The following is a 288358-nucleotide window of genomic DNA, read 5'->3' on the forward strand; positions in this document are numbered from 1 at the left end:
AGTTCAAAGTTAATTCTCTTATTTCTAAATTGCTTAGATTCAAGTAGCTTTTGAAATGATTGTTGAGGTAGTCCAAGACTAACCTTATTTTACTGAATGTCGGTGTGCTTCAGAAAGAAAGCTCACTATTAACTTCAGTCACTAAATTAACTTTCGATTTTCCAGTTTTATTAATTCTTTTGCTAAATTAAGTCAGGGTGTAGCGAAATTTATTACTTCTGACAAACTTTCAGTTTTCACACTACACGTGTCAACCTTCAGTTGCCACGCTTCTAGTGCTAATTATATGTGTAATAATCTTTCTTTTTCAGTTACTATAGTAATTGTCCTTAGGACTGGCGACCGTGATTTCCCCAAATCTCAAATACCTAATTACCGCTAGTTAATTGTTAACGTAACGGCCGCACATTTACTTTCTTTATTAACTTTACCCCTTTTCAAAATTAATTTCCACCAGTTTCATTTGCATTTTTCCTTTCATATAGATGTAACCCTTTCCTCCCTCTTTACCGACAGGTTAACTTCGGTGACGATTGCTTTTCCAAAACTCCCATTAGGTACACGCGGTTTCATTTTTCACTGTCATTAAGGTCGGTAAGTGAGGGGGAGGTTACACCGCCATAATATATTCTACTACTGTCGTGGTGGCCACATATACACAGCGCGACACAGTTAAAAGGTTATTTCTTTGAAAGAATGTAATTGTCTTCCATTGCGGCATTGATGTTTAAAATTTGACTGAAAGGCGCCTACAGGTTTCCTCGGTAATGCTGAAAAAACCGTGGAGCTCTGCAACGTCACGCTCAAACTAGGCGACGGTTACAAACAGCAAGGTGTCGACACAGGCGACTGAAAGGCCAGAGTGTAACGTGGTTTAATGATGTCACATTGGGACCAAATTTCACCACGATTCTGCCCAAAACCACCGTCGACTTGTCACACGATGGGAAGGTAGTTACTCCCCATCTTAACTACTTTTCACCTCTTCGCTTGGTGCCTCTGCGATGGAGGTCATAATTGCGACGCCCAGCGCTGAAATCACGTGGTTTTCTTATGGGTGGTCGAGGAAAACATTTCAGGCACACAATCGCTCAGAATCGATACCCTAGGGGCGTTAATTTTCACACATTTCGCACTCAAGAACAATAGTCTGCAGTGTGATGTACAACAGGACGCATTATTTACAAATTTTGCCGCCGCTGACACCCCCCTGAACCATTTAACGCTTTTCTAAGGACATCGCGGGGGGCTACAGGTCCAAAAAACAATGTTCAAATGTGTGTGAAATCTTATGGGACTTATCTGCTAAGGTCATCAGTCCCTAAGCTTACACACTACTTAACCTAAATTATCCTAAGGACAAACATACACACCCATGCCAGAGGGAGGACTCGAACCTCCGCCGGGACCAGCCGCACAGTCAAATCTGCAGCGCCCTAGACCGCTCGGCCAATCCCGCGCGGCGCTACTACTCCATTGAACGTGATATCACCGCTTCGGAGTGTAGCGTGGCAGCAAGTTTTGCCTCGGTATGCAGGACTGGATTATAGGGACCGTTCAAAACAATTGACGAAATTTGAACGTGATCCGAAGGAGAAACGGATGTTTAGGGTTTTTAATCCCTCCTTTTTGGCTCCCTCCTGTGGCGTATGCATCCAGCAGCGCGACATAGAGACACACGTAATGAAATGGCAAAGGATCCCTCCAAGTCGTCCCCCCCCCCCCTCCACCCAGTATTTACAGTTGATATACAGAGTTGTATGCATGGGGCGTGAACAGCGTCATATGTTGAGTGATACCTGTAATGGACGCGGAGATGGAGCGTACTCATGAGAGGCATGTTTATCGGCGCCTGCCAGTTTTGAAAGGGGCCTCACTGTCGGTCTCTTTTTGACCAGTTGATATAATAGTGGAACATCCAGATTTGTAAGCTACTCGGATTTGACAGCGGCCCAATCACAGAGTCTTTGGGGACGAGATGGCAGGCCTACTCGTAGTCAAGTTCGCGGTCGACCGCGTCTGACCCCCGCAAGACATGATAGTCGTGTTGTACACCAAGCGCGTCGTAACCTCTTCAGATCTGCCCCTGCCAACAGAGAACGAGTAATGGACTTCCTGAAACATTCCGAGTCACCCCACGTCACCTGTCGGAGACTATGAGCATCCAGACTACGGAATTACGTCCCATGCACAAACGGCTGAGCCTGAATTGGTGCCGTGACCGGGAAGCATGGACTGCTGATGAATGCCGTAGCAGTGTGTTTAGCGATGAATTCAGTTCTGCACTACCCCGAATGACTGTCGTCGGTGATTATGTTGAGGATCTTGGGAGTGGTCCCATTCTTTCAAAGTTCTAGATAGCACAGCGGTGTTACTCCTGATGCCGCGATGTGGAGAGCCATCGGATGTGGCTTCAGATAACGGAAGGTAGTGACTGTGGGAACTCTGACGGCACAACTTCACGTCACAGATATCTTGCTTGTTCATCTATTACATCTCATACGACAGTGTCGTAACGCCATTTTTCAACAGGACAATGCTCGGACACTCATGGCACTTCTGCGTATGAACTGTCTGCATATTATTAACATTATTTCAATAAAACAGAGTTGATATTATACATGTTGTATATTTCGTTTGGTGGCCGAGTTTGGTCTTTTAAAAAGCCTTCATTAGACCAGTTTTTACTGATTGCTGAGAGCAGGAGACGGTGGTGTGGAGCAGGCTGCTCTGGAGGAGTGTGGAACATACCAAATAGTAAAAAATGGTCTGATTATGTCTTATAAAAGACAGAAACCGGCCACCAAACGAAGTACATAACACACAGTTGATCAGTGCTGTAACATAATTTTGCTGCTTTTCCTTACGACAAAGTTCCGAAAAATTCTGTCTGCGCTGTTTTGAGGCACTCATGTCGCCAGCAAGAGGCCCCGAGCCTGTTTCCAATAGAACATGTGCGTGAGACCAGTCAGGACGTGAACTGCGCCCCATTGCTAGCACCCAGGTGATGAAAACCCAGTTACAACACTTGCCTAAAAAGAAGATACAAAGTTTTGGACACCCCTACAAATCAAATTAGAGCATGCACCCAGACCAGAGGACGTACAAAGGCAAACGAATAAGTGAGCCCCTGTGATGACTGAAATAACATCACATACCATCTTACCCCATAAAATTTCATTTAGTTTCCTCCTCCACTTCTGTGTGTTTCATTTTTCTTTTGTTAGGTCTTCCATTTCCAACTATTCCTCTGATATTTCTTTTAGTGTGTTAATCAATTGAATAAAATGCTCATAAATAGGCCAACAATGGAGGTGGCTTACAAAACACTCGTTCGACCTATACTTGAGTATTGCTCATCAGTGTGGGATCGGCACCAGATCGGGTTTACAGAGGAGATAGAGAAGATCCAAAGAAGAGCGGCGCGTTTCGTCAGAGGGTTATTTGGTAAGCGTGATAGCGTTACGGAGATGTTTAGCAAACTCAAGTGGCAGACTCTACAAGAGAGGCGCCCTGCGTCGCGGTGTAGCTTGCTGTCCAGGAGCGTGGCAGAGATAAGTCCCTACAGTCGCATGAGGCTCTGTGTCCTCGATGGCTCAGTTGGATAGAGCGTTTGCCCTATGAGCAGGAGACCAAGGTTCAAATCTCAGTCGGGGGCACATTTTCAACTGTCTCCGTTGATACAGATCACCGCCTGTAAGCAGCTTATGGTCTGGATTTCATTGTAATTTGATTATTTAATAAGCTGTGAATCTTTCGTTGGCGAAAATTTAATAGCGTGAAAAATCATTTAAGATAAGAGAATTTTTTTGCGGTTGCAAACCATTCATTATAATGCTTCTCCTACCTGCCTCACACACGTCACTACACATTAACGCATTTGCAGCATTATTGGGTCACACTGCAGTACGTTTGACCTACATTTAACAGTCTTATGTAATGCGAAACATACCTTGCCTTCACGGTACTTTAATAGCATTATGCAATGAAATAAAAGTGTTGACGTAGTTATCTGTCCAGCACGTAGAGTAAAACAGCTTCAACGGTATAACCGTCTACTAATCTACAAAGTTCCTGATTTTGATCTGAGAACAGGTTTATAATTCTTCAACGACACGGATGTCACGTCAGAGTGGCTTAGATGATCTGACCGTACGTTGCACTGTGTACATCAGGGTGAACGGAGATTAAATCATACACTTTCTATGCACAATTTATTACTGATGCCTTAAAACCACATACTGTTTGACTCACAAGAATTGCACAAGTGTCATTTGTTTTGCTGCGCAAGGTATAACTTCTCAACAGTTTTGTGTTTTAACTCCTTGTGGATGTAAGCAACGAAGTAAGGTTTGTTGTGACAATAAGAATGAATTTGGTGATTAAATTTTCATTTGATACTAACTAGCCGTCTACTGGAGACTCTACTAAAATGGTGCAGCAAAACGTAGTTATTGGCCTGCTTTGATCTGTTATCACATACATACAGCTTCCCGAGAAAAGTTTCCATCGCCAGAAAAGAGTAAATGTTGTTATAAAACACTATCTGAAAGCCGAATGATATCAGCTATTTTGTTATGTTAAATATTGTGCTAGTACCTTATACCTTCCTTATGTGATATTCAACTTAAGTTGGAGATATTCATTGTCCCTTTGCTGCATGTATTCCAATCTCTGTCTTCCTCTACACTTTTTACCCTCTATAGCTCCCTCTAGTACCATGACGGTAATTCAGTGATGTCTTAACAAATGTCCTACCACCCTGGCCGTTTTTCTTGTTAGTGTTTTCCATATAACTCTTTTTTCGACGATTCTCTGCAAAAGAGGCGCTCTGTATCGCCGTGTAGCTTGCCGTCCAGGTTTCGAGAGGGTGCGTTTCTGGATGAGGTATCGAATATATTGCTTCCCCCTACTTATACCTCCCGAGGAGATCACTAATGTAAAATTAGAGAGATTCGAGCTCGCACGGAGGATTTCCGGCAGTCGTTCTTCCCGCGAACCATACGCGACTGGAACAGGAAAGGGAGGTATAATGACAGTGGCACGTAAAGTGCCCTCCGCCACACACTGTTGGGTGGCTTGCGGAGTATAAATGTAGATGTAGATGTAGAAAATCATTCGAACGGAAGCCGTGGATGGTTCTTCTCACTATTATTTTGGGAGCTTCTCTTTAAATCACAAAGGAAGGGAGAAGTGTAGTGGTGCTTGAGCCACGCATTTGTTACGTCGTCCTCGAGGTAAAACTCGGAAGAGGGCTTGCAGCTGCCACGGCTCTTCCATACATCTTCCCGCAGAGCAGTGCTTTTCGCGGAGCAGGGTCACGTGCGGCCCACCGCGGCCCGTGCGTCATGCGCTCCCACCTGCGCGCCCCTGGCGTCCCCAGAGCCGGCGGCCGCCTTATAGCCGCCCGCTCCCGCGGAGTGGAGGCCACAGTGGCTCGACAACCACCGCCGTGTCGCCAGTCAGTCAGTCTGCAGCCGCAGCCCCTGGGAGAACGCCGCTCGCAGACACCTGCCGGCTCCTCCAGGTGAGTCGCCGCCGTCTCCTAGCAACGACGCTGTTTCTGCTGCAGCAGTCACCCCGGAGCTTCGCATTAAAACCAGCAGTGGGGTGAACAGTTATCTGTCGCTAAGATGTGTCGTGCGAGTGCGAAAATTGTGATAGGGTAAATAGATATGTATCTGAGTCTTGTCTTTGCGCTGTGTTGTTCGAGTGCGATATAAATATTGCATGTGACGAGTTTCAACTGTGTATCTGTCTGTAAATTATATTTGAAAAGCAGTTGCGATTTACAATTAGAACGGAGCTATTTCACGTACGTAATGAATTTGTAAAATTTTGAATACTGGACTTCAAAATTAAGTAAATTGATTTTCGTAAGCCTGTGGCTGGAGGCTGTAAGATCCGTGATCATATAATCGAGTAAATGGAAATAACAGAGTGCGTCAGTCAATATACAAATGTCATAACTTTTGATAGGTGGTTTAGGCTTGAAATCGTACAGATTACAGACACAGTCAAAAGCAAAGGTAAATTGGTGACTGACACTTTAAGCCATTCTCATTTCCTTATGAACTTTTTCTACGGTACAATATTTTTGTAACTATTTTGTGTTACATGTGAACGGGTAAGAAACGTCACATTACTGTTATAGATATCTTCCAGAGTTGTTAATACAGTAGTGAATCTCACTTCTAGCAAGAAAATTACGTTCAGGTAGAAAATATACACAGTCATTTGCGCATAAATTCTTCTAACAACTCATCAACTGAAAACTTTTTACTGTATAAACGAATTTCCGAAGCTGCGGGGGTGTATTTATGACACTGCTTCAAATATAGACTACAGAGAAATCATGTAATGTCTCTAATGAATTTGCACAATATTAGCTTGCATATCATAAAATTAAATAGTGACATCTGTGTTAGTTGCTTTGATCTTCCGCGTCTGTATGTGATCAGTTTAAATATCTTTGAGTGTCACACACTTGTTCTACGACACAGTTGTTGGTTTTTTGTTTGTGAGTCATATTTTTCAGTTCATAGCGACTATATTAGCAACAATGATGAATGCTAGAAACAGAAATATAAACTTAAAACGATGTACTCTTGAGGTACCTTGTTCAAGCAAAGCATGCTCTTTCAATAAATTAAAACGTTTCTGCATTTCCAAATTTTCACAGGACTTTGCAAATATACAAACTTAATCAAGCTTCAATAAAGCTGATTCACTTCTCGTTCCACCTTTTGTTCAGTTTACTTCACTTTGGTTAGTAGGTGTTGGTTAGTAGCAGTCCACCGATCACACTATGACCACGTTAATTGATCAAACAGTGCACATAATTCTTAGAAAATATTTCTCAAGTGGTTACATGCAGACCATGAACAGGTTCTTCAGTCTGTCAATGTGAGGCACAAGGAAGTATAATATGGAAAAAAATGCCTCTAATCTCTTAGCAATAAGCTTTCCTTTGATTATTTCACACCGTAGACTCTGCAGAGTAATAATTCGTGTGAACTTTGCTCATTCATCAAATTAAGCATAGGGCGGAGAGAAGACTGCATTGCGAGCAGCGTGGAGGAATAAACCCTTGTTGCAGAAGTATCGTTGGCATTTGATAGATTCTCGTTGCTCGTTTGGTGTTACTGTTAAAGTGCTTCAAGAAGTGTCAGGATTCATGTTATTACAGCCAGCAAATGTAAGGTCCCAAGAAGTTAGCTTTTCTAGATCTGTCAACAGAGTAGTGGAAACAATTGACTCTTCAAACCATTATGAAGCGCATGGCAGAGGGTACTTCCAACTGTGCAAGTTATTAGGACATCTTCCCGTTCCATCTATGTACTGACCGCTGGAAGACTAATTGCTCAAACGCCTCTGTGCGCGCTGCGATGAGTTTAGTGTAGTTCTTGCGACCCGTGCGAGAGCGATACCTACGGCTTGTAGTATTTCCCTAGATTAATCACTTGAAGCTGGGTCTTGAAACTATGTAAGTAGCCTTTTTCTGGAAAGCTTGCGTCATCTTACACCGTCTGTCAGGTCAATAGTTCAGTTTCTTCACTATCTTCATGACACTCTCCGATGAGTCAAAGAAACCTGTGACCATACCTGCTGCCCTTCTCTGTATACTTGCAATATCCACTGTTAGCCCTATTTGGGATGAGTCCCTAGACTTGAGCAGTGCTCTTAAATGGGTCTCAAGACTGTTTTATAAGCAATATCCTTTGCTGAATGACAGCATTTCCGTAATACTCTAACCGTTCATTTTCATATCCCTACAAATTATTACACCTAGGTACTTCAGATGCGTCGTTTATATTATAGGCATAGGAGACTAAGTGTATTCGTTTTTGAACTGCACAATTTTATGTTTTTGAACTGTCGAAGTAATTTCCCAAACTTAGCACCTCTTTGAAATTTTAACAAGATCAGAATGAATATTTTTGCATCTTTTTTTTTCAAATAGAAGTTCATTAAAGATAAGCACATCATCAGCGAAATGTCTTAGGTTGCTAGTAATATTGTCTGCAAGTTCATTAACACATAGCGTGAGCAGCAAGGGTCCCAACACACTTTCTTGGGGCACACCTGAAGTTGCTTCTTTATCTGTCTATGACTCTTCGTCCAAGATAACACGCTGTGTTCTTACTATCAAAAAATCCTCAAGCCAGTCACAAAGTTCGCTTGTTATCCCATACGATAGTATTTCCATAATAAGCGAAGGTGTATAACTATCTTAAATGATTTTTGGAATTCAAGAAGTGCTGCACCTGACTGACTTAATCCATGGTTCTCAGAATTTCATGTGAGGAAAGTGCGAATTGGGTTTTACGTGATCCATGTTTTCGGAATTCATATTGGTTGGTACGGAGCAGGTTATTCTGGTGGAGATATCCCATTACGTTTGAAATGGGAATTTGTACAAAGATTCATCAACAGATGGATGTCAGGGTTCTTGCATGGTAGTCTTGTGGATCACTTCTGACAATCCTCTTGTAGACAGGTGTGACCTATGGTTTCTTTCAGCACTGGGCATGGTATTTTGTTTGAGAGATGTCCATTAGATTATGGTTAACAGAGGAGATAACTCAGCCCCAAATTCAATACAGTCTCTGACAGGGATTCCATCAGGACGTGGAGTTTTGTGCAATTTCATCGATTTCATCTGTTTCTCTCTCTCACTCTCATTTTTTTCCTTTTTTTTTAATCAAATACATCCAAAATACTTTTCCTTCCGGTTTCTACCCTGTCCATGCTTCAGATTCACATGTAACGCTGTTCTCCACGGAAGTGCCTCCTTTGTCCTAGGATTACATTAGAGAATAAGAAATTTACTCTGTTGCTTAAAGCGCTCTACAAATGCCCCGGATGCTTATTACGTTCTTCGCTTCGGCCACAAGGTACTTTATATCTATTCCATTTGCAGCTCTGAATACTTCATTATTATCGTTCTTCGACTTCCCGATTTTCTCTAAACAAAAACTTGATATGAAATACTGAAATATTTTTACCGGTTGTGTGATGAGCGTTTGGTACACCCACGACCAACGATTGTTCCAAGAGAGATGGACTGTAGCTCTACATGCAGCGTTTGTATTCACCGTTGGTAACTAGTCGGGCTGCTCGGGCTTTACCAGTTATGTCTGTAGCGCAGGTTAACAGGAACTGCTCAAACTTGCCACTGGAAGGAGCAGAAGAGAGGTAAACGTAAAACCGCGAACCGAGGTTCGGGCATGTAAAGCAAACTAGAGAGGACGTTGCACGTATTAGATGTCTAAAGTTAGCGTAAAATATGGGTCGATCCAGAAGTCTACAAGAGGGAAACTGTATAACCTATGAGTTACTTCTTTTACGCTTTCCGATTCCTGCATTATTATGCTTCGCCAAAAGAAAGTATACATACCTAACACTCGACGTATTTTCAGGAATTTTGAGTATAGAACGTTTATTGAGATGACAGACAGAAAATTTGGAGAGTGAAGTTCATAAATATTCCTGCCTGCAAAGGAAAAGGAAAGAAAATAAAGGTGCAATTCTTCCGAATAAAGGACTTTGCTCATACTACACGGTCCCTTGCATTAATGTGTCCACCTGTCAAATGCCTGAATAACCACCCTTTTGAAGCGGGGAGGTGCTGCAAGCTGCCGACAGGATGCGCAGTCATGCCCACTGCAGTGCAGTGGCCAGCTGCTTTAGGTTTCTCGGGTATCGAAGTGGTCCCACAGATTCTAGATTGGGCATAAATCCAGGGAGTTTGGTGGTCAGAAGAGTACGGTAAGCTCGTCCTAGTGTTCTTCGAACCACGCGCGTACTCTAAGAGCTGTGTGACACGATGCATGGTCCTGTCGATAGATGCTATCGGGCTCAGGAGAAAACAAATAGCATGTAGGTTGAAGGATGGCCCCAAGGATTGCGGCATACTTGTGTTGTCACACTGTGCCTTCCAGAATGACGAGATCTCGTGAACGCCACGAAATCCTTCCCCAGACCATAATGGTCTTGAGGAGAGACTGTTGTACACCCTTAGTTCAGTGGGTGGTTAGTTGCTCACCAGTTGCACGTCATTCACCTGTACACATTTTCGCAGCTGTCGTTCAGTCCCGTCACCTATGGTCTGTGGTGCGTCGCAGTTGCCCCGGCGCTGCTTTTCATAGCGCTGTTTTGCCATCCATGGTACACTTTAAACATAGCGGCACGCGAACAGTTTACAAACTTACCCGTTTCAAAAATTCTTCCGCCCTTGGCCCAAAAGCCAATGATCATCCAGTCAAACAGCTTCGTTCCCACTTTACGACAGCGACTGTACTGTGTGGTACATCCCCGCGACGATCTTTACAGTATATACCCTCCACTGCTAGTGCTGTCACCCACCGTCTGTGAGTAGTTACTACAGGTTGATACTGAAAATAGGCGGTTGTCAATGGACCGTGTATGTTGTAGCTACTCTTCGGACTTGGTCTTAAGGAAAAGAAGTAGTTCATTGCCTTTTGTGGAAGTAGACTGCATGTAGGTTGGAAAATGCTTCAAAGCACGCTCGTGTTTGACAGCAGACTATCTTCTCGTCTCAGTATTGGCAGCCGTAAAACCACGACATTACCTGTGTGTGTCGCTAGTAACAGCAGTGTTGCGCTTTCGCTCACCGTCGGTTGTAACGGCAGTTTACTGCTCTCGGCGTGACCACCTGCGCCTTGCTGACGACGCATGTAATCACCAGAAGTTCACCATTGCTATAAGTACCCAGATGTATAAATCATGTGTGTTACTTGTAGAAATTCCTGTATGTGTTTTCAATACGATCACCATTAGCTCCCCTCGTTGGAAGGGTCCTTAGGAGGCAATTTGCCATTCTCCATCGGTAATGTCCATCTGTATACGACAATAATAAAATCATGGTGATGTAGCTTTTATTTTTTGGATGTTGAAATATAAGAAAATGAAAAAAAAGGATTAAATCTAGTTTTAGCACAGAGTCTACTCCCGTCTAAAAGCACCAAATGCGCCAACGAATGTTATGTAAAATCTCCAGAGCTGAGTGTTTATACGAACTGGACGCCAACCAGACTAGAGGCAGACATTTTTGCAATTTCATATACTTTTTCATTTACGCGCAGAACCTAGTTCCTATGAACACTTTAGTTACCCCGTATTGGAAACAGACTTCACCTTTTATAAAGCTGATGACGGACATTTAGAAAAAGAAAGTGTATACATGTTTAACGTTACTTTTTAACAGTAAGCGTAGGCCCGTTTCATTTACGGGTGTCAAGTACGCGAATATTTTGCAGTATAATTTCTACTTAACGTTTGTACATAAAAGAGCAATTATATGCATTGGAATCATTTTTTGATCTTCCTGTGACTTTTCACTCGCTTTGAATATGGGAGATATTCGCTCTAATCTATAAAATTTTCTTTACTATATCTTTAACTACCACCGTGTTGTGGAGAATGTGGCTAAATGAAGGGAGGTAGAAGGGTGAATGTTTGTTGTAAGAAACATTGTGGTATTCCCGTGTACTGGTGTGGGGTAATGTGACAAACGTTAATGATGAGGGATGGATGGAAACTTGAAACTTACTCGACATCTATGCGACTCGTCGTTCAGTTAGAAATGAACAACACGTTGGAAAATAAAGGCATGTAGTAATGGAGTATCTAATCTTTACCAGTTCTGTTATAAAAATTTAGAAAGATTAAATCTATGATTTATCCCTCCAAGAACCAAGTCCATATGAGTTTACGTACTGTTAATGCTACAGAGACAGCCTTGCCTAAAATAAATCTCCATTACATTATATGTAAGCTAAGTGTTGTACATTTAACGACGTGCACTGTTTTCAATATTTCGTTTTGTTGCAGAAAACAGATGTTACAGTCCGGCAGGTTGTAAGGTTAACTTTACGAATTACATATGATGGTCTCTTTCGCTTTCGTCAATGCATGACAATGTTTTGTCAGCTTGGGCCAGTTAATATCGTAAGAAATAGCTGAAAGAGCTTAAGTGGTTAGCTGTTCGTCCGATAGTGTCCAGTGGTCTCATTTGAGCTCTTTACAGCTTTACTGGTGACACAGATTTCTAGCCCGTAAACACCTCTGCCTCCAACATCGCCTGCCCCTGACCTAACGAGGCCGGCCGAAGTGGCCGTGCGGTTAAAGGCGCTGCAGTCTGGAACCGCAAGACCGCTACGGTCGCAGGTTCGAATCCTGCCTCGGGCATGGATGTTTTTGATGTCCTTAGGTTAGTTAGGTTTAACTAGTTCTAAGTTCTAGGGGACTAATGACCTCAGCAGTTGAGTCCCATAGTGCTCAGAGCCATTTTTTGACCTAACGAGACCATCGGCTCGTAGACGAGTCGATTAACTCCTATGCGCATGAAAAACAGTCTTAGACAGACAATGATTTGCCCGTTCCGATAAAAGAGTCAATAAACTTTACCTAGGATTTAATAAGTCGGTAATGCTCGTTTAAGGCGCCGTCCAGCTATGTCAAGCAATTGCCTTTCACAAATAAGGGAAGTCATGTTTCTCTTTCTAGCATTGTAAGTCATTTTGATAGATTCCTGTTAAGCTACACACTGTCTGTTCAAAAGTGTTCGGAGACCATTACGAAATTCTGGAATGAACCACTAGATGTCATTAGAAGCAGAACCGCCATTATAAAAGGAGGCAGACAGTATGGTGCCCTCGGCAGAGAAACAGTTACAGCAGAATTGCTGTGTCACGACAGTTCAGCGACTTCGAATGATACTTAGTCATTGTATGTCAACAGAGCAAAAAATCCACGAGATACATTTCAGCCTTCTAAAGCTGCTCAAGCTGGTGATGTGATTATGAAGTGTAAACATAAAAAAAAAAATCAGATGAAATCACTCGCGAGTTCCAAAGTGCTACCAGCCGTCCATCTGGCACAATGACTGTACGTAGGGAGTTAGCAAGAAGGGGGTAAGATGCCCGAGCAGTTCCTCATAATCACACATTTCTGTAGCCAGCTCTAAGAGACACTTGAGGTGGTGTGAAGAGTGATTCCAAGGGACAGTGGATACATGGAAACGAATGATTTGGAGTGATGAATCACGCTACATCCCGTGGCAATCCGCTGGAATGGTTCAAGTTTGGTGAATGCCTGATGAACGTTACGTGCCATAATGTGTAGTACGAACAGTGTATTGCGAAGGATGTGGTGTTACGGTGTGGCGGTGTTTCTCGTGGCTAGGGTGTGGCCCTCTTAAGCGCTCAAGAAAACATTAAATGTCGAAGAAAATGAACACAGCCTTGTGTACTGCATACAATTCGGAGACGATGATTGTATCAGTTTGTCAAAGTGCCCTGTCGTATAGCAGCACCTATAACTCAACGGTTTATGCACAGTAACATTCCTGAAGTGGAAGGTCCTGCCCGAGGTCTCGATCTGGGGTCAGTAGAAAATCTGTGGGATGAGTTAGAACGTCGACCTCGCTCCCGACCCTGGTGTCCCACATAGCTACCTTTCTCATTGAAAGAGACGCCCAGCAAGGTTCAAGCCGTTATAGAGGCGGAGGGTGGACACACTGCATATTACACTACTGGCCATTAAAATTGCTACACCAAGAAGAAATGCAGATGATAAACGGGTATTCATTGGACAAATATATTATACTAGAACTGACATGTGATTACATTTTCACGCAATTTGGGTGCATAGATCCTGAAAAATCAGTACCCAGAACAACCAACTCTGGCAGTGATACGGTGGTGGTGGTGGTTAGTGTTTAACGTCCCGTCGACAACGAGGTCATTAGAGACGGAGCGCAAGCTCGGGTTAGGGAAGGATTGGGAAGGAAATCGGCCGTGCTCTTTCAAAGGAACCATCCCGGCATTTGCCTGAAACGATTTAGGGAAATCACGGAAAACCTAAATCAGGATGGCTGGAGACGGGATTGAACCGTCGCCCTCCCGAATGCGAGTCCAGTGTGCTAACCACTGCGCCACCTCGCTCGGTGGCCTTGATACGCCTGGGCATTGAGTCAAACAGAGCTTGGATGGCGTGTACAGGTACAGCTGCCCATGCAGCTTCAACACGGTACCACAGTTCATCATAAGTAGTGACTGGCGTATTGAGACGAGCCAGTTGCTTGGCCACCATTGACCAGACGTTTTCAGTTGGTGACAGATCTTCAGAATGTGCTGGCCAGGGCAGCAGTCGAACATTTTCTGTATCCAGAAAGGCCCGTACAGGACCTGCAACATGCGGTCGTGCATTATCCCGCTGAAATGTAGAGTTTCGCAGGGATCGAATGAAGGTTAGAGCCACGGGTCGTAACACATCTGAAATGTAACGTCCACTGTTCAAAGTGCCGTCAATGCGAACAAGAGGTGACCGAGACCTGTAACCAATGGCACCCTATACCATCACGGTGGGTGATACGCCAGTATGGCGATGACGAATACACGCTTCCAATGTGCGTTCACCGCGATGTCGCAAAACACGGATGCGACCATCATCATGCTGTAAACGAAACCTGGAGTCATCCGAAAAAATGACGTTTTGTCATTCGTGCACCCAAGTTCGTCGTTGAGTACACCATCGCAGGCGCTCCTGTCTGTGATGCAGTGTCAAGGGTAACCGCAGCCATGGTCTCCGAGCTGATAGTCCATGCTGCTGCAAACGTCGTCGAACTGTTCGTGCAGATGGTTGTTGTCTTGCAAACGTCCCCATCTGTTGACTAAGGGATCGAGACATGGCTGCACGATCCGTAACAGCCATGCGGAAAAGATACCTGTCATCTCGACTGCTAGTGATACGAGGCCGTTGGTATCCAGCATGGCGTGCCGTATTACGCTCCAGAACCCACCGATTCCATATTCTGCTAACAGTCATTGGATCTCGACCAACGCGAGCAGCAATGTCGCGATACGATAAACCGCAATCGCGATAGGCTACGATCCGACCTTTATCAAAGTCGGAAACGTGATGGTATGCATTTCTCCTCCTTACACTAGGCATTACAACAACGTTTCACCAGCAACGCAAGTCAACTGCTGTTTTTGTATGATAAATCGGTTGGAAACTTTCCTCATGTCAGCATGTTGCAAGTGTCGCCACCGGCGCCAACCTTGTGTGAATGCTCTGAAATGCTAATCATTTGCATATCACAGCATCTTCTTCCTGTCGGTTAAATTTCGCGTCTGTAGCCGGTCATCTTCGTGGTGTAGCAATTTTAATGGCCAGTAGTGTAGATATGCACTTTAAATTTGGTGTTTAATAGTGAATAATTAGTTTAAGACATGTATAGCTTTGAAATAATGTTTGCGGTCTTTCACTATTTTCAAGCTGTGTAAAGAGCTGTAGGAACGGGAAGGACTTACGGTTCGAGTTTAATGTCTTGCCGGCGCGGCGGCGAGGACAATGGCGTGGAAAGTGATACGACGTGTCCATGTGTCAAGAATGTGTACAGCTTTCGATTGTAATAAGACATGAATCCACATAACCCCTAAATCAGCTTGGGTGGACTAAAGTATGAACCACACTCCTACGGAAAACAAAAACTACAGCATAATCTTTCCCGGTTTAATGGACCAGAGTAGGCTCCAGTACAGTCATATCTCGGAAACTACGAAATTCTCGAGAGAACAATTATTCATGGCTCACATTACTTTTTCGGGTAATAATAACGTGAAGTAAGATAATTTTTGCGGCTGGTGACGTAGTTTGACTGATAAAAATAACTCCGTCCGAATAGGTGCCGCGTTACTGACCGACCGCCACGTCATCCTCACCCTATAAGCGTCACAGGTTGCGGGTATGGCGACGCATGTGGTCAGCGGACAGCTCTCCCGGCCGTTGTCAGTTTTCGTGACCGGAGCCGCTGCTTCTCAGTCAAGTAGCTCCTCAAGTGGCCTCATTAGGACTGAGTGCACCCCGCTTGAAAACAGCCCTCGGTAGACCAGGACGGTCATCCATCCAAGCACTAGCCAAGCGCGACAGCACTTAACTTCGGTGATCTGACGAGAAACAATTTTACCACTGTGGCAAGGCTGCTGACTGGTGTGACGGATGGTCCAGTAAAAATAAAATTTTGTTTTCTATTTAGATGAAAGTTTCACCTTTGTGCTTCTGCATTACTTAAAACTATCGACTTAGTTACCTAGTACTATGAAAATTTTTTGTGCTTCAATTTCATTACTTAACTGTCCAAGAAGTGGCTTTTCAAAATCATTCATCGTCTATGAAATTGTGATTTCTATCTTCAATCTACCTATGTATCTAACTTCTATCTCGCATACATATACAAACTTAAGTCGCCTGCCACGTTTCTGTGTGTATGTCCAGGGTAAAGTCAGGAGCAACTGTAGCGATTTTGTGTACGGTTTTCAGTAATAAATAGATTGATTTAAGAGGAAGGTTTGGATGTGCAGTTTATAAATGTTTCTACAAAATTGCTGAACTACAGTGAATTAAAGTTACCTGTCGCTGTGAAAATTATCAGCCATTTATCTAGTGATAAATGGCAGAGCTCCTTGGAACCACTGTGACTCGTACGGCCTGGCGCTGCTGCCGCTCCTGCCTCGTATCATTGTTGTGTGGCAGACGGTGCTTTGTAGTTGCAAGGGATGATTCGTATTGAATGGTGGGTAGCAGAGGCTGCTTCGTACCATAGTTTCATGTTAGACTATACTTCATACCAATGTTTCTTGGGGGAGAGCGTATCCCAGTGATATTGCCTGGCAGTGTCATGTTATGTAGGGAAACGCGAAAAAGGTCACGTAGAAAATGTAGCTCGCACTGCGCTGCCACTGGAGTCGCGCAGCCAGTAACTGGACAAGGGTTTCGTCGGACTCAGTTGTGGTCTGTCGGACAGCCACACTGATACTGCTACCAGGCTGCTGCAAAGTTAACGTAGCTCATGCCAAAATGGTGTTGCAGTCGCTGGGCCGGGCTGCGGGGTAGCTTGCAACTCCCGTCGTTGTCAAGGGATGTCACGCAAAACGCTAATTGATTATGGAACAAATAACATTCGTTACTCAAGAGAACTTTCCTGCGCTGCGCTGCTAAATCGTTTAAGTTATATGAAAACGATGATAATCAGGTACCTAACATTATTCTCTGAATTTTAATCGAATTTTAATCATATCTCTACGCAATGGCCTCGTCAACAAAATTACCACTATGCCACACAAGTAGTCTTGGTATAAATATTGTGCCACCTGTAAAAAGAAGTGGTGGGTCGCTAGTTTTCTATAAAATAGGTTCATGTAATGGACAAATACCAAATGACAGCTTCAAAATGGTTCAAATGGCTCTAAGCACTATGGGACTTAACATCTGATGTCGTCAGTCCCCTAGAACTTAGTACTACTTAAACCTAATTAACCTAAGGACATCACACACAGCCATGCCAGAGGCAGGATTCGAACCTGCGACCGTAGCAGTCGCGCAAATGACAGCTTCATTTGTGTCATAGACGAGCAGCAAGGTTTCGTAAATAATTAAGAACGTTGTCCCAAGACAACAAGAACCGCTTCAAAAATTTAAATTTTATCTAAATACACTGGAAGCACGTCATCAGATTACCTTTTAGAGGAAGATGAAACTTGCATGGTCTCCCGTGTCATTCATGCCGGTTGCAGGCTAGTTTCAGACTCGTGTTACCATCGGGAAAACACTAGATTTCAGTTCATGAACGTCAGAGAACTATGAAGTCTCGTAGGTCAGATGTCAGAAGAATTGTGATAATCCAGAAATTTCATTTAACTTCTCTCGGCTGCAAACTTTTACTTGCTAATGAAGAAATTAATCAAACACAAATCCACCAAATAGTGCACAGCATTCCCACTTCCATCTTCAGCGCTACTGGAAGTGACAATATAATGATTCCTGGTTCGGCTGATTTTATTTAGGAAAAAGGGGATATAGTCCAAGTTGAAGATATAGAGCTTTTGAAACCTTGGTGAATAGAATAATTCGGTGTTGCTCGTGGCACACAGAATATTCTACCTCTGTAACAGTGCAGATATCTTACATGGCTACCTCAATATAGACGGTATTGCTGTGACCAAGCTGCGCGCGGTAGCTGTGGTTTGAGTCGTCTTACCACGGTTCGCGCGGCTTCCCCCGTCGGGGGGTTCGAGTACTCCCTCGGGCAGGAGTGTGTGTGTGTGTGTGTGTGTGTTGTCCTTAGCTTAAGTTAGTTTGAATTAGATTAAGTAGTGTGTAAGCCTAGGGACGATGACCTCAACAGTTTGGTACCATAGGAACTTACCACCACCACTGCCATGACCAAATTCTCTGTCTTGATCAGCAAAGTTAAGCCTGTATAAAATACTCTCGGCCTTCTTGCCGCGTCAGTTCAGGGTAAAACCCCGATCAATCGACGATTTCCACCATCGTCTTCGTCAGGAGCAACTCGACGGTTTACCCTGAACTGACGCGGCAAGAAGTTTGAAGATGTTTTATACAACAGTGCCGTCGCAAAAGACTTTGTTCTCATCAAGATTAACCCTGCCTACAACACCTGATCGAAGAGCCATTATTCTACAAGTCACTCTCTCGTTCAACGCCAGCACAAAACAGCCCAGACCGATGCCATCAACATACATCAAAAAAGTTTTGCCTTACCTCGGTTCCGAGAGTTCCGGAACCTGAACAGAAAATTGGAATAGAGTTAAACATAAACATCATTTCCGCCCTTTTTATTGCTCATGAAAACACACATTGCATGTTGTACCACCATACAGCGAGACTTTCAGAGGTGGTGGTCCAGATTGCTGTACACACCGGTACTTCTAATACCCAGTAGCAAGTCCTCTTGCATTGATGCATGCCTGTATTCGTCGTGGCATACCATCCACAAGTTCAAGGCACTGTTGGTCCAGATTGTCCCACTCTTCAAAGGCGATTCGGCGTAGATACCTCATAGTGGTTGGTGGGTCACGTCATCCATAAACAGCCCTTTTCAATCTATCTCAGGCATGTTCGATAGGGTCCATGTCTGGAGAACATGCTGTCCTCTCTAGTCGAGCGATGTCGTTATCCTGAAGGAAGTCATTCACAAGATGTGCACGATGGGGGCGCGAATTGTTGTCGATGAAGACGAATGCCTGGCCAGTATGCTGCCGATATGGTTGCACTATAGGTCGGAGGATGGCATTCACGTATCGTACAGCCGTTACGGCGCATTACAAGACCACGAGCGGCGCTCGTCGGCCCCACATAATGCCACCACAAAGCAGCAGGGAACCTCCATCTTGTTGCACTTACTGGACAGTGTGTCTTAGGCGTTCAGTCTGGCCGGGTTGCCTTCAAACACGACTCCGACGATTGTCTGGTTGAAGGCATATGTGACAGTCATCGGTGAAGAGAACGTGATGCCAATCCTTAGCGATCCATTCGGCATGTTGTTGGCCCACCTGTACCACACTGCCGGCCGAAGTGGCCGTGCGGTTAAAGGCGCTGCAGTCTGGAACCGCAAGACTGCTACGGTCGCAGGTTCGAATCCTGCCTCGGGCATGGATGTCTGTGATGTCCTTAGGTTAGTTAGGTTTAACTAGTTCTAAGTTCTAGGGGACTAATGATCTCAGAAGCTGAGCTCCATAGTGCTCAGAGCCATTTGAACCATTTGTACCACACTGCATGATGTCGTGGTTGAAAATATGGACCTCACCATGGACATCGTGAGTGAAGTTGCGCATCATGCAGTCTTTTGCGCACAGTTTGAGTCGTCACACGACGTCCTGTGGCTGCACGAAAAGCATTATTCGACATGGAGGCCTTACTGTCAGGGTTCCTTCGAGCCATAATCCGTAGGTAGCGGTCATCCACTACATTAATAGCCCTTGGGTGGCCTGAGCGAGGCATGTCATCGATAGTTCCTGTCTCTCTGTATCTCCTCCATGTCCTAACAACATCGCTTTCGTTCACTCAGAGACGCCTGGACACTCCCCTTGTCGAGGGCCCTTCCTGGCACAAAGTAGCAATGCGGACGTGATCGAACCGCGGTATTGAGCATCTAGGCGTTGGTGAACTACAGACAACACGAGCCGTGTGCCTCGTTCCTCGTGGAATGACTGGAACTGATCGACTGTGGGATCCCTCCGTCTAATAGGCGCTGCTCATGCATCTTTAGGCGGGTTTAATGACATCTCTGAACAGTCAAAGAGACTGTCTCTATGATACAATATCCACAGTAAAGTCTATATTCAGGAGTTCTGGGAACTGGGGTGATGCAAAACTTTTTTTGAAGGCTTACAAAGTTTATGTGTATCTTTACATTCCATGTGCTGCCCAGAATTCCGATGCACGGATTACCTTATCATTGGCGACAACCAGATCGTCCGTGGAAACAGGTTCTGATAGTTTCCTGCAGTTGAATAGGTGCTGGTGGTCTTGAAGTTCACCGCACTCACGTAGTTCGTCCCCTGAGATGTATCCCCATTTCTTCATGTTCACTTTACACCGAGACACTCCAGTTCTCAGTCTGTTGACGATCTTCCATGTCCCATATGGAAGGTGAAGACCTGCAGCAAGTTCTTCTTTGGGGTTGTCCCGATATTTCTCTGATGGTGAGCTATGCCAGAGTTGTATCCTACGGTTTGCATATGTTTTAATTGGTTGCGTTGTCTGGAGGAAACTTTTTCTCAATTGGTTGAAGTTCTCTTCCAAACAGGGGGGGTGTCTTTGGCCCGTCTCCTGCTTCTTTCTTTCTATTTCAGCTGCCATTCTCCTTCTACGCCCATGAGGTAGTAGATTTTGTTAATAGGGGTTGCCCGCAAGCAGCCGGTTACAGTTCGTCCTGTTTCATTTAGAGCAATATTTACCATTTTGGCATGGCTGGTGTTCTGCCATACAGGTGCTGCATATTCAGCAGCGGAGAAGCACAATGAAAGGGCAGATGTGCGGAGGACATGCGGATGTGCTCCCCAGTTGTTGCCGGTCAGTTTCCTAATAATGTTATTCTTAGCACAGACTTTCATTTTTGTATATTTGAGGGAACGGTCCAACCTTACTCCAAGGTATTTTGGGGTGTCACAGTGGGTTAGCTGTTGACATCTTCAGGTTATTCTCAGTTCTCTGTTCCGTAACTGTAATGCACAGACTTGAGTTTGTGAAGGGTTTGGCTTCAGGTAGTTGGTATCGTAATAGTCAGGTAGCGTCTCAAGACATGTTGTGAGTTTTCCTTCCACCTCCTCAAAAGTCTACCTTGCAGAGCAAGTGCTGTGTCATCTGCGTAAATGAACGATCTTGTGACAGGGCGAACTGGCAGGTCGTTAGTGTAAATATTATACAACAGTGGGGCTAGCACACTTCGTTAGGGGGATACAATTTCTCTGTGTCCTCCATCGGCTCCTCTTGTTTTGTAGAGCAACAAAGAAACATCTGTTTTGTAGCAGACATCTCATAAACTGTGTTAGGTTGAAGTCTTTCATGGTGTCATAGGTCTTTATTAACAGTTTCCTGTGATTGATGGTGTCATATGCAGCAGTAAGATCAACAAAAACTACGCCGGTGATCTGCCCACGTTCATATCCAACTTCTATGTGTTGTGTCAGGTTCAAGATCTGTCCCCCTCCTGCTGGAGGCTCGAGTCCTCCCTCGGGCATGGGTGTGTGTGTTGTTCTTAGCATAAGTAAGCTTAAGTAGTGTGTAAGTCCAGCGACCGATGGCCCTAGCAGTTTGGTCCTTTAGGAATTTACGATCTGTCCACAACACGACCTCGCTTTGCGGAAACCCGAAGATGGCATAGGAGTGATATAGATCGGAAACTTTTGCATCTGTTGGTTGTTTCCCAGGTTTCAGTAGGGCCACAACTTTGGTTTTCCTTCAGATCTTTGGTATTTGCAATCTAGAGACGCAATCTAGGATCCACTTCTTGGTTGCTGGTCCAAACATTTTTATTTGTTCCGTCCTCAAATCATCTAATCCAGCGGCTTTATTGTTCTTCATTGGGCATAGTCTGCATGCTGTTAGCTATCGGCTACCCATCTGTTCACTGTACAGTACTCTGTAAGTGACTTCATGCTTATTTTTAAAGCCCATTGCATGGAAAGCATTTGTCAGCTGTTTACGGTTGATCAGATTTAACTGCAGATATTTTAGATTCACAATCCGTTGTCAGTATGTTAACAAAGAAGTAATGTCTGCGTCAGGCATCGGTTAATTGGTAGGATACTATGAAAATGAAGATCTTCTTCAAAAAATCTTTTTGTAATATGCTTGTATGTCCTATTTAGGAATACCGTTATGAATGGGTTAGGTAACTCAGGTATTAACGTGCATGGTGGAGTGGTGACTTTGTGGAACCACTGAGCCAGCAGAAGGTATCAGAGATACACAGAGGAGAGCAGAACAGAGGTGATGGGTTTTTTTGATTTATGAGAATTTGAGAGGAAATAAGAAAAGAATATAAGCTGACAAACAAAGAAAGACGTCGAAGTCTCCTCAAAAGACTGCGTATGGATGGTTCAAATGTTTCTGAGCACTATGGGACTTAACTTCTAAGGTCATCAGTCCCCTAGAATTTAGAACTACTTAAACCTAACTAACGTAAGGACATCACACACATCCATGTCCGAGGCAGGATTCGAACCTGCGACCGTAGCGGTCGCGCGGTTCCAGACTGTAGCGCCCAGAACCGCTCGGCCATCCCGCCCGGCGACAGCGTACAGAATTTTGAGATTAGTTTTCAAGTACTCGCAGTTCTCGCTTCCATTGCCACTAAAAGTTGCAACTCTTGCGTCATCTAAAACTACGTCTATACTCTGTAAATCACTGTGTGAAGCAGGATGCTTTGTATTCTATAGCTAGTCCTCCACCCCTGCCCCTCCAGTCTCAGACTCTATTGTTCCGTGGGAAGAACAGTTGAATGAACATTTTCGTGACGTTTTCGCGCTTGCTGAACGAACTTGTGAAGATGCTTACTGCTCTTCTCTGGATATTTATTTCCTCTACAAATCCTTTCTACTATTGGACGCATACTAACGAGGAATATTCAAGTATAATTCAAACGAGGTTTTCGTAAACTACCTCCATCGTGGGGGCTATACTTTCCGAATAATCTTGCAGTGAATCTGTCATCTGCCTTTCTTGTAATTAGTATTAGGTGCACGGGGCACTTTAAGTAACTCTGTAGACACAGTCTCATATATTTAATGGACTGTGTCTGGCGATCATTTGTCAGTCTCGTAATCATACGGTAACGAGTTTTTAATCCTATTTATGTGCAGCATATTAGATTTGTCTATGCTGTGAGTCAACTATCAATCCTGTACCAGATCCCTTGTAGAGATTCCTGCATTTTACTGCAATGTTGTATCGTTGCGATTTCTCTCCAAGCAACGGCTTCCTCTACTAACAGCCACATGGTGCTTAGCCGCTTTATATATGAATAGAATGTGGGATTGGCCACTAGATGTCATGAGAGGCGAACCCCGACTATAAACGAGGCTGGAAGTATTATGTTGCCAGTTGAGAAGCAGTAACAGGAAAATGGGCCAATGGGAAGAGCTCAGTGACTTCGAACATGGCCTATTCGAGGGATGTCACCTGAGTAAAAAAATTCATCACGGCCTTTTCAATCCTTCTACAGCTGCCCGCGTCGACTGTTGGTAACGTGATTGTAAATCGGAGGCGTGAAGGAACAAGCATACCTAAACCAAGAGCAGGCAGACCTCGCGTAACCCTTCTGACGGAACGTCGAACATAGCGCAAAGTGAAAAAAAGGGGGTACAATGGTAAGGACGCTCCTCATAAGCCACCCATTTCTCTAGTCAGTGATAATCGCTTGAGGTGGTCTACAGGCGGACGCGATTGAACAGTGTATGACATGAAACGAATGACTTGGAGTGATGAATCAAGCTATATCCTGTGACAATCCGATGGAAGGGTTTGGGTTTGGCGAATAGTTGAGAACGTTACCTGCCGTAAAGTGTAGCTTCTCTGTGTCCGGTTCTTTAGGGACAATGGGCTGCTGTTACTCCACACACATTCAAACACCTCACTGAAGTTGTCACCAGTAAAGTCCAAGCACTAATAAGGAGGAATGGTGGAGATACAGGGTAACTCATATTAATGGCCACTAACACGTGTCTGGTTAATTTTGGTCACATATTGCACTATACAATACTTTTGAACTTCGTCCTTTTATACTGTGCCGTGAAAATGTAAGGTACTCTTAAATTAACCAGGAAGAAAGTTCATAGTGACATTCATTTAATTCACTGAAACCACGAATTAAAATCATAACTTTTGTAGGGAGCACATTGTCTTCATGTGGGAGCGATCTAGATGATTATAAAACAATAAACTGGTAGCCAAGATCGCAGGAATTCTTTTTATTCCATGATTATCGGTTTCGGCGAAACTAAAGCCGCCATCATCGGATCTTAGGACACATACAGGTTACAACATCAAGTGAGACAATGGTGATATTAATAGTTGCCTATAACACGCAGGCCTTACAAAATTGTCATATGTAGCACATGGGCGTCGAAGAAAGATGACATTATAAATGTTAAGTGTCTCCATCACACACAAGCGCAAGCTAGGTACCACCTATGTGCTACACATGACAATTTTGTAAGGTCTGCGTGTTATAGGCAACTGTTAATATCACCATTGTCTGACTTGATGTTGTAGCCTGTATGTGTCCTAAGATCCGATGATGGCGGCTTTAGTTTCGCCGAAACCGGTAATCATGGAATAAAAAGAATTCCTGCGATCTTGGCTACCAGTTCATTGTTTTAAAATCATAACGTTCAAGAACTATCAAAAGTTGCAGCGGAAATTTAAGGTACTCTTGAATTAGCCAGGGAGGAGGTTCATAGTGACATTTATTTAATTTACTGAGAATAAAAATTGAAATCAGGACACGCAAATATTATGAAAAGCTGAGTCTTAGGATAATCTGTTCCTCCATAGTACCAGCACCCCACGAAGGGACATGAGAATGTTAACAAGCATTTATGAGAACAGCTGATCCAGCACATTAAGACAAGAAACACATAAACGAATGCTTGCAACTGCATTCAAGAGACACCTACTCAACAAAATGTGATTTACTCAACGTATCATTAACTGATTAATTGATGAGACAGTGGGTCTCGTAGAATTCCGTAAGTGCGTCTCTGCGTGATGATATTTACAGACATACCATCCATACAACTGATCAAGAATCAGTAGTTCTTCACTAGTAATACTGCGACATTCTTCCTCCAAGCTCACTGTTCCAACAGGGCAGATCGAAGATTCAATCACAAGACGCGTGTTCAGTACGGCACTCTCTATAGTCCCTCATCCGGGATTTCGTTAGCAACGTTTCAGAAACCGTGAAACTGCCTGACACTACCCAACTGGCCAGTGTTCTAAATCCAGTTGACAACAGGATGCTCATCAACACAACTCTTGTCAATCGCTGGCCACAACCAAAAGTATCCATGCTAGTGCCACTTCACTTTCCTATTGTCCGCCCCCGGTAGCTGAGTGATCAGCGCGACAGAATGTCAATCCTAAGGGCACGGGTTCGATTCCCGGCTGGGTCGGAGATTTTCTCCGCCCAGGGACTGGGTGTTGTGTTGTCCTAATCATCATCATTTCATCCCCATCGACGCGCAAGTCGCCGAAGTGGCGCAAATCGAAAGACTTGCACCCGGCGAAAGGTCTACCCGACGGGAGGCCCTGGTCACACGACATTTATTTACGTTCCTATTACTTTTCTAAAATGCATTTATCATATGATTTCATACAATGTCAGTTCAGAAACTTCAGAACATACGGTGACGGTCAACGGCTTACAGCAGCACAACATGACGAACTGAACTAGTTCCCCCAGACCGCCATTACTCGCCACAGCGCGGCAAACAAGCTTTCTGCTCATACAATGAAGGCTTTCACGACCGAATGTTTCAGCTGCTGAGAATTTTTCTGGGTTGTATGTCCGTGGTCCATGGAACTCTTCAATCCCTGACGTTTCGTCCAAGGCTACGTTGGACATCTTCGGAGGTGCTCCTGGTTTTGCTGAGTCTTGCCGACTGACGAGTCGGACGTCGAAGAGCGGCCTAAGTACTGTGGAAAGTGGGCGTGGTCTGGATTTCACGTGATAGCAGAGATAAATCTTGTCAAAGATAAAATTTTTAACTATCGATTATAGTACGTCAAAGATAAAAACTTCTCATTGTAATTCTATAGCGCCACAGTACATATACCACTAAGTTTCATGGCTTCTTCTTTTCTGTTAAAATTATCCCCATCTTTATATATTTCGATGGTTTCTCTATATAGCCGTGGATAACAGTTCGAAATCTCACTACGTGATCACCTGATTGTAGAGCATGTTCCTCCATGGCTGATTTGTCTGTTTTCCCTAGTCGGCTAAGACTTTTATATTCCTTCAACTGTGTATTCACACTTCTCTTTGTAGTTCCAATGTAGACCTTGCCACACGTACACGGAATCTTATATACACCACTTGCAGACAGAGGGGGACGTTTATCCTTAACGGAACGAAGTTAAAAATTTTATCTTTTACAAGGTTTATCTCTGCCGTCACGTGAAATCCAGACAACGCCCACTTTCCACAGTATTTAGGCCGCTCTTCGACGTCCGACTCGTCAGTCGGCAAGATTCAGCGAAACCAGGAGCACCACCGAAGATGTCCAACGTAGCCTTGGACGAAACGTCAGAGATTGAAGAGTTCCATGGACCACGGCCATACAACCCGGAAAAATTCTCAGCAGCTGAAGCTTTCTGCTGTTGTCACTTGGCGGCTCGATTTCCAATTGCTGCCCCGCCTTGTGACTCCGTCCTTGGGGAAAAAGACGGTTGACACTAATCGATAGCAAAACCCCAGTCGATTCGCAGAATCGTGCCAACCGGCGCAGTACTCATTGTTTTCAGTCCCAGAAACAAATGTTTCACGTTGACCACTCGGACGCTCTTTGTGTTTCTTGTCGCAATAAGCAGAATATCTTCCTACGTTTCTTTACGTTGGACAGTTTTTGTCGAGCGGCAGACGTTCTGGAGCACAGAAACACAGTCTGTCACATGCACTTAGCTTTAACCAAGCCGCGCGGACTCCGGCGCCCGATCGGGGGCGCCTACAAGCCGCCTTCGTGACGAAACCGTCGCAGCCTCGGAAATCTCCGCCACTCTCCTGAAGGAGGTCGCGCGCAGCTTCCTACTCGGAATTCGCAGCGCGAAGCCTCCGGCGCTGCCAATGCCCATGAAGGTGGTACCAGTGTCGAAACGCTGCCTTAATGCCCTTCATGTTCGCTGGTGAGACTTCGATGAAAGGTCTGGAAGCCAAATTACAGGGATGAAACTACAACTGCGTGATTATTTCGTGCGGATTAATGCATGAGTTTTATTCTACGTTATTCTTTAAAAAGCGCAAACTGTAGTCCAAGTACTTGTTAGCCTGAGAGATGTCAGACTATCCTGCCTCTTTATTTTTATGCTCGGTGACTGACACCAAGCCGCTACAGTGTTGGTTAAGTATCTGCTTCCAGATCATTCCTTACATACACATTCCGATACGCTGAATTAACCTGACGCTACACTGAGCATAAGCAATTAAGTGGTCCCAATTCAATGATAGAAAGAAGTTTTTTATTTATTTTCGGCAGTGGATCAGCATTGTAGGAGAAATAGTAGCCAGTAGCCAGTTGATTTTCCCTGTATGTCTGATACAAATCAAGGTTTATTCATAGCTGATGAAGGAGTCAAGAATATGTTTCATAAGGACTCCATGAAGGGTAGCGCCAGAGACTTAAAAAGGGTGATTGAAATACTTAGATATACAGATGAACTTATTTTGATGTTTTTCCAGTGATTACCCCCCCAAATATGCAGTTTAGACCGGAGTTAGTTTCTGTGATGTTTTTGTGATTTTTTTTTTTTTCGTATCATGACATCGGTTCTCTCGCTCGGGTTACCGCGAAGATGAACCATGATGTTCATTTTAACATTGTCGATGACAGAGCGCCCTTTGTTCTGCGTTCAGGACGCAGACATCATAAACCATGACGTTTATTTTAACATTTTAGTGACAAAGTCCTCTTTCTTCTGCATCTTCATAATGAGTAAGCTGTTGACGGGATTGAACCGTCGTCCTCCCGAATGCGAGTCCAGTGTGCTAACCACCGCGCCACCTCGCTCGGTCATCAGTGAGTGATTTCAGCTGGATGTAGCATACGTGAGAAAACTTGTAGACTCCCATCCTCGCCGAATTGAGTCCCTCATCAACGCTAGAGACAGTCTCACAGGGAATCATAGTGACGTCCCTAGTGGCTTACTTTTTGTTTGGTACACTTATCACGCTGCAACCTCCTCATCACTTCAGAGTGAAACGGACACGCCACCTGCGAGGTAGATAAGTATCTCAACAGTTGCGTTGTGTGTTGACAACAAACGAAATAAGCGTGGTTTCCAAAGTGAAGACTGTCTTCTACAGCAATCCAAGCCGAAGAGCACACGATATGCCACTGAAAAGTGAATGTAAACCGATAATCACAGGAAAAGTCGATTAAATAGAGGCTACTTCCAAGTGTATCGTGAGACGGTCCCAGAGATGGAACAAATTCTGACGGTAGCGACAAGTGCTGAGCGACACGGTTCGCCGCCGAGACCTCGCTCCAGCTTCCTGCTGGCCTCCAGCTGACACACCCACCGCTCGCAGAACCTCTCGAAAGGTGTCGGCCGACCGTCGTCTTCATGGGAACGCCGACGCCCCGGAAACGCAACAGACACAGCTCGGCCGTGGAGTTCATATTCTTCCTTGTCCTCTAACCGCGGAACGACGTGAAAGGACTCTGCAGAAACCTCACTACCGCTTTAATTAGCGAGCAGAACAACAAGCTAACAGCTAGAAACACGACTTTACAAAATTCTCTAGGATCAAAGCCAAACACAGAACTATCATTTCTTTCTCGCTACAACATTCGTTTTATGGTCTCTTTGACGAACTTAATTACAAATTAACAAAATAAAATTCCGCTTTAGTTGCCAGTAATTGCTTATTTATTGTATGACTGGTTTAAAAGCCTAAGCTTCATCTTCAGCTGCCGCCAAATAGTTATGGAAATAAAACTGTGTGACGGACGGGCCAGTCAGGCACATGTCAAACAAACGGGTAGAAGCGTAGGACCAGCACGACATGGAAGTGACACCTGAAGATGAAGGCTTCAGAATAGGTCGTGCAATAAATAAGAAACTGCTGGCAACTAAAGTGGATTTTTTATTCTATTAATATTTCCCTCAGTTGTGGATGTTCGCCTGATCAAATATTTTGTTAATTGCAAATGAAACTGCACATATTCATTTTGTTTTTGACATGTTATGCAATTAACACTACCAGCCTTCGGACCTAGGCAACAAGTTGCATATCTCAGTAACTATTTTTTGACATCTGTGCACACTATTATTTTCAGAACAGCGCAGATAGAACGCTGCAGAGAGTATTACCGATAAATCGTGTGCCCTCGTTCGCTCTCTCCTAGTCCTTACGAACGATCGAATTTTATAACGTGTTTTGAATGTCGTATGAAGGCTGTGGAGGCGACACAAGTCTGGAGAAATGAAAATGAATTTAGCAGTTACCGATTGTTGAATAGGAAACAAATTACATGCTTACTAAATATCGGAGTAGAAAAGTGATTAGATTCTAGGTAGCCTGATAAACAGAGTTCGGTACGTCATTCTACTGGGTATATAGCAATACAGACCAAATCAGTGTAATATGCCTGTCTTGCGTCACTGGAGTTTATGATTGACAGTTCCCAAGATCTATTAACGGAAGAGACAGACGATTCAAACACTTTAACCTCACGGGTTTGTAGAGTCAGCGAGAAAGAGTCAGAGAGACGACGGACAAACTACAGTAAAAGGCGCTACGAGACAGGCGTTCTTAATCGCGTGGAGACGGGAGTCTTAGAATTCTGAGAACCAGTGTTATAAGACGAGTCAAGAAACATATTACTTCCTTGAAACTACTGCTTCGCTAATGACATCTGCAGTAAAAGTGGAGAAAAATTGGCTGGTGCAGAGGGACCATCCGATAATGGAAGGGGGGAAATGGTTCTGGTAGGCGATGTAGTCCTATATTTCTACGTTCGTTTATGGTATGCAGATATCGATGTTCGTAGATATCAGACTTAAACTTGACCAAATTAGCTGTAGACAGCTGCCTAGCGTAGTGCCCTCTCTCATCCTTATGACGGCGGCGACGTATCATGGGATCGACTCCACAAGTCACGGAAAGACCTGGGTAGCTATCTGTATTTGAATGCTGCCCGGGAGAGTATGTGGGCGACAGGAAAGGCATCCAGTCACCCTCTGTCACTAACTTTGTCACACCTAGCGATTAACTTAAGATGCAGGATGAAGAAAGATCTATCAGGCCCTGTTGCCCATCGTCAGATCTGTTAAAAAATACAAAAGTAAATGACAGCTGCGCCGTATAATGTGCTTCTGTACTCGTATTACAAAGCTAAAAAAATCTGTTCACCAAACAAAAGGTTGTAAGGCATACTATTCGTAGTTACAGGGGTCAGTAGTTTCAGTGTCATATATACTAACAACCAAACTTATATACTTTCCGTGAATGTTAAAATTCATGCGTTTCGGTCGGTGCAAACAAAGGCTGTATTAATACTGAGTCTTCTACATGTGCTAACGGATTATTAAAAAATTTCGCTTGAAATGTACTTCGCTTGACTCTACCAAGTAGACCAAATAGGGCTCCAGCCGCTCTACATGGGAAACAGCTCTGTCCCACGATATAGGTACTAAGCTGCGGCGATCACTAGATTTCCACAGTGCGGGCATCTACGGATAGCCCTTGGTGTGTTGTGTTTCATTAGCACACGAAACGCACCACCCATTACATGAGGCAGGTCTGTCATATGTCAGTCTGATGAGTAACGTGAGGGCAACAATGTTTACAAACCTATCGGGGAGAAACATTATATTGGAAATACATATTGACAAGGCGTCACAGTGGTGGTAGAAGATTTCCTTTTTGCAAAAGAATCTCGTCGACGCTTATTGGTCAGTTTACGCCAAATTGAATTATCCGTTTACGTAATTTTTGAGTGGAGGCAGCGTCACATCTGCATATCGTTGTGAAAGCAGGTTGTTTCCAGCTATGCCAAACACAATGCTATGGTCTTGCTGCACACTCATCGTGTCGTGTCGTGCGTATAAAGCCTTTCTAATGTTATTTGGCCGGTCGAGGTGGCCGAGCGGTTCTAGGCGCTTCAGCCCGGAGCCGCGCGACTGCTACGGTCGGACATGGATGTGTGTGACGTCTGTAGGTTAGTTAGATTTAAGTAGTTCTACGTTCTAGGGGACTGATGACCTCAGATGTTTAGTCCCATAGTGCTCAGAGCCATTTGAAACATTTTAGTGTTATTTGGTCGAACAAATGGTTCAAATGGCTCTGAACACAATGTAACTTAACTTCTGAGGTCATCAATCGCCTAGAACTTAGAACTAATTAAACCTAACTAACCTAAGGACGTCACACACATCCATGCCCGAGGCAGGATTCGAACCTGCGACCGTAGCGGTCCAGACAGTAGCGCCTAGAACCGCACGGCAACTCCGGCCGGCTTTGGTCGAACAAAGGACATCTGTAAGGTACATCACATTACACGGAAGTGCCAAAGAAACTGGTATAGGCATGCGTATTCAAATACAGAGACAAGTAAACAGGCAGAATACGGCGCTGCAGTAAAAAAAAAATGGTTCAAATGGCTCTGAGCACTATGGGAATGAACATCTATGGTCATCAGTCCCCTAGAACTTAGAACTACTTAAACCTAACTAACCTAAGGACATCACACAACACCCAGCCATCATGAGGCAGAGAAAATCCCTGACCCCGCCGGGAATCGAACGCGGGAACCCGGGCGTGGGAAGCGAGAACGCTACCGCACGACCATGAGATGCGGGCAAAACGCTGCAGTCGGCAACGCCTATATAAGACAACAAATGTCTGGTGCAGTTGTTAGATCGCTTACTGCTGGTATGGTCGCAGGTTATCAAGATGTGAGTGAGTTTGAATGTGGCGTTACAGGAGCGCACGAGCAATGGGACACAGAATCTCCGAGGTAACGATGAAGTAGGGATTTTCCCGTACGACCATTACACGAATGTACCGTGACTATCAGTAATCCGAAATAAAAATCAAATCTCCGACATCGCTGGGGCCGGAAAAAGATCCTGCAAGAACGGGACCAACGGTGACTGAAGAGAATTGTTCAACGTGACAAAGTGCAACCCTTCCGCAAATTGCTACAGATTTCAGTGCTCGCCCATCAACAAGTGTTAGCTTGTAAACCATTCAACGAAACATCATCGACGTGGGCTTATAAAGCCGAAGGCCCACTCGTGCACCCTTGATGACTGCACGACACAAAGCTTTACGCCTTGCCTGGATCCGTCAACACTGACATTGGGCTGTTGATGACTGGAAACATGTTGCCTGGTCGGACGAGTCTCGTTTCAAATGATATGGGGTGGATGGACGTGTACGGGTATGGAGACTACCTCATGAGTCCATGGAGTCTGCATGTCAGCAGAGGACTGTTCAAACTGGTGGAGGCCTTGTAATGGTGTGGGGCGTGTGCAGTTGGAGCGATATGGGATTCCTGATACGTCTACATACGACTCTGACGGGTCAAACGTACGTAAGCATCCTGTCTGATCATCTGCATCCATTCATGTCCATTGTGCATTCTGACGGACTTGGGAAATTCCAGCAGGACAACGTGACACCCCACACGTCCAGAATTGCTATAGAGTGGCTCCACGAACACTCTTCCGCTGGCCACCGAACTCCTCAGACATGAACATTACGAGATCTGGGATGCCTTGCAACGTGCTGTTCAGGAGTGATCTCCTCCTTCTCATACTCTTTATGGGTAGCCTTGCAGGATTCACGGTGTCAGTTCCCTCCAGCACTACTTCAGACATAAGCAGACTCCATGTCACGTCGTGCTGCGGCACTTCTACGTGTTCGCAGGGCCATACACGATTTTAGGCAGCTGTACCAGTTTTTTTGGCTCTTCATTGTAAATGAAGACACTTGCCGTCTATACAGCTCCGACGAACTTTGCAAGTACAGCTATAGAATAAATAATTCGTTAGCGTACCAGAACCTACACTTAAGAGGCTAACGTGGCAGAGAAAAATGCTTTATAGCGTTAACGAAGTAGGAGAGGAACTATTAATGTTTTCTTTGCATCCGAGAACAAGTACGTATGAACATTCAAAGACTGCACACGCGTACACACACACACACGCGCGCGCACCCGGCGCCCGCTCTCGCGCGCACGGACACACACACACACACACACACACACACACACACACAGAGAGAGAGAGAGAGAGAGAGCAGAATCGTGCCGTGGGATGCATGTATACATGTTCCTGTCTTCCAGAAACATACACTTACCCCGTCCATGAGACGTTGCCCAAGTAGTATAAGCTGAGTCAGCTTACTCATTTCCGACTTGCCTATACTAAATGAAGTTAACGGTGGGAAGAATTGTTTATAATCTGGTTCACTACGCTTTGCAACTCTGACAAACGTTTCACTAACCGATTAAGTGTATTTTTTTACCTCGTCAATGAATCTTTCCCTTCGGTGCGCGGAGAAATAAACAGAAGATCAGTAAGTAAAGTAGAACGCGAATGGATGTGCTGGACAAGAAACCCGCAGCTTTCCGCGCTTGCTGCGAATGCCGGGCGATAAGAGAACCGTTGCGCACAGTACGGGTCCCAGCAACGGTTCCTCAGCCGGGCTGCGTTCACTTTCAGTGCGACACATTGCAGACCTCGCGTAGCAAACAGTAACGGCGCCAGCAACTCGGATTCAAAGAGGCGGCGGTCAAAGCAGGGAGGCAGCACAGGACGTAGCTACAAGCAGTCAGAGCCTGCCACGGTGCTCGTCTACGTCAAAAGTTTGTGTATCAGTAGCTAACTAAGTATGCAGTTCACGGCACTATAATTCTACGCAGAACTCCATTGTCAGACAATTTCAGATGTAGCGTTATTAGCATCTTTGTGATATTATGCACCACAGCATAGCTACCTTTCTCAGAGGCTGTACTTTACGAAGTCACAACTAAAATTTTCTCGCAAAATCAGAAGATTCACGAAACATTGACACTTTCATCGGTCCAAGTCTAATCTCAAACGTATTGTCATCGCCGTAGGATTATTTCCACAGTAGGTATTTTTGTAACAGTAAACATTTCTTTAAACTGGAACACTGATTCTGTAATCGTGTATTACGTATTTATTTTTTATATTACTCTACTTTTCTCGTAAATGAAGCCGTCTATAAAAAAAATGGTTCTAAGCATTATGGAACCTAACATCTGAGGTCATCAGACCCCAAACCACATCAGCTGTTTTTATTGGGTGTCGTCAAAGATGTCCCTATCTATTTTCACCCTCTGCTGATTCGTTTTTTTTCTTTTTTTTTTTTTTTTTTTTTTTTTAACGTCCTAGGCTCTGCTTCATGCAAACTCTACACCATAGTTTTATACATTCTCTTCTTCGTCGCTCTTCTTACCTTTTGGGTCATTGACCCTGTTATAGCTCCATCCTTATTAATCCTACTAGTGATTTCATATTATTTGAGCCCTATTTATTAAATAAAACCGCAAGGTTCAAATAGTTCAAATGGCTCTGAGCACTATGGGACTTAACATCTGAGGTCATCAGTCCCCTAGAACTTAGAACTACTTAAACCTAACTAACCTAAGAACCTCACACACATTCATGCCCGAGGCAGGATTCGAACCTGCGACCGTAGCAGCAGCGCGGTTCCGGACTGAAGTGCCTAGAACCCCTCGGCCACAGCGGCCGGCGCTTTATTCTCATTAATCCACAATGATCATAGACTCATTTAGAAAATGAGACCCCTTTTTCTCAGGAACGGCTAGAGGTATAATGTTGAAATTTATCTGATATGTTAGCATCTAGGATCCCTTGGTGAGGTACAAAATTTGAGCGACTAAGACAGTGCCATGCAAAGATACGGCCATTGTTTGATACTCGCAGACTCATTCATCAAAACGTATAGCGTACTTCCGTTGAGCCAAAATTGAGCAACTGTGCAAGAAGCAAGGCTTCATCGTACAAGTAAAGCAAAAAAACCGAAAACTGTTAATTTGTATATCATATCGCACAAAAATATTTTTGTTTTCCGTTACAAAAGTACACTGCTTTCATATTCTGTCAGAAATCTCAGGAACTACTGTAGCGATTTTGATCTAGCTGTCAGTAATAGTAATACAACATTTCGTGCTAACTGGCTCAGCTACAATGAAGTGAAATCCCCAGCCGCTGTGAAAACGATGCCTTTGCCATCTAGTGGTGACTGGGATAAGGCCGCCCGACTTACGGGATCATTTTGTTATCCATTTGTCTGTCTGTCTGCCTGTCTGGTTAAGACACCCTTTCTCATAAACGGGCTGAGGTATCGAGGTGAAATTTATGTCCCGGTCTACAATTCCTTGGCGATGTACAAATATTAAACTTCTCAGTCAGTAAACGATATGGCCATTTATGTCATATTTTTGATACTGGCAAACTCATTCAGCAGAACCTGTAAATCAACTACATATTCAAGAGCCCGCCCGGCTAGCCGCGCAGTTTAACGCGTTACTTTCCGAGCGGGAAGGCGTGCCGGTACCCGGCACGAATCCGCCCAACGGATTTGTGTCGAGGTCCGGTGTGCCGGCCAGCCTGTGGATGGTTTTTAAGGCGGTTTTCCATCTATTCCACTTATTCTGTGTCAGTTACACTGTGTCGGTGATTGCTGCACAAACACCATCTCCACGTACACACACACACACACACACACACACACACACACACACACCACCACCACCACCACCACCATTACTCTACCACGCAAACATTTGAGGTTACATTCGTCTGATATGAGACGTTCCCAGGGAACTCCACTGGGGGCCGAACCACACAATAACCCTGGGTTCGGTGCGAGGCGGCAGTGAGGTGGGTGGACTGCTATGGCCAGTTGTGGGGTTGTGAACCACTGAGGGCTTCGACGGGACGAAGCCTCTCCGTCGTTTCTAGGTCCCCGGTTTAATGCAGCGCAATACAATACAATACAATATATAGAGTGGTGACCAAAATTAAAGCAACAAACACAATTTTTGCTAGGATGCGTTTATTTCACCACAAAAAAGAGTAAACAGGTGATAGTAAAGCAGAAGCAATGCAAAGAATACAGAACGTAATCAACTGCAACATACATAACGGGAAACGAAAATATTCTTCGTTTTTTCCACCTTAACGGACTTGCACACACATTCCGACAACTGGTTAATGTGCTCAGCATGGGGTTTTACCACCTCTGGCTGCATGCTGTGAGTGATGTCATCAGTCTCATGTTGTGGCAATAACTCGCATTCTTTCTGCAGAGCCGCTCGCAAGTCTTGGAGAGTGGTTGGTGGATGCTGATGTGATTCTACTTGTGTCCATGCTCTACGGGATTCAAATCGGGAGAGCGAGCAGGCAACGTCATGCGTGCAGTATCTTCATTTTCCAAGAACACGTCAACCGCCCGTGCTCTATGAGGTCGAGCATTATCGTCAATCAGTTCGAAGTCTGGGCCACACCACCTCCCAACAACTGCACATGAGGTCCCAAGATCTCGTCGCGATACCTGACAGCAGTTAAACCTTGCCGATTCATCCGTACAATTTCTTGAAGAGGTATTCGAGTGCCCTGTACGGATGAATCGGCAAGGTTTAACTGCTGTCAGGTATCGCGACGAGATCTTGGGACCTCATGTGCAGTTGTTGGGAGGAAGGAAGGAACCTCCTCGATATCGGCTCTTTCCACAATGTTTGGATTCCGAAATCTTGTTCCACATTCCTTCTAGATACGAATGCGTCGAGAATCACTCGCCAGATCAAATTGGGACTCATCTGCGAAAAGAACATTGACTCACTGTTCTACCGGCAATGTGATATGTTGACGACTCCACTCTAGAAGTTCCCTTCTGTGAAGACGCTTCAAAGGTACACATACAGAATGTCTTCGACAATAAATGCTACTCTCCCGAAGTCTTCTGTACGCCGCTTGTCTCGATACAACACGTCCAGTGAATGCTGCGAGGCCAGATGCCAGTTGCGGTATCTTCGTGCCCTTACGGCTAAATAATGGTCCTCTCCTTTTGATATCAAACGTTTTCGGCCATGCCCTGGTCTTAGTGATATTTCTGTCTCTATAAATTATCGCCACATCCGAGAAACAACATAACCATTCATGTTAAGCCTTCGGACCACATCAGTTTGTGACTGTCCTTCTTCCGTTCGCCTTATGGCCCTCCACCGGAGAGAGCTGGTAGGCGTCTTCTTTGTGTCATACTGCACCATCTGTAACCGTGTACAAATTGTTCATATGGCTCTGAGCACTATGAGACTTAACTTTTCACGTCATCAGTCCCATAGAACTTAGAACTACTTAAACCTAACCAACCTAAGCACATCACACACATCCATGCCCGAGGCAGGATTCGAACCTGCGACTGTAGCGGTCGCGCGGTTCCAGATTGTAGCGCCTTGAACCGCTCGTCCACTCAGGCCGGCCATGCCCCTTCCTATTCGCATCAATGAGGATGACATGGCGACCGGTCGGTACCGTTGGCCTGTTCGGGCGGAATTAATTTTGTATGGAAAACTCAGAACGCGAATCCTGCTTACACTTGTCCAATTTATTATTAACAAACCACTCTAATTGTTGAGTAGCCTATTATTGCTATTTATAGCAAAAAGAAGTTACTGATTCAGTGACCTGGCATTCTTGCTTTTCAGTTACACTAAAAGTTTCACTCGAAAGCGTAACACATTTGCTTGGAGCAACCAGACCTACAGTACGACGTGGACTACGTGTTTGAAGATCTTTGCACCCAAGAGCCAGATCAAGAGTAGCTTTCGACCGAAAGTCCTTTACCAATTAGTCCTTCCGATGTCAGCGGGAAACTCCTGAATCATGGTCTTCAGTATTTTCTCCACATACTGCATCTGTAGCAGTTCAGGGTTAAAGCCGAACGACCTCGGCGGCCCAGCCCAGCCACGCCCGTGTTTCGGCGGTCCCAGCTGGCGATGTCTCATTGAGAGTCTGGCAGCGCGCCGTCACGCGTCGCCCGATCTTGACATAGAAAGCTGCCGGGCGCGCTTGCAAAACGCGCCTCGGCTCCCAGCGCTGCCTCCGCAAAACAACCTGTTGCCCGAGTCGGCCGGGCCGTGCCGCGCTGCTCCACGTGCAAAAAAGAAGCAGGAAACAGCTGGGTGCCCGGTCCGGGCAGCCCGGTCTCCAACCTGCCGCAACCGGACGCCGGCAGAGGCCGCTGCTGCGCCAGCCCGCGACGCGTTACCACAGAGCGCCCGCCTGCGGTTTCTACTGATTCTGCCCCACGTTTCAGGCGTGTCGAGCAGATTTTATTCGATTCTGACTGACGAGTGATCCATGTGTGGTATAGACGTGAGTTACACATAACCAGGCAGAAACAGGTACTTGTCACCGCAGGCGCTTGGCCCAATCCCAGCCTGTTCAACTCCTGGCGGTGCGAGAAATTTTCAGTGGACCAGTGTTTCCGACAAAGGTAGATATGATGCCGTGAAGTTCAAGGTCCGTCCATCGCGTCGGGATTTACTCAAGAGGAGAACACGGCCAGTGCCATAACCCGATTTTTCAGCAACTTCTCAGTGGAAGAGAAATCGAAATAAGCGAACACGTGTCTCGGCATATCCGTAGATACTCGATCGTTTGTGAAAAAACTACGTTCAAAGATTTCTAGCTACCTTAAGTGCCTTTTAGGTGGCGATATACTCAAACGAAATTGTAGCACAGTGATTACATCTACATCTACATTTATACTCCGCAAGCCACCCAACGGTGTGTGGCGGAGGGCACTTTACGTGCCACAGTCATTGCCTCACTTTTCTGTTCCAGTCGCGTATGCTTCGTGGGAAGAACGACTGCCGGAAAGCCTCCGTGCGCGCTCGAATCTCTCTAATTTTACATTCGTGATCTCCTCGGGACGTATAAGTAGGGGGAAGCAATATATTCGATACCTCATCCAGAAACACATCCTCTCGAAACCTGGGTAGCTAGCTACACCGCGATGCGGAGCGCCTCTCTTGCAGAGCCTGCCACTTGAGTTTGCTAAACATCTCCGTAACGCCATCACACTTACCAAATAACCCTGTGACGAAACGCGCCGCTCTTCTTTGGATCTTCTGTATCTCCTCCGCCAACCCGACCTGGTACGGATCCCACAGTGACGAGCAATGCTCAAGTATAGGTCGAACGAGTGTTTTGCAAGTCACCTCCTTTGTTGATGGACTACATTTTCTAAGGACTCTCCCAATGAATCTCAACCTAGCATGCGCCTTACCGACAATTAATTTTATATGATCATTCCACTTCAAATCGTTCCGCACGCATACTCCCACATATTTTACAGAAGTAACTGCTACCAGTGTTTGTTCAGCTGTCATATAATCATACAATAAAGGATCCTTCTTTCTATGTATTCGCAATACATTACATTTGTCTATGTTAAGGGTCAGTTGCCACTCCCTGCACCAGGTGCCTATCCGCTGCAGATCTTCCTGCATTTCGCTGCAATTTTCTAATGCTGCAACTTCTCTGTATACTACAGCATCATCCGCGAAAAGCCGCATGGAACTTACGACACTATCTACTAGGCCATTTATATATATATATTGTGAAAAGCAATGGTCCCATAACACTTCCCTGTGGCACGCCAGAGATTACTATAACGTCTGTAGACGTCCTCCATTGAGAACAACATGCTGTGTTCTGTTTGCTAAGAACTCTTCAATCGAGCCACACAGCTGGTCTGATATTCCATAGGCTCTTACTTTGTTTATCAGGCGACAGTGCGGAACTGTATCGAACGCCTTTCGGAAGTCAATGAAAATGGCATCTACCTGGGAGCCTGTATCTAATATTTTCTAGGTCTCGTGAACAAATAAAGCGAGTTGGGTTTGACACGATCGCTGTTTTCGGAATCCATGTTGATTGCTACAGAGTAGATTCTGGGTTTCCAGAAATGACATGATACGCGAGCAAAAAACATGTTCTAAAATTCTACAACAGATCGATGTCAGAGATATAGGCCTATAGTTTTGCGCATCTGCTCGACGACCCTTCTTGAAAACTGGAACTACCTGTGCTCTTTTCCAATCATTTGGAACTTTCCGTTCCTCTAGAGACTTGCGGTACACGGCTGTTACAAGGGGGGCAAGTTCTTTCGCGTACTCTGTGTAGAATCAGGCCCAGTGGACTTTCCTCTGTTGAGTGATTAAAGTTGCTTTTTTCGTTCGTCCACATTCTTAATTCTGCGTTTCCGTTCGAATCTCGGCTAGTCTTTTTATTTATTTTAATTTTACCATTATATATAAACTGAATGTGGTGGGGAGAGAAATGAAAGGAAAGACAAGAGATTACTGATGTCAGCTGCATCGGGACATTTCGCGGAATCTGCGGCGACGAGCGAGAATGTATACCTGACCGGGATTCGAATGTGTAGCGGACCGGGATTCAAACCCGGGATCTCCCGCTTACTAGGCAGGTGCGTCAACCATTGCGCCATCCGGAACACAGTATTATCTCAACTGCGCGGAGTATCTCGGCACACCTCACGGCCTACCCCCATGTTCCCACCGAGCGCCACCTACTGGCAGTCCCTATCCATTTTCTCCACGCTCGCTGCTCTGACATTCCCGTACGAGTTCGATCGTACATGTGCATTCGCACTGAAGAAGGTGGATCCATCACCCATCTAAGCGAATTAGTTATATGAATGCGGGGTCTCTGCTCTTTCCGATATGTCCAAAAGAACAGACACCACACATTCGTCGCGCGGGATTAGCCGAGCGGTCTCAGGCGCTGCAGTCATGGACTGTGCTGCTGGTTCCGGCGGAGGTTCGAGTCTTCCCTCGGGCATGGGTGTATGTGTTTGTCCTTAGGACAATTTAGGCTAAGTAGTGTGTAGGCTTAGGGACTGATGACCTTAGCAGTTAAGTCCCATAAGATTTCACACACACACACACCACACATTCACATAATTTATTTTTACTGTTTTCATTTATAACCACGTTCATAGAAGTTTACTACAAGAATGTTTCTTATCAAGCTAGGGGATATAAAGGAGTTGTATTAATCGTAAAGTTGCAACAGGATTTCACAATGATTATCAAACATTTATTATATAATATGTGTGTATGTGGTAGATTTCGGGCTATAATGTTTTAACATTCTCATACATTTTATTCATTTGTGGATTCTTCCGGAATATTTGGTGCATTTCCTTGGATGATACCGTTTGTAAAAACATTTGAAACACAGGAATTCCGAAAACGACGAGCATTGCCCGAAGCCCAGTTTGCTACAGCAACATCTCTTCGTATGAATCTCACTCGGGAAAGCAACGTCTTTAGTATTAAAATTTCGCGTGCTGGCAATAATTTCGCGGAAAACCATGCGTAACGGATCACTTTTCTGAAAACTGGCGCTTACAATTGATTGTGAATCGAGATACACTACAGGGCTCACAACAAAAACAATTTCAAGAAATTTTCTCATTTTCCTCTTAATTCATTCATCTGACATACAGTTGATAGACGAATGAGGATAATGTTTTCTCAGTATACACTGGAAAGCATTCGTATAGTAATCTTCTTCAGAGATGGGTATATAAATGAAAAAAATAAAGAAATAACCAGGTTTCGAACAAAAGTCGTCAAAGTGTCAAGCCGCAACGCTAGCCAATGTGCCGCAGCTTCGGTTGAACTATTTACTGGCTAACCGGCACATAAAGTACTTCGAAAACTTTAACAAGAGTTTTCTCAGAAACAGTCAAGTATCTACAGATAAGCCGAGACACGTGTTCACTTATTTTGGCCCCTGTTCCACTAAGTGATATTTCTGGGAAATCGCGTTATGGCACTTGCTGTATTTTCCTCGTCAGTGGTCCTCTTTGTGATGTTACCGGAACCTGCTTTCATTCCTACATTTTCTTTCTCTTGCTTCGTATCAACACCAACACGACACTACGTTCTACTCCCACCCTTCACAAACAAATTATGCAGTGATTACACCAAACAAACTAATGCAGTGATAAGGCTCGCATTTGGGAGGAGTCCGTTCCCGGAAATACAGAGTTACTTTTATCGTGGATTCCCTACACACTTACATCAACAAAAGTTATGCGTCACGCCAATATGTCGTGAAGATGTGTTGCTCTTGTGCTTGTTCTGCACTGGTCACAAGATCACCCCTGACCTTGTCTGTAAACATAGACATGATTACCATTAGCGCTACCTCGGCTTAGAATGGATTGGAACATCACAGATGAAAGTAAAGCACTAGTAGGGCCGCATTAAAGACGTCTGTGGAGCAATGGGTGAAAATCTACCGCGCCAAAACGGACAATCGGGACCAATACATAGTCACGCTACGCGCAGAAAGCTTGTCGACCAGGGAAATTGCTCGCCCTACGATAAGCAGCCAAAATGATGTAGAACGGAAGTGGAATCAGTTCCACTTGACAGGTAGTGTTCAGATGATAACACCGCACAGGTCGCGCACGTCTGGTAGGTGCATAGGATGATCGATATCAACCACTTTTCATCGAAGGGAACCTTGGGCTGAGTGCTCCAGAGCTGAATGCGGCTTTTGAAGAGGCTAAAAAACTCCAGGTATTGAATGAAACTGTTTGGAGACGATTGCATGATACTAATCTCCATTCCCGACGACCATCGTGAACACCACGACGTACACCACACTATGGACTCTGTTAGAGATTAGAAAGAAATCATGCAGAATGGACGCCTCGGGATTGGCGTCAGGTGGTGTTTACGGACGAAATTCTGATCTGTTTGTGCTCTAATAGTCGCAGACAATGTGTTTGAAGACAACACTTTGTCCCATTCGGTCACAAGGCGATGGTGCAGAGACATCCTGGGGTGACATTACGTGGGGCCACCGTACACCTCTCGTGGTTGTTCAGGTCAGTCTTACTTCTCTATGGTACAGAGACGAAATTCTACATCCAGTAGTGGGACTATATCGGTAACATTTTGATGACAATTTCATCTTGCTGATTGATGACTCGCCATTTTCGTGACAATTTCAGCTTGATAAATGGTGACTCGCGTGCTCATCATGCTGTTCTCATGAACACGTTACTTGAGCATTCTAGTGTCAGCAGAATGGGATGGTATGTCGGTGCTCCGGAAATAAAACCAATCAAACATCTATGGGATCGACTGAATCGAGCTGTTTTTCGACGTCGACAGCTACCACGTTGTCCACTCCACTTACATAGAATCGCCACTGAAGACTGGGACAATTTGTGGCAGGATTGGCTTGACGATCTCATGGATGGTGATCCATGACGGATTCAAGGATGCACCCGTTCTCCTTGACGTTGCTCAGGAGTACTGTGAAAAAACCGCACATTGGGAAACAGGCGATTTTGTCGTACCTACTTTTTTATTTGGTGTTTGGTACACTCAGAAAATTAATATAAACGCATGCACAGGTTTTGATTTCTGTGCCATGAATCACAAAATAGAGGGGGTATTCAAAACGTTTGTTGATGTGTATAAGTTGAGACAAATGCCAAGATAATTTCTTTCAAAAGGACGAGACCGATTTCCTTTCCCATCCCTCTACAGTCCGAGCTTGTGCTCTGATGATCTCATCATCTACCGAACGTTAAACCTTTATCTTACTTCCTTCTCCTGCGATATGCGTTTAAAAAATGCTAAAAAGACTTTCCGATTTTCACACCTACACTCCTGGGTTCCCCGGCCAACAGTTCCACCTGATATTTACGCATTTTACATAAGAAGCTCCGACTTTTCCGTAAAATATTAGGCCGTCTGCTACAGAATATTTTAATTAAAAACAGTCTTAGGTGCAGATTATTCTTTTATTAAGAACGATTTTCGCCTTCATGGGGCATCTTCAGAGTATCTCAAAATTTTCCTTTTACAACATGTTAAAAATTATAAAATGGCCCTGTGCTAGACGGAGAAAAGCGTCCACTCGGGCTAGCTCAGAGCCATTTTATAGTTTCTGATATGTTGTAAAAGGAAAATTTTAAGATATTCTGAAGATGCCCCGTGGGAAAGATGTTGTTAATAAAAAATAAATTGCAACCAAGACTGTTTTTAATTCGAATACACTGAAGTTTTGTGTGCGTTGTGAATTTACGTTTTCATGTGAACGCATGGAGTATCCCACAACCATGTGATCTACATACTGAAACTCTTCAGGGTGAGAGCTTGTGCCCCAAACTGAAGTATAAGAACGCGATCACAGAATAATATCAGTTTATCGGGCTCGAAAATTTCGGTTACGAAACTTTATGGTCATATCTAATACCGATTGTGTTTGGCGCCATGTAGCGTTCTGTTACACTTTACTGACATCACAGTGGCGCCAGGGGTTTCAAATTTTGCGAAGAAAGCAGGGAGTCGCAAATCGCGCTTGGATAGCTCAGTCGGTGAGTCTTTGACCACGAAAGGCAAAGATTTCAAGTTGGTGTTTCAGTCGAGAACACATTTTCAATCTAGGAGAAGGTTTCACATCAGTGCACACTCCACTGCAAAATGATAACTCATTCTGAATATATTTATGAGCTGCACAACAGACAAAAAGTTTCTTAAAAGACTGTATTTGGAAATGCGACATCACTAACCACCCGAGGACGTTAAGTGGAAAAGCCTGACTTTCAAGGAATAAAATTTTGTTTCTGTACGATTTCTGTAAAAGGACATTAATTTTTTGCCGTGGCCAAAGACTCACCGACTGAGCTATCCAAGCACTATATGCGACCCGTCCTCACAGCTGCATCTCTGCCATTACACCACTTCTCCCTTCAAAACAGAAGCTCTCCTACGGGCCTATAACTTGCTAGACTAGCACTCCTGGAAGGAAGGATATTGCACAGAATTGGATTTTTCACAACTTAGAGCCTATGCCATCGAATAGGTGATATGCAGGGGTGAACATAATTATGGAAACATCAGAAAAGCACATTACCATGCCCAATAACGTCTAGGACAATTGTTGTCATTCAAAACAGGTTCAATTCGACTCGGAATGGATAAATACGGGACCTGTATGGTTTTTAATGGAATCTTGTACCATTCTCCCTGCAAAATAGTTGTAAGCGCGAACAACCTAAGAGAACTGCTCAGATTGTCACCCAGGTCATTTATATAGATCAGGAACAGCAGAGGTCCCAGGACGCATCCCTGGGGAACACCTGATATCACTTCAGTTTTACTCGATGATTTGCCGTCTATTACTACGAACTGCGACCTTCTTGACAGGAAATCACGAATCCAGTCCAGCAATTGAGACGATACCCCATAGATGTAGATGTAGATGTAACGACGTTGAAGCTTCTCTCCAAAGTACGCCAAACAAGCTTAATAAAATTGTGATCCAATGACTATGGTGGCCAGGGGAGATTAGACAATTAATCCTCGTGCTTACAAAATCAGTCCTGGACGATGCGATCTGTGTGAACAGCGACCTTGTTGTCCTAGATCGCAGCATCAACATTGGGGCACAAACAATGTACCTAGGATGGACCTCAACAGCCAAAACGGTCACGTACACCCTGGCAGTAAAGCGACTTTGCAGAGTAACAGTGAGATCCGTGGATTACCACGGTATTGCTGCACAAATCCCCACCGAATTCCCACCATGTTTCACTCTTCGGATGTTAACTCGGCCTGAAGATGGGAACATTATAAAACAAGACTTATCAGACCAAATGACTTTCTTCCATTGCTCGGTAGTCCAGGTTTTTTTTTCTTTTTACTGAAACTGATCGAATTTTCCGTATTCGATGTATTTTACGCAAGCGATGACAAGGGCAATTCTCATGCTGTACGATAGGGTCGCGAAAAAGCTGTAAAAACCTGGCAGTGAAAATTAAACACTGTTTTCCTTCTTACCATTATACTTACCGTATCTACGATACTTCATAAGAAAACAAAGCTGCATGAGATAGCAAGGTACACTTTGCAGAGCGATCAGTAGCGAATGGAAGACACAGTCAAGGACGCTGTTTCTGTCAGGCGACCACTTACTGGCTGTAACCGGTTAAAGTGCGCAGTATTTCGTAATTGTGTAGTGTTTATACAGTATTCACTAATTCATTCATTAGATTATTGTTTAAGCACCTTCTACAGCAACATAATTAGTCAGAGCACGTCCATCCTACTGGAAACTAAGCGCTGATCAAAATGTTTACGTATAAGTTGCTGTGATCGTCTAACAGGAGAAAAGTTAATGCGACTTTTTTATAAATAAAACCGTCTATGTCACTAAATAAAATATCTTTCTTTAATACGACGCTTCGGCATCTGTCATCATCATATCAAGAACTCCGAACTTGAAAAACGAGCTTCAGTGTCAATATTAAAATCTATACCAAATCGGAGCGTCAACTAACAATTAGAATTGTCAGTATTAAAATCTGTACCTAACCCGTGCGTCCATTAATAACTCTGCTAATGACCCGATGGAGCACAGATTTTAATACTGATACTGAGTCTTGTTTCCCAATTTGTTAGTTGACGCCCCGATTAGGTAGAGATTTTTTTACGGCCACTGAACCTTGTTGCACAAGTTCAAAGGTTTTGGTATCTGATCATGAAAGATGCCGAAAAGAGAAATAAATAAATAAAAACTTTCTATTTATCGATTTGGACAATTTTATCCATAAAAGAATCATGATGATTGCGGACACATATAGGAAATACGTTATAAATATGTTTATGCTATAGAGATGTGAGTCCTTCCGATATAATCTATTCAAAAGCAATGCAACAGACGTTACACTGGCATGCAGTGTACTACTACTCTGTATATGGAAATACTTAACATCCCCGTCAAGTAGGTAGGAGTTGTCATTGCTCGTGTAAGAAGGAGAAACGTGTAACACCCGCGGATATGAGTGTGTGTGTGTTTGTCCTTAGGATAATTTAGGTTAAGCAGTGTGTAAGCTTAGGGACTGCTGACCTTAGCAGTTAAGTCCCATAAGATTTCCCACACATTTGAACATTTTTGAATAACGAATGATGGTTAGAAAATCAATGAAAGAAATCGCTCGTGAGTTCCAAAGTGCATCAGTCCAGCTAACACAATGACAGCATGTAGGGAGTTAAAAAGAATGAGTCACAATCATCTGGCAGATTTTCATAAGCCAAACAATTTTGTAGTCATTGCTAAACAGAAGGTGGTGTAAGGAGTGACGCCACTGGGCGTTGGATGACTGCAAACTGGTGATTTGGAGAGATGAATCACGCTGTAGCTTGTGGCAATCCGCTGAAGGAATTTGGGTCATCATGTGAAGAGGCAACAGTGCAAAATGGAGGAGGTGGTATTTTTCGTGGTTAGGCTGTGGTGCACTTATTGCACTAAGGAAAACGCTAAATGCGGAAGGAAATGAACGCATTCTACCTGATAGTATATTGCGTACTGTAGAGAAACATTTCGGAGATGATGATGGTATCAGCGTGACAATGCACCCTGTCATCAAGCAGCATTTGTGAAGCAAGGAATCGCAGACCTGAATCCAATGGAGAATCTTCCGAATGAATTAGAACGTCGACTCTGCTCCAGGCCCCAGCGTCCAACATCAGTATTCCAACATCAGTACCTTCTCTGGTTTCGGCTATCTGGGAAGAAAGGGCTGCCATTCTTCTGACACACCGTTGAAAAGTGTCCCTAACAAAGTTCCAGCCTTCATGATGGCGAATGGTGCACCCAATCCTATATTAACGTCCACAAATAGGTTCCCGATTAGTTGTACTCATTAACGGTGACTTCTCTGTATACCGTGTACGAGTACTTTTCAATTTACGTCACTCGTGAGTCGAATTTATGCTATATTCACCAAGCAAGTCTTTTGTCATAAGGAGCGGACACGCAGATATAAAGAGAGGCAAAGAGTATGCGTTTCCAGCAGAGAAGCAGTAACAACAGAATGGGTAGTTCAGGAGCGGTCAGTGACTTCGACGTGGACTAGTCACTGAGTGTCACCTGAGTAACAGATCAAAATGGTTCAAATGGCTCTGAGCAATATGGGACTTAACATCTGAGGTCATCAGTCCCCTAGACTTAGAACTACTTAAACCTAACCTAAGGACATCACACACATCCATGGCAGAGGCGGGATTCGAACCTGCAACTGTAGCAGCCGCATGGTTCCGGACTGAAGCGCCTAGAACCGCCCAACCACAGTGGCCGGCTAGTAACAAATCCACCATGCCTATTACTACATGTTCGATTACTTCTAATCGTTAACGGTTACATCAGCGAATATCATGTACTTACCAGTTCACGTAACTCTTTAGTTGGATTCATGCTGTATTCACAAGGCAAGGTTTTTGCTGTCAGAAAAATTGTATTTGGGCCGAGTCCTCGTTTTCGTGAATAGTCAATACGAAATGTACTGTCGTTATTTTTAACTATTATCCTCTGGGGTATCTCAATCCAAAACCGCTCACAGGTAAAACGCAAAAATTAGGTACATAGGTAAACTATTAATCCACATGGGTAACGCCACTATTTCAGTAACTTACTGGAATATATGTCTTCTAAGAGTGCAGTTTGTCTATTACTACTGACCAGTACGACGCTCACAGTCACAATAATGCATAACGTCAGTGTGCCTCTGTCTTGCTTCACCGCTCACCATTAAATGTTTTACATTCTTCAGATCATCAGCTGTTGTTAATGACAGACGACTCAAGCATCGTATCTGTACTTATAACACTGCCTGCATTCACGAACCGCAAAAACAAATGAGTGGAATAAGGTTATAACCGCAAACTCAAAACGAATTGAGCGCTGTATCCGTAGTGGGCAGAGTAATATTACGCCTTGTCACTCGCGCCACTTAACTCCCTTAGTTCCTGCCAGGACGCAGCAAAAGTTTTCTACTTTTACGGTCCTCACTCTTGCACCATCCACTTCTGTAGACCTCAGCCAAGTTTTTATCAGTTTCTTCAGGACTGGGAAACAAATATTCTTCGTAACGCGCACATAAACTGAACTGAGAAAACTGTGGGAACTTATACCAAGAGGACGAAATCCAGATACGAACCAAGCTTCAAAATACGTCTTCATCTCGCATCGCACAGCCACTGATTAAGTTTCATTATTTAAGAAACAAACGGATGGAAAGTAAAATACAAATTTTTTGAGCCTTTCACTACTGACAGTGATTGAATTCGTTCATTTTGCAACTGATTTTTCTCATATACGTGTTCTGTACAGGATGGAAGAGAGTTATCCAGTACTTAAACTGGTGGGGCTATAGTATTCACATGAGAAAACCTCACTATGAAATATTTCCTTTTATGTTTCCAGGTATAGGACCACCGCTAAAGCCTTAACTAATTACGATTTAAGGTAAACATACCGCACAAGAATTCCAGATGACCTGCAACATCGGATTCTTTAATTCCTTACCACAACAGAGAGCGATTTAACCTCTTGCCCTGAGCGCGTGTTCAGCCGTGTCGACTTAACGCCCTGGTCTCCTCGGCCTCAGTTGTTACCGAACGATGACAAGAAATTTGGAAATTTGTCGTAAGTACTTACGGGACCAAACTGCTGAGGTCATCGGTCCCTAAGCTTACGCACTACTTAATCTAACTTAAACAAACTTACACTAAGGACGCCACACAAACCCATGCCCGAGGGAGGACTCGAACCTCCGATAGGGGGAGCCGCGCGGACCGTGACAAGGCGCCCCTAGACCGCACGGTTACCCCGAGCGGCGATGACAAGAGGATGGCCTTCCAGCGACAGCCGTTGTGTGGGACATGGACGCTGCAAGCAACTACCCGAACTGAGTAGTGCTTTGAGCGGAAGCCTGCATGGCCAATCTGTTAATTGACATGCCTGAGAAACACGACTCTCGAATCTGTTGGAAGACGGCCTTGCCATTACGTCTGCTGTTGGCTATGTAGGGAAACTGCAGCAAAGTGTAATGGCTGTGGCATGTGGACTTGCATGGTGAGCATTGTAATTTTTAGACTGTACGAGAAGCTAGTTGGAGCTCCTCATACTGCGTGTTCTCGCTTCAGTTGACCCCGGTGTTGCTAAGACGCAGTAGTTTCATTCGTAAATTTTGTTTTGCTTCACGCTTATTGCTGTGTGTTGCCTTTGTGCTCTGTTGATAATGCATCAGTAATACGTGTTGCGCCTGTAATGTGTACTCAGTATAAAGCCAAGTTCAATTTTTTTGTCTTAATTGAAGCTGTGCTGACGTTCTAGTTCAGGATATACGTTTATATGAATTTTAAAAAGGCAGGCTATGTACACTGCTGAGGGTTTCATGTTACAAATATTCACGTTTACTGGATTCGAGCCAGATTTGTAATTTGGGGTATTGTTCGGGCTACCTTGGGTACGCAGGGTTGGATATATTACTATTAGTTGAAGCCAGATTGGCATTGTTTCTTAAATTTATTTGCACATGTTCTATCATTTTCGATTTGTTTTATAGTTTTCTTTAATAGTGGCTCATAGCCTGTTCTGAGACGATAACTAAATACCTATCCATGCAACATATTCTAATGAATACGTTTTACTCTCTGTTTTAGTTAATATTGTGCTTGTTAATCTATGTTGAAACAAAACCACTGGACTGGGGTGGCTTTTACTAAACTGACTATTACTAAACTGAATGTTGAATTATCCTCCGTCATACGCCATTAGATGACTTGTGGAGTACAGATATAGATCTAAAATCAGATTGATATAATAAAGCAACAAACTTAAAGAGAAGCACATTTTAGTCAGAGCAGTATTTAATAGAACTTCACAATGTTCATGTGCACTGACAAGAGAAATTAGAATGAGGCATATCACGTCCTAGGATCCTACACCGAAGAGAAGAGTTTTCTTGGAGGTGATTTCCACATTCCTACTGCCATTGGGACGTTTTCTCTGGGAGGACTACTTAAACTCTTTTGTCATACTACTGAGAGGAGACCACTCGCAGTCAGACAACAACGCTGTTACCGCGCAGAAATACGATGACACTTTTGTGCTGCGTTAATCAGTTCTGTCACTGCGGTATGTTGGAAGCAGAAAGACATGAAGCCCATACGCAGTGTATGTGAACATTCCAATGTTGCTGATGTCTGACATTTGGCACTCTTGTAGTAAACGAAAAGGTCTTTGTTGTTTTCCTTAGTCCACAGTAAACAAGGGCTCATAGCAAATGGGATAACTTGATTAAGTCGTACAGATAAAGAGTTTCTGCATTTCTGTTTTCATAAGAACTTGGCTTATTTGCATCTAACATTTGTAAAAGGCATGCATGTATATATATCGTTTCGGCAACCTTTAATCAAGACTTTATCTTATATTCCCTATTATGCGTACCCGACGTGTTGGCACATACGGTGTTTTCGTAGATGGATTTGTTTAGAGTAAAGACTACATGTCACGTCAACCTTACGTCGAAGTTTCGAGCAATTCGTAATGTGAGTTGCATGACATATCGGTTGGCCAGTAAGAGAAAGAAGTCGGTGCTTAAAGACCTCTCATTTAAGTACTGATTTTGGGTGCACCATACCTTACGAACAGAGAGCAGTTATACGTCGGTACGGTAGAAGGTACAATAAAGTCCTGCATGCTCTATAGCTTAAAAGTTATATGTTTTGCGGAACAGTCCACTACGATCAGGAAATACTTTTAGGTGCTTTCTTGTAAACCTTAAGATTAGTTTCAGCTGGAATATGAGTATTTCGTTACCTTTTACGACTCATACATTTTAAAGCACTTATTTAAAACTGTCATATGTGTCCTTCATTTTTTCCTCTATTACTGCTGAGTAACGTATATGACTTCAGGCGACAATGGGACATCTCTCTGCCCCGAGCTGTCCTCTAATAACTCAGCCCCTGAAAGCGACTGAAAGTTTCATGTCGCCACTCTCCCCTCCGTTTGGAAATGACATGTGGATTTCAACGGTTGTATGACACGAGTACCCATAGACGATTCGCTATAGCGGAACGTCTGACTAAATCATATGCCCGGAAATGTAATGCTTTAGCTAATGGCGGAATGTACTCTGCGTTGATTAGAGGCAGATTTAGCAGGTATTGCATTCTCACGAGAGGAAAATTTCTCACATACGTGGCACCAAAACGACACACAGTTTAACCTTGTCCCAACTGATTAACAGAGAATTATATATGCCAAGATAATGACAGCGTAGTCGCTCTGTGAAATTTAAAATTTTTTAGCCCTTCATATTTCACAGGATAAGGAAAATGAGTGAGCTTTATATTACTTTAAATGCTTACCTATTCCCCACATGGTTATCGACGAGAGATTCCACACACAGGAGCGTGTTGTGCACTGCCATTTTTAGCTTCTCTCTTTAGTGTTAACATTACACGTGAATTGCTATCATATTTCTATGTGTTGTCACATGACATGTAATACGGACAATATTATGTAATCACCCTCGGCCGGCGTCCCATGCTGTGTGTCCGTCTTTCACCAGTTTGCAGCGTCACGCTTCGCTTCTTGCACGCCGCGCCTGACCCGCTTTCTGGGGACCGAACAGCTCGGTAGCCTACGGGGGGATTAGAAATGCGCGCGTTCTGTTCGGAACCGTTTTTTCCTCTCCACTAATCTCCATTAGCTACGGCCGCTATCAAAATTTCATTTCATCTAGCGCACTTTGCCCATTACAAGGGAATATTGTGTCTTAATGTCCAAAGAGTGTCTTAATTTAGTAGAATGGATGGTTATCGTTGGATAAGACTCTCACCGTTGTAGCCGCGTTCAGTCTGAGGCTGTATTTCGATCTGTGTACTCTCTATTGTGAAGGGCGCAAACGTGATGTTCATCTACATAGTATCACACTATTGTTTTCTAATTACTCATCGCGTATTCTTCGAAGAACTGTGCATGGCCTTACCGATGAATGATTTGGTGTAGTTAGCACTATGACTTAAGGCAATAAAACGCGAAAATCTGTGAGTAACTGAAACCATAAGCTGTGTGCACTGCCGAATTCTGATTCTTTGGTGGCAGTTTCCTGTTAAAAGACTTACTCGAAAGTGCCTAAGGAAACACTGCAAAGTGCTGCAAGGCTGATATCTTCCTTTTGAACTTCTTTTCACACTGTAAATCACAGTAGTGTTCACAACAATCACTATAACATGAAGAAAATACATGTAAAGATCTACAGATAGGAGAGTATTCGAAGCAGGTGCATGAAGTGCGTAAAAGTTTTATTTTCCTAGTCTGTGCTAAGTGTTATGCTACAAAGGTGAGAGGAACGGCTACAAGGAGAACCCAACAGTGAACGTACTGTTTCGACGCCAGCGTAGAATGACAGATTGCCCATTTGTGTGGCAGTGACGAAACGCATTAGGTATTGTAAATGATTACCAACGTTCCTAAATTTGTGCAACTGCTATATCAAGGGAGCAGTACAGCCCAGAGTGATATCCTTCTTTTCACAGATCTACAGCCACAGGGTATCAGAAAAGTAGCAGTACAAATTTTTTACTGACGTTCAAGGCATCAGAAGAAGAAGCAGCAGATTTTACACATGTTTCTGACACAGTAGTCTTCTATTTCTAGTGAAGAAACGTAGTTGCAGGTTTCAATCCAAGAAGTGAGGTTTAAACAGAATCAGCACTACTATGCTGGTCAAGTAAGAAAGACTTGCACACCATCAACGGGGCAGAGTTATTGTGATCGATGAATCTGGTACGTGTGATACAAAACTTATGATGGAACAGATAAACTGTTCGAAATAGTTTTGCATTATCCTCATGACTTGCATAGTTTATGTTTTTTTCATCGGAAAGTTTTGTTTCTGTAGTATTTTGAACACAGGAAATTACTGTGTAATGGAGGTAGAAGTCCTGTATTAAATGGAGCAGCTTTTGTGTGTGTTGTGCTTCCGGTAGTGAAACTGGCCATGTGACTTGTGTACACTGTTGAGTCGTTCAAATTGCCTTGAAAGGTCATTTCAGACTGAGGCCGCGTGCACATCGTCACTGTAGACCGAGTAGGATTACTGCGTTGGAAGTTACCTTCCAGGTTGGCCTACAGTGACGTCATTCGAACATTCAGTCGCTACCGAGAAACACAAAATTGACGCAAAATATTGCAAGTCTGCTTCTTTGCGGTTGCCCGTAGGCAAGAACCCTGGTACCTTTAAGCTATGATTAGATTAATGCAGGGGCGGCCAAGAATTTGGCTCATGAGCCGTGCCCTGGCTCTCATGCTATTGCACTTAGCCTGGCTGCACGCTTCCCCCACTATCCTGCCAAGCCGTCTGAGTGGCAGGAAGGGAAAGAGGGAAAACTGTAAATGCACCATATTTCGATGACAACGCAGTCACACTGCATACAACTTGGTTCCATATTTCTAAGCAAGACAGATCACAAACAAAACAAATTTTCGGTATCATTTATTTTTGGTGCCCTAATATATAATATAATTTTTATTTAGTACAGACTATCGGCATACGGACAGACGCAGACAATTTCACAGTTTTTTGCATTCGGTTGTCACATAATTGTGACTTATTTAGTCTCATAATCGGAATAAGTTCCTTTACAAACTGAGGTTGATCAAAATATTGTATCAATTTTGCAACCTCACTACGAAGACGTGGGAACTCTACACGAGGAAAACAATGTAGGCGTTCTGGATAGTTTTGCTTGAAAATAATTTTCCTTTAAAACGGGAATTACACTGCAGATGAATCAGTGATGTCTGCATATGCACAGCGTCGCTTTCAAGTGTAATGGCGAACAGTTTTGAAAACAGCTCGACAACAGATATAAGATTGGCAGGGTCCTCTAGAACGTTTAGAAAACTATCCTTGTAATTCTTTCAAGGCGACAGCGAACTCTTCAGACATCACATTTTTTTCTCTAACATTATTAGTTTACGGAACTGGACTGTGTTTGTCGGAGCTTTTCGCTTCTACAGTACAATTTTCTTCTTAAACGCTTCCCCACCAAGTCAGAAATAAGTCGTTTCTCACCTTTCAGTGTCTTACAGTGGGCAGTGTGCAGTCAAGTCCACTTGAAATGCGAGGTCTGCGATCCATTCCTGTTTCTTGATGTACAGAACAACGAATGCCATCTGTCGACTGTTGTAAATTTTTGCTCTTAAACTGGCAGTTAAATATCGAAATTACTTATGCATGGAATTTAATGTCGTTTCATGGTAAATTTGGAGAACCCGTCGATTATGAGACTGCATAACAGATATTGAGAATCCTCATCAGTCTCTTCTGTCACTCCCATTCATTTTTAAACGCTTGAAACTATAGATCGCTAGACTGCTTCCTTTTGTGCAAAGAGTCACTGGATCTGTGAATTTCCTTCATAGCTCGAACAAACATGGAGGGTAAACTGTTAAACTGAAGAGAGTTGTGCCGACCGAAAAATGCCGCATAACTGAAATGTCGCACTGTATCAGGTACTTCCGAAAAGGATCCAGCAAAGCCGAGAAAGACCGAGCCTTGGCCCGCATGGGACCTGCACATCTGCCTCCCCTGTGAACTGGCACGCACTGGCCAGCCCTGGACATAAGGAACAGTACTACACCCGGGCTGTTTGGGGCAAACTGGTTGGGCTTTGTCTCTACACGCTCAGTTTGACTCTAGGCGTCCAATATGAACAATAATATAGTACAAATCCCTTAAATGATGGTTCATCAAGAAGGTGGGAAAGAAGAAACCTGGTAAATGTATGAGTTTTATATGCATGAAAACGATGAGTGCTAACAAAGTGTAATGATTTATGTGTTGATGTGAGTGAAAGAATGATGTCCCTGTAAGTTGGCTGGCAGGCGAATGTCTGTATCTTACGGAAGGTTTCGTAAGAGGCTGCAGAGGCTTATGTAATTTAATTGAGGACAATGGTGCATGGCGTGGTTCTAAGAAGTTGAATACTGGTGATGAAGATTTCCGCCACCAATGGGATTCTAACCTGCGATATCCGAGCTGAGCACGACTGCGTTGATGTGCGTCAATGATATCGACGTATCACCTTCGCAGAAAACCCGTAAAACCGTCGTCTCATAAAAGCTACAGGAAAGGAAATTAGTAAGGTCGAAATGGGTTGCGAGTTTAAATATAGAGTTTGCATATGTGCTGGGAGCTCGTAATTGTCCGGGTAGCGTGCAGAGAAGCAAGGACTTCCCCGCAGCCGCGGGCAGTCCCCCACCTACCGTCCGGCGTGCCTCGCAGAACTGCCGTGGGAGTAACCGCAACCCGGAGCTGGTTTCCTCAGACACCACTCGCGGTTTCTCAGAGTCTGCTCACTCTCACCACACTTGGCTGCTGCCCGACGTGCAGTCTGCTATGACTGATGACTAATATACACGGCGGAGCTGCAGCGTTCGCGTCTTTCAAACACAAGAAGCAAACACTAAAGCCTTGTAGTGCTTATAAATATGACTCCAGGGAGCAAGCTAGTTGATCTGGGATAAGAAGGGTCCACCATAGTAGGTACTAACGCAGATGGTGCTATTCCGTTGTGCACTTGAAAGGAAAAATCTGTTTCAAACAACTAAACAGTCGATCAGAGTTATGTATGCTCACCTAGTGCTCCAGTTATCTAAATGTGGTATCAATGTGATAATAAAGCACTGTAGCAGAAGTCCCTCCTAAATATATCACCTGAGGCTGTATCCATACGTCTGTTGCCATCCTCATAGACGGAATCGTAAAGATCTTGATCTAAAATTTTTCGTACCTGATAATGATAGTAACGACTGAGTACCATTTGGTGTGATACTGGCCACTTCTATTTACTCTATTGAAAAAGCTTTGATGTGGATAAATTTACACTCACCATCGCCATATGGGCTGCTGGAATGTATTCCTTTGGTTAATTAGGAAAAAAACTGCAAATAAGTGCCTAAATTTTATTATACCATGATCGATTTCGCGTTTTCAGTCCTAATCATCATAAGTACCTGATACATGGTTCAAATGGCTCTGAACACTATGGGACGTAACATCTGTGGTCATCAGTTCCCTAGAACTTAGAACTACTTAAACCTAACTAACCTAAGGACATCACACACATCCATGCCCGAGGCAGGATTCGAACCTGCGACCGCAGCGGTCACGCGGTTCAAGACTGAAGCGCCTAGAACCGCACGGCCACACCGGCCGGCGTACCTGATACATCTACATCGGACTGATATGCATTATGTTCATCTTAGGACCTCATCTTAAGGTAAGTACGCATTTATATACAATCTCGAGCGATTTTGTAACGACTTTGTAGAGAAGCTGTATGTAGCTAGACAAGGTATATAGAGTAGAGACTTTGTCGCGTGTACACACTTGGATGCCTTGTTCCTCGCTATTTGCTAAATATGGCCCACCTTGTTGGTATCGCAGCTTTTGCAGTGATGATAATGGATAATGAAAAAATCGAAACACGAGACTTTGATAGAAACGTGAGCTGTTTGCTGATCGGTCACGTTTTGGCTGTTATTTACTTTCGACTTTGAAAGCAAAAGACAGCATTGCTTTCCGAAACTTCACACATTTGAGTTCAAGTGACTCTGAAGAACTGCTTCAGCTTTTATGCGGAGAAATAAAGAAAATCGAAAACGACGTTAGAGAAATCATTACCTTCTCTGAAATCATAATGACACTCCGTTGTTTGGCAAGTGGAGAAACGTTCTCCAGCCTAATGTACCTGGAGCCAGGGGTGGTTACTGTAGAATGTACGTTTGGAACATGCCCAGCATATAGTCCCGTTCATTAATGGAGTATAGTGCTGTGTATGTTTTGCTGATTAACAAATACCTCCACTTCTGGTCGATTGGAGTTCCCCAGTTTGATTGCTGTTAGTTCACCTCACGATGTCTATACATCGCTGGATGAGGCAAACGATTTCATACAATGTACTGCTTCCTGGATGGGGAGACATCTTTTCTTTTAACTTTTATTGGAGAGCGTTGCCGTTTTAAACTAGGGTGCGTCGCTCGCAACAACTTACGGTTCCTCGTCCTCAAGGTTTTCGTGCTCTGTGTTACAACTGTCCTAGAAATAGAAATTGTTATCATCACAATACTGTTATAGTTAGTTAATCCAGTGTCTTCATGGTGTTACCTATTTGTACTAAGGATTTTTGTAACAGCTACCAAAAGCAGAAACTGATTGTAGAGCAATTGTTGACCAGTTTCATACTGATGGAATTTCCCTCGTTGCTTAGGCAGTGTCGATGTCAAACACACACGAATATTGGCTCCAGAACACAGTGCGAGCTTGTTTTTTAATTACAAGGGCACATCAGCATGGTGCTGCTTCGAATTGCAGACAGTAACTACAACTTCATTTGCGCTGATGTTCAACTTCAAAGGCGGATTTCGGATGGTGGAGTATTCAAGCACGCCTCACTCTACAGAAAGCTAGAAGAACAGTCCCTCAATGTGGCAACTTGTGAAGCGTTACGCAGAAGAACCCGTCCAGTTCCATTCGTTTTTGTGACAGATGACTCATTCGCGTTATCTGCTTCATGGTGAAGCCATACCAAGATCACAAGCTAGCGTCGTCGACATCCGTTAGGGTTTACAATTATAGACTGTGTAGAGCACGATGTTTTTGACATCATGTCATTAAAATTTAGAGTACTATGAAAACTGATACCTCTAGCCCCAGAAAAAGCAGATGTCATTGTTTTATCTTGCATTTATCTGCATAATTTTTTGCGCAGAAAAGTGGTATCTAACGTAATTACACTCCATCTGATATTTCTGATTCGTATTATATAGATGGAAACTTGACTGAGCGTTCCTGGAAGGAGGAACTGTATGAGAACAGTACTTTGATCGATCTGCAAAAGCTACCCCCAAAAGTCAACAACAGACGTGCATGAAATTCAGAATGAATTCCTTACTCCTGAGGGAGAGGTTCCTCGGAAATATGATGTTTACTAAATCCTACAACAACCGAAGAGGCTACTTCCTCCCTTTAGGATACATATGTTAGTGTGGCATCTCCACAGATGCCCCTTTGCTGTGATCGCGCCTACGTACAATTATCTGTATAATCGATGCATGCAAACCACTCCATCTCGACAAATCCATGGTTCATGCAGGGAGGGGGGCAATAAGAATAAGCTAAAACGCTGAACCGGGTGTGGAGGGAAAATATATACGCTAAACCGGTGAACCTCTACCTTAAACGGGTAGCGCGAATAGCACCATTCGAATACACGTCGCGGAGCGACTGGAAACTTCAATCGACCACAAGCCCACACTCCCCTCCCCACAAAATTCAGTCTTAACTATCACATACTGTCAGTATACAGTACACTTCACAAAAAAGAGAGAGCAGTGTACTGTCTTTTTAGTGTTCTGAATAACGTTTAAAATCTTAAAAAAGCCTATCAGAATGTCTCAAAAGGTAAATTATTTATTTATTGCTGCCTTAAGCGATCTTCCTTAATTTTCCTTATGTTTGTCTGGTTACCAGTATAAAAAAAATATTGGGTACGTAGTAGCAAGGATTTCTTACTTGTCGCGAGCAGTCGCTTTAGCCATTCTTCCATTTTTTAGCTTGAATGTATTACGTACGCCGTAAACACCGACTGCCTCCAAAGGTTTTACCTTTAAATAATATTTTGCCTCCGTCCTTTTGATATGCAGAACATAAAAATCCACCATTCTCTCGGAAGCATTTCCAACCAATGTGGATAGCGGCTCTCCTTGCCATTGGTTGGGGGTGTTTGAATCAAAGGAGTCTTATCTTAACTTGAAAAGAATTAACACTTGTATAACTTAATAAGCTGAATCTTAGAATACGTGTTGCACTTCCATTGCTGCTGGAGTCACTGGCCAGTTAACTGAAATCGTAGTCGAACGGAACTAATTGTAACACAAAATGTAACAGTCATAAGTTATCTTCAGTAGTATATAGGAGGGTGGACGGATGGATTTGGGGAATATGCTGCAAATGAGAGGGGGGTTTTGGTTGTTAGGTCATCGAGTAAGAAATAAAAGAATATTCGAGTCTGAAGTCCCGTCGGTAGCGCTGTCATTAGTGACGGATCGTGGGTTAAGATGTGGACGTCTTAATACGGATGAAGTTACGAATAGCACATTTGTACTTGGGTCCCAGGCGCTTCAATAAATTCGAATGATGACCCGCAGCGTCAGTGAAGGTCTTAATGGCGGTATGTGCCATTAGGACAGGGTAAACCACGGTATTTCACCGGCTCCGTTCCGTCAGTGCACCGTGGGAAATCTCTGGTAGTAGTGTTCGAAGATGATAGGTGGAAACATCAATTGTAATGAAAGTTCGAGTCAGACCTGGAGGCTTGCATGTTCATGAAAGGAATGAAATACTCTAAAATTAGTGGATCGATGGATATCATCCCCATCCACTCATTTAATGATTATAAATGAAAAGCACGAAGTAGTGGTTGTTTTACAGTATACTTTCGGACATCCACGATATTGTGCTTTTCATTTATAACTATGAAGTTGCCCTACCAACAGGCAACGGAAGAATCAGTTAACCACTCACTTCATTTTAGTGGCTCTGGTTTACCTCAAAAAGCGTTTCACCGACGTAAAAATTTTTCTGTTGACGCAGCAGGCAGAAAATAGCTTCAGTAACACTCTGAAAGTCACATTCTGTTCTAACCATTTATTTTACAATTGGAAAGTTAAATTTCGGAAAATATTTTGGGTTTAGGATATGGAGGTAAAGACGAAAGTGCGTAAAGAAGTGACTAAGAGAGGAAAGTACGAAAGGAACTGTAAGGCAAGTTTATGGAAAAGTGAAGAATCGGTTTGTGACGATACACACAGTAGTTACTATGAAACCTTTTAGTAAAATATTATTCAATTGTGCATGCATTTGGTACAGAATTTGCAACTTTTTTATAGCTGTTATCTTCTTAAAGAACAGTCCAATTTAGATTTTGCTCGTTAGGTATCGATAGAAATCTCCTTTTATCTTACACATCACACACTAGTGTAGTGAACGAAATACAGATAGTATTATGCTAAAAGAGAAGCCGTCTGATGAAAGTATGCAGACTGTAAACAACGTAAACACTGTAACACTAACTGAATTTCGTTAATTCATGTTAATGCACGGATTACTCTCAAGTTCTAACTGAGGTTATTAGACTGGCGTACTGCCAACTCTGGTGCAGCCGCAGTGTGTTGTTGTTCTGGCACTTTTGTGTTTCGAAAGCAAACGCCACACAGTTTCATAGCGCAATTTCTCCGTCACTCCCCGCAGTTTTGCGTCGCGTCGGCGCTCTTACGAAACCATCGCCTTCAGACTGCGGATTTGAGACAAACCGCAGTGTCACTGTGTTTCACGTTTGTGCATGTCATGTTGCACGTGGACGTGAGGCTGGTAATTTCATTAGTAAGGAGAATCTGTTTGTGGCGTTGGTTAGAAAATATTTAAACTGTAAAGGAAAGCAAGAACTGATATTATTGGTAATTTCCGTGCCTGTAATAACGTAATCAGTTTTAGGATTGCACAATGTAGCTAATATAGATTGTTTAATAAGTTCACTTGCGTCTCATTATCTATGGTGCTAGCTGTTATATTAACTGCACTTCCTCCGCTTCCACGATGACGTCCTGTCGGCTCTATGTATAAGAATGGCGTGAGGGGGGGGGGGGGGGGGGGTGATTTCGCTCTCTGTTGCCAATTTATCCATTCTTGCGCCAGATAAAGTTGCAGAGCAGGCATCTTGATATCTTCGTCCAGAGTCTCAAGCCACCGTTATCTAGGTCGCTCTACTGGCCGTTTATCATTTACCCTCAGACCAAAACCAGTCTTTGCTACTGTTGCTTCTGCTCTAAGAACATGCCTATACCACCGGAGACTGCTTCCTCTTACCTTGTATTCTACTGGTGCTATTCTATACAACTCACCAGCTTCATGATTTGTGACATGATCGTGCAGTGTTAATCCATATATCCACCTAAGCATCTTTGTTTCCATGACAGCAAGTCAAAATTACTCCTTTCGTTGAAGATCAGCATTCAGAACCATACAGTGCAATTGAACGGATTACGTATTGGTGTACTTTCGACTTTGATCTTCTGATCACAAAGTACACTAGTCACAGAAAGCCATTTGGACCTAGTGCCGCTCAGGCGGGCCGGCCGGAGTGGCCGTGCGGTTCTAGGCGCTACAGTTTGGAACCGAGCGACCGCTACGGTCGCAGGTTCGAATCCTGCCTCGGGCATAGATGTGTGTGCTGTCCTTAGGTTAGTTAGGTTTAATTAGTTCTAAGTTCTAGGCGACTGATGACCTCAGAAGTTAAGTCGCATAGTGCTCAGAGCCATTTGAACCAACCCGGTCAGGCGTTTAGAGATTTCTTCGCTGAGGCTTCCATAAAGAATAATTGCCGAGCCTAGGTATTTAAAATTTCTTGTTGTTGGGAAGTCAATTCCATTCAATCTGTCGTATCTGAGTCATTCAGATTGTGCTGAAGTACTCCGTTTGACGTGGCAGGTGAGTCTTATCTTCAGCGGCCTAACGTACAGTAATGTCCTGGGTGCAGTTTTACGCAGATCTTTGATCATCAAAAGAATTACGGACGTCATCTTCCTCCCAAAGGCTGAAATCATAATTTTCCACCGAATAGCAAAAAAATGGTTCAAATGGCTCTGAGCACTATGGGACTCAACATCTTAGGTCATCAGTCCCTTAGAACTTAGAACTACTTAAACCTAACTAACCTAAGGACATCACACACACCCATGCCCGAGGTAGGATTCGAACCTGCGACCGTAGCAGTGCCGCGGTTCCGGACTGCAGCGCCAGAACCGCACGGCCACCGCGGCCGGCACCGAATAGCAGTTTCAGACTCTTTGTTATCTGTGGACAGTCATTGAGCTACTATTTATGTTTCGGCTATGTAGTAATGTAACCAAGTCATTTTGCGAAGGGGGGGGGGGGGAGAAGTTACAAGTTTCGGGTCTGTGAGACTTAATTTCAAATGCAATTATGCGAGAAATCTCGCGAGAACAAACTTTCCGATACTAAAACGAAGTGAAATTATGACCTAAACTCTTGTGAAAAGATATAGAAACAGGTAGTCGCTGAGTGATGTGCCGCTTCTTCTGACTCAGTTGGTCCACTCAATTCATGTGGAAGGCGTCGCCTGTTGCGAAAGGTATTGCAGCTCTTTCTATTTCAAGTGTTGCAACTACTCCAACTTCAACCTCTTTGGCCGAGCACAGTTTAAATACCTGACACAGCTTTTATTCCTATCTCAATCTCCACTAGGGTAACGCCTGAAGTAAACTTTGTTATGGAAATACGTAATTTCCAGAGTACTGTTATCTTGCAGCCATAATACCTCCACTGTCTAGATCAAGCAGAAACAAATTATTATTTTGCACATTGTATGTCAGGCTCTATCGTTTGCAGACTGTCACTGTAGCTGTAACTGTCTGTCTTGCATTTTCCGTAGTCCAGATGCGGATAAGTGCCTTTCTTCGCAAAACTCATTTAGACTCTTCCTAGTGTTCCTCCCGTTCACTTTACTGTACACTGCAAAATGTGAATGCGGTATCTAGTGCAGATTCCTGTACAAATTTCTTGCCATGAGAGCAGTTGTCCTAGCTAGTGGGGTTCCAAGAACACAACGGTTTCTTATAACAGAAGACAACAAGCCGAGGTCTCCGTCTTACAATCCGCATGCTTCACAACGGTGTCAGCTGCAGCCACTAAGTGCCTACACTCTGTAGCGCTCAGCTTGTAGGTAATTAACCGACCTGGAGTGATATCTAGTGCAGTAACCTACAGAGACCGTGTCACTGACCTGCTCATTGCGAATCTAGCTAAAAGTTTTAGCAACATTTTATTCCCGAGATTCGTTCGCCTGGTCAGACTGATCCATAAATACGAACATTGTTTTGTAATTGCTTGTTTTACAAATAGCTACCCAGTCTTATACAAAGTGACATCGTTTATCCAGCGTCATAGTATCAACTCACAAAAAGAATCCGTGTCAGGCACCATCTTATTCGTTCACTTACTTTCCATCGGAAAAAATTCCATGTAGAATACTATAGTCAGAATAGTTGCGTGGTCTCGTATAGTTTACTACATCATGAAAGAACTGTATTTTACAGTACTTCAGACATTTCACTTATGATTGAGAGACAGCGGTCTGTAGTCAATTCCTCATGACATGAAAATTTAATCGGCCGGTGTACTCGTGAGATTCTGTATCCTAAATGAACGACAGTGCAATTATCAAGTTGTTTGTATTAATACGATAACGCCTTCCATCGATAGATACTTTTCTTGTTTCCGGCTTCCTTCGGATGGACCATATGTCGCAGAGCAACATGTGCACTTGGTTTATTCGTATGTATGTAACATCCTCGAACGACTGTAAGAAAACATAAGGGTAACAGTCTTCTATCAAGAGAAAGACCATCTTCTGTCTCTCCGCACGTTTTGTAAGCAACGTCGTTATAGGAAATATTGATTATTTAAAGTTCCAGAAGTGTTGTCAAAGCCTTGTGGTGAAGATTAGTTTCTGCTACCATTCAAGAGTTGCAACAACGAATATAATGTTGTTACAATAAATTCACAGCATCGTTCTTGGTTAGATGTTTTTTCTATGACTTTGCATACAGCGTGAATGATTAATCCTGGGCTTCCTCTTTTCGCAATATATAAAGCGCGAATAAATCATTTGTATTTTCTTATGATGTGAGTTTTCTGAGAGGTTCTCAAAGACTGACGGGTGGCAACGCTTTATCAGAGTAACATCACGTGATTTAATAACTGCCTAAGTTATTTCACATCAGTATCTCATTCTCTGTGAGCGAAGAAACGAAATTAGCTACCTGTGGCCCTGAAAACATAAATTTCGGTTATTTAGGTATCACGTCTTAATTTCCCTGATTTTTTTAGATTCATTGAAAGTGTTTCACTTGTTACTGTTACTGAATTGTAAATGAATTTCTAAACTGCGGCCGAGCTAGGTGGCGCGTTAGTTCAAAAGCAGATTCGCATTCAAAGAAACCAGGACTAAAGCACCCTGACCGTCAATCCCTTCTTATGAAAATCACAGTTTCTTAAATTATTTCAAGTGAATGTCTTCAGCAACGACACGCTCGATTTCATTCTCCATCCTTCTGGAATCTGATCTCGTTTTTTCGAACTCGAGGTCGTCGAGGCTTAAACCCTAACCGAGCTACCTTTCCGTTTCAAACCCTGATAATAACTCTTGGGTAGCTAACAAGCGACAGAATTATTATCCAGAAGCACCAACTCAGGGCAGTCGTGTTCAGATGAAGCCTGTATCGGGCGTTAAACTGTTGACGGATTGAGGCGTGTCCGAATCTACATTCGTAGTCAGGACGCCCTCCGTCCCCAGTTCGATTGTTCCTACTTACCGTTTCTACGTCACTGATTCAATTGGTTCAAATGGCTCTGAGCGCTATGAGACTTACCATCTGAGGTCATCAGTCCCCTAGAAGTTGGAACGACTGAAACCTAACTAACCTAAGGACGTCACACACATCCATGCCCGAGGCAGAATTCAAACCTGCGACCGTAACAGTCGCGCGGTTCCGGACTGAAGTGCCTAGAACCGCTCGGTCACCACGGCCGGCTACGTCACTGAAACAAATTAGCTTATATGCGGGTTCATTGTGAATTGCATGGTTTCAGTTAAGTTTACGTGAGAAACTGATGTTACTACTCCACTACATGAAAGTAGTTGTACTACTTGGTGATCAGGAATAGTACTGCGCCACATCTCCTCTAACGAGTGTCAGATTAAGAAGATGGCAATTTCGTCCTCTGACTGCATTATATCTGGTTTCTTCATAACGCCCACAGCCGTGGCCAAAAAGCGGGTGACTTCTGATAAAACACAACACCATAAACAGGGCTGTTTCGAACTTGGAGCCTGGGTTGAAGCAGGCAGTACATTTTTGACAAACGGTTCTTCTGTGCGAGACCTAAGTTTCTCCCGTCGGGAATGAAGCCGGGTGAAGCTCGTCGACAACCGACGATATTTCGACAGGAGAAGACCCAGCCATTTCCAAGACAAGGTGTGGAAATGGACATGAAGTCCCATGCTTCTTGACAGAGCGTAGGGGAACGATACGGGAGACCCGCACCGCCGTACTAGGCAAGGTCCTAATGGAAGTGGTTTGCCGTTACCTTCATCTGACCGTAATGGGGATGAATGATGATGATGAAAACGACGCAACAACACCCAGTCATCTCGGGGCAGCTGAAAATCCCTGACCCGTTAGGAATCGAACCCGGGACCCCACGCTCGGGAAGCGAGAACGCTACCGCGAGACCACGAGCTGCGTACCAAGACAAGGTGTACGCCTGTAGAAATATCAGCGGTTGTAGACAACGTCGCCCGGCTGCATTCCCGTAAGTTATTTGGACAGTTCATCTGAAAATTGTGCGGGGAACGTAAATTAGAAAAAAAGTCGCAACACCAAGAAGGAGAACGAATATACGCGTATTTCTACATCTGAAAAATGTCGTCTCTTCAAATTTCGTGCCAGTCGCACCAGACTGGCGCTAGTAGCGTCACTATGACGATGCAAACCCTATTTGTTTTAAACACATGCTGTAACGGTCGTGAGCGTTAGTTACATCTGAGATTGGATGTGGTAGGTTGATGGTAGTCAAGAGTTTCTTTAAGGCGACAAAGATGTCATAATCAACACATCACTGAGTTTCAAGGAGGTCATGTAAAAGGGCTATCAGAAGCTGGATGGTGCTTCTGCGTTACTGCAGAAAGACTTGGCAGAAAACGTAGCCACTGTACATGATTGCTGGCAATGGTGGTCACGAGAGGACCGGGCTCTGGATGGCCACGTGGCACTACCGAGAGAGAAGACCGTCGTGTTCGGTGTTTGGCTCTGACACATCGTACTGCATTACAGCAGCAATCTGAGCAGCAATTGGCACCACAGTGACACAACGAACAGCTACAAATCGGTACTTCAAGGACAGTTCTAGGTTAGACACTCTGTAATGTGCATTCCACCGATCTCAAACCACCGTCATTTGCGGCTTCATTGGTGTCAAGCGAGATCTCATTGGAGGTCTAGGCGGAGATCTGTTGTGTTTCTTGAAAGGTAGTGCTGCCTCGATACCAATTATGGTCGTGTGTTGGTTAAAACGAGACCAGTTCAGGACCTGCAACCAGCCTGTCTGTTTGGTAGACTCACTGGCCCTACACCTGTAGCTATGGTCGGAGGTCCGATTTTGTATGACAGCAAGAGCACTCTAGTGGTTACCCCACGCACCCTGACTGCCAGTCTGTACGTCAGTCTGGTGATTCGCCTTTACTACTGCCATTCATGAACAGAATACCAGGGGAGTTTTCCAAGACGATAACGCTCGCCCACATATCTCCGTTGCATCCCAACCTGCTCTATAGATTATCGACATGATTCCTTGGTCTTCTCGATTGCCAGACCTGTCTCCAGTCGAGCATATACGGGACATCATAGGACTACAACTCCAGCGTCTTCCACAAACTGCACTAACCGTCCCTGTATTGGCCGGCCAAGTGCAACAGGCTTGTAACTCCATACCACAAACTGATACCCGGCACCTGTACAGCACAATGCATGCTCATCTGGATGCCTACATTGAACGTTTTGGCTGTTAAACCGGCTATTAATGTGTCAGCATTTCACATTTGCAATGGCTTGTCTCGCGTTTGCATTAATATGTGGCCTTGTAATGTCAATCATTCGAATATGTTACCTAGACAAATGTATTCCCGAAATTTCATTACTCTGCATGAATTATTTTTGATGTTGCAGTTTTTTGCGTCAGAGCAGTAATATCAGGAGTAAAAAACTGAACATGTAGGTATCATCAGAAAAATATCTAGTCCTGTTACTAAAAGCTGCGACGTAAATTTCAGTGTAAAAAGAGACATGTGAACAAGCTGTGATAAAAGAGGAGCTGACAAAAGAGAAGGAATATCGTTCTCGCCATCTAGACCAGAGTGCAATGTCTTGTTGACTTCGGAAAAGATGTACAGCTTACTGCCCGTCGTCTGCGGTCTCTGTCAAGTCCCAGATATTCAGGTTGCAACAGAATGAGATTTTAAACATTTGGAAGATTGTAGAAGAAATCTTGAACATTATTGTATCAGGAACATGTAGCCGGAAATGTGAAAGAAAGCTTTTACAGAACTACGCGCTTTCTGTGCACTCGGTAGATTTCATAAAACACCAGACTGCTGCAGTTTGGAAAACACACATTGACAGTAGGGTACAATCAAATACTGTAAATTGTGTCTGTCTGTGGCTTCACTACTGTAGAATAAATGTTCGACGTGACGACTATAAAATTTGTTTTATAACATGCAACGATGAACTATGTTTTTTTCTGATTCCCTGTAAGATTCTGCGCTCCCCACTGAGGGTATCGAATTCAGTAAAGATGCACCCAATAAGCCCAAGAAGGTACTGTTTCTACTGGCACTGAGCACACAAAGGATTTCGCGTAACACCCGGAGGAAAATTTCAGGAAGAATGACATCAGGGGAGCGCACAGGCCAAGTGAATGGGCTTCCCCTTTCTATTACTCTCCGCCTGAAGTCGCCAGTGACGTATGTCCTGGCCTGACGATAGTGTGCGCTGGAGCACCATCGTTTGAAACCGCAAACAAGTGCGCAGTCGCAAGGGAACATCCTCCAGAATCTCAGGCTAGGCATTGTCCAGTAAGATCCAGAAATATCAAATACCATGCACTATGCAAACGATCTGGCAAGATACGTGATCGAATAATGTGATCTCCAACAATTCCAGCCCAAATGTTCACTAAGAAACTTACCTGGTAATACATCTGTACAGGTAGTCCATGGATTTCCAATGGCTCTGTGGTGACAGTAGAAAGTTTGTTTCACATTTTCAGCCGTAGGTTCCTTAGTTCAAAATGTCCAAAATTTCAGTCTCTACAATCTTCCAAATTTTTAAAACGTCAGCCTGTTATATGCTATATACTGCACAGGTCTCTTCCTTGACACAACACGCCTACTTCCCACGAGCACCCTGTGTTACCGTGGGACCCTAGGGAAGAACGTTGGGAAACAACTAAATTGCTACGCTCTCTGGCGAAATTTTGCAATTATCTGTTGTGCCGTCTGGCGTAAACAGTGACTAACGTTTTTTTTTCTTATAAACTGTGAAGACGTATGCTGTTTCTTTTCTCTTTACGTCTTGTTTTCTTACTCTTCGTTCCATGTGTTATTATCTTAATTTATATGCACCGTTATTAGTTATAAACAACGAGAAAAATGTACTGAAAATCTAAAATAGATGTTTATTGTCACTCAGTGCTGGGTAATTCAGGTTCAATGAGAAGATCCCGGGACAGCGGCGCTGTATGGAACACACGTGGCTCGTCTGGTAAACTACTCTTTTGGCGTTTAAACGGGTTATTTTTGGTTCTTGTTATGAGCAAAAATCTTTAGTGACCATAATAGCATCCATTCATGTGCAAATTAATGTAAAAGTCATCAAAACAGCAATTTTATAGTATATTCTTCGCACCAGCTACGGACTGGATTGTATACTTGTTGTGCACCACTCAAACGGAATATAATTTCCGGAGCTCTTTCTCTTGCTCGTTATTTGAGTTTACTTCGCTCTTTTTGTGTACTGTATAGTCTATGGGATAAATTAATTGTCTGTTATGTCATTCCACTTTTACCTAAGTTTACAGCGATCTAACAAACTTGTGGATTGACAAATATTTGACTATAAATCACGTTTTTAAGAACTTATATAAGTACAACGTGTTAAAATTTGCAGATTCACAGTTTCATGTAAAGATTTCAGTTGAACAGAAAATGACTCACCATCTGAGCAAGCTGTTAGTGAACGTTATTCCTTTATGGCCAGATGCGTTAAGTTTAACACCAATGACGGGAATTTGGTGCAGGTAAGGTTTTTACCGTTTGTGCGTTGCTTAACGTGGTAATAAAGGGCAGTAAGTCATTTGCAGTTCTAATATTGTACCAACATTGGTGGCGGATTAATTCTGCAGCAACGTCAGTGCGTTCGAATGACGTAGCGTCTCCTTTGCGAATCTTACAGTACTGACGTTGCACATTGAATAAATTCAATCTTGTAGATACGTCAACATACTGATTTTTTTTGCAAAAATGTTGCATACACTAATCTTGTATTATTGTTGATATTACATTTAAGAGCCAAATAAACTGGTACATTTGCCGCAACACGATGTGGCAAGGACTCGACTAATGTCTGAAGTAGTGCTGGAGGGTATTGACACCATGAACCCTGCAGGGGTGTCCATATATCTGTGAGAGTACGAGGGGATGGAGATCTTTTCTGAAAAGCACGTCGCAAGGCATCCCAGATACGCTCAATAATATTCACATCTTGGGAGTCTGATGGCCAGCGGAAGTTCAAAAATGGCTCTGAGCACTATGGGACTTAACTGCTGTGGTCATCAGTCCCCTAGAACTTACAACTACTTAAACCTAACTAACCTAAGGACATCACACACATCCATGCCCGAAGCAGGATTCGAACCCGTGGCCGTAGCGGTCGCGCGGTTCCAGACTGTAGCGCCTAGAACTGCTCGGCCACTCCGGCCGGCCAAGCGGAAGTGTTTAAACTCAGAAGAGTGTTCCTGGAGCCACTCTGTAGCAACTCTGGACGTGTCGGGTGTCGCATTGTCCTGCTGGAATTTCCCAAGTCCGTCGGAATTCACAGTGGAAATGAATGGATTCAGATGATCAGACAGGATGTTTACGTACGTGCCACGTATCAGAATCGTATCTAAACATATCAGGGGTCCCATATCACTCCAACTGCACATACCCCACACCATTACATAGCCTCCACCAGCTTGAACAGTCCTCTGCTGACATGCAGGGTCCATGGATTCATGAGGTTGTCTCCATACCCGTCCACGTCCATCCACCCGACACAATTTGAAACGAGACTCGTGCGACCAGGCAACATCCTCATAGTCATCTACAGATAAATGTCAGTGTTGACAGGCCCAGGCGAGGCGTAAAGCTTTGTGTCGTGCAATCATTAAGGATGTATGAGTGCGCCTTGAACTCCTGAAGCGCATACCGATGATGTTTCGTTGAATGATTCACACGCTGACATTTCTTGATGGCCCAACATTGAAATCTGCAGGAATTTGCGGAAGGGTTGAACTTTTGTTACGCTGAACGATTCTCTTCAGTCGTCGTTGATCCCGTTCTTGCAGGATCTTTTTCCGGCCACAGCGATGTCGGAGATTTGATGTTTTACCGGATTCCTGATACTCACAGTACACTCGTGAAATTGTCGTACGGTAAAATCCCCATTTGATCGCTTCCTCGGAGACGCTGTGTCCCATCGCTCGTGAGTCGACTACAACACCTAGTTCAAATTCACTTAAATCTTGATAACCTGTCATTGTAGCCTCAGTAACCGATCTAACAACTGTGCCACACACTTGTTGTCTTATATAGGCGTTGCTGACCGTAGCGCCGTATTCTGCCTGTTTACGCGTCTCTGTATTTGTATACGTATGCCTATACCAGTTTCCTTGGCGCTTCAGTATATTATCAACGTCGGTGGAGTTCAATAGAGTTGAAACTTCTCTGCGATGTATTTCGCAGGAAATCTGTTCATTGTATCTTGCCTAAATATCGCCATAATTTATTCTCGTAACACAGTCAGTGCAGTTGAATGTGCAGCAACGTCATGGAGGCTGAATTCTGCAGCAGTATAGTATCTTGAGGCAACGTTGGCATAACAGGATCATGCAGTGACGTTGACCGCCTGCGTCATTAAAGGACTGCAAGGTGAGCTAGAGCAACATAATCCTCATCTAAAGACAAAATGGCCGGCCGTTGTGGCCGAGAGGTTCTAGGCGCTTCAGTCCGGAACCTACGATCGCAGGTTGGAATCGTGCCTCGGGCATGGATGTGTGTGATGTCCTTAGGTTAGTCAGGTTTAAGTAGTTCTACGTCTAGGAGACTGATGACCTTAAATGTTAAGTCTCATAGTGCTTAGAGTCATTTTTAAAAGACAAAATGTCATAGAAGATCCATTCTACAATACTTGCATAACACCCAGATGGCACACCACCTCGTAAAAGGCATCAGAATTTGGAACAGAGAATAAAAGGGAAGGAGAAAGAAGTAGACAGAGAGAGAAGTAATAATAGTAGCAGTAAAATATTTTTCAGGACCCCACCACCGGCCCCCAGATGCTACACTACTCAGTTATGGGCCACACTGCAGCAAATATTAATAAACAATCAGTGAGGTGACACGTCAGTATATCAGTCAATAAAATTATGTGGTCTGGAGCTTCTACGAGGGAATGCTGAAAACGAATACCTCCGAATTTTTTATTTCGTTATCAATATCGGTTGAGGTATGACATGTCACTAACGTTACTCGGTCGCATTTCCCACTTCGCTGACGCAAGATATAATCCACTGCCGTTAGAGGGCTCCGAACTGTAGCGTATAACATGGCGGTGTATAAAGTAGCTCTGTCGGTGCGTAAGAAACAGCATGCTGCAATCGATTTTCGAATTCGAAGAGTTTGTCCACACATGGAGCACTATTTGCTTCAGCACGAAAATGCCAGACCACATAAGAGCTGTGCGGTATCTGTAACAATCTGACGCCTTAGGATCACAGTCATAGATCGTCCTCCATATAGTCCCGACTTGACCCCACCCAGTTTTCATCGCTTTCCCAAAGTTAAAGAACACTTTCGAGGACTTCACTCTGATAGTGATGAAGCGTTGCAAGCAGGGGTGAGGTTGTGGATCCGTCAACAAAGGCAGACATTCTACAGTGACGGTATCAAAGAACTGATCTTTCGTCAGGAGAAATAGGTTCGTCACCAGGGTGACTACGGTGAGAAATAAATATGTTGACATGAAGAATATAGCTGTAGAATGTTAATCACGTTTGTTTTATGTAAAAAGCTTTAAGAGCTTAACATAAAAATGAGGAGGCATTATTTTTAGCAAGTTATACTGCAAGTTCGATAAATATTCAACGCATGTAATAGGCCCCATGGAAGACTTACCAATCAGCGCATTTTCATCAGGGTTTCTTTTTTATGTTCTGCATTGATGGGTCGTTATCTTCAAGTGAATCCAAAAAAATTGTTAATGGCTCGTAGTTGCGGACATTTGGTCACAGACTTCTTTTACTTGTCAGGGAACTCTCAAGTGTATATCAAAGCACATCCGACAAAACTTACTCACTGTCCGGAGACATCACGCTGATACCGTGTCACAACGGCTGTATCCCAGATAAGTCTCAGTTCCTCTAGGGAGAGAATCCATAAATTTTTCAAGAACATATTTCATATCCAACTGATGCCACCCAATGATTGTTAGATCCCGTAGAGCCAACAAACTGTGGAATGTGGATTGCTATGTTTCAAACGCTGTTCCAAATACTCGTGAGCCCAGGCATTAACGGACCAGTCGAGGTCAGATAAGGTGCCTGACTGTACATCAGATCACGAATGTACGCCTGTAGCCATGTGAACATTGCCGTTAGCATCTTGGAAGACGAGAGTGTCCACAGCAGAACCATCATGAAGAAGAAAGGGCAGCGCTCCATCACCGAGAGTGTTGGAATTTCTGGTTCCTGTTCGCGCTAAACTGAATGACTGGGGTCAACTCATGATACGAAGAATGCCGCCAAAACAACTCGGAACCACCTTCGACCTGAACCACACCAGCCCAAACTGTGTAGGTTAAACATCTTATTGGGCCGTCGTTGCACTCGACTCGTTGCATCTTCCGAAAAGAGGCAAAACTGCGACTCCTTGGACCTCATTACACGTCTCCAGTAACCGTCACACTCGGCTCCGTTCTCTGTCGGTTGGAATCTTTTTACGACCACTGTTCTTACGTCGCGTTGCATGACTACGGGGCCGGCCGTTGTGACCGAGCGGTTCTAGGCGCTTCAGTCTGGAACCGCGCGACCGCTACGGTCGCAGGTTCGAATCCTGCCTCGGGCATGGATGTGTGTGATGTCCTTAGGTTATTTAGGTTTAAGTAGTTCTAAGTTCTATTGGACTGATGACCTCAGATGTTAACTCCCATAGTGCTCAGAGCCATTTGAGCCATGACTGCGGGTGGTACATTATTCCTTGTAGACACGTCGCACAGTCAACGATGATACAAGAACCGACCGGGCAAATTCATTCACAGCACGGAATGTCCTTCCCGCCTCTTCATCGTGCCTCCATGTCGACCCACGTTACTGCTCTGATTCCAGACAAGAGACTGGTGCACACGCTCCACTTCACTGCCGTGACTCACGTCAACAGTGGAGTGTCACATTACCACATGGTACGTAGTCGAATTTAAAAAGCGATATAAAATGGAATGATCATGTCAGCTTGGTAGTAGGGAGGCGAATGTTCGACTTCGTTTTATTGGGAGAATTTTGGGAAAGTATAGCTCTTCTGCAAAAGGAGGCGGTTTAAAGAACACTAGTGCGACCCATTCTTGAGTATTGCTCGAATGTTTGACATTCCACCAGCTCGGATTAAAGGAATACATCGAAGCAATTCAGAGGCATGCTGCTATATTCGTTAGGTTCGACCTGCACCACGTATTACGGAGACGCTTCGTGATATCAAAAGGGAATCTGTGGAGGGAAGACGACGCTCTTTGCGCGAGGCTGTATTGCGGAAATATAGAGTACCGGCCCTTGGGGCCGATTGCATATCGATTCTACTGCCGCCAGTATACATTCCGCATAAGGAACCTGATCGAGTTCTGGGATTTCGATATATAAAGATTTTAAATCGGTACTCGACGCAGTGTTCTTTACTTGTGATGATCACACGTGTATCACGTAACTGTCATTGCTACACTGTGTTTGTGAGACCAGGTAGAGAGCATGTGCCCCTTGAACGAATAGCTCTGGCAGCGTGAATGGTGTCATAAAAAAGTTGCGGTGCACTGCTCGTTTGACGCATGATCAATTGTGTCAAGCCGGCCCTGTGACCGAGCGGTTCTAGGCGCTTCAGTCCGGAATCGCGCTGCTGCTACTGTCGCAGGTTCGAATCCTACCTCGGGCATGGATGTGTGTGATGTCCTTAGTTAGGTTTAAATAGTTCTAAGTCAAGGGGACTGATGACCTCAGATGTTAAGTTCCATAGTGCTTAGAGCCCTTTGAACCATTTGAATTGTGTCAAGTTGCGATGATTCAGGTCTGTCTCTCGAGATAAAGCTAGGCCGGCGACCCTAATAAAAATCTGTTTCATGGATACAGAGCGTTAGAGAGTTGATCCGTGTCCAGTGATCAGCAGTTGATTCGTCAACAGTGATGCAAATACGTCAAGTAGTGCGATCGCACGGATCACGCCATGGACATGTTTCTGTGATTTAGCGGAGAAGAAGCGGAAAAAGGAAACTGCTGTGATAAAGTGAGACTAATAAACTCTCTACATTCTGAACACATTTAGCTTAACATCTGAGGAATAAGTGAGATGCACGGAGACGGTGGTTTTTCATTACCATCGCACGACGCAGTAGTAAAACAGGACCGTTGTTCCATGCTACCATTATTAACATTAGCAAAATAAACGTTTCTCCCAAAGGTGAACTTCTTAATCAGGCACTAACTCGAAAGCAGACCTGTTCTTGTTTGCTAGTGAGAGGTACTCCTGAATTGACTTCTCAAATTGGTTCAAATGGCTCTGAGCACTATGGGGCTCAACATCGGAGGCCATCAGTCCCCTAGACTTAGAACTTCTTAAACCTAAGGACATCACCCACATCCATGCCCGAGGCAGGATTCGAACCTGCGACCGTAGCAGCAACGCGAATTGACTTCTCACTTCATATGATACACAGGCATACGGATTTAATGTACAGTAGAAGAAAATATTGTGTGAAGAATGCATGAAGAATAATGTAATAAACTTCCTTGTTGCATATTCTCTCCCTGCTCTTTTATTTGTGGGTAGACAAAACAATATCACAGATACTTGAGAATTGTCGGACACAGGTTTCACCTTTTATGAAAAACATTCTTGTTTCTTGTCACCCAAACATGCTTCGACACCTCTACGCCACCATCAGTGGGTTTCATGTATACAAAAACTGTAAAAAGTGAACATATTTCATATTGTAGCAGCTCTAACAAAATGACGCTTGGAAACAGTGTTTGTTCACTCTTGTTCTTAGCTTAATTTTACATTATGCGGTTTTGCAGAACCATCTGTACCGTGTCCTGTACGACAGCTTGTCTTCTGCAAACCATACGACGCAAATGTGAACTTTATCAGGGAATTAACACCTCCCTTGATTTTTAAAAACGTGATTTTGTTGTGCAAAATGTTTTGCTTATATACAGTATTTGTTATCACTCACGTTTTGTTGTGTCATATGCTTCTTCTTTCGCGTTCTAAGAACACTGCAAATACATATTAAATGTAGTTTCTATAATTTTGGCTTTACAAACGCTTTTTCACTAGGCAAAACGTGGTGTAAACGATGTTGTATGTCCTAACCCCGTCGACGTTCATTTGTTCACAGGTCAGTCTGGCGCCGAACTTGAATTTTGTTTACTTTTATCTCTCTCTCTGTCTCTCTCTCTCTCTCTCTCTCTCTCTCTCTCTCTCTCTCACTCTCTTGGTGTGTGTGTGTGTGTATTTTAGCTGTCTGTGTTGCCTTTTCTGTAAAGTTCATTTAATGTGCCTTTGCAGAGTGCAGTGTATTCATGTAAAACTTGTTTGCCTTCTGCTGTTGCCTTCTGTACGTGAAGCTGACTTCTGTTGTTAGTTTGTGATACAGGCTGCGGCTGGATTTCAGTATTTTTAAACCTGTTGCTGTTTTAGTTGGGTGATGGTTACGGGTTATTATGTGGTCGGCAAATGTGCTGTGGGTTTCTATCTGCAGTTTATTTTCAACCTGTCTATCGAGAAACTACTACTGCTCTAAGGGAAAGGACTGGTGACTGGCAGACACGACTCTTGCCGGCTGTCCTAGTCCTTCAGAATCGTCGTTCAGCTCCAATTCCGACGTCTATTTCCAGTAGACCGTATTTTTCGCATTTCTGATAAACAAGAATGGTAGTAAGTGGCGAGTGAAATCCGTAATTTACTCTTCTGGATGATTCTTCATTCCACCTTCTGTGTCTGTCTGTCGTACCTGTACTGCGCTCCACGATACACGCGAAGGGCTAAACAAACATTACGCTGCATTATATCGTAAGTAGCGTGGTCAGGACAGTAGCTTACATTCGTCGTACAGCTGCGCACACTTCACCTTGTTCCGGGCGGTTACTGTTCCCGTAGCTATGACGCGCCAGTAAATAACTTTCTATCCAGTGAGCTGTAGCTTCGTGATACTGTTTATATACCGTAGCTCGAGAATTCTCTTCCATATGCAACAATTCTTAGTAGAATTTAATCATATTTTGAAATGTCTACATCTGCGCATATGCTCAGCAAGTCACTGTTCAGTGGGTGCTGAAGGATACGTCGTATCAATAATAGAGAATAGCTGTCCTATTCTGCACGCGTATCGAGTGAGGAAAAATTAGCAGTGGCCCAATCACTCTATCCTTACACCCATAGCCCACACCGTAGTATACGATATTCATATAATCCGAATACCGGTTATTTAAGTCTACCAGCCTTGGTATAATGTATACTTAGTAAAAAATTCAAATCTTTGAGCAATAACCTGTAAGTTTGTCGCTTTAGAACATTTGATGCAGTTTCCTAACAGGTGCATTACGTTTTCCTCACATCCTTCCCAAAGAATCACAGTCGACCATTTGGTTTCTCTCTACGAATTTCATGGTTCCATCCCATTTAGTATGACTTCTCAGGGTTAACTGTCATTCCTGGATATGATAGTCTCCAGAAGTTATCTTTTAATCAGATACCATCAGGTTCTTTCTCTTTGTTTTGGACTTTATCTTGTACTCATCAACACTTATATTCAGAACATCAAGAAACAGTAAATTGGTCTGTCTTACCTTACTATCATCTAGAAATTATCTTGTGGACAATTCTGCGCAATGTCTAGTTTTCACTGCTCTAATTGTTTTGACCTTCTCCTTATGGTTTCATATGACACCAGAAATCTTGCCAACTTCATATAGAGCTCTTCATTCAACGTATAAGGTGCATTGTAAACAGGTAATTGAAATTAGTGTGTTTCTTTTGTTTTTCATGGCTTAAGGTAAGTTGCATCGTGTAAAGTACATTACATTCGAAGCATAGACGTCCGCAAGAGGGACAGGAGGGGCCAACAGGAATCGTGGAGTACAGAGTTTTTGTTCATTAATGATTATCCATTTCTCATGCACATTCGATAACAACAATTGTGTCGGATATAGTAAGTTTTTATGTCACGTATAAAATTTTCAACACAAAATTGTGGCATACTACGTATAGGTCTGAGCTTTTCGTCCAAGCCCCTTTCAGATTCTGATGTTTCAGGATAGTGATTAAATGTTAAGGAATAAAAAGAAATCCCTATAACCAAAAGAAAAAAAGTTGTTCTGGAAGTATATATTTAAACTACTTCGTAACTATTGCTCTTGTTCTTTATTACGCGGTTGATTGCAGCCTTGATGTGCCATTGAGAAAATTGTGGCGCCGTAATGAGTACTCGACTCCCAGTATATTACAAACCTAATTTGAACTTGTCAGGTTATAAATAAACTGGAAGCAGTCTTGGTCGCTTAACTTTTTCAATATGGTGACCCGTTTCGTTCTTTTTATCAGTTCAACTTCAGACCATGAATGTCTGCCGGAGGCGGTGTCGCATGGCAACCCTCTTGTTTGTGGCTGGTGGTGTGCGGGCAAACATTCATGGTCTGAAGATGATCTGATAAAAAGATCGAAACCGGTCACCATATTAAAAAAGTTAAGCGATAAAGACTGCTTCCAGTTTATTTATAATAAATACAGATCGCAGTTTTCCTGTATAAGAACTATGTTCTTTAAAATGTCAGGTTATAGATTAATTGTTTGGTGTTAGACCCATGTCAATACAGACTTAGATAATTACAGCTGCAAAAAGGTAGATTAATCACGTTATTCTGAACACTTCTAGTCAACATTTTGAAGTTCAAATTTGTTGTTCAGTACAGTACAGTAGAACTCGCTCTCTTTACTGGCTTGGCTCTCATTACTGACTTATAATTATTATATTTCTCACATGATAGTTCCTAATACGCTGGTTTGGTGGCAAATACAACCGCCACCCTTATGCTCGAGAAAATGTCGTTCCGTCCATACTGCCCTCTACGCTAGCCTAACACGACAAGAAATGGCACTAAGTACGTCCACACACTTAGATCTTAGATTTTTAAGGCCTTCCACATGCTGGTGTTATTGTCGTTCCCAGAAACTCGTGACCTCACCATTCCGAGGTCATGGGAGTGCCGCCCACGCGCTGCACGGCATAAAAGATAGCTAGCACACAGCTGTTCAGACGTCCCCGGGTGTTCACAGAATTCGAAGTCAATATCGAACCACACCTTTCCAGTGGAGGTCCCTAGCTTATAACAAGAGTTTAGTATTTTTCAGAAATGTTACCTCATTTGGTGAACTGTCATTTGGAATTACAATGAAGTACAGCGCATTTCATCATCCAAGTACGTGCTGGGCTTTGTAAAGTACCACCGAGCGAGGTGGCGCAGTGGTTAGTACACTGGATTTGCATTTGGGAGGACGACTGTTCAAACCCGCTTCCTGTCGTTCAGATTTGGGTTTTCCGTGCTTTCCCAAAATCGCTTAAGGCAAATGCCGAAATGGTTCCTTCGAACGGGTTCGGCCGCTTTCCTTCTCCATCATTCCCTAATTCGAGCTCCGCCTCTAATGAGATGTCGATGAGACTTTAAACACTAATATTCTCCTCCTCTTTTGTGAAGCAATAATTGTTTTTGGTGACACTGCAGTATTTAAATGCTAAATTTTTATCCGATTATTTAATTTTTGAGTTAGTATTACGTATTCATTACAATTGACACTAGCCGTGGGATCATAAGAAATTTGGTTATTTGATACTGCCACGCTTCCATTGTGCGGTGAACTTTGTTCTACCACAGCAATTATAATTTCAGAAATAGTTCTGTTGGTGAAAATGTAATCACGAATATCTTCCCTGATAAAATGAACAGAAATTCATGATTTCTTGTAGCTTTACGGTATACTCTGTAGGTTGCAGTACACCGCTTATGCAGCATTTCATTTTAAGTCTGACTTAGATGTAACGGTCAACCATTCATTTTAATGGTTATTGGGCCATGGTATGAAATGGTTAACAACCTACCTGAATTCAGTGCGTGACATTAGTGCAGTTATGCTTGGTATGCATAAACAATATGTGAAACAAATGAGCCATAACAGCATACTCCTTTTTGAGAGGAGACAGTCACGACTCTAAATCATCAAAAAGTTAGTGAAATCAAACGGTTCCTAACACAAAGAACGCATGATCTCAACGGATAAGATATAAGTGCACGACGGTCGCTCTGGCGCACCTTAAATGGTATACGACCTGTGGTGTGACCTTCCATTCCTGCCGTAAGCCACGACAGTGAAATGGTGTGTACGTGCCAGTTAGTTGTATAGAATCAGCTCAATAACGTTGGTCGATTTGCAGACGTGACAGAATAACAGAAAGGAGCTATTGTGCTTACCCTTGCCGTGCCGTGGATGAAATGGCCTGATTTGTTGAAGATTTATTACCAAATGTCTAACTTGCGTACAAAGAATCGTACACTGTCCATCAGGAAAGTGCTTGGATTGATTTTATTCTCGGCGTGTAAGAGACGTCGCAGTAACTACGGTGGCACCTTGTACCAACAACTGTAAACAACACACGTGCACTCCACCACTAAGTTGGGAGCAGGCCTCGTTACGCAGTGGCCGCTGCAGCTATTTCAGTATTTAGTGAGAAATATTACGGTATATTAATAATTTTTACTTATGGACCGTCTGACAGCAGCTGAATAAAACACAATTTTAGTGCCATAGTGAGAAATGTCTATGGCGAAACATATCTAAATCATGTGTTCAAAACACCCTCGAAAACTTTTCGAAGAAAAGTACGTGCGAAGTTCGTTCCGCACAGCTTGACTGCCGACCAAAAAGGACACAAGAACGCCTGCCGCAGTCTAACTTAAACGAAAAACTCGGAAAATTCTTCTATAGAAAAAATCATCACGGGTGAAGAGACTTGATGTTATAAATACGAACCCACCACAACACGAAAAAGTACAGAAATTCACATGAAGATTCAACGTTTTGACGATATATCCGAGATTCAAACAATGTGACGCGCAAGTTGAATATCGTCCCGAAGAAAGAATTTTCTGACAGTTTCGGATGGTTGAACGAACGTTTTGTACGTTGTACTCAAGTGGGGAAAGACTAAGTAGAACACAGAAAGCATTAAAACCACCATCTTAGCTCTTCTCTATTTTTTATTGATCCCTTCTCGAAACTTTTAGTATTGACGGCTTGTAACACGCTGTGAGAGCAGTGGTTGTGAAAACACCCTAACCGGCACTGAGAGGAGGCAAGTGTTACAACTTGCCAAAACTCGACAGGGATTGTTGCTACTATCAGTGATACAGCTACGTCTCAACCAGCTCCCGAGCGAAAGGAACTGCATGCAACTGACATTTGAAGCCGAGTACCTCGCAAAAGGCCGTTACTCCCAGCGGAATATAAGGCTGCACATCGCTAATGGGCCAAACAACACAGACACTGAACAGCTGCTCACAGTAAGCGTGTACTGTGTTCCGACGACTCATGCTTTTGCCTCTTTTTGACATCATGATGGCATCTGGTGCGCGGACGGCGTTTAACCCACAATGTTTTTGGTACCGTGATCATAAACTAGGGTGTTTATTTCAGCATTATCACTACCCAGGTGTATCTCTTTCTGCTACATCTTCATAATGACTTAACTCTGGCTATCCCGTCATCCAACATGGCAACAGCCGTGTTCACACGAGAAAGCTCCTGGTTTTGGCGAACACTCAGACACTCTATGGCAGTTCGACTGGCTTGCTAAGTCACTCGATGTAAATATCATAGGAAATATTTGAGACTAACAGTATTTGCAACAGCGTGTGAAACGAAACAATCAACATACCTGTAATTCGCTGGGTATCTCGTAGCTGAAGAAGCATGGGCCTCTCTTCTTCGCCGAGCTGAGGCCATTATCGAGGTAAAGGCAGTGTCACAAGGTATTAGAGTGATTCTGCTAGGTAGTGACTAACTTATTGACTGGCGTGCTTGCAATCTCTCTCTTATCTGTAACATCATTATCATCATCAACAACATCGTAATATTCATCGTTATCAGCCATTGGCATCCCCTGCTAGAGGCCTCCTCCAGATTTATCTATGCACCATGCAATTCAGCGAACTCGTGTTGTGCTGTTTTTCGCCGACTAAAACTTAGTTGTTTGAAGCATGTACAGTCATGTGAGCCTTGAAGTGTAGTAAGCGCTTGAAGTAAAACTTGTTCAAAGTGACTCAGCAAAGACGCAGGAAAGCCAAGATCTTCAACCAAGTATGACACAGCTGCTGCGAATCGAATGAACTTTGTTAAAAACAAAGAAAATGATTTAAAGGAGCTTTTGAACTGTGTCCTTCAGCTGAATGAAATATATGGCTGGCTGCAGCTTTCTTCGAGCCTCTTACAAGCCAAAAGCTCCAAACACGGCCAACCTATTAGACTCATATTTGGCAGGTCGCTTGTGTACAGCCTAAAATGAAAGACTAAGATATTTTGCCTGAACACTCTTCCGATTTTGAAAAAGCCACTTCTAAATTTCATGATCTGAAATCGATACAAAATTGACAGAATCGATTGATAAATGAAAATGAAGAATTTTTCATCGACGTACATTGAGTTCGGAAACGTATATTTTCTTAGAAATCGGGGAAGGAAACTCTTACGATTGCCACTTATGTATCCGTAAGGTCAGCTCCATTCAACATAAGGGGGTCCTGACGTAGCGACCAGAGCATCCAGCGTTCGATACTCACATGGATTCTACTGCTTTTATTCTTATTTGTGTGTTTTTCGATCCGAAATTGGTAGTGATAGAAGGGTTAATAAGGTAAGTAAATCAACAATGAATGAAAATAAGACAAGCAAAGAAATTTCACAAACCACTTACATTGGTAAAGAATTAAAGCTGAATCCTGGTCGCTGTACAAAAACTATTTCACTCACTCCGTCACATGCCTCAGTCTCCTTCGAACTACTAGATGGATGGTACTTGTCATATAAACATCGGAAGCAAATACACTCGCAGCGCCAAGAATCTCTAATGAATGCCTGCTGCGAACAACTGCATCGTTCCTTCCAAAGATACGGCGAAAAACAAACTTTGTTTTCATAAAAATACTTCTTTTTCCTCAAGTAACTTTGATGCTCACCGTTGGTATGACAACCCTGCCTGAAAAATGATCATGAATAATGCTGTAAATCGTTAATGCATCGATGCGATTGTGCAATTTCCACTGGGTTTCAGATTGCAATTCTGAAGCCTGTAACCTCCCCCTCACTTACCGACCTTAATGACAGTGAAAAATGAAACCGCGTGTACCTAATGGGAGTTTTGGAAAAGCAATCGTCACCGAAGTTAACCTGTCGGTAAAGAGGGAGGAAAGGGTTACATCTAAATGAAAGGAAATGTGCTAATGAAACTGGTGGAAATTAATTTTGAAAAGGGGTAAAGTTAATAAAGAAAGTAAATGTGCGGCCGTTACATTAACAATTAACTAGCGGTAATTAGGTATTTGAGATTTGGGGAAATCACGGTCGCCAGTCCTAAGGACAATTACTATAGTAACTGAAAAAAAAAGATTATTACACATATAATTAGCACTAGAAGCGTGGCAACTGAAGGTTGACACGTGTAGTGTGAAAACTGAAAGTTTGTCAGAAGTAATAAATTTCGCTACACCCTGACTTAATTTAGCAAAAGAATTAATAAAACCGGAAAATCGAAAGTTAATTTAGTGACTGAAGTTAATAGTGAGCTTTCTTTCTGAAGCACATCGAAATCCAGTAAAATACGGTTAGTCTTGGACTACCTCAACAATCGTTTCAAAAGCAACTTGACTCTACGCAATTTAGAAACAAGAGATTTTACTTTGAACTTGAATTAAATGATTCTGAACTATTAACAATAGTAAAATTTAGTACGTACCAAGCTGAGCTGCAGTCACAGGTAAGCTAAAATATGCTAACAAAACTCGCACTCTAAATTTGTGCTCGTGTAACCTAAATATTGTAGCCAGCTACTGAACTTTGAAATTAAAGCAGTGAAATCTAATTATATTATTTTAATGCTGGCGTTTGAATTTCAACGACACTCGGGTTCATTTCGGAAAAGGAAGGGACCCTGCTTGGCAATGCAATTGGGACAATGAGCAACAAAGGTTCATGCTAAGTTGCTGTAATTTTGCGAGGCAAATGGAACAATTTGAAAAGCTGAGGTCTGCCATACAGTTCTGAAACTTTACGTGCTTTTAGTCTTCCTTGTTGGTTGATTGAAGGTTTGAAGCCGTCGATCGAGGAGGTGGCGACAGTCACTCATTGTCGGCCGTCGCTGTTGCAGAAGCTGGATGTTGGCGCGCCTTCTTCTCGACACGGTCACCAGGCGAAACGGGCTCTTGATGTGCGCCAGCTAATGCTTCCCGTCCGCGACACCATGTCAGAAACTATCATCGCGAGTCGAGCGCAATTACATGCTGCCAAACCCCGAAAGCGCGGCAACTCGCGGGAGCGTCACACAACACCTCTCCACTCGCTACTCCCGCCAGACACCGACTGTTCTGCCCGCGCTCCACGCGGCAGAGTTAACACTACCAAAGATCCTACACACTTTGATTCTTCACACGACCCATCGATATAATCGTTCGATAGCAGTTTTCCCTAGGCAAGACCCAGCGTAAAAATACAAATAATATTTACGAAAGAAACCAATTATACATCGACATGAGTGCATAAATATATATATACAAACAGTTAAACAATTACAATATATAAAGAGACAGAAATGTCATATCTTGAGGTAACAAAACAAGGAAAAAAAATAATAGTACAATAGATGGAAATAGGAGGATATGCATTTCCGGCGTTACAAGCCTCGAAATAACTTAGGCCTCATTTTGGCGGTACAACTTCTGTGGTGTAAATCGGCTGACACTCCTCACGTATAAACACGCTATCATACATGACAGTATTAGTTTGTCCAGTCCAGGAACCCAGTATCAGACAAAACTTGTTATCAGCAATGTGTAAGTTTGCTGTGTTCTCAAGATATGTTTTGTAAACTGAATTTGTAAATTTTTTGGTTTTGGAGCAAATTGCGCAAACATTTTGTAACGAGGCGGTTACATAATTGACCTCTTCTATGCGTCATGGGCCACATTAAACATTAGCCTCCTATAAGCCCAGGAAAACTTTAGGTGACACTTTTCCAGACGCAGTGATGGAGTATTGCGCCATGTACGAATGCTTTATTTTATATATATTAGCAATTGCGACAAGAGTTCGTTTTTTCCCCTTAGGCGTTAACGCGCATAGAATGCTGGTCTTCGCAGCTGCCGTACTCGAAACTATTTTCGTGAAACGAGGCTTGAAATTTTAATTCTTTACTAATCTAAGTGGTCTGAGAAGTTTATTTATCTACTCTGTTATTATTCCTTACAGTTTTACTTACTTTATTAACCCTCCTATTACTACCAATTTAGATGCGGAAAATATACAAAACATACAAAAGTTTGCCAAATACACCTGGGAATCGAAAAATGACTCTCTCTCAGACGCCTTGGTCGCTACGCCAAAGGCGCTTTCGTTGTACTGCGTCTACTTTACGGGTACATAAGCTAGCCGCAAGGTCTAACGCGCTGCTACTCGGGCGGCAAGGAGTGCCGGTCCCCGGCACGAATTAGCCCGGCGGATTTATGTCGAGGTCCGGTGTGCCGGCCAGCCTGCGGATGGTTTTTAAGGTGGTTTTCCATCTTCCTCAGCGAATGCGGTCTGGTTCCCCTTATTCCGCCTCAGTTACAATGTATCGGCGATTGCTGCGTAAACACTGTCTCCACGTAAGCGTATACCATCATTACTCTACCACGCAAAGACTTGGGGTTACACTCATCTGGCATGAGACGTTCCCAGTGGGATCCACTGGGGCCGAACCGCACAATAAACCTAGGTTCGGTGTGGGGCGGCGGTGGGGTGGGTGGACTGCTGTGGCCTGTTGTGGGGTTGTGAACCATTGTGGGCTACGGCGGAACGAAGCCTCTCCGTCGTTTCTAGGTCTCCGGTTCAATACACAATACACACACACGGGTACATAAACGACAGTCTCAATCATTTCTTAACCCGATTTCTCGGAAAATGCGCGTTTGTGGACTCTATACATGATCATGAAAAATGCTTATTTTTCATTTACATATCAATTCTGTCAATATTTAGTCGATTACGCGGTATGAACTTAGCGATAGTTTCGTCAAGGAGCTTTGAGCCAAAGTGTCTCAGGAATCTTTCATTTTAGGCTGTACACAAGAGACCTAACAAATATGACGCGAATCCGCTGAGCGTGTCTGAGGCCTTCGCCTTACTAGTGCAATTGTTGATTCGTATGTTTCGTAAGATATCAGCTAATACCTGTTGTGAAAAAATACTTCATTTTTCAGCATTATATCCTTCAGCAGCTATGCTTTGTCAGACAGCCTTCAGTCGTCAAGGTGTTCGTCGTTTGACGTGATGTTTACTCTTCGAAACCTGATTTTCAAGTTATTGTATAAGGAAGTGTTACTTTCGGTTAACAGCCTATCGATGGATAAGGAACAAAGTCTAACATCATCAGACGTAGTTAAGCTGGTATTACTACTGCTTCTTGTGTTGTAGCGTGTCCTAGTCAGAAAGTTTTTTCTGTTTTAGTCAAATACTGAAGCAACACTTACTGTCTTGCCTCTCATTCAATGTTCGCCTCTTACAACTCACCCTCTCTGACGGGGAAGAAGAGTTACAGTGGTAAAGGAAATTACACTGATGAGCAAAAACCATTATGACCATTACCCGTCGCGATGCTCAATGCCACCTGGTGGTGTTGCGGGCACGTGACCTAGTAAGGAAGGAATGTAAACAAAAGAGAGACGAATGGGCAGTCGTTATAACGAAGATAAGAGGCCGTAAATGCTGAAATCCACTGATCTCGTAAGCGGTTTTGATAAAAAGCACATTGTAGTGGTACTGCGGTTGAAACGAGAGTCTCTGAAGCGGCGAAGCTGGTCGCCTGCTGGCGTACTACTGTCATGAGCACCTATGGAAAGTGCTTGAAGGATGGTGAAATAACGAGTAGGGCGTATGGCATCGGACGACGATGTCTCATAACAAAACGCAGAGGTCAGAGGATCTCCCACTGTATAATCCAGGGTAGGCAGCGATTTGTGGCAGATCTGAAGACAGAGGCACAAATGTTTCGGGGAACACCGTTCAAAGGCCATTGCAGAACAAGGAACTCCGCATCACACGACCCCTGCGTGTTCTTGCATTGTTGCAACGACATCGTCAGTTACGAGTACGTGGGTACAACATCCCAGAGTTTTCACCGTGCATCAATAGAAACGTGTCACCTGTTGAATGAATCACATTTCTTGTTACACAAGGTCGATGGTTGGATTCCTTACACTCCGTCATGCAGGCGAATGGCTGCACGAAACATGCGCCACGCGCAGAATTAGGCGATGGGGTACATTGAGCTCCGCTTCCATGGGCTTTGTGGTGGTAATCGAAGGCATCATGGCAGCAGTGAACTACATGAACTTCAAGTCTCCCCGTGTAGCGATGAATTCTTCAGCAGAATAACTGTCTGTGTTGCAACATCATAATCTCACAACAGTGGTTTGATGGGCATTACAGTGAACTCACAATGGTCCCTTGGCCAGCAAATGTGCCTGATCTGTGCCCATTAAAACTCACATCGGGCGCCAGCTGCTTACCCCTTAAACCACCATCCCGTAGTTTGCAGGAATTAGTCAACCTGTGCCCAGACATGTGGTGTCACATACGTCTGGAATTCTGTCAAGAATTGGTAGAATCCATGGCAAGCAGAATCTCTGTTGTACTGTGTTTGAAAAGTGAAACAACACACTATTAAACAGGCGGCCGTAATGTTTTGGCTCATCGGTGTACTTCAGAAAGAAGATACGTAGACCTGTACTTCGCTGTTGAGATAACAGGCTCGCAGTTTCTACTTCGCGCTCGCGTGTGTACTAATTATTACAGGCGCACGTTTTTTATTCGTACTGGTACATCGGACTTCGTAGTGAAATAATATCTGCAGGCTCGGAAAACGTTTCCTGCCATTAGTGACGATATGCATAAGATGCAGAAAATGGTTGATAATTGTTCGTCGACAAGCCATTATTACGGAAAGCATTACAAGTACTTACAGAAACTGGAACGTCCTGTTCGTCAGCTGTGAAATGGCCATTATTACTCTTAAACACACAGACGCAATTTCCAAGTGATGCAATTATTACTGACTAAGAGTTAAAAATGCTAACATAAGCAAGGCCAGGGCAGAAAAGTGCAGGATAGATGAAGCAGAAGGGAAAAAAAGAGTGTATCAAAACAGGTGGTGAACTTACAAAAATTCGGAGATGATATTTTGTTGATTCTTGTCGCAGTTACTGATGTATATTACGTTTGCCTTCTCTGGCCATACATATAAAAAGCCATTCAATTACAGATTCCTAATAGTATTTATCAGAGAAAATCTATACAGCTTTATGAATCATTTGCCCTATTGTTACAGACGATATTTCGGTGGTCAGCGTCCCTGGCAGCTATGTGAGGGACCCGGTTTCAATTTCCGTTACTGCCAGGGATTTCTCCTCAGTGAGAAGACTGGGACGGGGTCCTTTCAGCCTCTTGAGGCCAAACCAGGAGCTACCTGACTAAGAAAGAGCGGTGCCAAGGTCAAGAAAGCTTACAACGCCTGGTAGTGCGACGTGATTTACTGACTCCATAGCTCCCTCCATACCGTATCCAAACGACGCCATTAGCAGAGGACGACAAGGTGGCCGTTCATTCTCGATTGACCCGTCTGGGTCAGAACTCATAGGCTTTTTTTTCTCTCTAAGTTCTCGATCAGTATTCTTTCTGAAAATCAATGGGGGAAAACAGCTGCTGCCTCAATCGTAACATTTGTCCGTTATTGGAATCTTATTTGGATTCTAGAAACATGCTAGATCTATGGGTAACACACGGCCACATGTATGTGCGAAAGATCATGCAACGTGCGCCAATATTTAAATGATATTAATCAGTAATCGGAGGAAGGAGCAGTTGTTCTCTTCTTCTATGCAGCACGGTACACTAATCACTTTAAGTGATCTACAAGAAGCATTTGCAGACGCTAAATCTTTTAAGCTTTCAACAGTAGTATCGCAACACTCCTGCGTTTCCTGATTTTGATCTTAGCGTGTATGATTGAAGTGTAGCTATTCTAAAATTGTCAAAATTCCCAACAGTATCAAGAAATGGAATACTATTTACAAAATTAATCAGAGTACATGGTCATAAAAACAGGTAGATCAAAATACGCAAATTAATAATTAATTACATAGAATACACATTTTTACATAACCCTTTCATAATTAATATTCTCGTCATGGGAGTCCATTAAACGCTAAACAAGAAAATAACACACATCAGATCGAAAAAAACATAAATATTGACAGTAGAATTCTTTCAGCTGTCCAGGAAGAAAAACAATTCCGCCTTCCGTACTCGCAAGTACAAAGAATGCCGACAGCGGCCCAAGAGCCAACAGTGGCACAAGAGCCGACAGCGGCTCGCCTCGCCAGTATTGTTGCGCCCGCGTGTGCGGCACGCTTGATCTCACTCGCCCTTGTGACGGCCTTTCCAGAACGTCCGCTTCACTGAATTCTTTAGGAAAAACTCACTCCCGAGTAATCTCAAGGAGTCCCTTAATACTATCACAGTGGATAACTCAACACTGTCCATCATCACACGCATGTACTAGCCTGAAACTTAAAACAGCGTCTAAGTACATCGGCAATGACTAGTAAATCACATATTTATGAAATCTTACAGCTATTTACAAAATCATATTTACATTCCTTAATCTACTGTGACTCAGCTGAAAACTTAAACTAGCAGCTTGGATTTTTCAGTTGATTAGATCATGATTAAATTGATTAAAATTAAATTGATTAATCAAAATTAATTACTTATTAATTACAACTTCTTTAATGACCTTGGTCAGTCAAAAGCATGGCAATCTAGCAAATCGTTAAATCTTACACTCTATTTTACATACTGTATAAATTACCCATTGTGTGGTATTAATCGATCCTAGGTTGGTACAATTTCAAGTCTACAATATTCCGTAAGCATTTGTGTGAGGCATACCAATGACTTTATATGGTCCATTATAAACAAACTTAAATTTAGAGTTTTCATGGTCTATCTCGCTCGATTTCTCATGGGCTTTTACAAGTACTAAGTCTCCGATTGCAAACTTAGCAAAACGCGCTTTAGCGTCATGACGACGTATGCGAGCATCGGCTTTTAGCTTCATTACTTCTCGCAAACGATCTTTTTTCACACCAATACTAATGTTAATCCGTGGAGGGAATTTGATTATCCCTTCCAATTCACTTTCTACACTTTTGTCAATGCCGAAATTCCTCATGTTATGGCAGTTCAAACTCATTCCTACGTCAATCTCATCCGGCCAGTTAACAATGTGTATAGGCTGGTATTGCCTATGCACACCGTCTCCTGCCTCGTCAAAACCAACTACCATTGTTTTATCTAGTGACATACATGTCAAAGTTTTGCTTTCGCAGTTGATCACTGCACGGTACTTTAATAGCCAATCTAACCCGATAATTACTTCCGTAGTTAAGTCTGGCACGACGACAAACTCTTGTTCAAATCGTGCCCCACATATCTCGAAGTTGACAAAAATCTGTTTTGTGACCGGTTTACTGGCCTTCCCAGTAGCACCGATAATTTTCACTCCTGTTACTGGCATAACTACGATGCCAGGTCTGTCTTTCAGTAACTCAAATATTTTCCCAGATACAGCACTCAATTCTGCACCGGTGTCAATCAACACGTTTAGTTGTAGGTCGTGCATATTAACAGACACTACTACCCGTCTACACTTGTCCTCGACTGTTTCTTTATTTTCCCACAGTAAATCCTCGTCTATATCCAGGTCATTCCAGAAAAAACCATCCGGCTTTGATCCCAAACCCGGCTTATCTGGCGGCTTTTTCAGCCTCTGTTCACATACAGTTTTAATTTCAACACGTTTGTCCTGAGGCTTTGTCTGTAGCTTCGCCTCCAGTACCGAAACCTTTTCCTGTAACTCGTCAACTAGTGAGTGTTGCTTTGCTATCAATTCACTAGTTGTCACCTTCGTTGATTCCTCTTTAGCCAGATTGATCTCATCTGCCAATCTACCTGGAGAAATGTGCCCAGTAGTATCTGAAATTACTTCCTCTGGATCTGCGCAACCCACACTGCTATCGTCTGACTGTATAATGTCAGCTCTAACCTCATACACGCTGTAATCTATGTGCTTTTCTACCAATCGTGTCCGGCTATCACTAAAATTTTCGTAATCTTTCTCCTTAATACTCTCGCAATGTTTAAACTGGAGGTTTGCGTCGGATGGGTCGGCTACTTCTACCACTATAACTTTCGGTAAAGTCTGCCGGTTAGGGCCAGAACCTTCCGTTACTACTTCAACATCTAACTCCTGCGGGACGAAACACGACGAATCTTGCTCGTGCTCCCCATTAACATCAACTATTTCTGGTAAAGTCTGCCGGTTAGGGCCAGAACTTTCAATCACTTCACAAATACTATCTTCCTGTGGGACGAGACGCGGCAAATACTGCACGCGCTCCCCATAAACACTTCTCCCATACAGACCCCAATAATCTCTTAGTTCGTCGTATAAGCGACCGAACTGCCTTAACCAGACCTCATCCCTCTCTGCATCCCCTCGCTCGATGACGGACGTTTTATCCGACATCTGATCTTCTCTCAACAATTGCGAATCATTCTTAAACTCAATCTCCAGTTCCGCTGTGGGTATTACAGCTGCCACTTTATGATCGATTTCCGGAACACTACTTAAATTGTTCTCACTGACAGCGAATGTATTTTCTACTGCCGTGTATACAGCTGATCTACCACTTGTGGGCGCACTCTTTTCTCTTAACACTGGCACACTCTCCCGCCGTTGATTATTCCATACGGAATTTTCATAATGACGATACCTGGGTTTTCTCCTGTTATTGGGCCGCCAAAATTTCTCCACGCCCGCTCGGCCCCTCACCGGCGCGGCTAATGGTTTCCCTGTCTCGTCCCAGCAGATACGCTCCCCGGATGCTGCTGAGGCGGCTGATCACACCCTCTGGCGTTATTACTATTCTGTGAAGCCCGTATCACGTTAGTATGATACTGGTTTCTGTCATTCCTGTTATCATTTGCATTGTACCGATTGTTATTACGGCCCGAACCATTATTGTTATTGCTGCGGTATGCATTATTCCCATGGTTATCGTTGTTATGATTGGGGTGGTACCCGTTGTTGTTACCACGGCCTCTACCACTGTCGCGATTATTGCGCCAATTGTCCTCGTCCTCAACTCTTTCCAGGAAATCATTGACTGTCCTATAATTGCTTCCTACGTAGCGTTTTGCATCATCTGGAAGCTTCTTGTAGAGTTCCCAGACTATTTCGGATTCCGTGCGGCGATCACGCAAATATTCCAACTTGCGGATCCAGCCCTCACAAAACTCCCTCATCGAACCGCGCGAATTCGCATCGAAAGGCCTCGATACGACAAATTCGCGCCAGACACTTTGCTGTTTTTGCTCTGACCAGTATTCAGCCAGAAACAAATTTTTAAACTCGTCAAAAGTCAGGTTCGTAATGTTGAGGTTTAAGCCCCAACGCTTGGCATCACCAGCCAGCACATCAATAACCGCATTAATTTTTTTCTCATTAGTCCATGATCTGGGTAAAACTCTTTCACAATTTTTAATGAAATCCGTCGCGTGTATACCGCCTTTTTTCAAGGGGTCGAACCGCTCCTCTTTCGTCAACAATTCCGAACTATGTGCACAGATTGGCACATAGCTCTGTTTTTCATCAAGTTTCTTTTCTAATTCCGACACTCTCGTAATTACTTGGCAAGTGGTTGTCGCAAGCGTTTCCACTTCCCTCTTTTTCTCTTCGCAGGTATTAGCCTGCTCCCTCACTTTAGTGTCTACTTCGGACACTAAAGCCTTTAAAGTTCCCACCTTCTGTTGATCCTCTTTTTTCACTAATTGAATTTGTTCCGTCACCTTATTCTCGATGATCGGAGCAATTGCTTCTCCTACACTTTTCTCGATTCTGCTAATTTCGGAATCAAAACGAGTATTTATGCTCGCAATTTCCGCCTGAACGCCTATCATTTCCTGTTTAAGATTACCGATTTCGGTATTAATTACAACAATATCTTCTTTGATTTTATCAACTTTTGTATTAACAACTCCAACATTGTTGTTAACAACATTAATAGCTTTGTTCTGATTGTCTAGCTTTCGTTCAATTTTTTCAGACTGAGCTTCTAGCTTGGCAGACAGAGCTATAATTTCTGCCGATTGACTCTTGATTTCATTAATCAAAACATTCAATAAATCAGTTAAATTCCCGGGGACTACCGGTTTTACTTCCGTAGCTGGTTCCTCTATATATGTTCCCCCGTATTCATCATCAAGGGGTACAGATTTGATTTTCGCTTCCGATTCCGAAACATTTTCTAAAGTTTGGAATTCCATTTCTGCTCTTTGTTGCGTTTCGGCGGTCGCGTCTTTCATGCTAGCCGCCTGCCCCTGAACAATGGGAACCGCCGTGCGCGTTTCCCACTGTTCGACCGATTGTTCCGTATCCAAGTCTACCAAATTTTGGTAATTGTTGCCTTCACTCATTTTAATAATTTTCAATATAAATGACAAATCTCAAATATAATTAGGATTACTCCCACTACTTATTCTCGCTGACGTAACGGCCTGTACGTAACCAGTACTTTGTTACGATATTTGCACAATGCAAACTTCGTGTCCAGAACAACCTCAAAATTGAAGATTGTCCTGTCACCAGGTCGCCACGTGTAACCTCCCCCTCACTTTTCGACCTTAATGACAGTGAAAAATGAAACCGCGTGTACCTAATGCGAGTTTTGGAAAAGCAATCGTCACCGAAGTTAACCTGTCGGTAAAGAGGGAGGAAAGGGTTACATCTAAATGAAAGGAAATGTGCTCATGAAACTGGTGGAAATTAATTTTGAAAAGGGGTAAAGTTAATAAAGAAAGTAAATGTGCGGCCGTTACATTAACAATTAACTAGCGGTAATTAGGTATTTGAGATTTGGGGAAATCACGGTCGCCAGTCCTAAGGACAATTACTATAGTAACTGAAAAAGAAAGATTATTACACATAGCGTGGCAACTGAAGGTAGTGTGAAAACTGAAAGTTTGTCAGAAGTAATAAATTTCGCTACACCCTGACTTAATTTAGCAAAAGAATTAATAAAACCGGAAAATCGAAAGTTAATTTAGTGACTGAAGTTAATAGTGAGCTTTCTTTCTGAAGCACATCGAAATCCAGTAAAATACGGTTAGTCTTGGACTACCTCAACAATCGTTTCAAAAGCAACTTGACTCTACGCAATTTAGAAACAAGAGATTTTACTTTGAACTTGAATTAAATGATTCTGAACTATTAACAATAGTAAAATTTAGTACGTACCAAGCTGAGCTGCAGTCACAGGTAAGCTAAAATATGCTAACAAAACTCGCACTCTAAATTTGTGCTCGTGTAACCTAAATATTGTAGCCAGCTACTGAACTTTGAAATTAAAGCAGTGAAATCTAATTATATTATTTTAATGCTGGCGTTTGAATTTCAACGACACTCGGGTTCATTTCGGAAAAGGAAGGGACCCTGCTTGGCAATGCAATTGGGACAATGAGCAACAAAGGTTCATGCTAAGTTGCTGTAATTTTGCGAGGCAAATGGAACAATTTGAAAAGCTGAGGTCTGCCATACAGTTCTGAAACTTTACGTGCTTTTAGTCTTCCTTGTTGGTTGATTGAAGGTTTGAAGCCGTCGATCGAGGAGGTGGCGACAGTCACTCATTGTCGGCCGTCGCTGTTGCAGAAGCTGGATGTTGGCGCGCCTTCTTCTCGACACGGTCACCAGGCGAAACGGGCTCTTGATGTGCGCCAGCTAATGCTTCCCGTCCGCGACACCATGTCAGAAACTATCATCGCGAGTCGAGCGCAATTACATGCTGCCAAACCCCGAAAGCGCGGCAACTCGCGGGAGCGTCACACAACACCTCTCCACTCGCTACTCCCGCCAGACACCGACTGTTCTGCCCGCGCTCCACGCGGCAGAGTTAACACTACCAAAGATCCTACACACTTTGATTCTTCACACGACCCATCGATATAATCGTTCGATAGCAGTTTTCCCTAAGCAAGACCCAGCGTAAAAATACAAATAATATTTACGAAAGAAACCAATTATACATCGACATGAGTGCATAAATATATATATACAAACAGTTAAACAATTACAATATATAAAGAGACAGAAATGTCATATCTTGAGGTAACAAAACAAGGAAAAAAAATAATAGTACAATAGATGGAAATAGGAGGATATGCATTTCCGGCGTTACAAGCCTCGAAATAACTTAGGCCTCATTTTGGCGGTACAACTTCTGTGGTGTAAATCGGCTGACACTCCTCACGTATAAACACGCTATCATACATGACAGTATTAGTTTGTCCAGTCCAGGAACCCAGTATCAGACAAAACTTGTTATCAGCAATGTGTAAGTTTGCTGTGTTCTCAAGATATGTTTTGTAAACTGAATTTGTAAATTTTTTGGTTTTGGAGCAAATTGCGCAAACATTTTGTAACGAGGCGGTTACATAATTGACCTCTTCTATGCGTCATGGGCCACATTAAACATTAGCCTCCTATAAGCCCAGGAAAACTTTAGGTGACACTTTTCCAGACGCAGTGATGGAGTATTGCGCCATGTACGAATGCTTTATTTTATATATATTAGCAATTGCGACAAGAGTTCGTTTTTTCCCCTTAGGCGTTAACGCGCATAGAATGCTGGTCTTCGCAGCTGCCGTACTCGAAACTATTTTCGTGAAACGAGGCTTGAAATTTTAATTCTTTACTAATCTAAGTGGTCTGAGAAGTTTATTTATCTACTCTGTTATTATTCCTTACAGTTTTACTTACTTTATTAACCCTCCTATTACTACCAATTTAGATGCGGAAAATATACAAAACATACAAAAGTTTGCCAAATACACCTGGGAATCGAAAAATGACTCTCTCTCAGACGCCTTGGTCGCTACGCCAAAGGCGCTTTCGTTGTACTGCGTCTACTTTACGGGTACATAAGCTAGCCGCAAGGTCTAACGCGCTGCTACTCGGGCGGCAAGGAGTGCCGGTCCCCGGCACGAATTAGCCCGGCGGATTTATGTCGAGGTCCGGTGTGCCGGCCAGCCTGCGGATGGTTTTTAAGGTGGTTTTCCATCTTCCTCAGCGAATGCGGTCTGGTTCCCCTTATTCCGCCTCAGTTACAATGTATCGGCGATTGCTGCGTAAACACTGTCTCCACGTAAGCGTATACCATCATTACTCTACCACGCAAAGACTTGGGGTTACACTCATCTGGCATGAGACGTTCCCAGTGGGATCCACTGGGGCCGAACCGCACAATAAACCTAGGTTCGGTGTGGGGCGGCGGTGGGGTGGGTGGACTGCTGTGGCCTGTTGTGGGGTTGTGAACCATTGTGGGCTACGGCGGAACGAAGCCTCTCCGTCGTTTCTAGGTCTCCGGTTCAATACACAATACACACACACGGGTACATAAACGACAGTCTCAATCATTTCTTAACCCGATTTCTCGGAAAATGCGCGTTTGTGGACTCTATACATGATCATGAAAAATGCTTATTTTTCATTTACATATCAATTCTGTCAATATTTAGTCGATTACGCGGTATGAACTTAGCGATAGTTTCGTCAAGGAGCTTTGAGCCAAAGTGTCTCAGGAATCTTTCATTTTAGGCTGTACACAAGAGACCTAACAAATATGACGCGAATCCGCTGAGCGTGTCTGAGGCCTTCGCCTTACTAGTGCAATTGTTGATTCGTATGTTTCGTAAGATATCAGCTAATACCTGTTGTGAAAAAATACTTCATTTTTCAGCATTATATCCTTCAGCAGCTATGCTTTGTCAGACAGCCTTCAGTCGTCAAGGTGTTCGTCGTTTGACGTGATGTTTACTCTTCGAAACCTGATTTTCGAGTTATTGTATAAGGAAGTGTTACTTTCGGTTAACAGCCTATCGATGGATAAGGAACAAAGTCTAACATCATCAGACGTAGTTAAGCTGGTATTACTACTGCTTCTTGTGTTGTAGCGTGTCCTAGTCAGAAAGTTTTTTCTGTTTTAGTCAAATACTGAAGCAACACTTACTGTCTTGCCTCTCATTCAATGTTCGCCTCTTACAACTCACCCTCTCTGACGGGGAAGAAGAGTTACAGTGGTAAAGGAAATTACACTGATGAGCAAAAACCATTATGACCATTACCCGTCGCGATGCTCAATGCCACCTGGTGGTGTTGCGGGCACGTGACCTAGTAAGGAAGGAATGTAAACAAAAGAGAGACGAATGGGCAGTCGTTATAACGAAGATAAGAGGCCGTAAATGCTGAAATCCACTGATCTCGTAAGCGGTTTTGATAAAAAGCACATTGTAGTGGTACTGCGGTTGAAACGAGAGTCTCTGAAGCGGCGAAGCTGGTCGCCTGCTGGCGTACTACTGTCATGAGCACCTATGGAAAGTGCTTGAAGGATGGTGAAATAACGAGTAGGGCGTATGGCATCGGACGACGATGTCTCATAACAAAACGCAGAGGTCAGAGGATCTCCCACTGTATAATCCAGGGTAGGCAGCGATTTGTGGCAGATCTGAAGACAGAGGCACAAATGTTTCGGGGAACACCGTTCAAAGGCCATTGCAGAACAAGGAACTCCGCATCACACGACCCCTGCGTGTTCTTGCATTGTTGCAACGACATCGTCAGTTACGGGTACGTGGGTACAACATCCCAGAGTTTTCACCGTGCATCAATAGAAACGTGTCACCTGTTGAATGAATCACATTTCTTGTTACACAAGGTCGATGGTTGGATTCCTTACACTCCGTCATCCAGGCGAATGGCTGCACGAAACATGCGCCACGCGCAGAATTAGGCGATGGGGTACATTGAGCTCCGCTTCCATGGGCTTTGTGGTGGTAATCGAAGGCATCATGGCAGCAGTGAACTACATGAACTTCAAGTCTCCCCGTGTAGCGATGAATTCTTCAGCAGAATAACTGTCTGTGTTGCAACATCATAATCTCACAACAGTGGTTTGATGGGCATTACAGTGAACTCACAATGGTCCCTTGGCCAGCAAATGTGCCTGATCTGTGCCCATTAAAACTCACATCGGGCGCCAGCTGCTTACCCCTTAAACCACCATCCCGTAGTTTGCAGGAATTAGTCAACCTGTGCCCAGACGTGGTGTCACATACTTCTGGAATTCTGTCAAGAATTGGTAGAATCCATGGCAAGCAGAATCTCTGTTGTACTGTGTTTGAAAAGTGAAACAACACACTATTAAACAGGCGGCCGTAATGTTTTGGCTCATCGGTGTACTTCAGAAAGAAGATACGTAGACCTGTACTTCGCTGTTGAGATAACAGGCTCGCAGTTTCTACTTCGCGCTCGCGTGTGTACTAATTATTACAGGCGCACGTTTTTTATTCGTACTGGTACATCGGACTTCGTAGTGAAATAATATCTGCAGGCTCGGAAAACGTTTCCTGCCATTAGTGACGATATGCATAAGATGCAGAAAATGGTTGATAATTGTTCGTCGACAAGCCATTATTACGGAAAGCATTACAAGTACTTACAGAAACTGGAACGTCCTGTTCGTCAGCTGTGAAATGGCCATTATTACTCTTAAACACACAGACGCAATTTCCAAGTGATGCAATTATTACTGACTAAGAGTTAAAAATGCTAACATAAGCAAGGCCAGGGCAGAAAAGTGCAGGATAGATGAAGCAGAAGGGAAAAAAAGAGTGTATCAAAACAGGTGGTGAACTTACAAAAATTCGGAGATGATATTTTGTTGATTCTTGTCGCAGTTACTGATGTATATTACGTTTGCCTTCTCTGGCCATACATATAAAAAGCCATTCAATTACAGATTCCTAATAGTATTTATCAGAGAAAATCTATACAGCTTTATGAATCATTTGCCCTATTGTTACAGACGATATTTCGGTGGTCAGCGTCCCTGGCAGCTATGTGAGGGACCCGGTTTCAATTTCCGTTACTGCCAGGGATTTCTCCTCAGTGAGAAGACTGGGACGGGGTCCTTTCAGCCTCTTGAGGCCAAACCAGGAGCTACCTGACTAAGAAAGAGCGGTGCCAAGGTCAAGAAAGCTTACAACGCCTGGTAGTGCGACGTGATTTACTGACTCCATAGCTCCCTCCATACCGTATCCAAACGACGCCATTAGCAGAGGACGACAAGGTGGCCGTTCATTCTCGATTGACCCGTCTGGGTCAGAACTCATAGGCTTTTTTTTCTCTCTAAGTTCTCGATCAGTATTCTTTCTGAAAATCAATGGGGGAAAACAGCTGCTGCCTCAATCGTAACATTTGTCCGTTATTGGAATCTTATTTGGATTCTAGAAACATGCTAGATCTATGGGTAACACACGGCCACATGTATGTGCGAAAGATCATGCAACGTGCGCCAATATTTAAATGATATTAATCAGTAATCGGAGGAAGGAGCAGTTGTTCTCTTCTTCTATGCAGCACGGTACACTAATCACTTTAAGTGATCTACAAGAAGCATTTGCAGACGCTAAATCTTTTAAGCTTTCAACAGTAGTATCGCAACACTCCTGCGTTTCCTGATTTTGATCTTAGCGTGTATGATTGAAGTGTAGGTAACGCGCGTGCATAAGACTATCGGTCGGAGAACAATATAAAGGCAGCCTGGTGAGTCGTCTTAATATTTTGTAGAGAAATGAAATTGTTTCCACGGCTGGACACACGCTCACAAACGTGGACGTGACTAACAGATTTTTCCGCTCTTTCACAGAAATTATGGAACTACCTTCATATAATTTATGAGGGTGTTTTTGATCCGTCGTTGCAACTACGAACATGCGTGATTTCTTCACCAGATTACGTTGTTTTTCTGTGTTTGACACTGATAAATTTCGTCTACTTTTTAGATGTTCTGCAGCACTATGCATTTCTCAGAACAAGAAGTAGACGGAAATTATCAGTGTCTAGACGGCATTGCCCGATGTAAGCGAGAAATCAGCCAAAAAATCACCGTAAGTACAAGCCAACCTATTCTTAACGAACTGTTTTTCGATCTAAAAAGCAAATCAGAATGTAAATGAACTTTGTTACAGACCACTGATGATGCTTTACCTCAATAGAGCGAAACGCATCTAGTGACAAAATCACGCATTTTTGTAGTTGCAACGACGGATCAAAAATACCTTCATGAATTATAAAGCAACTACGGACACTACGGCCACACAAATGAAGAATTTATTGCCTTCATATAACATCGACACGTTTGCTTACTTCAAGGAAATCATGACCAAGTCGGGTAAAATTAGTAGGGAATGTGAGTTACTGTACTAGGCTGGAATCAGTCCGCTAAGAACAGGGGAGAATTCTGCATTGATTTTCCTCAATAAAACCTCGGCCCCGTGACCGTGAATGAAATCAGGCTCAGAATAGTCGCTCCCACTTTTGTAGATTCAGCACCACACCTCAGGCACCTGTGGCCAGAAGCTTGTGGTAAGGTACGGTGGACGCCCGCCAACCGGAAGCGCGGCGGGCGTGTATGTGGAGCGTTTTTGCTGCACTGAAGGCCAGCAGCTGAAAGCGAGTGGCGATATTGTTACAGAAAGAGGCCTTGAACGGGCGCCGAGCCTTCCCAGCCGCGCCAGCCTCGTACATACCTGCTTTGCAGACTGGAGCCACTTTGCATCTGGAAGGTGGAAGAACAGAGCGCAGTCACTTACCTGTTAAGACCTTGTTTATTAACTTCGGTGACCTAAGGTGATATTCTACGTGTCTTATTGAACAGAATATATGCACAGTATTTCATACAAACAAGCAATCATGCAAAACGGAAGTTGCATAGACCTGCAGAAATCGGTAAAAAGTAAGTTAATATCTTACTTAAAATTAAAACCAAAAGGAACCTGTCATATATCAGTTGTGAGAACTCTACACCTCTGAACGCTTTTGGGTAGTAAACCGTGAGAGGTTATCGATCCATTGCCGATACGATAGAAACAGTTCAACTTGCCATCAGACAGAATTTGTAGTGATGCAAAAATGTAAAACAGAACTTCTAGCAGAAAAAAATCGCCAACTTCTGAAGGTGGTTTTACACTACATCTTTACTCTGTAACAAGTGTTACGGTGTATGGCGGAGGGTATTCTGTGTATCACTCTTACTTCTCCCTTTTCCTGCTGGTAACACTCCGTGTGGACTCGAATCTTTCTAATTTTGTCTTCACGGTCTTTTCGCCAGATATACGTCAGAGGAAGCAATGTATTGGTGACTCTTCTAGGAACGTGCAGAAAAACAGTTTAGGATCTTGATTTAATTATCACTTCATTCGAAGAGAGCTTCATGATCACCGATGGTATCTGTTCTTTCGGACATGTCCGAAAAAACAGATACCATATTCGTATAGTTAAGGCTAATCGGCCATTGACCTTCTTCTTCTGTGATGGATGCACACGCATTGCCCGAACTCTTACGGGACTCGGTAAGATTGTCTGCCGCTAGTAATGAGTGTAATGGGCATGGGCACTATGAATGTAGTGTGTGGACATTAAGTTGGGAATGTGGGTCTCACGGGGAGCGTGCAAGGGATAAAACCCTGCAGTCGCACTATCCTCTGTGCCGTCGGTGGCTCAGATGGATCGCCGGCACGGTAGCTCAGCGTGTTCAGTCAGAGAGCTGCTTGGCCTCTGTAATAAAAAAACTGAGTGGGAGGATCAACAAACGAACTTTAACGGATGCCATGTGACGTCCGCAGCGATCAGACACAACGATCAACAACGAACAAAATTAAGGAAGGAAAAAGAAAGATGGATAGAGCGTTTGCCAAGTAAGCAGGAGATTCCGGGTTCGAGTCCCGGATGGGGCACACATTTTCAATTGTCCCCGTTGATGTATATCAACGCCTGTCGACAGCTTATAAGGTCTCGATTTCATTATCATTTCAGTAGCATAAAAAGTTTTGTATCTGAAAAAAAGATATTTGTTAGCACCATATTTAAGTGTTAAGAAGTCGTTCCTGAAAGAAATTGTCGGCAGTGTAGCCTTATATGGAAGAAAAACGTTGACAGTAAACAGCAGAGACGAGAAGAGAACACAAGCTTTGAAATGTTGTGTCAGACCTACAGAAGAATCCTCATGATTAGATGGGCACATTGGATAACTAATGAAGAGTTAATTGATACGAGGGAAAAACGCTTGAAGCAAAACTTGAATAATAAATGATTTGGCTTATGAGACACATCCCTGGACATCAGGGAATAATTAATTTGGTAATAGAGAGAAATGCATCCCACACATTAAAACAAAATTCTAATAGTGAAATACAAGTGTTTTTTAAAATAATTTTCTTTGAGGACAAAACGGATTTTCCCATTATATTACCAATGAACCTGACACCTGCTTTACCGAAGAGTGAGCTTATGTGATTTTTCCGTTTCATATCCCCACAAACTGTTAAACACAAATAGAACTACTCATATTCCCAATTTTGAATCATTGATACTGTAGACAAAACGCACTGATTTTCTGCTTTTTATTAACTGCACAATTTTACATTTTTAAATATTCCAAATCAGTTTCCAGTATTTGCACCACTTTGAAATCTTACCAAGATATTACTGAATATTTATGCAGCTTTTTTCAGGCAGCACGTCGTTATAAATAACTGCGTCACTTACATAAAATCTGGTTACCATAAATACTGCTTGCCAGATCAAGTACAGCAAGAACGATCATTGTCCTCACTGAAAAGCCATGAACAAACCTGATCTTCTCCATTTTCTCTACCAGGTACTGGAATGATCCAGATATGACCTAGGGGCGTAAATATGAGGTATCATTTGTTGCAAAATGCGCCACGATATGTCACTGATTACACTCTGATCGCTCAACGGCTGCCTGAACAGTCTCCTCAATATGTTGAATGAGGCCCCCTAGTTATACTCATTATTTCATAAAATGATCCTTCATATCCTTTGCTGTTAGCTGCCTAAGGGTCAGAGTTATTAACGCAACATTCGAACTGCAGACGATTAACAGACGTCTGTCCCTTCGCACATACTCTCCTCTGATGCAGTATGCTTCAGATGAAGTTTGTCACACGGACTCAGCTTCACTAGGAAACTAAACGTCGAACCTCTTTGTAAGGGTGTAGTAACTTGAAATCTCTCGGGTTCCTGCCTATCACAGTCTCGCCACATAGTCCAGTTAATTAACAGTGATGGGTACTGTATCTCCTGGAGAGGAGACGGCACCTACGGGAGAGGAAAGTACTTGAAGTATTTCTGCTATCTCTTTGCTACTTTACCCCAAAGGTCCATTCACACTAGCTTCCTATAATTTGACAACTGTCTGCTTACCAACAACAAAGAACTCATCCTGTGCACGAGAGCAGCAATAATTACAGGGATGCATTGTTTGTATCAGTGTTTACTCATTATCGTATTTATACTATTTTGTGGTGTGGAGATTACAGTGACTGAGCTGTAGTATAGTTTGAGGTTTCGGTGAGGTAGAGAAATGATTATCTGGTTTATGTTGGTGAAGTCAACGAATGTGATATGGTAAGAATAAAACTAACATGATCTGCTAAATCAATTTCACATATTCTCTTTAGGTGATTTTTCCGTATAATATCTATTTGCGCCCCTATTTCCTTTAGCAATACATTTGTTTTGAAGATTCTGCCTTAAGTAACACAATTTATTGTTTCTTTCTCTCTTGTATCGAAATTAGTGCGTGTTCTGAATATAGTTCTTAGAGTTTTGACAACGCAACCCCAACTAGCAATAACGATGTTGCAGGTAATAGAGTACATTGGAATAACAAATATACTGCAGAAGACAGTCAGCGATATGAACAACAGTGTGTGCTGTTGAGTAAAATAGATGGAAACCCACTGACGATGGCGTAACATCGCATAAACGTGTATGGATGAAGAAACTGAATAACAAATTGCATTTTGACCAACATATAAGAAGTTTACAGAACTTGCTCATTCTCTGATGTCACGTAGCTCTTGGCATTTCATGTAAACTGGAAGTGGAGAGAAGGGGAGTGGGGAGAAGGAAAGGGAAGGGATTACTGATGTCAGCTGCATCGGGACATAAGCGGAATCCAGAATGAAATTTTCGCTGTGAAGCGGAGTGTGCGCTGATATGAAACTTCCTGGCAGATTAAAACTATGTGCCGGACAGACACTCGAAGTCGGGTCCTTTGCCTTTCGGGGGCCAAGTGCTGTACCAACTACTTTTTTTCACTTTGTTCGTCATTATTCGTTGTGTTTGGTCGTAGCGGACGTCACGTGACATCCGTTGAAGTTTGTTGTTGATCCTTTCACTCTGTTTTTTTATTACAGAGAGCAGCCACCTCTCTGACTGAACACGGTTAGCTACTGTGCCGGCACGAACTGAGCTACCCAAGCACGACTCACGAGCCGTCCTCACAGCTTCATAAACCCCAGTACCTCGTCTCCTACCTTCCAAACTTCACAGGAGCTCTTCTGCGAACGTTGCAGAACTAGCACTCCTGGCAGAAAGCACTTGCCCGCGGAAGGCAAAGGTACCGAGTTCGAGTCTCGGTCCGGCACACAGTTTTAATCTGGAAGTTTCATACGTAGAATCAGCGGCGACGACTGAAAAATGGGTACCGGACCAGAACTCGAACCCAGGATCTTCTGCTGGCCAGGCAGGTGCGTTAACCACTGCACCATCCGACCACAGTGTTAGCGTAACTGCACGGACAATCTCGGTACGCATCACGCTCGACCCACATTCACACCGAGCGCCATCTATCCGGGCTTCCTGTCTATTTCCTCCATGCTCTCTACTCTGAGATTCCCGCTGGAGGTCGCACGTACTTGTGCATCCACAATGAAGAAGGTGTATCCATTGCCATTGTAATCGAACAATTATATGAATGCGTGGTGCCTGTTTTTTCGGACATGTCCACAAGAACAGACCTCATGCATTCATTTACTTGGTATTTCAATGAAGACGATTGGCAGCGCTACACTTGAACACAACAGCTCATAATAACTATCTCCAACGTCCGGTAGCGAACACAGAGAAGCAGGAATGTCACGTCCCACTGCATACGCGAAGTCTTTGTACCTGCAACTGTCCAACGAGCTACAAAAGGTGTCTGGAGAGGTCTCCGTTTACAGTAGCCTTCATGGCAGGAAGCCCACTGTCGAGCGATTTCACGATTACTTCCGTCTGTTTACACTGTGTACTATTTTTTAAATTATTTTTATCTACTACAAGCAACATTCACAAATCGTTTTATAAATGAAGTATACGCAATTAACAAAATGATTTTAAAGATTTATTGCCTACTCCAACTCGTCGTTAAGGTGTAGCAGCAAGCTTGGTGAATTTACTTCCTTGTTTCCTTCGAGATATAACTTATAGTGACAAATATATTGTTCAAATGTGTGTGCAACTTTATGGGACTTAACTGCTAAGGTCATCAGTCCCAAAGCTTACACACTACTTAACCTAAATTATCCTAAGGATAAACACACACACACACCCATGCCCGAGGGAGGACTCGAACCTCCGCCGGAATCAGCCGCACAGTGTATGACTGCAGCGCTTAAGACTGCTCGGTTAATCCAGCGCGCCGACAAATGTATTTTACTGCCTTATCCAACACTGTATGTGGAAACCTTATAACCCTAATGTAAGGAAAACTAAAGTTATCTCATGATGAAGAGTGGGAAACAGAGACGCACTGAGTTGTAAGGTCCCAGACAATCAGAAAATAAAAGTTATCTATTGTATGACTTGAGCAGCACTTCAGGAATGTTTCTGATCTCGCTGTCGCAGCATGAAAAAGGTATACGAAAATATGAATTTGGAAACGGTTTTGCTTTCGTACAAGGTACCGATTCGTTGCAGAGAGAATGACAACGTAGTATCACACCGGCGTTTGCTTGAACGATTTGACATGTCTGAGAGTGTGCTATTAACAGTACAGATCTGTGCCTCTGGAGCAATCTAGTTGCAAAGTTGTGGTCTCTCTGAAATAAAGAAACACGATGTTAATTACTTTAATACCTATATGACGAGGCATAACAGGTTTCTTTTAAACGACCTACTCTGACGCAACAGAATCTTATATGGATGTTTTCACGTCCGAAGAGAAACGAGCACTAACCACAGACATATGTGATTGTGTGAGTCTGATTGCAAGTGTCTGGCTTGAAAATTACTGGTACACACGCTGGCGCAGTGTAGCATTCTGAAAAAATAGGACAGTATCTTAAATGTCGAGATTATATCGATACGCACGATTGCTAAGCGGAAAGCTAGATGTTAGTCTTGTTAACACAATAATTTTTCGAAGAATGTAGCTTAGTCGAAGTAAACAGCTTTCAGAATCATTCAATGGAATAAATCGAGCTTATTCTAAGACACTTTTAATGCCGGGAAAAAGTTCAATCAATGCGATAAATTAATTAGATATATGTACGATTAGAAACTTCATGCTTAAAATTCTGAAACAGAGAAACAGAGAAGTTTTCGGAGCCCACTTGAGTGTTTCTATTAAAATTACTGCGAAAGTATTATTTGAGTGTTTTACGCAATAAAAGATATTAAACATTTGAGAATCGATACGATCTAATTTCACTCGATCACGAAATCCCTTGAGCTAGATGTTTCGTGGATAGCAGATCAGTCTGTGTATTCATATAGAATTAGGGTTTCTGTTTCCCGTAGCATTTATTTAAGTTACCGTGTTCTCAATACGAAAAAAAATGCAATAGCGTTAGAAAAGTACAGCACTGCGCACATACGTAAAGCGATTCATTGCCTGTGTCTCCACGACCCCTGGGAACAAATGACCTAATTTCGAGGCATATAGCGTCACATCACAGTTGAGAGAGACCCGTGCATTTCTTGACATGTGAAAGCAATTATTGGCTGAGTCAAACATCCGTGTGCTGTCGTATCAGCTGGACAGACTCCAAAGGTGTATCATAGTAAGCATAAATTTATAACGACTTGTTGCAATATTTGTTATCTGAATTACGTACCACAAAAATCGCACGCTGACTTACTTAACGGCTGTTCAGAGAAAGATATGTGGACCTGATCCCAAGAACTGATGGATAATAACCGATTTCAGCAGCGAAATATCATCAAGTACCGTGCCAAGTGTAACTCGACCCGGGCAATAATTAGACATGATTTCGAGGAATTTAAACAGTGTGTTTATTTTCAAACGTGCTCAGTTTCTAAACTACTGCCCCACTACCTCTGTCTATTTCGCGTACATCTAAGATTTGTCTTTCCAATAAATTATAGCGAAAAAATTATTTTTACCCCCGGACATCATGTTGATATGACTGGAGTAATTTCAATAAGCGTGAAGATACAGGAGACAGAGGAGAGAGTCTGTACATTAACTAAGTTTTGATATTTTTATGGGCTTTGAGAAAATGGATGTGAAATGAAAATTTATCACGACAAGCCCTGTTTCAACTAAAGCAGACTTCCTCATCAAGCAATAGTTGAAACGAGAAGAACAGCAGTTTGGTGCTTTATTCTAAGACGAAGACAGGCGTCTGCTAGATGATTCGCAAGGCAAATCGTTTGTCTTGTGGAGACAGCCGGTGCCGGCGCTGTACTCGGGCTGTCTCCAACATTCACCGCAGCTTTCACTGCCAACCTGCTTATTCCGAGGCCTTTCACCCATCTGCTCCGTATTCTTTGGAGTCCTCGCTGTTTTTCGGAGCTGGATCTAGAATCTGTGCTGGTGCAAAGTAGGTGTTTTTTGAGTGTTATTCATCTGACGATACAGCTAACTGCACACACAAAAACACACACACAATTAGCGCGCGATCATGTACTTAGTGAGCATTCGATCAACGTAGGAATCGCATGTTGCTGGTTAAGATCCTTGGGATAGATATATATCATCCTCTCGTTAGTCATTGAAAGATCCGTCTGCCACACAACTTTGCGTTATGTATCACTGTAATGAATTTTGTGCTAAATTATCTATATTCTCCCAAAGCATCTCAAGTGTGACGTATCACCGTGAGTCAATAACACATAGAAAGAAAGCATTTACCCTACCCATGTTGGCCTTGTAGTAAGGATGAAACGTTTTCCTCACACTCTCCATCAATCACTGTGAAGTGCTGCGGGGTGTACATATCTAGACCGACTTTGATCGAGTGATGGTGGAGGGGGAAGTGGGGGATGGGGAAGGAGAGGAGGGGTGGGGGTGGGAGGTCAAATATAAGAGCGTGCAGTAGTACAACGTAACTTGAAACGTCAGTGTGTTGCGTTTTCATCTCCATACAACTTTTTATTTGTTTCTTCAATAAAATTAAGTCCTATAGCTTTTAGGGTATAATATTAACAAATAACTACTACACAACTGAAGTCAATAAACCGTACATGCTGAAAAGCAGTGCCTTACTTAACTTCCTCAGATGAAAGACTGATATGTATATGATTCTTTGACTTTAAAGCCGACTGTGAATTCTAGATTATGTTGCATGGCTTGGTAGGTCAAGGAAGATGATCTTTGTTTCTATGTTCGTCGGACACTGCCATAAGAGAAACGTATCACAGTTTCTTCTTGGAATATAGCGTCCTTGTTAGAAAAGGGCATCTTTGTTATAACATTAACTTGTCCATAGCCAACGTACGTAGTTGCTACAGCGTTTGTCGTACACAAAGCCTCGAAATCATTGCAAATTACGTGATAAATGACTTATCGTCTCCTTCTTCATTAAGAATCCGGCAAAATTTTTTTGATGGTATAAGTTTGTGACCATGGTGTAGGGGTAGCGTCTTTGAGTAGTAATCAAAATTGTCGTGGGTGCAATAGAAATGAAAGAGGAGAAAGGATTCAGTTTTGCAATAAATTGTTCGTAGCTCATAAGAGAAGCCGGCATAGCTGGAAAAAGCCCGGAGAGACGGTAAGATTCCAGTTGGATTACATCATGGTCAGACAGAGATTCAGAAATCACATGTTGGATTGGAAGGTGTACCCAAGAGCAGATACAGTCTTAGATCACACATTACTAATGATGAAGAGCAGACTGCTGTTTAAGCTAATATACCGAAAGAACCAGTGTGAAAAGAATGGCGGGGGGGGGGGGGGGGGGGAGGATACTGAGGAATGATGAGGTGTATTTGAAGGCCACTAAAGTCGTAGATTTTAGGATAATGACTGACACAATTGCCAATCCAGTCGAAGAGGATGGACATCCCTAAAGAAGCCAATCATAAAAGTTGGACAGAAAAATATAGGCACAAGAAAGATAACTGCGAAAAAAAACCTTGGGTTCCAGAATAAATACATCAACTGATGGACGAAAGAGGGAACTATAAAAATGACCAGGAAAAGATAGGGACGCAGCAATACAAGTCACTTAAAAAGGAAACAAATAGTCAATGCACGGAAGTCATGGCGCAATGGCTGCAGGAGAAATGCGAAGAAAGTGAAAAAGACATGAACGTTGGAAGGATAGACTAGGCATATAGAAAAGTCGAAGCTTCCAATGAAATTAAAAGCAAAGATCTTTTCATCAGGCTGTATTCCATTGGAACCGTTGAGCACAGCGACTGTGATGTAATTCAAATAGGGAAGATGTCAGCAATCATTCGCTACAGTATAGCTATCATCAGTGCGCACTGATGTAGCTATACTGAGCTGAAATCTAGATATACACTTAAGTACAGACTGAATAGCGACTGATTCCTCACTTCTTTCCTGTTGAAAAGCAAATGCATCAACACGAAGAGTAAAAGAGGAATTCCACTGTTAAAGGAAGAGAAAATTGTGAAGAGGTGGAAAGATTATATGGATGGTCTCGACGGGGGGGAGGGGGGGGGGACTATTACGGGATGAAAGAAGAAGTGGGAGTCAATATGGAAGATTTGACGGATTCAGTGTTAGAGTCTGAAGATAATAAGGGCAGGGGACTAAGAGTTATTGCATAATCAGCTTAACAGGTCACGCATTGAAGTTGCTGACAAGAACAATATACAGAAAAAGACTGGAAAACAAAACTGAGGATCTGTTAGATGACGATCAGTTCGTCCTTAGGAAAGCTGAACGCACCAGAGTGGTCGTTACGACTCTGCAGTTGATAATGGAAGCAAGAATTAAGAAATATCAGTACACATTCGCAGGATTTGTCAACCTAGAAAAAGCATTCAACAATGTAAATTGGTGCCAGAAGACAAAAATTCTAAGAAACATACCAATAACCTGCAGGGAAAAACGGATAATATACAATACAATCATTTACAAGAACCAACAGCGACAAATAAAAGTGGCTGAAGTAGACTGAAGTGCTCGAAATAGAAAGGGTGTAAGGCAGAGCTGCCGTTATCATTCCACTCTTCGACCTATAAATCGAAGAAGGCAGAAACAACAGCGCAAATAAAAGAAACGTTCAGGAGTGGAATTTAAGTTCAGGGTGAAAGATATTCCTGTACTTGACGATGGTAGTAACATTGCTTTCTCAGTGAAAAGAAGATAGAATTGTAGGACCTGTTGAATGGTATGAACGGTCAAATAAACGCACACTGTGGACTGATAGTAAACCAAAGGACAATGAAAATAATGAGGAGTAGCATAAATAAGTTTAGCGATAACCTTCACATCAGAACTATTGATCAGAAAATAGACAATGTTAAGGAATTCTGCTGCCTTGGAAGCAAAATAACCCTTGACGGACGAAGCAAGGAGGACATAAAAAGCAGACTAACACAGTTAAGGAGAGCATTCCTAGCTAAGCGAAGTAAGCTAGTATCAGATATAGGCCTTAATTTTAGAATGAACGGTTGGAGCACGGTTTGTATGACAATGAAGCATGGACTGTGGGGAAACTGGAACAGAAGAGAATCGAAGCATTAGAGATGTGGTGCAACAGACAAATGTTGAAAATCAGGTAGATTGATAAGGTAAAGAATAAGAGGTTCTCTGGAGAATCGGCAAGGAAAGGAATATATGGAAAACTCTGACAAGAAGAAGGGACAGGATGAAAGGACATCTGTTAAGACATTAGGGAATGACTTCCATTTTACCAGACGGAGCTGCATAAGGTAAAAACTACATAGGAAGACAGAGGTTGGAATCATCCAGCAAATAACTAGGGACGTTGGTTGCAAATGATACTCAGGTGAAAAAGGTGACACAGCAGTGGCATTCTTGTCGGGCCATATCAAATCAACCAGAAGACTGATGACTCAAAACAAGTGCCATAAACAAAAGAATGTTGGACTACGGAATGTGGTGCTGTAGAAAGATGTTGAAAATTGGGTGGACTGATAAATTAGGAAATTGTCCGCACAATCGCAGAGAAGAGGAAGGTGTGGAGAACACTGAAGGGCCATGATGATAAGACATGTGTTCAGAAAACAAGGAATAACTTCCTTGGTTCATGAGGAGCTGTAGAGGGTAACACCGGCAAGGGTGGACAGATACTGAAATATGTGCAACAAATAATAGAAGATGTTGGGTGCAAGTACTAGATGTGTGACGAAGAGGTTGGCAGTTGGCACATGAGAGGAATTGGTGGCTGGTTGCATAAAACCAGTCGGAAGAATAGTTCGTTTCTAGGAGGCAATCTGAAAGAGTACACACGGAGCAAAAGATTCTTATTGCAGAAACAGTTTGCTTCAGGCGGGTATTGTACTCTGACGTCATATGTGTTGCATTTTAGCTAACAAGGGTAAGGCCTCAGACACGGCCAACCGATTCGGCTCAGATTTGGCAGGTCACTTAACTTGAAACGAAGGAATCTAAGATATTTTGGGTCAACACCCCCGCGTTTTTGAGAAAATCACCCCTAAAGGTTACGACGAGCAATCGACCCAAAATTGGAGGGATCGATAGATAATTGTAAATAGAGCATTTTTCATCACCAGTAATGGGTCCGCAAACGCATACTTTTCCAGAAATCGAGGTAAGAAACTTTTACTACTGCCGTTCTGTAACCACATGGTAAACGCTTCTCATCGATAGCATCGACATCGCTGGCACGGTAACTCAGCGTGTTCGGTCACAGGGTTAGCTGCGCTCTGTAATAAAAAAACTGAGTTAATCGATCAACAACGAACTTAAACGGATGTCTTACGACGTCCGCCCCGAGCAGATGCAACGAACGAAAGCGAACAAAATGAGATGTTAAAAAAAAAAAGATAGCGCAACGACCAAGGTAAGTGGCTGGGAATCGGAGAACCCGCGCTCGTATCTCGAAGAAATCTAGCGGATGTTCTTCTCTTCGTTTGTATTTTTCTATATCTCAATTGATAGGGATAGGAGGTTTAATAAGGTAAGTAAATCAATAAGGAATGATAATAATAAGGTAGGCAAATAAATTTCTCAAACCTCTTGGAATAGTCACTTTGCAATGGCTCTTCCAGTCACTGTCACGTGTCCTCACTATTCTTCGATCAACTAGATGGGTGGTACTTGTCATATAAACATTCGAAACAAATATACTCACGGCACCAAGAACATGTAATGAATGCAATCTTTCGACAGCTACACTGTTTCCGAAGTGTCGGCGAAAAGCGTTTACCATGTGGGTACAGAAGCGGCAGTTGTAGAAGTTTCTTTCCTCGATTTCTGGAAAAGTTTGCGTTTGCGGACCCATTACTGGTGATGAAAAATGCTCTATTTACAATTATCTATCGATCCCTCCAATTTTGAGTCGATTGCTCGTCATAGCCTTTAGGGGCGATTTTCTCAAAATTGCGGGGGTGTTGACCCAAAATATCTAACAGTCCTTCGTTTTAGGTTGTACACAAGCGACCTGCCAAATTTGAGCCGAATCGGTTGGCCGTGTCCGAGGCCTTCCCCTTGTAAGTGTTCTTTGGGAATAGTCTTGAATGTTCGACGACCCCTATAATTGAGAATCTGATTTTGCCGGCTATCATTCACCCCTAGTAAATACATATGGTGAGTCGTATGTTTCCATCTACTTAGACTAATTCTAAGTGCACGTGACACGTTCCGGCGATACACTTGCACTTCCTACCGACGTTCCACGATCTTTGCTCTGTTCCTGGACGTAGATGACTACCGTCTACATCTACATAGATACTCTGCAAGCCACTGTGCGTGGTGGAGGGTAGCCGTTTCCCTTTCTGTTCCACTCGCAGACAGAGCGAGGGAAAACGACTGTGTGTATACCTTCGTATGAGCCCTAATTTGTTGTATCTTGTCTTCGTGGTCCTTACTCGTAGTGAATGTTGGCGGCAGTAAGATCGTTCTGCAGTCAGCTTCAGATGCCGCTTCTCTAAATTTTCTCAATACTTATTCTGTGTTAACGAACTGTACTATTTTTTAGGATAAGGTCTTGATGCTATTATGTTAGTCTGACGATCCTGTTTCTTGTTTCAGAAAATGCCCAGTATGAAGAACAAATATAATGTCACGCCGGAGACAGTGGTAAGTCTTCCCTACAACGATAGTCTTCTTTATCAAAAATCGCCTATGCAAGTGTAGTGACTCAGTATGTAAATCTTTTATTTGCAGGTCCTATTGTACTTAATAGGAGCTTCGTACTTCAAAATCGTATTGACATTATTATAATTGGCTTTGTGAAGTTTGGTATGAGCACTTGACCGTAGGAACTGTGATGCGAATCTCATTACAAGAGGAACTATCTTTAGCAACATTAACTGAAAATTTTTGAAAAACTGTAAATCTTCAGCTCATGCTAAGAAAATAGATTTAATCGACGCAGTTCGCTTTCTACTCCTTATGTTAACACAGACTCGACGTTTCTGCGAGGTTTCAGAATTACACAATCACAGGTGCTCGGAGAACTGAGTGATCTGCGGCAGAAGTAAATGATGGAGTATATCAATAGCTTAAATTTTATACGTACTTAAATATGCATACCACTAGTAACAAAAGTAAAAATAGAAAAATAAACGGGACACTACAAACTTGCCATTTCTCTATTCACTCAGATAACCGATTAGCAACACGTAAGTACTCATTATATAATAAAATGTAACCATAAACGAATGGAAGCACAGTCTCATGTTATTTGCATCATGCAGCCCAGCATCAACGACACAATCGGTTCAGTGGCTTCTACGCAGGCCAAAACTGTCCTTGAACAAACTACAAACAATTCTGAAATAGAAGCCACATTGTACTGTCAGAAATGAGACTGTCATACAGAACGCTCATCGCAGAGTGTGTTTTTTAAATAATAGAAAGTCCCCAGCAAAGTGTATGATTCTATTAAACACGATATTCTATTAAAGGATTTGCACTTTTTAAGTTGAGCAATCCGCTAGTTGGGCAAGAAAAAAATTTGGAAAAAGATTGTAATTATTGTTCAGGGAAGGTTCTACTGCTAATGGGAAAATACCGTAAAAGTAGCAATGTTTTGTGAAAAATTCTTAGATGTCTTTCATGTACATCAGTTTTGTGTTATTTAGGATGTACAAATTAATACTCGTCATTACGCATATTAGCAATGTCTGTAACAAGTACAAGAAATTAGAATAATAACTAGTCTTTTAGAGCTATTATGGAATATTCTGTGTGCTATATTTAGATTCTAGAAAATCAAACAGCAGACGAAAACAAGTCACGAAATAAGAATAAATGTTATAAATCCGTAATATCATGGCGCGTGCTATGTGTCGTCCAACGAGCCATTTCACGTTAAAGGCGGACGTCTTAGTGCAAGTGAAAAAATTGGGCAATCGACAATAGTCTTCAGAGCCATCAAAGTCGTGTTTGGCTGTAAAAACTACAGCTTCATAAAATTTACTATTGTACTTTCAGCTGTTTAGCCATTCTGAGTGGTTGCAGCTAAATACTCCGAAACTGCAATAGCGAATTTTATCAAAATTTGCGCTGCTGGCCAACATGAAGACAACATGCAACAAATGTACAACTGACGTATAAATATGAGAGACGTCGAATAAGTAATGCAACACGTTTTTTCTGACATCAGGCTGGTTGCATTCAAGATTCCAGTACACCACATTATTCCCCATTCTACTGGTTACAAATCCCTATTTTCAAACATAATCTCCGTTCAACCCGATGGCCTTACGCCACCTTACTGGGAGGGCCTCTATGCCCACATAGTATCATTCTGCTGGAAGACGTCGGGGCCAACGTCTTACTGCAGCAATAATATCATCATCCACGTACTGCCGAAGATCGTCGCCATGACTGAAGCTGAGAGTGCGTGTTTGAACTTTTTCTTCGGAGGAGAGGTTGTCTGTAGGCACTCCAGGGATTGCCGATTTGTTTCCGGTTCGGAGTGATGAACCCATTTTTCATCGCCTGTGACGATGTTCGACAAAAAAATTGTAACGGTCAGCTTCGTAACGCGCAAGCAATTCCGCACAGATGATTGTTCGTTGCTGTTATGATTTTCCGTTAGGCTGCGAGGAACCTAGCGGGCATACACGCTTGAATATCCTGGAGAACACGTGTGTCGACACTACGAACAGAGAAGTCCAGTTGTCCAATGAAGTGTTTCATTGTGATCCGTCGATCACCTCGAATGAGTGTGTCTGTACGTTCCAACATTGCAGGAATAACAGCTGTGTGCGGCCGGCCGACGGCTCTGAGCACTATGGGACTTAACTTCTAAGGTCATCAATCCCCTAGAACTCAGAACTACTTAAACCTAACCAACCTAAGGACATCACACACATCCATGCCCGAGGCAGGATTTGAACCTGCGACCTTAGCGGTCGCGCGGTTCCAGACTGTAGCTCCTAGAACCGCTCGGCCACCCGGGCCGGCGCAGAAGACAAGACAGGTTTGAGGGACCTTATTGCGATGGTGACAGACGCCTCGCCCGACAACTCACCGTGCTTTTGTTAACTGCCAGGTCTACGTAGACATTTTGCAAGCGTCTATGAATATCTGCGATGTCCTGGTTTCCCACCAACAGAAACTCAATGAAAGCTGTCTGCTTGGAACGCACCTCCGTTACAGACGGCGTTTTGAACGCTGCGTAAAACGCCGGATCGTATTGGAACTTCATGAAACTATAGAAGCTGAAGTGGAAATATTCTTGCGATGTTCAACGGAAATTGAAAAAATGCATTGGATTACTTACTAAACGACTATCGTACTACACTGACGGAAAAAATGCAACACTCAAAAATAATTAATGCAGAGGAATGAAATTTCGGGAATACGTTTGTCTAGGTAACATATTTGATTAACATTGCAAGATCACGGGCTAATGTAAGCGCGAGATAAGCCGTTTCAAATGTGTAATGCTGGTACATTAATAATCACTGATACCGCCGGTATGTTGAATGCAAGCAATCAAACCTGCAACGTTTTTTGTTGCATATGTGCTGGATGTCAGTTTGTGGGATGGAGTTCCATGCTCGACTGAAGACATATCTGGTGGTCGAACAGAACAAAGCAATACGTCGATACTTAGTAGAGCATGTTGGGTTACAACAGCAGTATGTGGTCGACCGTTATTCTGTTGGAAAACATCCCTGATATGATGTTCATGAATGGTAGCACGACAGGTCGAATCACCAAAGTGACGCAGCCTACGGTTTTGCAGCCAGGGAGAGTGGAATAACCACGAGAGTGCTCCTGGTGCCATATGAAATCGAACTCCAGACGATAACTCCAGATCCAGATCTAGTGTGTCTAGTACACAGATAGGTTGGTTGCTGGTTATCAACTGTCGTCCTTCTAACGAACGCACGGCCATCTCTGGCACCGAGGCAGAACCAGTTACAGCAGAAAGCACAACAGACCTCCACCCTGCACTCTAATGAGCTCTCACTTGACAGCACTGATGTCACAAATGGCGGTGGTTTGGGGTCGGTAGAATACACACCACGGGGCGTCTGGCTCGGATCTGTCTTTGAAGTAACAGATTTGTAGCAGTTCGTTGTGTCACTGTAGCGCCGACCGCTGCTCAAATTGCTGCTGCAGATGCAATACGATGCGCCAGCGCCATACGCTTAGCACGAAAGTCTTACCTCTGGGTCCGCAGCTCGTCTTAGGTTAGTTAGGTTTAAGTGGTTCTAAGTTCTAGGGGACTGATGACCATAGATGTTAAGTCCCATAGTGCTCAGAGCCATTTGAACCATTTCTTCCCTCTGGGAAGTGCCGAGTGGTCGTCTGGAGCGCGATCTTCTTGCTGCCGTACATCCTCGTGACCACCGCTGCTAGCGTCATGTACAGTTGCTAAATTTCTTCCAAGTCTTTCTGCAGACTCGCGGAATGACATCCACCTTGTCGCAACCCTATTAGCACGACCTTGTTCAAACTTAGTGAGGTGTTGGTAACGGCTCCTTTGTCGCGTCAAAGGCATTCTTGAATTACATCAACTCGTCACGTCCAGTATCATAGGTAACTAACGCTCACGACAGATGCAGCGTGAATTTAAAGCAAACCTGATTTGCATCCTCATAGTGGCGCTGTTAGCGCCACTCCTACGTAAAATGGCGCGAAATGTGAACAAATACCTTCTTCCAGATGTACAAACAGGGCTATCAACTTCCGTTTATTTCGCAGAACTCCTTTGTGTTACGATTTTTCTTGCATCAGTGAATACGCATAGATATACAAATGGTTAGTCTTTGACAGCAACCGTACAAAGTTAGTACCAGTAAGGTGATCTACATTCTGAGTGTCAGGAAAGATTACGCAGAGGATCTCTCATTCAGGAATAACATTTTAATGTTCGTTATTTGTGAGAAGATCGTGTTATTCCTCGTGTAAGGAGAAGAAAAGTCTACTGGCAAATGTCAGAATTTGACAACGGCAGACAGCGTGACGACGTCTAGAGCGCTACGCACTCTCAGCAAGACGACTATTGTTGTGGCTTAACTTGACCCGGCAGTTGAGAGGAGTGCGCCGACAGCGGTGCAGGATACAAGTACGGCAACACATCGTCAGGCTGGTCCCGGTGCTAGATATAGCATGATGGTTGTATCTGTGCATGGAGGCTCTGAAGAGGAAAAAAAAATAAAAAAAGCTGCCAGACAGTATTCGTCATCATTATATGGGTCCAGCATCTCGCATGATGGTACGGGTTGTCAGTGCGTAGACAACGTGAAGAGATTTGGCACACCCAACCGCCATTTCGGACTACAGCCGTTATATTTATGTCGTTAACGTCGACAGCTGTTCCCTATCTGCGAACGCCTTGTGACACTACCTTTGAGTGAGACAACGCAAGACCACATATTGCCCGCCCTCATCTACCTCGATACAGTGGCTGTTCGACTTGTGCTTTGGCCAGCATGTTCTGCAGATCTGTCACCCACTGACCATGTCTGGTCATGGGTAACCGAGAAACTGGTGCCGGCCGCGGTGGTCTAGCGGTTCTAGGCGCGCAGTCCGGAACCGCGCGACTGCTACGGTCGCAGGTTCGAATCCTGCCTCGGGCATGGCTGTGTGTGATGTCCTTAGGTTTGTTAGGTTTAAGTAGTTCTAAGTTCTAGGGGACTGGTGACCACAGATTTTAAGTCCCATAGTGCTCAGAACCATTTGAACCATTTGAGAAACTGGCATACCACCGGTTGCCATAGACTCACTCTGGCATAGAGGTGATGCAGGATGTAAAGACGTAATCGTATCTGTCATCCAAGTTACTTTCGACTCGTTGTGCACAATTTTAGAGCAACTGGTACAGCCAAAGGTTACAGCCCTGTATAGTGAACTTCGCAGTTTTGTACATCCCCAAATCCTCTACAAATTTAATAACTTTTTGTTCCTACCATACTGTACAAGAACAATAAGGGGAATTTCGTAATCTGTTATCCTTCTTGATGTTAAAATTATAATGACAAGAAGGCGACCATGACGTCTTTAAAAAATTTTCAGGTAGTTAAATCCAGCAAAGAAAAATTTTAAAAAGTGCAATATTAAGATAATAACGTTACAACAAGCAAAATTACAGCGAATGTTACAAAAAATTTTTTTTAAAGACGCATACTCACGTAAAATCAATGTGGGAGTCGTTGACGCTGTCTAGTATGTCATAAATGTAGTCACCATTTAAATAAATTATATAAAAGTAGTAGCCGTCTTCTCTAGGGATTTGTCTTTAAACTTTTAATTTTTTTTAAATCTCATACATGACGCAAGATACGACAACACAGACCGAGGGAGGTGGAGCAGTGGTTAGTACACAGGACTCACACTCGGAAGGGCGACGGTTCAAACCCGCGTCCTGCCAACCTGATTTAGGTTTTCGTGATTCAGAAAAATGCCGGGATGGTTCCTTTGAAACGGCTCGGTCGACTTCCTTCCCCATGCTTCCCTAATCCGATGGGACTGATGACCTCGCTGTTTGGTCCCCTCCCCCACAGCAACTAACCACCAACAACATATAGTACGCAAATTTAAAGATTTGCATAAAACTGACTTTAAAATATAAAACGTTGCTTCAGGTCCTACAGAGCGTCAATCTGTCACGTTCAGATCTAGGGACATGCCCGACTGGCTGAAGGGAAGAAGCCCTAGCCCTAAGTTATTTCTGGTACGTGGCGCTCCTGTGCGTTCTTCAAGCGCATAGCTGCAATGAGCAGCGTGTGTGATTTTACAAGTACATGTTACTAACAAAATTAACATATTAAGTAAATATTTCAAAAGAGGGCGTAAAATGAGTGTCATTGAAGTCATACGGCTTACAAAGAGCCCGCAGATTCGGGTAAACAGAGCCTACTCTTTACGAAATGTGCAGACCATACGAGAAGCACTTATGCGTGAATATGCAACCATAAAAATACATTATAAGACGAGAGGTCGTATTGATAAAGCATGCTACATGAACAAATATACTAGGAAAGGACGGTTATAAAATAACTAGTAAAATGGTAAATGAAGCCTCACTAACTGCTGTTTGTGCTAGGAATCACGATGCCATAGATAGAATAAAAACACACTGAAAACAAAAGGGGGAATAGGTCTAAAATGGTATATTATTAAAATGTTGAACATCAGCCAACTGTTCATGACAAAGTACATGGCAAAATAACAAGAGACTTTTTTTTTACTGAACACAGAATTTTGAGGAAAACAAACACTACGCAGAGGCCAGCACCAAACGGTCAACTTGGCTACTCGGCCAGAAGTAGAGGCTTAAGTCCTTCCACGAAATGTCTTCTTGCGACACGAAGCTGATCGTTTAAAATGTAGCCATGATTTTTCTGTAAGTACTTGAAAATTTCAAACTCTTCCGATAAATCTGACCTACGCCCCTTTTAATTGTTTCTGTAAGATTACGGTGTTCTCTTAATCCTTCGGGCTATGAGCAGCAATAAATAAATGTTCTGCGTAAGTGGAATTGGTAAATTACTGCCAAATCTTGTGGGGCACTGGTCACTACCGTCGAAATATTTACAGCAATTTAAATAAGAGAAGCAAGATAATATTTCACCAATTGAAGTTACATAACAATCTCTTCAAAGGTTCGAAGAAACAGTTTTCAGTTAGGCAGGCCACAAACATCTTTAGAATGTGTTTGACTAAAATACAAAAAGTAACTCAAGTTTACCTAAAAGAGATTTCATTAAAAGGAAACAAAAACAATTAAAGCTGCTTGATATGAAACCACCACGCTTCGGGCAATGTGCTCCAGAAGAACCAGCCGGAAATTACTTAGGACAGGCCCGATACGCTGCTCAGCATGCTTCTTTTCTAAGCAACCAGTGCTTTTATTCGGACATCAGTTCTTTATTTGGACCGCTACTAAATCTTTTTGTTACACTATTTTTGAAATACTGAAGATGTTTCCTTGACTATTTCAGAGGCGTTTCGCCTGTGTTGTCAGTTATACGCAGGTTTGAGGTAGATGTGGCACATAGAATTTGCCGATCTCGGAAAGCATTCGACAACAACAAATGGATAAAGATACATGAAATTTTCAGGAAAATAGACATAGCGACAGGAAAAAAAGGGAAATACATTATATACAAACCCAAGAGGTAACAATAAGAACAGAAGATCGAAAGAGAAGTAATCGAATGAAAAAGGGCATAAGGCTACGATGTACTTTTTGTCGCCTACTATTCAACCTAGACATCAAAGAAGCGATGAACCAACGAAAAGAATCTTTCTGAGATGAGTCCAGAAGTTATGGTCTCGTTGATAACATTGCTGTCTTCAGAGAAAGTGAGCAACAATTACAGGACATATAGAAGTCTTCATTAGATCAACAGATTACGGTTTACCAACGTAAGATGAAAGAAATGAGGTGTAGCAAAAATGAATTTCAGAATTTTGGAGCAGACGAAGAGACGGAATTTTTTAACCAAATATCTGATGACAGACGAAGCAAGAACATATGAAAAAAAGCTAGGACAAGCAAAGATGGCGCTCCTTTCCAAAATGAGTTCACTAGTATCAAATATAGGCCGAGTTTCAACCTGCGAGGAAACTAATATGTGGAAAACAGTGAATAGAAGAAGGGATGGGTTGACAGGTCATGTGTTAAGACATACGGGAATAATTTACATGGTACCTGAGGGGGCCGTAAATGGCAAAAACTGTAGTGGAGGAGAGAGATCTACAGAAATCCACGAAACGACTCAGGACATTGGTTGTACGAGTAAGTGCAGCTCTGAGGAAGAGACTGCCTCAAAATAAGAGATGGATGGCCGCATCATATTGGACAGAAAAATAATGACAAAAAAAGACTATGGTCAGATCAACTTCTGTTCGGATACTCTGTAGCATTTCACTGAACGATTGTGACTGTGTGGGACACACGTGTTCCACAGAGTAATCTGCATATGACGTTATTTGACACTGGTAACGGCCGGTGCTGGCCAGCTGCAGGTAGCTTCCGTTGATTGTGTCCAGCTGATTGCCCTCACACTAGTTATCACGAAAAACATCTTGAGTTATGCTTCAAGCAGAAGTGTTCAACTGTAAGTTCAGACGTGCCGTCATTGCATTATAAGGCAGAAGACTTCAAGAAGAAGTCTAAAACAATATCTGTTTCGCTTCATTACTGGCGTCAGCAAACCTGACAGTATCATATCTCCTCTGGGTCTACACGTTGCAACGATTGCAAGCCATTGGATAATTAAAGGTTATCTTCGTATATACATAATTGAAACGGACGACTTGGGACGTCAACTAGTATAATATATGTTAAAAAATGACGAAGTTCCTCCAGCTGTATTAAGATGTTGGTTTTATTGGCAACTAGTTTCGATGTTGTTACAACATCATCTTCAGGCCCTAAACACAACATACCATACATGAACAACCAATGCAACAACAATAATTTATGAGTTATTATGCAAAGCAATTCTACTATAACCACATTACATAATAGATAATTCTAATGAAACTACTTATATTTTTGGTCATTTCCGTTAAAATGCTATCACTCTGGACATTAGCCACTTACGTGGTATCATTAAATATAAGGAAGCTGTATAAGCATAATCGTTTTACTATAGGTTAATATCAGGTATTAAAAATGAGAGTATATAAAAGCTTAAGCGACAAGCCGTTATTCTAATGGATAATAATATAGGCGTGGAACATTAATTTTTTTTAAATAATGAACTATAAAGAGGAGAACATACGCGTTGCCAATCAGACATATGTTAGGAAAACTTCATTGTTTACTAGTAGTGAACGGTGGGCTAGGTAGATTAGAGTTACGTTTGAAAAATTCTGTATTTCAACAACGTGTTAACTTATACTTTTATTGGAATGAATAGTTTTTTAAATTGATTACCATGTATTTTACACTATTGGCTACCTTATATCAACTGGGTTTCGCACCATTTTTTCGGTCCCTTACCATTTCTTTCGTTGTGTTAGGAACGACGTTATCTGAGTAAATTACGCCACTGTTATTTTAGTATGACGACAGCACAGAATTTTGCAAACGTAACTCTAGTCTATCTTGCCCACCGCTCACTACTAGTAAACAATGAAGTTTACCTAATATATGTCTGATTGGCAACGCGTATGTTCTCCTTTTTGTAGTTCATTATTTTTTTTTAAAAATTACAGTTTTCCACGCCTATTTTATTATCCATTAGAATGACGGCTTGTCGCTTAAGCTTTTATATACTCCCATTTTTAATACCTGATATTAACCTATAATAAAACGACTATGCATATACAGCTTCATTTGTATTTAATAATACCACGTAAATGGCTAATGTCCAGAGTGATGGCATTTTAACGGAAATGACCAAAAATATAATTACTTTCATTAAAATTATCCATTACGTAATGTGTTTATAATAGAATTGTTTTGCATAATAACTCATAAATTACTGTTGTTACATTGGTTGTTTATGTATGTAAGTTGTATTTAGATGTTGTTGTAACAACATCGAAACTAGTTGCCAATAAAACCAACACCTTAATACAGTTGGAGGAATTTCGTCATTTTTTAACATATTAAAGGTTACAGTCACATTCTGTTTTGTCTTATTTTCTTTGCTTTCGATACGTGGAACAATAACTCTCTCCTGTCCCTCTATTTCGTCAAGTACGCTGACTTCTATTAGGAAGGCTTGGTGGAAAGTAATACCTCCGAATTTTTCGTTCTTTTCTCAATATCGGTTGAGGTGTTGTATGTCATGCATATTACTCGATCGACTTTTCCGCTGCGCTGACCTAAGTTGCAACCCTCTGTCGCTAGAGGGCTCCGAATTGTAGCGTGTAAAATCACGACGTGTTGTAACCAGAGAAAAAGCGTACAGTAATCGAGTTCCTAACCGCAGAAGCATGCCTCCAATTTAAATCCGTAGATGAATGAACACAGTGTACTGTGACGTTTGTATCGACGTCAGTAATGTGCGACATTGGGTTGTTCGTGCTCTTAATGAAAGGAGCGCTGGTGATAACGTCAACGTGTGTAACAGAGCTCGGAGTGGACGACCGCGTACGGCAACCGACCAGACTCATCGGAAATGGGTTGATGAGCTCAAAAGAGAAAATAGTCAGATAACATAGACACAGCTCTCAGGTAATTGTGGCACGAGAGGGAGTACGGACAATCATCGCAGAACTGCGGTAGAGGAAACTGCGTGCACGGTGGGTGCCTCGAATGCTCACTCCTGACGTGAAACAGAGGAGGTCTGACATATGTCGATAGTTTCTTCTGCGTTTCCAGTGTTAGGGAAACTGGTTCCTTCACAACATTGTGACGGCTGATGAAAGCTGCGGGGTTTTGACCCCGAAAACGTGACACCACCAATGGAGTTGGGTGATAAATATTGAAGTTCATACCATCAGCAGACAATGACATTCTCACAGTGTTCTGGGACGTTCACGTGGTGCATTTGGATTCATGCCTAATAGCACCACCACAAACTCTGCAAGGTACTGCGAAACCATCAGAAAAATGAAAGTACGAATTCGAAGAGTTCGTCCACACATGGAGCACTCGCTTCTTCTGCAAGACAGTGCCAGACGGTAGAAGAGCGCTGCGATATCTCCAATAATTCGATGCGTTGGGTTCACTGTCATCCTCCATACAGTCTCGACGTGGCCCATCCGATTTTCATCTATTTTCAAAACTTAGAAAACACATTTCGATGACATCCCTTTGATAGTGACGAAGCGGTGCATGCAGTACCAACAAACTGGCCTCTCGTTGGTAGTTTCTTTCATTTCAAAAATTTTAAGAATTTTCAAATAAAAAATTCGGAGGCATTGCTTTTCGGCATGCGCTCGTAAATTATGCTGGACTTCATTTTCAAGCGATGCACGTCTCCCTCCAGTGTGTCCTCAGCTCGTGGTGTAGTTGTTAGCGTTGCTGCCTCTGGATCACGGGGTCCCAGGTTCGATTCCCGACCGGGCTGAGGATTTTCTCCGCCCGCGAACTGGGTGTTTGTGTTGTCCTCAACATTTCCTCATCATTTGTGACAGTTGCTAGGTTGTATTAAGTTCAAAAATTGGACTGTGTAAAAACTGCGACTTCGTACGGGCGCGGATGACCGCGCAGTTGAACGCCCCACAAAGCAAACATCATCATTCCTCCAATGTCCGTGTACATGCGACCTGTATAATTTTGTGTTATTTTCTGTTTTCATGCGTCCAGCGTTTCAGTCATTGTAACATTTGTGTAACATTTATGTATTTTCGCGATCTAGTATTATTTAAGTTGTAGCCATCAACAGCCTGTAAGTATATTCCCACAATGCACTCTACACGAAACACTTCAGACAGAACTGCCTCCACAGCCAAGCAGTCATTGTGTCTGACAGCGTGCTGAGATTTTCAGTTCGAGTCCTCGACTGCTTTGCAGCACATTGGGCACCGTGTTGTTGACGGGGAGTTTGTGGTTTTGGAATGAGAAAGCCGGCGTCAACGACCGGGACTATCTTGTTCAGTGATGTCATTGGCAGAGGTCGGTCGATAGTTCAACAGCTTTCGTGCGCTTACTGCAAGAACACTTTTAGCAAAAGATGCATTATTCTACAACTGTTTTGCTTTACAAATCAAAGCCAGTAGAGTAGTATTAAGTTGTCACAAGGTATAATTAAAGCTAAGAAAGAAAGAGAAAAACCGATAAGCGTTGGGTGTATATCATTAACACATAAGGTGATGAGAAGGTTGCATGACAGCCTACCTTCGATACGACCTGAACCAATGCCTCTACCCTTCACACTCCTATAATCTCTTAAAACTATGCAATCGTAGACGCCTATAAAGGAAAGAAATGTAGACGAACTTACACTGGTTGTGTTGTATTTATTGCTCTAAGTATTCTTTATCACATGTACAAGGTTCTAGTAAAATCTCGGCGAATACAGACAGTCGTGGTACTAACGAAAAATAAAAGACATCCGTGGCGCTTACAATATAGGTCTTCCGATTGTCCTCTACTTCATCTTCGGCACGCCAGTCACTCGACTGATTTCCGAAACGAATGCAGCTGTTTATCCTTCAAATGGATAGTAAATACCAGCGAGCGAACTGTGCTCATCTTGAGCACTCTTCCTACACTAATGTGTGGACTTACTGCATTCCACATATTACCATGATGGGTGTGTGACGGTTGGATGACGAATGATGGTGGACGGTTCCTATTTTAAGAATCAAGTTGGAGAACCGTAGCGTCAATACAATTCGGAGGGCGCATGGTAGCCTAGCTCGTTATGCAACCTGCTAGGCATCAGTGTAAAGTGGAAGAACGGAAGCAACTACACAGCCTGGCGAAAAGCAAGAGTGTGTGTGTAAAATGTGTAAGACTGGCGATATACCATCACACTTTCGGGAAAACATCATACACATAATTCCCAAGATTGCGAGAGCCGACAGATGCGACAATTATCGCACAATTAGTTTAACAATTCATACATCCAAGTGATGACAAAAATAATATACAGGAGAATGGAAAGAGAACTGTGGATGAAGTCCGTTCAACAGGGACTTACATGCATTGAGCGAAAATAATAGTGCATTCAGAATGGCTAGCTTCTAGCCGAAATCTAGATCTGCATAATAAAATTTAAAAAGGCCTACTGATTGCTGCAAGCCAGCCGGGAGGGCCGAGCGGTTCTAGGCGCTACAGTCTGGAACCGCGGCCGGCCGCGGTGGTCTCGCGGTTCTAGGCGCGCGGTCAGGAACCGTGCGACTGCTACGGTCGCAGGTTCGAATCCTGCCTCGGGCATGGATGTGTGTGATGTCCTTAGGTTAGTTAGGTTTAAGTAGTTCTAAGTTCTAGGGGACTGATGACCACAGCAGTTGAGTCCCATAGTGCTCAGAGCCATTTGAACCATTTGAACCTGGAACCGCGTGACCGCTAAGGTCGCAAGTTCGAATCCTGCCTCGGGCATGGATGTGTGTGATGTCCTTAGGTTAGTTAAGTTTAAGTAGTTCTAAGTTCTAGGGGACTGATGACCTCAGAAGTTAAGTCCGATAGTGCTCACGTCAGAGCTATTTGAACCATTTTTTGATTGCTGCAGTCTATAACTTACAAGTCAGTATAACAGTCGCTGAGTGCAACCGCTTTCAGAATGGAAGGTAGCCTGGCTAAGGATGTATTAGATGACGATCAGTTTGGCTTTACGAGAAGTAAGGGCACCAGAGAGGCATTTCTAACCTTTCTTTTGATAAATAGAAGTGAGACTAAAGAAAAATCAAGAAACGTTCGTAGAATTTGTCCACTTCGAGGAACCGTTCGATAACGTAAAATGGAGCATGATGTTAGAAATCCTGAGAAAAACAGAGATAAGCTGCAGAGAACAATAAGAGTGGACGACCAAGAACGTCGTGATCGGATTAGAAAGGGTGTAAGAAAAGGATGTAATCTTTCGCCCTTGCTATTCACTCTATACGTCGAAGAAGCATTGGCGGAAATAAAAGAAAGGTTCAAGAATGGGATTAAAATACAAAGTGATAGGCTATCGAGATTCACTGGTGGCATTGCTATCCTCAGTGAAAGTGAAGAAGAATAAAAGTAGGTGTCGAATGGAAAGAACAGTCTAATAAGTACGGTATATAGATTGAGAGTAAATCGAAGAAAGACAGAAGTAATGAGAAGTAGCAGAAACGAGAAATCGAAAAACTTAACATCAGGTTTGGTGATCATGAAATAGATGAAGTTTTGGAATTTTGCTGCCTAGGCTTTAAAATACACACGATGGTCGGAGCAAGGAGTCACTGGCAAAAGAGCATTCCTAGCCGAGCGAAGTCCGCTAGTATCAAACATAGGGCTTAATTTGAGAAAGAAATTTCTGAGAATGTTCGTTTGAAACATAGCATTTTATGCTAGTGAGACACAGGCGGTGCAAAACTGGAACAGAAGAGGCTCAGAGCAAGTGCAATGTGGTGCTATATAAGAATACTGAAAATTAGGTAGACTCGTAATGGAAGGAATGAGGAGGTTCTCCACAGAATCTGTGATGAAAGGAATATATGGAAAACGCTGACAAGAAGAATGGATAGGATGATAGGACATATGTTAAGACTTCAGGAAATAACTTCCATGGTGTTGTAGGGTTCTGTAGAGGGTAAAAACACTAGAGGAAGAGAGAGATTGGAATACACGCAGCAAATACACTCCTGGAAATTGAAATAAGAACACCGTGAATTCATTGTCCCAGGAAGGGGAAACTTTATTGACACATTCCTGGGGTCAGATACATCACATGATCACACTGACAGAACCACAGGCACATAGACACAGGCAACAGAGCATGCACAATGTCGGCACTAGTACAGTGTATATCCACCTTTCGCAGCAATGCAGGCTGCTATTCTCCCATGGAGACGATCGTAGAGATGCTGTATGTAGTCCTGTGGAACGGCTTGCCATGCCATTTCCACCTGGCGCCTCAGTTGGACCAGCGTTCGTGCTGGACGTGCAGACCGCGTGAGACGCCGCTTCATCCAATCCCAAACATGCTCAATGGGGGACAGATCCGGAGATCTTGCTGGCCAGGGTAGTTGACTTACACCTTCTAGAGCACGTTGGGTGGCACGGGATACATGCGGACGTGCATTGTCCTGTTGGAACAGCAAGTTCCCTTGCCGGTCTAGGAATGGTAGAACGATGGGTTCGATGACGGTTTGGATGTACCGTGCACTATTCAGTGTCCCCTCGACGATCACCAGTGGTGTACGGCCAGTGTAGGAGATCGCTCCCCACACCATGATGCCGGGTGTTGGCCCTGTGTGCCTCGGTCGTATGCAGTCCTGATTGTGGCGCTCACCTGCACGGCGCCAAACACGCATACGACCATCATTGGCACCAAGGCAGAAGCGACTCTCATCGCTGAAGACGACACGTCTCCATTCATCCTTCCATTCACGCCTGTCGCGACACCACTGGAGGCGGGCTGCACGATGTTGGGGCGTGAGCGGAAGACGGCCTAACGGTGTGCGGGACCGTAGCCTAGCTTCATGGAGACGGTTGCGAATGGTCCTCGCCGATACCCCAGGAGCAACAGTGTCCCTAATTTGCTGGGAAGTGGCGGTGCGGTCCCCTACGGCACTGCGTAGGATCCTACGGTCTTGGCGTGCATCCGTGCGTCGCTGCGGTCCGGTCCCAGGTCGACGGGCACGTGCACCTTCCGCCAACCACTGGCGACAACATCGATGTACTGTGGAGACCTCACGCCCAACGTGTTGACCAATTCGGCGGTACGTCCACCTGGCCTCCCGCATGCCCAATATACGCCCTCGCTCAAAGTCCGTCAACTGCACATACGGTTCACGTCCACGCTGTCGCGGCATGCTACCAGTGTTAAAGACTGCGATGGAGCTCCGTATGCCACGGCAAACTGGCTGACACTGACGGCGGCGGTGCACAAATGCTGCGCAGCTAGCGCCATTCGACGGCCAACACCGCGGTTCCTGGTGTGTCCGCTGTGCCGTGCGTGTGATCATTGCTTGTACAGCCCTCTCGCAGTGTCCGGAGCAAGTATGGTGGGTCTGACACACCGGTGTCTATGTGTTCTTTTTTCCATTTCCAGGAGTGTAATTGAGGACGTAGGTTGCAAGTGTTACTCTGAGATGAAAAGGTTGCCGCAGGAGAGGGTGGTGAGCCGCATCAAACCAGTCAGAAGACTTATTAGAAAAAAAAGAGAAAAGAAAAAAAAAACACATTCCAACATTGAGGCAGCTGTTCTTCCCGAAACAAAAAGAAAGAAACTGGCCATGAATATCTGCTCAAGTATGCTCATTATTTTAATAGAGTGGGAAAAGGCAGTAGGCTGAGGCAGAAGTATCCATTATTCTAAATAAAAGGTGGTCAGTATACACTGATAAGCAAAAACAATATGACCCTGCTCACCGCCACTTTGGATGCCGCCTGGTGACGTTGCGGGCACGTGACGCGGTAGCAAAATTATTTAAGCGGAGCAGACATGGACGGGGATCACCTTAGCGAAAATATGGGCTGAAAATTGGGAAATCTATTGTGATAAGTGACTTTTTCAACAAAGGGTGGCAGATCCTGTGAATGAGTATGCCGAAATTGGCGAAGCTGGTGGAACGTTCACGTGGTACTGTCGTGAACAACTACGGAAAGAGGTAGAACGACAGTGAAACTGCCAATAAGTGCTAAATGGTTAGGCATCCACGGCTCTTCACAGAAAGTTGGATTCGGAGGCTTGTCTCCTCTGTAAAGTAGGATAGAAGGTGATCTGTGGCATCTCTGCCGAAAGAGCACAATGCTGGTGCACGCACAAGTGTTTCGGAGAACACTGTTCATCGTACATGGAGCTCCACGGCATACCCTCTCTACCTGTTCACATGTTGACCCAATGATATTGTCAATTACAACTGCAGTGGCCACGGAACCATCGGGATGCGATCGTCGATCAATGAAGACGTGCCGACTCTTCGAGTGAATCACATTTTTGCTACACTAGGTCGATGATCGTCTTTATAAACGCCGTCATCGAGGTGAGCGGCGGCTCGAAACAAGCAGTGCACCACGTACGCAGTCTGGTAGGAGTAGTATTATGCTGTGGGAGACATTCTCCTGCTCTTGCGTGGGACCTGAAGCTGCAAGCGAAGGTTCGCCGACAGCTGCGCAACATCTGCATCCCATCATACTTGATGTCTTCCCCGACGGTGACAGCATCTTTCATCGTTGTAAATGTCCGTGTCTCGGAGGATGAACCATGCTTTAGTGGTTTGAGGAGTATTATAGTGAACAAACGTTGATGTCTCGGCGACCGAATTCGCCTGATGTAAAACATATAGAACCCATCTGGACATCGTTGCGGGCACAAATCAGTTGCCCGTTATTTACGCGAATTAAACGACCTTTTCGTTGACATCTAATGCTAAATACCTCCACAAATCTACCAACAAACTGTCAGATCTCTGATATACAGAATCAGTGGTGTATTTTATTCCAAAGACGGACAATCTGTATCTTCTACACTTTCAAGGATAGTAATGAATAGAAGAGGAGGCAACACGATGCCCAGCCTGAGATTGTAGGGTATAACTAGCAAAGTTCAAGAGAAGATAGTACTAATTACTTATAACAACATAGAGTGGCAAAAAAAATGGAGAGTCCAGAGAGAACACTAGAAGAACAATATTAGCATAAAAAGAGCAGTAGAAGCCCTTCGAGAATATAAGAAGAAGAAACTTGTTTGGTGGGCTGTAGGAAAAGCAGAGGTGGTTGAAACGAAAAAAAGAAGCTCATTTGACATTCGTGAAGAATGACAATCAAATAAGAAATAGATGCACGACACTAAGTAGGGACTTGAAAATAGAATTGTTGAAAAGGAAAAACAAGGCGCGAGGTGAAAGACGTGAATATGTAGAGAGGATGATCGGTGGAGCTGGTAGTGATGAAGCATGGAGGGAAATCAAATCGAGGGGCATGTCAATTGGACACAAGTCACATCATAATAATATCAGTCATGGTCAATGGTCAAAGTATTTTAAGAATTTATTTGAGGAAAATGGGTCTGAATCTTCATATAGATGTGAGATAACGATGCAACGGAAGGAATTACGGCCTTTGGATACAAAAGTTCTTCAACAGGCTTTGAGGAGCTGTTAGATGAAAAAGGCATCATGATCTGGAACAATATATCCAGACCTGGCGAGTTTGACCACAGAAATGGTTGGAGATGCCAAGGAAACTGTTTAAAAGAGTGTGAAATGGAGAAGATGTTCCATCGGAATGGAAAGCATGCTACATAACATAACATAAGAAGGTGTCACGTAAGGACCCAATAATTATGGGGAATTGGCACTGATTCCTTTTGTTGGAAAACTGTTCTCGAAGATACTTAAGATTTGATAGACAAAGAAACAAATCACAATCAGCAAGAAGAGCAAGCAAGATTCTGGGAAGGAAGGCCGGTAATGGACATCTTCATAGTGAAATTAATGTGTGAAAAACCTATAAAGGTTGGACTGGAGACGCACTTTCCATTGATTGACCTAGAGAAAGCAAATGATAACGTACCCATAAACAAACTGTGAGAAAAGTTGAAGGAGAATTTGATGAAAGATTGCTAAAAGCTATTATGAAATTACATGAAATAATGTGATTACGTAGGCTTTCCCGGCGTAATAAGTCTTGAAAGTCTCTTCGGGTTTTCTGCCGGGTCCTAAAATCAGCTTGACTCGATATTTCGGCGATCCAACTGTTCGCCATCTTCAGGAAATGCTTCTTCTACTGATGAGTCCCGCTGAGAACTGACGCAAGATTGCAATCCGCCCATCACGGTTTCTGGCTTCCAAAATAGGGAGGTGGCGCCGCCCTTAGTGAAACCCTGCTGGCAACTATATATCGCAATCAAGGCCGCACCGAAGAACGTTCAGTTTTGATGCGAGATAATACAGGATTCCACGTTTTGCTAAGAGGAAACCCATTGTCTCTGTTGATTAAATTATCAGCCAACCTAATTTCAATCGCCTCTTTATAGACACTATTCCAAAAACCGGAAATGTTGGCAATCACAACAGTTTCCTCAAATTTCATTTTATGTCCCTCATTTGTGTCCCGCATGGACGTGATGCTCTTAACAGATTTTTGGACCACTTCAACGGTCTTCATCCCCGTATCAAATTTACTATGGAGGTTGAAAATGATGGGATGCTTCCATTTTTAGACGTAATAGTTTATAAAAAACCAGATGGAACTTTGGGACACAGTGTTCACCGAAAGCCGACACACACAGATTGGTATCTGCACCCTAAGAGTTGTCATCCACCACACCAACGTAGTGGCGTCCTTAGGACTTTGGTACGGAGAGCATATGCCATTTCCGACGCAGACAGCTTAACCCAAGAACTTGAGCATTTGATGACTGTTTTTAAGGAAAATGGATATACCGAGAAACAGATTCGTCGGGCTATGAAATTTGGACCATCTCCGGAGGTGTAAGAGGAACATAGATCTGTGGCCTTTCTTCCTTATGCTGGAGGCTTATCGTTTAAGATTGGACGAATTTTAAGGAATTTTAACATTAAGAGTGTGTTCCGTAGATTGGACGAATTTTAAGGAATTTTAACATTAAGAGTGTGTTCCGTCCACCTTCTAAGATTAGGGCTCTGCTCGGCTCTGTGAAGGGTGATTTGGGACTTAGGAAACCCGGGGAGTACAAAATCCCGTGTCAATGTTGGAAAGCTTACGTTGGCCGTTCTATTCGCACAGTGAATGACAGGTGTGTGGAACATCGCCGTCACACGAGGCTACAACAGCCGGAAAAATCGGCCGTAGCACAAAACTGCCTAAATGAGGGACACAAAATGAAATTTGAGGAAACTGTTGTGATTGCCAACATTTCCGGTTTTTAGAATAGTGTCTATAAAGAGGCGATTGAAGTTATTTAATCAACAGAGACAATGGGTTTCCTCTTAGCAAAACGTGGAATCCTGTATTATCTCGCATCAAAACTGAACGTTCTTCGGTGCGGCCTTGATTGCGATATATCGTTGCCAGCAGTGTTTCACTAAGGGCGGCACCGCCTCCCTGTTTTGGAAGGCAGAAACGGTGATGGGCGGCGCATGCGCCGTGAACTGAACGGTGGCCTATATAGGACGTCGAATTGCAATCTTGCGTCAGTTCTCAGCGGGACTCATCAGCAGAAGCAGCATTTCCTGAAGATAGAGAATAGTTGGATCGCCGAAATATCGAGTCAAGTTGATTTTAGGATCCGGCAGCAAACCCGAAGAGACTTTCTACATGAAATAATGTAGAGAGAGTATGGATTTGGAACAGTTGGATAGGAGAATATTTGAAGTGAACTGTCTCTGTCAAGGATTTGGGTTAAGCTGTATCCAGGAGCAGACCTGCTGACTTGGCTTAGAAAATGCCAAGTTAGGGCAGCAAGATATTTAGCCGCTATATTGCAGATAACCGAACTGTATTAGTGGAAGATGATAAGAACTTTATGGTAACAAAGCTCAAAGAGGAATACAATATAGCTGGCCTGAAGACGAACATGAAGTGCGGGGATTGGCCAGTTGAACCGTAAAAGTAAATAATTTGGAGATAGATGGAGAAGTAATTGCAGCTGTGGAAAAGGCAAAATACCTTGCGGTTTTATTTAATAAACAGGGCACAAATAATGATGAAATCACTAGTAGGATTAATAAGGAACGAGCTATAACAAGGGCAATGACCCGATAGGTAAGAAGAACGACGAAGAAGAGAATGTTTAAAACTATAGTGCAGAGTTTATTTTTGAATGGAGCAGAAGCCCGGGAAGTCACAAAAAAACAAATCGGGGAGAGAGTGAAAATGGATAGGGACGTCTGTGGCGACATCCAATAAAAACAGCTGATGTGGTCTGACCATGTGAATTGGATGAATGAAGACAGCATACGGAATAGATGGATAACATACCAGCGGAAGAAAAGAGGTCACCCGCGACACAATTGGCAAGATGAGTGGAGGAGGCGATGGAAGCAAGGAATATGAACGTTGAGGAAATTCAAGACTGAGGACGTTGACGACCGCGGGAGGAGAAGCGGAGCCATCCGTAGATAATCCGCAAGAAGATCAGTTGTCAGAAGCGGATGACGAGCGTACACGATCTGTTCCATCAGTTGCCGGTGAAGAAAATGTTTTGGAAGATTTTGAAGAGGGACAGTCACTAACACCCGCAAAGTGGCACAAGCTCAGGGCGTATCTCATGCTAACATATAGAGAGTTATCTGTGAATATGAAATAACATACACACCACCTGCATCAGTGCCAAGCGATATGTGGGGGATTAGCTGCTATGGCTACATTTTTACACAAACTTGAGAGACACATTCACCTACCACTGTTTTCGTCTGGGCAGTGATTTGCCAATAATTGGGCGTTTACTCGAGGTGACTTCGGGAACTTGCAAGACAGACACATTTGGGCAGACGAAAATCAGCAGCACAAATGATTAGAAGTAGCCATCATAGGTTTATTGTGAACGTACAGGCGAGGACGGTTTATGAAAGGATCATAAGGTTAACCAGCCTAAATGGGTTGGTTTACTTAGTTTTTCTGATAAATTTTTCTACTACAGACTCGTAGCTTAATATGGCTGCAAACTGACGGAACTCCATTTCATTTTGATGCAAATGTGTGGTACTACCTCGACGCTAGACGCTCTATACCCAAAACGACGGATTTCTAGAGGAGCTGTTAAGGCGATCAGAAGTTATACCTCTTGACTATATTCTACAGTTCCTGCAACATCAGATGATGTTTTCGCGCGAGGAGAAATACTGAACAGTTTTGTTTATCATTTAGATAGTAAACGCGTCTTTACATCCAGTGCCACAGGAGGAAGCGTTTGCAGTCGGGTAAGTCTACAATAAGGCAGTATAGAGTCATGTTGCTTTCCGTCATTCTAAGAAAGATCGCTCTAAAAGGCTAGTCTCTCTTTTTCTGTTAACTGATATAAAGCTGGGTTGTTTCACCTTTTTGTACTCGTACTTCCGTTTAGCTACACCACACAGCATATAATGTAGTCGCCTTTATTCTTAAACACTTGGTGAAAGTGGTACGGTATATTTTCCTCTAGTGTAAATTAATTAACCGCAGAACATCCAGAGCATCAAATAAGCTTGCAACATAAAAACAGAAACATTGCAGTGACAAAGAATGTTTGCAGGAGGATTGAAGTCAAACGTCCCGAGGACGACGAGGTGTTAGATACTGAGCTCATGCTCGGAATGTAGAGCGACAGGGAACAAAATCGGCTGAGCCTGTTTCACATGAGCCATCTCAATATTTGCTTTAAGCAATTTGAGGAAACCACAGAAGACCTAAGTCTGGACTACTGGGCACGGACTTGAACCCTCGTTCTCCCAAATGTGGCTCTAGTGTCACAACACGATATAGTAAATGATGCTAGCGGCAGGACGCTGTGGCCGAGCGGTTCTAGGCATTTCAGTCCGGAACCACGCGACTGCTACGGTCACAGGTTCGAATCCTGCCTCGGGCATGGATGTGTGTGACGTCCTTAGGTTAGTTAGGTTTAAATAGTTCTAAGGTCTAGGGGACTGATGACCTCAGATAGTGCTCAGAGCCATTTGAAGCATTTGATGTTAGCGTCATTTACACATAGCGTGGTGAAATTCATGTGCACATTCCTTCAAAATTCAAATCATCGTCATTCGTCCTACATAAATATTTGATTAAGTAATACAGTTCAGTTATTTCCTCAGAGGTTTGCCAAAGAATGGAATAAGAAATTTACTTTATATTCGGAACACTGTCTTTCTGAATGGATTAAGTATCTGCAGGGGCATGGATAGAAGGCTGACCTGGAACTTTTTATGAACTTGATGTTTTCCAGCCAGAGGCCGTCAGAAATCCGTCCTCGCATTCGTGGATGTTCTACACCACCTACTCTCTTAGTTATATAAAAAAACCTATCATGCCCTTAAAAAGAGATATAAATTATTTAAAAAGGACTTCCCAATTACTGTTATGTAATCTGCATTTTCGTATTTAGGTAACTAAACACAATGCAGTGTTATTATTGCTTGAATATCACTAAAAGAGACACTTAAAGTTCTTCTTTTTCTTTATGTTAAACTTTTTCGCTTAGAATTGGGAAGTAAATAAGTGAGAACATTGTTTTTAATGTAGATGATACATCCAGCGTTTTGATAAGCGCATTTTGTCTGTTACGTTTCAGGAACTGGGCAACGTCAACCCAGCATACGTCAGCGACAATGCGGAAACCTATGGACGCAAATTGTCAGTTACCTCTGACAATTCAGCCAAGGTAGGGGAGGTATGTATCTGCAGGCTGTTAATATTAGCTGCATTGTTCTCGTACCGAAGAATTATCCATCTGATTATTCTGGTAGACTGGTTAATTCCATTTATTGTAGCTTGCTTGAATAAAATAAAAATATGTACATATACTATATCATTGGTTAAAAATCGCGTCTATCAGCATAAACATAAGAGTTAGAGTTCAACATAGAGTTAAACACAGAGTTGCAAAAATATCACAAATATGAGCTTCCTTTAGTTAGCGAGGTTAGCATTTCCTTAGGTTGAAAAAAAAACTGTGATCGAAGGTCCGTTAGCCAACAGAAAATTCAAGATATGCGAAATTCTATGATAAAATGAACTGTAAGACAAGATAATTAAAAAATATTGTCAGTCTTCAAACTAGTTCATTATTTTTTACTTCACCGATCTAATTTCAGGTTTACGTAGGTAAAATGTTTTCCTTTGTTAACTTTTTAAGCCGTTATTTGCCAAGGCCTCGTCGAGTGAAAACCAATGTTACAGACGTTACGTTAGCATGTGAATAGTCGCATACATTTTCTTACGTAGCGAGGGACGTTGACAAAAGGTTCACACCACTTTAACTGCTTATTGCAGGAGATGTGTTGTTACATACCCACCCGCCAACATTGAGACTGCATTTAACTCAAATACCATGCTTTTTTTGGACGAGACGTGACGATATTGCAGTACCTGTGTTCAGAATTACACTGCAACGTTCCTTCGGATACGTAAGCAAGAACAGGCATAGTGGCGACTACAGCCGTTATGAAATACATGAAGCGTATTCGCATTTGCGAATACGAACAACAGCAACTGCGTAGTACAATGACGACAGCGAAAATTTGTGCCGGACCGTGACTCAAAAACGGATTTTCCGCTTATATCGATCTGTCGCCTTACGGTTAGGCTACCATGTCTGAGCAACACAGGCACAGCAGTAACATATTTACTCGCCAACACCGGGCAAGCGATATTCAATTAAAATGTCTCCCCTGTACGGAAATACACATAATGAACGTACGAGTGCAGGTTCTTGACACATGATTGACGACATATGGAAGTTTGGGTGCGGCCGTGAGTCGTACTCGCATATCCTAATGGCAAGGCGACCGCTCGCGATAAGTGCATATCCGGGATAGCGTCCCAGTCCGGCACAAATACTCACTGTCGTCGTTCCATTATACAACTGATGGGTGTCGATATTCACAACTGCGAATGAATTTCATGTAGATTGGGGAAAGGCTGTTGGCCCACAACAACTTCAAGATTTCGCTGCACACCAACCTGAAAAAGTTTGAAATCGTGATGTAAAATTTACCAAAGTCTGAGCCACACTTCCCAAATCATATATTTAGATATAATGTATTACGCCGGATATTTGGGTGGCTATTTGATAGTGACATTTCTGGATTTCTGCTGCAAGTGCCAAATTCACTCATACGCACATTTCTCAGCAATCGAGCACTTACAGTAAATTGTCTGTAATGAGCCAACCATTATTAAGGAATAAGTAAAAAAATATTTAATTGAAACCATAATGGAAACGCGTGTAGGTTAGTATATGATTCGCAAGGAGGTCTGTTTCAAATAGACGATCACTGTTCGAAAAATATTTAACCCTCCACATAATACACAGTAGTTTTTGAGACTATCTTGTCTGGAATGAACACCTAAACCTAAATTTTCTGAATCAGCCTTTCTCAAAGTGCTGTGCAAGAGATCAATAGTTTACGCAGACCGCTGTGTTTGTAATCGTATCTCTCTGATATATGTTTGTACGCAATACGAAACTGCGGTATGATGTGACAACACCTTGAACATCCTGATTTTTAAAAAAAGCCTTATGAACCTGAATTCGTTCAACATCAGTAAACATAAGTACTTAATACGTTATTACAAATTAATTTGGGATTAAATTTTTAGAATAATCGTCATTTTTATTTGATAAGGCTGTGTATGTAGTTAACTCGCATTATCTGCATAAGACTGTCAAGAAATATAAACTCTTCTGAAACAAAGACTACATTTAGTCTGTTAGCTTATTGGTGCTTGGAGCCGAAAGTCTCGTTAAGTCTTAAGTTCATAGCGCGAAGTTTTGGAAGTCCATATATGTTTGTTTTCTCCATGTCTCTCTTCTGGAAAAACTCTCTGCCGTAATTTGGAGCTCCTGTCATTTGTTACGTAGCATTACTCCAAATTCAATACCGACGACATTATTTCAATAATTATAGTGTAAAATTACCTTACATTCATTCGTATGGTGCAAACACCAGCAATGAGCACATTTAAAATTTAAAATTCTCGCAGCAGTATATTTGTTGCAAAACTATATGGAATAAAGGTTACTGTTACATCAAAGACATATCCATTTCTAAAATATTTGTCAGTTCTCATACCTATTCGACATCGTTAATTTTAGTGAAACGAAAGAAACTTTGAAATTCTTAAAGCGGGCCAACTTCGATCATCGCCAAGGTCTATCGGAAATATTCACCGTTTTTATCTTTGTATACATTCAAGCCCATACTTTGGGAAAGCAAAAGTATGGCTGCATCTCCATAAAATAGTAACGTAGTGCATGCAGGTGTACAGTGTATCATTATTTTGAATTTAATGTGCTTTGCTGCTATTATCGTCAGTTCCCGCATTTGCCACAAATTTGCTTTTAAAGGCACGTATTTCGTTTCGATGAAATAAAATATAAATCATCGATGTTTCTATTATCGTATTTTCTTCTTTCTCCTCTCTTTCACAGACATTGCTGCTCAGTTAAACAGTGTTAGATGTCACTTTTCGTTTTGGACATACTTTAAGAAAATTGCTACAAGCGTTTTTCAGGTAATTTAGTTTCACATCAAAATAAAAACCGGAAGCATAAAAATTCTGCAGGATCTCAAATCAGCCGTTAACAAATTTTGAATTCAGCGTGACAAATAGCATTTTTCAATGATATTAGCCGCTTTTAGGCTTCGAAATGAATCAGTAGCAACAGATAAAAATTTGTGCCGGACCGTGACCCTCATTCGGATCTCCCGTTTAACGCGAGCGCTCTGACTAACCACATCGGCCATCCGAGCACGCTTCCGAGCCGACCCCAAATCCCCAGCCTGTTGCACACTGCTAGCGTAGCGTCACCTACCCGTGAACCGCTGTCCGAAAGAACAGACATCACATATGTGTAAGTATCAGTAAGGTGCGACGCCCGATCTCTTGCGAGAATCCGAAATGGCGAATGAGGGCTTCATGGGTAGGTGACGCTACGCCAGTGGTGTGTAACAGGCTGGGAATTTGAGACGGATGGGAAGTGTGCTCGGGTAGCCGATTCGTTTAAGCGATCGTTCAAATTAAACAGGAGCCTTAGGTTCGAGCACAAATTTTCACCTGTTGTCACTGAATCATTTTAGTGACCGAAAGCGGCTTCGAATCACGTAAGGTGTCCGTTATTTCAGATAAGTCCGAAAGAGCAGACACCACATACTGGGTCATCAGGAGCATTTTCTGTGGTGTTTGAGCGATATTTGGTATTTCGTTTTCGCATTGTATAGCTGGAGTCAGCCCAAACAAACAGAGCTCATCACGTCTTTCATGCGACTCGTAGTGTTATTTTTAAAGAGGAATTTTAAGTGTCCATTCGACAGAGAGGTCCCATATTAGTCTAGTGCGATATTTGTTTTGTCGATGCGTATTAACTGGGACAAGCAGCGACAGCACTGCACTGACCCGCGCTAACTGCTACCGCGAAGCCATTGGAGTGCTGTTTATTCTCCGCGTTTTACTATCCCTGTTAATAAGTATCGATAAAACGATTATCCGTCTACACTAATTTGGGAGCACTATATCGAATGGGCTCGTAAAATTCCGATTTAAAAACAATTTTATTTGTGATGAGAAACAAACCGACGGTAATTTTTTGCGCTGACTCTAGCTAAAGAATGCATAAACTAAATTTCAAATACCTGCCGAAACACCGGAGAAAACGCATCTGTCGAATCATTGTAGACGCACCAGGTACATGTAAGTAATTTTTTCTATGTTGAAGTGTTGTCTCACACATGAGCCATTTATTTTATTGCAAAGATTTGTCCAAAATTTATTAATAGAAAGTAATCGTATGCGGTTGAGGAAAGATCTGTACACATGGGAGAATTCTACAGCGAAGATAATTACTGAAATGTTGTTATAGCTTAATCTGATGTTTTTGTCAATGTAACATAAAAGTCTGGAAACCAATAACAAATATTTCAGAAATAGATAATAATTTTAAACTTATCTGTGGCATGTCTGACAGCTTTGTGTGTTGAAAGAGTGCTTCTTATTCAACAACATAGTCGCTAATTTTTTTATATACTTCCTGTTGCGGATAATGTGGCAGATTGTCTATACATTCAAACTGAAGATTCTAGCATTTTATGCGACCCCTCAGATGTGTTACAGCTAGCTGACGGCAACGTCACGTATGTGCGCGAATGCCTGCGAGAAATGTGAGCTATAGCGGCCGTTACCTTGTTGAAAACTGACTCTCGGGTATCCCTACAAGAACAGCAGCACTCGGGGCCGGGATAGGGTGGCTGTAAAGAACGTGTAATCAACAACCGCCGCACTTTTGCCGATGATTGTCGATGCAGCAATGTAGAAAATGAAGTACGGTACTACAGGCAACTTCTGTGCTGTGATATGTTGTCACTGATGTGAACACGTGACAGTTAACAGTGAGAAAGTACCAAGTTTTCAGTTTGTAGTAATATCTTCTGCTCGTTCTTGAATCAATGGCGGATCATTTACATCTTTTCTAAATTACTGCGACAGTAATGCTAGAATCTTGAGTGCTAATCAAGATGTGCGTTGATTATATCTGTTCCATGTCTTTTATGGTCTGTGTAGCTCGCAGAAGAAAAGTTTTAGTCGTTGTATATTTTCGTTAATGTAGTCATCTAGCAGCTTCTACTGTTACTGAAACTTGTTCGAGGGATATGCACTTTTATGGAAAGAAACATAATATTCATTTGGTACGACAGAGAAAAGATAGTCTGTTATTTCATCGTTATTGGCGTCATTAGGGGTGGAGAAATAGCTCGCTGAATTTGTTGAAGCAACCGTCCAGAATTAATTTATAAAAATTATGATAAACCTCACAACTGGGTAGCTGGATCGATAGGAATTTGAACCATGCCCCTCCAGAATATATTATGTCTCTCCAACAGTCGTCAGGCGCATTTTCCCTGGTGTTTCAGCAGATATCTACAATTTTGTTTTTGCGTTGTGTAGTTGAAGTCAGCACAAACAAATGCTGATCATCACGTCTTTCACGTGACGTCGAGCGTTGATGGAAAGCGTCAGTTTGTTTGCCATTACAAAGAAAATTATTTTTCAACTGGAATTTTACGTGCCCGGTCGACAGAGCGGTCTTAAATTAGTCTAGTGGGATATTCGTTTTACCGATATATGTTAACAGGGACAGTAAGACACGAGGAACAACGAGTACTCCAGCTGAGGCAGCACCGCCCTGACCCTCGCTGACTGCACCGCCACACATCTGTGCTGCCCACAAGGGAGACTCCATGGCACCACTTCTCAAATCTAGGTGCAAGATAGTCCAGTGGATATCCCGTCAAAAACTGAACGCCGATCAAACATGAAAACAGGAACAAGGCATACTGAACTGTGGAAAAAGAGGCTAAATAGAAACAGTGAACGGTCCAAGGTCGAGTTGGGCAAGCTCCCACGAATTGGAAGAACCACGCGTCGTGGTTGTGTGGTTGCGGTGTTGGACGGTAAACCGGAAGCTCCGTGTTCAAATCTCCCACGTGATCAATTTTTTTTTTCAGAAAATTATGAACTTTCCGTCCGGTCACTGACCTGTCTGTTCTTCATCTGTAGTCTTGACAATTGTCATGCTATACATTGGTTATAGGATGTAAGAATAGATTACCGTCCCAAGTAAATGTGATGAATAGTGAGAGCAGACGAGATGCCGCATGGACCTTCCACAGAAATGGAAACAACATATAAACGGTTGTGAACAATATTAAAACAAAGAAATTCAAGAGTCAAAACTTCCGAAACGGAACCCAAGACTCATAGCATGTGGTAATTGTGTAGAACAAATAGGAGGTACTTACGTCTAGAGATCCCTTCCTTACACCTCGCTGTTGCAAACGGATTTTACACCATGACAGAGACACAAATCTGAGTACAGTGAACAGACACCTCAATGACCGGACGGACAGCTCATAATCCGGCAAGAAAAGAAATGGGGCAATCCCACACCTCGAACACAACCACGAGGCCGTTGCTCTTGAAATGCGCTCGATGTTGCAACTCTTAAGCTTGGATCGTTCACTATTCCTGTTTTGCTTCTTTTACAACTGAGTACACCTTTTTTGTGTTTTCATGGTTGATGCTGCGAATACATAGAAAGAAAGATGCTTTATCATTTAGCTACGATATAGCAGGTCAGCAACTGGAAGCAGTTAATTCCATAAATTATCTGGGAGTAGGCATTAGGGGTGATTTAAAATGGAATGGCCATATAAAATTAATCGTCGGTAAAGCAGATGCCAGACTGACATTCATTGGAAGAATACTAAGGAAATGCAGTCCCAAAACAAAGGAAGTAAGCTACAGTACACTTGTTCGCCCACTACTTGAATACTGCTCACCAGTGTGGGATCCGTACCAGATAGGATTGATAGAAGAGATAGAGAAGATCCAGCGTAGAGCAGCGCGCTTCGTTACAGGTTCATTTAGTAATCGCGAAAGCGTTACAGAGATGACAAATAAACTCCAGCGCAAGACTCTGCAAGTGAGACGCTCAGTAGTTCGGTATAGGCTTTTGTCGAAGTTTCGAGAACATACCTTCACAGAGGAGTCAAGTAGTATATTGTTGCCTCCTACGTATATCTCGCGAAGAGACCATGAGGATAAAATCAGAGAGATTAGAGCCCACAAAGAGGCATACCGACAATATTTATTTTCACGAACAATACGAGACTGGAATAGAAAGGAGAACCGATAGGGGTACCCAAGGTACCCTCCGCCACACACCGTCGGATGGCTTGTGGAATATGGATGTAGATGCAGACGTGAATCTGGGTGTAATTTTTGATACGTATCGGGAAAACGAATATTGCACCAGACTGATTTGGGACCGATCGATCGAATGCACACGTAAAATTTCACTTTAAAAATCATTTTACTCACAGCTGGAAACATACCGGCACTTCCTGTCGTCACTGGACGTCGCATGACAGACTTGATGAACAACACTTGTTTGGGCTGACTCCAGCTAAACATTGCGAAAATGAAATTGGAAATATCTTACGAAACACTGACGAAAATGCGCCTGACGACTCTTAGGAGAGACAACCCTTATATAAAGTGTTTAAAAAATGTGTCAAATATTTTGAGAGGTGACAGTACTCATCGGAACAAGAAAAATAAGTCCAATAAACAAACACTTGTTTATAGGAAGGGCTGCGCGACGCTTGGTTGCGGATATTAACACAGTCGTTGCTTTGGCACTCCGTCAAATGTGTCGGCAGGATACGCTACGGTCGCAGGTTCGAATCCTGGCTCGGGCATGGATGTGTGTGATGTCCTTGCGTTAGTTAGGTTTAACTAGTTCTAAGTTCTAGGGGACTGATGACCTCAGATGTTAAGTCCCATAGTGCTCAGAGCCATTTGAACCATTTTTGTCGGTAGGATATTATGATGTCTAACATTAGGTGGTCTGCAGTCAGCAGTGTGGTTAGAGTCGTGTTGTAGGCTACCTTAGTTTTCGTTGTGTTTGTGTGCGTTACTGTAAGGTACCAACCCTGGGTACGTATCACGGTGTTTTACCTTCTTCAAACGCAGATTCACTTTATGTGTTTACTGTTGCTGCTCTCTGCTACAAATGGTGCAGTACATTTACATTTTCTCTCTTCTACCACTTGTTAGCAATGGTAGTCTATTACTCGAGACGTGAAATGGTGGATGTGGTACTCGGCTATGGTTTAGCAAATGGACGTAGCCTGCGAACCCATGCCCTCTACTCTGAAAAATATCCACCGCGCAGAGTGCCCTCAGATAAGCTGTTCGGCAGACTTTTCCAGCGCCTGAGGGACACAGGTACCCTTGCACTTCGAAAGACTAACGGTGGAAGGGCCCACAGTCCGCACACCTGACATGGAGGACCGTGTGCTATGTTCGGTGGGAGAAACCCCTGGGACCAGTGCGCGACGATTAGCAACACCAGATGGCGTGTCTCACTCTCTTATCTGGGGAGTACTTCATGAACAATTGTTGTACCCATATCATTTACACCAGGTTCAGGCCCTAAGGCCACCGGATCACGGTGGCAGACCGTGGTTCTGTCAAGGGCTGTTGCAGAAGAGTGCCGCAGATCCACTGTTAACATCCAAGATTTTATTTACCGATAGCCACGGTTCACAAGAAATGGTGTTGTGAATTTCGATTATCAGCATGTATGGGCAGATGTAAATCCCTAGGCAATTGAGGAAAGAGGCCATCAACACCGATTATCAGTCAAGGTACGGGCAAGCGTATTGGCGATAGATTAATAGGGACATATGTGCTACCGCAAAGGTTAACTGGAGCGCTGTATCTGGACTTCCTCATTACTGTATTGCCTATCTTGCTGGAGGCTGTCCCATTGCAGCATCGAATACGAATGTGGTTCGTGCATGATGGGACTGCAGCACATTTTCGTCAAAATGTGCGCGAACATCTGACACAGACATTCCAGGACCGTTGGATTGGTCGGGGTGGCGGGTGGTGGGGCCGCTCGTCCCCCAGACCTCAATCCCTAGACTTTTGGTTATGACGACACTTGAAAGAATTGGTCTACGCCACGCCAGTCAACTCTGTGCGGACACTACAGGGTCGCATCTTCAATGCGTGCCAGCAGGTACAACAACAACTAGGCATACTTCAAAGGGTGTGTCATTCCTTAGACTGGAGGGCAGAGACATGCATTGTCATGAATGGACGCTACACTGAACACCTCCTGTAAACACGTGTTTATCGCAGAAAGTATGCATTTCTGGACCCATGTTTAATAGACTTAGTTTTCTTGTATCGATGAGTACTACTTCCTCTGAAAGTATTCGACAGTCTTTTTGAACACCCTGCGTATATATGGCGTTAGCTACTTCGTTGCGTAGTTAAGTACATCGGGATTCATTAAGTAAATTAATACGAAAGTTAATGTCATATGACAAACGAAATGCAACTGTTATAGCAACAGGATTGAGGTTAGTAGAAAGCATAGCGCGCTCGTAAGAATACTTATCAAAAATAATTTTTCTCCATCACGATATGAAATAGGTTATCGGTCTTTTGATCAAGCGTACTTTCGAAAGACGTATCCGTGAGTAATTTTATCATGTAAAAATGTGGTTAGTTATGGCACACTACTGGCCATTAAAATTGCTACACCACGAAGAAATGCAGATGATAAACGGGTATTCATTGGAGAAATATATTATACTAGAACTGACATGTGATTACATTTTCACGCAATTTAGGTGCATAGATCCAGAGGAAGAACAACCACCTCTGGCCGTAATAACGGCCTTGGTACGCCCGGGCATTCAGTCAAACAGAACTTCGATGGCGTGTACAGGTACAGCTGCCCATGCAACACGATACCACTGTTCATCAAGAGTAATGACTGGCTTATTGTGACGAGCCATTGACCAGACGTTTTCAGTTGGTGAGAGATCTGGAGAATGTGCTGGCCAGGGCAGCAGTCGAACATTTTCTGTATCTAGAAAAGCTCTTATAGCACCTGCAACATGCGGCCGTGCATTATCCTGCTGAAATGTAGGGTTTCGCAGGGGTCTTAACAGATCTGAAATGTAACGTCCACTGCTCAAAGTGACGTCAATGCGAACTAGAGGTGACCGAGACGTGTAACCAATGGCACCCCATACCATCACGCCGGGTGATACGCCAGTATGGCGATAACGAATACACGCTTCTAATGTGCGTTCACCGCGATGTCGCCAAACACGGATGCGACCATCATGACGCTGTAAACAGAACCTGGATTGATCCGAAAAAATGACGTTTTGCCGTTCGCGCACCCAGGTTCGCCGTTGAGTACACCATCGCAGGCGCTCCTGTCTGTGATGCAGCGTCAAGGGTAACCGCAGCCATGGTCTCCGACTTGATAGTCCATGCTGCTGCAAACGTCGTCGAACTGTTCGTGCAGATGGTTGTTGTCTTGCAAACGTCCCCATGTGTTGACTCAGGGCTCGAGACGTGGCTGCACGATCCTTTACAGCAATGCGGATAAGATGCCTGTCATCTCGACTGCTAGTGATACGAGGCCGTCGGGATCCAGCACGGCGTTCCGTATTAAATGGTTCAAATGGCTCTGAGCACTATGGGACTCAACTGCTGTGGTCATAAGTCCCCCATAACTTAGAACTACTTAAACCTAACTAACCTAAGGACATCACACACATCCATGCCCGAGGCAGGATTCGAACCTGCGACCGTAGCGGTCGTGCGGTTCCAGACTGTAGCGCCTTTAACCGCTCGGCCCCTCCGGCCGGCGTTCCGTATTACCCTCCTGAATCCACCGATTCCATATTCTGCTAACAGTCCTTGGATATCGATCAACGCGAGCAGCAATGTCGCGATACGATAAACCGCAATCGCGATAGGCTACAATCCGACCTTTATCGGTCGTGTGGTAGCGTTCTCGCTTCACGCGCCCGGGTTCCCGGGTTCGATTCCCGGCGGGGTCAGGGATTTTCTCTGCCTCGTGATGACAGGGTGTTGTGTGACGTCCTTTGGTTAGTTAAGTTTAAGTAGTTCTAACTTCTAGGGGACTGATGACCATAGACGTTAAGTCCCATAGTGCTCAGAGCTATTTGAACCAATCGACCTTTATCAAAGTCGGAAACGTGATGGTACGCATTTCTCCTCCTTACACGTGTCATCACAACAACGTTTCACCAGGCAACGCCGGCCAACTGCTGTTCGTGTATGAGAAATCAGTTGGAAACTTTCCTCATGTCAGTACGTTGTAGGTGTCGCCACCGGCGCCAACCTTGCTCTGAAAAGCTAATCATTTGCGTATCACAGCATCTTCTTCCTATCGGTTAAATTTCGCGTCTGTAGCACGTCATCTTCGTGGTGTAATAATTTTAATGGCCAGTAGTGTATTCATAATTACCCTTGAGAGGATATTTCTTTTTCGGTTGTTTGTCAATGACGTCCACATAGTTGACAAAGAGCAGCGTTATCGCACATTTTAAGTGATCCACGAGTCGTTTAGGAACTGCTGATATGCCTTACGCTACTTACGTTAGTTAATAGGAGTAAAGACAGTGACTTCGACACCGACTCGCTCCGATTAGCGTCCAAGGCGGGAAGAACCTATTGCTCCCATGTAAGTTACAGTGCATCAACTGTTTATGCTCTTAGGAGACTTGGTAGAAAACAAAATTTTATGGTTCTATCATTCTAGCCTCCGGTGACCGGACCTGAGACCACAGAGGGCGACGAATCGGAGCGCGCTCAGTGGTCCAATGGCGTAGAGTTCCTGATGTCGTGCATCGCCATGTCCGTCGGCCTGGGAAACGTGTGGCGCTTCCCGTACACAGCCTACAAGAACGGCGGCGGCGCCTTCCTCATCCCCTACATCATCGTGCTGCTTGTCATCGGCAAACCGCTCTACTACATGGAGATGGCCATGGGACAGTTCTCTAGCTACGGCCCTATCAAGGTGTGGAACATGGCACCAGCGCTCACCGGTAAGCAGCGGCGACAGCGTTCCAAAGCCAATGCGCGATTTCAGGCTTGCGGAAACATGGAGACAGTTCGTTGCGTATATGTTTTAAATGAAAAGGGGACGGGACTAACTTTACCTGTAATTAAAGAATTTTCTGTTGGCTCCATCTGGTTTATTGTCTACAAAAAAACAGCTAACTAAAAGCCTCCAAACACTGCTCAAATTTCAGATCTCTGAAGAGATTAAGAAATTTAGAGATTTTTACGCTGTAATTAGATAGCGAATTTTTCCCATAAAAAATCGAAGTGTTCGTAAAACAAATTAGGTCTTTTACAAAATAGTGCCAGTCAAGGCCAGGGCGATAATAATGAAAGTCTATAACTTAGTTCTGAAGGGAACAACTGATAATGAAGAGCTCGATTCTGTATCTACTCCTAAAATCCAGAAATGTATGTGAAGAATGTCGTAGACGAAAGGGGGCAACAACGAGAAGCATTAAGCATGAAAATACACGAGAGCATGTTGAAAAGTTATGCCTCCGTATTTTTTATTCTGTTCTGAATATCGACTGATGTCTGCGTAATACTCGGTCGACTTTCCCGCTTCGATGACGCGATGTGCAATCCTCTGCCGCCAGAGGGCAGAACTGTAGCCTGTAGCATGGCGTTTTGGAAATTTTGTGGTAAGTTCCTATGGGACCAAACTGCTGAGGTCATCGGTCCCAAGGCTTACACTTTACGTTATCTAATTTAAACTAACTTATGCTAAAGACAACACACATAAACCCATGCCCGACCTAAGACTCGAACCTCCTACGGGGGCAGCCGCGCGAACCGTGACAAGGCCTCCGAGACTGTACGGCTACCACACGCGACTAGCATGGCGTTGTGTAACCTAACTATGTCGCTACATGAGAAACAGCGTGTTGTAATCCAGTTGCGAATTAGAAGAGTTCGTCCACACATGTACCACCCCGTCTTTCATAATGATAATGTCACACCGTACTCGAGTGCAACAATTAGACGCCTTGTTTTCACCGTCGTCGATCATCTTCCGTGCAGTCCTGACTTTGTCCCATCCCAGTTTCATCAGTTACCAAAACTTAAAGAAGGCCTCCAAGAACTATACTTTGATCGTGATGAAGCGCTGCAAGCAGAGGTGGGTTTGTGGCTCCGTCAAAAAAGTCAAACATTCGAGAGTGACCTTATCAACAAACTGGTCTCTCGTTGGGAGAAATGTGTTCGTCGTCAGGGTGACTATTTTTAGAAATAAATATATAGACATGAAGAATAAAGATGTAAAACGTTAATAAAGTTTGCTTTATTTAAAAAGCCTTAAGAGTTTTCACATAAAAAATTCAGAAGCCTTACTTTTCAGAACGCGTACCTACGCTGGTATTTGCAGAAGTTAACCTTATTCTGAACTGGCGTGTTATCTGTCTGCTTGCGGCTGCTATTTGAGTTTATATTGCTCGTTGAAACACAATTGCCTATATTTTTTTCCAAATCTGGCAGTTCTTCAGTGAGCTGTCATTTTTCGTTCATTTGATATCTTTGCAACTGAAGAAGCTCTGTAATGGCTTTTTCTCTGTATCCCTAACTTGCAGAGCTACTTTTCTCATAAATTTGCCTTGGACGGTCGCATTTCTTATGTTTAGTAGTATGAGTGTGTTTGAATTTCTTTTTAAGTACTCCCTTGTATTGTTGTATTGGCTACAGCAGTACACCCACCGCTCCGCCGCTCCACACCGAACCCAGGGTTATTAAACGGTTTCTGCCGCCAGTGGACCCCCTCCCTCCCCCCGGGAACGTCTCACACCAGACGAGAGTCATGATGATGTAGGCGTACGTGGAGAAAGTGTTTAGTGTTTGCGCAGCAATCGCCGACATACTGTAACTGAGGCGGAATAAGGGGAACCAGCCCGCATTCGCCGAGGCAGATGGAAACAGCCTAAAAACCATCCATACACTCGCCGGCACACCGGACGTCGACACTAATCTGGAGGGGGGATTCGTGCCAGGGACCAGCTTAGTAATCCAGTACACAAATGCTAATTTATGGAACAAAGCATTTTCATCTTTTTAAATGAATTTAAAACAAATGAGGCTCACAACAGAAGCAAAATAATAATGGTATTCCTAATTACTTTAAAAACGATTCAGTATTAATACAGTCCAGTTAAATGAAATACTTCATATTCCTACGATGAACAGCTTGCTGCCATGCACGAGATAAAGCAGCGTGTTGCCAGTCGTGCTCTACATCGTATGTGCTCTACATCGTATATACTTTCCGCCTCTGACTAATTACGACACAAATACACGATGGAAACTGCAGATCTATTACACCATATGCCTGAAAGTCGCAATGCCTGACGTGAACGTTGTAGATCGAGAGGTAGTGCTTTTTATAGAGGAAGTGTACAATACGTCTTTACAACTTCACTAAGTATTTGTCGTTGAAGATGTATGTGATTCGCACTAGAAGAAGTCGCGCGACATCTACGACACTTGTCTCAAAGAGTATAGCGACGCAGGTGTATAAGTCTGATAAATCGTGTCATGCATTCCTCACACTGGTACCTTCCGTGAAGGAGATGATTTACCCGAGCGGCAATAAGTGTTTATCATCATCTTCCAGGTCCAGACAAAGTTCGTGAACCGTGTACGTGTCTCTACGATGAACGTGTATCAGGACGGATTAACGGCGCCATTAACTGCATATCCGTAGCGGGTACTGTGAAGCTCAAAACACTGTACTGGGGTGTTCAACACGAACGACAACGATCCTTCGCGAAAACCAGGCGACCTGCTACAGAGAAACACATTACTTTCCACATAAAGTTAGAACGACAGCAAAAATACTGACTACTGTAATAGTTCAGCAAGCCGTGTTATCAAATGTTCAAATGTGTGTGAAATCTTGTGGGACTTAACTGCTAAGGTCATCAGTCCCTAAGCTTACACACTACTTAATCTAAATTATCCTAAGGACAAACACACACACCCATGCCCGAGGGAGGACTCGAACCTCCGCCGGGACCAGCCGCACAGCTCATGACTGCAGCGCCCCAGACCGCTTGGCTAATCCCGCGCGGCCCGTGTTATCTATTGAGACTCCAAACCGACGTATGATATCAGTACACGTGTTAAAGGCAATGTACCAACGAAAGGATTTGAATTTTCCCTGCTGTATCGAAACTAGATTGTTGCTCGCAGGCAACAGTCAGTCACAGCTGGTGACTCATGTGGTTTTCTTCTTAGCTCGGAGGGAGCTATCATGTACGTACAGCCAGAACCATCGCAAGACACTATGCAACCGTTGAGGGAAGAGCACAAGGCGCTGGAGACGGCGGTATGGCATCGAGAATCGTTTCGTTCCGTTTTATAGGGCAGTGGGTATAAATACATCACTCTTCATTGATTTCCATCCTAAATATCACGTTCACGTTTACATTGCAAAGGTCTTCCCTAAGGAGGTTTGAGGTCTTTATGCAAGATGATGTAACTTACTATACTGTTAGAAATGGCCTGAAGAATATAATTAAGACCTCTAAACACTTGTCCACTAATATTCAGAATTTTCACAAGATTAAACGTCTATGGCCGCGCGAAGTAGCCGCACGGTCTTAGGTGCCTTGTCACGGTCCACGCAGCTCCCCCCCCCCCCCCCCTCGTGGGTTTGAGTCGTCCATAGCATAAGTTAGTTTAAATTAGATTAAGTAGTGCGTAAGCTTAGGTATCGATGACCTCAGCAGTTTGGTCCCATAAGACCTTGCCACGAATTTCCAAAATGGTTCAAATGGCTCTGAGCACTATGGGACTCAACATCTGAGATCATCAGTCCCCTAGACTTAGAACTACTTAAACCTAACCAACCTAAGGACATCACACACATCCATGCCCGAGGCAGAATTCGAACCTGCGGCCGTAGCAGCATCGCGGTTCCAGACTGAAGCGCCTAGAACAGCTCAGCCACAACGGCCGGCGCACGAATTTCTATTTTGATAGTCTATGGGACAAACTGGTTGCCTGCGTTTGCTCTGTGAATCCTGCGCCACGCACCCAGAACTGCTGTGGATGCTTTGGCTCCCCATATCCGTAGCTCAATGCATAAATGCCACATTGCAGAACCAAAGGTATAGAGTCAGTCTTACGATATTTTCTGTCACTCATCGGTTCTTCCACCTCTAACAATGAAAAAATGCAAAGCTGCAACGTGGTTCTGGATCAAAATTAAACTGTAGATATGCTATAACCGGATGGGTAGATCGGTTCAAACGCCAGAAGAAGCAAGGCCGCATCATTGTCAATACGACCAAAAGCTTGATGACAACTTCACCTTGCACATCCATAGACACTAGATTTTTGTTGTCACATCAGTTCGTCTAACGGCAATGTGTGTTGCAAACAGAATGCTTTTGGATACTAACAACCCGGTCATTATAACGGGGGTCGACAGTGCACCCTATTGGAAAAAAAGTGCTTTGAAATACAGCGGTCAAGCAAATGGCACGATGTGCTTGTAATTATTTCTGTCCTCTAACATCGCAGCAGAAAACGTATGAAAACATAGATAATGGTTACTCATCCATATTCACTAAATACAGTTTCGTCTCTTTTTAGAAGAATAACATTCTGATGTTCTGGCCTGACAATATCATCTGTAGCGTTAACATCTGTAACAGGAACTGTTAGCTCGAGCAAGTTACAAAGGAATGAATCATTTTATGGTGGATACAGTTCTGGCACCGTATTGGATTAGACAAAATTCGGCCGCCGATCCAGAAACATTCCAGTATTTAATAAAGGAAAGGAGAAGAAACGCTGGGTAACAGAAGAAATACTTTCGATGATTGAAGAGAGAAGGAAGTATAAAAATGTTCAGGAAAATACAGGAGCACAGCTTGGAAATAAAATAGTGAGGAAATGCGAAGAACCTAGGCGAAATGACTGAAGGAAAACTGTGAAGAAATCGTCGTTGGAAGGAATGATTGAGTGTACAGAAAGGTCAAAACAACCTTCGATGAAAAATTACAAGTAGAAGCGCATTGAGGTATTCCACTGTTAAATGAAGAGCAGAGAGCGGGTAGACGGAAAGAGTACATAGAATGCATCTAAAAGAGTAGGGAACTTTTTGATGTGATAGAAAAAGAAATGGGAGTCGATATGGATGACATAGGGGATCCAGTAAGTGTTTAACAGAGGTTTGAAAGACTTGCTTCGGCAGCTAAATAACTATCAAGTTAGTTTTTAGATTCTATATGACTGGGGACATTCCATCAATCTTCCGGACACATGTAGTGCACAAAATCCCGAAAATAGCAGAGGCACATATAGGACTATTGCGCAATCGGCTTAACGTCTCATGCTTCCAAATTACTGACAAAAATAATGAACGGAAGAATGGAGAAAAAAGTTGAGGGTTTGTTAAATCACCAGAGGAGTGGTTCCGACGTTAAGCTTGATAATGGAATCAAAATATAAGATAAATAAAGACACGTTCTTAGGATTTGTCGACCTAAGCGAAGTGTTCGAAAATGTCCCATACGTCAAAAACTGCGACGGTTTGGATGAGACACAGGCGCACATACATTGAGGGACATGGCATAAAGCGTTCCCTATCGTGCAATTATTCACCGAAGTGAAGCAGTGGTGCACGATGTGACCACCGTTGATTTGCGGAGTCATTGTGAGAATTCTTGCCATTACAAAGTGGAGCGTAAACTAGAACAACGCGTTAAGATGTCTTGCTTCAAGTTATGGGAAACGGGGAAGGAGGTTTTTGAAATGTTAGTGCAAGTGTATGGCGTTACAGCAGCGAGTAAAAAGTGTGATGTTAATTGGTTTAAACTCCTTAGAGACGGAAAGGAAGGGTGTCAAGGATGGGCCGCGCTCGGGTCGATTGTCAATAAACACAATCCAAGACAACATCGAACGCTTGAATTGAATGCTTGCGGCTGATCGACAGCTGTTTATGAGAATGACAGCAGAAGAGTTGAACATAAGTAATGACATTGTAAACACTATTGCTTTCGAACATTTGAAAAAGGAGCAATATTTGTGCCTTGTTTGTACCGCACACGCTGACAGACAAGCAGAAGCAAACTCGCATGGAACCGTCGGGATATTTCATCGACATGTCTGACCTGACTCCTCATCTATTGGAAATTATCATACGGGAGATGAGACCTGGTGCTACCAACACAATCCGGAGATCAAGTGACAGTCATCGTCTTCCTCGCCTCTTGCAAATAGTCGGCTCACAAAATCCAAGATTAAGACGACGTTGATCGCCTTTTTCTACGGCAAGGACCCGATCCATCATGAATTTATAGCTGAGGGTCAAACTGCCACAGCGGAAGTTTACGAAGGAGTTTTGAAGCGGCTGCTGCAACTCATCCAGCGGGTTCAGTCAGAACTGTACGGGAGTAGTCAGTGGTGTTTCCCCCACGACAACGCCCATCCACAAACGGCGATCCGCATGTTCAACTTTCTCGCCCAACGCAAGGGTGTACTCGTTCGCCAGATTTGACATCAGCAGTCTTCTTTCTGTTTCCCCGCCTTAAACTGGCTTTGAAAGGCTTATGCTTCATAGTCGTTGCGAATATCCAAAAAGAAGTGTTTGTTGAAATTTTCCAACAGCTTTACAACCGTTGTCAGAAGTGAACTGTAGCTAATGATGATTACTTTGAAGGCCGGTAAAGGTATTTTGTTTGTAACTCTTGTCTCCTTTATTTTCTGTGACGATTCTCCGAGCTTTTCAGACGCACCTTGTCGGTATAATTTATAGCGAAAGGCAGGTAATGCATTTTATGCACAAGGACAGTGAGGAAAAAATATGAATGGAAGAGTATCCAGATTTAAAAAAGGCGTAACTATGGATGCAGACTTCTTCCTCTATTATTCAATGTGTACGTCGAAGACTCAAAGAAGTAAATAAGTAGAATGTTTTGAAGTTGGATTAAAATTAGCGGTGAAAGTATATCACTGATAAGATTCGCTGAAGACGTTGCCACACCTCAGTGAAAGTGAAGAAGAAAGAACAGTCTAATGAGGACATATTATGGAATGGGAATAAACCAATAAAAGTTAAAATTAATGAATAGTAACAGAAGTGAAACTAGCGATAAAAATGGGACACTAAGAAGTAAACGAAGTGAAGGACTTCTGCTGTTTTGGAAGCAAAATAACACAAAACGGACGACTCACAGAGAACATGGGAAGTAGACTAGTATAGGCAAAGAGGGGATTCCTGTCCGAAAGAGCATCGGCTTTATTTTGAAAGAAAAATTTCTAACAATATTCGTTTAGAACATAGTATTGCATGGAACTGAATCATGCATCGTGCGGAAAACGGAAGAGAAGAGAATCGAAGCATTTTAGATGCGAAAGGAAGTTAAGAAAGTGGAAGGTTCTCCGCAGAATCGGTGAGGAGAGTGCATGTGGGAAACATCGGCAGGCAGAAGGGACGGGATGACAAGGCATATGTTAAACCATTAGGGAATAACTTCAGAGGCAGTAGAGGGAGCTGTAGAGCGTAAAACCTGTAGAGAACAAGTACTGGAAAATATCCAACAAATAACTCAAACCAGTCAGAAGATTGATTGACCCCCTCGCGCTCCACCCGCCCCCCCTTTTACCGGCTCCACCCATACCCCCGTACGCCCCCCCCCCCCCCTAAAAAAAAAAAAAAACTAATCAACCTATTTCCCGGTTTGCCGAAGCTCCACATCTGATGCTACCTGCCTAATGCACCACTAGTACTCTCATTCGGTCAGCACTGATATTCTGTGGACTCAGACAAAGGCAGCACCAACAAATCGAAACCTTTGGAAGAGTTCAGATGTGTGTCGAGCTTCAACAGTTAAAACAATAAGGCATTCCACGCATAAGGGACGGATCTGCATGCTCATTTCGAGGTAACCTTGGATTAATCTGTCATTTAAGTAACGTGTGAAGTCTTTAATTCCGTGACACTGTCTGTAGAAGCTGCTATTTTTGCTTCTAGTGACTTCAGAAAATATTGTTTTTATGTCCATTATGTGGTCCAATTAGTTAAATCCCTCGAACGGTAATGTTGTCGCGCTGTTAATGCCTGCTTCATAGGGTAACGTTTCCTGTGCTGATGTGTGTGACTTTCAGGCTGTCGAAGCGCTGTTGTAGTTTCAGCGCCTTTTAAAAATGGTTCAAATGGCTCTGAGCACTATGGGACTTAACTTCTGAGGTCATCAGTCCGCTAGAACTTAGAACTACTTAAACCTAACTAACCTAAGGGCATCACACACATCCATGCCCGAGGCAGGATTCGAACCTACGACCGTAACGGACGCGCGGTTACAGACTGTAGCGCCTAGAACCGCTCGGCCACCCCGGCCAGCTTCAGCGCCTTTTATGAAGCACTGTAAGCAGCTAAGGGTTTTCATTTCATTGTAAAGACAACTCAAGCTTAACCTATTTATTTATTACCCACAATACACAAACCCAACGCAATCTGACTGCTATACAATGACAACATAACTTCCAGTAATTGACACAAAAGAATGGCCCTGAATTGCAGGAAATCGTATCAGTAATAAAAATCAAAAAAATATGAAATTAAAGAAATATGAAACTACCTCCCACTCTGTTAATTGCCTAAACTCATATCAATCACGAACCCCATTTTTTTCATATAAGTCACTTACCTCACGGAAAATTTTCATAACATGAACTACAGTAATTACAGCAAGCAGCAACTACAGCCAGCTAAATAAAAAGATTCTAACTGCTATAGTCTTTAATTACTAGGAGACATATGGTTAGCAAAAGATTTTGTTGAAGAGCAAACAATGTATTTAGAAAAGGTTATCTTATCCATGTGACATCTAGTTCTAAAAATTATATAGTTGTCAATAAGTGCATAACCCAAACATTACCAACAACATCCATCCTCATTTTATATTTCCTTGCGTCTCACTTTATAATGCATGTCCTACCACTAAGAAAAACGTGTCCATACACTTCTCTATCCAGTCGCTAACTGCTAGTCCGTCCAGCAGCAGAATCTCTTCTCGAGGACGCAGAGCGCTGTCAGCGATATTGACACAACATTGAAACAGGCTACTTACACACTGATCAGACACTTATCACAGTTATCCAAACGCCACAGGTATACGCTTAACCAACAATGCTGAGGAAAGAATGGGAGCATTCCATCAGTATTTCAGCATGTCTCACGAACACACATGAAATGAGTCACAGTCGTCTGAATTAGTGCCGAAGAGCAGGATCCAGACAGGAAAGCAAGAAACCGGCGGGGACGGGTGGGGGCTCTGTTCTGTTCTGTTCTGTTATCAATTCCTCACAGATAGCGTGGCTTCCGGCCTTTATTGCACTTCTTATCAAGAGTAGTGTAATAAGAGTACCTCTCTGTCTAAATACAAAGCGGCAGTTGTCCTCAAATGGATACTTAACACAAATAGTGATACAAGAACTCGCAACTCTTTCGTTGACATCCTAACTACAGATTCCATAGTACCTTACATGCAATTTATTCTGTTTTTTTAAAAGAGGAAAAAATTGATAAAATGTTGCAGTTGAATCACGTTGTAATAGATCTTGCAGTACTTGTGCAGGAAAACATGTTCCACCTTCTTGCCAGCTGCTTTGTGTTTCTGCTTCTTTAAACTTCCATAACGTATGAAAAACATTGTATTTTGTCTTTCTCCCATTACCTTAGAAAATTTCCTTAAATACATTTTAGTAAAAGTATTTTACATTTTGTTTAGACATCAATTAACGCAAGCAGATACAGCTCTAAGCGCAAAGCAAATCTTATGTTTCTGTTGCCTTTTGTTATCTATACGAGTACTACGTAATTACTGCAATTGTATGTGGTCTTCGATATCTTGGCTGCTGAATATACAGGGTGTTTCAAAAATGACCGGTATATTTGAAACGGCAATAAAAACTAAACGAGCAGCGATAGAAATACACCGTTTGTTGCAATATGCTTGGGACAACAGTACATTTTCAGGCGGACGAACTTTCGAAATTACAGTAGTTACAATTTTCAACAACAGATGGCGCTGCAAGTGATGTGAAAGATATAGAAGACAACGCAGTCTGTGGGTGCGCCATTCTGTACGTCGTCTTTTTGCTGTAAGCGTGTGCTATTCACAACGTGCAAGTGTGCTTTAGACAACATGGTTTATTCCTTAGAACAGAGGATTTTTCTGGTGTTGGAATTCCACCGCCTAGAACACAGTGTTGTTGCAACAAGACGATGTTTTCAACGGAGGTTTAATGTAACCAAAGGACCGAAAAGCGATACAATAAAGGATCTGTTTGAAAAATTTCAACGGACTGGGAGCGTGACGGATGAACGTGCTGGAAAGGTAGGGCGACCGCGTACGGCAACCACAGAGGGCAACGCGCAGCTAGTGCAGCAGGTGATCCAACAGCGGCCTCGGGTTTCCGTTCGCCGTGTTGCAGCTGCGGTCCAAATGACGCCAACGTCCACGTATCGTCTCATGCGCCAGAGTTTACACCTCTATCCATACAAAATTCAAACGCGGCAACCCCTCAGCGCCGCTACCATTGCTGCACGAGAGACATTCGCTAACGATATAGTGCACAGGATTGATGACGGCGATATGCATGTGGGCAGCATTTGGTTTACTGACGAAGCTTATTTTTACCTGGACGGCTTCGTCAATAAACAGAATTAGCGCATATGGGGAACCGAAAAGCCCCATGCTGCAGTCTCATCGTCCCTGCATCCTCAAAAAGTACTGGTCTGGGCCGCCATGTCTTCCAAAGGAATCATTGGCCCATTTTTCAGATCCGAAACGATTACTGCATCACGCTATCTGGACATTCTTCGTGAATTTGTGGCGGTACAAACTGCCTTAGACGACACTGCGAACACCTCGTGGTTTATGCAAGATGGTGCCCGGCCACATCGCACGGCCGACGTCTTTAATTTCCTGAATGAATATTTCGATGATCGTGTGATTGCTTTGGGCTATCCGAAACATACAGGAGGCGGCGTGGATTGGCCTCCCTATTCGCCAGACATGAACCCCTGTGACTTCTTTCTGTGGGGACACTTGAAAGACCAGGTGTGCCGCCAGAATCCAGAAACAATTGAACAGCTGAAGCAGTACATCTCATCTGCGTGTGAAGCCATTCCGCCAGACACGTTGTCAAAGGTTTCGGGTAATTTCATTCAGAGACTACGCCATATTATTGCTACGCATGGTGGATTTGTGGAAAATATCGTACTATAGAGTTTTCCAGACCGCAGCGCCATCTGTTGTTGAAAATTGTAACTACTGTAATTTCGAAAGTTTGTCTGCCTGAAAATGTACTGTTGTCCCAAGCATATTGCAACAAACGGTGTATTTCTATCGCTGCTCGTTTAGTTTTTATTGCCGTTTCAAATATACCGGTCATTTTTGAAACACCCTGTAATTACGTTTAGTGTAGAATTACGTAATCTGTACCTCCTTTTAATTCTAGTTGAATGGTTTGATCAGCACCGCTTGTCTTATTTTCATGGGATTTCAGTAGTCAGAAAGCAACTGCTGCCCACGTGAGCACTCAGCAGATGCCTTCTTCCGTTGTGCCGTCGTCCACACAAGTTCACTGCGTCCTTCGGTGTCTCATGCCCATCTGGCATCCTTGTCTCCGAACCCTTATTCCTCCTCTGACAGTCGCACGAGTTGTATTTCCTACAGTAAACTTTACAGTTGTCAACAACCGTCTTCTTTAATTGTATGATTGCTGAAGCTGTTCTTTTCTGCAATTTATTAAGATGGCACATTTAGGCCACACCTTTTCCGTTTCTTTGTGTGAGTCCTCTAGATTCTTTTCTAACTTTTATGTGGTCGTAAATTTAATACGTTATAGCTTCTAAGCTCCTCAAACCTGTTAACCCGCCGCGTTACACAATTCCGGTTGGAACATCAGTGAACACTCTAGCCAACATCTCTGCATATTACTCACAACACCCTTGCAAATACCCATTCCCCCACTTTTCTTTTTCTCGTCAGTCATTTCCTTGCGATTTCTAGGGGCACCAATTCCTGCCCCTCCTCTGTAGTAATCTGATGTAGTACATGTGGGGAGAGTTTTTCTTATACAGGGTGTTACTAAAAAGGTACGGCCAAACTTTCAGGAAACATTCCTCACACACAAATAAAGAAAAGATGTTATGTGGACATGTGTGCGGAAACGCTTAATTTCCATGTTAGAGCTCATTTTAGTTTCGTCAGTATGTACTGTACTTCCTCGATTCACCGCCAGTTGGCCCAATTGAAGGAAGGTAATGTTGACTTCGGTGCATGTGTTGACATGCGACTCATTGCGCTACAGTACTAGCATCAAGCACATCTGTACGTAGCATCAACAGGTTAGTGTTCATCACGAACGTGGTTTTGCAGTCAGTGCAATGTTTACAAATGCGGAGTTGGCAGATGCCCATTTGATGTATGGATTAACACGGGGCAATGGCCGTGGCGCGGTACGTTTGTATCGAGACAGATTTCCAGAACGAAGGTGTCCCGACAGGAAGACGTTCGAAGCAATTCATCGGCGTCTTAGGGAGCACGGAACATTCCAGCCTATGACTCGCGACTGGGGAAGACCTAGAATGACGAGGACACCTGCAATGGACGATGCAGTTCTTCGTGCAGTTGACGATATCCCTAATGTCAGCGTCAGAGAAGTTGCTGCCGTACAACGTAACGTTGACCACGTCACTGTATGGAGAGTGCTACGGGAGAACCGGTTGTTTCCGTACCATGTACAGTGTGTGCAGGCACTATCAGCAGCTGATTGGCCTCCACGGGTACACTTCTGCGAATGGTTCATCCAACAATGTGTCAATCCTCATTTCAGTGCAAATGTTCTCTTTACGGATGAGGCTTCATTCCAACGTGATCAAATTGTAAATTTTCACAATCAACATCTGTGGGCTGACGAGAAGCCGCACGCAATTGTGCAATCACGTCATCAACACAGATTTTCTGTGAACGTTTGGGCAGGCATTGTTGGTGATGTCTTGATTAGGCCCCATGTTCTTCCACCTACGCTCAATGGAGCACGTTATCATGGTTTCATACGGGATACTCTACCTGTGCTGCTAGAACATGTGCCTTTTCAAGTTCGACACAACATGTGGTTCATGCACGATGGAGCTCCTGCACATTTCAGTCGAAGTGTTCGTACGCTTTTCAACAACAGATTCGGTGACCGATGGATTGGTAGAGGCGGACCAATTCCATGGCCTCCACGCTCTCCTGACCACAACCCTCTTGACTTTCATTTATGTGGGCATTTGAAAGCTCTTGTCTACGCAACCCCGGTACCAAATGTAGACACTCTTCGTGCTCGTATTGTGGACGGCTGTGATACAATACGCCATTCCCCAGGGCTGCATCAGCACATCAGGGATTCCATGCGACGGAGGGTGGATGCATGTATCCTCGCTAACGGAGGACATTTTGAACATTTCCTGTAACAAAGTGTTTGAAGTCACGCTGGTACGTTCTGTTGCTGTGTGTTTGCATTCCATGATTATTGTGATTTGAAGAGAAGTAATAAAATGAGCTCTAACATGGAAAGTAAGCGTTTCCGGACGCATGTCCACATAACATATTGTCTTTCTTTGTGTGTGAGGAATGTTTCCTGAAAGTTTGGCCGTACCTTTTTGTAACACCCTGTATTTATCACTAGCCACATCAAAAGCTGTTTAGAAGCCCGTAGATACAAGTGACTCAGACAGAGGAGATCTCTGACGCGCGCTGCCGGCTGTGCCCCGCAGGTCTGGGATTCGGCCAGTTCCTGGCGACGGCTCTGCTGCTGACGTACTACTGCGCCATCATGGCGCTCACCGTCTACTTCTTTGTGGCGTCGTTCCACGCGGAGCTGCCGTGGGCCCACTGTTACCCCGAGCTGGGCGAGCTCTGCTTCGACTCCGCCGGCCCGCACGACAACGCCACCAACACCACGGGGCGCCTCAGCTCCTCCACACTCTACCTGTACGTATTGCCCTTCCAGAAAGTCAAGCTTTTCTTATCATGATCTACAACTCTTCATAATATTTAACATTGTTCCGTGCTTTATCATGTAACGTTCTACATTTGTGCGGTATTTTAGAGCTAAAACAACTTGGAATAATGGCGTTTTGCTATTCTACTTCTTGTAGGGTAGAACGTGTTTTCGGATGCCCAGAAATGTTTCCGATTCGATTACTACGTTCTAAACTACAAGGACCGATCAAGTCCTCTTTTTCAGATTTTACCAGTTCAGCTCGAGGAAGCGATCACGTCTGTGACCACTTTTAAAGAGAGATGGGGCCCCTCCACGCCCGCACCAACGTGGTGACCAAACCAAAAGTTCTACTGTCACCTCCGTCAACATGTTAGTTATCTAATAGGTGGATCACAGGATGCTGGGCTGTGATGTTAACCGTGCGTCTGGGTAAGACTACGCATTAACACGGTGCATCAGGTGATAGACAGTGGACGAAACGCGAATCAGGGTAGCAATTTGAAGAGCAGAGGGAAAAAAGTGCCAAGGCTCGTGCCGTGGGAAAAAAACCTCTGCGACAGTGGGATGGGTAGTAAGAGCAGTAGTGGCTTACTAGCTGCGATAGTTCATGCAAGGTTGGGTTTGTTAGTACGGGTATCACGCATCATTACCGTGGCAGGCGATGACGATGTATTCGAGTTTCCTGCAGCTGCTGCATACCTGGAACAATCAGGATCGTTATATGTTAGTGGGAGATCGGCCACAGATCATCTCATTATGTGTGTGTGTGGGGGGGGGGGGGGGGGGGGGTGGAGCTTGTCTGCATGTGATGTACGGTACGGCTTCCCTGCGTGATGCCAGTTATTCGGTAAGTGTGATCCAACTGGATATTCAGTAATGGTGGCTGATTAACAGGGGCTCACCTGTACCGTTGTGTTTGCGTGGACTTGGCCACAGATGTTAGGTCCTTACAAGTATGTCTTTTGCTCTTTTATGTTTCCATCCATGGTTGTGGTCGTAGTTCCCCAGATTCAGAATAAACGGGTTCTGCGAATGTCTGGAGTTTCTGTATAGTCTTGTGGTGAGTTTGTGGATTACCTCAGTGAGAGTCTCAAGTCGGTATTCCCGGTGAAGGTCCGCGATGCGTGTGTATCGTGGAGCATTGCTTATGATTTTGAGTACTTTGTTTTGTATGATCTGCAGACAGCGCAGGCGTGTGGGCGCAGCGTATCCCCAGACATGGGCTGCGTACGTCATCAGGGGTCGAATAAGTGTCATGTGCATGGACCTCGATACCCTTCTGTATCCGTGACCACTGACACAAAACCTGATGAAGGTGACTGGAAGGTCTGCGAAACTCGGCCCAGACACCTAAAACCCTACAGTCTATGAATCAAGTAAAAAAAAAAAAAAACTCGTTACATGTACTGCGACCTACATTCGAAATCTGAAAACTTTTTTGCCATGAAGCTTTGACTTTTTTAAATAAATCTTTATTGTTTCACTTCCAAACGTCACTCGCTTTGCAATCTGTTCATACTGAAAGACTTAATAATATCTGTTCAGTTTGTCCAGGTTCATAGAGCCTTGGAACAGCAGACGTTGAGCTGCTACTTTGTGCAAATATCACTGAATGCGTAAAATTCCTCCAATAGTTGAGGACGTTGGGTGCAAGTGGTGCTTTGAGATGAAGAGGTTGATGGAGGAGAGGGGGTCGTGGCGGGCAGCATCAAATCAATCAGAGGAATGTAGACCACACCCCTCCCACAACCCCCCCCCCCCTCCCTGCAAAATAATTGAAACTTAATCTGTAAATGAATATCAATTTGATAGGGAAGTGTCACTTGTTCTTTTTATAATTGTGCCTTATGTCGGTGTCAACCCCGTTCTTTCAACAGTCTTCACTGATGCCTTACTCCTTAGCAGTGTTGCTCATGCCTTACTCCTTAGCAGTGTTGCTCAAAAGCCAATTTTCATTTTATTTTCCAAAATAAAGGCAAGCGAATACCTTCAGACCAGTATCCAAACAGAATTCTGAAAGAAATAAAGGAAATAGTTTTAATAAAGACTAGACATCTACATTACTTAGTACAGAGTAAAATTATGATGCTCTATATTTCTGTGGGTTAAATATAGACTGTGTGGTAATTCGTATTCCCCTCACCAAGTACGTATGATTTAAACTTCAAAATTTTTGTATCTGTATCAAATGGTAACAATGGTCGTTAAAGCCCAATATGAAACCGGCATTATTACTGCAGTAGACTTTATCTCTGACAAAGTATATTTAACGATAAATTGTCAAGAATTTAATCAGAAATTTTGCCACATAGAACGCAGTGTTTGCTGAGTGCAACGCGAAGGAAATGGCAAAAAAATGTGTGTGAAATCTTATGGGACTTAACTGCTAAGGTCATCAGTCCCTAATCTTACACACTACTTAACCTAAATTATCCTAAGGACAAACACACACACCCATGCCCGAGGGAGGACTTGAACCTCCGCCGGGACCTGGAAATGGCAGATCCATGTCTACATCGTAGACAAAACACAAGATGAGTCAAGGTTGAAGACGACTGAAAAACATCGTGCGATTGAGAAACGTTGTGCATCGAAAATACAAAGTGTGCTGTACTTTCCAAAATACCAAGCTATTATTAGTATACTCCAATAAGCTGTAAGAGCACTATGTGAAAATGTCGATTGAAATAATTAATTACTATCAAAAATAAAAATATTTATTTTATCCATAGACATTATGTACCACAAAACCACTAATTTTTTTGCTGTAATTTCTTGAAACTTTTTAATGTAGAACATATACACTGAAGAGCCAAAGAAACTGGTACAGGCATGCGTATTCAAGTACAGAGATATGAAAACAGGCAGAATACAGCGCTGCGATCGGCAACGCCTACGTACGACAAGTGTCTAGCGCAGTTGTTAGATCGGTTACTGCTGCTACAATGGCAGGTTATCAAGATTTAAGTGTGTCTGAACGTGGTGTTATAGTCGGCGCACGAGCGGTGGGACACAGCATCTCCGAGGTAGCGATGAAGTGGGGATTTTTCCGTACGACCATTTCACGACTGTACCATGAATATCAGGAATCCGCTAAAACATCAAATCTCCGACATTGCTGCGACCGGAAATAGATCCTGCAAGAACGGGACTAACGATGACTGAAGAGAATCGTTCAACGTGACGGAAGTACAACGCTTCCGCAAATTGCTGCAGATTTCAACGCTGGGCCATCAACAAGTGTTAGCGTGTGAAGCATTCGACAAAACTTCATCGATATGGGCTTTCGGAGCCGAAGACCCAGTCGTGTACCCTTGATGACTGCACGACAACTGCACGACACAAAGCTTTACGCCTCATCTGGGGCCCTCTACACCTATGTTAGACCGCTGATGACTGGAAACATGTTGCCTGGGGACGAGTTCTGTTTCAAAGTGCATCGAGCGGATGGATGTGTACGGGTATGGAGACAGCCTCATGAATCCATGGACCCTGCATGTCAGTAGGGGACTGTTCAACCTGGTGGAGGCTCTGTAATGATGTGGGGCGTGTGCAGATGGAGTGATATGGGGACCCTGATACGTCTAGATACGACTCTGACAGATGACCCCTACTTAAGCATCCTCTCTGATTGCCTGCATCCATTCATGTCCACTGTGCATTCCGATGGACTTGGGCAATTCCAGCAGGACAATGCGACACCCCACACGTCCAGAATTGCTAGATAGTAGCTCCATGAGCACTCTTCTGAGTTTAAAAACTTCATCTGGCTCCAAACCCCCCCAGATATGATCATTATTGAGCAAATCTCGGATGCCTTGCAACTTGCTGTTCAGAAGAGGTCTCCACAACGTCGTACTCTTACGGATTTATTGACAGCCCTGGATAATTCATGGCGTCAGTTCCCTCCGGTACTACTTCAGACATTAGTCGAGTCCATGCCACGTCGTGTTGCGGCATTTCTGCGTGCACACGGGGGTCCTACACGATATTATGCAGGTGAACCAGTTTCTCTGGCTCGTTAGTGTACATCAGCCAGTAAACAATGGAGTAAATATTTCGCGAGCACAGTATCCAGTTTAGAAAACAAAGATGATCCACTTAAAAAATGCGAAGGAATTCAAGCAGTGTTCACATTTTCAGTCCCTATTCTAAATTACTGAAAAAACCTCAGTTCTATAGAAAAAAGACCGAACAGAAAGAAAAATCTGCACTAAAAATCGTAATTTTCTTGCTTTAACTATTTGGGGAATTACAAGCGCTGAAATCAGCTTTAGACGAATTAAATGATTTTTTATAGACAAACGTTGAAACAGGAGTGCAGCTCAGGCCGACGAATACAATATTCATGGGTCATTCCTTGCCGTGATTGTTCTCTTCATTTCGTATCACATACATGCTGCTTGTACAGTGTCAGAATTTAACAAGCAACAGTGTAAGTACTGAAACTTCTTGGCAGATTAACACTATTCACTGGACTGGAACTCGACACTGAAACCTTTGTCTTAACAGTCAATGCTCTTACCGGCTGAGGTAAGTAAGCACGACTCACGACCCACTCTCACAGCTGTGTCTCGCCAGTACCTTCCTCCCGGCCCAGCACACAGTTTTAATCTACGAGCAAGTTTGCAATCAGCGTACTCTACGCTGCACACTGAAAACTTCTTCTTAGGTGAAATTGTAGTGTATTATAGCCAAAGAAAAATAAGCAGTTATGCATAGAATATAGCGACGAAAGAATCTTCTTGATCACGACTAGTGGCACGCCACCCCGTATTGCAGGCAGCGGCTGCTGAACGAGGTGCCGACGCTGGACGAGGGCATCGGCGCGCCCGACTGGCGGCTGACGCTGTGCCTGCTCTTCTCGTGGGTGGTCGTCTTCCTGGTGGTGGTGCGCGGCGTCAAGAGCTCGGGCAAGGCGGCCTACTTCCTGGCGCTCTTCCCCTACGTAGTGCTCTTCGCCCTCCTCATCCGCGGCGTCACACTACCGGGCGCCGGCGAGGGCATCCTCTACTTCATCAGGCCGCAGTGGGAACTGCTTCTCACTGCAGAGGTGAGATTGGGACGCTTATTCTGGCCATCACTTATTTAGATGTCTATTTAGACAGCTCAAGGTCCCAAGAGAGATACCAGGGTCCAACAAAGTAATATGAACGACAAAAACAAGATGAACGGCCACACTTGATCAATACAACAGCATCTTCCTGGTTGTTATTGTATACAGGGTGGTCCATTGATCGTGACCGGGCCAAATATCTCACGAAATAAGCGTCAAACGAAAAATTACAAACAACGAAACTTGTCGAGCTTGAAGGAGGAAACCAGATGGCGCTATGGTTGGCCCCCTAGATGGCGCTTCGAAAGGTCAAACGGATATCAACTGCTTTTTTTAAAAATAGGAACCCCTATTTTTTATTGCATGTTCGTATAGTACGTAAAGAAATATGAATGTTTTAGTTGGACCACTTTTTTCGCTTTGTGATAGATGGCGCTGTAATAGTCACAAACATATGGCTCACAATTTTAGACGAACAGTTGGTAACAAGTAGGTTTTTTAAATTAAAATACAGAACGTAGGTACGTTTGAACATTCGGTTGTTCCAATATCATACATGTACCTTTGTGAACTTATCATTTCTGAGAACGCATGCTGTTACAGCGTGATTACCTGTAAATACCACATTAATCCAATAAATGCTCAAAATGATGTCCTTCAACTTCAATGCATTTGGCAATATCTGTAACGACATTCCTCTCAACAGCGAGTAGTTCGCCTTCCGTAATGTTCACACATGCATTGACAATGCGCTGACGCATGTTGTCAGGCGTTGTCGGTGGATCACGATAGCAAATATCCTTTAACTTTCCCCACAGAAAGAAATCTGGGGACGTCAGATCCGGTGAACGTGCGGGCCATGGTATGGTGCTTCGACGACCAATCCACCTGTCATGAAATATGCTGTTCAATACCGCTTCAACCGCACGCGAGCTATGTGCCGGACATCCATCATGTTGGAAGTACATCGCCATGCTGTCATGCAGTGAAGCATCTTGTAGAAACATTGGTAGAACATTACGTAGGAAATTAGCATACATTACACCATTTAGATTGTCATCGATAAAATGGGGGCCAGTTATCCTTCCTCCCATAATGCCGCAACATACATTAACCCGACAAGGTCGCTGATGATCCACTTGTCGCAGCCATCGTGGATTTTCCGTTGCCCAATAGTGCATATTATGCCGGTTTACGTTAGCGCTGTTGGTGAATTACGCTTCGTCGCTAAATAGAACGCGTGCAAAAAATGTGTCATCCTCCCGTAATTTCTCTTGTGCCCAGTGGTAGAACTGTGAGCGACGTTCAAAGTCGTCGCCATGCAATTCCTAGTGCACAGCAATATGGTACGGATGCAATCGATGTTGATGTAGCATTCTCAACACCGACGTTTTTGAGATACCCGATTCTCGCTCAATTTGTCTGCTACTGATGTGCGGATTAGCCGCGACAGCAACTAAAACACCTACTTCGGCATCATCATTTGTTGCAGGTCGTGGCTGACGTTTCTCATGTGGCTGAACACTTCCTGTTTCCTTAAATAACGTAATTATCCGGCGAACGGTCCGGACACTTGGATGATGTCGTCCAGGATGCCGAGCAGGATACATAGCACACGCCCGTTTGGCATTTTGATCACAATAGCCATACATCAATAAGATATCGACCTTTTCCGCAAATGGTAAACGGATCGTTTTAACACGGGTAATGTATCACGAAGCAAATACCGTCCGCACTTGCGGAATGTTACGTGATACCACGTACTTAAATACGTTTGTGACTATTACAGCGCCATCTATCACAAAGCGAAAAAAGTGGTCCAACTAAAACATTCATATTTATTTATGTACTACACGAATATGTAATAAAAAATGGGGGCTCCTATTTTTAAAAAACGCAGTCGATATCCGTTTGACCTACGGCAGCGCCATCTAGCGGGCCAACCAAAGCGTCATCTGATTTCCCCCTTCAAGCTAGACGAGTTTCATTCTTTGTAGTTTTTTCGTTTGACGCTTATATCGTGAGATATTTGGCCCCGTCACTATCAGTGGACCACCCTGTATATTAGGTTCGTGCGTAAGTTCGTAGCGTTTTGCATAAGTTCAATAAACACAAGAGGTTCACATAACAGAGACTTTAGTCATCAATAATATATTTTCCTTCGCTATTAACAACAAGCTTCCAATTAGCACTGGCAGCCTTTTCGATTCTGCGACTGTTAAAATTATATGATTTTGAAACGGAGAACTCGACGAGTCATGTTGGGAGCGCATTTTCATTCGGAAAGGAAGTTCTTTGAAGATTGTTTGAGAGAGAGCGGAAAGAGTGAAAATTTGAGGCGCAAGATCAGGTGAATGGGGTGGGTGTGAGGCGACTTTCCAACTCAACTCCTGCACAGTGTTTTCTGTCAGTATAGCAGAGTGCAGGCAGATCTTATCGTGGCGTAGCATCACTTCAAGTAATCTTCCTGGTCGTTGGTCTCCGACTGCGTTTGCAAAACGTCTCAGTTGTTAATGTAAATGTCAGCTGTGATGGTTACACCTCGGGGACGCAATTCGTAGTACACTACACCGTCAGTGTTCCACCAGATGCATATCATTATCTTTTGTAGATGCGTGCAGATCTTTGCACGGGGAGTTTCTGCTTTGTTTAGGTTCAACCATTCCTTTCTTACAAGATAGGGATGGTCGATGCTGTTCACAAGCCAATTGATGGCGAGGAAGCAGAGATGCACGTTTGGCCACCCACTGATGTTTTTTTTTTTTTTTTATTTTGGCTTGGAGCACGCGGTATCCATACTCCCATTTTTGAACCTCTCCCATTGCATTCAAATATCGCACAATGGTGGAATGATGACCGTTCACCATATTTGTCAGTTCTCGAGTACACTGACGTGGACTTTGTGTATTAATGCATTTAAACGATCTTCATCAAATCCTGAAAGTCTTCTTGAACATGGAGAATCACTAATTTCAAAACGATCATCCTTGAAACAAGAAAACTACTTTCTTGCCGTGCTCTGTTCAGTGGCATCATACCCCTACACGGTGCAAATGTTTCTGGCTGCCTCCGCTGCTGTCGTCCCTCTATTTAATTCAGTGCAAGAATACGTTGAAAACGTTCCTATATCTCAACTTGGCACTCCATTTTCTAACGTTCAGAGCTGCAGTCACTATCTGCAAATGGCAAAACGACAATCTGTAAACTCTAATATCAACAGTGAATACAAATAAAAAATGACACTCGATAAAGAATCCATAGCAACCGGAATACCAACAGGCAAAACAAAAACGCCACGAATTAAAAACTCAATCTAATAAATCATGAATGAATATCAGCGAGATATTATACCATTGCAGGCTTGCTGAAGCAGCGTATTTAGTTTCACATACTGTAACAACCACCTTTCCGTTCAGGTTGACCATGACTTTCGAATCTCCACTGTCAATAACAGACTCTCAAAATGCTACACACTCCGACTGATACATTTCACCAAAACAATTCAATACTAAAGCCTCTGTGGAGCCTGTATGCTACTAACCTCACATCTCTTTTTAACAACAAGTGACAGAACACACACGTGTACACACACACTCACATAAAAACTGTTACAAATGTGAAATTATAATGACATTCACATAATTAATTGACAAACAAGTTATTTCTCTGGTTTCGATACAATTGCTGTATGTCAATATATTTTGCACATCTTTAATGTAAATAACTATAAACGTAAAAATAAAAGCAAACTGTTGTCATTTAATGAGCGACCTACACATAACAGGTTAATCAGAATTATACTTGTACCATGAACTGTCTATTGGTTGTGTTTCAATGAATACGGATTTTCTTGAGCAAAGTTACAGATGTGTAAAATTGTTATGAATTATCGAAATAACTGAATCACTTTGACGAAAAATTAAAGGTCAGAAGAAAGCGGCAGTCTGAAGAATCTATTGTGAGATTTCTTTTGTACCATGTTGTGGGATCGTGTCAGTCAAACTCGGTTCTTGTACGTGGACCTCAGCAGTAGTGATAAAATGTTTATACAAAATAATTAAAAATTACCTCATTTTCTGCTAATGAAGTAGAAAATGACATTCTATTTAACACTTCGTAATCACACTGTTGAAACACTGTCAGTTTCAACAGTGTGAGTGCAACATTTAACCGTAAGAAAACTCTGTGGTGAAGTGAAATAAAATATATTCAGCCTAACAGTTATTTTTTTGGTTAGCTGGCTCTAATCTCTGACTTTTGTATTTATCTACTTTTAGTTAATGTCCACACATTAAGTTCTGTTGTGAGATAACACAGAGTAGGAAATGGAGAACATGGAATTAGATAGATAGGGCAACAAATGCTATGTTGTGTGGGGTACACAGTCTTTGTATTTCAAAGCTTCAGGGAAATGGAAATAGCAGAAGAAAGAAGATGTGAAAGAAATTAATCATAAGAAGAGCTCCACAACACCCGAAGTTATAGTGACAGAAGGAGGTCACAGTGAAGGAAGAGGTCTGAAGAGCATTAATCAGACATGAAGGAAATGTAAGAGCAAAAGTCACTGATGAAAAGAGAGATGCAGAGGATGAACGCATCAGTCAACAGTATGGTGAAGATGAAAATGTAAAGATAGAAGGATGGTGGGAGGAAGACCATGAGTTTTAGGAGGAGAAAAGCTCAAGGGCGAGTGACAGATGCAGTGGATTATCAAGAAAGGAAGGAGGGCAAGAATAATGAGAAGGAAAGGATGCAAATGATGAAAGAGGAGAAGACATTAGTAAAGAGGAAGAAGAGTCAAACGGCAAAGGAGGAGAAGAGAAAACAGAGTGAGAGGCAGAGGAAGACAGAAGGGAGAGGGAAGGTAAAGGTGACAAAAATGATGAAAACAGCAAGAGAGGCACAGTAGTTTAAAATGTGCAGAAGAAGAAGAAGAAGAAGAAGAAGAATTTGAAGTAATGGTAGATTTAATAGAGAACTGGATAGGTTGGAAGGAGTGAGGAATTTTCAGCCTATCATGAAATGAGTCAATAGAAAAAAAACTTGACATATTTTGTAATACAATCACATGTATGTATGTATGTACAATCAGATGTATTACAAAATGTTAATGATGAAGAAGAGAAAGGAGTTTATGGAGCCAGTCATAATTCAGACGAAGTACCAGTACGGGTATCAAAACCAACAATCAAGAAACTACTAATGTGCATGCATAAAGAAATAGAAGAATGTTTATTAAAACAGGATGAAAAGAGGAGGAAAATTATACTTTTCAGCCTTTAATAGAGATGAAATTAAATGGAATAGAGAGAACAGCTCTTATAGACACTGGCAATACAGACAGCCATCTCAGAAGTGTTGTATCAGCACATCATTAAAAGCAGTAAAATAGTGACAATGCCCATATCTAAAGTCACAATTAAAAGTGCCACTGCTTACTAAACAAATCTATATATCTATCAGTTTAGAAGATTTTGAAGTAGACGAAGACATTTTAGTAGGGCCTAAATTTAATGTATATGTTGTACTAGGAATCAATATGGTAAGCAACTATGAAGCTAGAATAGATTTTGGATGGAGATATGTTTAGTTTTCAAGAAATGGCAGGATAGAAAGAATGCCATTTTTTAAGTAATATTGAATGAAGAGGCTTGAATGTGACAAATAAAATACAGAGAATGTTAACAGAATGATTTTGCAGTGTATGCAGCCTGTCACAAAAACAGGACAGCAACAGGCAACAAGAAAATAGAGGAGGAGATAATGGAAAAAGTGCATAGCACTGAAAATACTACCATCAAGCAAAGGAAGTCATTGATGGAGTTATTAATGAAATATTAGCAAATCTTTTCTCATGAGCCCAGAATGTACATAATTATGAATACAAGCTTAAAGCAAAACCATATCCAATGCCTTCAGCCAAAATAACTGTTTTAGAAGAAGAACTTAGTAAAGCAGATCAGTGGGAGGTGGTTGATTGAGCTAATATGACCTACAAGAATCCTTTGGTTGTCACAGATAAACAGGATGGATCAACATGAGCAGTTTTGTATGTGAGACACCTCAATAAAATTATGGTAATGGAATGTGACAGACCAGAGAATATGTCATAAATCGTGCAAAAATTTAAAGAGGATCAGTACATGTCCAGCTGCAACTTAATATACGTTTCTTTGCACTGGCAAAAGAAAGTCAAAGGTACATGGCATTTCTCTTCAGTTGAAACTGTTATCACTATAAGGTTGTGTGCGTGTCAGCATTTATAAGAACATTGGGCAAAGTCTTGGGAACTCAACTAAACTCAAAACTAAATATTTATGTAGGTGGCCTGTTGATACCTACTGACAATGGGAGGAATAGTTCAGTGCACTAGTTAGGGATGGAATGACTGAAAACTGTGCACTTTGAATTTTAAAAGAAAGAATCAAACTTTTAGGTTGCTGTATATCACAGAAATGAATTGAGGCAGACCCAAAGAAGATAGAAGCAATTGAGGAAGCATCTCCTTCAAAGGATAATTAGCAAGTTACAGTTTGGAATGTGGGAATTCTATCATAAAAATTCATTACTGATCAAGTGCTGAATGATCAAAACTTAATGGCACTATGTAAGAGGAACAGCACCTATATATGGATACCTGAATAGCAGCAAGTGTTTGAGTTAATCGAAAAAATGCCAGCCAATGCTCAAATATTGAACAACAGTGATCTAAGTATCCATTTTGTCTTGCTTTGGACAATAATAAGCAAGGAATAGGAAGCCATATGTTTCAAGAAATAGAAAAGAAGGGACCAAAGCAACAAGAGAGATTAGGTGAAAAAATGGTTTATTAAGAGAATTTGCTTAGAAGGATGACTTTTGCAGTGTGTTTTATTAGTTTGCTCTATTTGCCAACATAGCTATGGTTATCTGTGAGAATGAAAGGGATGCAGTCACATTAGAACTTGCAGAGCAGTTATAACCGTCAACCTGATCTGCACACTAGAGACTGTTGAGAATGCGGGATGTCAGTGCTGAAAGCAAGTGGAGTGATTTGTCTACCAAAAGAGAGTGCTACAAGTCGTGGATAAGTGTTGATAAATGTAGAAGTGTGGTTTACGAGTCACAAGCTATGATAAGCCAGTTTTAACAACTGAAGCTTGGCTGTGTCACAGACTTTTTGTAAACATTAGAGATGATGGTGTACTGAAAGGAACATGGTGTACTAGAATTATGAACTGATATGAATGAATGAGAGTGTTAAGGAGGTGAGACTTAATTCAGTTTCATTAATTTTTTGAAACATATGAATCTGATTGTAATTGATTCTTGTAACTGTAGAAAATTCTAACAAGAATGATTGCATCTTATTAGAATTTTGGTTGCATGGTATAAGATATATTTTTTCTGTCACAAATGATTTGTGTGTATTTTCAGCCATTAACCATATGTGTACTGATAATTGTACGTATTTATAATCATTGATGTTCTATTTCAGTGTAAATAAAATTTAATGTGTTCTGTAAATATGTTATTATGTTACATGTAACTTTGAGCTATCTAATTTACATGTAAAATATAGTGCTTTTGTCCAGTAGGCAAAACTCTATCCTGGCAAAATTTTGTTGAGGAGTAAGTGACTATTTAAATAAGTTAGTTGATGCTGGATCACAGAGATGTCATGATAGATGGATGAGGGCATGTTTTTTGATTATAGAAAACAGTGGTAATTTCAGGGAAAGGGGGCAGTTTTTCTGTGGTGAAAATCAGAAGGTTTTATATAGAGGGGAGAAATATAATAGTGAACAAAAGGAAGCAGTTTGATTACAAAGAAATGATAGGAACACAGAAGTTACCAGGAAGCAGTCATTGAAGCACTGTTGAGTGAAACAAATGGTTCAGATGGCTCTAAGCACTATGGGACTCAATATCTGAAGTCATCAGTCCCTTAGACTTAGAACTACTTAAACCTAACTTACCTGAGGACAACACACACATCCATGCCCGAGGCAGGATTCGAAACTGTGACCGTAGCAACAGTGCAGTTCCGGACTGAAGCGCCTAGAACCGCTCGGCCACAGCGGCCGGCAAAGAGTGAAACACCAAGTTTCGAGGAGAGACGTGTTTTTTGAGATTTCCCACAAAAAAGGGGAGATGCAAGAGGGAAGACTACAAGAAAGAACATAGCAAGTAACAGGATTCAAGACAGCGAACTTTGGATAAATATAGAAGAACAGCCAAATTAAGACATTAGGAAGCGTAAGAAAGAACGAATGGTCACCACAAAATGTGAGTATACTGTGACTTCACCAAGACAATATAGTGAATGGCTGCTAGCTTTATTTTGGTTGTGGAGACACTGTGAACTAAAGCGGTAATTCAAATGGTGCTATGAAAAGCGGCAGTTTAGCAATTTCTATTACTGTATTTCGAAAATTAGGACTGTGAACAGACCTATCTGTTGTAGAACCAGTTATTGCGAAGTGCAAGGTACTGGTATCTGAAAAGTGAGAATTTGTAATAAAATCGGTGCCAACCGATTGAAGTAATCATTACTTTTAAAGGCGCTACAGTCTGGAACCGCGTGACCGCTACGGTCGCAGGTTCGAATCCTGCCTCGGGCATGGACGTGTGTGATGTCCTTAGGTTAGTTCGGTTTAAGTAGTTCTAAGTTCTAGGGGACTGATGACCTTAGCAGTTAAGTCCCATAGTGCTCAGAGCCATTTGAACCATTTTTAATCGTTACTTAGTCATCTATTGTTATGCGTAAAACAGTATTTGTATCCCAGTCCCTGAACATCCCACTCACATGTCCCTTTTCTAAAACAGTTCTAAACATTCCCATGGCAAATGTACTATGGGATGGCACACAAGAGGAAGGCATGAATTATTTGCATTTTCTAAATTAATTAATTCATTTACAAGATACCACTCCACCATCTTGTTATCTTCCCTTGCACTGGCTAATACGGTAGCTGAAACGCGACGACTCTAGATATGGTCCGCTACAGCGACAACATTCTAGATGTGCCCAAAAAATTATTACAATAATAGGTTTTGGCCTTGGATATTCTTCTGTTGCTGGTAGATAATTATTTCGCAACAGAACTTAATGTGTATATAAATACAAAAGTCGGAGATTAGAGTCAGCTAACCAAAAAAATAACTGTTAGGCTGAATATATTTTATTTCACTCAACCACAGAGTTTCTTGTGGTTAAGTGTTGCACTCACACTGTCAAAACTGACAGTGCTTCAAACTAATGTGATTACGAAGTGTTGCCTTTGCTCCCTACACCATCTACATGGTTTTGTCTGTGATCTCATGTGCGTGCAGACCTTCAAATATGCTTTATTCAGCTTTCCTGTTGGTTTATGTTCTGATCCCACGCCCTCTCTTCTCTTCCTATCTGTCTGTCTGTTTCCTCCATGCTAGATTTTCACAGCTCATCTCTGCCAAGTCATTCTCATGTGACATTACTATTGTTTCATACAGTTCACACATGATTCTATTGTTGTATGTTTGTTGAAATGTTATTCTGCCCACTTTATTCTCCTCACAAAACTGTCTGCATCCTTCCATGGTCTCCTTCTAGATACTGAAATCTTTGCTTCATCTCTATCAATCTTGTCGGTATAGCATGACTTTCTGAGCAGCTTTTGAGAATATGCAGACACATTTCCACCACTGTACCCTGGACCCCATGTAAACTCCATCACTTTATTAGCATGTATTTCAAGTGATCAGAATTTCTCATCAAATTTATGAATAAACTCTTTTGAGGGTTTGGCATTGGTTTTGTAAGTTGTATGCCCAGTCTGACTATCCTCTTTCATCAATCTGCAGACTGCATCTATTTTCTTCATTTCATTCCAAGCTGTTCATATATTTCTCCATAGCTTGTCCATAAATTCTGCAGGTTGTACGGACATCCATTTTCTAAATTCTAAATTGTTTTACTTGGCTTTCTCAAAATACCACTCGAAATTCTCATACTGAAATTCCCCACATGATAACATTTCTGAGTCTTGCTAGTATTTGCTGACCTATCTTACTTATTTCCTGTTCTACAACAGTGGTTCCTGTAATTTGTTTACCTTCCTCCTGGTTTCTTCATATTTTTCAGTTCCTCCCTCACACTACTCTCCACCGATCTAGCTTGTTCAATAGCCTTTGTTTGCGCCTCTTCTAAATATACACCATTCCTTTCTCAGATGGATTTTCTGCTGTTCATTTACACTCTGACTTTTCTTGTCATATTCCTTTTGTACAGTTTTAGGCTCATATTTTAGACCCAATGCCACTTCAGCAATAGCACTGTCAAGTTTAGTCTGGCCTGCAGCAATCTTATGTTCAATTCGGCTTTTGTTTGCTTGCATTTCTGCTTCTACTTTGTCTTGCCCTGCGTTCATTTCAGCTTCTAGTTTACTCTATCATGCCTGTACTTTAATTTTCAACTCAGCCTAGACAACTTCTATTTTAGTTTCTAACGTAACCAACTCCTCTTATTTACTTTGACCTGATTTCACATCGCTCACTTCTGTTTACAGTTCTGTACTATACAAAACAAATACAAAAGCACAAAATTGATATTCATTTACCATGATGGACCAGCCCTTAGTGTAATATCTGTAACAGCTGATTGTACTTTCATTTGGAAGTGTCAGTAGTCCTCTTCTCTTCTTTTGCAGTGCTGTTTTGAGTCACCTGTTCAGTCATTTCACCAACAGCAGCCATTTTGATGACTTTTAATTTAAGTTGTACCATGGTAAGCATAAACTGTCCCCTAATCAGTACGCATTACTTGAAGGCTGCTGAACTGGTCAGAAATGGACACTGTTAGCCATGATATTGGCAGTCACCAAATAAAAAGGTGTGTGTGTGTGTGTGTGTGTGTGTGTGTGTGTGTGTGTGTGTGCGTGTGTATGCGTGCTCGCACATGCGTGTGTGTGCCACTGAATCTTGTTTGAATGACTTTTGAACATCTGCTCTCAATAACATTGCTATGCCCTTTGCTTGCAACAGTTTCACCAAAATAATTCAGCACTAGACTAAAGCCTCTGTTGAACCTATATGCTGCTAGCCTCACACCTTCTCTTGTTTAAGAGAGGTGACAGAACACATGTGTGCAGACATAAACACTCACATAAAAACAGTTCAAATATGAAATGGCAATGATCTTTAAATAATTAATTGGATAGAGAAGTTGTCTTCTCTGTTTTTAATCAAATTGCTGTGTGTCAGTATATTTAGTGTATCTTTTACAGTAGAGACATATGAACATATAAATGAATGTGAATTATTATGAAATCAGTGATCTGTGCATAATATGTTAATGAGAACGAGGCTTGCAATGTGAACTGTCTGTTAACTAAATGGCTATGTTTTTCTTGAGTGATAATACGAAGTACAAAATTACTATGAATTATTAAAATTACTGGAACACTTCAGTGAAAAATTAAAAATTGGTAGGAAACTGCAATCTGAATTACCTATTACATGGATCAAAGAATAGCAAGTGGATCTAATTATGAAACTATTTGGAAATTAAAATAATAGATAACAAGATGGTGGTGCACCATGTTGTCAGTTAATTAATTTATTTAGAAAATCCAGTTATTCTTGCATAACTCCTGTGCACCATCCTTTCATACATCTCTCACTGTTGGACTTCTGGAATTATTTGAGAAAAAGACCACGCCGCATAGAAACTGGAATTGGACATTTAAATCTCACAACGTCTGCTCCACAGCAGTTTTACAGTGGCCCGACCTATTGTTTAATATCTCGCAATTCGAGTTCACCATCTACAGCTGCCCTAAGAGAAGCAGACTGCTGCCCCTCCCGTCTAATTGCTTCAAAGGCTGCTTGCCAAGAAGCGCCGAGGCCAAAGCCCATATCTCGATTAATAAGATACGTCGACATTCGTACCTCGATTGTCTCCTTAATAACACTATCCTAGAAACAATTAGGTGAGCAGATGACAGGCGTCTTTTTGAAATAGAAATCCCTTAATCTGTCCATGACCACAGCAGATTTATCTTCCTGCCCCAATTTTATGTTGCGTACGTGTTGAGTGTTGTGCGTGGATATACAGCGCTCTGTTTGTCCGACGTAAGATTTTCCACTTTCGCCCGGAATGTGAGACACCTGGTGGCGAAGTCCAAAGATACTTGTCACGCTGCCCACGGGGTCAATATATGGGCTGAACACTGTTTTATAGACAACAATGGGTGCTTAAGCTACAGTTATTTCAATAGTATGGTGTCAATTTTAAATTCTCACTTTCCAGATAACATGCAGTTTGACCCTCACAGTAGCTAGTTCTGCAACGGATAGTCCATTTACAGCCCAAATTCTCTCAATACGAGAGATTGCTGAACAGTCATAGTACTGTCTGAATTACTATTGTTGTTCACAGTCTCTCCTCAACCAAAATAAAAATGTTCATTGTTTCATACAGTGTCTTGATGAAGTCACAGTATACTTGCATTCTGTGAAGATGACTGATTCTTTCTCATACTATTGATGCTTGATTCATCTGTTCTTCTGTGTCAATCCTCCACTGAATTATTGCTTTGAACCTTCATTCTTGTTATCTTCTTGATTTTCTTCTCCTCTCGTCATTCCTCTCCTGTTTTAAAGATCTCGAAAAATGGGTTTCATCTCAAAACTTCTGCATACTTCTCAAAATGTCTGTGTTCTTATCCTCTCTCCATAAATAAACTACTTCCTGTGGCTCATTACAATATTTCTTTCCTCTACATAAAATCTTCTCACTTTCACAACAGAGGAAATACCTACCTTTCCTACTACTCCTTTCTTTAATTAAACAACACCTCATCCATCTGTCATTAAAGCACCAAGCCTCAGCACCAACTAACTTCTTCATTTGTCACTTCCTCCTGTACCAAATTTTTCATACATGATTTTCCTGCCGGGCCAAAATACTGTATTTTACCCAGGGTGTTCATTTTAACTGAAGACATTGAAATATCTTGAAAGTTGTATATTGGTTCGAAAAAAGTTATAATTCCAATTTGTTTATCTCAGAGGGTTCCATCCAGTGATACCATATTTGACCCCTCAACCCAGCCCATGTCTGGGTGGCAGGGGGCAACTTTGAAATTTTCAATTGAACCTCAATTTTTTTAATTGTAGATTATGAGTCTATGGCTAAATCTACTTAATTTTCATCTGAATTATCTTCTATGTTTCACCACAGATGGCACTGTAATTGGAGAAATAGTAATGAGTACACAACTGTAATTTGCAAGAAGCTACTCATTGTCCCTTGACTATCCAATGACAGACGGATCCCCACCTCCATGCTGTGAGGGTAGGCCAGTGTTTCATAACTTCTAATTGGAAACCCCATTCACAACGTTGTACTCCTCCAGTACATCAAACAGGGGACTACTCAATGTGCCATTGTGGCCGTGGTTACTCTACTTTTCTATTAGAGTAAGTGTTCAAATGTAGTATTGCCAGCTTCATTATGTTTAGTGATCTTTTTTTCAAATGATTGTACACTGGACAGAAGCCTATCTGCAGGAATATCAGCTCAGGCATTTCTGATTCACCTGGGCCATGTCCTCACAGTCTGTTGGAACTTGCTGGTACACCTAAGGATCTTTTAAATATCCCCACAGGAAGAAATCTAGCGGCATCAAATCCAGTAACCTTGTGGGCCAATTAATAAGGTCACCGCTACTGACATACTGACCAGCGTAAACACAGTCTAATACGTCCTGTGCTTCAGCTAAGTAATGCGCTTGGCAACCATCATGCTGAAACCACATAGGTTGTTGAACATCTAGTTCCTTTTCCACAAACGTCCTATATTTGTGTCCATTCAACATGCCACTGAGGAAAGATGGACCAATGAGTTTGTTCCCCATGATGCCACACCACATGTTAACGAACCAATGACTTTGATGGTCAACTTGCCATAACCAGCAGCGACTGTCTACCCTCCAGTAATGCATGTTATGCCAGATAGTGCTATCATAGCTAGCAAATGTAGTGTCATTGTAAAATAGTACATTGACAAGGAACGTGGGGCTCATTTGCATTTGTTGATGTGCCCATTCACAAACCACTACCCAGTTATGGAAACTGGTACCATGAAGTTCTTGATGCAGTGGCACATGGTGTGGATGATACTTACGACGATGCAGTATTGTGATAATACTACCTATTGACATATTGGAATCATTGTGTAATTGACAGACACTTATCCATGGGTTATGGTGGACTGCCACTAGTACACCTGTCATTAGCTTCTCCTGTGACACGTTTTCTTTGTTTCCTTTTCCTGGTCTGTACAATGCCATCAGACATAAAGGGATTCAACAAATGAGAGTGACCTTTTTCTGGAAGATGCTTGGTGTACAAGGCAACAGCAGCCTCTGCATTTCTCCTACATTCCCCGTAAATCAGGATCATTTCAATTTTTTCTTCTGTGTTTGCAACATTTGTTATCCACTTGCACATCTGTTCTCCAAATGAGAGGTAGGTGTGCATGCAATAAATGCTGCATTATATAAAATTATAAACAGCTGACCAGTTGCAATGGATAAAGAATTCTTTAGCTAGGTTTCAACAAATTTAAATTTGTCTTCTTCAGAAGGTGGCAATTTTACATTAGTATGGACTGATGTATCATCACCGTTTTTACAAATGTCTGCATAGACCCATTTGTCAAAATTAAAATATAGCCCTAAAAATAGGGTTTGTCACGTAAATGTAAATTAGTACATGGATGTTGCAGAGAACCCTATTTTTAGGGCTATATTTTAATTTTGACAAATGGATCTATGCAGACATTTGTAAAAACGGCGATGATACATCACTCCATACTAATGTAAAATTGCCACCTTCTGAAGAAGACAAATTTAAATTTGTTGAAACCTAGGTAAAGAATTCTTTATCCATTGCAACTGGTCGGCTGTTTATAATTTTATTACGTGGAACCGTTGCTGTTGTGCAGCTATGTTTAAAATACTGAAATGCTGCATTAGTAACATAATGTTTAGAGCCACTATCTCTTCTGTGGCTGCACAATACAAGAGCTCCTGTTGCAGTGCACTGCTTGTTATGGTATATCATAGTTCACAGTGACATGTAGAGTAGTCCCCTGTTCAATATCTCAGAAGAATACAATGTTATGAATGGGGTTTCAAATTAGGATTAATGAAATACTGGCCTGTCCTACCCTCACAGCATGGAGATGGGGTCCCATGTGCCATTGGATATTCAAGGGTTGTCGAGTACCATGTCATAAATTGGTCATAAATTATGATTTTGTATGCACTTGTGTTACTCTGATTATAGCACCATCTGTGGCAAAATAAAGAAATAATTCAGCCAAAACATATGCACATTTTGCAGTAAAATCATAATATGCAATAAAAAATGGGGGTTTCCATTGGTGATTTCAAAGTTGTTCCCTGCCACCCACCCACAGGTTGGGGTGGGGAGTTGAGTGTGATATTATTGGATGTCCCCCTCTGAGACAAAAAAATTGGAATCATAACTTTTTTTGACCTGATTTGTAGTTTTCAACATATTTCAGTGTCTTCAATGAAAATGAACACCATGTATATAAATTACATACCAGTACTGTCGAAGTTAAATGGAACAAAACAGTGTATTTATAGAAAACACTAAATTTCTCACACTTAAATAAGAAAATTAATGGTTATATATAAAAACAAAGATGAGGTGACTTACCGAACGAAAGCGCTGGCAGGTCGATAGACACACAAGCAAACACAAACATACACACAAAATTCTAGCTTTCGCAACCAATGGTTGCCTCATCAGGAAAGAGGGAAGGAGAGGGAAAGATGAAAGGATGTGGGTTTTAAGGGAGAGGGTAAGGAGTCATTCCAATCCCGGGAGCGGAAAGACTTACCTTAGTGGGAAAAAAGGACAGGTATACACTCGCACACACACACATATCCATCTACACATACAGACACATGAATATTTACAAATATCTGTAAATATGTAGTTGATCATTAAAAATATGTAGTTTTTATTGTATCAGAGAAAATTCCTGTTGTACAGGGAGAAGAGTTACTGGCCATACTGATGATTTGACAATGTGTCTTCAGTAGTCCTTCGGTAGCTCAGTCAGTGGGATACTTGGCCAATAAAGGCAAAGCTGTCAGGTTTGAATCCCAGTCCACCAAACAGTTTTTATCTGCCAGGAAGTTTCAAATGAGTGCTCCATCTGTTCCAGAGTGAAAATTCGTTGTGAAAACCATGGATTTTATTCCTCAGTGTCATGCCACATGTCCCTTATTGCTGTCATTGGTTTCCAAAAGTTCCTCTCCTTGCTCATTCTATGGAGAATTTCCTCATTTCTTATCTCTTTTACCTAAATTACAACATCCTTCCATTGCACTGCATCTCCAGTTCTTCAGTCCTCCTCTTTCTGGCTTTCATAAGCTATGATTAGATACTGAAACAAAGATGGTTGTATCATTCTTACCTGTGTTGACATGGAGTAACATCTTTCTTCAGCTGATGCCCTTGTGTGAGGTTACTTCTAAAACACCAGATTTCCTTTACTCATTGTGCCATTTACTTCATACTTTTGACATGCAGTACACCTATTCTTTTGTGCCACAAAGATGTCCCAGACTATTGTGTATGGAACTCCTTCTGTTGCAAATACACGATCTCATTAAAAGTATCCAGTCATGAATTAGTGGACATTAATATGGGTTATGTCCACCCTTCACCTTTAGCAGAGCTTCAACTCTGCTGTGACACTGTGGAGGAACAGTAGCCCATCCTCCATCTGGAGCCGAAACCGGAGAAGGTGTTGATCTTGGATGCTTCGGTCTGGAGCAAGTCGATGTTCTAATACATCCCATGGGTGTTCCATTGGGTTCATGTCAGGACATTGGCAAGCCAGTCGATTTCTGGGTGTTATTATCCACAAATCATTGCCTTTATGACAGGATGCATTGTCATGCTGGTATAGACAATTGTTCCTCTACAGCACAGTACGTAATGCTGTATAGAATATGTTCATGTCCTTGCATTTAACCTTTTCTTAAGTGCAATAAGATGGCCACACACTAAGCATGAAAATCACCCCCACACCTAACACCACCTCCTCCATACATTGTTGTTGGCACTGCAAATGATGGCAGATGACATTCTCCAGATGTTTGTCAATCCCAAACCCTTCTTTTGGATCGCATCAGCATGTAGCATGACTTGTCATTCCAAATCACTCATTTCAAGTCATGCACTGTTCAGTGGCATTGCTCTTTACACCACTTTAAGCATCTGGCTACAGAAATTTGTGGCTATAATGAGTTGTTCGACCATTGTACACCATCCTTTCTAACTCCCCATGCACGGTCATTGTGTAAGTTGGCTGCTGATAGCACTTTGGAACCTACAAGTGATTCCTGTCACTGATTTCATGCAGTTTTTTACAACCCCCTCTGTAATGTTCAACAGTACATATCTGTCAGTACATAAGTTCTACCTGTCCTTGGTTTCCTTGTGGTTGTTCCTTCATATTTCCACTTCACAATGACATTACCAATAGCTTTAGAAGGGTTGAAATGTCATGATGGATTTGTTACTCAGGTGATATCCAATGACTAGTCCATGTTTGAAGTTACAGAGCTCTCCTGACAGACCTATTCTGCTGTTACTCTTTCTCTGTTGACAATACAATACTCCCAGCCTCCTTTAATACTGGTGAATTCACTTCTCATGCTATGTAGCAGCCAATTCTGCATTACATAGGAGTGTCCTTATACTTTTGATCAGATAGTTTATATTGAACAAGGCTCATATCATTGGGTGAGTTGTGGTTGGCAGGTTTGTCACAGGATTTTAAAGAGAGTGTCCACAACTAACGGTTACACTGTGCCTTTCAATCAGTATGCATTTATTCTTGCAAGTGCTCTGATTTGAGGCGCTATGATCAGTGCCACGTGGGAGATGACTGTTTGTGCATGTCCACAGCACATCCAAATTGTTTATTGTGTTTGAGCATCTTTCCCTGGCCATCAAATATAATGCTCTGTGACTGCTGCAAGAGCTGATTGATGGAAGGTTAGACTGTGGGCAGTCATTGGCATTTAGAAAATTATGTTTATTTGCCAGCTCTATGCATTCTGATGCTCTGGCAACCTCTGCTGGATCAATGACAACACCTTTCACCACTTTTATATCCTGCATGATACTCACACAAAACATTTGATATATGGATAAACAGTGAATCCCACAAAGCAGTGCTTGATTTGAAGTTCACAAATCCACATACATTGGTGAACATTAAATGCCATGAATTTGTGGAAATATTTAGTTAGTACAAGCTCAAATAGGGGGACAAGCTACTTCAAGTTGAAATTTCGAATGCATACTGTCTGTAGATGAAAGCCAAGCCCATTGTGAGTGCAGCACTGACAGTCCACATGATGTCCAAGTTGATGTCTAAAAGCAAGACAAAGTTATCAAGTACTACTATTGTGGCATTCATAGATGTATGTGAACTGAACATGGTCTGCTGTGTTTGCAGCTTTATTGGGACCAAGATATGTGCCTTGTGTAATTGTTAACTCTGACAAACTCTGCTAGCCTTACAGGTGGAGTGAAACACCCTTTAATACAGCTTATGATCTATTTTGGCTTTCACTGTGTGGCACAAATTTGAATGCCTCTGCTTTCAAATTGCTTCTTGTCTGGGTTATAAAACTAACACTGTTGCACGATATGTGGATCACTTTAACAGTTGTCAGTAAGTTTCAGCTTCAGTGAGAAGATTGTTTTCAGATATGCTCAAAGTAATGCTGATAATAAAAACTCTGCTACGACTGTAAACATTCCATTTTTTGTAATGTTCTTGGACAATGAAACTGCTTTCATCTAGTAGATGAATCATGTACTATTTTATTCCAGAGACACCTCAGTGGAGGACAACTACTACATGTATCTGATTGACATAATTATCCATGAATAAATAATTATTTTCAGAAAGTTAAATGTTGAGCAAACTAACAGCTTTTACTCTTACAGGTTTGGTATGAAGCAGTCACTCAAGCATTCTTTTCACTAGGAGTATCATTTGGAACAATTATCATGTATTCCTCATATAATGGCTTTAGCCATAACATTCATAGGTGAGTTCCACATATAGTTTAAATTGTCAATTTGTTATGAACTTCAGTAAACTGCCAGACAGAATACCACATAAAAGTATCCAGGCTACTGCCTCACATGTGCTACATCTTGAACTTTAAACTGAGGTACTGGAAGGATGGCAAGAACACTGCCTTAGGCCATTGTAGATTTTTTTGTTTTGTTTTTTTGTTTTGTTTTTATGTTTCTGCTGCTCAAATTTGTGATTATCAGCGTACTTACAAATACTTTACATGATGAATATGGTTAAATTATATAAAATAGAGACATGCAAAAGCTAGGTAACATCATGCTTGCTCCCTCCCATTCTTCCACATTCATGTACACAGTCATCCTCAAACACATGAAACCAAAAACTTTTAATACAGTCCTTGTTTTAAGATTTACTTTAAAAATTCTAATACAAGACTGGAACAATTTATAGTCTGGCTGATCAGTTGCATGATAATAGGGTGAGCCTGTGATTCTCTACGCACAGTGAAACAAGAAATAGCAATTCGGGTAAAACAGATTGGTTTACTCATACAGATAGTAATATGTTTAGGACTATGTGCATACAGTTATGCAGTATTGTTAAAGCACTAGAAATAACATGTCCCTGACATAAAATAATGTGTACTTTTGAAAGTTGCATTCATCATATTCCAATTTCAGTAAACTAGATTTTACGTATTACACTCTGGCACAAGAGTTATTTACATATTTTGTTCTGCAATGTGCATTACTATAGAGCAGCAGTGAGGACAGAGATGTTTAGCTTTACAATGTTTATAAAGCACACAAAACTATTTAGGGTGCTAAGCAAAACACTTGGACAACTAGAACACACCTAAAAGTTTCATGGCTATTTGTTTGAGTTCAGTTTGTAAGCAATAAAACTAGAGTTCTTCCTTAGAAAATATTGTGGGATTCTGGAAACTGTTTTAATCAGTCAAACATGCCTCCATTATGACTTGTCTTTGTTTCCTGAGTGGAGCTTCAACCACCATCTTCAAAATAACCTTGAAATTATTGCATGTTCCCCAGTTCCCTAAGATTTCTCTAAAACTAAAATCTTATTTCAGAAGTTCATCCATACATATAATATTCATCATTAAATTCTGACTCAATTAAGTACCAACACCGATTCAACAAAGGGGTGTTGTGGAAACACTATGTCAGATAGTCTCAAATGACAGACTTACTGAAATGGCATTTTGCAGAATGGCCTTTCACAAGAAGTCTAATGAAGAAATTCAGAAATATTTTATATGATTTGTCTCATATCCTTTATCTCTGTTTGATGAAATCGGTATTGATGCACGAAAAACAAGAATATCTGTTTTATGATTTGTTCATTACTATTAAAGGGCCAGTTGATTTGAAAAGGCCAAGTTCATAATATTTGAAGGTCTTCTTTTACATAGAGTGGCATGGGAGAAAAGAGAAGTCTTTCCACCAATAATTATAATTATGTACAATACAATGAGAGATAGTATGACAAAGTGGAGAGGAGTACTAAATCATCTGAACAGCTGTGCAAAGGAACGAAAAGACTGTGTCAACTGTCACATTTGATGAGTAAATGTCAGTGAACATGGCAATGGCAGTATTTCTTTCAAACAGACAAAAAAAAACATCATGTCATCTCTTTATTGAGTCAAGGTCTTAGAGATGAACAGTTCACTGGTCAGCAGGCTACTGAGGATGCAGATGCTATGATTATGGCTATTGCTATTGATGTGCTCAGCACTCTGATTGCATGGTAGACAGATTGTTGTCGTAGATGAATTAAGTGAGTGTGATATAACTTCATCAGTTTTCAGAAAAGTAAAATTGAAATTACACTAACATTATAGACAAACATGAACCTACAGAACAAGTACAGGTATTCAGCAAACCCCATGGTACTGCAGGCGATGTTGATGAGGCAGGAAAAAAGTTCGTAGCTGCCTTCAGTTCTGAATATGTGATGAATCGCTAAGTATGCTGTGCTATGAATTTTTTGAAAAATATTAGAAAGAAATCATTTAATCTTGCTTCTCTTCCTCTTACTGAAGCAGCTGACTGCTTGACAGCATTCCCTGAAGACTTGTTTGCAAGTGAAAACATGGTGAAACAATCAACCGGATCCACTGCTGTAGGGCTGGAAGACCTCAGAATTGAATCTCCTGTCATTTGCCACTTATAAAGAAGCAGCACCAAAAAGCCACATTCTGCACACATTGCCTTGCTGGTTGCTTATGCGGGTAAAATGACAGTAAGTGTATTTGTATTTACAAACTATGCAAAGGTCACTGTTGTATCAATGATCAAACTGATGGACTCATTTTTAGTAGAGTTAATTTTGACATAGTTTGTTATGTCACAATGGAAGATGAAGAAAAGATAGCCCTTTATGGGATTAAATATGGAAGAAATAAAGTTACTCCAAACATTTGATAAAGAGGAATTTTGAATAAATGAAGAAAGCTGCTGTAATTTCACATTAATTTTGTTAATCTAAGCAAAAAACATTGAATGAGTTGAATACACTCTCATGACTGCATGGCTGGACGTGAGTGGGGCAACTCAACATGCAATCATACCTGGTGATGAGTCTCAAGCTCTGCAGGACTACAGCAGAGTTATATAATGTAGGTAAAATCTGCATTGCATTGTAGCTGTAGGATTTTTTGTAGTCCTATATTAGTACAGAATAAACAATATATTGTTTTTTTTATTTGTAACATAACTTATCTACTTATGACTTTAGTATCATTGAGTTTTGTCCGTTTATTTTTTGTAAGCTTATCCCTCTACACAGTACACTATAATGTTTTATATATGGCTAAAAAGTTCACTTTCAAAAGCAAAGGGAGGATCATAATTGGGTAACCAATGTCTTGGCACACTGAAGCCTGCAAGTGTAGCCAGTGAGATTGGTCACAGTTGCTCCTCAAATGTGTTCCTTGTCAACGGTATAGCATCTTTGGACTTTCTAGAAACCATATTTGGTGCTCTACAGCTTGACCCTAGGACCCTTTCTTTTAAATCCATATAGTTTACATATTGTAGAGACAAAGGGTTTTCGGTAAAAGTTGCAGTGATTAACTGAGAGAAAAACTGAAAAAAGTGAGATAATTTCAATGTGAAGTTTTGAAAATAAGATGATGGCAATGGACGTTCCATTTGGAAATTAAGTAAACTCTGATTTTCAGATTAATCGTAATGGGAGCATGCTTGAGTGATGAAATCAATTTTGAGATGTCCACCAATTTTTTGAAAGCATCCCCATTTCTATACTTAGTTTTACATTCCCGACACATTGTCCAGTTACAAGAAATGTGAAGAAAAATTGTGATTCTCTTCAGCATTTACAAGAGCATCCAGCACAGCATAAATGCAGCCCAGAAAATATTATAAGAGATATTGGAGGTAAATAAATGTTGCACTGAGAATTTGAGGTGGCACAGAAAAGCATGCCATGGCCTATCTAGTAAAAGTGAGCACTCATAAAAGCAGAAGATCCCATTACAGATTCAGGTTTAACACAAATGTTTAGTGAGCACATAGTTATCACTGTAATAGATGTTCAGCATTAATGAATCATTTTGAATACTTCAGTTGCAGCATAGTCTGTGTCGAGGGTCCAGTGTGGTGGGGATCTTGCATACTGTTTCATTTGAGATGGTGCCTAGGTGAATAATATTCGAGAAGAATTCATGCATGGTTGGGAGGGAGGGGTAAGAGTGGGGATCAAATGAGCAAGAGATGCATTATTAACCTTGTTGATATGTGAAGTCTGTGCAGACAGTGGCACTTCCTCTAAAGGTGTTGTAGGAATATCAGAACTATATTGTGCCTGCATAACAGAATTGTCATTAACAGTTGTGGTCAGTTGAAGATATTCCAGATGATGTCATGCTGCATTGAACTCTTTGGATGCTTTTTGGATTGCTCATCATATTGTTTCATTCTCTTGTTTGAGGCATAGAGAATCTAGTCGAGTCTCAAAGTACAGAAACTGGTTTTGTTGCACTTTAGGGAGTGAGTTAAGGGAGTCAAGTAGATGATGCTGATGGTCATCCACTTTGTTAAGCGATTGTGTCTTGGCTGGAGAAGCTGTAGCAAGACTGTGTTGTGCTTACTGGATTGGCTGCGGCTGATTATGCCAGTGACCTCATGACCAGTACTGTTGGACAGGCCAAATATGAGCCAGAAATGGCAGAAAATAATCAACACTGAGTATTGATTCGCTACCACCCACAATTAAAAAGTTCCATGTGACCCTTGTTCTGAACCCCAGGTTCAGAGCTGTAAACGATGACTGCTCAGTTCTTCATTCCACTGGGTTGTATAACAGAGTTGTCATGTGCTGTGACAGGAGGAGTCAGAAATGTTGCACTTATGTCAGTTGTATGAATGGCTCAGTGGATAATGGATCCATCACATTCATTGCAGATGCACAATCACATCAGACCTCCTGCAAAAATCTCTAAGTGGCGAGCATGGATGTCATGGAGAGGGACTGTGGATAGTTGGCACTAAGTGGGAATGTGGGTCAGCTGAGAAGTGTGCTGAGATAGTTTTGATAAACACTGTCTCTGGGTGGTGCAGTGGTTAACACAACTGCCTAGTAAGCAGGAGATCCTGGGTTTGAACCCCAGTCCTGCACACATTTTCACTCATCGCCTCTGATGCTGCACAATTTCATGATGCAACCAATATCAATAATCCTTTTCCTTTTCTTTCTCCCCCTTCTTCCTTCAACTAGCACAAGTGTAATAGCCAGAACTGACTGACTAGTGTTGCTGTCTTGAGTGATACACAATACAGGGCCTGCTATTGTTCATGCTGGTGAAGTCTGCATTAGTCCCTCGCTAGCTGAGATGACTTGCTTGACAATTGTGGTTCACTGCTCCTGTCATGAGCCATGCAGCTCTTTTGAGTGCGCAGGGTGAATGGCTGCTGTGTGCCACATTGCTGAACTGTGGATGATACCAGGAAAGGTGTCAGGTGGTGGCTTGGGGGTGTGTGATTGCCACTATGTTTTGTTGACACAGCTGTGTGAAGGTTGTTGTTCCGGGTGGAGGTTGTAATGTCACAGTTGGTGGTGTCAGGTACAGTTGGGCCAGTTTGCTTGTCACAGCAAGTAGTGCTCACCAAGACTCATGCTGCTGTCCATGCAGTGATGTTGTTGTCAACTAAATTGATGTATTGTCAGTGCTGGATTACCATGAGTATTCTACCGGCCAATGTAAGTCTGCAGTCCAAAAGTTCCTACTTGTTGGTAATCATGGCAAGTGGTACCTGAGATGGCACTTTGGCTGCCCACAAAGTCCAGAGCTTGTGATCAGACATTAATTGAGAGTAAAATTATGTTCATAACCAGCACCATAGTTGTGAGGAGTTTTGCTTGTTAACTGTTCATTATAAAGATCTTGTTGTAATGGCTCTTCTGGTGTACTGGAGAGGTATTGTAGGAGAGCTGATTTCACTGTAAAATATGTCACCTTGTAATGGTGAAAGGATGATGAGATTCATCCATGTGGTTGAGTAGTGCAATGCGTTTTGCCATGTCACTGTTGACATCATGTGTGGTGAAGATCCTGCCCACTATGGAGAACCAACCAGATGGCTGATTGGGGTATATCAGCGGTAGTTTGGGGTAAACACTAAATTGGTTGGATGCGACATCAATGTGTAGCTGTCGTGGTTTCCATGGAAGAATTGGTAGCGGTAACACAGTCAAAAGTCCCATATTCATACACACTGTGATTGATAACATGAGCTGACTGTGAGTCTGCATGGATGGCTGTGTAAGCATTAGGTCAAAAATTCATTAGCATGGGGTAGTAGAGGTTCAGAATTGACCACTTCCAAAATGGAGGTGGCAGCAGCAAAGTCAGTCATAGGATGCCATTCTTCAGCATCATTGGCAGGTGTCAATGAACTGCATTGGTAAGTATCACTGTCACTTTTAAAGTGACAAACAGTTGGCTGTGGAGCCCTGTATGCTGCAGCACTGCACTCGTTTGCATAATTCATGAATTGCAACACACTATGGTTCCATTTTCTTTGCATAGTATTTGGATGAATATGTATATACCATAATTCATGATCGTTCTGGGTCACCAATGTAGATGCATACAGTAGAGGTATGGCATGGAACTTATACAACACAATGCGGTATGTAAATACACTACATTATACATAATTAATACATGATGAGAAAAGCATGTTTGCTCTGGAACCATAGAAAGCTCTGTTGCTGCGTAAATTACACCAAGGATTGTCTGTCATGAAGCAGGGTTGATAGTCAGCAGGGTTACATAACATGGCATCCCCACAGTAAGAATCACCGTGTGACTCTGGCTGCTGCCCTCTTTATGTACATTCATTATTGTCTTGTAGTCCTTCTTAGGCAATTACCTAAGGTAGCTCACAGGGATACTTTGCAAGCAATCTCCTTTATAAACTGATCATATTTTCCTATAAACTGGCATATTGTATATAGAATGTACAACAGTATTAACTATTAATCTTTCATATTTTATACAAAATTGTCAGTTAGCAAACATGTTTTTAATTCATTTCAGGGATGCAATAATTGTAACAACAATGGACACCTTCACAAGTCTCCTAGCAGGTTGCACAATTTTTGCAATACTTGGAAATTTGAAATATGAAACAAATGCATCTGATATTGATGCAGTCGCAAAAAAGGGGGCAGAACTTGCCTTTGTGTCTTACCCAGAAGCTATTGCTAAGTTTGATTTTGTTCCCCAGGTAAGAATAGCCAGTTATAAATAGTTGATTTATGGTAATACAAAGAAATACATATCATATCAAGTTATCTATAACAAAGTAGTTGTCAAGTTGAAACACATTAATAAAGCAGAAGTTCAGCAACCTAAACAGTAAAGCAAACTACCAATTTTCACATATGCCCAGTCTATAAAGTTTATTGATTTAACTGTACATTCAGTCAGCCATCAAAGAATCTATCATGAAAGAAAACCTTCAATGATCTGAAATGCCTTGAGGTACATATGCCTAAGATTTTGTTTCTGTGCTCTGTAACAACAACAGTTTACACTATTAGTACACCTACAGTATAGTGTAGGACTCCTCTCTAAAGGACCCTACAATTGTAGAAGAGTTGTGGAGACATTCTATAACACCTTCACTATTTGCTGTCATTCATTATCCTGCTGGAAAATGATCTCTAAAAGCTATCGAATGAGTATTACTTGAGGTTCCTGAAAATCATGCACATGACACGCACTACCACTGTCCCTAATGTTATACTAAGTTTACCAGTGTGTCATATACAGTAAAACAAACATCAAGTTGGGATTAAATGTCACCCAGCAGTAAACACAGACTTCCATACTTGTACATGGGTATCAGTGCAGAACAAACATAACGTTAATTCTCTCCATGAAACAAACTAAGTCCCTTTGGCAGTATAGTAGAGTACAGTTTCACAATGTCATTTAACAAAAGGTAAAGTAAAATAGCGCTTTCATCTCTGGTACTGCCTTGTATATAAGAAAAATGTCAGTTCTCATGTTATGCTGAAGGCCCCACATCTGACTGATGACTTGGTAAACACTTGTGTTACTGAAATCAATCTTTATATTAATATTTGCTTTACTTTACATACAATTTATGTTTATGAAAGCCATGGTGTTAGGTTTTCCTATCAAACTGTCAAGACTTTGTTTTAGTATTGCAGAGCAGTTAGATTGAAATTCTGAGTCTTCTTTTGCTATTTTTTACTTTTACATCACCGTTAAAAATTTTTCCCATCACCACAGAAACTCACTGAACTACTGATAACCTTAATCTGGCATGAATGAGGTGAGAAATTGTTACATCAGCTATGAGATGAGTAGGAGATATCCCTAACTTTGATGATGAATTTTTGATACTACAACTATGTATTCAGTATTCGGGATATTAAAAATAGTATCTGTTAAAAAAGATGAGTAAATAAAATACTATGTTTAAGCCCAGATGATCTGGGGTTTAAGATAGAATAGCTTTTTTAGTGAAATAGGGAAATGTCTGTATTTTCTTACAAAAAGTAGAAATTTAGCATTTTTTCATATAAAATTCAAACACAATTATAGCTTCTTCAGTTAATTAATGTAGCTATATTATCTTCTAATTATGAAAACAGAAAGAAATAACTTTAGGGTCTTTGAGCACAATTAGCACAGCACCAACATTACATCTAAAAATCACCACATTCTCCACACATAAAAATTGCATGCTCCATATATATTGGATTCTCACATGTCAAATAGCAATGTTTTGTTTTCCTATCTTTTTTCCAATAGAGTCACCACACCTGAAATATCTTCCAGACATTTTTTTGGGAACTGATGATGAAGGTTCTCCCAGTTGATCAGCAAACCTTCGAGTTTCCCTTGGAAGATGTATATTTTGTTGTCTAACGTGAAGACCATCATTTACCAGATTCAAACCTAAATTATGAATGAAATCTTGGCACTCTATGTGTGATTTGTCACTTATGTTATTTTCTCTGTAGATTATGATACCATTTATGGCAGCCGTATTGAGTATATCATAACAAATCATCTTAAGCTAATGTTTGCTGTTGCAGGAAACATCATAAGTGGCACATAGTTCATCTGGCACATCGACACTGGCTTTAGTTGCATTATAATAAATAATGATTTCCAGTTTTCTTTTATCACCTGTCAATTGGCCTATATTTTTGTCATGGTGTAAAGTTGACATAACCAGCACAATTTTATTTCTTTTAGGTATGTAGGACACCAGTGTAGTGTCATTCTGGAACCCAAATTGAGAGCTTTTTAGTCTGTTCCTTTTTCGAAAATAGCAGGTACACTTGTCTTGTTTTTACAGACTGTGCCAACAAAATTCAATGAAAGTTCTTTCGAGAGATGAATCAATTACTGAATGTCAAATTCCTACTTGTTTTTGTTACTGGTTCCACTAAACAGTTTATGATATCATACACTTTATTACACAGTTGGTAATGTCGTAGTGGTTGTTTTCCCATGTATACTTCCACTTTGAGACTCTTTGCATCTACAAGAGCATGTATTTTCAGAAAAAATAATCAAAAATATCTCTTACAGCAACTAGATTCTCAGTCCTTTTTCTTTCGTCCCATGAGTTCTTATCATTGCATCTCAAAAGTTTCAGAGGAAGTAAAACCTCTGCAGTGACATCATAGTCCTGTACCACCCGTACATGACAAATTGATCAAGTTTTGTCTATTTGAGTGGTTTATGCCTGCTGTATACAAAGTTCCATAAATGCCTCCAAATCCTCCAAAGTTGCATCCCTCTTTCTTGTGGTACTGCTCTTTATTGTTTGGTCATTTTCTCTTTTATTCCCTATTTTTATTATTTTTATATGTAAATATAGTGTTCAACATACTGTTTGTTCTAAAGAGACTCCATATCAAATCTCTGTTTTGGAGAATTAGCTATAATGTTCTCAGAATGAATAAGAATGCTTTGTGTAGGACAATTTTTCATCCATTTTGTACCAGCTTTGGATGTATAAAAAATTCCACATACCTCAGGTGACTTACTAGGAGCAGCTGATGCAGTTTTTCGCTCTTCTGAATCATTCAGATACCCTACTGCTCTGAATCACTTTCTTCAATTCTTTGAGAAACACAGTCAGTCTCTTCTTTGCTCTCATAGTCACAAGAATTAGCTCTTGGATAGTTTTCTAAAACTTCTTCTAATAATTCTTGTTGCCGGTGGTCGTAAGATACCTTCAGCAATATGGAATCTAAAAATAAATTAAAGAATACTGTAAATAACTATACCTTATAAATTTGCTGATAAATGTAAATAAATAAATAAAATAAATAAAAATAAATAAATGTAACACTGAGTAAGAGGTCATTTATGACATACCCCAGCGACCTTCGCACACGTGTACCTCCCATCAATGCCAGCACAACAATAAACTCAACATTGCACCACACCTCCCTCTCCCTTATCTCCAGCTTCTATGATGATGAGAAATGCATGACAACAATGACATTCAGTAATCTGGCCATAAAAATTTCTCAGTATGCATACCAAACCTCACTCATGCCAAGTTAATAGCAGAAAATTGATTGGCTGTTGTATTTATGGATGTATATGTGTTTTTAGGGCTGTTTCTAAATAAGAAAGAGAAATTTCATTTACAAGAAACAAAACAGATTATCTATTAATTAATTAATGTTAAAAGATTTCTATTAATATCACAAGTTTCAAAAAAGAATAGGAAGCAAATGTTCAGCTTATATGTACTTCTTAAAATCTTTTTTCAGTTATTCTCTGTACTTTTTTTCCTGATGTTATTTACACTGGGGATTGGAAGTGCAGTGGCTCTGGAGGGTGCAGTCATGACCATTATATGCGACCAGTTTCCAAAGATCAAACATTGGATTATAGCACTGGTCACATGCAGTCTTGGCTTCCTCGCTGGACTTGTATACATCACACCAGTAAGATATATAAACATTTTTGTAGATACATAATTACAATAGTTGTTAACATAATCAGATCAAAAGATTATCAACAAGTTAATAAGTTTACAGTGTAAGTCAGAAATATTTAAAAATGCATGACTGGTTCCCTGATGTAAGTACATGTATATTTTATCAAAAAACAAAGATGATGTGACTTACCAAACGAAAGCGCTGGCAGGTCGAAAGACACACAAACAAACACAAACATACACACAAAATTCAAGCTTTCACAACAAACTGTTGCCTCATCAGGAAAGAGGGAAGGAGAGGGAAAGACAAAAGGATGTGGGTTTTAAGGGAGAGGGTAAGGAGTCATTCCAATCCTGGGAGCGGAAAGACTTACCTTAGGGGAAAAAAGGACGGGTATACACTCGCACACACACACATATCCATCCACACATATACAGACACAAGCAGACATATTTAAATTGGTCTTTAAATATGTCTGCTTGTGTCTGTATATGTGTGGATGGATATGTGTGTGTGTGCGAGTGTATACCCATCCTTTTTTCCCCCTAAGGTAAGTCTTTCTGCTCCCGGGATTGGAATGACTCCTTACCCTCTCCCTTAAAACCCACATCCTTTCGTCTTTCCCTCTCCTTCCCTCTTTCCTGATGAGGCAACAGTTTGTTGTGAAAGCTTGAATTTTGTGTGTATGTTTGTGTTTGTTTGTGTGTCTTTCGACCTGCCAGCGCTTTCGTTTGGTAAGTCACATCATCTTTTTTTTTTTGATAAATTTTTCCCACATGGAATGTTTCCCTCTATTATACATGTATATTTTTAATGATTTATGAACTGCATCTCCTAAAAAGTGCTTTTATTCTCTTTGCAGGGTGGTCAATGGATTTTAACTTTAGTGGATTTCTATGGTGTACAGTTTGTTGTGTTCATTTTAGCAACAATTGAAATGATAGCCATAGCATGGATATATGGTAAGTTAATATAATCATACAGTTATGATTTGCACGTTTCAGTTACTGCAAAGTAATCAAAATAACATTTAAATGCTGCATTTGAAGACAAAAAACAACCTTCTTGTAATCTCGAATAACTATAATAAATATTACTGATTATCAGATGTTGATAACAAAAAATAAATAAATACATTTATTTACACATCATGCTCACTAATCTAAGCATGGGTAGTCTTATCACAGTTATTTTGAATCTGTGATTAAATACCGGATAATTTTCTGTGGAAGCTCAAGTAGTGTATCCTGATTACTGAAACTGCAAAAGAAAATTGTCAGATACATGAGTATCGCACAGCAAACAGTCTTGTATCCCATTATTTTGGAAATCACAAATTGTAACTGTTCCCTCCATATACGTTTATGAAATTATAATCTTCCTACACAACAGACAAAAATTATTTGAGGAGAATCATTTTAACTACATATATAACACGAGAAATAAAAATAGTTTTATGCTACTCACACACCATTTGAAATTATATGCATGGACTCCACAGTATACAGTGATGAAAATATACAAGTTCATGGGGAAAAACATATTTAATATGAAGCCAGAAATTTTAAAAACAAAGCTACAGCAGATTCTGTGGGAGAAATGCTACTATTTAATAGAAGGATTCATTTGAGCAAGGGGTAACTAAGTGCTGGATTTTATTGTATTTATATTTAATGTAACTGTATTATTAATATGATGCTGTTTGTTAACATCAACTGTTCTGAGTTTTTATGGCAAAATTTTACTGATACTTTGACATGTCTCCTGTGCCTGAACCAAATGATTTAGATTATGTATGTTATGGGACAAATAAACCACAATTCACAAAATTCACAATGTGGAATGAGTTAAGTTGTACATTAACACGCAGAAGCAGCCATTTCAGATTACTTTGGTGAAGCACACAGACAAAAAATTATGACTGATCTATTCTATTCACAGTGATGATTATGGAAATATAAGAAGAGAAGCAACTATTTTGGGAAAAAATTCTCCCACCTTCCTCTTACATTACTCAGATGCTGTTGATTACTTCATATTATTTGTGTAATTTTAAAGGCTACAGTGAATGCTAGTAGCTGTCAATTTCTTTTATTAATTTTACAGCCATAAAGCTGTCTCACACGTCATACAGTTAACACTATTGTTTACAGTATATATTCACAAAATTATCATGCTGTGATCTCACTCATTCCTTCATATATTCCCTACATACACACACACACACACACACACACACACACACACACACACACACACACACACACACACACACACACACACACACAAATATTGCAATTATTACTTTTGTACTTCTTATGTATAGACAATCACAGAAAACTTTTATGCCTTCTTGAGTCACATACTGTCATATCTTTCATGTCAGGGAATATCAATAATAGTTACATCCTCATATCAGCAGTAGACTAAGGTATTTTATGCTACAAGATCACTTATATATCAAGTTCAGCAATTGATGAAGATGGATGCCCATTGCAAATTCCTGTTGCTGACGGATGGTCAAATTCTGAGAAAAATAGGGCTAAGCTATAGGGAGAGGGGGGGTAATATGTGATATGTACATGTGCCAAGAGCGAAAATAATAAGACTGGAAAACCAAGAACAAATTACTTGGATTAAAAAGAGTGTAAGACAGGGATGTAGTCTTTCACTCCTACTGTACATCAAAGAAGTGATGATAGAAATAAAAGAATGGTTCAAGAGTGGGACTAAAATTCAAGGTGAAAGGATATCATTGACATGATTCACTGATGACTGCTACCCTGAGTGAAAGTGAAGAAGAATTAAAGTATCTGCTGAATGGATGAACAATCTAGTGAACACAGAATATGAATTAAGAGTGAATTGAAGAAAGACGATAGGAATAAGAAGTAGGAGAAATGAGAACAGTGAGAAACTTAACATCAGGATTGATGGTCACAAAGTAAATGAATTTAAAAAATTCTGCTACCTAGGCAGCAAAGCAACCAATGACAGGTGAAGCAGGGAGAATATCAAAAGCAGAATAGCACTGGCATAAAGGGCATTCCTGGCCTAGAGAAGTTCTAGTAATATCAAATATAGGCCTTAATTTGAGGAAGAAATTTCTGAGAATGTACGTTTGGAGCAGAGTTTGATAGTGAAACATGAACTGTGGGAAAACCAGAACAGAAGAGAATCGAAGCATATGAGATGTAGCGTTACAGATTAATGTTGAAAATTAGGTGGACTGATAAGGTAAGGAATAAGAAGATTCTGTGCAGAATCAGAGAGGAAAGGGGTATGTGGAAAACACTGCTAAGGAGATGGGACAGGATGATAAGACATTTGTTAAGACTTCAGCGAATAACCTCCATAGCATTAAAGGGAGCTGTAAGAGGACAAAAACTTTAGAGAAAGGCAGAGTTGGAATAAATCCAGCAAATAATTGAGAATGTAGGTTGCAGGTGCTACTCTTAGATGAGGAGGTTGGCACAGGAGAGGAAATCTTGTCAGGCAACATTAAACCAGTCAGAAGACTGATGACAAAAAAAGGGACCTTATTGTAAAACTATCTGCTCATCAGAGGCAGCCCTACCTAGGGATGCAAGGAGTGCATAGCACCCAGGTGCCAACTCCAAGGGGTTGTGATGACATTTCTTACTTCATTTCTTAGTTTGTTGTCCTCAGCGTTGACACACTGCATTGCTACACTGGCTGAAAAATGGGATGTGGAAGTACAACACTGATTACTTTCAATGATGCAGCTGACAGGTGCACATTTGCATTTCGCAGTACTTTACTTTCACTGTTCACAACCTCCTCCCCTCCCCCCAGTAATACACAGTTATATGGCTAGTGCACTATTCTTTAACTTTTGATAAGCCTCATTAATAGGTTGCAGGTGAACGTACACATACTGCTACAATAGTTTCCTGTTGAAAATCTACAAGCAGTAAAAGCCTAACCACAAAGTTCACAGTTCTTGAAGAATAAAAAGGTACATATGGAGTGGATACTGCTATTGTTTTAATACACGGCCTAATTGTGTTACACTTATTTCCTGGATGCATTGCTGTTGATCTAACCAGTACAGGTTCCTCATCTGAAACTCGGTCATGGACTGACTGTCTCGGGACCAAAAATTGGGCCCTTTTATATCCCCACAGTAATAGGTGCTGAAATTACACATTGTTCAAAGTTAAACTTACAGAAATTACAATTAAAACTTAACTCCTTCAGTTAACCATAAACATCAAGAAATTGTTTCTTTTGAACAGTTTCCTCAAGTGGAAGGGTTAAGCCAAATTATTTATTTAAATCAAGAAATTAACATATATAGTTACACAAACAATCGTTTTGACAAAACTGTTAATTACTTTGGCTTTGCTAACATGTTTTTGAATAGAGCCAAATAGATCCTTTAAGATTACCTGTAGTTGTTCCTCCAAATGTTTATAAATGGCACAAAATTTATATTTGTATATATGTCAACAATAGAATTTAAGTTACAAAACAATCACTGATTTCTCCCTATATCAAAAGAAACTAACTAGGATTAGTCATAAATTAGAAATTCAATTACATACCTAAAGCTAAGCACAAAATTAGATCTTGTGTTAAATTCTTTAAAACTGAGAGCCAACCTTTTTGTTATATGAAAATGCAGATTATACTCACTTATGTTAATGGTAATTAGTTCAAAAATGAAAAAATGAATTTTAAGGAGGCAGATGGCAAAACAAGAGGGGAAGTAAAAATGTCCCAGCTTGCTTCGTCACAGGGTGCTGATGATTAAGCAACTGATTGAACACTAAGCTAACTGTTAATTTGCATTCAAAGCTACTCTATTTGGAAATTATAATAAAATTAACATCCAAATTATTTTTTGTATATGAGGGTTGGACACAGCCAGTCTTACACCTGTTTCTGAGCTTTTTTAAAATACATTTGCCTTTCCAATTGGAAGTGCCCCTGTACACATCTGTAAGGATGTGCAATGCAATGCCCATCTGAAAGACAAATTCCTTTATTTAAAATGGTCCAGGAGGTCTCCGTTTTTTCCCTTGGGAAGAGTTTCCATATCTCCCTAATTAGGTCACAGACATGACAAAATATTCTGATCGACACATGTTTCTGAAAGTCTTTTTCCGATTATGAAACTAAATAAGTCATAATTATATGGGAACTTGAGCTTGGAAATCTGTGAAATTGTCTGCATCTGTCTGTTTCCTGACAGTTTGTACCAAATAAAAATTTTATTTTGTCTTCAGTACACCAAAAATAATTAAATAATACTGAAAATTTGTTTTGTTTGTGATCTATGTTGTTGAGGGATATGAAACATAAAACCAAATAATATGCAGTCCAACTGCATCACCGCTGCAGGTTCACCATTTTCCCCTCTTCCCCCTCCTCAGACTCAGATAGTGTGGTGTGGCAACTATATATAAAATATATACACTATGTAATCAAAAGTATCCGAACACCTGGCTGAAAATGACTTAAAAGTTCGTGGCACTCTCCATTGGTGATGCTGGAATTCAATACACTCTTGACACACCCTTAGCCTTGATGACAGCTTCCACTCTCGCAGGCATATATTCAATCAGGTACTGGAAGGTTTCTTGGGGAATAGCAGCCCATTCTTCATGGAGTGCTGCACTGAAGGGAGGTATTGATGTCAGCTGATGAGGCTTGGCATGAAGTCACCATTCCAAAACATCCCAAAGGTGTTCTATAGGATTCAGATCAGGACTCTGTGCAGGCCAGTCCATTACAGGAATGTTACTGTCCAACCATTCAGACACAGGCCGTGCATTATGAACAGGTGCTCCATTGTGTTAAAAGATGCAGTCCCCATCTCCAAATTGTGCTTCAACAGTGCGAAGCAAGAAGGTGCTTAAAACATCAATTTAGGCCTGTGCTGTGGTAGTGCCACACAAAACAAGGGGTGCAAGCCCCCTCCATTAAAAACACGACCACACCAAAACACCACCACCCCCGAATTTTAGTGTTGGTACTACACACGCTGGCTAGATGACATTCACCGGACAATAACCATAACCACACCCTGCCATTGGATCGCCACAATGTGTACCATGATTCATCACTCCACACAACATTTTCCACTGTTCAATCGTCCAATGTTTACACTCCTTACACCAAGTGAGGCATCGTTTGGCATTTACTGGCATGATATGTGGCTTATAAGCAGCTGCTCGAACGTGAAATCTTAAGTTTTCTCACCTCCCGTCTAGCTGTCATAGTACTTGCAGAGGATTGTGATACAGTTTGGAATTCCTGTCTGATGGTCTGGATAGATGTCTGCCTATTACACATTACAACCTTCATCAACTGTCGGGGGTCTCTATCAGTCAACATACAAGGTTGGCCTGTATGCTTTTGGGCTGTACATGTCCCTTCACATTTCCACTTCACTATCACATTGGAAACAGTGGACCTAGGGATGTTTAGGAGTGTGGAAATCTCATGTACATAGGTACAACACAAGTGACACCCTATCACCTGACCACATTCGAAGTCCATGAGTTCTTCGGAGTGTCCCGTTCTGCTCTCTCATGATGTCTAATGACTACCGAGGTTGCTGATACGGAGCACCTGGCAGTAGGTGGCAGCACAATGTACCTAATATGAAAAATGTATGTTTTGGGGTGTCCGGATACTTTTGATCACATAGTGCATGTGTGCAAGAGCATTCCCTGTGCGCTGAATTCTTGGATGGGTCTGATGTAGATGGACCTTTACTGCCCACTTTGATTAATCATTTTTTATTTATTTATTTACACGTCAAGTTCCATAGGACCAAATTGAGGAGCAAATCTCCAAGGTCATGGAATGCATCATTACATGAAATTACAACATAAAAGTAACAATAGATAAAAATAAAATATTTATGAACCTGAAAAAAGTCAATCCATAAGTTTAAGTAAACACAATCAACAGTACAAGAATCAGCTTACATCTTCAAGAAACTCCTCGACAGAATAGAAGGAGTGATCCATTAGGAAACTCTTCAGTTTAGATTTGAGAGCACATGGATTACTGCTAAGATTTTTGAATTTGAGTGGCAGCTTACTGAAAATGGATGCAGCAATATACTGTACACCTTTCTGCACAAGAGTTAAGTAAGTCTGATCCAAATGCAATTTTGATTTCTGCCGAGTATTAACTAAGTGAAAGCTGCTTACTCTTGGGAATAAGTTAATATTGTTAACAAGAAATGACAGTGAGGAATACATATATTGAAAGGCCAATGTCAAAATACCCAGACTCATGGACAGGGGTCGACAAGAGGTTCACAAACTTACACCACTTATTGCCCGAACCATCCATTTCTGAGCCAAAAATATCCTTTTAGAATGGGAAGAGTTACCCCAGAATATAATACCATGTGTCACAAGTGAATGAAAATAAGCAAAGTAGACTAATTTCTGTGTCGAATGATCACTCACTTAAGATACCATTGGAATAGTAAAAATGGTAGTATTAAGTCTTTGAACAGGATCCTGAACGTGGGCTTTCCACGACAGTTTACTATCTATCTGAACACCTAGAAATTTGAACTGTTCAGTTTCACTTATCATATGCCCATTCTGTGAATTAAAACGTCAGGTTTTGTTGAACTGTGTGTTAGAAACTGCAAAAACTGAGTCTTACTGTGATTTAGCATTAGTTAATCATAGATATTTTATTTTTTTTGTGTTAAGGATCTTATATGGTCCCAACATGGTACATTAATGTTATGAAATGATAATTAAATGGACACCCTAGCTGCAAACAGGCGTTGATTTACTTCATTGGGGACATGTTGAAAATGTGTGCCCCGACCGGGACTCGAACCCGGGATCTCCTGCTTACATTAATGTTAATTGAATGTACATCCCAAGTACAAATTTTCTCATAAATTATAGAAGCATGATTAACAAGACATTCTTTTAGTTTGTTTTTAATATCTGGGGGTCTTCAGTTACCTGTCTGATGTCAACGAGCAATCTATTAAAGACTCCTATCTAGAATATAGAACTCCAGCCTGAACCCATGTCAGGGATACATAGTCATTAAGGAAATTACCAAGAAAACAGCAAAAAGCTGACAGAAAAACAATCTATCACTACCAGAGATTCTGCCTCCATCAAATGGGGCAGATGATATGGATGAAATTGGATTATTATAAGATTAAATAGGAAGTTCACCAATATTCTTACGTCACTGGAAACATAGATGAATGAATACAAGAAGAGGCAAAGCTGCAAGGAATGCTTGATTAGTAGATAAATGACAACTTGCCACTTATGTCTTGAATACACTTTAATAGACTATTACTTAGAGAAATTATCCTGCCACTCTTTTGTGGAATGAAGTGTAAACTGGTTGAGATAATTGTAACATATATATGCCCAAACATGAGATAAGGCATCAGAATGCTCCACTGGTGTTTAATTTATAGCAAATTTAATTTTAAAACAATAATTTAACTACTATAATGGATATTACACAGCCAAGGTAGAAATATATAAATAAATCAAAAATGTAAGCTATCATTTTTACTACAGGTATCATCACTAAACAAAGTAATTCATGTGTGAATGTAGACTTTCCCAGCATGCACTACTGATAAAAACACTATCAAGCTTTCAGCCAGTGTTAGAGTTAAGATACTTTGATATTTTGGATAATGTCATACTTATTACCTTGTGGAAAAGTGTTGAGAAACTGAATATCTCAATCTTTATAACAAAGATGCATTGCCTCCATCTGGTTGTGTGTGGCAGGGTTTGTAGGCCCAAGAGGAAGAGAGCAAAATGGGTGTATAGGGATGTGGGTGAGGTGTGGGCTGGAGACTGCACTCAGATCTCTGCATGGACTTTCTGAATGCGTCTTGACTGCTGGACACTGCTAGGTACACTCTTCTAATATGGCTGGTAATGCAGGATTCCATGCTGAACTAAGATGGTAATCTACAGCCCTACTGACTAGATTATTGTTGATCTGTATATCTATGGATTCCTTTATAATGCTGTCCCAATAGCAAGTTGCTCAGCATAGCAACTTGGTTTTCTCAAAGTCAAAAGTGTGATATTCGTCTATGCTATGCTCACCCAAATAAGATTTCTCTACATTCCACAGTTGTATACAGTTGATGTGTTTCTTACAGTGTTGTGAGACACAGTGTTGCATGTGCCTGTTGTACTGATAGCTTCACTGATCAGCTAGAACATTATGACCACCGACCAGCTATCGATATAAACCTGGCCATGTCACCTGGTGGGGAATGACTGCTAATCAGACACATGCACAGTGCATGTAGTATCTGTGAGTAGAAGGGGGAAGGCGTGCAATGTATCTGAGTTTGACCAAGGGCAGATTATCATGGCCTGGAGGCTAAGCATGAGCATTTCAGAAACTTCACATCTGGTCTGGTGTTCGAGGAGTGCCGTGGTGAATGTCTTCATCCAATACATGGCAGAACCAAGGTGAAACCATGTCTAGGCATCTTGGGGTTGGGCAGCCACCTCTCATAACAGATGCTGGAGGTCACAGACTGGGCAGACTGTTAAAACAGGAAAGGAAGGACTAACATAAGACTTTAATGATGGACAGACTACAAGTGTGTCTGAATACACAGTGCAGTGAACTCCTAACAACAGACCTCTGCAGCCAAAGTCCTAGTGTTAACCAATGTTGACATCACAACATCAGTGACTATCACCAAAATGGGCATATGACCATTGGCACTGGAAGTAGGGGCAGTGACAGAGCATTGCATCGTCTGATGAATCCGACTGCCTTCTTCATCATGCTGATGGGAGCACATGAATTGGTTCTCTTCCAGGGAAACAGCTCTTTGACACCTGTACTTCCTGATGGGGACAAGTTGGCAGTGGCTCCATTACACTCTGGGGAACATTCAAATGGGTATCCATGGGTCCAGTGGAGTTTGTGCAAGGCATCATGATAGCTAATGAGTATCATACGCTGTTTGAAGACCACATGCACCCCTTCATGACTGTTATGTTACCAGATGGCAGTGACATTTTTCAAGAAGATAATGCACCATGCCAAAAGGCCAGAAGTGTGATGGAGTGGTTTGAAGAACACTATGGTGAACTCTAATTGGCATGCTGGCCCCTTAACTCACCAGATCTGAACCCCGTCAAACATGTATGGGATGTGACTGAATGTAGGGTCAAAGCTGACCACTCCCTTCATGGAATTTATGAATTAGTGTATCCAAAAAAGGGAGACATCAATTCTACTCTGCTTCACAGTGAATGTAATGTTTTGGTGGATGCAGCTAAAATGGTCCAGAAACTTATCCAGCAACTGTCTGTCAAGTTCCCATACCACAGATATATCATTGACATCATGGAAGAAATGCTTAGTTTTTTTCAGGTGATTTGACATGCCACTCCCTCAAAGCATTCCACATAAATTTTTGCAATCCCAGGGGCCAGTGGCCCATGTAGCCACTCCAACTATTTGTTCATAAATCTCCCCTTTGCATTTGAAGTAGGTGGTAGTCCATACATACTCAAAAATTTTAGCTTTTGTGGCATGAATTGTTGAGCAATGAGTGTCAAAGAGTCTTGAAGAGGTACTTTCATGAAGAGCACTGTAACATCGAAGTTCAAGCGCAGGTCACCTTTTTGCAGTTACATGTTCTTAAATACTTTCAAAAAATTGGTCAAGGCCTTTAAATACTGATTACAGCATTCCATAAGGCGTTTAGGACCATGGTTACTTATTTGGGCAGTGTATGACTGTGTGAGTTAATGGTGTCAAGTATTGGCTGCAGAGGCATCCCTTCCTTGTGGAATTGGTAAGTCCATGCAGATGTGATATGGCTGATGCCCTAGGATACAGTCATTTCCTTACTTCCTTCGGTATATCTGACAAGGAGAAGGCAACAGGTGCCATAACCTGATTTCCCAGAAATTGCTCAGTGGAAGAGGCATCAAAACTATCACACCTGTGTCTCAACTTATCCGTGGCTACTCAACTGTTTCAGAAAAAATGATGGTCAAACTTTTTGAGGTACTTTATGCACCTGTGAGTAAACAAATGGCTCAACCAAAGTGGTGGCATGTTTACTAGTGCCACACTTTTGTGTCCTGTGTTCAAAACCCAATTATTATTTTTATTTTTGTTTATTTACAAATGCCCATAGAAGATTACTAAATGAATGTTTTACAATGTATACTGAAATAATGTTACCCTTATTCATTTACTAATAGTATATCTAGGGAAAGAATTAAAATAAATAAATGAAATGAAATGAGCATGTGGCATTGTTGGCTGGGAGGCCCCATTCGGGGAAGTTAGGCTGCCGAGTACAAGTCAATAAATTAATTGACTATTTCTTATGAGTCAAAGGAAAGCCAAGCATCATCATTAATTCACTGATGGCACCTTTATATTTTTCCACGCATAGCTTAAAGACTTCTTTGAAACCTGAATGTTCTGAATTTGAATCTACAAGGTAGAAACACCACAGTAATAGATACCAATGATGCCATAAGGTTCTTCTTGGAAATGTCACAAATACGGAAGCAGCATCAGGATGCTCCCATTAATAATATTTTGTTTTTCCTTTGATTCAGTGAACTTCTAGATAAGCAACAGTGTGATGTCAATGAGTGGAAAGTTACCATCAGCGAACATCTCGAATGGCTTCGAGTAGAGTTAAAGCTCTACATCTCTCACCTGTCTTCAGAAGGCTGTCAGTGCAAATTAGCAAGGTCACTCTTCACTACTGTTGTGCATGCACTGCCTGATGAAATATAATGGGATACAATTGAATTGAATTGTGATTCAAGTTATAAAGAACTGTTTCAGCAAATGGGGATGGAAAAATTTTGGGCCAGTTTCCTTCCTAGTTATCTAGGAGTGGCAAAGAAAGCCTTAAAAGTCCTTGTACCATTCTCATCGACATGCCTATTTCAGATCAGTTTCTAGGAACTATCCATGATGAAAATAAAACACTGCAGTCACCTGAAGGTGGAGAGTGACTAGTTCAAAACCAAAAATTAGGGAGCTGCTTAAAGAAAAATAATTTCAACAGTCACATTAACAGTCTGAATTTTTCTTGTGACTTTTATCACATAAAAAATGTTACATGTGAAAAGTATTGTTCAAGTGAAAAAATATAATTAGGTTTTAAGTAAGACATAATGACATTTCTATCTCAGCTACCAAGTCTCTTGACTTACACATTCAATAAACCTCTTTGTTGATTGCACATTATCATCAAATAAAGTTTTTCAAGAGAAGCAATAAATACATAATTAATAAATAAATGAATAAATAAAAATAGGGGGCATGATGTATAATGGGGCTGCAAAGGGGGCACCAGGTGTAAAAAAATTGGGAACCTCTGGTGTAGAAGAAATAAAGTAGGTTGTGCCTTGTAATAAACTTGTAGTTACATTAATAGTAATTAAAAGTAATTCATATATCACATTGACATTTAAACATCATTTGCACAGAACTGTAGCAAAAGGGTTCCAAGGGCCAAGCCTTAGCCTGGCCACGTTTCATGTATCCACTTCTTAGTTAGAGTTATCTTATTGATGTGTGGAAGTCCATTAATGCCACTAACTTTTTTTCTGTTTTTGGCACAAGATGCTATTAATATATGATGCAATAACATCTGGGTTTCACTAGGATTTTTTAAAATTATCAATAAAGTCATAGTTTTGGTATGTTTACAGAAAATGCCTTTCAGTAACTTTTCTTACATAACTTTTCTGAAGTTTTGTAAGTGAGAGCTAACCTACCTTACCACCAAAGTCACTGACATGTGGTAGTACAGTGATGCTGGACCTGGATGTAACCAGCTCAAGTCCAGTTTGGCATAAAGTTCTTGATCTCAAAACATTGTACAATATTCTGTGTATATATTTTAAACTTCTCTACTGAAATACATAAATAACTGTAGCAAGTCACCTTTACTGATCTTTCCATTACATATTTCACAGGATTATACCTCCATCATCTCGTGGATTTACTTACATCAACAAGATGAAAACAAATTTGTTTATGACTTTTATAGAAAACGAATTTGTTTGTGACTTTTATAGGCAATCTGCCCACTGCCTTTTTAATTTAACCAGCCTAATGATGGTGGTAAAATCCTGTGGAATGTGTTGTGGGCAGATTAAGAAAAGTGAATGGTAATAGTTATTTGTGTACTTCGGTAACAATCATCATTATGTTGAACCTCAAATTTTTGCATTCAAACTTCTTAGTGTCTCATGCAATGATGGCATACAGCACAGTTGCTGACACTTATGATCTAGTTTGGTAGTCAGCTTGGTACTATCTGAGTACAATAGGTCAGGTGCTCACATCAGATATACGGTACTTCTTCTTTGATTGTCAAAAACATCTCAAATATAACACCACCCACCCACCCACCCATACACACACACACACACACACACACACACACACACACACACACACACACACACACACACACACACATACGTCAGATCACATTAAACTTCCTTAACTAAATGCAATATTAATGTCTGACATGCTAGCTGTCAAAGTGGCATCATCTATGAAGTCTAGCAAGGAAATGTAGCCTTTAAAGGAACTAAAATAACTTTTGATAAGTTGCTCTGTATAGTATTACATGTTGTATTCTCAGACTGTTAGGGAATTAACCAGGAAAGCCTCTCAGGACTGCTGGTCAGGGAAGACAGCATGACAACAACAAAACATGAAAGGATTTCCATCATTGATACTGCCTCGCCCTTTGCTGATTTGCTGTTTCTTCCTTGATAAAGACTCACTGGCATCGTTCTCCCCTAATTTTTAACTGACTTACTTGTTCCAATGTATTTTACTCTTTTGCAGAATGAAAGAATCCCTTTTTCTGAAACTTAGAATTTGTGTTGCCTTCTATACATGAGCCCACATCTACTGCCACATAATTAGCTGTCTTTCTTTCACTTAATTGTAAGTAGTATAATCCTTTCATTTGCAGTACCACCCAAGACAATTGTGGTCACATTTTCTCCACTATTTTACCACTAGGTCTTTTGCATACTGTTCAATGATTTTTGAATTTTGAGACTGATGCTATTCTCAACAAATCTTCTTCATTTCAGGTGTTGACAATTTCTGCCAAGATATAGAATTTATGCTTAATCTGAAGGTCAGCTTCTACTGGAGAATATGCTGGGGTTTTGTTACACCAGTCATGCTGTTTGTCATCTTATTGTACACTCTAATAAATATGGAATCTCCTCAGTACCATGACACGGACTTCCCTGCAAGTGCATATGGTATGTTAGAAAGTGAATTAAAAGAAATAGTAGTTGTGTAATGAATTTGTAGTTTCATGACATTAATCTTACCTTTCCATTTCAGCATTTCCAAATAAATTCTGGCTTCACGCTATTATTGCAATTATATGGCAGACAACAAAGTCTCTTAAAAATATCAATGTTAATATACCCATATCGTGAACTTACATTTATTTTCATAAAATACAAAACATCTGAACAATGTGTTACCACAGTAGTGTTGCACAAAACTCTCATTTTTAAATAAAATGTGTCATTTGCACATAGCAGTAAACCGTATGTTTGATAATGTCTGATAGTTGATAAGATCTTCTGAGAAAGAGACAAGAAGTAATCTTATTCATTTTGTGCCACCATAGACGAATAATGTAATGTTGATATTATGACTAACACTGTCAAAAGCTTTTGACAGGTCACAAGATATTCCAGCTGTCATATTTTTGTATATGGATTCCCAAACACTGTCAACTGGTTCATGTATTGCGCCCTCTGTTGATACTTCTTTCTTAAAACTAAACTGGCTATTGCTGAGGATTTAGTATTAATTAAGATGCTCAATCAGTCTGTAGTGCATCAATTTTTCCAGTACCTTAGAATAAATTGAGCGTAATGAAGTTGGTCCATAGTTTGTAGCATCTTTTTCTCCCTTTTTATGAACTGGCCATATAAGTCTATATTTTAAGTGTCAGGGAATACTCCTCCCTCAAGTGATGTATTGAAAATATGGCAGAGGATTTTGCTAGTTTCTCTATAGCAGTATTTCAATAATTTACTGGAAATGTTATCAACTCTGGTAGAATTTTTACTTTTTAAAAGGAGAATTATTTTTCTGTTTTCTTCATTTTCCGAATATGCATGTCATGCAATTTGTTAGTTTCAATATTAAGAACTGTGTAGCTTTATTTACGGAACCAAAGCACCCTGCTGGATGCGTAACTGTTAAGAATTGATTGCTGAAAATATTAGTGGCCATTTCAGCATCATACCCTTTATTTCACCCGTTTCTTGAACTAATCATTGCCTTTGCACCTGAACTATTCCCAGTCTCATTTTTCACGTATTACTGCTGTGGCTGTCATGCTCCAGATAGGGTCTTTTAGTGTTATGTATGCTGATGATACATTTTTGAGTCATGACACCAGCACGTTTCTGCCAGTGTGTCGCCAGAAGATTTTTATTTAGAATGAAACTGGTCCTGGCATAATAAAATAACCTTAAATACAGCTGTGGTGGTTTTTATTCACATTAAAGTGAGGCAGATAAGGCAGAACTTAAGCAAAAATTATTTGCTTAGTCACTTTTATTTTGCCTGTCAACTACCAGTTTTGGTACCAAGTACCATGATCAGGCCATCTTACAGAAAAAAATCACAGTGCATGATTAAAATATTCCTTAATAAACATTTGGAAAATATTTCACTCTGTGAGGCAACATATATGAGATGAACTACTATGACAGATAAGCAATGCTTAGTGGCAGATGAGAAACAGACACTGGTAGACAAATAGTCAAACGTTATTTTTGCTGTTGATATTAGATGGTGGCTCCAATTCGAAATTACACTTTGGCATCCCAAAGTATTCCGAAAAGGATGGCGCTAATGATCATATTTTCTCTTATTAACCTAAAATAACAGGACAACAACAACTATTCAACAATTAGTGAAGCCTGACATTGTCAGGAGAAGACAGTGATCTCAATGTAATTTATTAAATAAAAATCAAATAATGGAAAATCCAGGATGGAATGTACCAAGGGTTCCACTGAAGTCTTCACTGACTGTAATTATCTTCCCAACCATGTAAAAAAACAAATCTCCCATGACTTATCTATCCAGTCTCCCACTACCTCCCAAAGTCCCACCGTCCAGCCACAGAGGATCATTCCCCCCATAACTCAGTACCACCCAGGACTGGAGCAACTGAATTACATTCTCTGCCAGGGTTTTGATTATCTCTCATTGTGCCCTGAAATAAGAAATATCCTGCCCACTATTCTTCCCACCTCTCCCATAGTGGTATTCCACCATCTACCGAAACTACACAATATACTCATCTATCCTTACACAACCCTTGCTCCCAAACCCTTACCTCATGGCTCGTACCCCTGCAATAGACCTAGATGCAAGACCTGTCCCATACATCCTCCCACCACCACCTTCTCCAGTCTGGTCACTAACATCACCTATCCCATCATAGGAAGGGCTACCTATGAAACCAGTCATGTGGTCTACAAGCTAAGCTGCAACTACTGTGCTCCAGTCTATGTAGGCATGACAACCAACAAGCTGTCTGTCCGCATGAATGGCCACCAACAAACTGTGGTGAAGAAACAAGTGGACCACCCCGTGTTGCTGAACACACTTCCAAACATGATATCCTTCATTTCAAGGACTGTTAAACAGCCTGTTCCATATGGATCCTTCCCACCAACACCAGATTTCCTGAACTGTGCAGGTGATAACTTTCCCTGCGATACATCCTACATTTTTGTGACCTTCCTGGCCTCGACCTTTGTCAGTCATTGTCCTCACCCATCCAGCCCCTTCCCTGCTCCCATTCCAGCACCACACAGCCATCATTCCACCACTAACCCAGTCTTTTATTTCTCTCCTTTTCCACTACTTCTCCCCCTCCCCCCCTCCCCACCTCTCTCCCTCCCTCCGTCTAACCTACAGCACTTCATTGTCCAACACCCCCGCCATACTATCCCTGCCCTTCCGTGCCCCAGCCTCATCCTTACCCCCATCCAGTTGCCACTCCCATCATGCACTCGTGCTGCTGCTCTCACTGTGGTTTCAGTTGCCTGAGACTGCAGTCGTGTGTGTTTGTGTGTGTGTGTGTGTGTGTGTGTGTGTGTGTGTGTGTGTGTGTGTCTATTGCTGATGAAGGCCTTAATGGCTGAAAGCTATAATTGTGAGATGTGAGAGTCCTTTTGTTATGCCTATCTGTGGCTCAACATCTCCATTATTAAATAAAAATATTCTTAATGTAAAAAACTTTTTGTGCTTAGACCACAATTTTCAGTACACACTTAAAGCACCATGTGTAGTTTTGATTGCTTCCTACAACCGTCTTCAGATATTTTCAATTATAAAATAGTGGTGAACATTGATTAGCTGTAGTCAGATAGTAAAATGCGTTCATATTATGGACCAACAGGATTATGACAGTATATAATCAGAAACATAATGATGAGAGAGCCAGGTTGTAAACCGTAATCTCACAAGCTGATGGTAATAAAGAAGTAAAATTGCACTTGTATTAGTAAAACTTGCTTCACATGCCTGTGACTTAGAATTGTACAGCAGTACAAGAATTATCAGTTGTTCCATAGCCTGGCTTACAAACGAGTCCTCCAGCATGGCACATAAAATTGTCACTGTTACACAATGTGCACAAGTTGAAGATTAAAAGTAAAATGCCACAAGTCCAGCCTGCCTGGCAAGACACACCACAAACAGCTTTCTTGTTACTTGTGATATGTCTTGCCAGGCAGGTTGGACTTGAACACTTTAGTTGCAATCTTCAACTTGAGCCCACTGTATAAAGATGCATATTTTATAAGCCATGTTGCATCATTCTTTGTAAACCAGGCTATGGAACAGCTCACAGTTCTTGAAATGTTTTATATACTGCTCTCAGCTGCTGTACAACTGCAAATCATGGGCATGTGCTGCAGGTTTTACTAAGACAACTGCCAGTTTCCCTTCTTTATTATTGATGGCTTGTGAAATTATGGTGCACAACCTAGCTTGCTCATGATAAAGTTTCTAACCACATACTGCCATAGTCTTGTTGGCCCATAATATAAATGCATTTTACAGTATGACTATGGCTAAGGATGTTCATTAATACATGTTCACCACTTCTTTTCAATTTTAATTATCTGAAGATGTTTTAGGAAAAAACCAAAACTAGTCATCATGCTATAATTGTATACTGAAAATTGTGGTCTAGGCATAAAAAGTGTTTTGCATTAAAAAAATTTTTATTTAATAAATTCTCAAGAATTGTCCACTTAAGTCGCAGTCACAGTTAGGATGGTGTCAATGAGTAGCCTACTGTGTGAAGACTTAATCAAGGTGGTATGCATGGGAAATGACTACCGGTAGTCACATGTGTGTCACTCGTAGTTCTTTTATGGAGAGTGTAGAAACATACATGCTGGACTGCAGAAAATGTAGAAATGGTCTCTTCTTGAATGAGTACCTGCTTAAAGTTCAATGTGACAGCAAATGAGATTTTATTCGGTGAGAACTGAACCAAATATCATTCCTAGTGTTTACTCAAAATTAATACCCTTGGAAGAGGAAATGACTATACTTGGTGTTCTTTCCATGTGGAACAGTAACAGCATACATTTATTGATGTGAAACCCTTGATGCCTTTATGCAACCCTACAGTTATGGTATGAATGATGGTGTTATCCTAGAATTTGAAAATACCTGACCACACAAACCTAGTATTCTGAATAAGTCCCTTCAATAGCAAACAGTTCACTGCTCAGAATGGCTGGATCAGTCTCCTGTACTAAGGTTCATAGAATATGTCTGGGATATTTTGGATGCCATATTGTTACTCATAAGTATCCTGCCCTGCCTGCTGTTATTCTAGGAGCTGTGTTACAATGGTAATAGTTGAGTAAAATAATTTTTTAACAGTAGCAAACATCTTACTTTTAAGATGTAAGTGATGAAATACATACATAGAAATGCTGCTGCTCCACAAAAATTACATACACTGTAGAGTGAATATGAGACCTCTTCAAATATTTATAATGAAAATTTGTTTTCATATGAACATATTTACTCTAAGGACATGATTCAGACTAGAAGACAGAGAGATAATTAGAATCATGTTTTAGTTGTATTTTTTTGCTGTAGTTGACAATAATGTTTTATTTTATCTAGTCATAATGAAAAGAATATTTTTTTATGAATAATCAGCTGAATAAAAATCTCTTGTTATTCCCTCTGTCTTGAGAATAGGTTTACTGCATGTTACCTTTTAACTGGGAATGGTTCATGAAAGTAGGCTATCTCCATAAATATTTACATAGTGTTACACTAATTACATCTAGCACACTTTGTATGACTCTAAAAGTTATGTTCATTTTCAGGTGCTGGTTGGGCAATGTTTCTATTTGCTGTGCTTCAGGTTCCTTTCTCAGTTGCTTACCAATTTGTAAAAAATCGTCATCTCCCATTTAAACAGGTTAGTTATACCCCATGCCTAGAAATTATTCTTTGCTTTGGTACATAGTTTCACATAAGGCCTTGCATATTTATGTCTGAGGATTTAATTAAGTAGATAAACTCTGTTATGCTATCTCACAGGAAAAAACATGTAAACAGTGCAAGGGCCAATATAAAAAATGAAACATAGATGTTCATGTTTATTTAAATCATATATTTTTACTTAAAACATTATTACAGGATGATTTCAGCATTTTTGCAAGTTTAGATATTGGGTGGTTATAATTAAAATGAGAGTATTCTGAGTGCTGCATCACAACATGCTCAAACATTGTAGGTGTGTTCATAAAACAGTACACTCTCAGAGTATGCTGAAAAACATAATAGTTCCACTTTCTGCAACCTGGTGAGAATATGGCACTGTAAGCAGTCAGAATGTAAAATGTTTCCTGTTTTGACAACACTGTGTGGTTTGTCACTTGGTGCTTTATTTATTTATTTATTTATTTATTTATTCATCCGTGGAACAATAAATATTGTATGGATGTCGTCAGATTACAACACATGAGCACACATTTACATTTACAATTAAACAGGTTTCTCATATTTTGTGTAGTTTTTATAACTAGTCATACACATATTTATAATTAGGCTACATAATATTTTGGTGATAATGTCATATGTTGCTAATAATCTACATCTATGTTAAATATTCTTTTACAGTATAAAAACTTTTACTTACTAAAAAGGTTTTAAGCTTTTGTCTGAAAGTGAGGGGCTCATTTACGAGGGTTATTCCAAAAGTAAGGTCCGATCGGTCGCGAAATGGAAACGACTATGAAAATCCGATAAAGCTTTGCACAGATGTGTTGGGTAGTGTCTCTAGTATAACTCCAGTTAGCTTCACGTCGCTCTTCCCATTTCTGAGCTCGCAGTGAGTGCATAAAGATGTCTAGAAAATAGTGTCTGCCGCCAAGTACGAGGGCCTGGTGAGAAATTTCGCCTGAAGCTATGCAGCCAACATTACATAACTGTCGTGCTGTTTCGTCTTCACGACAATTCTCAGCCGCATTCTGCAGGGGCAATGAAGATGCTCCTGCATCGTTTTCAAATGGAAATGTTAGATTACCCACAATACAGTCCGCAATTGTCTCCCCCTGAGTTTCATCTCTGGTCACATGAACCGCAGTCTTTGACGACAACATTTTGACACAGACAACGAGGTGTAGGCCAGCGTGGAGAATTGGCGGAAAGCACTGGTGGCTGCCTTCTATGATGAGGCTATTGAAAAGTTGGTACAACGCTATGACAAAAGTCTAAGTCAGAACGGCGACTACGTAGAGAAGTAGCTGAAAGGTGTAGCTAATTGTTACAAGTAAAACATTTCTGATGTTCACTGTGGTTTCAATTTGGCAATCAATCGGACCTTACTTTTGGAATAACCCTCGTATTTCTTTAATTTCTTGTGGTAATTTGTTGTACAGTTTTATCCCATTGTAAAATATACTTTTTTGCGTCTTTGCCTTGTTCTTTCTATCTAGATGGATGTGGTGACAAGCTCTTGTTTCATGGTCATGTATTAGGCTATTTGTGTTGTACATGTTAAGATTTTTCTTAATGAACATTATGTTCTGAAAGATATACTCACAAGAAACAGTTAGAATTCCTAGCTTTCTAAATAATTCTAGACAGTGGGCCCTGTTGTTGCTATTTGTTATTATCCTTATGGCTCTTTTTTGTACTTTGAACACGGTTTGTATGTTACTGGCACTTGTTCCCCAAAACATGATCCCATAGCTGAGGACTGAGTGTAGATATCCGTAATATGTTATTTTAAGACAGGTATTATTGCATACCGGTGCAAGGATTCTAAGAGCATAGCATGCTGAGGATAATTTCTTTGCCAAAATGTTGACATGGTTTGTCCATTTCAGTTGGCTGTCTACATTCATCCCTAAGAATTTGGTACTTGTTACACATTCTAATTCATTATTATTAACTTTTATTCTAGTGGCATTGTGTTTTTTGTTCAATTGGAAGTTAATATAGTTAGTTTTCTTTACATTTAGGGTTACTTTATTTTTTAATGACCAGTTGTGGACATCATTGAGAGCCTCGTTTGCTCTTTCTGACAGTTGTGTTGGATTTTCACCTGTTATTACTATGTTGCTATCATCAGCAAAAAGTATTTTTTCGCCATGTCTGATACTTTGTGGGAAGTCGTTAATGTATATAAGAAACAATATTGGGCCTAATACACTTCCCTGTGGGACGCCTATATTCACATTTTCTGGGTCAGACAGGTGTTTTATAAGGGAATTGTTTGAAACTTGTGATATCTCAACTCGTTGAACTCTGTTTTCCAAGTATGATTTGAACCACTTCTTTGTCACACCTCTTATTCCTATTTGCCCTAATTTATGAAGTAAGATTTTGTGGTCAACTGTATCAAAGGCCTTGGACAAGTCTAAAAAGATACCACTTACATTTTCACCTTTGTCCAGTGCTTCTAAAATTGCTTTAGTGAACTGTGCTATAGCATATTGTGTGCCTTTTCCGGGCCTAAAACCAAATTGGTCATTGGAAAGAAGATTATATTTATTCAGGTAATTTAGCAGTCTCTTTTTGACTAGTATTTCTATTATTTTAGAAATGATAGACAGTATAGAGATCGGCCTGTAGTTCTCTACATTTTCCACATCTCCGTTTTTAAGGATAGGTATAACTTTTGCTTGTTTTAGGTACTCCGGAAAGTATCCAGACTCGAAAGATTCATTAATTATGTCTGTTAATGGGCCCTTTATGGAGTCTATACAATCTTTAATTACGCAGACTGGAATTTCATCAAGTCCTACTGAAGTTTTATTTTTTAGTTGGTGTACTACTAGTGCCACTTCCCTTTCTGTAGTTGGCAAGAGCACCATTGAGTTTGTTGGCTGGTTCTGAGTAGGTAAATCATACGTATCTGGAAATTTCTGCTGTAATTTTTTTGCAATACTACTGAAATATGAGTTTACAAAATCAGCTAATTTTTTAGGGTTACCTACTGGTACATCTTTGTTTTTAATATGTGAATTGAGGTCCTTTTTAGCAGAGTTAGATGTTTCCTGTTTGACGATGTTCCAGGCTGCTTTGCTCTTGTTTTCAGCTTCAAGTAATATTTTGTTGTTTGAAAGTTTTTTTGCGGCTAGCAACACCTTTCTGTAAATTTTCCTGTACTTTTTGTAGGATTGCAGAACTTCTGGGTTAGACTGATTATTTTTTATGGAGTTGAGATATCTAAGAGTTTCTGAGGATTTTTTGATACCTGTAGTCACCCACTGATTTCTCTTTGTAGTTTTAATTTGATAAAGGGTTTTGGGAAACATCTCTTCAAATCTGAGTTTAAAAATTGACATGAACTTGATAAATTTCTGATTTGCGTTGGTTTCTGCATAGACTTCCCTCCAATCTTCATATTCTAGCTGGGATTTAAACTGATGCAGGGCTGATTTGGAAAACATTCTTTTGTATGTACAAAGTTTAGGAGGAGATTCTACATGAATGTTAGTTTTTAAGATCTGGCAGAGGTGGTCTGCTAGGCCCAGGTTTTGGACAACAATATGACATTTTTTACTATCAATATCTGTAGCTACATGATCTATAGATGAGGAGGATTCTTTCGTTATTCTAGTTGGACAATTAACAAGGGAGGATATTCCGTAACAGCTTAGAATATTCACATATATGTTGCTAGCCTTATCAGGCTTCATCATATTAATGTTTAAGTCACCACAGATAATTACATTTGCTTTTGGTCCAGAAACCCTGTCTAAGCTTTGATTCAGTTTTGAGAAGAATATACCAATGTCTCCACTAGGAGAGCGGTACACACAAAATATGACTAATTTTTTTGCTATGCCAGGTCCTATTATTTCAACAGCGGAAAGTTCGAAATGTTTGTCCTCACCTAGATCTAAAAGATCATATCTTACTTTAAATGACATACCTTTTTTTACATAGATACATGAACCTCCACCATTCATTGAGATTCTGCTATAGTAACATGCAAGGTCAAATGAGGCTAATGCAATGTGTTCAATTTGCTTCCCTTTGCACCAGTGTTCAGTGATATACAAAATTTGGCTATCAAATTTTTCCAGTTCTACTTCTAGCTGTTGCGCTTTGTTCTTTATGGCTTGAATGTTTTGGTGAAACACTGTTAGGTATTTGTTTTCACTTATCTTGGTGGCACCTTTCCCTTTAGACCTGATGCTAAAAAATCCTTCAGATGAGCTGGTAGCATGGTTATTCTTCTGTTGATGACAGTGGAGGTGAGTCTGTTGCCGGTTTGACTTGGAAGTTGGTGTATCTGAGGGTATCTGCCTTATGTTAGTCTTGTAACTGAGGCCGGGTACCAAAAATCCTGCAGAGTTGAAAGTTTCCTGGTTCTTGTGCTTCTTCTGTTTGCTTCTGTTACTGATGATGATGGTGAAGCTGGTGAAAAGTCTTTCACTGTTGAAGACTGAGGAGCGGACAATACTGATGAAAGGTCATTGGCTGTTGGCACATCAGGCATTTTTTTTCTTGTTAATGATGCAGTTGCGTAGTATGTAGCTGCTTCTGCTGAAGCTGCTTTGGAAACTTCTGTCCTAGTTGACTCATTTATCTCAGCTGTTTGTGACGAAAGTGGAGATTCTAGTGCTGGACCTGTTGTCAGTGATTCAGTTTCATTTTCTTGTTGGAAATTTTCAGTTGCTGTGTTTGGTGGTGGAAATGGTATGGTTGTGCTATTCTTGTCCTTAACTGCCTTCACTGCATTAAGGATTTCTCGACTAATGAATGATTTTCCGAGTTTATTTCTGTGAAGCCCATGCCTTGTAAAATGACTTCTCTCTGTGGATGGTACGTCCACATATGTGGCATTTGGGAGGCTTCGGCAGATTTTCTCAAATTTCCTTTTAGTAACTGTGATTTCTTTGTTGACACAGGATTATTCTATAAGATCATGTCTTTGTGGGATACTGGCAATGAAGAAGTTAACATCTGTAATTTTCTGTAATGTACTTCTTAGAGCTCTTGTGGCGAGTTTGCCCTCGTTCCTATAAACATCATTAGCACCTCCTATTATTAGACAGTTGCTTCCAAGCTTCGAAGAATGTTCACAGTCTTTTAAAACTTCGCGCAAGGGGGCCCCCGGTTTCGTTATTCCACTAACCTTGAATATAGTTTGCATGTTACACAAAATGTCGGCTAAGCCCTTTCCATGACTGTCTGAAAGTATGAAAATATCTTCTTTTTTCTTCTTACCTGTATTGGTAGATATCTTGTTTGCACGATAAGTATGTTCCATGTATTTTATGGTATTTTCTTTCTTGTTATTACAGGACTTCGTAGGCCTACTGAAATGATTTGTGGTCGCTGCATTTGATGAAAATACTTCCTTTCTTTGGCTCTTTTCACACATTTCATATTCATCACACGTTAAAAATTCAAACTTATTTGCTTGTGGGAGACGAAAGTTGTTTCCGTTACGATTAACATGACAAAACTTTTTAGGCCTAATAAAGTTACCGTTTTGTTCGTTTACAACCGTTTCACTACCCTTTGAATGGTCTATCACTTCTTCCAGCTTCTGTACACTATCTATCACTGATTCAAGCTTCTCTACATATAGTTTAGCTAACATAAGATCATATTTTAATGAAGAAGTCGTGCATTCTTCTTCGCATTCCGTTTGTAAACACATGATATGACAATAGTTACAGTGCACATTTCCACAGTCACAGGTCATGTTTTTTTCCTCTAAGACATTTAAACATTGACGATGGATCCATTTCTGTGACCACGAACATAATTTAACACCATATTTCACCGTGCTGCATGTTGATTTCTTTTGTGAAGTCACTTTTGGTGTAAAGGGTTAAGAAGATTGAAGTTTTCCATAGAAAATGCAATGGCTGTTAAGAAGAATGATCATGCACCGCTGGTAAAGTTGTTTCATCAGAAAGGCAGCAATAGCAGCATCGTATTGCAGAGATATCTTTGACAGAAACAGCTGTAAAGAGGCCTCATGTTAGTAAATGGACTGAAGGATACGATCAAGAAATTTGAAGAAACAGGTGAATTGATGGTGCAGCTGGCAGAGGGAGATGACAAATTCCCATGGCAGTTATTAATGAAATGGCTATAGCTACAGTTGACTATGCAGCCTCAAATTCTGCAGCCACTGCTTGAGCTGTGTCATGGGAACTCTCTCTTCCTCATCAACAGTTTAAAAGATTTTGTGGTGCATTTTACACATCCCCCCAAGATAGGCTACAACACCATGACTCGGGCCTTAGTTTTTTTGGTGTTCATAGAAATGGATGATATGTGCCTGGGCGATATTCTTTGCACGGACAAAACACATTTTACTCCGCATGGTGCAATGAGTGCACAGAACTGTGGCATAAAGGGATTCTACTCCACCACATATTGTGCAGGCACATTCACTGCACTCAACTTATGTTGAGCTTTTTCAAAAGCTTCTTCACTGTCAGTCCATTTTTCTTCGGGCAAATGACACCTTGGGGGGCCTGTTAGGTGTATAATGACATTGAAATGTTATAAAGACCTCCTTGTGCAATATGTGATTCCAGCTTTTTAAGAACATAGCTGTATCCACATCACTATTTTCATGTAAGATCGGGTAATACCATGTGTCACTTGCTAGGTGCAAGGTTTATTTCAAGAAACCTTGTGCCATGATGACAAAAAATAAATGAGAGGAGAATTGGATGTGTACAGTTACTGAACACCACACAATGCATTAATATCCTGAATGATAATTGTAATATTTCTGTAGTGCACATGGGCATAAGACACTGATGATGGTGGTCTGTTTCAACAGACTTGTGTACTACTCTTGTTAATGATAAAACTCTTGGTGTTTTCTGAAAGGAGGAAGCCACATTTCACATTATTTCTTCTCTCACCATCAACAGTACCACAGTAATCAAAACCAGATAGTTTCGCTTCACACAACGGTCCACAACCATAAATTATAATGCAAGTAAGTAAAGTAAATCTTTGTAATTTGGGTTGAACAGCACCTTTGGGGTGATGGTGAAACAGGGGACAGAAAAATAGTTCTCAACAGATAGTGCAATGCATTTTCCAAAATATTACCAAAATATATATTAGCTATTTATTTGCTGTATAATTTATGTAACATGCCATAATCATTATTTAACATAGAGTAATAATGGTGACAGGGTCAATATAGGGTTCCAAACACAAATACAGTCTAATGCAAGAAATAACGAACATGTTTCTGAAAGGATGTGTCCTCTAAAGGGAATATAAAAGCATTAGGTTCCTTAAGATTTGTTACAGTATCGTATAAAAGTGAAGTAAATTCATTACGTGTTTTGTTTGGTACCAGCTTTGATATTCTGTTATGTTTTCTGAATAAGGCATCTCATCTTCTCTATGTCAAACTTCTAGCCAGTGCTGTCTTAAAAGGCAAATTTTCGTAATCCTGATCAGTGCCTTCACAGTTATGCATTAATTTTAATGTAATGTTTTCAATTTCAGATGATAGTGAAGTCATTCACTTCATCCACTGAATGGGGCCCAAGAAAAGCTAAGGAACTGGAGGAATGGAAAACATTCAAAGCAAATCGGCTGCAAGAAAATGAGCTAAGCAATGACAGTTTCTGGAAAAAATTACTTCACAAACTAACAGGTTGCAGAAGTTCCTCTGATACCAATATGTGATCTGTTTTTTGTCTGCATGGGGCAAAAAACTGCCCTGTGTGTAACATACACAGTCATTAAGTTCAGTGATAAAATATGCTTCAAGACGTCACTGTAATAAGGTCTACATTAGTTTTGATTGCAAGGTTTTAGCATGATGGAAATGGCAAACCTGCAAACACCGTGAAGAGCTTAAAAAGTACAAATGACTATTATCAGCTTCTAAGAAGCTTAAGCCTACTGACACAAAGCTGTGTTGTCTTAAATAGTTTCGTATGTTTTATCTAAAACAAATATAGCTCCTGGTTTACATAATCGGCTAATACAGTCTATGTAATACACAAATTAAACAGCACATTGAAGCAGTCAGTGTAAAATAATTTAATCATCTCTAAGGAAAATGAATTGCTACTTGTGGAATTGCGCTGAACACATCTTGTCTCTCTTACAACTGAAAGAGAAAAAAATATAGCCCTAAATATCAGTACTTTATTTTGTCCATTGGGATCTGTTGCATGACAAGTGTGTTTTTTTCTCATGTCAGTAGTATGGAAACCATTTTTTTAAATTTAAACCTAATAACACTGTGATATTAGCTTCAAAAACATCTATCTTGTTTCACAAAGTTGCTTTTTGTGGAGTGGAATGTATGAGCATTTCAGAATTTTTTTTTATAAAAATCAAACCATGCTGAAACAGACATGTATATAAAACTGCATAACAAATAACAACAATGAATTTTAATTTGTGATGATAGAAATGTTAAATTATTTATGTTAGTTAAGACTCATCTCAAACAGGGTAGCATATGTACATTGGATTATTATTATGAAAATACACTTATTTATTATTCCTATTGTTATTTTTAGTTGTAAATGCTCGATGTCAACAGACTGTGGTATTACTTAAAGTAAAATAGAAAACAGCTGAATTGAAAGCAACACATTAACTAATGAAATGAGTGGTTGAAAATGAATCCATATGTAAAGTAAGTGTATCAATCTCACTTTCGTTGGCATTGAAGAGTGTATGTACAGACTAGAAATGTAATGACTGTGCCATGTGACCTGTTTGTTGTACCCCACTTGCATTCTGGTTGATAGAACTGATGTTGGTCTACCAACACTAAAGATGCAGTGTTTTACACTGTGCCTTGCAAAATTAAATTCATCCTGTAACTTTTTTGGCAGTTTGTTAGTATAATATGTTCCACCAAGAGTATTTCTAAAATATAAGTGCTTGTTAGTAGCCCATACCACTTTATAAATACAGGTAAACACATGTGCAGCTGCTATGTAGTGTACAATCTTTATAGAGGCTGTACACACAGATGAATAAAGGAAAATAATTTCAGATCATTTTTCAATATTAGAAATAACAAAACAGTAACAAACATTTATTTAACTTTAACAGAAAATGCACAGTATTAGGATGATATTGATTGTTAGTGTTGTTACTGTTGTGGTCTTCAGTCCTGAGACTGGTTTGATGCAGCTCTCCATGCTACTCTATCCTGTGCAAGTTTCTTCATCTCCCAGTACCTACTGCAACCTACATCCTTCTGAATCTGCTTAGTATATTCATGTCTTGGTCTCCCTCTACAATTTTTACCCTCCACTCTGCCCTCCAGTACTAAATAGATGATCCCTTGATGTCTCAGAACATGTCCTACCAACCGCTCCCTTCTTTTAGTCAAGTTGTGCCACAAACTCCTCTTCTCCCCAATTCTATTCAGTACCTCCTCATTAGTTACGTGATATACCCATCTAATCTTCAGCATTCTTCTGTTGCACCACATTTCGAAAGCTTCTATTCTCTTCCTGTCCAAACTATTTATTGTCCATGTTTCACTTCCATACATGGCTACAGTCCATACAAATACTTTCAGAAACGACTACCTAACACTTGAATCAATACTCGATGTTAACAAATTTCTATTCTTCAGAAACGCTTTCCTTGCCATTGCCAGTCTACATTTTATATCCTCTCTACTTCAACCATCATCAGTTATTTTTCTCCCCAAATAGCAAAACTAATTTACTACTTTAAGTGTCTCATTTCCTAATCTAATTCCCTCAGCATCACCCGACTTAATTCGACTACATTCCATTATCCTTTGCTCTGGTACATAATTTCACATAAGGCCTTGCATACTTATGTCTGAGGATTTAATTAAGTAAATAAACTCTGTTATGCCACCTCACAGGAAAAAACTTAGTGCAAGGGCCAATATAAAAAATGAAACATAGATATTCATGTTTCCTTTCAAGACACTGCCCATTCTGTTCAACTGCTCTTCCAAGTCCTTTGCTGTTTCTGACAGAATTACAATGTCATCGGCAAACCTCAAAGTTTTTATTTCTTCTCCATGGATTTTAATACCTACTCCGAACTTATCTTTTGTTTCCTTTACTGCTTGCTCAATATACAGATTGAATAGCATCGAGGAGAGGCTACAACACTGTCTCACTCCCTTGCCAGCCACTGCTTCCCTTTCATGTCCCTCGACTCTTATAACTGCCATCTGGTTTCTGTACAAATTGTAAATAGCCTTTCGTTCCCTGTATTTTACCCCTGCTACCTTCGAATTTGAAAGAGAGTATTCCAGTCAACATTGTCAAAAGCTTTCTCTAAGTCTACAAATGCTATAAACGTAAGTTTGCCTTTCCTTAATCTTTCTTCTAAGATAAGTCGTAGGGTCAGTATTGCCTCACGTGTTCCAACATTTCTACTGAATCCAAACTGATCTTCCCCGAGGTCAGCTTCTACCAGTTTCTCCATTCGTCTGTAAAGAATTCGAGTTAGTATTTTGTAGCTGTAACTTATTAAACTGATGGTTCGGTAATTTTCACATCTGTCATCACCTGCTTTTGTTGGTGTTGGAATTATTATATTTTTCTTGAAGTCTGAAGGAATTTCGTCTGTCTCATACATCTTGCTCACCAGATGGTAGAGTTTTGTCAGGACTGGCTCTCCCAAGGCTGTCAGTAGTTCTAATGGAATGTTGTCTACTCCCGGGGCCTTGTTTCGACTTAGCTCTTTCAGTGCTCTGTCAAACTCTTCACGCAGTACCATATCTCCCATTTCATCTTCATCTACATCCTCTTCCATTTCCATAATATTGTCCTCAAGAACATTGCCCCTGCATAGACCTTCTATATACTCCTTCCACCTTTCTGCTTTCCCTTCTTTGCTTAGAACTAGGTTTCCATCTGAGCTCATGATATTTATGCAAATGGTTATCCTTTCCCCAAAGCTCTCTTTAATTTTCCTGTAGGCAGTATCTATCTTACCCCTTGTGAGATAAGCCTCTACATCCTTACATTTGTCCTGTAGCCATCCCTGCTTAGCCATTTTGCAATTCCTGTTGATCTCATTTTTGAGACGTTTGTATTCCTCTTTGCCTGCTTCACTTACTGATTTTTGTATTTTCTCCTTTCATCAATTAAATTCAGTATCTCTTCTGTTACCCAAGGATTTCTACTAGCCCTTGTCTTTTTACCGACTTCATCCTCTGCTGCCTTCACTATTTCATTCCTCAAAGCTACCCACTCTTCTTCTACTGTATTTCTTTCCCCCATTCCTGCCAATTGTTCCCTTATTCTCTCCCTGAAGCTCTGTACAACCTCTGGTTCTTTCAGTTTATCCAGGTCCCATCTCCTTAAATTCCCACCTTTTTGCAGTTTCTTCAGTTTTAATCTACAGTTCATAACCAATAAATTGTGGTCAGAGTCCACATCTGCCCCTGGAAATGTCTTACAATTTAAAACCCGGTTCCTATATCTCTGTCTTACCATTATATAATCTATCTGAAACCTTGTCGTATTTCCAGGGTTCTTCCATGTATACAACCTTCTTTCATGATTCTTGAACCAAGTGTTAGCTATGATTAAGTTATGCTCTGTGCAAAATTCTACCAGGCGGTTTCCTCTTTCATTTCTTAGCCCCAATCCATATTCACCTACTACATTTCCTTCTCTTCCTTTTCCTACTCTTGAATTCCAGTCACCCATGACTATTAAATTTTAGTCTCCCTTCACCAACTGAATAATTTCTTTTATCTCATCATAGATTTCATCAATTTCTTCATCATCTGCAGAGCTAGTTGGCATATAAACTTGTACTACTGTAGTAGGCGTGGGCTTCATGTCTATCTTGGCCACAATAATGTGTTTACTATGCTGTTTGTAGTAGCTTACCCGCACTCCTATTTTTTTATTCATTATTAAACCTACTCCTGCATTACCCCTATTTGGTTTTGTATTTGTAACGCTGTATTCACCTGACCAAAAGTCTTGTTCCTCCTGTCACCAAACTTCACTAAGTCCCACTACATCTAACTTTAACCTATCCATTTCCCTTTTTAAATTTTCTAACCTACCTGCCCAATTAAGGGATCTGACATTCCACGCTCCGATCCGTGGAATGCCAGTTTTCTTTCTCCTGATAACGACGTCCTCCTGAGTAGTTCCTGCCCAGAGATCCAAATGGGGGACTATTTTACCTCCGGAATATTTTATGCAAGAGGACGCCATCATCATTTAATCATACAGTAAAGCTGCATGCCCTCGGGAAAAATTACGGCTGTAGTTTCCCCTTGCTTTCAGCTGTTCGCAGTACCAGCACAGCAAGGCCGTTTTGGTTAGTGTTGCAAGGCCAGATCAGTCAATCATCCAGACTGTTGCCCCTGCAACTGCTTAAAAGGCTGCTGCCTCTCTTCAGGAACCACACGTTTGTCTGGCCTCTCAACAGGTACCCCTCCGTTGTAGTTGCACCTACGGTATGGCAATCTGTGTCGTTGAGGCACGCAAGCCTCCCCACCAACAACAAGGTCCATGGTTCATGGGGGGGGGGGGGATTGTTAGTAATTGGGACTAAATGGCTGTTTACACACATAACTTTTCAATCAAAACAGATTGTATACTGCATTCATATAATTGACACAGTGCAAGAGAAAATTATATTGTTCCATTCAACTGTTTAGTCATATATATCTTAATTTCCATGTCTCTACAATTTATTTGTTATTCTTTGGGAAAAATTACAATGATGTTATACAAATTTCATAATTACAGTTGCTAACTATTGGTCAATACTTCACATGTTAGTAAAATGTTTCTTTATAACATTAGGAAAGCATGATGCTCAGTACACTAAATAAATAACTTCTCCACAAGTTTTATTTTCCTCAGTAAATCAGATAGTTGTAAAAGACAAAATTTCTCCCTTGCTAGAGTTGTTTGAGCTATGTAGACTTTACAGAAGTTTGATGAGCAGAAACTGTCGAGATGATTACTCAAAAGGTGTAGAATACGATCTGATTGAAAGAAAATAGTTCAGGAGTAAAGATGACCACTCATAGAAAAGCAAAAGCATTGAGTTGTTGACAGGCACACAAAAGAGAAAGAAAAGTTGCTAACTTTCAGAATCAATCGTTTCTTAAGGTAGAGTACAAATACACAGAATGTGATATATTTTTTAGCCATTTTCAGATGTTTGTACCCTCTTCAATAGCTACACACTCTTTTATTTTATACAAGCCAACAAAAGCAACCCTATTTTAGTACTGAAGTTACTTTGCGGTAAGCAATATTGTAAAATTTAATGCCTTCTGTTACTCATTTTCTGTGAAGCCCATATTCCATCCAAATTTTATTTCTAAAAAGTCCAGGTTGAAGTTATGAAGAAATAAACACAAACTCAAAACCATTTAAGTTACTAGGTTCTCCAGTTTTCACTCTCACAGTTATAAATGAGTACATAGAATAAAAACATTCAAGCCATTCATGAAACAGAATGTGCTATTTGTAAACTAATATATTATACGTCTTATCATTATGTGACGGAAGTTGTTCATAAGATGTCAAAAATATGTATAAATTTATTTCTTGTATGTATTATTTAAGTTATAAATATAAATAAAAATGGCTTCTACTCACAGTCCTTCCATCACTATCATTTGTTAATAGCTTTTTATGTTAACAAAAAGAAATCAGGAAATGCAACCATTATCTTACAGCTGACTGATAAGTGGTGCACAGACACATGTAATAGCTCAGAAAACCGGCTAGCTACCAACTAGTAATTTTTATATTGTTACCAATCTAAATATCTCTCACTGTCAGACACTCACATGCAAGCATGCATGTAAACATGTGCATGTGCGCGTGCGCGCACGCGCACACGCACGCACACACACACACACACACACACACACACACACACACACACACACACACACACACAATAACCAGAAGTGGCGCTGGTACCAGCTGTTTAAATCTAGTTGGAGGGGGGGGGGGGTGAGGGGGGAAGGGAATTGGGCTAATTAAGAAGACATGTGGGTAAAGAGAGAATAGGGAAATACAGGTTAGCTGGGTAGGAAGATACAGGTGGCTCAGTGACACTGTCCATATCAGTGTTAATTATGGTAATATAAAACTGAATAGAAAGGGTGAAGGCAAGGGAGTGGGAAGGGGAAATCGTGGATAGGGACTTGCAGAATACCAAAGGAAACTGCAGCATTGTAGGATATGCTGGAAGGATAGCTGTGATATGAGCAGTTCTGAGAATCCATGTTGGAAGGAGGGACTAGATAAATAGCATGTGTGATGAAACAGTTGAAACCACTATTATTGTGATGTACAACATATTCAGCAACCAGGTGGTCACATTTTACAGTTAGCCTCAGTTTGGCAATGGCTATTCACACAGGCAAACAGCTGAATAGTTATTGTAAAATACAGAACACACACTTTATTTATAGCACAGTTTGTATTTTATGTGGCAATTCACATATGTGTCCCTAAAGTGTCTATTACTGGACTGTAATAGTGGGTGGTGGGTGTGGGTGTGATACGTTGCACATGAGTTGTTAACAAGAATCAAGAATCAAGAATTTTTATTCATCATTGATCATCTTACAATGAAACAGGCTTCATCATTGCATTATAAACAGGATGCAGCAATTGCTACTGCAAGAACAAATGCAATTTATAAAAAGTAGTTCTTTTTAGAGAGACACGTAAGATACAATGAAGCACAGGTTGTGCATAGCACTAAACACATTGACTGGACAACAGTAATATAGGTTACAGAATAGGTTGAGCACTTGTTTGTGATCACTTAAATAATACCTGTTTCTTTGGTGGCTCACCAAAGTGTGTAAGGGGGATGACCCAGATGACCTCTATAAGTGGGCCTGTGAAATGTATGGATTAGCGATCTCTGATATCACGCACATCATGAGTGAAGGTACATCATTTCTCCCTTTCAGGGATGGGAAAACCATATACATAACCAGTCACAGAAACATACATGGTACAGAAAAATGAATAGTACAAAAAAATGCACTGTTACTGAAAAAGCATTGGTAACAAAAAAGTACTTGTATTGCAAAAACACCACTACCATGAAATAAAGCACTGATCTCACAATGCACTGACATATGGAGTCTCAGAAAACACCAGTGACTGCGCTGATATCCATTTTGTCACCCAACAATGGTGGCATGCTGCAGCATGTGGTAGGCACACATTGGCAAGTAGGGGCAGCAGTGATAAGGGAGTAGTTGGCACACCATCCCCCCTCCCTCCCCTCCCCCCCCCCCCCCCCCCCCTCGTGAGAGGTTATAGGGCATGACCGGGGACAGCGCCTCCATAGTTACGTCCTTGTTGAAGTCAGCGCTCACTGCTTAAGGCATCAGTGGGGGCTTTGAAGATGATGGCAGCACAGGACCCAGCAATGGAGGCGGCAGCTGTCAAGTGCATTTGGGGGCCTGCAATGGCAATGGCATTCGAGAAGTGGGGGGAAGCAGGAACCACACAGTGTTCTGCCAGGCACATTGTACCATCTGAAACACAGGAACAGGCATTGGTGATGGTGGGTCTGGGGAGGTGGTGAGCCCTCTGAAAAGGACAAAACCATGTGTGCCTGCAGCTGGTCAGAGTGACAGGACATCTACCCATCAGGAGTGTGGATGATGCACAGGCACCTTTCCTGGTGATGCCCAGTGTCAGCAGCAACCCAGTTTGGCTGGCATCCAAAACCATGAGCCCAAAGAGATGCACCTGAACAGAACCATCACAGATGGTGAAGTCGGGTGCATTAGGAGAAGGAAGTTCCGTGAAGCAGCTCAACAGGCTCTTATCCCCCACTGGAGTGAAATGAAACAAATTCAAAATATGGTCTAAAGCAGCATCAGGGGACCTACCAGATACATACTGCCACATCTGAGTTTTAAACATCTGAACCATGCATTTGGCCTCACCATTAAATTGAGGATGAAACAGAGAAGCTGTAAAATGGCAGACACCACTATTGGTAACCACGGTATATGGAAGTCCTCAGTTGCAAAAATCTTATACAAGGCCAAAATAGTGGCTGTTGCTGACATTGATGGACAACCTGCCATGTAGGGAAACTTGGAATAGGTGTCCACTGCAATGAGCCAATGCTGATTTAAGAAGGGCCCAGCAAAAGCAATACAAAGATGCTCCCACAGGTGCTGCGGCATCAACCAGGAGGAGAAAGATGCCTGAGGGGCTGCCTGTTGCTGAACACAGTGAGTTCAGCCACGTAATGTCTCAGTCTATGACCAGCCAATGCACATGCCACCGAGTCAAAGCTTTGGTGCGAGAGGTTCCCCAGTGACTGACATGCAGAAGCCACAGTACATTATGTGTAAGGAAGCGAGAATCACAATCCAGGGAGCAGCATCCTCCATTACTAGCAAAAGATCCCCATCAAATGGAGAAAGGAGGTGCTGGAGGGAGAAGTAATTATGCAAGGGATCCGGGGCACCACGAGGAGGTTTCTCCAGCCAACTGTGCTTCACAAAAGATAGGCCTTGACTAAGTACAGGATCCAGGGTGACAGCCAAAGCTATTGTGGCACTAGTGATCGGAAAAGCATCGACCACATTCTGGTTCTCAGTATGTAAATAGAAACAAAGCAACTCATCCTTATTGAACACCAGGTCCAGCCTGATTGAAGGCGAGATAAAGCATTGGCATTGGCACATTGCTCCATTGGCCAGGAATGAATGTGATAATGATAACCGGAGAGAAATAGAGCCCTCTACTGCAAACGATGCACTGCCTTGTCTAGCCTAGAAGCCAATGGGTTAAAAAGAGCAACCTATTGGTTGTGATCCATGATTAAATAGAACATAGAACCGTACAAGAAGATATGAAATTTCTTGAGGTGAACACAATCACTACAGCCTCCTTTTCAATTTGAGAGCACCACTGCTGAGTAGGAGTTAAATTCTTAGAAGGATAAGCAAGGAGTCATTCACACCTGTCCACATATTTGACACTGACACCATACCAAGACCATGCTGAGAGACATCTGTAGCCAACAAGAGATGCTGACTCAGCTGAAAAGTAGCCAGACATGGAACAGATTGAAGCTTAGATTTAAGTAAAGCAAACGTTTGGTGACAACCTGAGGACCAGAAAAAAGGTTCATTTTTATGCAAAAGTGCATGCAGGGGCTGAGCAACACTGGATTCATCTGGTAAAAACTTAAGGTAGTATGAAACTTTGCCTAGAAATGTCTAGAGTTCCTTAACAGAGGTCGACCATGGTAAAGCCACAATTGCATGAACATGGTGATGCAATGGCTTTACCCCTGTGTGAGAAACCTCAAAACATAGATTCGCAATTGACAGCTGAAAAAAATTGAGATTTGCCAAGGTTACACTTGAGACCCACACACTGCAAAACAAAAAATAATAATTGGAGATTGGTAAGGTGGTCCTTAGTGGAAGAACCTGAAACAGTGATATTGTCAAGGTAATTGATACAGCTGGATACAGAGGCTGTCAGCTGTCCTAAGAAAATACTGAAAAATTGTGGGACACTAGTGATGCCCAAAGACAAGCATTACTATTCGTATAAGCAGAAAGGTGTATTGACAATGAGAAGGCACCCAGTGCCCTCATCCAAATGGAGCTGGAGGTATACTTCCAACAAATCAATCCTGGAAAAGTAGTGCCTGCCCAACAATTTTGTGAGCAACTCATCAGGGTGGAGCAAAGGCTATATATCTATCATGGACTGTGCATTTGAACCATGCATTTGGCCTCACCATTAAATTGAGGATGAAACAGAGAAGCTGTAAAATGGCAGACACCACTATTGGTAACCACGGTATATGGAAGTCCTCAGTTGCAAAAATCTTATACAAGGCCAAAATAGTGGCTGTTGCTGACATTGATGGACAACCTGCCATGTAGGGAAACTTGGAATAGGTGTCCACTGCAATGAGCCAATGCTGATTTAAGAAGGGCCCAGCAAAAGCAATACAAAGATGCTCCCACAGGTGCTGCGGCATCAACCAGGAGGAGAAAGATGCCTGAGGGGCTGCCTGTTGCTGAACACAGTGAGTTCAGCCACGTAATGTCTCAGTCTATGACCAGCCAATGCACATGCCACCGAGTCAAAGCTTTGGTGCGAGAGGTTCCCCAGTGACTGACATGCAGAAGCCACAGTACATTATGTGTAAGGAAGCGAGAATCACAATCCAGGGAGCAGCATCCTCCATTACTAGCAAAAGATCCCCATCAAATGGAGAAAGGAGGTGCTGGAGGGAGAAGTAATTATGCAAGGGATCCGGGGCACCACGAGGAGGTTTCTCCAGCCAACTGTGCTTCACAAAAGATAGGCCTTGACTAAGTACAGGATCCAGGGTGACAGCCAAAGCTATTGTGGCACTAGTGATCGGAAAAGCATCGACCACATTCTGGTTCTCAGTATGTAAATAGAAACAAAGCAACTCATCCTTATTGAACACCAGGTCCAGCCTGATTGAAGGCGAGATAAAGCATTGGCATTGGCACATTGCTCCATTGGCCAGGAATGAATGTGATAATGATAACCGGAGAGAAATAGAGCCCTCTACTGCAAACGATGCACTGCCTTGTCTAGCCTAGAAGCCAATGGGTTAAAAAGAGCAACCTATTGGTTGTGATCCATGATTAAATAGAACATAGAACCGTACAAGAAGATATGAAATTTCTTGAGGTGAACACAATCACTACAGCCTCCTTTTCAATTTGAGAGCACCACTGCTGAGTAGGAGTTAAATTCTTAGAAGGATAAGCAAGGAGTCATTCACACCTGTCCACATATTTGACACTGACACCATACCAAGACCATGCTGAGAGACATCTGTAGCCAACAAGAGATGCTGACTCAGCTGAAAAGTAGCCAGACATGGAACAGATTGAAGCTTAGATTTAAGTAAAGCAAACGTTTGGTGACAACCTGAGGACCAGAAAAAAGGTTCATTTTTATGCAAAAGTGCATGCAGGGGCTGAGCAACACTGGATTCATCTGGTAAAAACTTAAGGTAGTATGAAACTTTGCCTAGAAATGTCTAGAGTTCCTTAACAGAGGTCGACCATGGTAAAGCCACAATTGCATGAACATGGTGATGCAATGGCTTTACCCCTGTGTGAGAAACCTCAAAACATAGATTCGCAATTGACAGCTGAAAAAAATTGAGATTTGCCAAGGTTACACTTGAGACCCACACACTGCAAAACAAAAAATAATAATTGGAGATTGGTAAGGTGGTCCTTAGTGGAAGAACCTGAAACAGTGATATTGTCAAGGTAATTGATACAGCTGGATACAGAGGCTGTCAGCTGTCCTAAGAAAATACTGAAAAATTGTGGGACACTAGTGATGCCCAAAGACAAGCATTACTATTCGTATAAGCAGAAAGGTGTATTGACAATGAGAAGGCACCCAGTGCCCTCATCCAAATGGAGCTGGAGGTATACTTCCAACAAATCAATCCTGGAAAAGTAGTGCCTGCCCAACAATTTTGTGAGCAACTCATCAGGGTGGAGCAAAGGCTATATATCTATCATGGACTGTGCATTAATTGTAGCGCTGCAGTCGCCACAGAGGTGAATCTTACCCATCAGCTGCTTAATGATGACCGGTCATGTAGCCTATTCATCAGAAGGAATAGGCTGAATAACATTGAGTGAAGTCAAATGGTCTAATTTGGCCATGACAGAGTCGCGTAATATGCCAGGCACCTATCACATCAAAAAAAAAAAAACAAGGGCAGGTGGACTCTTTCATGGTAAAGTGGGACTGAAAACTGATAGCACACCTGAGGCCAGGGGAAAATAGACATGAGAACTCAGAACAGAGGGATCCAGTTGCTGATAGAGAACTTGATCTGATGTCGGCAAAGTAAAAACAGAAAGTGTTAAATGCATCTAACCTGAACAGGTCTGTGGCGTGGGAATGATCCACAACGAGGGAGGTGAGAGGAAAAACAACAGATGTGTAAGAGACAGGAGGGAGAACTGACCTAAGATCAGAATCTGCTGTTTATTGTAGCTAACATACTTCCATGAAACCTGTGTGAGGTCAGGGGAGTCCAAGTCAACATACGTTTCTATATTTGCTAAAGTCACTGCAAGCTTCTATGTCCACTTGCACTTTTAGCAGTTTAGTAAACCAACGAAAGTCAATAAACAATTTATTCGGGGAAAGAGCCATTGTAGAGATATAGTTTATGTCCATTGGCACTACTGTGTCTACCACATTTGAAGAGGAGTTATACCCCGACGCAATGTGGCCTTCCTTTCGACACCTGTCCCTAGCCACCCAATGCTTAGGGCATGCAGTGAGCTCATGTTGGATGAAGCAGTATGAGCAAGATAGGAGGGGGGTACATGGCTGCTGCTGTGACGCATCCTATTGCTGCTGTGGCTGTAACCGAAGCTGCACCATGCAATGCTGAGTCAAAGGTTGTATTGCTGCAATGGCTTCCCCATCGTCCTGAAAACTTGCAGCATACCTGACAGGGGCTGACTGAGCAACTTCAGGTACCTCCCCCCAAGCAGCAATCTGATCACCTGCAGCCTGTGACACACATCCAGAAGTGTCAGATTCTCACAATGAAGTGCTTTTTGGTAGACTTCCCTTTCTGAGGTCAGACAAATAATTATATCACACACTATATGATCAGTTTACGATTCATGATGGGTACTAGTGATAAATTTCAAAGATGGCTCACCATGTAATTCTGGAGCTCAGGCCTTGTAATATTGGTTTGGGTGTGTCTGACAATGGTAAAGTTCTACATGCATCACAATGATATGCATTCTGTTGCAGTAATAGGTTGAGAGAAGATTGCACATTTCATCTGGCCAGTTCTTGCAAAGGTGCAATTTGGCACAACAATTGATAACTGTATGGTGAAAACCAGCAAAGAAAAAAAACCTATACAAGTTCGCATCGTCAACATCAAAAAGCTGGAAATCTTGGCATAATTGTGTCTCACAGGAGTCCCAATCTTCAGCTGATTCATCATATGCTGGAAAGAGTGACAGTTGCATTGACAGGATTGCAACCTCCCATGGACATGCAGATGCCACTTGATTTAGAATGGTTCTTCTGTCATAGCTTGCTGCTGGGCAATGATACGTTGAAGTATTTCTTCCATCAAGACATTTGTCACGTGACTTAGCACTGACAATAACATGCAGAGAAAACATAGCCCTCGCTTGTCATCAAGCTTGCTATAGCAAGAATAAACACAATTTATAGAACATAGTACTTTATAGAGAAACACATGAGATACAAAATGTAGGTTAAGCATACCACCAGACACATTGACAGGACAGCAGTAATACAGTTTACAGAAGTCCAAGCACTCATTTGCAATCACTTAAATATACTGTTTCTTTGTCAGCTCACCAGAGTCCGCCAAGGGGCTGGCTCAGGTCACCTCTATAAGCAGGCCTGTGAAGTGTATGGACACATGATCTCTGAAATCACGTTTGTCATGAGTGGAGATACATCAATATTCTATACTGGTACATAATAATAAAATAAACTGATATAAATATATAAACTGATATAAATAACAGCCAATGTGCTCCCACACAGCCCACAAAACTGCAAATTCCTTAGTATTATGTCAACAGGAAAGCAATTGAATGCTTTGCTTCAATCTACATAATAGCAGTGATGTGTTTTTATCTTCAAGAGCTTTTAAAGTTTGGTCCACAGTTTCCAAAATGGCCACTATTGTGTCTCCCCTTGTGTAAACCAAACTGATTGTTATATAGGAGATGGCGTTTCTCAAAGCTGCTGTTTATTTGTGTGCGAAGCAGTGCCTAAAACATCTTTGAAAATATTGGCACAATTGAGACTGTTCTGTAGCTTCAGGGAAGTTGTCACCTTTATTAATAAATGGGGTTACTTTTGATACCTTGAGTGAATCTGGAAGATCTACAAATTCTACACATTTACTAAAAATAAAAGCTAGAGACTGTGTGACATTCACTTGTTTTATTTCTTCATTGATTGTCGTTGTCGTTGATGTACTGCATTGCTTCACTGGCTGAAAAATGGGGGGGGGGGGGGGGGGGGGGAGTTTAACTACTTTAAATGATGTAGCTGACAGGTGCACATTTACGTTTCACTGTTCTTTACTTTCCCTGTTCACAACCCCCAAAATAATACACAGTTATATGGCCAGTGCACTACTGTTTAACTTTCAGTAAGTCTCATTAATAGGTTGCAAACAAACATCAACATACTGCTACAATAGTTTACTGTTGAACATCTACAAGCAGTAAAAACCTAACCACACAGTTCTTGCTGCATAAAGCAGTACGTATTGAACAGACACTTTCATTGTTTTAGCACCAGGTTATTACACTTATTTCACAGTTAAGTGAATGCATTGTTGTCTGAGCTAACAAATACACTTTCCGCATCTGAAACTCAGCCATGACTGACTGTCTCAGGACCAAAAATACTTTCCATTTAAGAACATGAGAAGAGATAGGTAAAGCAATAGCAAAGGACATACACAGATGAACCAAAACATTATGACCACCTATTTAATAGCGTGTTGTTCCCCTTTTCAAACACAGTACAACAGAGATTCTGCTTTGCATGGATTTTACAAGTCCTTGACAGGCTTTCAGAAGTATGTAGCAACAGATGTCTATGCATGGATCAAGCAATTCCCACAAACTACAGGATGGTGGTTTAGGGACATGCACCTGACACCAGATATGTATTCCAATGGGTACAAATCAGGCACATTTGCTGACCAAGACATCAATGTGAGTTCACTATAGTGCCCCTAAAACTACTGTAAATTGGACAGTTATCCTGCTGGAAGATGTTAACACTGTAGGTGGAGACTTCAAGCATGAAGCAATGCAGGTTGTCCACAATAATGTTCATGCAGTTCACTGCTGTCATGATGCCTGGGATTACTGTTATAGATCCCATGGAAGCCCAACTCAGTGATCCCATAACATAATTCTGCCCTTACTGGCCTGAATCTGTGGTGTGGTCCATGTTTTCGGCAGCCATTGGCCTGGGTGATGGTGTGTAAGGACCTGAACCTGCTGTAACAAGAAATGCAATTCATTTGACAGGTGATATCTTTCTATTGATCCATGGTGAAAACTCAGTGATGCTGTGCCCATTGCAATCATAACTGATGATGTCACTGGGTCAATGCAGGAGAACTTAAGGGTTGTATGATGAGGAGCTCCATATTGAACAATGGCCTTTGAACGGTGTGCACCAAAATGCTTGTGCCCACACTGGCATTGCACTCTCCATCAGATGTGAGACAGATTGCTACCTGTCCTGGTTTACAGTCTGGTGATCCTCCAACCTCTACATTTTGTGATGAGATGTGGTCTCTAAAAATCATATGGCCTACTCATTATTCCACTGTCCTTCAACCACTTTCCATAGGTGCTTACGATAGCAATTTGCCAAAAGGTGACCAACTTTGGTTGTTTAAGAGATTCTCGTTTCCAGCCGCTGGGCCACAACAACATAACTTTCGTCAAAACCATTTACATCAATGGATTTCTGTATTTGTGGCCTGTATCTTTGCTATAATAACTACCAATTCATCTCTCTTTCACTTGCCCTCTTTGATTACTGCATCACTCAGGAAGCATTCAACCCTGTGGTAGGCAGTGGTCATAAAGTTCTGGCTCATTGGCCTAGTTGAGTTGCCAAAAGCGTAAGTGAAACTACATGACAGAAGGCATTCTTTGTAGTGGATGGTTCACTGTGTTTGTGAGTCATCAGTCTGATGGAAATAAATTCCTTGAGGACACTGATAGATGTGGGTGGGTATCCAATCCGGTGCCACGTGTCCAAATAACCAAAGGAAGGACTGGGCCAATTTTTTCTCATTTGCACATTGTTGATGGGTACGTAAAACAGACTTTATTTAACATTAAGTTAGCCTTGAAAGTACAAGCTAGTGATCTTTAACGAGTTATTCTAACAACACTGGTAACTACCTACCCAAATAAAATTTTTTGCACATAGCCAGGGATAGTATAAAAAGTGAACTATGACAGAAATATAAGAAACTCCCACGGCAAATGTAAGAAGGGCTGATATAAAGAAATTGGTACTACCACAACCAATAATGCCTGAATGGCTAATTAAAGAAATGCAATTAAAAACTTAATAATTAACTAGTACTTGAAAAGTTAATTTTGAAACAGGCCTAAGGGCTATCTCAAACACATGATATTTAACAACAAGGTATTTGGCTGAATAATTAACAAGATACTTTAAACAGAAACAAAAGTTTTAAGAAAGGAATCACAGTAATAGGTAGACTTCAAAATTTCCACAGATAATAATTACAATTGGCAATAACTTAACTGAAGATTTAGTTTTCTACTCTAAATCAGTGCAAGCTGCTTCATCTTTCACTCATACATGACGTGGCTGGTACACTACAGCCAGCTTCCAAAACCACCAGTTTAGCATGGGAGTGTTCACAAGTCTACAACAGACTAAAACATTCAGTTACCATCTGGTACTGACAATTAAATTCAATAATAACAGAAATGAAAACTTAATCTGAATTATACTGTCCACATGTTAGTAAGTTGGTGGTGTAAGGAAATATTTTGTCACTGAAATACAAGTTTGCAGCTCATGCACCAATTAAGCAAACACACTTTAGATACCAACACACCAGACAAATTGTACACAGCAAACATTCTCCATGAAGTAGTTAAAGAATCAGAGCATACAGTATCTTAATATAGGGACGGGCACATTGAGCCAACACAGAGATCAGATAATAAGTACAGTCAGGTAATTCAAATTGCGTAACAACTAACTAGAACAGCTGACAATAGAAGAAGAATCTTTAGGAGGTGGCACACACTTTCTTAGTAGTCTGCAGAAGCAAATAATAATCACGCTTATCTTAGCTGCAGGCTCCTGACTTCCATCCTGATCTATCAAAACCAGAATAGATAGTTCTAACGAATCCCGTCTGTGCGTTTCACACAAACACCGAGGCCAACATTCCATAATTCCTCACGGGTTGTAACTGTTGCATTACACCATGCCAACAGCCTGTACAGCAACCTCCACAAGCAGTGGCATAGGGCGTACTTATTCCTCTCCAGCTAGGCTGGGCATGCTTGCTTCCTCATTCAGGCCACTACTTCCCATTAAAAGCACACACCATGCAATCTACAGGCTATCATGTGCCAAACCAATCCAGAACTTACAGCATGATCGTTTGCGTTGACAGCCAAGGTGCAACTCTCTACTGCACACCCATCCAAAGGCTTTCTCCCTGTGCTCACTAACCTCTCTGACAAAGATCACTAGCTGTAAATAGGAAAGATAAACTAGCTGATTGCTGATGGTGATCAGTGATCCAGCTTAGTCTCCTCCCCTTATGGTACAATATCCCATCTAGGAGAAGATACAGGACACTAATTAAGGACTATGTTCATTTACAGAATTTTACCTACGACACATGAACCTTCTTCTCTTGCCCAGAGTCATGATGCCTGCCTGGTATGTGACAGGAGTCAGTATCTCCACTGCTTGATAAGGTCCCTCAAAATTCATTTACAGAATTTTACCTACGACACATGAACCTTCTTCCCTTGCCCAGAGTCATGAGGCCTGCCTGGTATGTGACAGGAGTCAGTATCTCCACTGCTTGATAAGGTCCCTCAAAATTCATTTACAGAATTTTACCTACGACACATGAACCTTCTTCTCTTGCCCAGAGTCATGATGCCTGCCTGGTATGTGACAGGAGTCAGTATCTCCACTGCTTGATAAGGTCCCTCAAAACAGGGTTCAAATTTAGCCCCCAGCTGCCAACCTGCTCCCCTCTTTGGCACATATTTAATAAAATGTAGCTCACTCTGCTGAACATGCACTAGGTAATGACCCTGGTTGTACCATGCCTGCTCCAGTCTGTGGGCCCACTGAGTATTGACTTGTGCCCTCCCTCAGCTTTCTCTAACACTCTCTCTGGTCATCTGCTCTGGCAACAGGTCAGAAATGGCCCACAAGTTGAACAAGAGTGTGTTAATCGTATACAACAACAACAATGCCGCAGGAGTATTCTGATGTGACTAGTGCCGTGAAGTATTAAAAGCAATGTTGAACCACAGCAATGAACTATCCCACTTGGTCTTACTATTCTGGTGGTAGATAATGAGCACCAACTTCAAGTTGTGATTGAATTGTTCAGCAAACGAAGGCTGCAGATAGTAGGGCATAGTGTTGATTTGTTGAACACCATGCCATAAACAAAACTTCCGAAACTCCTGAACCACAAATCCCTGAGCACCATTGCTGACCAAACTTTTCAGAGGACCAAAGCAAGAAAAATCTTCTGCAGATGATCAATACTGTGTTTTGCTGCGACTCCCATGCTGCCAAATAATCACACAAATTGGGTGAAAGTGTCTACAGCCACGAATATGTACTTATATTCAGCCAGGTGTGGGGAAGGGGTCCAATGTAGTCAACAAATATCTTTTCCATAGGGCTCCGCACATGGATGGACTCCAGCAACCCCTGACGGGTGTTAGGATTGGCTTGGCCATTTTGGAGTCATTGCATTCACTTATCTACTTCCTAAAATTCCTGTAAAGCAATGGCCACATCAAGATCTTCTTAATTTTATTAACAGTCTTATAAACACCAAGATGTCTCTGACTAAGGTAGTATGAAAATATTTTAGTATGGTAGGAACCAAGACCTTAGGGATGCAGATCTTAAACTTATTATCTCCCTTGATCCAGAAACACAAGACCCCTTTACACATTTGATAATTTGGTACCTTCTTCCCTGCAGCAGGCTGCTCCTTAATTTCCACTAGCTCAGGGTCTTGTTGCTGTTCTTTCTTCAAATTCGAGAACAGCTCAGAAACCTCACCCAGCACCACATCCACCAGATGCACCTCGGAACCTGGCTCTTCTTGGCACCTCGAGTTATCCCGTATTGTTAGTTATGGCTCCTCAAATGTCTGACTGAGGGCATCCACGAGAACATTTTCAGTCCCTTGGATATGGCACATGCTGAACTTGAAAGCTGAGAGCCTAACTGCCCATCATGCTATCCACCCATTTTTCCTGGGATGACCAACACCCATGTTAGGGCCTAATTGTTAGAAACTAAAATAAACTTGTGATGCTCAAGGTAGAACTTGAAGCATTTGGTGGCAAAAAGCATGGCCAACACTTCCAACTCATAAATGGAATACTTCAGCTCCTCTGGCATAAGATTCTGTGATGCACATCTGATCTGTTTGCACTCCCCATCTTTTTCCTGGAGAAGGACTGCGGCAGTTCCTGAACCTGGTGCATCTATTTGCAGAATGAAAGATGAAGCACCTTCGTCTTAGGTGGAGACAGGTGGTAAGGCCACCAGTGAACAGGCTCGTTGTCAGTCACCCTAATACAATAGTCAATTTTATTAGTGACCCCAGCTTTTTAGCAAGAACTGCAGGGAATTCCTTCAAGACCTGTGCCAAACACTTCACTTTATCTTCAGGTGAATGATTTGGATCAGACCCCTCGATACCCTGGCTAGCTACACATACCGCAGCCCTCTTTTCATGCATACAGAACTGGTAACTTACGTTGAGAAAAAATCCAAAATGAAATATGCCTTTAGCCTAATCTAATATTATCCCCATTATCCTAATAAAATTACACCCCATGATAAGATGGACAGCAAGATTCCTGACAACACACACCTGTAGTGGCCATGAGAATTCACCTATTTGCACCCACATCCTCATAGCTCTGACCATGTCTAGTGGCTGCCCATTTGCCATAAACAAAACTTCCGAAACTCCTGAACCACAAATCCCTGAGCACCATTGCTGACCAAACTTTTCAGAGGACCAAAGCAAGAAAACTCTTCTGCAGATGATCAATACTGCCCATTTGCGCCCAAGCAAACAAATATTACTGGTTCGATATTCAGATTTTTATAGATGTTCTTAAAAGCTTTTTTCCATTGATAATCCAGCGACAACGTATCACATCCTGAATCAATTGACCCACACATTGGTAAGCAAAAGACGTTCCCAGTTCCACGCTTTCCCTGATTTTATTACATGCTCATGGCATAAGTGCTTGTGTGCAATCTTGAGTTTGATATTAGACGTGTTCATTCTCTTATTCGGACACTCGCACACCAAATGCTCCAACTGATAACATCAGTAGCACTTGGCCTTCCTATTGCCACTGTCATCCACCCAATTACCAACATGTCCCCCCTGGCCCTTGGTTTGCACAAACATTCCCTCCTGTTGATGTATCCTATCTACTCTCAGGACGCCTTCTATCTCATACTGGAGATGTTCCAATTTAGCATATGTGGTCTCTCACAGAACAGAACACAACCGCGGACTTTGTGTTTTACCATCCTCTCTCACAGATTATCTTCGAGGGCTTTCACAGCAATCTGGATTTCACTCCTATAATCAGCCAAGGACTCATGCTGTTGTTGCACCTGAAACACATACTGGTTAACCAAATAATGTAAATCCCATGCAGTCAACCTATGAGCTAACACACAAGTCCATAATTTGCTCAGACTATTACTGCATGTGATGCTTGAGGCACCAAGATCAGACAAAGACCTCCAGGTTAAGGGAAACAATAATTTACAAAAAAATTAAGGTGACAGCTTGAACCCTCTCAAATCTGTTGGAGAACCACAAAAATTTCAATAACTGATCAACCAATTCTGTAGACAGGCTCTTCACGTCATGTAACGTTGCCATCAATGGATTAGGAAACCTAGCAACGTAAGCACCAGTACTCATTTCATAACAAGATCTATTCCCAGGAAGAGCACCAGACAGATAATGACCTTAACTAAAATCACCACCTTCATTAACATCCACCCCCACCCCCAACTCTAAATTGCTTAGTTGCATTTGCAACCCCAGAACGCGATCCTGTAAATTCCTTAACCCTGTTTCAATGCACCAGCTCTGTTACTATGTGCATCAAGTCACCCAGTCCATTAATGAAATGAGTAATCTGCACTTGTAACCTGCAAACTTGAGTTTAACAGGGAGAACTGCCCAACAGAAAATTGAGTGTTTCCCCGCAGCTAATCTAGGGACTTGGCACAGCACAGCACAGCATCACTTACCTTACCTATGTGTTCCACCATCCACTGAATGGGCTGCCCCCCCTCACACCCCTACCCCATAAGTGTGCAGCTAACTCGCTTGCATCACCTTCATCCATTAGCCCATGTACTCACAATTCATACTTCATCTGTACCCTCTTAAGACAGCCAACCCCCATCACAGCCTGGGCCGACATTGCAAGACTGCAACAGCAGCAAAAAGAAAACGAGTACCAAAACTACATTTTTTTTTACTAGCATCAACTGTCAATGACTCCACCAACCATGTGCAAGAATAAACATGCGGCAAAGAACCATGCTCTGCTACCATTTGATAAACCCTGAAAGGTATCTAAGCCAGTGCCATGTGTCCCAATAACCAAAGAAAGGATGGGCCAGTTTTTGTTCATTTGCATATAGTTGATGGGTTGTTAACATAGACTGTACTTAACATTAAGTTAGCCTTGATAGTACAAGCTAGTGATCTTTAACAGTTTATGAGTAATTTTAACAACATTGGAATCAACTTAGCCAGATAAAATTTTTCACACACAGCCTCAAGGGCTAATATAAAAAGCAAACTAAGACGGAAATACAAGAAACTCCCAAAGCAAATGCAAGAAGGGTTGATTTCAACAAATAGCAAACAACAGCCAATAACACCTGAAGGGCTGATTTAAAGAAATTGGCACTACCACACCCAATAATGCCTGAAGGGATAATTAAAAAATACAATTAAAAACTCAATAATTAACTAGTACTTGAAAAGTTGATTTTGAAACCTAAGGGTTATCTTAAACACAATATATTTGACAACAAGGTATTTGACTGAATAATTAACAAGACACTTTAAACAGAAGCAAAAGTTTTAACAAAGGAATCACAGTAATAGGTAGACTTCATAATTTCCACAGATGATAATTACAATCAGCAATAGCATAACTGAAGATTTGCTTCTCTACTATAAATTAGTGCAAGCTGCTTTATACACTCCTGGAAATTGAAATAAGAACACCGTGAATTCATTGTCCCAGGAAGGGGAAACTTTATTGACACATTCCTGGGGTCAGATACATCACATGATCACACTGACAGAACCACAGGCACATAGACACAGGCAACAGAGCATGCACAATGTCGGCACTAGTACAGTGTATATCCACCTTTCGCAGCAATGCAGGCTGCTATTCTCCCATGGAGACGATCGTAGAGATGCTGGATGTAGTCCTGTGGAACGGCTTGCCATGCCATTTCCACCTGGCGCCTCAGTTGGACCAGCGTTCGTGCTGGACGTGCAGACCGCGTGAGACGACGCTTCATCCAGTCCCAAACATGCTCAATGGGGGACAGATCCGGAGATCTTGCTGACCAGGGTAGTTGACTTACACCTTCTAGAGCACGTTGGGTGGCACGGGATACATGCGGACGTGCATTGTCCTGTTGGAACAGCAAGTTCCCTTGCCGGTCTAGGAATGGTAGAACGATGGGTTCGATGACGGTTTGGATGTACCGTGCACTATTCAGTGTCCCCTCAACGATCACCAGTGGTGTACGGCCAGTGTAGGAGATCGCTCCCCACACCATGATGCCGGGTGTTGGCGCTGTGTGCCTCGGTCGTATGCAGTCCTGATTGTGGCGCTCACCTGCACGGCGCCAAACACGCATACGACCATCATTGGCACCAAGGCAGAAGCGACTCTCATCGCTGAAGACGACACGTCTCCATTCGTCCCTCCATTCACGCCTGTCGCGACACCACTGGAGGCGGGCTGCACGATGTTGGGGCGTGAGCGGAAGACGGCCTAACGGTGTGTGGGACCGTAGCCCAGCTTCATGGAGACGGTTGCAAATGGTCCTCGCCGATACCCCAGGAGCAACAGTGTCCCTAATTTGCTGGGAAGTGGCGGTGCGGTCCCCTACGGCATTGCGTAGGATCCTACGGTCTTGGCGTGCATCCGTGCGTCGCTGCGGTCCGGTCCCAGGTCGACGGGCACGTGCACCTTTCGCCGACCACTGGCGACAACATCGATGTACTGTGGAGACCTCACGCCCCACGTGTTGAGCAATTCGGCGGTACGTCCACCCGGCCTCCCGCATGCCCACTATACGCCCTCGCTCAAAGTCCGTCAACTGCACATACGGTTCACGTCCACACTGTCGCGGCATGCTACCAGTGTTAAAGACTGCGATGGAGCTCCGTATGCCACGGCAAACTGGCTGACACTGACGGCGGCGGTGCACAAATGCTGCGCAGCTAGCGCCATTCGACGGCCAACACCGCGGTTCCTGGTGTGTCCGCTGTGCCGTGCGTGTGATCATTGCTTGTACAGCCTTCTCGCAGTGTCCGGAGCAAGTATGGTGGGTCTGACACACCGGTGTCAATCTGTTCTTGTTTCCATTTCCAGGAGTGTATTTCACTCATACATGACATGGCCGATACACTACAGCCAGCTTGCAAACCACCAGTTTAGCATGGGAGTGTTCACAAGTCTACAACAGACTAAAACATTCAGTTACCATCTGGTACTGACAATTAAATGCAGTAATAACAGAAATGAGAATTTAAACTAAATTATACTGTCCTCATGTCAATAAGTTGGTGTAGCAAGAAAACATTTTGTTACTGGAATACAAGTTCACGGTCCCAGCCATCAATTAAACAAACACACGTTAGATATCAACATGCCAAACAAATCATAGACAGCAAACACTCTCGATGAAGTTGCTAAAGAAACAGAGCATAAAACATCTTAATATAAGGAAGGGCTAAAGTGGTTCAAATGGCTCTAAGCACTATGGGGCTTAACATCTGAGGTCATCAGTCCCCTAGACTTACAGCTAGCCTATGTAAACTTAACTAACCCAAGGACATCACACAAATCCATGCCCAAGGCAGGATTCGAACCTGCGACTGTAGCAGCAGCACATTTCCGGACTGAAGTGCCTAGAACTGCTCGGCCACAGCGGCCGGCTAGGGAAGGGCAGGTTGAGCCGACACAGAGATCCGATCAATAAGTACAGTCATAAATTCAAATTGTGTAACAATTAACTAGAACAGCTGGTGATAGCAGCATAATCTTGAGGAGGTGGGGCACACTTTTGTAGTAGTCAGCAGAAGCGAATAATAACTATGCTCACTGTAGCAGCAAGCTGCTGATTTCAATGTTGATCTAGCAAAACTGGAATGGATAGCTGCTAATGAATCCTGCCTGTGCGTCTAACACAAACACTGAGGCTGTCATTCCATAATTCCTTTTGGATTGCCATTAGTGCATTGCACAATGCCAACAGCCTCTACTGAAACCTCCACATGCAGTAGTGTATGACATACTTGTTACTTTCTAGGAAAGCAGGGTGTGTTTACTTCCTCATACAGGCCACTTCCTCCTGCTGAAAGCACACACTGTACAACATGCAAGCTATTACTTGCCAAACCAATTCAGAACTCACTCCATGAGCACTTGTATTGACAGCCAAGGTGCAAGTCTGTACTGCACACCCCTCCAAAGACTCTACCCCTGTGTTCACTAACCTCTGTGACAAAGACCAATAGCCATAAATAGGAATGATAAAACTAGCCAATCGCTGATGGCCATCAGCGATCCAGCTTTGACATATATTTTTGGATTTCTGTTGTCTGTATTTGAAAGCTCTAGAGAAGTTATTAAAAATTCTTTCCTGTCACAGAAGACGCAGCTTCAAACTTTCAGTTGCAACAGCTATCATAATGAATCCCTACTTTGCCTTTGACAGTGGCAATTATCTGTCACTTCCATTCCAGCACCTTCCTCTTTCCCCCAACCATTTCTTATTCTGTCATTACCCTACTTATCTAGAGCCAAGCATCCTGTACAGCAGAGATAGAAACCAGGGTGCTACATCCATTCCCCTCGCCATCTAATTCAAGTTGTTGTCTTTCACTGAAACAAAAATTGAGCCAGTGAGACTCATTTCACTGGTTGGGAAATGTGCCGAATTCCATGTTAAGAGGCACAAACACAAAAGCATAGGGGTTTGTTACCATCAGCTGTTCAAACATATGGCAAATAATGGTAGCCTTTGGGGAAATGGCAGCAAGAGGTGGGAAGGAACACCAGAACACAAAGTGTATGCCTCGAGGCCTCATTCAGAATGTCGAAGAGGCATTCCAGCAGCCACTGAGGGGATGGCTTGTAACCAACTGGAGATTGTGGCACAAGTTTGGACAAACAATGACTATCGTCTGGGCCCCAAGGTCATGCTTGGATCTCTCCAGCGACTGGTAGAGAAAGTTGAGGTTAGCAGGCACACTCGTGGAGTTTCAATGAAGCTCACAATCTACAGCATTGTACCCAGAACAAATCATGGTTCCCTCATTCTGAGTCAAGTGGAAATCTTGAACCAGAGACTGTGGAGGTTCTATAACAAGCTAGGCTGCGAATTCTTAGACTTGTGCCATAGCGTTGAAAGTTATTGGGTCCCCCTAAAATGAGTCAGGAGTGCAATACACAACAGAGACTGCTGTCCAGGTATGTGATTGTGTGCAGCGTGCACACATGCATACAAAGCTTTTTTTTTAAAAAAAAAAATGGTACTATCTACCCACTCCAGATAATGATATCAATAGCAGACCCAGAAATAACAGTGTAAGACCCAAAAAAATATCCTCCCCCCCCTATTTCCGCATGCAAGAGTATTAAAATCCCAGGGGTTAGCTGCTGAGCTGAAGCATTTGCAGCAAAGCCCCAGAGATTGAAACACTACAAAAAAGCAAGAGCTCACATAATACGAGTTACAGAAAACTGGTTAAAACCTGAATTTGACCCCAGTAGGATTTCCGGGGAAATTTAAGCATTTCTTGAAAGAAGAGGGTATTGGGAAAGGGAGCTGGTGTATTTGTCACAGTATACAAGAAACTCAAATCCAATGATGTAAAAATTGAAGCTGCATATGAGATTGTCTGGGGAGACTTTGGATGAGGAGTGGGCATAAAATTTTCTGATGTAACCAAAGACTTCAGAGAAAATCTCAGTTTCCTAGCACGTAAGTTCCTCAATTATACTGTGATCATTGGATTTGGCTTTAACTGACCAACAACCAACTCAGATTTGTTAGTTGTACACATGATGAGACATCCAGTGAAACGTTACTAAGTGCCTCCTCTGGAAACTACATAAAACAGATGGTTCAAAAACACCCCTCATGATGGAAATACTGGTATATTAGATATAATGGCAAGAAACAGACCTGACCTCTTTGAAGGTGTCCACATTGAAAATGGTATCAGTGACCAAGAGAAACTTGAAGCGACACTGATTACCAAAACACAAAGGGCAACTAAAACAAGTAGAAAGAGTTATTTGTTCAATAAACTAAATAAAGAAGCATAGTGCTACATCTCAATGAGGAAACTGAAACTTTTTACTCATACAGGACCTCATAGATGGTACTATGGCTCTATCTTAAAAGAATAACTGACTATGCACTGGATTGATACGTACCCAGTAGAACACTACATAGCCAGAGGGACCCTCCATTGCAAATAGTCACTGTAAAGAAACTCCTGGAGAAATAGAGAGTACCGCATAATAGCTGTAAAACTAAGCATAGAGATACAGGTAGAAGATGTTAACTTGAGCAAAGTTGCCTGCCAAGAGAGCAACACGTCAAGCCTTCATTGACTATCACAGCAAAACATTGGAGAAAGATCTTTCACAAACCCAAAGGAATTCTGGTCACATGTAAAGGCTGTTAGTGGCAACAGATTAGAGCTGACTACCTGAATCTCCTTTTTAATATCTTTCTTCAGTTCATCCTTGAAGCTAACCATGTCAGTTCTAAGGCTATCAGTTTTCTTCTGCACCCTACTTATGTCTTCTTTCATACTATTTTCCACCATACTAATGATAGGGATGAAAGTCCTAGTGTAGATGAAATGATTAAAGTGTAATCTACATTGTTTGGTGATGTGAGTGAAATGGAAGAAAACAGTACTGAAGTGGGTGAGATCATCAAGGTTACTGAGGAGGTCTCTAGTAGTGAAAGTCAGCAAGGGCAAAAGTTTATGGCAGACGGAAAAGTGGAAGCAATGTTAAGGTAAATTATGAGTAGCTTGAGTGGTATGTGCCTTAGCATTGCTTCCACTTTTCTGTCTACCATAAACCTAGACAGCAACATTCTTTTAAATAATTTACTGTGTACTGATGATGCAGTGTTCCTAGCAGATAAGGAAGATGACCTTCAGATAGAAATCTACTTGCTAAAACAAATAAGTGCAAAATTTAACATGGAAATTTCAAAAGAAAAAAAAAACTATGACAATGGCCTTCATGGGGAAAGAACCAATCAGAACCAAAATAGTGATAGATCAGAAAATTTTAGAGCAAGTACACCATTTCAATTACCTTGGATGTGAAATGAAATGTGGCTACAGGAGAGATATTGAAATTAAGCCTAGTAAATTCAGTCGGGTATGTGGAACAATTAACAAAAACCTAAAAAACAAAACCAGGAAAGACACTCAAATTAAATTTTACAAAACTGTTGCAGTTCCCACACTGCTCTATGGAAGTGGGTTATTACCAAGAAGCAACAAAGCTGGATTCACTCACAAGAAATGAAATTATTTAGAGGTGTTAAATTTTGCGCAAGAGAAGACAGTCTAAGAAATCAAGATATTAGAGAAGAACTGCAAATCTTTAGCCTCAATGATAAAATTTGAGATTGCAGAAGAAAATGGAATGACCATCTACAAAGAACTGAGAGAGACTTCCCTTAAAGGCAATAAATTATATGTGCCATGGGAGAAGACTCAGAGGAAGACCCAGACAGGGATGGGTACCATAACAGGCAATTCCTGCCTAACATGTGAAGAGAAGATGATGATTAACATCCTTCATTTGACCTGAATAAACTTGTACATTACACTGTCTTTTATCTTTTCAGTCCAAGAAGTGGATTCCTTAAATCTCTTCACTTATGTGATGTTTATCTGATGCCCCTTGAAGGGATAATCACAGTAATTCTTTGTTATATCATGAAATGTATTCACAAATTGTGAATATAGTTGTACACCAGCTATACAATTTACTACTAACATATGAAAATTCATGCTGGACAAGGGCTCAAAGCTGCACATGTGGAAGTTCGAGTCTGGCCATGAGTCATGCATGGATAGACAAAGCAGTTAAGGCAATCGCCTATGAAAAACAGAAAATCCAGTTATTAGTAAATGTATAACTAGCGTACAATCATATTTGCAAATACATTTTATAATTTGTAAGGCGCATCCAGAAAGTAGTTACATGATGTTGCTTCCTTCAGAGTGGGCATATCTCACCAGGAAAACTGTGCATGCTCAACAGATCTATGATGTGACAATCAAATGCTGGGTGGACAGGTCCTGACTGGTGTCATACAGTGGCAGCACTGCCCCAAAGTGGCATCTCTTATGTGTTCTCCAGTCACCTGCAAGATTCAGTCAGCGATAAGGTTCTTTCATGCACAAAACATAGTACCCATGGAAATTTATTGTCAGCTCTGCCATGTCTACTGGCAGAACATCATGAGCAAACAGATGGTGCAAGCTTTTTCTGAACATTGTCAAAGTGTCCATCATGAAGAGTGCGGTGGACGACCATCCTCCATTAATGGTCACCTGATTGAGCTGATGTACCAGTGCATCCTGGAGAAGCGTAGCTTTGCAATTACGGAGCTCAGCAGCGATTTTTCACAGATATTGAATCAATTGTAACTAAGCACCTGCTGTTCAAGAAACTGTGTGTCAGATGAGTGCCAAAAAACCTAACACCCGAGCACAAAACGAAATGCTTTTAAGCAGCACTGACATTTCTGCAGTAATATCGTGATGGCAGTGAGTTCCTTGACTGATTCAAGATGGCGTCGCGTGTAGAAGTGTGTATAAATAGTTCTACGGTAAACGGCTACATATCGAGTATAAATTGTATAAAGTGCAATAACTACATCGTGAAAGGTATCAAGTTATGTGCAGTGTCGCAAAAATGGATTCATACAAAGTGTTTCGCGGGAACGGAAGAATGGGACGCGAAATGTGACTGTGGCATGGAATGCTGCGATCTACTAACGGTAGCTTTGTCAAGATACGATAACTGCATAGGAGAAAGTGTTACTACATCGCTTCAGCAAGACCTTGTGCTTGCAAATCGTTACGTAAATAAGTTAGAGGAACTGATAAAGCAGCGGAATTATGACGATTTAAAAAACGAGTGTAATGAAAACATACCGGCAATTTTCGTTTCAAACAAAACTTCTGCTAGTAGTAAACGAAATCTTTCTGGCGGTATGACATCGTCAGTAAATAGAGTGCAAAGAAAAACGGGTAATAAAGACACGACAGGACGAAATGTGAACTCAAAAAATAAGACAAGTGAAAGTGAATCTAGATCATCTGTGTGTTCTAACGAGAGAAATGTTTCTCCAAAGTGTAGGCCCCTACTATAAAAACGACGGAACGAGGGCACCTGGAGAACAACAAATAAAAGTCTGTGATAGTCATGCAAAGGGTGTGGCATAAATAATAAATGATCGGCAGTCGCAATTCAGAGTAACAGCCATTGTCAAACCTGGTGCTCCGCTTAATGAAATAGTAAATAATTGTGAAAACTTAATTAAGACTGGAACATGCAAATGACATATACAAAAATGAAAGCCAACTAGCGACAAGGGCACTCCAAACAACTCTAAAAAAGCTGTCAGATCTAAATTTAAAGGTTCTCGTTGTAAGTGTGCCACATAGACATGATCTAATCGAGGAATCGTGTGTAAACAAAGAAATAAAGTCAACAAATAATAAATTCAGGAAGATCTGCTGTGCTTTTATCTGTGCTACTTTTGTGGATGCAAACAGCTCACTGAGAAAACATTTCACGAGGCATGGACAGCACAGGAACTATTATGGAAAAAAGATGATGGGTGAAAAGATACTAGAAGATATAAGTCGCATAACAGTAGAAAAGTTCCCTAAAATCCCACTCCAAATGAGGACAGAAGCAGAAGAAATGAAAACCTTAACAAGAGCAAACTTTACTGAAGCACTAAAAACATCATCATCTGCTATTGTAAATATTAAAATGTCATCTGCTGCCACAGCAATCAATCAGCATCATCCACTTCAAGTAGGAAAAGCAACAGAAACAAGAAACCTGTGGTACAACAGGATTTTTGGTATCCATCCATAATGAAAACTCCAAGATAACAGTGTTAAACGAAAGGAGAAATACCACCAGTGCTCACTCCCCTGTTCTAAAGATTATGACTCTAAATGTGCAGTGCCTCAAGAACAAATATTGTGAACTTGAAATAGCAGTAAGTAACACCCAACCTGATGTCTTGTGTATTACTGAACATTGGTGTAAGGACCAAGAAATTAGTAGTATTCATATTAATCCATTTAAACTGGCAAATAATTATAGTAGGAAAATTGCAAAAGGTGGTGGAGTCAGTATTTACCTTAGACAAGAGTTAGAATTTAAAAAGAGATGTGAAGCAGAGAACTTAAGTATTGAAAAGTTTTTTGAAGCAGGTGCTGTCCAGCTATATGGCCTGATGAAAAAAGTCATAGTCATAACAGTGTATAGGTCACCATGTGGAAACATAGAAGTCTTTTTTGATAAATTAGAATTGTTGCTAAATACTATTAACAAAAAAGAAACTGTGATTATTCTTTGTGGTGATTTCAATATTAATATTCTAGTTGAAAGTCAACAAAAAAGGCAATTTTTGGACATATTAATGAGTTTCAACTTGTCACCACACATAAACAATTCATCTAGAATAACAAACACCTCCAATAGCCTCATAGATAACATTTTCTCAAATATGTCAGAAACTGACATAGAGGTAACAAACATAGATTTAGGATTGTCTGACCACAATGCTCTCACCATTGAAATCCCTTTAAGGTCAAAGGAAGATAAAGGTGTAAATAATATTTACAAAAGAAACTTCTCTGTGGACAGCTGTCATCAGTTCATAAGTATCTTAGAAAATGAAAATTGGTTAGATGTTATGAAACAGTCAAGTACAGATGAGGCATATTGTGTATTTGCATCAGTTTATATGATGAACTTTGAGATGTGTTTCCCAAAAAAAACTGACCAGAATCAAGTCTACCGGATGCATAAAGTCAAGTTCTTGGATGACTCTTGGAATTAAGAAATCATGTGAAAACATGAAAAAACTGAATTCAGAGTTGAGGGAGTGTACAAATATTGATTTTATAGAATATGTAAAGAGTTATAGGAAAATATACCGCAGAGTAATTGCAAATGCAAAGTTATTAAGTAATAATATGGAAATAAAACAGTCCAGAAATAAAACTAAAACAGCATGGGAAATTGTGAGAAAAGAAACCGGGGTACCTACCAAAGACAAGGAAATTATTCTAAAAGATGAGGAGAATAAAACGATAGATAAATATGCCATGCCTAATTATATAAATTGTTACTTTTTAAATGTACCCCAGACATTAAGCAGGAATCTTGGGGAGCAGATTAAGATGGAAGCACCCAAGTCAGCCAGCAGTATGATGGCAGTTCCAACAAACGAAAAGGAAGTTTTAAAAGTGATTAAAAGTCTGAAGTCCAAGATGTCAGCTGGAGTAGATGAAGTGCCAATAATATTAGTAAAGAAAACAGCTAATCAGATAGCGAAACCATTGCCGCACATAGCGAACTTGTCAATGGCTAAGGGCGTGTTTCCACAAAAACTGAAAATTTCTAAAGTCATTCCCCTGTGAAAAAGGGTGATAAACTTAAAATAGAAAACTACAGACCTGTCTCACTCCTCCCAACTTTCTCTAAAGTTTTAGAGACACTAATGAAATATAGAGTCACACATTATCTTAATGTGCACAATCTGATAAACAGTAATCAACATGGATTTCAAGCTGGGAGAAGTACTGAAACAGCTGTACTAAAATATACAAAAGAAATAATCACTAAATTGGAAGAGGGAAATAGTGTAGTTGGGATAAATCTAGATTTGTCAAAAGCCTTTGACACTGTTGACCACAGCATACTTTTGAAAAAGCTTGAAGCTATAGGTATCAGAGGACTGGTAAAAAAGTGGTTTGAGTCTTATCTGGAAAAGAGGATGCAGGTTGTTGAAATTACAGCACCAAATATTAACCAAAAAATTAAACTAAGATCAGATCCAAGGGAGGTCACAGTAGGAGTACCCCAAGGAAGTGTATTAGGCCCCTTGCTGTTCCTCATTTACATTAATGATATTCAGGTGTCAGAGAGAAAAGCTAGAATCATGTTATTTGCTGATGATACTAGTTTAATAGCTAGTGATATGAAGCAGTCATTGCACAGTACTGTGGACCATGTCCTACAAGATATACAAAAATGGTTTAGTGCTAACAAGCTAACACTGAATGCAAAAAAAAAAAACTAATTATATGCAATATGGAAAAATAGGTGAACAGGACGACCTAAATCCCACCATGGAGGGCAAACAACTTGAAAGAGTACAGTGTGCAAAATTCTTGGGTATGCACATTGATGAGAACATTAATTGGAAGGACCATGTTGTGAACTTAGCACTAAAACTAAATTCAGCATGTTTTGTGCTTAGAATAATTTCAAGAGTTTGTAGTAATGACTGTACCAGATTAGTATATTTTGGCTATTTTCAGTCCATTGCATCCTATGGGATAGTATTCTGGGGAAAAACAAATTGTCATCTAAATGAGATTTTCAAATTGCAAAAACGTGCTATTCGGATAATGGCCCACAGCCCACCTCAAACACATTGTAGGTCCCTTTTTAAAGCATTGAAAATTTTAACAATTCCATGATCATACATTCTGATATGTCTGTTGGTGATCAAAAGAAATCAGGACAAAATGAAAACCAATACAGACTTCCATAATTACTATACACGGCAATGTAAAGATCTCCACATACAAGCTGTAACAAGGACCCGAAGCTAGAAACATGTATGTAATCAAGGCATCAAACTTTTTAATGCACTACCAAAACATATCAAAGAGCTGGAAAATGAGGATAAATTTAAAACTGTTCTAAAGAACCACATGCTTGACAAATGCTATTACAGCATAAGTGAATATCTTCGCGCAACTGTATAAAATATATGTTTAAGTTAATGAGACAAATGAAAATACATCAGTGCATAATAAATTATGTTATAAAAACACTTATTAGTTGTATATTGTATCAAACATAAGATAGATTAATATGAATTCAGCACAGATAAAAATTTTGTAAAGATATTATATAGTTGTTAAAATGTACCCTAACAAATCCTATATCACAAATGTGATCATTGGGATGATAATAAATAAATAAATAAATAAATAAATCATCACAGGCAATGAGACGTGGATTTCTAACTTGACCCCAGTAACCAAGCAGTAGTCAATGCATTGATGTCACAGAATATCTTTGGTCCAGACGAAATTCAAACAAACTGTGAGTGTGCAGAAACTGATGTGCACAGTGTTCTGGGACACAAAGGGCATTCTGCTCGTTGATTTCCTGCCCAGACGTGAAACAGTGAACACTAACCATTACTGTGAAACAGTGCGGAAACTGCGACATGCCATTCAGAACAAGAGGTATGGATTGCTTACTGCAGGTCATTTGCTGCTCCATGACAAGGCTTGCTCCCATAAGGCTTGATGCACAGCAACTGTTCTGCAGAAGTTCAACTGGGAGCTGTTTAATTATCGAGTGTACAGTCCTGATCTTGCTCCCAGCGATTTCCATCTTTTCTTGCACCTCAAGAAATTCCTGTCCTCCAGCCAGCATTTTGACAATGACGAAGAGTTGACGGCGACTGTCACACAATGGTTCCATTCACAGGCAGCAGATTTCTAAGACAGAGGAATCACCCATGATGTGACAAGTGTCTCAATTCTTTTGATGACTATGTCAAAAAACAGCTTAAGCATAGCTGTACCTGTTGCTAATAAAGTTTTTCATGTAACTATGTTGTGTTTGTGTCAAAAAAGTATGGGGAAATTTACTTTGTGGATGTGCCTTGTAATATAGCTGTCAATCATCAACAGTATCTGTTCTTTTGAACATGCTTGCATGTCTGACGAAGCATTGTATCGAACTGTAGAGACGCTGTAAAACATAGACACTGGCTACTTTTTCTTTGCACTTCATATTTAAATTCATTATTGTACCTATCTCTACAATTTCTTTTTAAACTTCACCAATGTTCCTTTACATCAATCTTGAAGTCTGACTTATCTTTCCGATTTTCCTTTGACATTTAACTCCTAATTTGTCTTCAGTTTTTTAATCTAGCACCTTTACTCGATTTTTATAGTTAGTTACTGCTTCATCTAACATGACTTGAAATTTTGTTATGCCTATGCGATTCCTTTAGTTCACCTACTGTACTGATTTTTTTAATTATTATTTTTGTGATGTCTTCATGTTTCAATAAAGGTTCTACATTGACTGTCAAACTGTTAATAGTAAACTATGCTGTTTCTTGTCACTGCGACCATTTCGGCTGCTCTTGTTTTTCTGGAATCATCATGTGAACCTTTATATAAATGCATACCGTAATTAAAAAGAAAATCGCGCTGACGGTAGATAAATAGTTATTTTATGAACAAAATCATTACTGTATTTGCGTTCATGAGATTGTTTTCAGTTTTTCCTGACATCCACGCATGCAGTTCCCAGGCTGGTTTCTCATCTCTGTATTATAAAATTGTACCATATGTATTTTAAACATTTTGTTTTCGAATATGTGTAGCGTAATATTCTCTGCAGTTCTCCTGAAATGCTATCACGATTGACAATACCGCTGCATTGGACAAATGTTCAAATGTGTGTGAAATCTTATGATACTTAACTGCTAATGTCATCAGTTCCTAAGCTCACTCACTACTTAACCTAAATTATCCTAAGGACACACACACACACACACCCATGCCCGAGGGAGGACTCGGACGTCCGCCGCACCAGCCGCACAGTCTCCATTGGACAGAGAGCCGTCACAACCTTAACCCTCCTCTGACTACGTAGCCCCTACTGTACCAGAGTGAGAAAATAAACCGTTAAAATTACAGCACCATGAGATATGCTATTGCAGCTCCATAAACACGACGCACTCGCTGACAGACAGGTAATAAAAAAGGAACAGAGGCTGAACAAATGCCTATATTTTGCGAATGATTAATAACGCATACCAAAACCAAGTCTAATTACTACAAAAACTAAATTAACTGTATATTTGTTATACCTCAAAACCACGCATAGGTAATAAAATGATGATGTATATGACTCAAGTGTAATTGGTTCAACTATTGTAAAAATGAGCGAACACCCGCACGGCCATTCCTATAACAAACATTTTGTAACAATAAGAAACCAAACAAATATGCGAAGGTAGCGCGCGCAGCTGGTTCCACTACCACACGTAGGCCCTGCTTCTCTCTCCCATACAGGAATCGTTGACTGGCTGCTCTGTGCCTCCGGACGATGTACACATTACAACACATGTAGGTCCTGTTTTGTGGAGTATTGAACCACTTATCCGTGTTCTGGGCTCTATAGCACATTTTAAACATGTACCCATATTGGAGAATTCCTTTCAAATACTGGAGTATAAATCATTTCTACTTCATTATTTGCAGAATTCAGGTACTGTCCCTGATTTCTCTCCTTACCGGTAACAAAACCGTTAATCTAAAAAAAAAGGAAGAAGGTGACATTCATGTATTCTTTTTTCAAAAAAAGAGTCGCTAATCTACCATTGCTGTGGAGTCCATTTTTAAAAAAGAAAATTGTGACTGGTAGTAGAAAACATTTATTTTGTAAACAAACCATTACTTATTTCGTTGCGAAGTTGGAACTTCTAGTACCTCTATTATTCAGTCCCCATCCCTGTTCCATTTAAGAATGACAAATGGAAAGAATTTCCGGTAAACTCCGTAATCCAATTAAAATAACTTCATGACTGATGTTTCACTGAGTAGAGTGGTAGTGGCGTGACCAGCCAGTCGAAGCTTTCTCTTAGCCTCCACGTGCGCGCTGTGTTCCCTGCTCTCCGGTCACCCACACGTCGCTGGGGAGAGAATGGGAAGGAGCGCCAAATACGCAGTAACTTTTACGTTGCGTGACTATAATTTTTGTTAATGAAAATTAGACAAAAGTATATCTGCTGGTGAATTTAGTGTTTGCTAAGCGTTTTACTTTCTGCATAACAATACTGAAAAGAAAAATGCCAGATTCGTCCAGTCTTCACCACACGAGCATAAACTATACAGGGTGAGTCACCTAAGCCGGCCGAAGTGGCCGTGCGGTTCTAGGCGCTGCAGTCTGGAACCGCGTCACCGCTACGGTCGCAGGTTCGAATCCTGCCTCGGGCATGGATGTGTGTGATGTCCTTAGGTTAGTTAGGTTTAACTAGTTCTAAGTTCTAGGGGACTAGTGACCTCAGCAGTTGAGTCCCATAGTGCTCAGAGCTATTTGAACCATTTGAGTCACCTAACGTCACCGTTGGATGTAATTCGTAAACCACACAAACCTACGTCTTTTTAAATGGAACCACGTTAGTTTTGTTAGCACATCTGAACATATAAACAAATACGTAATCAGTGCCGTTTATTGCATTGTAAAATGTTGATTACATCCGGAGATATGTAACCTAAAGTTGACGCTTGAAACCTCCGACGTCCAGTTGCGTGTTGTAACAAACACGGGCCACGGTCGGCGAGCAGCATCTGCAGGGACATGTTTACGATGACGACCGTGTTTACGAGTGTGGCTGTAGTGCACTGTTGTGGTTTGGTCTAGCTGTCGCAGTGTCCGCATGTAGCGCTTGCTGCTATTGTTATTCTGCATTCGTCTCCGCACGCAGACCAACTGTAGTACACCGTGTTACCAGACGTCTGTGATAGTGTAGTGTTGTAGGAACTGTGACCATGGTGTATTCGAACTCTGAAAAGGCGGAGATCATACTCATCTATGGCGAGTGTCGACGAAATGCAGCTGAAGCCTGCAGGGTGTATGCAGAACGGTACCCGGACAGAGAGCATCCAACGTGCCGCACATTGCAAAACATCTACCGCCAACTGTATGCAACAGGTATGGTCGTAGCACGCAAACGGGTCCGTAACAGGCCCGTCACAGGAGAAGCGTGTGCAGTTGGTGTGTTAGCTGCTGTTGCCATGAACCCACACATGAGTACACGGGACATTGCGAGAGCCGGTGGACTGAGTCAAAGTAGTGTCATGCGCATACTGCGTCGTCACCGCTTTCACCCGTTTCATGAGTCGCTACATCAGCAATTACATGGTGATGACTTTAATCATCGAGTGCAATTCTGTCAATGGGCATTAACAGAGAATGCGTTGCAGTTCTACCTGTTTACCGATGAAGCGGATTTCACAAACCACAGGGCAGTGAATCTACGGAACATGCATTACTGGTCCGTGGACAATCCTCGCTGGCTCAGACAAGTAGAGCGACAGCGACCGTGGACTGTAAATGTATGGTGCGGAATCATTGGCGACCACCTCATTGGTCCTCACTTCATTGCAGGGGCCCAAACAGTTGCAACATACATCGCGTTTCTACAGAATGATCTGCCAACGTTGCTCGAAAATGTCCCACTGGAAACGCGTCGACGTATGTGGCATCAGCATGATGGTGCACCTGCCCATTCCGCAATTAATACTAGGCTGACCCTTGACAGGATGTTCGACGGCTGTTTCATAGGACGTGGAGGACGCATAAATTGGCCAGCCCGTTCTCCTGATCTTACACCTCTGGACTTCTTTCTGTGGGGTACGTTAAAGGAGAATGTGTACCGTGATGTGCCTACAACCCCAGAGGATATGAAACAACGCATTGTGGCAGCCTGCGGCGACATTACACCAGATGTACTGCGGCGTGTACGACATTCATTACGCCAGAGATTGCAATTGTGTGCAGCAAATGATGGCCACCCCATTGAACATCTATTGGCCTGACATGTCGGGACACACTCTATTCCACTCCGTAATTGAAAACGGAAACCACGTGTGTACGTGTACCTCACCCCTCATGGTAATGTACATGTGCGTCAGTGAAAAAGACCAATAAAAAGGTGTTAGCATGTGGACGTAATGTGCTGTTCCAGTCTCTTCTGTAGCTAAGGTCCATCACCGTTCCCTTTGGATCCTTACGTAATTCGGTGCTCTCCGACACGATCGAACAGCGGAGAAATGGTACTCAAGCGTCAACTTTAGGTTACAATACCTCCGAATGTAATTAACATTTTACAATGCAAGAAACGACATCGATTACGTATTTGTTTATATGTTCAGATGTGCTAACAAAACTAACGTAGGTTTGTGTTAAAAACATACTTCCGTGCATTTTTTTATGGTTTGTATTAACCAATTACACTAGCCCCTCTCCTCACGTTCGGTCTGTGTAATCGATTCGTCAGTATTTGATGTGGTCTACGAAATATATCCAGCGGTAATGTTAGGTGACTCACCCTGTATAAATTATTTGGTTAAAAGCTTCGATTATTTCGCATCTTATAGTGGCGTCACTACATAGCTTGCTTTAGTGGTCACAGTTACTCCGGCGTTTTACAAATTAAGAAACCTACAACAGTTAATTCGGAGAGCTTGCAGTGGAAAATGTGGTAGTTTTATGGTCAGTGTTCTTAGATCCTATGTTATTGCATTTGAAATGCAGCCATCATACGGAAATTTTTTTAAGGGTGGAGGGAGACCCATATTTCATTACAGCATGGAGTAAATATAATTTATATACTCACGGTATGCCACTGTGCGTCATAGTCAAAGTTTTCCCCGTGCGCTATGCTGAATTCATGTTACGTGTTACTGTTTCTTGTGCAATTTATCACATCTATGTTGGCATTACAGTTACAGTGTACTGTAACAAGATTAAATGAAGCGAAATTGCCTGTTTAACACGTCAGTATAAAAGCAAACCACCGGACTGTTAATGGAAACGTTGTAACTACAAATACACATTGAACCATCGTTTTAAGCTTACTTTTGTTTCTCTTTAGGAGAATTATGACTCATAGTTGTTAACATTGAAAATAAAAATACGAAGTGTTTTGTCATATCTGTGCAATGTGACATTTTATATCTTTGTTATGCAAGTGCTGTTGAATCTGTGAACTGGTAAAACTAAAAGTGTATGTGCGGTAGTGTGTTGTGGTGTGTGTATCTCTGGTGAACCATGTTCAGTAAATCTTTTGTAATTTGATTGAAATTAATAATCTCAGCAGGTTACGGGGCCAGGCAATGAGTAAAAAGTCGCGAAATACATTGGTGAAAAAGGAAAAAAAGATGCACACATGGAAAGACCACGTCGATTTTGATCCGATGACGGCATGTGCCACTTGAAGGATAGTAGGTGTACTGATAATGGTTTCAGAGTCGTCCGCCGACAGATAGTGTAGCTGCATAGCTACCAGAACGCCATCTGTGTCTGCCCTGTAATAGGGAATACACGCAGCCTCAAGGCTCAGTGAGGTGCAAGCGTGCGAAGCAAGCAGGTGACATGCTAAGTGGTCGCAACTCGTGCGACAAATGAGCGAGTTTGAAAGAGCCTTCCGAGTGGCGGGATGGTCCTTTCAGAGAAATGCCACGCAAGCTGGACGTGCCACGTTAGTTTTGGAACGGTGCTTGTATCAGTGGTCACATGAACATTCTCAAATCCATCGACGAAGTTCTGGACGTCTAAACCGCACAGACGCCTGCCAGGTTCGCGTATTGTAAGGGCAGCACTGGCAGATCGTTCATCTTCACCGCGCAGATAAGAGGGCTCTTGATCCCAGAGGTGTCAACACAAACTGTTGCAAAGCAGTTATTAGCAGTGGAACCACGGGCAAGCACATCTCTATCCCGCCTTCCATTCACACCACAGCATCGACGTGCACGGTTCGACTGATGCCGTCAGAGGATCATCTAGAAGACGGAATGGCGTGCCTTGGTCTTCGGCGATGAAAGCAGGTTCTGCCTGCATGCAAGTGATGGCCGTTTATGCCTACGACGAAGACCTGGTGACCACTGTCTTGTAGAATGCATTCATCTGAGACACACAACTACCACCCCAGGCCTTGTGATCTAGGATGCGATAAACTGAAACCCTTGTTCCCCTTGGTATTTCTGGAGATGACGATAACCAGCGCTTGGTGCATGCAGAATGTTGTTAGACCCGTTCTTTGCTGTTTTTGCAACAGGAAGGTGATGTGTTGTTCCATCAGGATAATGTCCGTCCACACATGGCCCGTGAAACTCAGTGTGCTTTGCAAGACGTACAGCACCTTGTCTGACCTCATGATTTCTGGACTTGTATCCAATTGAGTACGTGTAGGGTGTGATGCGACGAGAAGTGGCTCGTGTGACTCATCAAGTAACAATTCCCACAGAACTACTGAAGAGGTCGAGCAGGCGTGGCATTATGTCTCTGAGGATAGTATTCGCCATCTGTACAATCTACTGGACGGAGTCAGCGGAAGATGCGACCGCAGAAAAAAACGTGGCACATTGGCAGTAGCTGAAAGACGATGCGAAAGCATCTAGTTTATTAGCAGATACACTCGAAAAATCTGTAGCTAGTATCCTGTTGGCATACACTCCCGCAATTGAAATGTGGGAGAGGTTATGTGTGTGATTCAAACGTAACAGTATACAAGGACTCAACATGTTGATGTTCAAATGTGTGTGAAATCTTATGGGACTTAACTGCTAAGGTCATCAGTCTCTAAGCTTACACACTACTTAATCTTAAGTATCCTAAGGACAAACACACATACCCATGCCCGAGGGAAGACTCGAACCTCCGCTGGGATCAGCCGCGCAGTCCATGACTGCAGCGCCTAAGACCGCTCGGCTAATCCAGCGCGACAACAACATGTTGATGAAAGCATTTTTTTCGTTTTTAGAGTGACGGCAAAGAGGATATTAGGAACCAAGTCGTGAAGTTGCAGAAACTCTTCACAGATTTGAACAATAAATTGCAGAAGCACGAGGGAGATGTTTTGCCTCAAAGAATTTTAAATGACCGAATGTTATTCATTCTAGGCAAAGAATATAACAATTTTTAAGACTTGTGGGACATGATTCTGTTCAAAAATCAAAGTGTGACTCTTTTGATCGAAAAATTGTGCACAGTTGAACTGCGTGATCACAATATAGTTAAATCAAATGGCTCTGAGCACTATGGGACTTAACTGCTGAGGTCATCAGTCCCCTAGAACTTAGAACTATTTAAACCTAACTCACCTAAGGACGTAACACACATCCATGTCCGAGGCAGGATTCGAACCTGCGACAGTAGCGGTCGCCCGGTCCCAGACTGTAGCGCCTAGAACCGCTTGGCCACCCCAGCCGGCATAGTTGAATCAGCTGTATCTGTCGCACACTGCAGTCATAAGAAGAAAATTTAGCGAAATAAAGGTGACGATAGTGAAAAATCGATAAAGAATACGGAATGTGCTAAACGAAATGTCATACACGTCAGCATGTAGGCCATTAGGCAGCAGAGTGTTCAATGTAAAAGACAAATAACAGCATTTGCATCAATCAGTCTGAATATAATGTTGAATTTTTGTCGTACGTTTTTTGGTGCTTCAGTCAGTAACTGTGTTGAAGTCGATAGTTGATACTGCAACAGTGGTGCCACAAACCACACTGCAACGAATAAACAATATTTTGTATCTTATATAAAATTCGTTGTTCCTGAAAAGATCCGTTGAGGAAAGAGGTATAAGCATGTTGGCTCATGGACATGGAAATGTGAAACTGGAAATGCAGCTGAATAATAGCAAAAAAATTCTGAACTGACAGATTTGCTTTATATTCCTGAAGCAAGTGCTCACTTGCTCTCCATAAAAGCAGCTGCACGAAAAGGTTTTTGACCGGGACTTAAATAACAAAAGTGTCAAAATTAAACAGAGAGTGACCGGGAAAACGATGATGACTATTCAAGACGTACTTGTCGTTAAACCAGCAAAAACATTTCAAGTGAATTTAGGCATACCATTGGATACGCTGCATGTTTATCATGAGAGATTTGGCCATCAACACAAACAACATGTGTAATGGGTCTTGAAGCGGAAACATCAATGCACAAGGGTGCAAAGAAGAATTCTGCAATGGGTGTGAATGGGAAAAAAATGCATAAATCGCCATTCAGCAGTCGAATGAATCGATCGATTATCACTGGTGAAAAAGTCGATGCCGACATAAATGGACCTTCTCTATAGAGCCTCTCGTAAAACCTCACTACTATGTACGTTTTAAACACGATTTTGCCAAATTTCGTAAGTTTTCTTCTCGAAGCAGGAGAATGAAATCAACATTGTCCTCTAATACTTCTTGAATGAAGCTAATACAAACGGCCATATTACCAAACAGTTCAGGTGTGACAGAGGAAAAGAATTCGATAGCAAGGAAGTCTCGGAAGTGCTGACAAGCAGAGGAATAGAACATTGCATCATTCCACCCTACACACCACAGCTAAATGCTGTTGCAGAAAGAGAAAACCGCGCTACTGTGGACTGTGCATGTTCCATGTTGAATCCTAGCAAAGTGACGAAAGAACTGTGAACAAAAGCGTGCAGTAGTGCTTCATACCTTTTGAATCACAAAGAGAAGTCCTCTAGTGGAAACGAACCTCCCTATGAACTATGGTATGGAATCCCAGAAGGCAACCTGAACCATCAGAGAATCTTTGAAAAAGAGTGTTAAATGCATGCAAATAAGAATTTTCGTTCAAAGTTTGACGACAAGGATGTGCATGCGCATCTGGTTTTGTAGGTGAATGACAGAGATGACTTTAGTGTCTGAGTATCATCTCAGAGGAAAGTTGTGGTAAGCCACAAGTGAAATTCAAGGGTGAAGTTGTATGCAGTCTCCACACCGATGATATGAATTTGAAGTTGTTCATGATGAAACCATTCAACAGGGTACAACGTAAGCAGACTTCTGATGAGGAAAAGGAATTAGAAAATGTCATCCATGACAAGAGGATGGAAGGTTTAAGTGAAAGGGAAGAAGATTTGGATACACTATCAAATTCTGGTGAAAGACAAGTATTAAGTGAAAAACGAAGAAACAAACGGGTAAAAAAGACACCAGAATGGATGACCAGTGGACATTATGTGTATAAGGCTGGAACTCATATAGTCAGGGATAAGAACCAAGCTTGTGGCCTGAGGCCTTGTAGTCTAGCAACAAAAATCAGTGGCGGGAGGCCATCATGAAGAACTGAAGTCCCTGAAGAAGAAGAATACTTGGGTATTAGCTGAGTGTCCAGGTGGTGCGCAGATTTTGCAGAATCGATGGCTTTTACGCAAAAAACTACAGGAAAAGGGAACATTCGCTTCAAGGGTTACTTCTAGTAAAAGGACATGTAAAAGGCAGGGAATTGACTATGAAGAAACGCTCTTCCCTGTTGCAAACTATGCTACTATTCGAACACTGTTGGTAGTAGCTGCTGCAGAGAAAATGAAGCTCAACCAGTTTGACATCAAAACAGCTTTTCTCAATGATGTACTCGAGGAAGTCATGTACATGGAACAACCTGAAAGTTTTGAAGATGATAGTGGATGAGTCTGTTTACTGAAGAAAAGTGTGTGTTGTCTCAAACAGGCATTGCGTTTTGATTTCGTAGACTTTCCATGCGTAATAACTTCTGATATTCTTCACGGGTTTGCAGCCGGATCATGTCGTTATCCAGACACAATATTTCGGCGGACCAGCTGGCCGCCATCTTCAGGTGAGTTAATGCTAGTGCACTGCCTCGCCGGATCTGAATTCCAGCCACAACGACGGAAACCTTTATACACCATGAAGAGAGCACCGCGCGTGCGTGAGATGATGGGCAACACCTCCTGGCGGCAAGTAGACATGCAGACGAGCAAGTCAGAAGGACCTACCTATAATTTGACCAAATATTTAGCTTCAGTCCTCAGGCCATATGTGGGAAAATGTGAACACCACATATCAAATTCGTCCGACTTTATTCGACGATTAAAATGTTTGTACTGTGGTCCTTCTGATTTGCTCGTTAGCTTTGATGTTATTTCTCTCTTTACTCAGGTTCCTCTTGAAGAGACTCTGTTACTTATCGGTGAGAAATTAGATGAAGAAACTACCAAGTTATGTCGTCATATGTTGACTTCAACGTATTTGCTTTTTAATGATGTCTATTTTGAGCAAACTGACAGGGTGGCTATGGGGAGTCCACTCTCCCCCATAGTCGCCAACCTTTTTATGGAAGACTTTGAGGACATGGCACTCAAAACTTCGTTTCTTAAACCAAAGTGTTTTTTGAGATACGTTGATGGCATTTTTATGGTTTGGCCATATGGAACTGATGCTTTGAATCGCTTCTTAGATCAATTTAATTGTCTGCATCCAAGTATTAAATTTACTATGGAAATTGAAACTGATGGTAAACTTCCATTTCTTGATGTTGATGGGTCTTTTGGACATAGTGTGTCTCGGAAACCCACTCATACTGACCGCTATCTTCATGCGACCAGCTGTCATCCACCACACCAACGTAGTGGAGTTTTGCGGACTCTGGTCAAAAGAGCTTATGCCATTTCTGACGACGAACATTTGAAAGAAGAACTTTACCATTTGAAGATTGTTTTTAAACAGAATGGATATACGGAACAACAAATATCCCGCGCTCTTCAGTTTGGTCCGTCACGTGAGCCCATAGAGGATACTTTTGAAGCTGTTGCTTATTTTCCCTTTGCAGGAAGTATATCATCCAAAATTTCAAGAATTTTAAGAAAACATAATATTAAAAGTGTTTTTACGCCGGTGCCCAAGACTAGAGCCCTTCTTGGCTCAGTTAAAGATAATTTGGGCTTGAGGAGGCCCGGGGTTTATGAAATTCCGTGTCACTGCGGAAAGAAGTATATTGGTAAACCTATTCGAATTATCCAGGACCGGTGCGTGGAACATCATCGGCACACTCGGTTGTTCCAGCCTGAGAAGTTGGCAGTGGCGGAACATTGCCTTAACGAAGGACACAGGATGATGTATGACAAGACACAATTGATCTCTCCTGCTTCTCGCTATTGGGAATGTGTTCTTAAAGAATCCATTGAAATTCGATTATTCAGTAATACTATTAACTGGGATAAAGGTTTTCCTCCAAGTAAGATATGGAATCCGATTTTGTCCGACATTAAACAACAAAGGTCTTCTTTTCGATCATTGGATTCTTCTAACTAGTGCTGTTGCGATTTATCATTTCTGCCGTCTTCTCCCACCGGCGCTCTGCGTGTCTACTTGCCGCCAGGAGGCGCTGCCCATCACCTCATGCACGCGTGGTGCTCTGTTCACGGTGTATAAAGGTTTCCGTCGTTGTGGCTGGAACTCAGATCCGGCGAGGCAGTGCACTAGCATTAACTCACCTGAAGATGGCGGCCAGCTGGTCCGCCGAAATAGTGTGTCTGGACGACGACATGATCCGGCTGCAAACCTGTGAAGAGTATCAGGCATTGCGTTGTCGGAACAAACGTTTCATAGACTACATGATGAAAGTTGGATTTAAAAACAGTGGGGATTAACTGTGTCTCTTCTCTCATCAGAGCAACGTGGATTGTTTATATGTTGTAATATATGTAGATGATAGCTTTGTTGTGGGCAGCAACATAGCAGATATTGAAGAGTTCATCAAAATGTTGAAGCTGGGGTTTCATACAACTAGAGTGTCTGTCAACGTTTTCAGTATGAAAATACAGCAAAATGAAGATGTGTCGATAGCATTTAACCAAGAGGACTATGCAAAGGACATTCTTGAAAGATTTGGTATGGCTGAGTGTAACGGAATTTCTTCTGCAACTGGTCATAAAGGATGTAATGTCAAAGAGAAGATCACATCCAAAGTTCCTTATCACAAGGCAGAGGGTTGTCTGATGTATTTAACTACAGTCTCATGTCTGGACATTGCTTTTGCAGTGACAAACCAGGTAAAGCTAAGAAAGATCCAGCAGTTCAAGACTGGAATCAAGTTAAACGAGTCTTATGTAGCTGAAGGATACAAGGGTTTATAGAATTTTCTACAAGTCAAAGGAGGTTTAAAGGAGTACAGTGATGCTGATTATGTTGGTGGCAACAGCACGAGACTTCTAGCGGCAGATGTTGTCGCAGCTTGCATTCATAGTGCTGTATCTTCGACCAGTCAATTACAAAAGACAGTGTCAACATCCACTATGGAAGCAGAAATAATGTCGGCAAGTTAAGAAGCAAAGGAGTTTTTTGACTGAAAAGGCTGTTGCATGAACTGATTGGGACTTTGAAACAAGTGACACTTCCAACTTTCTATGTTAACAACGCATGTACACTGAAAATGTCTAAAAATGCAGCGTATCATCCAAAATCGAAGCACATAGAAGTTTGTCATTACTATGTCAGGGAAAAGATTCTTGGATGGGGATCTTGGATTAGAACACATTGATGGGATCAATTATTTAGCAGAACTACTAACTAGGCCATTAGACAGTGTCTCACTCGAGACGTTACATGAAAAATTTGGAGCGCAGAAGATATCTACGTGAAATATAATACTCACTTTCAAATTTTTCTTCAGAGGAAGCACTGAAAATAGACATACGAAGTGTTTTGCTATATCTGTGTAATGTGACATTTTACACCTTTGTTATGCAAGTACAGTTTAATCTGTGGACTGGGGTAACAGAAAATGTCTTTGCGGTAGTATGTTATGGTGTCTGTATCTCTGATGAACTACACTGGTGTCCAAAATTAAAGTATCAAACCACTTTTTCCGCATACTGTGCGTAATTCACGATATAATCATATAAACCGTCAACAGATGTCAATACGATAGTGTTCTGCACGAAAGATGGCATCCAGATCAATGGAAAACCACTCCAGCGATGACGTCAGGACATCTACCAAACGGCGTGGTGTTTGCTGGATAGGCCCACATCCACAACCGTTGAGTACACAGTCACAGACGGTGCAGTATGGAACAGAGAAGACGCCTACCAGACTATTTACGTCTGGGTACAATAGGAAGACCGCTAGCGGGACAGTCGCAAGCTGATGTGGCCCAATGGCGTAATGTGAATCGTTCTGTTGTTTCTCGGATGTAGTGACAGTTTATAGGCACGAAAACTGCATCCCACAGACCAGGGCAGGGCCTACCATGTGTGGCATCGGAGAGAGAGGACCATTATTTGGCTGTAAGGGCGCGAAGGTACCGCCTCAGTACTGCAAATGGCGTCTGGCCTCGCAGCATACACTGGACGCACTGTACTGAGGTAAACAGTCTACAGAAAGCTTCGGCAGAGTGTCTTTTACTGTTGGGGACTTGCTGTATGTCTACCTCTGAAGTGTCTTCACAGAAGGGAACGTCTAGAGCGGAGTCGCCGACATGCCACCTCGACGGTCGAACAGTGGGCCAATGTCCTTTTCACAGATGAGTCCCGATATTATATGGAGAGCAATTCTCGACCGATTCGCATTTGGAGGGAACTTGGAACACGATTTAGGGATCCAAACGTTATGGAAATATACCGATATCGAGGAAGATCCTAATGGAATGGGCAAGGATTACATTGACCACTCGAACAGCTCTTCGTGAAATTTTACGGGTGAGTCGGCAATGTTCACCTGGTGTCAGGTATCGTGACAAGACGTTGGGACCTCGTGTGCGGTTGTTACAAGACGCTGTGCGCCCAGACGTCGTACTGAAGGACGATAATGCTCGACCTCATAGAGCACGGGGTGTTGATGTTATCTTGGAAATGGAAGATTTGCATGCATGGCGTGGCCTGCTCTCTCTACCGATTTGAATCCCTTAGAGTATCTCTGTGGTGCACTAGGGAAGTGGGTTGCATTACATCAGCATCCACCAAACACTCTTCAAGAGTTGCGAGCATTTGTGCAGGAAGAATGGGCGTTATTGCCTCAACATGAGACTAACGACATCAGTCACCGCGTGCTCCAGCGTTGTCAGGCTTGTATTACTGCCAGAGGTGGCCACACCCCATCAGAGCACATTAACAAGTTGTCGCAATGTGTGTGCAAATTCGTTAAGTTGGAAAAAATGAAAACAAATTTATCCATCATTCTACATGTGACAGTTGCTTACATTCTGTATTCTTTACATTGTTTCTACTATACTGTCACCTGCCTATATTGTTTTATGGCAAAATAAACGGAACCTTTCAAAATTTTCCTTTGTTGCTTTAATTTTGGACACCAGTGTATGTTCGGTAAGTATTTTGTAGTCGGTGTGATATAAATAATCTTAACAATGGTTACGGGGCTGTAGAATTAATAGCTCTCATTCTAGTTGGTCTAATACTGGAATACTCTCTTACAAATAATTGGAATTATTCTGAAGGTGGCAGGGGACAAGTACAGGGAGCGAAAGGCTATTTACAATTTGTACAGAGGCATGAAAGGGAGGCAGTGGTTGAGAAGGGATTGAGACAGGGTTGTAGCCTATCCGCGATGTTATTCAATCTGTATATTGAGCAAGCAGTGAAGGAAACAAAAGAAAAATTCGGAGAAGGAATTAAAATCCATGGAGAAGAAAAAAAAAACTTTGAGGTTTGCCGATGGCATTGTAATTCTGTCAGCCGGCCGATGTGGACGAGCGGTTCTAGGTGCTTCCGTCTGGAACAGCGCAGGTTCGAATCCTGCGTCGGGCATGGATGTGTGTGATGTCCTTAGTTTAGTTAGGTTTAAGTAGTTCTAAATTCTAGGGGACTGATGATCTCAGATGTTAAGTCCCATACTGCTCAGAGCCATTTGAACCACTTTGTAATTCTGTCAGAGAGAGCAAAGGACCTGGAAGAGCAGTTGAACGGAATGGACAGTGTCTTGAAAGGAAGATATAACACGACCATCAACAAAAGCAAAACCAGGATAATGGAATGTAGTCGCATTAAATCAGGTGAGGCTGAGGGAATTAGGTTAGGAAATGAGATAGTAGATGAGTTTTGCTATTTGGGGAGCAAAGTAACTGATGATGGTCGAAGTAGAGAGGATGTAAAATGTAGACTGGCAATGGCAAGGAAAGCGTTTCTGAAGAAGAGAAATTTGTTGGCATCGAGTATAGATTTAAGTGTGAGGAAGTCCTTTCTTAAAGTATTTGTATGGAGTGTAGCCATGTACAGAAGTGAAACATGGACAATAAATAGTTTAGACAAGAAGAGAATAGAAGCTTTCGAAATGTGGTGCTACAGAAGAATGCTGAAGATTGGATGGGTATATCACGTAACTCACGAGGTACTGAATAGAATCGGTGAGAAAAGGAATTTGTGGCACAACTTGCCTAGAAGGAGGGATCAGCTGGTAGGACACGTTCTGAGGCATCAAGGGATCACCAATTTAGTGTTGGAGGTAAGCGTGGAGGGTAAAAATCGTAGAGGGAGACCAAGGAATGACTACACTAAGCAGATTCATAAGGATGTAGGGTGCAGTAGTTACTCAGAGATGAAGAAGCTTGCACAGGATAGGGTAGCATGGAGAGCTGCATCAAACCAGTCTCTGGACCGTCACAACAACAACAACACTATCAATATAATTAACGGTTTTGTTATTTTATTTCTACACTCACGAACGAAAAAATCGTAGAATTTATATAGAGATAATGATTCCTTGGTTTCAGTTGGTCATTGTATTAAAATGCAATGAAGATTTGTCTCAGCTAAAGGCAGCTAAATGCATACGGAAAAGGAATCTGTAAATCGTTCTGTAGCTCTTCTTGATATCAAAAAGCCATTAAAAGCTTGAGCAAACCTTCAGTAACACTTATCATCCACGCATTTTCGAAAAGGGCCAAGAGTAACTTCCAGAAAACAGGGCATTATCGATTGCCTATAATTAAAAAAATTCCATACCAGACAATTGTAGAAAGGGTGATTTAGTGGATCTTGTGGCTCAGAATGAACCACCTTTACCTCTACTACATGTTGTAGACGCATTGATAAAAAATATGCCGATATAGTCCTCAGTCTGACATCAGATCACTACTGTTTCAGTTCCATTGAACTCATGGGCTCAAGTTAGGGGTTATATAGCAAGGGACAAAAAAATGTATGCTAGTAGATACAGAAGGATTGACAAGTGGAAAGTGACATGGAACAACTTGTTACTAAATTAAATTCTGGCAACAGTTCTAGTAACTACACGCACGAAGTGAAAGTGAATCAGATATAACTAGCGTACATCCGTTAGCGGTTTAGTGCGTTACCAAAGATTCAGTTATGTTTACTTCTTACAATTTTATCCACTTATTTAGATAATTTGCTATTTTGCGTCACACGTGTGACTGAGTGTTTCCTTTATTGCTGTTATTCGCCTGTAATGTGTCAATATGGTACCTGAATACATAGCCGTAGTGCAGCAGCTGCCTTCACCACTGACCTACCCACTATCTACAAAGACAGTATTAATAGTCTGTAAGTTAATCACTTATTTATTTTCTGGTATGTGCACAACTCTCAATCACGTGAACACATGGCATGTTGTGTACAAGCCGGAACTGCTCCACACCACTGTCATATGTCAATTACAAACTAATTTCAATCAGAGTATAGCTGTAATTCATCAGATATTCTCGTTGCAATAATTTCACGAAATTTATTTGGGTTGAAGTAACATCTCCGCACTCTTCTGTACGGCAGCATGCCTTTTCCTTACAAGAATCAAAGAAAAAAGCATTCCTACTTTGTAATTTATGGGGCATAGCAGTCTGCCACTGATTGCTCTGCTTACAATAACAGGACTAGATATTTTAATAGTTAGAGGACGACAACGAATAGCTTTTCGAAGAAACTGGACATATACCACTGCTATGTAGCTCAGATCATAAAAGAAAATCGTGACCAGCAGTAGAAAAAGAGTTATATACAAACCCATTAATTTTGTTCGTTCCCAAAGATGGAACTTCTGGTATCTTTATCATTTAATCCTGTCCCAATTCTACTTGCGAATGACACTTGAAAAGAATGTTGCTAGTAAACCTCTACATTAGATGTAATTCCTCGGATTTTCTCATAGGAAGGCCTTATCATTTCTCGAGAAAAAGGTGGGAGAGAGCAATATGTTACCCAACTCGTCCCAGAATGTTGTCTGATTTTCTACAGTTTTTATCTCACCCCAGTTCATTTCAAGAGTGGTTTGTGAGAAGAATGTTGTCAGTAAACCTCCATGTTAGTTCCAATTCCCCGGATTTTCTCATAGCAAGGCCTAGTCATATTCCAAGAAATGTTTGGGAGGAAGCAATATGTTGCCTAACTCTTCCCAAAATGTACTCTCTAATATTGTACTGTGTACCTCTTCATAATGCTCAGTGCTTCCCTTGTAGAGTCTACCAATGAAGTTTTTTTAGAATTCCGATTAGGCTCTCCCGTTGTCTAAAAAATGTGTGTCCTGGGAACGGTCTGAGACTGATGAACAATACTCAGAATCGGTCGAAGTGTTTTGTAACAACTTCCTTCAAGGATTAATTACACTTCCATCCAATTAGTCTGAGACTAACAACCCATTTTATGTAGTAATTGCAATTTAGGTCCCTCCAGATTGTTGTTGTTGTTGTGGTCTTCAGTCCAGAGACTGTTTTGATGCAGCTGTCCGTGCTACTCTATCCCGTGCAAGCTTCTTCATCTCCCAGTACCTACTGCAACCTACATCCTTCTGAATCTGCTTAGTGTATTCATCTCTTGGTCTCCCTCCACGATTTTTACCCTCTACTCTGCCCTCCGATACTAAATTGGTGATCCCTTGATGCCTCAGAACATGTCCTACCGACCAGGTTCTACTAACCAGGTTGTTATTTCCAACATACGAGGCCTGTTCAGAAAGTAAGCTCCGATTGATTGCCAAATTGAAACCACAGTGAACATCAGAAATGTTTTACTTCTAACAATTAGCTACACCTTTCAGCTACTTCTCTACGTAGTCGCCGTTCTGACTTAGACTTTTGTCATAGCGTTGTACCAACTTTTCAATAGCCGCATCATAGAAGGCAGCCGCCAGTGCTTTCCGCCAATTCTCCACGCTGGCCTACACCTCGTTGTCTGTGTCAAAATGTTGTCTTCAAAGACAGCGGTTCATGTGACCAGAGATGAAACTCAGGGGGAGACAATTGCGGACTGTATTGTGGGTAATCTAACATTTCCATTTGAAAACGATGCAGGAGCATCTTCATTGCCCCTGCAGAATGCGGCTGAGAATTGTCTTGAAGAAGAAACAGCACGACAGTTATGTAATGTTAGCTGCATAGCTTCAGGCGAAATTTCTCACCAGGCCCTCGTACTTGGCGGCAGACACTATTTTCTAGACATCTTTACGCACTCACTGCGAGCTCAGAAATGAGAAGAGCGACGTGATGTTAACTGGGGTTATACTAGAGACACTACCCAACACATCTGTGCAAAGCTTTATCGGATTTTCATAGTCGTTTCCATTTCGCGACCGATCGGAGCTTACTTTCTGAACGCCCCTCGTATTTTACGATTTTTACTCTTTATAGGGATCTGTCATCAATAGCATAATAGTATAGTACTTTATTTCTAGGCCTGTGCATATGTTACACTTACTTACATTCAGTATCAACTCACAAAACCTGTAGCAATAATCAAATAGTGCTATATTCAGTGTAACCAACTTTCATGTAAATGAATAAAAGTATGGGCAGACAGAACAAACATCTTAATCAACTACCATGTCAATTAATTAAAAATATAGGCAGGCAGAACACACATCTTCTTGGGTGCACATTATCAGCTCTTACTCCCATATTCTTGTATACAGAACTGAAGTTTCCACCAGTATAGCAAATGAATAGCTGTTAAATGTAGTAAATTTCAGAAAACTGTTTGACAATTTACGGAACAACTGAAACATATGGCATGGAGTACACTGAAACTATAATGTTTGTTAATGTGAAAAATGTCTAGCACCTCCATAGAATTACAAACTGGGGCTTAATACCATGTTCCACAGTCAGAAATATGTATACCAGAGTATTCTATGTACAACATTGGCAAGACAAGGAAACTAAGGGAGGAAATTTAGTGGCGTACAGTTATTAACGTATTACCCTTGGCGTTCTTTTTATGTAAGGTATCACTGCTAAGCCAACGTAAAGTCCCACCCAGGTCACTGTATAGAACAACTGAAATAAAAAAAAGGAGTGCCAAAAAACCGTTAACATCAAAAGCTACACTAGTGTGGGGAATCACTACAGTGTTCGGATATCTCTGATATTGGCTTTAGCAGATATAAGATGAGCTTTTTGACAAAATTTTACTGGCAATTTAGAGATGGAAATAAGATTATTTACTTTGGTACATTGTCAAAAGAATTTTTTGGTCCCAATCAGAGAATTGTAATCATACTTGTTTATTATGATAAACAACCTGCTCACGTATATACAGGAGAGAGTCATGTAATGACAATCAGTAAAACAATGTGAACACATTTTAGTGACCCTCTCCTAGATAGAAAAAAATGGCCATCATAACAGAATACGAAGAATCAGAGCTTGCACGAGTAGCTTTAGGTGTTTGTTTTCTTGATTTTCCCCTTGAGAAGGAAATTTTGGGTGTCGTATATTTATTAAAATATATATATGTGGTGTCATTCCCCTCCTATATTACAATATAATGTCTTATTTTACATTGTTTAGAAATTTCATGAAACAAATAATTGGATACATAACTTAGAATGTTTTGTCTTTCCTCTATTAAAGGTACACATACATTTCTTTTACATCGAGTGTTTACATTAAAGCCTCACAGCTTCAGTCACAAATTATGGTTACTTGCTCTCTATACTGCTTTTTCTACAAATCTACAAATCAGTGTAGTATTACAAATTTTGGTATTTTAAATGATTCTGGCACATGGGTGTAGACAACGAATGATAACTGTAATGTTATGGAGAGTTTCTGTGGTAGTCAAATTGGATATTATTGATGGTTCACATCCTGCTCCTGCTTTAAGTTGTTACTAGCTTAGCAGAGTGTACAAGTTAGCCCTTTCCAATATGCTTGAGGTGGATTCTGTATGGTGCAATATTCTCAGTATACAAATGCTACACAAACCCATTGTCAGGCATCATGGAGAGCTTTACCGTAGAAAATCTGGGAGCGTGTGTTTCAGGAAGAGTCGGGCAACGTATTACTGCTTCCCAAATGCATGTCTCAAAATGGTTACAATGAGAAAATCCCGGAAAATAGAGGTAATATGGTGGTTTACTGACAATAATCTTTCTTCGTGCCATTCGCAAATGGAACAGGGATAGGGGTAAAGTGATAAAGGTGTGGGTACCAGGAGTTCCGTCTTTGAAACTAAACATAAGTAATATGTTTTTTTTGTAAAAAAAAACTTTTTTATGCAGCCAGTCAAGATGTTATTTTTAAATTCAACCTACGTAGGAATGGCAGATGCATTATTTCTTCAAAAAAGAGTCATTGTCACCCTCTTTCCTTTTTTTAAGGGAGTAATTACAGATTTTACAAGCAGAGTAATCAGTGGCAGGGTGGTTATACTCTATAAATAATGAAGTAGGAGTGGTTTTTACTTCGATTCTTGTAAGTAAAAAGCAGTCTGCGGTACAGAAGAGATGCGCAACATATTACTGCCTCCCACAGGCGTCTCACAAGATTATTGCAATGACAAAATTCGAGTAATTAGAGCTAATACTGAGGTTTACTGACATGATTCGTTCCACACGGCATTCATGGATGGAACAGGAATGGGGATTAAATGGTAGAGGAACCAGAAGTTCCATCTTCGGGACGAAGAGTAAGTAATTGGTTTGTTTATAAAATAATATTTTCTACTACCAGTAGCGATTTTATTTTCTAAGTATAGCCTTCATAGCAATGGTAGATGCACGACTATTTTTTAAAAAAATGTGTCAGTGTCACAGAACGAGAAACGAAGAGGAGAGCAAGTTCACACACGCACACAGCACGGGCTCAGCGAGGGTAGATAAGACGTTGTCTACATGAAGTAGCAGCGATGAGTGGCATTAGAGAGCATACACCGCAGATGGCCACTTGGCTATGCACTGTCATGATGTATTTTTCAAGTGTGTGATTAGTGATTTAAAACGTTAAATAATGCATCTGTACCACTCTGACAGTTAGCAGTTGTCTGGTGCGAGCACAGCACAGCTGGTGAACTCCTTACAGTGGCTGCGTTTTTGATGCGAATAAAAAGTTACATGTACGTACTGATTTGTCTCGCAGGTCAGCTTCACTGACGCAAGGAGTTGCATACTCCGCTTCATAGTGAGAGGACGCGCGGCATGGAATATTTTTAAGTGGCGCGCAAGAGTGGAATGGGGGTTTTGTCTTGGCTTTTGAGAAGGGAGCGGAGTGTATGCTGGTCAGTAAAGGAAGCCTTGTGCTTGTTGGGGTGACATGCTGGTTTCCATGCCTAAGATGGGCAGACAGCAGGCCGCTGATTGGAACATACACACGAGAGTGCAGCGTGCTGTTACTGGGGGGTTGTGGTGTGGGGATGTGTAATCCGCAGCTGAAGTCTGTGGTCTTGCTCGCATCTCCGTCATTTAGTAACGTCGAGAACTCACTGGATACAGTTTCTTCATTTTCAATGTCAATAAAATTCACCAACAGCCGTGTACTTTAAGGTATTTTATTTTATTCTGAAAGCAACCAGTTTCGGCATTTCATCTTGGCATCTTCAGGCCCCATATGCTTTTATTCAAATAAACGAACTTGTCGTCGCCATAAATCAGTGGATATCGTGAATTCCAATCGTTATACAGCTATTTCATACGAAGACATGACAGCAGCTGCTGTTTGGCAAAATAAAATGTCCAATAAAAGGCTCAGAGGCTTACAGCTCAAGGATCCCTCCATCCAAGCTAACCTGCTGCATGGCTAACTACACTGAAAAAAGTTTCTGCTTCATGTCGAAATAATGCACGACAGTACATCAGTAATTGTTTTTAACAAGCGATCTATCTTGCATTTTCTTTAACAATTTATTCTTAGCACAGTGGTGATGATATTTTGTTTGAACGGCAGAATGTCTTTAATGCAGTACTACTACATACATGCCTGATGGGACCCAGACTTAGCAATATGGAAACTGTCTCACTTGGATTTAAAAAAAAAATTCTAGCAATTTTTACAGTGGGTTATGTCCACTGTGGTGTAATAGTGTCAGACTTATCTTGGGCAGCCGTGACTGACTGCGTCAGCCATTATGAATTAAGACCATAATTAAACACCCAGAGCCTACCTAATTGGATAGTAAGGTATAGTGATAAATATAGTTAATTGAGTAATAAATTAGATCCTAAATGAACACCATCAGCTCTCCAAACAAGTGGATAACACCCCAGAGTAATAAAATATATCCTAAATAAACAGAGAATAACAGTCTAAGTGACCTACAGGGAGAGGCAGGTGGGGTATGGGATAGGGGGAAGGACGAAATAGGTGACCTTGAAAGTGAAATGTCACAACTCAGCATGAATTATAAGCATGAGAACACCTTAATGAGCGTGGCCGGCGCCCTTTGCCCATCTATGTGCTACGGGATGCAATACCAAGCATGGACACAAAGCAGCAGTCACCATACAGGAAAACGTTGTCAGCTGGCAAAGATTGTTCTTAAATGCTGGAGACGTTACCCAGTGGTAGATTGCACGCAGCATAATGTAGCTTCTAGATATGCAGTCGGCAGAGGAGAATGGTACTAGTGGGGGTTGCAGGTAGGCATTCAGCGCACTGTAGGGAAATGCTGAGCACTGGAGGGGAGGTGCCACATTAAACTAAAGCCTATTATTATTTGTAAACATTAAGTGGAGCCTCTCGACCCCCACACTTGCATGCTGACCTTTCAAAAAGATCTACTGTCATCTTTGCTTTGGTTAGTATCTAAAAAGAATTCCGCTGAAAAGGCAACAAAAGCAGCAATTTATTTTCCCTTGACTTGTTAACCATTTGTAACTTTCAGAAAACTCTCATGAGTGGCGAAATTTGAGTAAAACTCACTTTACTCTTGTTGCCATGTTAAGATTTGCTTCTTTTGCAAAAAACAATCAAGTTTACAAAATGTCACCTCACTAACATGTTGTGCAGACGCAATTCTGAGCGAATTCTAAAAAAGTGTTTTTTTTTTTAAAGTGAAGATCTGAGTACAACTAAGTTCAATAACTTACAAAAAAGCACATCTTCAGTACAAAATTAAATATGTAATGTCTTCACTTATGTTTAATACGTATCTTCATTTATCTTCCGAAACAAACAGAATTTCTTGTTTCACCAGTTGTCGATGGCTCTAAAGAATTACATTCTTTTATCGAAAAAATCTTTCCTTAGTAGAATAACATGATAAATAATGAAGTCTTGCACAATAACGACGTAACAAAATACCCTCCTCTTTGCAGGCTACGATTTGTAAAAAATATCGTTTTTATATCTCAAACCTTTCATGAGCAAAGAGGAATGTTATGGATATTTCATTCTGTCTTTGCCGCTTCCACCAACGACTGAAAATGAACGTACTACATGAGATAAACTTTCTCAACATTGACAGCAGTTTCACAATATGAGCTAAGTTTCATATGCAGAAACATATTATGTAATATACACCAAACGCAAAGTCATAGCGACCCCTATTTTTCATTGCAAACTTTTTTCAGTTTCGCACAGTGTCTTACTCAAATGCAAATATCACAATAACTACGACCATTAACGAAAAGAAGCGCATGTCATCATGAAGCTAACATATAAAGCTATAAATAACGCAAAACGAATTTTTTTCTACTGAATAGTTTCTGTAATATCGTTTAAGGAAGACTGCAGGCCATGCGCTTCGATTCTGTCAGCTAACAAGCCAAAAGCTGGCAAACGATGTTGATCTCCCCTTCTGAAGAAACGAAGGAACTCGTTCAGCGCTTTGGACGAAAACTGGCCAGTGCACAGTGGCCTCTGTATTCTGGGCGGACTCTAAATACAATAATATAACAAATACCCTTCGCCAAAGCTAATCAATAAACTTATACAAATGCCACAAAATGTAAGTAACATACCAACATGGAAAGATGTAGGACCCTCACAAACGCTTATCCAATTGACTGGGCCTAATCATGTATACTATTGCACTTTATTTTGTTGACTCTAGCACAAGACATGTCTGACAGGTATTAAATGGAGTATGTTTGATAACGACGTGTATTTGTTCGTTTCAGCATGACACGTTTGGCATTTGGTAAGGAATGGTGCATTGCAATTGACATTGGTTCCAAATTCTAAACTGCATTAGTGGACATAATAAACGTAATTACAGTCAAATAGCGAAAATAATGTCAATAAAAGGTGAACTGTGTTTCTTGTAAACGCCACCACTATTAAGAATATACTATGTGTGGTGTCACTGCCAGACACCGCACTTGCTAGGTGGTAGCTTTAAATCGGCCGCGGTCCATTTAGTACATGTCGGACCCGCGTGTCGCCACTGTGTGATCACAGACCGAGCGCCACCACAAGGCAGGTCTCGAGATACGGAATAGCACTCGCCCCAGTTGTACGACGACTTTGCTAGCGCCTGCACTGACGAAGCCTTTCTCTCATTTGCCGAGAGACAGTTAGAATAGCCTTCAGCTAAGTCAAAGTCTACGACCTAGCAAGGCGCCATTAGCTTACATAGTTTGATAGTTATCGTATGAAATGTCTCATCAAGAATGATGTATACAACAAGGATTAAAAGTTAAGTAATATAGCAGCTACGTACTTTTCTTGCTACCATTCATTACGTATCCTGTTTCAGACCTCTATCTAGCCTACGTGAGATTACGCGTGCCTTTCGGCTACTTCAGTGTGGTGTAGCTGTCTTGTTACGCCACAACAGTTGGCGACGAGTCAACGGAAAGGGTCTTATTCTTTCTCATTGCTTACATTCACTTGTGTCATGGCTTCGCCACAATCTCCAGATGTACTGTCCGAATTTTATCGCTTGCAGAATCAGCAGACGCAGGCGTTATTGGATGCCCTTGGACAGCTCGTCCAGGGACAACGTCCACTGCAACACGATGCGGCAGCCACCGCTTCACCGCTACCGCAGCCACAACTCGCAGTTGCACTGCCTTTTAGGGCCTATGACCCTGCGCAAGAAACATGGACCGAGTGGTCACGCCAGTTTGGATTTCATCTCGCCGCCTACAGAATTCAAGGTAATGAGCGGCAGCCTCACTTATTATCCTGTGTCGGTGTGTCCACCTACCATGTGATAGTGAAATTGTTTCCCCGACACGACGTAGCAACTCTGTCCTACGAAGAAATTTTGTCGGCATTGGACGCCTATTTCAAAGAAACAGTGAATGTAGTTGCAAAAAGGTATACTTTCTTTCGTACAAAACGTACGGCCGGTCAAACTAATAGGGAGTGGGTTGCAACATTGCAAGGCCTTACAAGGGATTGTGCTTTTGAGTGTGAATGTGGACTCCCTTATTCAGATACTATGGTACGTGATGCAATAGCACAGAACGTTTCTGATGTTCGCATACGGGAACAGATTTTGAAACTCGTCAATCCCTCCCTTCAGCAAGTTATAGACATATTGGATAGACAAGACACGCTTGACTTTGCTCAGGAATCATTTGAAACTTCGCCAGCCATGTGTAACATTAACCGGCCCGCCGGGCGCGCTGCGCGGCCCGGTAAACTGCCCTCGCGCACGTCCGCGCAGCTGCCGCCACGCTGTAAACCAGGTGTGCCGCGCCAGCATACAAATGCAGTGAAATCATGCCCGCGGTGTGCTACTAGACATTCGCGTGAAAATTGCCCGTCACGCCAAGCTATTTGCTTTTTCTGTAATAAGAAAGGACATGTTCACAGTGTTTGCCAGAAAAAGCTCAGATCAGACACTCTTAATCATTCCAGGCCCTTTGCTTCACGCCGGAATCGAACCAAGGACACTCAGGCTCGTGGACCTTCCCCCATGGACATTCATGTAGTTAATTCCACTTCGTCCAGAGCCACTTTCTCTAACAGTGACTGTGTTCGTCCCACAAAACGTGTGCGTCGACGTCGCCGGAAATCACGTCAATTAGCAAGTGATGCTGTGCCTGTATCAGTTCAAATTGCACGGGACAGTCGCTCTTGTCACCAGCAGGACAATAAACTTTTTGTATATTTGGACTTTAATGGCAAGGTCATACCATTCCAGCTCGATACCGGAGCTGCAGTTTCATTGCTCAATCACGACACGTACAAATGGTTCAAATGGCTCTGAGCACTATGGGACTCAACTGCTGAGGTCATTAGTCCCCTAGAACTTAGAACTAGTTAAACCTAACTAACCTAAGGACATCACAAACATCCATGCCCGAGGCAGGATTCGAACCTGCGACCGTAGCGGTCTTGCGGTTCCAGACTGCAGCGCCTTTAACCGCACGGCCACTTCAGTCGGCACACGACACGTACAAACAACTGGACAAACCTCCGTTGCGTGCCGCAACTGTTAAGCTCACTACATATTCAGGACAGCAGATCCCTGTGTTAGGACAGTGCACTCTTCTTGCAACATACCAGGGACAAACAAAACTTGTGTCATTTTACGTTCTTCGTTCTTCTACTGCAGTGAACTTGTTTGGTTTAGATTTATTTTAGTTGTTTATCGTAAATCAGGTCCTATCAGTGAATCAGACTGTGCCTTCAGACAGTGTTTCTCGGCTATGTGAAGAATTTGCAGACATTTTTGCACCGGGCCTTGGTTGCGCTAAGAACCATGAAGCACATTTGGAACTGAAAGTCAACGCGCAACCGAAATTTTTCAGAGCGCGCAATGTTCCCCACGCATTGCGTGATGATGTCGCAAGAACATTACACGATTTAGAATCACAATGTGTAATTGAACGTGTGCAAGCTTCTCTCTGGGACTCACCCTTAGTAATTTTGCCAAAACCTTCCGGAAAACTGAGACTTTGTGTGGACTTCAAAGCTACAGTGAATCCACAACTCGTGATTGCAACTTTTCCCTTACCCTGCCCGGAAGACCTTTTTGATAAACTGTGCCCGGGTAAATACTTTTCGAAGTTGGACCTAGCAGATGCGTACTTGCAAATCCCAGTGGACGCCGAATCCCAGCGCGTATTGGTGGTTAACACGCATCTTGGTTTGTACCGATTCAAAAGACTGCCATTCGGGTGTGCATCCGCCCCTGCCTTGTTTCAGCAATATTTACAAACTGTTTGTGCGTCGGTCCCTACGGCTGCGAACTATCTGGACGATATTGTGATCTCCGGAAAGACAGCCGACGAGCATTTAGCACACCTACGAACATTATTTCAGGTGTTGCGACAAAATGGTCTTCGCTTGCGGAAGGACAAATGTGTGTTTTTTGCTCGTGACTTACCATACCTGGGACATGTCATCAATGCCCAAGGCATACATCCGAGTCCAGAGCACCTCCGTGCCATACAAGATTTGCCTTCGCCACAGAATGTGAAGCAGCTACAGAGTGTGTTGGGTAAAATTAACTATCATCATCGCTTTCTGCGCAATGCCTCTTCCGTTTCAGCTCCGCTTCATAGCTTACGCCGTAAGGGGGTTCCGTTCGTCTGGACGACGGAATGCGAACGCGCCTTTCGCCAGTTGAAATCGGCGTTGCTTTCAAATACTTGCCTTACGCCATTCGATCTCCAGAAACCCCTTTTGTTGATGGTAGATGCATCGGATTTCGGGATCGGTGCTGTGCCTGCGCACAAAGTTGGCTCGCATGATCGCCCTATTGCCTTTGCGTCAAAATTGCTCTCGTCTGCGCAAAGAAATTATTCACAGATAGAGAAAGAAGCTTTGGCTCTCGTGTTTGGTGTTACTAAGTTCCATGATTTCTTGTATGGTCGTCACTTTACCATCATCACAGACCACAAACCTTTGACGTCGCTTTTCCATCCGAACAAGCCTGTACCTCCGCGTACAGCGCAGAAATTCATTCGCTGGTATATTTTCCTCTCGCAGTACCGCTACGATATCTTGTATCGGTCCACTGCTCGGCACGGAAACGCCGATGCGTTGTCCCGTTTGCCTGTTGCTGAGGATAGAGCATTCGATTCTTCCGAACTTGCTTGCATGTTCATTGATTCGGAAACCGATGACGTGGTCGAATCGTTTCCGATTGATTTTCGTCGTGTAGCTACAGCCACAGCTGCTGACCCTGTCCTTGCTACCGTTTTGCGTTTTGTTGCTACGCAATGGCCTGTGTCAAAGTCTCGGATCGAGGACCCGTTGGTTCGCCGATTTTTTGCTCACAAGGAGAGGCTTTTTGTTCGACGTGGTGTTTTGTTGTTGCGTTCTGATAATGATCAGTCCAGAGTCGTGGTACCACGTTCGTTACAGTCCTCTGTCTTACGGCTTCTTCACCAAGGACATTGGGGTATAGTGTGAACGAAGCAACTTGCTCGTCAGCACTGTACTTGGTTCGGAATCGATGCTGCGATTACGAATATGTGTTCTTCTTGCATGGCGTGTGCCGAACAACAATCCGCACTGCCGCGGAAAGTCGTTGCATGGCCAAAGGCCACTTCCCCTTGGCAACGCTTGCACATCGATTTTGCTGGTCCATTCTGGAATGCTCGGTGGTTGGTTCTGGTAGATGCGTTCAGTCATTTTCCTTTTGTTGTCCGGATGTCTTCCACGACGTCCTCCGCCACCATCCAAGCGTTGTCTGCTATCTTTTGCATTGAAGGTCTTCCGCAGACTATTGTTTCCGACAATGGCCCACAATTCATGTCCGCGGAATTTCGGTCATTCTGCCAGGCCAATGGTATTCAACATCTGACTTCCGCGCCGTTTTCGCCTCAGTCAAACGGTGCCGCTGAACGATTGGTCCGGACTTTCAAGTCACAGATGTTGAA

General features: G+C 41.8%; 1 protein-coding gene across 2 annotated transcripts; it reads left to right on the forward strand.

The window, feature by feature from the left end:
• Positions 1–5416: 5416 nt before the first annotated feature.
• On the forward strand, positions 5417–230877 carry LOC126457950 (sodium-dependent nutrient amino acid transporter 1-like). Of its 2 annotated transcripts, none has more exons than XM_050094681.1 (13): positions 5417–5527; positions 114035–114082; positions 137203–137301; positions 148792–149077; positions 162865–163081; positions 167877–168147; positions 187186–187289; positions 193869–194058; positions 197606–197782; positions 198639–198738; positions 211897–212073; positions 217216–217310; positions 224849–230877. In XM_050094681.1, the coding sequence occupies exons 2-13, from the start codon at positions 114038–114040 to the stop codon at positions 225029–225031; spliced, it is 1944 nt and encodes a 647-aa protein (XP_049950638.1). In that variant the 5' UTR covers positions 5417–5527; positions 114035–114037; the 3' UTR covers positions 225032–230877. The 2 variants fall into 2 exon arrangements, with proteins under 2 accessions (XP_049950638.1, XP_049950639.1); XM_050094682.1 differs by having other exon boundaries at positions 137203–137292.
• Positions 230878–288358: the final 57481 nt, after the last annotated feature.

The sequence above is a fragment of the Schistocerca serialis genome, chromosome 2 (assembly GCF_023864345.2).
Source record: "Schistocerca serialis cubense isolate TAMUIC-IGC-003099 chromosome 2, iqSchSeri2.2, whole genome shotgun sequence".
NCBI classification, from domain to species: Eukaryota; Metazoa; Arthropoda; class Insecta; order Orthoptera; family Acrididae; genus Schistocerca; species Schistocerca serialis.

Excerpts from the sequence above, each read along its gene's own strand:
- LOC126457950 (XM_050094681.1), top strand. The coding sequence starts at position 114,038 with ATGCCCAGTATGAAGAACAAATATAATGTCACGCCGGAGACAGTG. Across the intron at positions 187,290-193,868 it reads TTTAGCCATAACATTCATAG|GGATGCAATAATTGTAACAA; the intron begins GTGAGTTCCACA and ends AATTCATTTCAG. Across the intron at positions 194,059-197,605 it reads AGTTTGATTTTGTTCCCCAG|TTATTCTCTGTACTTTTTTT; the intron begins GTAAGAATAGCC and ends ATCTTTTTTCAG.